Genomic DNA, 287,602 nt, shown 5'->3' on the forward strand with positions numbered 1-287,602 from the left:
TCAGAAAGAACCAACCAGGAGGAATGCCAAAAGGCACAACAATGCAACCTTCAGAAAAAAGGATTGCAGATCAGATTTACCCTTGAGATTTGCGAGCGCCGAAACGCCGGGTTGCGCCACATTGAACGTCTAGTGGAGCGCTTAATAAGAGCCGCAAACTGTGTCACACATTTAAGTGGAGCGCATTAGTACGGGTATGCAGTATGTCATAAATCAATTGAAGCGCGTACAACATTATAGTGATGCGACTGTAACATATATTTTTCAAAAAATAACTTTAATGAAACTTTAGCTGAAATAAAACATCCGTTAAAAAAACCGTTGTTACCCCGTTATACCCAAAACAACCGGTGAATATTACTTTATTTTGCGAAATAAGTTTCTGTGTTTCACACAGCGCAGTGTTTGAGAAAGAGAACCATGTCGCGCATGCGTATAGGCGTAATACCCTTTTTATAATAACTTTATGGCAACTGCAGTTGAATTCAAGACACATGAAACAGCCTGCCGTTACCCTGTCCAGCTTCAAAAATCACTCACCAATTTTAGTTTGTAGATTAAAGTTTGTTTCGTCACACTAAATTTTGCTAATTTCACTTTTTAACATAAAACAAATAATAATGAATAAAGACTTTTCAAAGGATAGAAAATAAATTGGTTTGTTTAAGACTTAAACGGGGTGATATATTCTTCTTAACATGTGAAGAACTACGGAAAATAAAGATTCCTATAGATACAAAGTATTTTGAAAAGAAAAAATTGCAAAGTCGAGGACTCTGTCGTGCGTAATTTACTAAACAAGCAAAAAATATCACAAAGTTAATAATTATATGCGATTTCCATAATCCCTAGCACGTAAGACACGTATAGAAGCAAAAGTAAAACGTTTTTATGGGGTGGTGGAGGCGTACAGAGAGGGCGTTGAATGATCTAATTTAATACTTGCATACAGAGAGGGCGTTGAATGATCTAATTCAACACTTGCTCACAGAAAGGGCATTGAATGATCCCATTCAACATTTGCAAACAGAGAGGGCATTAAATGATTTCTTTCAACACTTGCATACAGAAAGGGCGTTGAATTATCTCATTCAATATTTGCAAACAGAGAGGGCGTTGAATGATCTAATTCAACACTTGCTCACAGAAAAGGCATTGAATGATCTCTTTCAACACTTGCATGCAGAAAGGGCGTTGAATTATCTCATTTAACACATGCTCACAGAAAGGGCGTTGAATGATCTCATTTAATATTTGCTTACAGAAAGGGCGTTGAATGATCTCATTCAATACTTGCATACAGAAAGGGCGTTGAATGATGTCATTTAACACATGCTCACAGAAATTGCGTTGAATGATCTAATTCAACACTTGCTCACAGAAAGGGCATTGAATTATCTCATTCAATATTTGCAAACAGAGAGGGCGTTGAATGATCTAATTCAACACTTGCTCACAGAAAGGGCATTGAATGATCTCTTTCAACACTTGCATACAGAGAGGGCGTTGAATGATCTCATTTAACACATGCTCACAAAAAGGGCATTGAATTCAACATTTGCTTACAGAAAAGGATGTTCAAATTGTGTCCAGCTACCACCGCCTTTGTTATGGAAACCACAGTATCCAGTTGGGCTACAATCGCCCTTCTAAACACACGAAATCAAGAGGCGCATATACCAAAAATATTCTCCACAACACTTCTGGCTCCAGAAATGCGATAATTTACAATTTGCTCTTTTAATGCCTTTCCGAAATCAGCCTTACTAAGTAGTTTCATGGGAGTATGCGTTGCGACGGTTAATAGATTATTGTTCATGGGGATGCCCAATGCTCTTGCAGGGAGAAGCGTTTTTTATATTTAAAGTAAAACGAGCCACTTCTTGCAGGTGCCTGCATTACAACATGTTTTCCCGTCAGTCGTACTACACAGTTTGGGAAATTCCACCTATTTTCAAACTTTAACGCCATTGTCCTCTACTCGTCTTTATCATTTGACATTTCAAATAGCTCGCACCATACCTCCATGCTTGCACTTAGAAAGCTCTTCCCAAATAACTTCTCTTGTTTTTTTATTATTCTGCATACTGATGTTTTGCTAATTCTGTAGCTGGCAAGAAGAAGAAGAAGAAGAAGAAGAAGAAGAAGAAGAAGAAGAAGAAGAAGAAGAAGAAGAAGAAGAAGAAGAAGAAGAAGAAGAAGAAGAAGAAGAAGAAGAAGAAGAAGAAGAAGAAGAAGAAGAAGAAGAAGAAGAAGAAGAAGAAGAAGAAGAAGAAGAAGAAGAAGAAGAAGAAGAAGAAGAAGAAGAAGAAGAAGAAGAAGAAGAAGAAGAAGAAGAAGAAGAAGAAGAAGAAGAAGAAGAAGAAGAACTATATCGCATATGACAGCAATCGTTTATATGTATATTTCACACAAAAAAAACACCAGAAAAAATATCAACAATGGAAACAAAAGGCACCGCAGGAAATGACACATATGGACATGCAGATTCATCAAGCTTTATTTTGTATGTTAATTGGCACTATCTTGTAATATAATCTTTTGCTGACGTCATCATCTTATTTTCTCTGTAAATAACTCGTTATAAAACCATCTCAAATTTCACCAACTAGCGGACATAAATAAAATTGAAATTTGTTTACAAAAAAATGTTTTTTAGTACGCTGTGCATCATTTGACAAAGACGTAATTGTCAAACATGTGAGAACAAAAGTTTTGCTTCTTGATTAGTTGCCAAATTTAATAAAGAATCTTCAGGATCCTATTGCCCAAAACAAAAACGTCTATTTGCTCACGTAATTGGCAGTGATCTAGCATGCATAACTTCAACCTCGAACCCAGGGCCTGTAGCGTTTTTTTAAGTTGAAAATTTGCGTTTTTTGAGATAAAGATGAAAATCTTCATATCAAAAAACGCTACAGGCTCTGGGTTTGAAGTTGGTATAACTTAATCATTCTGTATTTACATCTAAGTTTCATTGATAAAATAAATTAGCAGCCCAAACGTTAAGATTGTTTATTTTTATTCGTGTCTATTCAACGATTGAAGATTTTAAGTCAATAATTGGCTATTTTGGTATAACACGCCCTTTTTCAAGGTGCTTGTGACCAGACATTAAATATCTTTATACATTTAATATGCATATTTTTTACTGATTTTAGAATGAATGTTTGTATATTTTTGCAGGATGATTACTTCCTGCACCCTGTTAACGTTGCAAGCTTTTTCTTACTAAAACAAAAACACAAATTTGTACAAACTGAAGGTATAATCGGTAAAACTGACATCATAGCTCACACCGAATGTTACATGTGACGTCACAATCATTTTTATTTTTGGAGTAGCAACTGATTGACAGCTCAACATAAAAACAACACTTCAATGCAAAGTCTTACACCTCTTCAGTAGCTTTCCAAAATAGACTTTATTTACATATTTTAGGGGAACTCGTCCCCAGGTCTTTTATCTGTTTGGAGCAGGTCCGTAGGAAGCATAATCCTTTTTTTACTTTTTTGTATGCTTTTTCTTATTTAGGGAGTCGAAGGTAACAATATTTGGTCTACCTGAGGGCTTTGTTGATTTTGAAGAAAATTAAAACATGGATATTTACGCTGTACCCTTGAATTATGTCAGACTCGCCCTGTTATTAGTAATAATTACGGAAAAATATATATTTTTCAAAATTACGGGGAGGAAGGATTCTTCTCCCATTCCACGGTTGCTACAGGTCAGCAATTTGCTACAACCAAATAAGATGGGCGTGGAAATGATATTATTCACGAAAAATGAAACAACGAAGATTTGACATCATAGAAAAATTTCAATGTCTTTATAAAATTAGCTGTTGTCTGTCTGTTGGCCAAAACTGGGTCATATTAAACACGCACAAAATCTTTAAGCCAAAAAATAACACATGCGATATATTTTTGTAGACTTTGCGAATTGTCGTGGATATTCCCTTCTTATTCTTCGCAAGACCATTAAAAAGAAAGACATGGGTACCAGGTTGCTTATAGAGCGCTGTACTGCTGCACCAACATGCTCTAACTCTCAGAAATATGTTTAACAGCCAGATAACTGATTGCCAAGAAATACATTCTTATAAACAACCCCGTAGTTTTTCTTGCGCAAGAAATGATATGTCATTTGTTATTGTGAATTTTGTATCGTGTAACGGAAAAATAAACTTTTCGTTTGAAATTATAAATTGTCCATCCGCAATAAGTTCTCGATCGCAACTCAACTCTTTCAATTAGGCAGCGGTAAAGTGTTGGCCAATTCTCAAAATTGACAAGAATAAACAGTAGTCCTGAAGACAGCAGGTTTCGCAGCCAACGCAATAATAAAAAGTTTGCAGAATGAAAAGGAAAAAGAAGCATAACAGACCAGTGAGCCACGGTATTTTGCTTGACGACTTTCCTGAATAAGTGAAAACTACATTAAAAATTTATATAACGAACACCTTTCTACGACAGACAAGGCTGGTAATAATACGGTAAAACTCTCATAATAAAATGTTCATATAGCGGGCGCTTTTCCTTATAGCAGACATCGTTTCAAGGTCTCAACTTTCCCTCTAAAACTGACCTCTCTGTAGCGAACACGCCCACCAACGCCCACCAATGGGTCATATAAAGCAACTCTTGCAAGAAGTTTGTGTATATTTCAACTAACACAATTTCTCAGATGTGCAAATGGTCTTGTGAGTTTCAGATTTTAGACGCATAACCTGTGTAGGTAAGCTAATTTTTTGTTTTTACCCAAGTTTGCGAGTAAGAGGGTATAAAAAGATGAAAGAATTAGCGTGTGCACACAGCGTGTCACAAGCATACGTACACAAAACACAAGCTAAAGTTGATAGCAGTCTCTGTTGATATGCACACAATGGCGCCCCATAACCTAAATTGCAAACAATCACGTCACGTAAACCGTGTTGACAAATAAATAAAATATTGAAACTGGAGATTAGGTGGAAAAATCTTGAAAACGCTCCAAAAGAAAACACAACATCGATTTGACGAATGTCCGTTGGAACTTGTTAAGAAGATTGTTTAAAACTGCATCAGTTTGCAGAAGAAACATGCGCTAAAAAAAATTAAAGTTACAAAATAACCATTAGTTAGAAATTAAACAAAGCTTGATTTTCCCATGAAATCAAAACATGATGGATTATGGTCTAGAACAGTATTCACCGTGGTCCCCTCCACCTGATCCGTATCGGAATAATCATTTTATATTTCCAGCAGCGTACGGAGAACCCGTTTATGAAAGATATTGTAAGTAACTTCTTATTTTGTTCTGTTTGTTTGGAAAACAAGACTTTTAATTTGTTTAAAAAGATTTGAGATAACACGAGCAAAAAAATTATAAAAAAACAACAATAATGGCGGGAAAGAAGTGAGAAATTAAAACAGACAAACAAAAACATTAATATAAAACTGTCAAATATCTTTGTAAAGAAAGAGATATTAAAAATCTTTCGTCTCACTGTCACGACATGGGAAGTTTGTTATGAAGTTTTGTTGGTGACAGTCTACACAAAAGCAAGTTTTCAGTAGAATAATTTCATCGCAAACTGTAAGTGCAATTTGTCCTCCATGTTGAAATAATGTCGAATTTGCTTTTTAAATATGTAGAAGATGTAACCAATTTCCACCAATCGATTGGCATTCTTGATCCCAAAGCTCTTTGAGGTAAACCTTGCTTTCGAGATTTTATCTCAAAGAGCTCTGGGGACGAGAATGGCAATCGATAAATCAGAATATTTTTTTCGTTTCAACTGCATTTTTGGTATAGAGGTTGAATCAAGATAATTTTCTGCTTCTAACTGTTTTATGTTTTTAATTTGTTAAACCGGTGATATTTTCCCGAATTTTAATTGGGTTTTGTTTTCTCCGTCGTTAAGTCAGTAAAATATTGCGCTTTTGCTTTATGACCCTCGACCCTGTTCTTCATGCTATTGTCACGATAAGATAGTAAAAAATAGGTGTATTTCATGGAATGACGTAAATGCAACAATTGTAAAAAATATTCTCCTAACTTAAACAATATCAAAAAGTAAACAGCTTTGGCGATACTTTAAAAACGAAGCAGCGTTACGCGGATGTTTCAAAAATATTATTAGCGTTATAAGTAGCTTCTTGTTAAAATTTTAAAACAAATTACGTACTGAAAATGTATTAAAAATATATCAGTTTTTAAAAAGTAGCATGCTTTAAAGGATATGAAAAAAACAACATAACAACGAGTGCAACGCGATTGTTTCGAGAGGAAATCAGGGTTCTGTTTTTGATAGATAGCTTCGCGCGAATTTTTAAAAAGCGTAACGCCCTTTGCGCGCTAATGTTTAATGTTTAGCAGATAATCACGAGTAGAATCATGTACTGACGAGTTTCAATTCAGGGAGAAGCTTTTATTTAAATTATCCTACAAAACTAAAGAATGTAAATCGTGGAGATTTTTATATCATATGCTTCATCATACTTTTACTGCTTTCCTACGTAATGTACTCGTCACCGGAACTCGCTCTTGAGCTACTAAACGAGCCCGACAAATGATTTTGAACGTTTACCAAACCTCGTCTCAAGGCTGTACTGAATTGTTAGAGCGAGATACAAAATAGCAGCTTTGGGAACGAAATAGAATTTTTCCGTTCCTAAAGAAAAGTAGTAACGTTTTAGAGTTGACAATTTTGAGGTATTTCGACGATTTAGTGGGAAAATGTTTCCTTACACTAGATGGGGGTGGGTGGTTGTAATCTTAGCATCCCAACGGTTTATTGTGGCATTTTTGCTATAATACATTTACGAGAATATGTGAAAGTTTTATTCCTGTTATTAAAACCATGCTTAATCAAACGCGAGATGTTTTTGTCAGAGTTGACCGGAAATTTTTTAGATATTTAGAGACATCATTTTTATTTGACAAAACAAGGACAAATTAGGCAAATGTGAATTGAAGAATGACAAAATAATAATCAGTTGGGATCAAAAACAAATCGGAACTTAAGAGTTCATCATCCAATCAAAAATCAGAAATCACCATTGATTGTTCCAGTCTATTCCACTTCCGCTTTCGTTAATTTTCAGATATCAACTCACTTTTGATATTTTTGCTAGCAACTGTGTCGAGTGTCATACTGATGCGTTTGTTTTTTCTGACTTCTTTGATGGTGGTAATATTACGACACGCATTAAAGACTAGACCCCCTCCCTCCCTCGTTTCGTAGAATTTTTCGAAGTTTTTATAAAAGAAAGAATTCTTAAAAACGAGGTTGGCTTAATACTATAGTGTCTTGATGAGAAAAAGTTTGTTAAGCTTTTAAACACCCGCGAAGGTGAAAAGACTCAATCCTCTACTTAATTCATCTTTTATAATCGAATCACGCTAACCTTTTAAAGTACATTCGAAGTTGAAAAAGCGTGCTATATGTAACAAATAAATGAAATATTAGATTTTAAAATGCTTCACGAATTTTATGTATCAAATTAAAGTGTTGCGTGTTGTTATAAACACATCTCGCACAACGTACATTTTAAAACGGCAAACCATTGTGAACGAACGAAGGTACACCATTTTTTATTTCAGTTTTAAAAAGGTTATAGCTTTAGCCCTGGGCAACTGGGTTGCTTACGTATGTATTCAAAAGATAAACAAAAAAAGGTAATCGTTTTTGTAGAACAACAACGGGGACGAGTCTGCTGAATTTTGTGTGTGTCCATGTGTTATACGTGCCTGCGTATTCACGTACCTCAGTACTCGGAGTGATTCCCGAATAATTATTTCCGAACTACTCATGAAAATTTGAGCAAATGTTTCAAATAGTGTGCATGATTTCTTTAGAAGGAACTTATAACGTTGTATAGTTTATTAATCGCTCGATTTTTTTGAGGAAGAGGAGGATGAAGTTTATAATGGTGAAACCTTAGCGTTTTAAAGATCTCACAACAGAATAGAAATTCAATAGAATTATAGTAAATTGATGAGATCGCAAACGGATAATAAATAACTGTTATATTGTCAGATTTCCCGGCGTCACCATCTAAAGGGAGATTTTCACTAAGCGAATTGAACGGCGAATTCGACGGCGAATTGTATCTGAGCATGCGCAGTGCGATGCAAAATCAAAACAAACAAAACTGCGCATGCTCAGATACAATTCGCCGACGAATTCGCCGCTCGATTCGCTTCGTGAAAATCCCCCTTAATATTGGGTCAATGTCGTAAACGGGATCGATTGATAGCAACTTTGTTGAACCGAGCTTAATGTTATCCTGGCTGGCTTTTTTTAAAGCATTTTTTACACACGGAAAAAAACATACAACTTTGGTCTGAGGGATATGGAATTTTTGGACGACATAAAAACATTAAACGGATTTAAAGAAGTCATCACGAAAAATCCTTTTGCATTTTGTTGGGTTTTAATATTTCGATAAACTTTCTTGAAAAAAAGAGCAAAAGACGCGAAAAAGCTTCTGCCCGTGAAAGTTCTCTTAAAGTAGAAGTGACCGACCCGGACAATTACGGTTGTTCGGCGCAAAAGAAAAATTTTTGAGTCGGATGTGGTACTGATTTCGTTGAGAATAATGGATCACCAAGATCAATACTTTTATCTTTCATAACTAGTAGCTTGTTGGAAACGACAAAGTTTGAAAGATTCAAAGATGTCCAGTTTTGATTGCATTTTTCTGCAATTCAAATAGCATAAAAAATTGAATATAGATTTAAAACCAATCGTTTCCTACCGGAAGCTATCAAGTTGACAAGATCTTTAAATTTTGAAGAAAACGAGTATGAATGACGTTGCAATATGTGCCAATCATTAATTAGCAAAATGTCAACAAACCCAGTCCATGTAATGGACCGTAATTAATCGGGGAGTACTTAAGTACATACCTACGGGTCAACCAAGTCATCATTTTAGTATTTTTTTAAAAAAATACTAAATAACAAGGTAAAAATACTCATAAATATAAAAGTATAAACTCATGGTTTATTAAAATGTAACTTATACATTATTTAAGAAACAAAGTCATTCAAGAAGAATATAAAATTTCTATTGTAAACCCCCGGTATGAAAAGAAAAACATAGGATTCGAAAACAGACCAAAGAAAACTCAATATGGCCGCCAAAGTTGAGGACGGTGGCAATAACAGTGAAGAAAATCAAAACAATAAGAAACAGGACGAGGAAGAATTAAAAGTTCCACAAGACAAATTTGAAAGTCAAACAAAAGATAACAATGACGAAGAAGTAGTGTCTTCAGAAGTGACTGAAATTGTGGAAGAAAGATTTAGAGTTGATAGGAAAAAATTGGAAAACTTGCTTCAACTCCAAGGTGCTGTTTTTAAAATATGTAGCTAGCTAGCTATGTAGTCAGTTACTGTGATATCGATTATATACGATTTGAGGAAATTGATAGACTAAACTCTAGATTGGTCAACTACATGTTTATGTGATAGCTACCTGTCATCTGTGTCCCCTTTGAAGGGGACATTGATGTGCCTCTGGCTACAACACAACACAAACCACAGCAATGATGCAGCCCCAGATGAATTGTCATCTGGGGCTGCATCATTGTTTTGGTTTCCCATTACTAGCTGGTTTTTTAAACTGGCTTTTAAACTCATTATTGCATAATATGTTTGCAGTTTTGTAAATCATGCTCAAACATCACTGTTTTGAAAGTCATTTTCTGTATGTACAACTAAATAATTTATAATGGAGTAATGTTGATGTTAAGAAACTTGATCTTGTACAAAAGTCCTTCTGGCATTTTTATTTTATTTTATGCTTGCATAATAAAGTAGATGAAGTTGTAGAGCTATAAGTTAATCTTTTATTGTATTTTATGTACATAGTACAAATTGTCAACATTGTTATTTGCAAAGCAAATATTATTTTCTGCCTTTTTATTTTTTTTTTCACACATTTTATTATTAAGATTATATATAAAAATTGGATATTGTTTTCATTATAAATGTATTAATAATATTATGTTAATGCTGTATGCACAATAGCACTTTTTCTTTTTGCTTATTGTCTATTTTCTTTTGTCTCTTGTCTCAGAACATTTTTTTGCCCTTGTTGTAAAAAAAATTACCTTAATTATTATTTATTAATTAAGGTAATTGTCATGCATTTACATATTATTTTGCTTCTGTTTAGATGAACAGAATTCAGAGTCAAGTGGATGCAATTTCTTCCGCAATGTATGTTATACACATTTCTTTGATTTTTTTAACTACTCTAGCAAAAGTTATTTTCAAGTGTTATAATGTAATTGTGCATTTTTATTTAGATTGAACAAGCCACTAATACAACAATATCATGGCCTGCCAAACTCAAGATTGGAGCAAAATCTAAGAAAGGTATGATAATATTTTAGAAATAAGAACACCAAGAGCTCTTAATGAACTTTACACTGTGTGCATTCACAGTGGAGCAACTTCGGTTGCATGTTGAATATGCTAACAAATTTATGTTAGCACAATTTAACATATACATTAAACAAGTGGTTTATTTACAAAATGGCAATCAGAAAATCAAAACCTATTAAATTACTGCTTCATATACACCATCATGTCATTTGGTCTTCATCAAATAATACCCCCTGAAAATGTCATGCTCTATTTGAATATACCTCTTAAAATCTCTGTAAATAAGGGGTGCATTTTAATACAGAAAGTTCTTTTTTAAAAAGTGTATTTGTACCCCCTGAACATTATTGAGCATTTCTGTTAAATTTTGATTTTCTTCTAATAAAGGTATAGTTCTTGTGATGTATAAAATGACATTTATACATTTTGTTCATGCCAGTGCCTTAGGTTTTGTGATCAGCTTCCATTTATAAATGTAAGATGTGATGAGTAATTTTGTTATATTAAATAAATTTTACATCAGCTTTTCCATATGCCTACATGCATTGCAATTTTAAAATATTAAATACAAGTATACAATATAACTTTCTTTGTAAATATACATTCTTCTTCATCATAATCTGGGTTATTTTTCATCAAAATGAAATCTGACATTAACATAAGAACACATAAGATTTTTTAAGATCAAGTTGCCCAAATTATCACATCTAAACTATGGTACTATGGAGCAGAAGTTTTTGAAGTTACTGTTATTCTCAAGAAGATAAAAACAAGTAAAAATTTGAATCAGGGGGTGATGCTTTGTGGTAACATTTTCTCTGCTTCTGTATAGTTATAAAAATGGTAAACAAAGACTTGAGGCAATTATATCTCACCTTTCATAAGATTTACTCACATTCAGTACTCATTCATCTCAAGGTGATCTACTTATTCTGCATTGTTCTGAATCACATGCTTCAAGATTTTTGCTATCACAAACTTCTTTCAACCAACTCGAACAGGGTCAGTAATACATCAAATTAAACACTGTTTAAAACAGTCATTTTTTATACTGCAAGTGTGTCAAACACTTTAGGGAGGCATTTAAAATTGAATTAAACTATAACAGCCTCACATGCAGAAGTGATGTTCCATTTGTAGCCTATAAGAAATCAAAACATATATGATCAGATTTTTGTCTTATAAATATATACAAAAGTGGAAGTTGTTGTTTGTGTGATAAAGCAAACCATGGAATAAAAAGTTTGTAATTTTTTCACTGATTTATGTTGACCATGCGAGAGGTGGTCAGCAATTGTCGTGACTGGGAGCTTGTGCAAGCATTGCATGTGTTCATGTGCAATCAGTTTTATCCAGTGTATCATGAACGACATGCAAAACCAAAACAGGAAGAATGCTTGATGCATAGCACACATAGTAAGTTGTACAACAGGTGTGACAAACAAAATTTTTATGATTTTTTGGCCAATATACAATCCAGAATTACAGGGGGAAAATTACATAAAATGAACCAAGAATATAATTGAATAGAAAAACGTAGGTTAAGCCAACTTTATATAAGTTCAGCTTATATACTTTTTAAAATACAATAAAAACTCTCTATGAACTGAAATTTGATAATTGTACAGATGAACTTTTATTTCCCTTCCTGAGAATGTTCTATTATATTAGTTTGTTACATTAGATCCTTACATCAAGGTAGCTGGACTACCTGAAGACCGATTAGCTGCCAAACAAATGGTACTCTCTGTCATGGACACGAAGGTATATGTGTATGGATTTATTCTTTATGCTGATTGTACTTTGAAATTACAAAATCTATGCAAATGCATCAACAATAAACAACAATATTTGTGTAATTTGCAACCATTTTTTATATTGACGTTGACAATTAATGCTATGTATTTTTGAAGAAACTTGTGCACAATAACTTTTCTGTTTCTCGTTTCAGATATATAATCATATATTAGATATATATATATATATATAAATATGAAAATTGACGAATTTAAAAATCAAAGGAATTAATATTTACCTTTACACCAAAAATATTTTTCAATGCAAATTTTTTTAATATAATACCAAATATTTATTTAGTCAACACGAGTGACTTTAAAAATGGATGTCTCTTTCACGGATCATTCTCATATCATTGGGAAAGGAGGCAACACAATTAAGAAAGGTATGCGCATAGTATGTTTTGCAGTGTTTAGCTAGTCAAAAGGCATTTGAGATTTCTAATCCATTTTTTTGTTTTTAGTTATGAAAGACACACAGTGTCATATTCACTTTCCTGACTCGAACAGAACAAGTTCAGAAAAAAGCAATCAGGTGAGTCATTTAATTCTTTTTGATGTAGCAGTCTTTTTAGGGCCATGTTGTTAGCAAATGTGAAGTGTCAACTTTTATAGAGGCTGCAAATACGCACCAGCCTTGTAAATTGTTGACAACGGTCTGCAATAATGTTGTACGTTATTCCATGAAATTAACAAGTCATGAAATTAAAGCGTTAATTTAATGCAGTGTTATATTAAAGACTCGTAATTTCATGATTAAAATATTGTTAAATATTGTTAATTTGGTGACTTTTCTATAATATATAAAAGCCTAAAAAACATAAAAATACAATATTTTTTACAAATTTTCTACTAGTTCCTCCTCATGGAACAATAGCTCAATGATGTTCTCTTTTTCAGCAATCTTATTCAAAATAGCTTTTGTATAATCTTCATACTCTGATGCAAGGTGGAAAATTAACTGAAAGCACTTTTTCATCCAGAATTTTTAACTATTTAACATTGTCTTACTAAACAATAAAAACTTTTATTTCGATTTCCAAACCACCTTGTAGTTGATTCGACTATTGTCATAATTTTTGCCTTGTGTGATATCGCATATTCTCAAATTTGAAACTGCGTTAATTAAATGCCTTTTTCAAAATAATTTCATTGAACCGCGTTAATTTCATGACCGTTATTGAATTCGCGTTAATTTCTTGACTCATTAATTTCATGGAATAAGGTAATTACTTTTGCACTGATGACAGGAAAAGTAACTGTTGTCATCAATTTCTTATAGTCTTTTTTATTGAATAAATTACATCACTACCAATTATTATCTCTTTTTTTGTTATATTCATTCTCATAGTCAGTTTCTGCGTCTATTTTTCGTCATTTTAAAATTTATAAAAGGTTGTTTTGTGTTCTGTGTACATAAAATGGGAGTTTTTGGCTAACCCTAACCCTAACGCCCAAATTATACTTTCAAGTTGCAAGGTAGTAAATCATACTGGTAATCTTTTTTAGGTTTCAATAGCTGGACCACCATTTTGTGTTGAGTCAGCAAGAAGGCAAATTAGGGTAATTCAGTTTTGTTTTTAACCAGAATATCTTTAATGTGGCATACCACAATAAGAATACAAGTGGATTAATCAATTGTATTAAAAAGTCTGTTTATCATTATTTTATATTATTGATTTTCAGTGTGTATCTTTTACTTTTTTTATTAAGAAAAAACAAACAAATTTCTGTGCGTGGTTCTTGAGAATAAATAAATGTTTCCAAATTAAAAATGACCCAAGTTATTTGATAAGAATATTATTGTTATTAAATAAAATCATCAAGAATGAGCTAGAAACAACATTCATTATTACTAAAGTAAAACATAAGTAAGGAACATCTCATTACAGAATATAAATTAGCATTATTAAAACTCCTTTTCCAGATGTGTTGGCAATATTATTCTTATCTCAATAGAAGTAAATTTATGATATCTTTGTTGTCAAACAAAATCGAGGCCCTATTTTTTTGTTACACTGATTTGAAAATGGATTTATATCTTGCTAAAAACCTTTATTTACTTACATCCAATTCAAATATATTAAGTTAGTTTAAGTTTTCAACATCTTATAGGAACTACTGCCAATTGTTTTGAAATTTGAAATTCCATCTGGTTCAACTGTTACGGTTCCTGACAGTTCCTCTCCTGTTATCGCAAATATTGCACAAAGTTTTAACGTCACTATATCTTTTCAGCAGGTTCGTACTTATTTATGACATAATACTTTTTAAAATAATCTGTCTTTTTGCTACAATTTTTTCACAATTTATTTAGTGTTCAAATAAATTTTAAATTTCTGTTACATTTAAATCCAACTTTCTGTCTGTGAAAATGGTTGGTGAATACATGTAGATTTTTCTACAGGCTAACGACTAATTTTATGCTTATACTGATAACCCAGCATGTAACTCAGACTCAGTCCTTTACGCTTGACAATCTCAGTCCAGTTATCTTGGTATGATCACTATCATCCATGTTGATCCAACTCAACATTGTTTTTATTTGTTTGCAGCAGTTACGTTCCTATGGTTACATCGGTTGTGTTAAAGGCTTACATTCTGATCCATTTTCAGTACGAGTAAGTAGCTGAATTTAATTTGTTTCTAGTGTTTTGTTATTTCATAGTGCGGATGAATTCTTGTTTAAACTGTAAAATGTTTTTTTTAAGGATGCTGTGTTGAAAGTGTTAGAGCATTTGACTGGAACAGTGCCGGTAAGCAACATTTGTATTTATTTTTGTTACTTCATAATGTTGTTATATTTACTGTATGTTTTTTAAAAATATAACATTAAATAAAAGAAGCAACCCTACTAAGCCTTTCCCAAAGACAGAAACAGAACAAACTTTAAGAAATATATGCAGCACAAATTAATGAGTGTTGGGTTTTTAATTAAAATGGCCATATTCCGGTCGAAGAATTCACTGTATCACTCATTGAATCCATGATTTTGGTTTAAAATTCCCAGAAAGCTATCTTGGTTTTTGTATAAAGTGATAAACTATCAGAATTCCCTGTAGAACTATAGTTTTATCTTATTTTTTTAAAGATAACTTAGGCGTAGGTTTTTACCATAAAAAAAAATTTCAATAGGGTTTTGTGGCTTTTACTGCTTAAATAATACTGTGTAACATAAAAATATGCTATGTATAAAATCTAAGGTCTAATCACACAGTTAATCAGCATTAAAATACAGCTTCAGTTGATCAGCGTTTTCCTCCTAAAGAACTAACAGCAATTGCAAATATTATCGAAATTAGCCACAAAATATGTGGGCATGAAATTGCCAATGTCAGAATTGTTGCAGGGGCAATTAGTCAACAATAATTTTCCAACAGAAATTATCAAAAGATTAGCATTTTCCTTGAAACTCATTTTGTAAATACTTCTGAATAATTAAGAGGCTGTTTTTCGAGGGTGTAGTTAAGTTTGTCAATATTATATAATCCTATACATTTTCTATACTTACGATACCTTTACAAAGTTTTAAGATGTACATATGTAAAAGAGACAATTCTTAAACAGATTTTTAAAAAAACATTTTTGTCTGTCGTGATCAAAATTCAACACCAGACCTGTTTAAGTGGATTTTTCCACAAGTACTTTTATAAATTAATTTGATCAGCCTCGGCAGTGTTTTAATGTTATGAATGGGTACTGTGGCAGCAATTGCTAATTGTTGACACTAATTCATAATCACACTAACCTGACGTATAAATGTTTGGTCACTTTAAGAATATCTTCCCTTATGGTAAAATAAAGTGTTTTTTTTAAACTTTTTAGTGGCTGAAATATCAGCAGTTGCATGACTGCACCAAAGTATTTTTCTTTAGGTAACTGTTCACGTCACGACTCAAATGGAAGTTGACCCAAAACATCATGTGTTTATATTTGGTCGAAATGGATGCAATGTGAAGAAAATTACACAGAGCACTGGCGCAAGGTAATACCTTGTGACAACTTAATTTTTTTTTAATAAACAAATTAAATTATCTCTTGAAAATGTGCTGTATTCTTATGGAAGGCTTTGTTTTAAATAAATTAAATATTTACCTGCAATTAACAACCGTTCTTTTGCCTTTTAGTATTCATTTTCCTGATCCGAATGATCCAAATATGCGTAAGAGTACTGTCACAATAACAGGCTCCATTGAAGCTGCTGTTACTGCGAAAGTATATTTATTGGTAAGGAATATACTACCTTATATTGTAACAATCTCTATTAAAGATTGTTGCACAAGTCAAAGCCAAGTTTTTATTTTATTTTCTATAAATTAATATTTTATATAATAATATGGTGTGTTTGTGATGAGCTTGATGGATGTGTTCATTAAAATTAAAAAAAAGCAAATGCTAATCCACAAATTAAACATATATTTTCTTGATCAGCGTTTCAAGCTCTACACAAGATGGGCAATGGGTTATTGAATTTCTAAGCATATTTTTTTATACATTAGTGGGTTTTTGTTGATGTCAGCAAAAGTTTTTTCCAACTCCCATATCTCCTTAAACTGCTGATCAAAACTGCATGATTCTATACATTATTTTGATTAGCATTTCAAACTGTCACTTTGTGCATGGATCAATCGTTGCTTATGTCATCAAAATTGACAGATTTTTATTATTTCTTTTTTGCTTTAGTGGATTTTTCTATGGGCCTTACCGAATAGTTATAACAATAAATAAATTTCTGTTCCAATATTTGGTTTCAAATTCTAAGGTCTTATCCAATTTCTATATTTATACGAAACACGAGTCTTTTTTTGTTTTCAACTATATAACAACTCTTTATTTATCTTCATTTATATTTATAGGTATTTGATTCCTTTTTATTTTGTTTTAGCAATTCCTACCACTTATATTAATGTTTGACATAAGAGATGGTGAGAACGAACATTTTTTCGAACAAGGTAATGTCTGGCTTTTTGTTCTCTGATGATTGTTTTTTTGACCTGTTATATTACTTTAAATTTTTGTTATGGTGAACAAACAGTAGCATCTATTTCAGTGTTTTTTATGTCATCCTCTGTTACACTTTTCTGCCACAAAATGTTTAAAAAGGTAGTTTACAAAACTCAGACAAAGTAATCTAAAACTCTCTTTTTGCACGGTGTGCACTACACATGTGATCAGGTTGTGGATAATTTACAAACACTAAATTTGATTGGACTTAGCTCAGTACCATCAAAATTCAGGGCTACTTTATAAAAATGTTTTACAGAATACATTAATTCTTTGTCATATATGCCTATGGTACTGCATCGAATTTTAAAACTTTTTGTCTCTAAAAATTCAATTGACGCTTGATTATAGATGATTAATATTTATTTTTTTTGCTAGGTGTTTTGAAACAAATAAATGACAACTTCGATGTCCAAGTTAACGTGAAGCCAAAGCCGAAACAGTTTTGCAAAGTAAGAAAAAATAACGTTTTCTCAATCAAGGTTTTTGTTTTATTTGCTTTTAACATCTTTTGAAACATTTGTATTGCTATTTTAGTCCATTATTGTGAAAAGCCACGAGAAAAATGCTTTAAACATTTACAAAACTCGTCTACATCTTATTGGTGAAGATCCATCAAATATGCCGTTTCTTCTTGCACCACTTGCTACCTTGGTCATCCCACCCGACCCAAATACAACTTTAAACTTATACAACAACACATTACCTCAGCAATCTCAAATGGGTGGCCAATCATCGTTACCAAACCAAGGAAGCCCACTGCTTAGCCCACCTGTGCAATCATCAAGTCCACTTGTTAATCAGTCTGTAGATAATCCAACTCAGAATAAACTGGACAACAGATACTTAAATATGAGTCCTGTTGGCCAGAGAATTATTGGTAGTGAAATGAAAATGATGAAGAGATTAAGTATTGATGGATTGATGGGTAATGGTTCAGACGCTCAAACAACTGGTGAGGTTTCTATAGTCCGTCTTTGTCAAACATTTTTTATGTGAGTTATTATTCTATTTTATTTGTTTTTAGGTGAAAGTATGGAAACTGAGAAACGAAAACTATCATCAGGTAGAGATAATCACAAAATCAATTTTGCAAAGCTATAAGCATAAGTTGCAGCTTACCATATTAACTCCATATTGTTCTCGCATCTCAACTGCCTTTCTACTGAAAAAACAGATTTTTGCTAAATGTTTTTGTGCTTTTTACTTATGCTGAGAATGATACCAATGTAATTTTCATATATTAAAAAAATAATCCACATCTTTAGTAAACCTGGCCATGTTTTTAATGCTAACTCCGACATGGGAATAGATAGAGTTACAGTATGTTATTGTCTTGTGCTTTTTGTTTAAGAAAAGTTGATGTATTTTTTAGACGGCTTGTCAAGTTCAAGAAGTGCGGAATCAATTCTTGATGCACTGGTCAGTTTATTTTTGTTTTTATGTTAATATTTGTTGTCTGTGTGTTCAAAATGGTAGTGAAATTACTACTTTGCACAGTAGTAAGCTTATATTTGTTTATGTATCATAATGTATTTGTAATAAGCTAAGACAACAAAACCATGCAACATGCTGAAAACACTAGGTTTTACTAAAACTATAATTGAGAATGATCTATATGAACTTTTAATTCTGTTTGAAGTGTGTGGGAGATATATGATAGCCCTGTAATATATCTTGTTTTCGTATTATTTTAATGAATAGTATTTAAATTAGTCAGAAACAATGCAATACTCGTAATTTTCAAAAATGTAAAAATAAGGATGACTCACAAATCAAAAAATTGTGCTCTGACGTCAATCCGACATTCGAGAGAGTATTAAATCGTTTAACATTTGAATATTTAACTATTTTTTTGTAATCATAGTGAAAATGAGTTTTTTAATTTGATTTTATTGTTATTATTTAGATGGCTAAAAACACAAACCCTGTTGTCAATAAGGAAATTGATTCACTAGGTAAGTTGATTTATTTTTTGATATTATTTTTATTTATTATTCAGCGCTGTCAGAAACTTTAAAGAGAAAAAGTCAAATTTAAGCTCTTTATGTCTTTTAAAAATAAATTTATTGTATTCTTTCATGATCAAAAAAATTAAAAAACTTTAATAAATAAATAAATAAATAAAACACACATCATAATTATAAACACATATTTCTTTTTTTTTAGCTTTAAGTGGTTCATGGAATCGTAAAAGTCTGAACAAGCCTTCTTTGTGAGTAAATTGTTTCACTATAATTTTGTTTAGCACAATACTACCACTGTTTAGATAATCAATTTGTAACGGATGGAGAAATATTTTGATAAAAAGTCTACATTTAACTGACCAGAATGTTTCACTCTTAGGAAACCTCCTGCACCTGTTGATTCTGGTCCATCTCGCTCACAAGATGAATTGAACGAGAGCTCAAACTTGTCACTAACTAACCTGTAAGTCTGAAGTTTGTTTATATGGTATCTATGGTAACAAAGTCAGTGAATTGAAATGTATATGCAGCAAGTCTTAACGAAATATTTTTCAGTAGGGGAGTAACAAATACAAGTGCATGCACTAATTTATATGTCAAATCAGTTTCAGTAATGAATGTCCATCGTCTTGAGACCGTTTTTGCTGTCTTTATTTAAAATGTTTTTCTACTCCACTGCACTTGCAATGTATAATCTGATAAAGATTTTACTAGCAAAATTGTTTTCTTGTAGAATGAATAATCTCGCTCTCCAAAGAAATCCTAAGGTATTGTTTGTTTTTCCATTTGTTATTATGCTTTATATTTTCAACAGCTTTAGTTTTTTTTTTACTTCTATTTATTTTTATTTATTATTTTTTTTTTGTATTTTAGGCTGAGGATTATGAACTACGCAAAAAAATGGCTAAAAATGGTATGTTGTTTCCTTATTTTAGGAGGATGTGTTGTGGATTGTTTATTCTCTAAGAATTGTAAAATAATACATACTTTTATTGATCCTTACTATTCTTGAAAAAGATTTTAAGCCTAGCTATATTCTTTATTGACAGTGAAAGACAGTCTTTTAGCAAAACAGGAAAACCTAATTTTATCTGACGTTCTAAACCATTTAAAATTACCGGTGGTGTATATAGTGATATATTTAACATTTAAACCTGGGAATTATTCAATATTGCAATTTTAGCTTTAATATATAAATTATTATGCTTGCCATACATCTGTCTGTTGTGTGCCAAAAATGGTAGCTTCAAGCAGTGACATTATCATCATCATTCTTCGCTTAACGTCCGTTAGGGTTAGGGTATATTAATGCTCTCTTTCAATCTGATCTAGACTGCGTTAGATCTAAACTCAAATAGCATTAGTTTTTTTTTGCTTCCAATAATTATTCAAAATATTAATCTGTAACAATTTTAGTGTAAAAATATTTTTTTATTTTTTTCAGCAATGCATAGTCAAGTTCAGTATGGTAAAATTCGAACACCAACAGATGCATGGGCTGGGTTAGGATTTTCAAACTCAATGCCAGAAGCTGTAATCACAGAATTGGTAAGTCCTTATATTTTTACACAACAAAACAACATTGGTATTTGGTTAGTTTCTGCCACACTTACTAAAATTTATTCTTCAAATTTTATAGCAGTAAGTTTCATGTGGTGTAACCATATTCAGTTTTTATTAAAGAAGGTGAACCTGCTGAAAAATGCATTAGGGTTTGTCAAGGAAATTATTTAAAAGTACCCATACCAGAAAATTATTTAAAAGCAAAAATCGAATATTGATTAAATAGACAGGCCTCCCAGCGGTCATATATTTCATATGTTTCATATATTTCGGAAATTCATCGAATTTACAATATATCTTCATATATTTTGGAGATTTTTCATATATTATCATATATTTCGACTGTTTCTTCTTGTTTTTTTAGATATATTTGTTTCTGATTCCTATCATTACCCTATTGTTGTTTGTTCTTATTAGTTGTTCTTATTGATCTTGTGTAAATTGTGCTCATCTCAATAAGTCAAAAGATTTTTAAGTTCTGAAGTTTGTATTTAAGCCAGTAATTTACTATTTTACCAATCTTTGTTAGTGCTAACGTGCTTCTATAACGATATCTAAAATCCAATTTTTTTTGCCTAATTTTAACAGGTATTTGGCTTAGTTTTTATTTTTAAACCTACTTTTTTATCATATATTTTGTCAATTTATCATATATTTACCTGAAAATATTCATATATTCTCATATCCTATTTTTGGCCATATATTCATATATTTTGTATGATAATTTCCCTAGGAGGCCTGAATAGAGTCTTCTAGATTTGTCTTTTCGACAGCATGCTCAAAGTCGTGCTCTTATGTTTTTCCAGTTAGCCTTACTCAAAGTAATGCTTTGTGTATCTTGGTTAAGGTGGATTCTTACTTGCCCATTTTAAGCATGGAAATGGGACAGAAATAAAAGTATGCTCATGTGCACTTCCTTTCTTGGGGGAATTTGCCTGTCTTATATCCTGTAAAATAAGAAAAAAAACACACACTGTCCTATGAACTAATGGCACATGACAATTATAAGGCATTCATGTTTTTTATTTCTCGAGTACGCAATCAAAAGTGTACAAGTTAAAAAATGTGGTCATAATATTACAAATCTTAATAATCCTTCTTTTTAGTGGATAACAAGGTTTTCAGTGTTCATATGTTTTATAACTTTGCTACTGTAATACTTTTTAGTAAACAATAATTTCCCCTTTCCGTCCTGTTTTCCTTCCTGTCAAATCAGTAAAAACCCTCCTTTATTCTTACTCAAAGTGGCACTCTTTCGTTGTCTTGATTGATTGATCTTCTCAATGTTGCATTGCAAATGGGCATATCTATCTCATGATATTATTTTTTTCTAGTTGAACAGAGAAAAGAATGCTAACCAGTTGCGTCTGAATGGAATGCGAAACATATTGGTTTGTTTATTTATTTATTTATTTATTTGTTTATTTGTTTGTTTGTTTGTTTTCCCTACATAAAAGCCTGAACAAATGTATATTGATTGAAAGCTTTTAACCTGTGTCTTTTCTCAAAGCTGACAATGTTGTCCTGGTGTTATTAAAAACTCCAACTTGTTTGGGACTTTTATTGAACATCAAATGTATTTCATTGTACACATTCTCCATATTAAACATGTTTGAAGATTGCCAAGAATATCCACCTGCCTATGTTATTGTTGTGAAAAATGAAAACAACGCCATGTTTTTTTTGATGAAATCAAAATTATCAAGACAATCTCTTGTTTGTATTTACACAGTACATACACACATTTGGGTATAGGTAGTCAAAATGGAATGAGTCAGATGGGACACTATCGGGTCTTTTCCACCAAACAAAATCTCTCTTCAAATAAAGTGGAAATAATATTTCTTCGTAACTAAAAGAATTCTAGACAAGGGAGCGCATATAAATACATCTCTTGTATAAATGGAAAAAGTTTCTCTGTGACTGAAAATTCCGAAATAGGTTAAAATTTACTTTTCCAAGCGGATGTTTTATTTCTCCTAAAGAATGCGCAAATTGGAAAAATTTTGTCTAATTTATTTAAATTGCCATTTAATAATTACGTAATTACAAAGATCGAAGTCAATGATATTATTACAGTTGTTGAGACCATTGCAGTGTACGGTTAAGTTTGAGACCAAATAACTTAACCCAATTTCTCCCAAACAAACCAGCAGACCCACAGCTTAACAACTAGTCTTGTTTATTAATACCCCTATTATGTCTATGTACGCGAATAAAGGTTATGTCGCAAACACACAAAATAGCAGGTAAAAATATGTTTTTATCCACTTTGTTGAATCGGGTGAAATTTCTGTATCATTTTTCGTAGGCCAACAGCGTTTTGGAATTCTTTCAAATTTTGTAGGCGTTGAAAAGTAATGCAAGCTCAGATTTTTCTGAATTTCACGGACAACAAAATGATGTTGAATTATTGTTTTCGTGCAGTGTCATTATCAAAATATGAAAGCTGAAAAGTTAAGATTTTATTCCTCATAAATATAAACCTCTTTAAAACCGCATTGATTACATCAGAAAAAAACCTTTAAAACTTCAACAAAATCAAGTTTAAAAGCTCCAAAAAAATTTGGTGAATCATTTCGGATGTAATGTTACTATTTGAATTGGAAAGTAGTTTTCCAATTGTTTAAAAAAATTTACAGTGCTAAAAACAAGGCTAACAGCCATGTCATTGATAAACATCGACAGAAAAACAATTCTTTTTCTTTTACGCACAGCGAACCTTTGAAGTACCAATGTCTAAAAAATAGTTTCTATAATCTATGTACGCTGAAGACAGAAACACAAAAAACTAATTTGGCAAGTTTTTCAAATTTCAAGCAGGGTCATATTATTAAACTCGAGAAAGATATGAAGGCGCAGGAATTAGGCGCGAAAGAAAAATAAGAAGACATGATTCATTTATCCAAGAAAAAACAACAATTTCGAATTAGAAATTGAATTTTAAAAATTTATTAGGTTTATCACATCCAGAATGTTATGCAATCAAGTGTAGCAACAATTTACTCGAATGTTTACTCGCTAAATACGAATTGATATAAATTTTTGAAATTTGAAGCAGTATAATAACATATAGTATTTCTTGCAGCAACCTTCCCCAACAACTTCATTGGATTCATCTGTATCATCAAACGGTTCGTCCACATCAGCTCATTCCCATGGCATGGGTCATCAGTCGCCGTCGGCTTCCAAACCTTTGCGTAGACCTCCCCCAGGTCTTGAAGATGTAAGTAGCACCTGCAATAATTCATGTTATTTTTTTATTTGTGAATATGCTTTTGAAATAAATAATATGATATTGTTTTGATATCCGATCATTCCTTTTAATATTTCTTTCCCATAATGCAATTTCTTTTTTTAGAGTCACCCATCCATTGATAATTCGTTGTTGCTAAACAACAATTGTAAGTGAATTATTTTCCATCTTTTAAACCAAGTTTCTTTAAACTGCTTGTAACTGGTCGATCGATGTTGTTTCAGGCCATGTTATTTAGTGCATTATTTTTTTAGATGATTATGGATCGATGCTTTCTCCTCCCGACCATCATATGAGTCACAACGCATATGCAAACGTGAAATGTAAGTTTTCTTGCGTGTGGAAACCATCCGATGGAAACACGCACGTTTAAAATGTGTTTTGGGCCATATGGTTTTTTACAGAGTCGAGATTATTTGTTAAATGCGAAAAAGTTAAAACAGGTTGGCCATCGGCCCTAGAGACTACTGGAAGTAACTCCTAAAGCGCTTGGATTTATTGTTTAATACGAGTTACCGCCCTATGGAAAATTTCTCATTTCTTCGTCTATTCTGGAACCGCAGCAAATTTACTTTATGAACTCTTATTTTCAACTCTATAAACGAAAAATACAGCGCTCATCATATAAAGAAATACGAAAATACATCTTCAAATGGACAAGGATTTACACTATGACATTTTACATCATTTAGGCATGTCTGATTTGTTTGCTATGCTTGGTTTGGAACAATACATTGACGCATTTGATAAAGAAGAGGTTAGAATATTTTTCATTATTTCTGTTGTCTGTGTGTAAATACCTTGTGTGGTTCGTGCGTCTGTTTGTCTGTCTGTTACGGAAACACGAAATGCGATATATAAAAGAAGGGCGACCCCGTAGATTTTTCCACGGGTTAAAGACTAGTGTCTACATTAATATAAGCCGTATTCTGTCTGTCTGTCCGCGAGAAAAGCGTCATCCAACAAAATAGCTTGTAATTTAATGATTGGCGACCCCGTGGTGTTTCCATGAGTTAAAAACTCGTGTATATTAATACCCGTACCCAAGATGGCTACGCGCAGCTTTAGTAACGACCCCCCACGAAGTGAATCATTTTCTAAATTGAATTTCTAGTCGCCGTCGTGGCAACGATGGGTAGTTTATATACTAAGCATCTTGGGTTATCTAAGGATTATGGGTAATTTAAGTAACTGAGTTGCGAACTTTTTGTGAACCGAGTTTTCACTATTTACCGCCTTGTTTATTTTGTTATTTATATTTGACGCCATATACGGTTAACGTGAATATTTTGTCCATAGGTTGACTTGTCGACGTTTATGTCACTCACTGACGAAGATTTAAAAGAACTCGGCGTTTCAACATTTGGTGCTCGTAAAAAGATGGCAAACGCTATGAAGGGTAAGTCGGTGTTATTAGTATAGAACTGGTAGTACAAAATATAAGTAGCACGAAATCAGCTCGCGTTTCAGCTCACATCATTTATTGATCCTAATCAAATAATTAAGAACTTTAATATGTTATTATTATTCTTTACGTAATTTCTTTATTTAGAATTACAAGCTGTCCATAATCACCAAACATTAGGCCTCACGACTGGTCTGCCATCTCCCTTGCAAAACTCAATGACGTCTTTATTTCCACCTCGACCGATTCATAATTTCGATATTGCTGCACACAGTTTGCGTTGGTGAGGCCACGTGTCGCTTCAATGCTGGGATGTGAACCATCAAATTGGGTTATAATGGTGTTCGGAAATACTTGCTAAATACAAATTCATATAAAAATGTGGAATTTTTTGCTGACGCGGCTGTTTTGAAACATGCTTTGTCCGCTTCGGTAGTTGAGAAATCTTTCTTCCGCCTTTTATAAAATATAGAAAGAATGTTATTTTCACTGACGGATTGGTTGTGGGCACACGCACATAGATAAAAAGAGAAGAATTATTTATAATACTGTGAACGCACATGCACTTCTACCTAAATGGCAATTTGACGATTTATTGCTACCATTTTAATGGCGAGTTTTTTAAGCAATGCAATATTATCCATTTTTCCTTTGCACTTATTTTTTTTTACTTTTTGTAATTTTGGCTCCTTTTAAACAACGACCAGGATTGAAATCTCTTTAGCAAAAAATTATCGCCATGTTAATTTCATTCATGTTTCCATGGAAACGTGTTTACGACCAAACTAGACATCAAGAGTACACAAGTAGTTTTTTTGGCTTATTTTTTATTCAATTTTTTATTGTTGTATAATAAGTTTTTTGTTTACATCGGCGCAGTCAGTTCTCCTCCACTGTGTTGTATAATAATGAGGAAAAAATATGTAGTTACATTTTTTGTTACTTAATTTTTAAAAAACAATTTTTTACGTAGCAAGTGTTTGGCTTGTTATTTCAGTGGATGTAAAATCTGGACTTGTTTTGACGGACATCAACTGCTCTGTAATGCGAAATTTTAGTCCCGTAAAAATATTGCTGGTCAAATAGACAGAATCTGCTAGAGGTACCAATTATGATGACGTCATCACAAGTAACAGTTTTTCACTGGCGCTTATTAACGTATACCAATTTAGTTTCCAATCCTTCTTGTCTTAACTACGGCAAAGAAGCACTGGAAACTAGGAGTAGAAACAATAGCTTTAAGACATAACTCAAACTTTATAACAGTCGCGGATGGTAAAGCCATCGGTCTTCTTGTAATTTGAAAGTTTGAGTTATAAATTTGATAACTTATAATGTCACGTGACTTCATTTAGTAAATGGAATTGGTTATAATGACAACTCTCCTCTGTAGAGTGTATTTGTCCTGTCCTGTGTTATGTTTTTTTTTTCTTTCGAACTTTTCCCCGAAAAAAGTTTTATAGATATTTTCGCTTCGGGAAGGAGAACTCTCCTCCACAGAATCTCTTGTCATGTGTTTTATTCTATTATTTCTCTAACCTGATTTTCATCTGACTTTTATGCTCCGTGTAGGAGAGTCGTCTTTAGGTGTCATTTTTGTGGTTAATTTTTTTTATATTACTTTATGGAATTATTTGCATTTCTTGCTAGATGATGGATATCACCCAACTTAGTACCCAGATCTTTAACAATGACAATTAGGAATAATCTTTACTGTGGAGAAATCCTGTGAAGAATCAAAATGATTGATTTTTGATTTCTTTGACGATAAAAAAAAAATATAAACGAAACTAAATAAGTGGAAGTAAATTAAATTTACAAGCTTTTCCAAATTCCTCTTCTTTTTTTTCTTCCAAACAAAACAGTTTTGCAAACAAGCGCTTTGACTACCTCGTTCATTTCAGTCGTTTTTACAACCGAAGCCTGCGGTTTGTACCCGTGTTTATAAATAAACATCATGTCATTTTTTTTCTTTCCAGCTAAAAATGGAAGTCCATATTAGAACAACGGGTCTAATTAATCATCTTCCAACCTCGTCACCAGTACTTTTATATTTCCATGTCTTTAGAAACAGATCGATCATGAATTTGTTTAAAGGTTATTCGAATAAAAGGTCCTGGGTACGAGGTTGTTATGTTAATTTTTTACTTTATTTGTATAGTTGAACGCATTGATGAATTTACTGGTTAACAATTTCGTTTAAAATAAATGAATGATGAACGAAATTGTCAGTTATTCTGTTGTTGTCTAGTTTGTAGAAGACAGGAATGCTATCTACCAATGTCATTCTATCCCTCGTTTCCAGGACTTTAAGTTTTTTTCTATATCTGGCGGCGAGATGAACGCATTATACAGTAGAGTCTCCATAACTCGAACAGCCACGGGGAAAAGGAAATCGTTCGAGTTATGGAGACATTCGAGTTGTAGAGGTTTTCAACTTTTAGCGCAATATCCTCCCTTTACGTGAACCAGCTGGATAAAAACGTTATATTTAATCTTAAGTCTAACTTTAAGGCGGCTATTAGGTTAATGAAAGTCAAAACAATACACTTTTAATGAATTTTTTAATGTTTATTTAGAAAAGAAGTCGGTGATAACTGTTTGCTTACAACTCATATCAAAATCTTTGGCGATATTACGATTCAAGTCCCTCAGGGAAGCTATCATTTCTTCTTCAAAATGTGAAAAAATACTCAAGTCTTCGAAGACGTTGATAGCTGTACGCACTTGCTCGGCCGTCGGTCTTGTGATCTTATCTTCTTCCTCCTTGTCTTCTTCGTCGACCTCTTCTAATTCTTCGTCTTGAGTCCCAGTGATCTCAGCAATGATGTCAGCAGTCTTCAGACGCCCATGGGATGTACTGACTTCAATGTCAAAATCAATGAAATCTTCAGTTGATAAGTCAGGATCAATGTGGTCAGGAAACCTTCGTTTTATGTAAGAGAGTTCAGCATCGAGGGTTGGAATTGGGTCTTCTTCTACTTCGCTGGTTAAACTTTTAAAAGGGTCGTCATCTTCGTTGATCGCTCTTTCTGCATCCTTTTGGGAAATTCCTGATTTTCGAAAGCAATTGGTGAATGTTTTGTTGGAAACATCATCCCATGCTTTCCTTAGCATGTACATAGCTCCAAGAATCGAGAACTTCGGAGTCGATTTTTCCTCGTCCAAGGCTTTTATCAATTTCCGCACTGCTAGCGATCGATATTTTGCTTTCAGGGCGCGGATAATTCCTTGGTCCATAGGTTGGGTTAGGGACGTGGTATTTGGAGGAAGAAAGATCAATTCTACCCATTCCAGGTTTTCAACATGAGGATGTGCGGTACAATTGTCAATAATCAAAGCAATTTTTCGCTTAGAGACAGAGAATTTTCGATCAAGCTCGCGTACCCACTCTTCGAACAGCTCTCCAGACATCCAACTCTTCTTTTGCGAACGGTATCGACAGGGTAGTGTTTTGACACCTTTAAAGCAACGAGGGTTGGCGGACTTGCCAATTACAAACATTGGCAATCGTTCCCCCAAGGCATTACCAGCAGCTAAACCAGTAAGTCTAACTTTGCTGTGTTTTCCTCCAGAACACTTATCACCTTTCATGTGCAAAGTTTTACTGGGAAGGCATTGAAAGAAAAGCCCAAATTCGTCGGCGTTAAAAATGTCTTCCAGAGGATAGCGGGAGAGAATGGTTGGTAATGTTGTCTCCGACCATGGCGCTGTCATTTCCTCAGTGACGGACCGTGATTCTCCAGCGATGGTTTTGAAGGATACTCCATACCTGAAAGGAATGGATGAGAAAAACGTTTATCTCTGTAGTTGTGACTAGTGTAGATGGAGCTTTACATTTTGTTTGATTCGAATCATGGAATTCTAAATTTAGAATGCCATGGCCATGATTCGAATAGAAAACATTCGATTGTTACCATGTTTTGATTTGTGAAAGAATTCAAATAGAAAAAGATTCGATTTTTACCAAGTTTCGAAGTTTTGACGAGTGAAAGAAAGCATGGAAGCCATGAAAGTCCAACAAGTCAAAAGATTAACAGACATTATTTGTTGTATAGAACTTCCTATCATTAAACTTACTACGTACGAAATCGACGCTTTTGTCATGGGGTATCATGTTTATAAAAGTAATTGGACACCCTCTGTTGGAGATGAATTTTATGGTTTCATGGAACCAACAAATAAAATGGATAAATATGCAGTTGCAGTCAAGAAAAATGATGGAGAAATCATTGGACATCTACCACTAGGAAAGTCAGGACGCTTTGCAAAAGTCATATTTTACTTTCTGAAGAATGACAGCTTCAATGTATGCAAAATAACAATTACTGGAAAGTCATTGAATGCTGGTGATGGATTAGGGATGAAAGTCCCATGCAAATTATCCTTCCTCTCTGAAAGAGAGTCTATTGATATTTTGAAAAAACAACTACCAAAGCTATTGTAACATTTTTTTAGATTTTATCTTCACGAAGATAAACAAACAAAATCTTAGTCAACTAACCTGGTTTTCCATTTAGCCATCCACCCCTGAGAAGCTTGAAATGACTCGACACCCAACGCTTTGGCAAACTCAAGAGCTTTCTCTTTCAGCATCGGGCCACTGATTGGGATATTCTCACTCCTCATCATAAGTAACCATTTATGAACAGCTTTGTTCACATCTTCGAATTTTTCTGGCTTTGATCTCTTCGATGTTTGCCCGTTGTTAAACTGCTTGTAAATCTTTTCTTTATTTTTTTTCCAAGTTGACAGGGTGCTTGGAGGAATTTTGAACTCTTTTGCCACATCCTTTGGCGCAGTACCCTTTTCCAACGCTTTAAGAGCTTTGTACTTGATTTTGCACGACTTATTGTCAATTCGACGCTTTGATCCTGCCACAGACGACATTGTTATGAGAGTGTCTTTCTTTTGAAATTCTTTAGATTTTCTCGAAAACGTTCGAAAAAGACGTTCGAAAGGTTTGGATGACGCATCATTAATCATTCGAATTAATAATAAGGCCTGCAAAACACGTATTAACAAGATTTTTAGACCCAATTTATCAGGAAAACTGTTCGAATTTTGATTATGATGTCAGAAAATTCGAGTTATGGAGAGAAAAGTCTCCAAGGGACAAAAAAATTTGTTCGAGTTAAGGGAAGATTCGAGTTATGGAGGTTCGAGTTGTAGAGGTTTTTTTATAAGAGTTTATTAGGAAATTTTCACGGTGCCAACGAATTTGTTCGAGTTAAGGAGAGATTCGAGTTATAGAGGTTCGAGTTATGGAGACTCTACTGTATTTCTCATAATCAGATGAAGTCTTGACTAATCACGGCTCAGAATAAAACCAGCTGCCTTCTTGAACATTTTTGTCAGGTCTGTCCATGAGAAACAAACTTGTCACAGAAATTTGTTAAATTTTGACAAAAAATTAAAAATGACCTAAAATTGTCTTGGAAATTCATTATGCTGAGTTAAATGTTTGCATATCCACATTTTCTGAATTTTTCTACAAAACATTCTACACAGAAATTAAGAAACTTTGTTGTTTTAGGATGTTCAGTTTGTTTTTTAAGAAAACTTCAAGAATTTATTGAGAAAAAGATTTGATTCTAATTTATTCCCTAGTTTTTTTTAAAAATTTAACTTCATAGGGTTTAAATTTTCTTGAGATTAATTAAAGTTCTAAGAATTATACACAGGATTTCCTAATTAAATCTATTTAGCGTTGGCAAAAAAGCCGCTCATTTAAAATGTTATTTGTCTGATTCAAGTTGGCAATCGTTCTTATCCAATCCTGACATAAACTTGTCTTTCATGTTGACGATTTTTATTCATCTGCGTGTTTACAAGTAGGCATCCTATCCTATGAAAGTTCAGTTTTAAGCTACCGAAGTTAGCAAAGTCATTTCAAGGACCTTGTTTCTAAAGAAGAGTAAACTCTGCACAAACCGGACATGGTTCCTCACATGGTCGAATCCAAGTGTGGAAAAGGAAGGTAAGTAGTTGCAAGTGAGAGCGTAGTTTGTTTAAAAAAGGATGACTATCCCTGCTTATGATGATAAGTCGTGCTCATGTTGTGTCATAATGTATCAACTATCATTTGCGCCACTACAAATGCGTGTTTTAGTATCAAGTGAAATAGCAAATTGAGATTTTTCATATTTTATGTTGTTATTTTGTTTTCTTGAAAGGTATTTGTCTTCTCCTATATATAACTTCTATTTTATAATTCTCCTGTGAGCGTATTTAAACAATCAATGCTGTGCGTACCAGTAATTTCTTTTGTTTGCAAATGACATGTTTTAAATAGCGTTGAGAGAAACTAACCAAACTGTTGTGAATTAGACTTACACGACAATGTGGATTTCTTGTGAAGCTCCTTTTATATTTTGTTTGTGTTCATTATTAAAATAACTGAAGTGAGTTGCATTGAGTCTTGTGACTTGTATTGATGTCTATTGATATTTCCAATAGCGCGGCGTCCCTTTTGAGCCGAAAATAATTGAGCGGTAAAACGGTTTGTGAGAGTTTTTGCAAGGCGCACCGAGTCTATCAATAGTGTAACATCGTTCGCGGTCCCTTTCTGGGGTTCACACAGATAGGGAAGCAGGCGCGCGATGGTATAGTGTATTTGTTTTTAGCTCACCTGTACACCCAACGCGCTTCACTTCTTTGATCAATTTTTGTACACCAATCCTTTCAATAGTTTAAAATAGTGCGCATGCGCATTAACGACTTGCCTTCCAAAAGATGCTAACGATGTTATAGTTCCCAGTCCCTTTTTCATCAATGTTGAGCGACAAAGGCGAAGTGCACAGTCTATGAGTACGCTAGAGTGTGTTGTAATATTTGAATGCTCGTGGTGATCAAAATAATACTTCTGGCCACATTTCCAACCTCATTCCTGAGCTTTTTCTCCTTTCTGACCTACTGATGGCTGTTCAGGTCCGGTGCCAATGGGAGACGAGTATGGCCGCGTTTCTTTATCCTTATCCAGCCGTCATTCTCGAAAATTACCCTTGGTTTAGCCAAGAAGACTGATTTGATCCATTTTATCCTACGTACGTTCATAAAGTAATGTGCACCCTAAATGCAAAACAGTCTTTATGTATCATGAATGTTTTATGTGCATTACATAATGATTTTTATAATACATGCCGCACGCTCTCGACACAGCGAATTGCGTACGTATTACTATTTGATTTCTCTCGCAGTACAGATGTTAAAGAAGCATGTCTTCGTCTTTTGCAATCGGATGCAAGAGTTAAATTCAGAGAGAGAATGAGAGCAAAAATTTTTAGATAAAGTTACATAAAAATTAAATAAAAAACGTTTCCGGCATGTGTTGGGAATTTGGAACGTTGGCATTCATCTCGCCGAGTACGAAACGAGTTCGTCAGAATGTCACTTGAATCAGAAAAGCTGATGAATCAGAAAGGTTGATGTAAAATCTCATCACGCGTAGGAGAACCTTTACCTTGGTCCCCAGGTCTCTTTTACGTCTATGACTCTTATGATATTCTAACGTGAACGGCTCCGTTTAGAATCATGGGCGTAGAAAAAGCCTAGGGACGAAGTTGGAGAACCATATTTTGATTCTAAATTACTTAATATCGCATCATTGTGCAGTGCAATTGCTGAAATTTATTTTGTCAATTGCTAAGAAAAATAACGCTTTTTTTTCAAAAAATTTCTAAAAATTTGCTAAAAAATTTTCGTGTTTTCTTCTCTAGATTTTGTCGTTAAATTTTCTTTTTTGTAGGTTGATAAAAATAATGAGTAGATTGTGTGTGATATAAACAAGTTTGAAGGCTCTATCTTCATCTCAATAAAAAGACCTGGGAATGAATTTGCTAAATTTCATTTCTAAAAATAACTTTTTCACAAAAACCTTAAAATGGTTCATTCGTGAAAAAGAGTCTGCGAAATAACTCAACATGGGTGATTCGCGGAAAATTAATCTTTTTTTGGATCTCGCGAAAATAATTCGGGCTTGGTGACACGGGTCGGGGTCGTTTTTTAATATCACATCTTCCGGCTGGGTGTCATGCCGCGTCACTTCATAATGGCAGATATTAGCTGCGATCACTTTTTTTTGTAAAAAAAATTAGGTTGTTTGTGATGTTGTTGTAGTTATTTCTAATTTTTATTTTCTGCATGACTGAAGTGTAGAAGGTTTATTATTACTTTAGGACATAGCTATAGTCTCGCACCTTCCAGATTGCTTTATTAGCATATGCGGCCTACTTTTTTGTGAATTGAATTTAAAAATCGGCCTAATAGAGAGAGAGAGAGAGAGAGATTTATTTTCTATTAGGAGTTTACAATGAAAATATATAATATGAAAAATATATTGAACATTTACCTAATAAAAGGATAACTAGCACAAAGCACTTTATGTGCTTAAATAACGTGCTAGCTACCTGGGAGAACAACAGGTAGGACGACGCCACAGGACAACACAGGGACAAGACGAACATTCAGATGAGGATATCACAGAGTCAAAGTCAAAAATAGCATGAAATGTCTGGAAGCTGCTTAAAACAAACCTTCAAGCAGGAAAAAGGAATTTGGACTGGGTGAAATAAAATAAAATTGTAATTAGATTTTATATGTGTTAATAAAGTGACTATGTAAAAAAATTTTTAGCTCAAAGGTATTTTTACTCAAGATTTTAAAGGGTAAGGAATTTTGAAGACGGTTCCATGAGTTTATTGCAAAGAACTTAACAGACTTTTTACCAAACGCAGTTGAATGAACAAGAGGTAGATTCAAAAAGCCTTTGTCAGCAGCACGGGTGTGGTGGGAATGGGCGAAGTCGATTGCGAAAGTATTGATGAGGCTAATAGGAAGAGTTTTATAATAAAGGTTCAGTAGGAAAATTATATTATGTATACAGATCATGTCAGAGAATTTAATTAAGTTAAGGTTAATACAAAATGGTAAAACTTGAAAAGGGAAAACAAAGGTTTTTATGGTGTGTTTTTATGGTATATATATTTTTTATGTTTTTATATTTTATATTTTTGATTTTAATTATTAGCGAAATATTAGCGTAAACACCACGCTATAACTTTGAAATTATTCAAGATTTTAAATATTTAAAATCCAGGATCTTGTGATGTCATTAGTAAGTTTTAAAAAATGCTGACATCACATTTAACATATAATACACTCAATCATAGTGCCTTGTTTTTCCTGAATGCGCAGAAATGCAGGTAACTTGTCCTCTTGGTTTATTTACATTTTTACCTCCCTGCACGCGCATTACGTAATCACTTAGATGCTCGCGCAAGTAAACATCGGGACTGTGATTCCATGTATTAAAGATGAGGCCATTCCTAATAAACTACAAAACTTTCCACATGCCAAGATATCATCAAGAGCATAAGTCCACACTGCTTAAAAGATATATATTAAGTAAATTTGCAAGATATCAAGTAATAATTGTGCTTACTACCGTATGATCGTACTACCGTATCAGTGATGATGTCATAAGGTCAGCTGGAAATCTTTCAAGCTCAATATCTTGAGAACAAAAATAGATTTTTAAAAAAAATTCAAAAAACTTGTTAAACAAATTTTTAACCTCTATAACATACAAAAATTTTATTATCAATGCAGGAATCACTTTAAATATTTTTAAGGATACTAGTCGTTAGCCCGTGGAAAAATCCGGGTTCACCCGTTGGAGCTAAGCTACCATTTTGCGTGACAGACAGACGGACGAACAGACGTATACGGGCATTATAATATAGATAACTAAAACAATTGTTAAATACTTTATTTTCTTTTTTATGAAATGTATAAATCAAGAAATAAATTGCGTGGTGAATAACTGGTATAAATAATATGAATAATTTTATTTTGCATGGGTATTATATACACCTAACCAAATCAAAGTCATTGTCTAAAACAAAAAGCCGAAATTCAAGACCCCTTTTCTGAGTTGTCACGTCAAATGCAGACATATAAACAGTACCACTTGAATGTAACTTAAAGGTAGCATTAACCCTTTTTTTGCATAATTAGTTAGGAAGGTTATTTTTATATATATATATATCCTTTTTTTGCATTATAACACACTTTGTTATAGCTATAAAACTATTTTCTTTTATAAAAAAAATTCAGCTTCATTAATTTCCTTAGGCGATTGTGAGAAAAATATATATAAAAAAAACAAAAGTTTCTCATACAACCAACCAACCTAAGTTTTAATAAAGAAGTCAATAAAAAATCATAGGGTTGTAAAAAGTTAGGGCTCGCAAAGCCACTTATTGAAATTTCCGATTTGTTTGGCACCTTTGATCAACTCTCATTGGGCAAAATTTTGTGTTCTCAAAATACTAAAGTTTCACCAAAAGCATCCCTTCAGTAGCCATGAGACTCAGCATAATTTTTGTTACCATAAAATTATGATGTAGTTGCAAAGGAATTTTTAGTTGTCTGAATACTGATTTACTTTTTCATTGGTCCCTGTTCTTTAATCTTTGTGGAAAGGTTTGAATTTTCTGGGAATTATTATTATAATTATAATGAATATTTATACAGGATATAGCCACTTCAGTGTTGGAAACACTGTTATCAATGTGGGTCCTGTGTTCAGAATGCAAGTATACACAGGCATTTTTCATCCAATTTTCCTCACATAGCATGAAGTCCACTTTATTATGGAAAAGCTTATAGGAAACCCAAAGTAAAAAATAATGTTAGCAAAAAATATATGTTAATCAATTCACTGTTAAAATATCTCGACATTGATAAAGTTTAAATGTACATCCCTTAACAGGTCTATAATTACTGATGACGGAAAATGTCAAAATTTGCTATTACTGAAATATGTCATCATATTTTATGCAGCATAATAAACTCTGAAATTCTTTAAATGTGAATATCTTGACAACTAAAAGAGCTTTCCAAAAAATTTTAAAAAAAAACTTGTTAAACAACTTTTTAAACTCTATAATATAAGTCCAACATCATTTTAAACCTTGGGTTTAAGTTTTCGCAGGATAAAGAAAAGCCCTAATAGAAATGTTTGGAACTTTTTGCGTCAAACAAGATTCAAACTAAAATAAATACACAGAAAATATGAAAATTGAAGAAAAACACAACGTCTAAATTTGAAATAAACAATAACTAAAATAAATAACAAATGTATACAAACTATTCTTTACAGGACTGGAAAGAATAAACATTGTTGGGTGTATAACTTTCTTCGAACTTCTTTAACATACGTAAATTATTTGAATTTTGATTAAAAAAACTTGTAACTTTATATTTGAAATTTGATTTTAAAATGGTTACTTTGTCTTTTTGAGCGGGAATGAATCAAGAATAAATTTTATCAATGAAAATAGCACACTTGCGACTCGAACATAAAACACTATTTAATTATGCAATACACCGTAAATAAAAAATAAAACATGCACATAACATACATATTGAATCATCATACATCATACATATTAAATCATCAGTGTCTTGTAGTGTCTTGTATTCTTTTCTTAAATCGATTTATAAGTGGCCCCTTAATTTTGTAGCTAAACCATGCATTGAAATAATCTTTCTTATTTCAGGTGAAAATAAATAAAAAAAGGAAAATACAGGAAAGTGTATATGAAGATGAGGAGGGCTGGTGGTTAGTGTTTTTTTTTTCATTTATTTACTCTACGGCTAATAAAATTTATTATGAAGACCTCTAGCAATTATTAAATTTGTATGACGAGTATGTACCTTGGTTTTTGGGTTGATCTAAAGATCACTTATACCACACATAACTTTATATCTATTTGTGTTTTTTTAAGGTTATGCGCAGCCTGGCATGCAAAACAGCTATGACATGGTTGAAGAAGAAAATGAAAGAATGATGGGCACTTTGTCAAGCAAAGTGAAGGAATTAAAAAGTGTATGTTAATTATTTTTGTATCTATTACAGTACTTTTGACTGCCGAACATGGTTGCTCATATTTAGCAATATTTACTGACTGGTGTATAAAATCAGATAATAATGATGACTGATAGTGACATGATTCAAATTTTATCACTAAGGGTTTAATAAACGACAAAAATTCTATCAGTTAAACAGTATTCATCATATAGCTATGATAAATCATCCTGAGGCCTCTTTGTAAAAATAGGGTTTTTGAATTGAAAATTGTGATAAGGAGCTTTTAAATTTAATGAAATTAGTATAAAAACTATGTTTTAATTTGTATTAGCTATACTTTCTAAGCTCATGAATTTAGGCATTAAAGTGAGGCCGATTTTAAACAAATAATGAAGAAATTATAGGCACATTTTTTTTTATCAAAATTATGTGTACATAATAGAGCAACTTAGCATGTAAATGTTTTAGGCCAAATGTTGTAAGCTCTACGCAACACATTGTGATCCCACGACCCAGTTTAAATATAGGGTTAATCCATTGTGAATCAAAATTACAGGTCTTCCAATTTTCCAAAAATAGTTTGTGAAAAATGGTACCTTATCAGCTTTGTTAGAGCGTAAAACTGCAAGACTTTTTCTGCTATCATTGGAATGAAAACACAGGCTGTCATGGTGGACATTTTTGGCACAATATGTTGCCCTGAATAAACCTGTTTACTCTTAGTTATGCCAACTTAAAAGTCTAGTTACTTCTTGGCACGAAAAGCATTGGATTCACAAACCATATGAGAATTGTGGAAGGCTAGTTAGGTATACTTTTATTATTAACCAAAATAACAATCCAAGATGGTTTGCCAACTTTTACTTTTACTTGGAAAAAGAGAGAATGAAAATAGCTAAAAATCCCAAATAGTATATTATGTCAGCTGGGGTAATTTGAGAAAATCTTAAAGTACGGATATTTAAGATTTGTATATAGTATGATATTTATGTGTGAAGGTGATGAAGATCTTGCTTAAGTTTAAATTATATATAGAGAAGTTAAGAGTAAAAACCAAATATACAAAATGGATGCTTCCCTTTGTATGTGCTATGACCTTGAAGCAGCCTGCACAGTGCTGTATCCCACGATACTGGAATGAACGAAACACTTGATCATGCATCAAATATCGTATTGTAAGGGAAATCGTATATATTTACAATCAGCTTATATGTATGATCACTGATGATGAGTTACACACCATCATATATATATATATATATATGACTTTAAAGCCATATATATGGTTAATATACCATACGTATACACCTCGATTTTGCAGTGCAGAAATGAGTCGTTTAACATTGCTATATATGAGCAACGATATCCGGGATGTGGTGCTTTTGGCTTGGCAAAAAATACAAAGTAATACGATAATACTGCAAAATGTACATTTGTAAATTTGTGACTGCAGTTTATGTAAAAAAAAAAAAAAAAGTTTGATTAATCATTGTGGCTTAAATTTGCAAATTGATCCTGTTCTCTGATTTGCCATAATGATAATATATTCCTCATTTAATTCTGGTTCTTGTTTTATTTATCTCGTTTCGAGGTGGCCACACCTACTAAAATCTCCAAAACTTAAAATTTAAACTTAAAATATCGATTCCTAAAATCTTACATTGAGCTTCATAATTTTTTAAGTATTAAGTTGTTGTTATTACGTTTTATGTGACAAAAGTCAGCTTAATTTCATTTTGTAACAGAACTGATGAATTATATTTTGATTACTTCAATACAAAACGAACAGCTTCTCTGGCATTGAAATAAGAAAAAAGTTTAATTAGGCATAATATTTTTTAAATACAGAATGGTTTTTATATGTTTTCGAGTTTTTTCTTAAAATTCGTCATAAAAAGCCCCCAAGTTTTCAAAAAACCGGTTAGCGGTTATTGTCAATGTTATATGAAGTCCATTATATTATTGTAAACATTAAACCTCATTATTGTTTAATTACAATGAAGTGTAGATTAAGAAAGGAAACTTAAGGGTAATTTAGGGATAGTATAATTGGTGTAATAAAATTGAAGTAGCATGGTAAAACTTTATTTACCTATATACACTATCTAGATAAGTCATCTTATAGTGCATCTATTTGATGCACGAAAAGTTCATTTAAAATATTTTTCTTTTTAGTTATCTATTGATATCGGCCAAGAAGTGAGATACCAAAACAATATGTTAAACGACATGGTAAGAATTTTGTTGTGACTATCTTAAAACAGTTTTTTTTATGCTTTTTGTTTTATCTGGGTTATTCGTTACTAGCCGGTGAAAGCAGAGGTAAAATGGTAGCTCCCCCTACTCTTCTCTGTGATAAAGAAAAATTGGAGTTAATTAGAAGATTACCTTTCTGTGTTAAATAGGGTTTCGTTAGGCTTGCCTTAATCCGTTTTTTCTTCGTTTTAATAAAAATTTCACCTGGTCTTCTGTTATTTTGCTTCTATGTTTCGACATAAATTTGTTTGTTTTTTGAGAGAAAATTTAAAATTATTAAGAAAATTTTTAAAATTTGTTTAGATTTGGTAACATATCTCGGCTTTTTTAGTAATTATCATTATGGCTTTTTTATGCTTATGCTATACTGATGCTCATCTTTCTTCCCATTTGAAACAACCTTTATTTTTATCGGTCGCCATTTTTAATCAGAATTCCAAATAATAAACACGCATTCGCATCCGCGAGATAGGACTATCAGAGGGGAGCATTAACGAATTTTATATGTAAAATAAAAAGATCACAATAACGATATCTTAAAAATGTTGGCCTTTTTCCTCAGAACTGTACTTAGCGTTATAATTATAAATGTTGCAAATATATGCATATTATAAATATGGAATATATAATTACCAAATTGGTGGCTTAATCTTAGGAGCGTTAATTAAATTGTGTAATGGATGAGCAAAACTAGGATTTGTTGCTGTCATTGATTTTGAAAATATGGTCATGTATTTTTTATAATTCGTGATCGTACTTTATTCAATTTATGACATAATGCAGCTATTCACTATTCAATACTTTGTAACGTTTTTTCTCAGTTAGAAGTTTCCCTGTACCTTTTAAGAGTTTTCACATGAACGAATGTTTGTTATTCTAGTCTGCTGTACTGTTGTTGTAAATCTAATCTGCTGTACTTTTGTTGCAAAGCTAGTTTGTTGTACTGTTGTTGTAAAGCTAGTTTGTTGTACTGTTGTTGTAAAGTTAGTTTATTTTACTGTTGCTATACACAAAACAAAATCACAATATTAACTCATGGTTAACATGAAATACTCTATTTTTAGGACCAAGAATTCTCCACCGTGGATTCCTTCTTGCAAGGCACTATGGGAAGGTTAAAAGCGCTTACTAAAAAGGGCCATCATAAGCTATTGTGTTATGTTTTGCTATTTTGTTTTTGCGTGATGATGGTGGCTTGGTTTATTGTGAGATTTCGATAAAAACTCAATAAAGAACGACATCATGGTTTAGTATACCTGGCGTATGTGCCTGATACGTTCGCTTCTCATTCCACGCATGCGTATTATGCAACAAAAGAAACTCCCGTAATTGATTTCCGGGGTTTTTTAAATTCTGAGGAGGAGATGAAGCGAGCTTCTTTGCTCCTATTTGTGAAGATGCTTAGAGAGATAAAAAGATAAAATTGGTGATTTAGTTTTTTTTATTGACCACAAGAGTCCTGGCATAAATATATACCCTTGCTAATTCAATATTTGAATTTGAAAAGTCTGTTTGAAAATTAATTTAATTGTTGAAATTTAAAACATGTACATAACAATATAATTTATTATATAAATTATTTTCAGTCGCGTCGTGCTTCTCTTAACCTCTCTCTTAACGAGTACTCGAAGTGTACGAATGACAACTTGAAGAAATTTTATGGTTTGAAACACTTGTATTTTCTAATTTTTATTGATTTATTTTTTAAATTTGAATTTTCTTAATTTGATTCGGTTTAAAGAATTCCTGTTTTCTTGGCATTGGCTGGTTACAGTTAAATGAACTGTATCTTATCGGATAAAGTTGTACAAAAACTCTTAAAAATTTGGTCATCTTTGTTCATCTCTCAACCTACTCGTAATATAATATAGACTGAAAATTTTCAAGAAAAAAACAACAAAGATTTTTATTCTTTAATTGCTATGTCATAAGATTCATCAAATGCAAGATCTTTCATCGTTTTGAAAAAAGATATTGCATTTCACGTTTCCACACTCGGCTATTGCTTTCTTGCTTTCTAATGTTCCAAGATTTTATTATCTCTCTGGCTTTTCTTTGACAGGATTGTCCTCGTACTTTTCTTTTTCTGAGCTCGTTTTACGATTTCGTTCTTTCGTTTTTTTTCATGTTCAACTTAAGGAGATGGTTTTCTCCCGATTACTTTCCAACTTTGCTATCACTTTCATCTGACGATTTTTAGATTAGCAGATTAATTTCTGCGTTGGTCTGATAATAATTTTTTCCTTTTTTTTTCATTTTTCCACACAAATAGAGTTTAGAAAGTAACTCCCTCATGTTTAAATGAGTAATATAGCGGGGGCGTTTGAAATTTAATGTCTGGCAGGAATAGGGGAAGGTGTGTGTCTTTAAGGGAATTTACTGTTCCATTGATATTACCATTCTCTTCTTTCTCGTGCGGATGTGTGCAAGTGTCTTGATTTGTTGGACAAATGTTTTAATTACACACCAATACGAATGAATCTCTTGAGTTTTTGCCAGTTTCAATTTCAACGTGCACTTTTTCACAACTTTAGTCGTAATACAATAATAACCGATTAGCCCCGGCTGTACCGCAAAATATCTTCCATACCAAATGCTGTCTGAGCTTACGAGGTCTGTGTAACGACTGACGCAAGAAGTATTTACAGTAACTGGAATAACGAATAAGATAAAAACATTGTGGCTTCACGATAAAATACCAATATTAGGACCAACAATGAGTATGTTTATTATTTTTTATTGACAATATATTTCGGATAAAAATTATCCATCATCAGGTCTAAAAGCAAATAAATAATGTTAAAAACAGTTAAAAACAAGTATAAAATTATTCAACATATCATACATAAACTACACCTCACACTACAACAAATCAAATTTACAAGAAAATCTAAAAACAAAACGAGTTTAGAAGAGAGTAAGGTAAGTCGTTTGATTAAATGTCGGCTCGTCTGTCCGACATAGCACGAGTTGCATCGTGGACATTCTATTTTGTATACCAAACAACTTTTGAAACATTTTTCAATTACAGGTTTCAATGGAGGCAGAGAACTTTTCAACTTTTTCAATGTGAAAATAATTTTACACGGAATATTCAACTTTCTCATAGAAGTTTCAAATTTCTCCGAAACTCGCCCACGATATTGAATGAAAATCATCTTCTCTTCAGACTCTTCTTTCTCGTTTTCTTCATCAGGATTCTCGTTATCATTATTTTCCATAATCTTAGATATCGTACTTTTAATTATCGGGTCATAGAAAGCTTTCGGATATTGATTTTTCTCAAGAACAGTTTTACCTTTTTCTAGACTTTGGTGAAAATTCGACCATGTGCTACACGCTCGATGTATTCGATGAACTAGGCCGGATACGACTGACCGTTTATATTTCCGTGGTGCCAGTGAATGAAAGTTCATCGTCAGGCCTGTATCGGTAGCTTTCGTGTACCATGTCGATGATAAATTGTTATTTGAACGAATAATTAACATATCCAGAAAAGGTATAGACGTATTCTTCCCTTCTTTTTCAATGGTAAATTTGAGTGACGGATGCAGGTCGTTAATTTGTAGAAGTTTTCCGTCAATTCTATTACGTTCTATGTTTCTCAAAACATCATCCATATACCTTGAATACAGTACAGCATCGTCTTTGAGGATAGAGTCAAACTTGCTTAGCCAACCATTAGCGAGAAGTGGAGCTGGTGGGCTGCCCATAGCTAAGCCATCGATTTGCTTGGAATAGTTCATCAATTTTTATTAAAGACTTGTTTTAACAGAATTAATGGAGACAACTTTGAAAAATATGAAAATGCAAAAAAATGAAATTATAGATGGTCAAAATGTGTACGTGCGCACGTATGCTACCCTATCCCATGCACGCTGTTGATATTAGTCTGACCACCCTTCCCATCAAGTGTGAAGGAATTGATACAATTAAATGGTATTTTCTCGAAAAGAACGAAGGGGGGGAAATGAAACTTTAGCGAAGCAGGTGTTCCAAAACTGATTCAAAAGTGTGTTTTAAACACTTTGCCGTTGTCTCTTAGAATGCTAATACATTATTTTTTTTTTTGCTAATGGTCCTCAAATTTCTGATGCTACTGTTGTACTTACTATATCTGTATTGTGAAAAAGAAAATTTTCATTAGAAAACCGATCAGGCAGTCTGCATTTAAACCTAGAACCCATTTTCCATTCCAGAGCGCTTTGAGATAAACTCGAGGATTTAATCTGAAAGAGTTCTGAGGACGAGAATGCTTATAACCTTATAAATCTGCAGTCAATTTGTCCTATTAACTTATCGTGTATTTTTTAGCCTGTTCTTTAAAAGAGTAGTTATGGTCAAAATTTTATAAAAAAATATTAATTGATATAAACCCATGTACCTCTTCAACTGGTTGCACTTCAATGCCAACCAGATGTTCAACGCGAGGTCAGACTGTTACTAGTGGCTTAACTCAGCGTTTCACCACCAGGTCCCCGGCTAGTCATATAAGAGCTTTTTATCCTAGCCAATAATATTGTTAATTTGTTCTAATAATAATAATAATAATAATAATAATAATAATAATAATAATAAATATTTAAAGTGGCTAGCCCAGAAAATCACAAAAACCTATAGTTAGTGGATTGTTTCCACTGGGGGCCACTAGAACAAAAAAGAAACAAAAAATGATAAACCTTAGACTGCCTCAGCTCAATCAAACATAGTAACATTTATAATCTGTGAAAATTGAAAAGAAAAAGAATAAAAAACAAAAATTAAAAAGTTAAAAAGTGATCTCCATTAGAATTTGCCAAATACATTCGAGATGGAAGTCTTAAACGAAAGCAGACTTCCATCACAGGTCACTTGGTCTGGAAGATTATTCCACACTTTTGCAGCTCTAAATGGGAAGGCTTTTTTGCCAAATTCCGTGTTGACCAAGGGAAGTGTGAACCTGTTTTTTGAAGCTCCTCTTGTTTGATGATTATGACAGTTTTTTGTCAAAAGGAATTTTGAGCGCATGTAATCAGGAGCAATGTGATTCATGGCTTTGAAAACTAATATGGCATCGTTTTTGATGAGTAAATTATTCATTGAATATTCCCTCTCTTTCCCAAGAAAGGTACTGACACATTTTAATCGTTTTTCTAGTTTTCCCAATCTACCTTGGGTGGCACAAGCCCATGCCGAGGAGCAGTAGTGGAAATATGGCATGACAAGTGCATTAATTAAAAGGTTTTTTGTGTGAGGTGTTAAACAGGATGCAATGGTTCTAATTTTAGAATATTTAATTAGTATTTTTCTATTTATGTCATTAATGTGCTTTTCCCATTGCATTTTTTGATCAAATGTTACCCCAAGATATTTAACTTTTTCGCTCCTCTTCAAAGGAATACCCATATAGTTGATAGTTTTGTTCTCAACTTTTTTTAACTGGCTGTGGTTGCCGAAAAAGATTGTTTCAGTTTTGTCCGTATTAATAGTCATTTTGTTACTATTCAGCCAGAGGTCGACTTGCGAAAGTTCTAACTCGACCTGGGAGACAAGGGTATCCAAGTTTTTATGAGACGAAATAATTATTGTATCATCTGCATATAGATGGTGGTAGTTTGAATTGATGACAGATTTTAAGTCATCAATATACAAAAGAAAGAGCAGGGGCCCCAACACAGATCCCTGCGGCACCCCAAAAGCGTCTTCATGAAGCAGATCTGATTCTGTGTCGTTTACAAGAGTCAGCTGCATTCGGCCCGTTAAGTAGGACTCGAACCAGTCAAAGGCAGCATCTCTGATGCCAAAACACCATAGTTTTTTTAACAAAATTTTATGATCAACAGTGTCAAAAGCTTTTTTAAGGTCAATGAGCACAGCACAAACAAAGTTATGTTGGTCGAGCTCAGTAAGAATAAAATCAGAGACATCGACTACTGCAGTTTCTGTGGAAAAGAGTTTTCGAAATCCGGACTGTCTGTCATTCAGGAAGTTGTGCTCAGAAATAAAATGAGACATTTGCTCATGCACTAACTTTTCAAAAATTTTCATAGGAATTGGCAAAATGGAGATAGGCCGATAATTAGTAGGATCTGTTTTATTGCCACTTTTAAAAATAGGCGAGACCCTTTTAGTCTTCCAACATTTAGGTACATAACCAGTAAATAAAGATTTGTTGTAAAGACTTAATAAATACATACTTAAAACTGACGAACCTGCTTTTAGCAGTCGTGAACCAATTCCGTCCAAGCCTGTAGCTTTATTAAGTTTTAGTGAACTAATTATTTTTTCGACACTTTTGGTCTCAATACGAGCCCACCGAAAATCGTGTCCGCTAACAGGTGGATAAACATTAGTAGTGTCAGAAGAAAATTTAGAGGCTAGTTTGGCACCAACACTGACAAAAAATGAATTGAATGTGTTGGAAATTTCTTTTGGGTGAGAAGTTTCTGTACCATCGTTTTGGACTACTCGTTTTATCGAGGTAGTATTGCCTGACTTATCAGGAACCAGTTTTTTTAGGGTTTTCCAAAGTTGTTTTGGCCGTTTTTGAAAGTCCTGCAAAACGTCATTATAGTACTCGTTTTTGAGTCGATTTTTGAGACCTATTACCTGGTTCCTTTTTTGTTTGAAAGCTTCCCAGTCTATGATGGATTTTGTTTTTGATGCTTTCCGTTTCAAGAAGTCTCTTTCTTTGATGGCTATTATTAATTCATCAGTGACCCATGCCTCAACACGGCCAGAAAATCTATGTGTTTTGAAAGGGGCATGTTTGTCAGCCACTGTTTTAACATTTTTATTCAGTTTCTCACATGCTTCATCAAGGTCATCATAATTATTAAAATATGACCAGTCTAAATTCCTGAGGTCCTTCAGAAAAGCCTCTTTACTGAAGTTCTTGTAGCTACGAACCTTGCATGTTTTAGGTTCAAATTTTGGCCTTTTGAATTTTCTGATCACATAAACTAAATTGTGATCACTGATGTTCTTAACAACGTACATTTCACGTCTATTTTGGATTTAAATTTGGCCACCTGTCACAATTCGATGTCTTCTGTTTATTTATAACAAGAACAAATTCGTGCTTATTACTTGTGGGATATGACAAAATGACAAAACTCCTTATAAAAAGCTCGCATAACACAGTACGCGCAAAACAGTGCACACTTTTATGAATCGCAGTCATCCCAACCTAGTCCCTAGGCCTGATGGCTTTCTACCGCATATTAAAAAGTGCAGGAAATAACAAAGTTGGGGGCACGGGCGGCACCACAATTCCCAAAGTGGGGGGGGGGGGGGGGCTCAGGCATAGTGGTATATTTTGATCCCCCCAGCCCTCCTAGTGGCGCCGCCCCTGAGAGGTTATCTATGTGTCGCTCGGCATCATTAAATATGAGTAATTTTGACACACTAAAATTTAAATTTAAAAATACTCTTAGCGTAAATATTTGCACTTAACCTTGTTGTATGGTACTTTTTTTTGCACATTGAAACCTGAACCTGCTGAAGGACGAGAGACTGAGGATAAAGTTGGTTTGCTCTCTGTTTTTGGGGTATGCCGATTGTGTGACTCACACATACTCCTCGACCTGCTTGGTGCGCAAATTATTTGTTTATACATGGTCACACACTTGCAAAAAGATAAAAAATATTGGTTTGCCTTTTCTTTTAGTTCACACGTCCATTGATTAGTACAAAATGGCGCATGAAGTTTTGAAAGTTGCTTTTCGTTTTTATTCATATTTCGTTTTACTCTTCTCTTTCAGTAATCTGCAATATAAATGTTTTATGTTTTTAGACTAGCTTGGTCTGTAACAAGTATTTTTGCATAAAGTGTTTTACAACTCAACATTTTTCTGTTTAGAAAGGTCTTTATTACTGACCAGCATTACTGACGAGCACATTTTCTAGCTATTATAGCTATTAGATAGATAGATGTGCATATTTTACATGGCTAGCCTCACAAATATCGAGGGATATACCCTGTCTATTATTTCCAGGAGGGGCCATGGCTTAGATGGAGAGTCCTAGAGTATTTAATGCTCATTTTGAGCTACGCAGACCCAATTAGTAGGGCCCACGCTCTACTAGACAACTCCCGGCAACATCCAACGGCCCACACAGTGTGCCATCTCCCCAATTTCCCTCACATGGCTTGGGTTAACCCGGGGCTATGGTAACATTCACTCGCCCATGTTGAATCGCCGTCAAGAGGAATCGAACCCCGGTCTCCCGCACAGAGTACGAAAGCTATAACCACTAATCTACGGCGCCACATTATAGCTATTATAGAGTATAGCTAGCTAGCTAGCTAGCAAGTAAAACTTGCTGCTAGCAAGTTAGCGTATGCAGATGTGTGAACTCACCCGCATCGAGTGGGTGACACCCACAATCACGACTGAAAAGTTATAGCTAGCTAGCTAGCTAGCTAGCTAGATAGAATCACCTGCATCAAATTCCAAAATCTGATGTTTGTTTTTTTGAAGTGGATATTCATCCGCACTTTAATAATGTGCGGACAAATAATTTTTAGCTATTCGTCTGCACTTTTTTAAATTTACAAATGAATACTGTTTTAGTTATTCTTCTGCACTTTTTCAACTTTAACTCTGGGTCAGAAAAAACAACAATTTTAATTTGTCCGCACTTTTTGGAGTAAATCTAAAAGATGACAAGACATTTGCATTTTTTTACTTTTCTTTCTCAAGTATTTTACAATAGCTGCAAAAACCAATGCTTCGTTTTAGGAGGCTTATTTTTACTAAGACACATGACCAATGATACCCTTTTAAACATTTATCACATTGAATAGAGTTTTCTTCATTCATAGAAAAACATTTGAAACACCCATTACAAGAATAATTCGTAGATTTTTAAAACGTCTGAATAATGTTTTCCACTGATCTCCAGGCTCGTGCAGTAAAATACTTTTTAATAATGTTGAAATTAAAATCATCTGCTAATGCTGGGTGATATTGTGATGGATCCTTTTTGATTACACTGTCATCCAGTAGCATTACCTGATTAAGAGCAGGTAAAATGTTTCTTTTCTCTTTTTCACGAGGCAACATCTTTATAAATCGAGTGGGACCTTGAGTTTTAAAAATTTTTGGTAAACCGATAGTTGATGTTTCTGCCCCCTTCAAAGAAAAGAATTTTGTACCCAATTCCAGAAAAAACATATTAAGAAATAAAACCAACTCTGGTACACGCTCTTCTTACGAAACAGTGTCCTCCTCAGCGGATACTTAGTTACTTGGCTCTGCGCATGAGACATAAATGATACGCTGCATTTTTTGGTGAAGTGCGGACGAATAGCTAAAAATCATTCATCCGCACATTATTAAAGTGCGGACGAATATCCACTTCGTTGTTTTTAATTGTTTGCATGAATTGGTACCAAACAGCTTTATTAAAATGTATACCCCTGCAACTCAAGTTCATAGCCATCTAACTAGAGGTACTGAGAAAGGTCATGTTATCATGAAATAATATAATTCCATAACTCACGGGCTTAACTCTGTACACGCAAAATCAGCTTTAGAATGGAAAAACTCAAAATTACTTACAATCGTAATGGAAATCAAACTTTTCCCCTAGTTATTTAAAAAAAGCTCATGCAACTATTAACATACAGTAATACCCTAACTCTCTTTCTATTTTTGTACACAAATAAATGACAGAATTATTACTTTTGTTTCTTCTTTTTTTTTTTATTATTATTTTTTGTATAGTAGGCATGCTGGGCCTTTTTTCTTCTTCTATTCTTCTGTTCTTTCTTTTTATGTCTCTCTTTGCATATCCTTCTAACTTAGGTACATTTTTTAGTTTATCTATTAGTGGTTAACCTCGTGTGACTCGCTAATGGTAATTTAAAATAGGTATATAATGTGAATGAATGCAATAATGTCCTGATGAGGTACTATCAATTTCTACTTCTTTGCCCAAAATTTCAGCTTGGTCATTTTCAAGGTCTAATTTGATTTTAGCATTCTTCATTGCAGTTTTGCTCAATAATAATGGGATTTCTAGGTAACAGTCCATCCAATGCCTGCCTGCCATTGGGTTTACCATTGAAACCCAATGGGTTTGTTTTAGTGTCAGTGTTTCTAGATCGAAAATGTTCATTTTCACCATGTTTAAAAATTCTCTGCGGTCTGCTAAAACGGTTATGTTGATATTTATTTGGACGATTGTAAAGTATCTCTTCTAAAGCTGGGACTCCTTTGGATTCTAACGCAATACCAGAAACATCACTCTCAGATGGGATAGCTTGTTCTCCATAGAACTTTCCGAGAGCAGTTTTCATTTGATCAAATAACTGTTCTTTCTTTGAGTAATCAACACCTGTTAACACCAGATGTCTCTCCTTGTGAGGATGTTTTAAAGCATCAAGTAGTTTAAATGCTAAGACTGATGCAAGCAATTTCATATCTTTTTGGATTATTTGATTGTACCTTTTTTCAAATTCCAAAACAAAAGTCTCAACTTTCTAGTTAGCTTCACGTATGTATCTATCAAATATGGTATAACGTTCGTATACCTCACTTTTCCAGTTTCAGTTCATTAAACATTTGTCTCTAATATCACTTGGATCATCTTCCGGAAAAGACAATGCTACTGCAACTCCCCGTTTCTTTTTATCTAAATCTGTAACAATGCACCAAGCACGTAACTCTTCACAGTATCTGTCAGGTGGTTTGTCTTTGCTATTGAACACTGGTGGGTTCTTATAGCCACTCATATTCAAATTCTTCAACAACCCTTTGCCATCATGTAAAACTGATAATAACCATAGATAGTGAAACGATGTACACATATATTTATTACACCCACCAGTTATAATGCTAAACTATAAAGAAACAAATAATAAACATAATGATCAACACTAACAACAAAGTTACAATTAGAAAGATTTTCCTACTAATTTATTATAATAAAAACAGAAAAATTAGAAATTCATGTACTTTCCTTGTATTATAGAGGTCACCTTTAGCCTTTCCACATGCAAAGAAGCTGGTCCCCAAGAACTTGTGAGGGTTTGAGGGTTTTCGTTCTCTGCCCCTCATCCTTTTGCCCGCGCAGATTGTCAAACTGACTTTCGCTTCCTCCGTACCGACCTTGCATCGAGAGATGGAAGACTTACCAAATTCCCGAAATGGGCAACAGCAAGATTTTGAGAAATACACCTGGGAAAGGTTTTTTCTGCCAATCTAAAAGTCTCAAATTCATAATTTTTCGAAGGTCGCACCTTACCAGGGAGTCTCTGTTCTAAGAATTATATACACCCGCAGAGCATATCAGTAGGGTTGGTATCTCTTTGTATGCCTATCCTTTGTTATATGCCGCTTGCTTTATTTAAGGAATATATCTACAGTTTCCTACATAGTCTTTAAACCATTTAAGGTATTTATTCAAATTCTTACGAGAAACATCAATTTGATATTTCTTTTTGTCTTGAAACCCAACATCGCACCTGCAAAACACATAGTTTCAAGGTTTTGGAAGTACAGATGCAAAATAATTCAAGATATTTGTACTTCTGTCTAGTCTCTTTTTGGCATTTTCTGCTTGCCTGCATGTCCAGCTTGCTAAAATATGATCATGCACGACTGTTTTGCTACGTTCAAAACTAGAAATTATACAAAATTAAAAAAGCTTCTGCATTTGTATTTATCATTTTCTAAATTACTATACTATATTTAAATTACATAATTTAACTTTTTTTGCTAACTTTCTCTGTTCTGGCATGACTGGCATGGCTATGGCATGATATCTTTAGCAATATATTAAGTCTATGATCTACCATAACTAATATTACTGGTACAAAAACTTGTGTATTTTACAGATCAGACTGCTCAAACATCGCTTTGGTAGCTCACCGATTTAAAAATTTATGTGCTGTAAAGATATGACATTTAACCACAATCAGTCATTAAAAATAAGAAACCTTTATATATATTATTATGATATAATAATATATTATTATTATAATATAATATATTATTATTTGTGGCGCCGTAGATTAGTGGTTATAGCTCTCGTACTCTGTGCGGGAGACCGGGGTTCGATTCCTCTTGACGGCGATTCAACATGGGCGAATGAATGTTACCATAGCCCCGGGTTAACCCAAGCCATGTGAGGGAAATTGGGAAGATGGCACACTGTGTGGGCCGTTGGATGTTGCCGGGAGTTGTCTAGTAGAGCGCAGGCTCTAATTGGGTCTGCGTAGCTCAAAATGAGCATTAAATACTCTAGGACTCTCCATCTACGCCATGGCCCCTCCTGGAAATAATAGACAGGGTATATCCCTCGATATTTGTGAGGCTAGCCATGTAAAATATGCACATCTATCTATCTATCTATGAAACTAGACAGACTGGATAATATTGTTAATATTGTTTTCTGAAAGTTACGTCTATACTGTGGACGTTTAAAGCAGCCACTAAATAAATCATAAGAATTGCAACTATTCTTATTATAACATAGTCTATAGAACTAATTCTGGTGGATCTCACATCATGTATTTGAAATGTATATGAATCATGCAACTAGGACGCTTCATTCCTTTTTTTCTGCCCAATAACTGGCCCTTACCAGTATTTTTGCAAAAAAATATGGCTTCAAAGCCATAAAGGTATATGTAGCAAGTTGTTTGTTTTGATTGTCCCCAAAGTCCCTTTGGACAATTCGGCCAGATCATTGATTTAGTTATCAGACCTTGACATGATTTCAGGAGTAGCAATGTATTTAATGGTTTTATTAACTGAGGATCATAAAACAGATGGCTTAGAAAGTTTTTTTTAAATAACTTGATCATATTTGCCCCCAAAACATTGGCAATTTATACTCAATTACCAAACCAAGTCTAATGGGTTTTATTGTTATTTTCTAGATGTTTCTTTTCATAGATTTCGTTATTTTGTGTCCAAGAAAGAAAATTAAAGCAGTTTTGGACAACACCAAAATTTTTTATTTTTTTTATTTTATCATATTTTATCTGATTTGTAGACCATAAAGTGTTTTCTTCACTTTATTCCAGCTCGACTTGTAGTCGAATGTGCCAAAAGCTGTGCACTTTTTTTTATTTTTTCCTTTTATCTGTGTTTGTTTATGCTTTAGGATTGAAATAAGTCTGTTTAAATGATCTTTAAAACCAACTGTATACCATTTATTTACATATATATAGCACTACCTGTTAACCAGCAAATGTTAGAAACATGTACTATTTGCCATTTGATCAGTAAAACTATTTTTCTTTCAAACAACATTAAACTTAAGTTTCAGCCAGTCTAAATGTAAAAAAAAAAATTGATTTGGAGTGGTAAAATCTACAAAAACATATAGTTGATTCGAACTAACCAGGAAAGAACATGTGTTGGCAAGAGGAAAAACCTCAGTATATGTGCTTTTTTAGATCTATTACCTGGATCAAGGGATCCGATGATTGGATCACACGATCAAGATTACACAAAGAAGTTTTTCAGCCTAATGTCTCATTAGATATAGTTGAGAACTTCTGTTACTTAGGTGATATGTTAGGGCAGTGAAGAAAGTGCAGTAACTTAGGTTCTGTTAGGAAAAATTTACTTCCTACATATGTTAAATAGCAGAGCAATGATGATCGAGGTAAAATGCCTGCACCATTTCTTCAAGGTTAAATTGGTCGTTAATGCGAATTAACCATGACTGCACTAACCAAATCATCTTCATACAATAACTTCCATGGAACCTGTATATAACTCTATTGACCGCACTTCTAACACTTAAACAAACAACAAAGGATTAAATACAAAGACCTGATTACACCATTATTCGTGCTAAATATGCCAGTGAGTGATGGTCCTAATCCCAACAATCTTCTTGCTGTCTGTTCATATGTTTTTGATGTTGTAATGTATTGCATGCTTTTTAGTATATATCTGTATTGTTTTAGGTAAAAAATAAAGTTTATCACTGGTTAATTTGCAATGAAACTTATTATGTAATGCTACCATATGATTTTGATTGATTATTACAAGAGACAAGAGAAAAAATGGTAAGTAAAAAATTGCACCTGAAAGACTGTTAAAATAATATTCCTCTAAAAAAAGGCCGTTAAATTTTCTTATGTAATCCTTTTTTAATTACTCTATTAAATCCTGACTGATTTAACAGGAGTATTTTGTTACTGGCTGAAAATGTGATAAGCGGTGTACAGGGGATAAGGAATTTTATACTTTTGCCTCTGGGAAGTTTAATTTTTTCAGATTGCACGTACGATTGCGTGTGCGATTCATTGCACGCCTACCTAAATTCTTATGAAATGGAGTGTGAACCATTATAATCAACAGCTTAAAGCAGCTGTTAGACTGGTTCTAAACATTAATAACCATAGAATTATTAGTTAATTTAAAACATCCTAGAAAGTCCTTAAATTTCATTTTCAAAATTGGCTGGCCAGGCACATTAACAATCAACCGTATTTACCGATCTTTTTAACCACAATATTATATTTTTAATACTTTTCATTATTACTTATGTTTTGTTCCCAATATTTTTATTTTAGTCGAAGAAAGCTGCAGAATCTGTGAAAGTGGTAGTGCGATGTCGTCCAATGAATGAGAAAGAGGTTGCAGCTGGATATGAAAGGTGGGTCTTGAAATAATTCTGTCTTCCAACATAAGTAAATTCTTAAACTTACTGAATCAAAATTTTCAGATGCAAAGTGAGAAGATTTAATTTAGTTAGCGAATAAATCAACGGGTAGGATTTTATGTCTTATTATATTTTTAACACCAATTTGTTTAGAGTTGTAGATATGGATGTTAAGAGGGGAATTGTTGATCTGAAAAATCCCGCTAAAGCAAACGAAGTTCCAAAAGAGTTTACATTTGATGCTGTGTATGACTGGAAGTAAGTTTATTCCATCATGTTTGTTTATATTTGAAAACGTTTATGCCCAGATTATTTATATAAGAACCTGGCAACTGCAATTGATCCGAAAAACAAAGTCAAACCAGAGCTGCAAAGTTGTAATATATTTTAACTAGTCACTAGCCTGTGGATGAATCGTAGGTAAATAATTCACAGAAAGCGCCTTAAATGATCTCATATCAATTTAATGCGGTTATTCTTAACATTTTTATGAAGGAAAAAAGCTAATAGTTAGTGCAAAAAAAACTTTGTGATATAAAAAACTTTTTTCAAATTTAATTGTTGGAGAATGTTATTTTAAGCTATCACTGGCAGTATTCTTCCTGTTTTAAGCTATCACTGGCAGTATTCTTCCTGTTTTAAGCTATCACTGGCAGTATTCTTCTTGTTTTAAGCTATCACTGGCAGTATTCTTCCTGTTTTAAGCTATCACTGGCAGTATTCTTCTTGTTTTAAGCTATCACTGGCAGTATTCTTCCTGTTTTAAGCTATCACTGGCAGTATTCTTCTTGTTTTAAGCTATCACTGGCAGTATTCTTCCTGTTTTAAGCTATCACTGGCAGTATTCTTCTTGTTTTAAGCTATCACTGGCAGTATTCTTCTTGTTTTAAGCTATCACTGGCAGTATTCTTCTTGTTTTAGTTCAAAACAGCGTGATCTTTATGATGAAACTTTTGCAGATCTTGTTGAATCAGTGTTAAACGGCTACAATGGTATTTTATTTATTTCGGCATACAATGCATGTTTCGTTACTCTAACTCTAATGCACTGTAAATGACTGTGGTACTTAAGCTTTTTCAAAAATACTTGAAAAAACTTATCCCAGAAAATGCTTAAACTCAATAAAATGAGATGTTTAGGGTCAACTGGTATATAAAATTTATCCTGAAATATGTCCTGAAAAAATCGGGAAATTCATATTTTGATTTTTGTTTTTTCGAGAATTAACTATATGGAAAAAAGTTTCACTTTAACATGAAGATGGAAAAACAAAAATACTTTTTTAACACCCAAATTTTTCACACTTTAAGGCAGGAGTTGAAAAAAACTATTTTTATTTCAATGTATATATTTGGAGCAGATTATATTGAGCACTCGGTTTATTGTCAATTGATGTAAAAACGTGCATTTCCCATTTTCTAAGAGGAAAATAATAGATTTTAATTTTTTGTTTATATTTGTTGCATGTTTTATAAATACATTTCTTGCTGTTGTTTAACATTTTCTTGCCCACTAGAATGCTGTTAAAGTTGGCCTCACAACTTCCTTTTCCACTCAATTTTTTTGATTGTCTTCTTCTTTTTCTAATTTCTTGATTGTGCAACATTCACAGGTACAATCTTTGCATATGGGCAGACTGGTACTGGAAAAACATTTACTATGGAAGGTATGGATAGCTTCTACAGAGATGAACATGAATGTATTCTTAAGAATTCATGTTTCAGTGTCAATGGGAAGTCGCACAACATTTTATTCAGTATTCGTTTTTGTTTTGAAGTTCCATTCATGAATTTAAGTCCTTATTTTGAATCAGACAATAAGAGATATAGAAGAAGTACAAATTTTGACTTTACATTTCAAATTATTTTTTTTATAGGTGTTCGAAGTGATCCTGAGCTGCGTGGTATAATTCCAAATTCTTTTGATCACATGTTCACGCACATATCGAGAACACACGATCAACAATACCTTGTTAGAGCTTCATATTTAGAAATTTATCAGGTTTGTAACATTTTTTTTATGGTAAATATGATAAGAAATAAGGACTATAAGTGATTGATGTTAAACTTTACTCAGGGTAGCCTTCCTTTTAAAATCTTCTAAATAATAAGAAAATTCAGACTCAAAATATTTATTCCTCCTAGGATATTATATTTATTATGAGTGCCAACAGCGAAAAGATACATGTTATGTTATAAAGCCATGTAACCAAACTGAATGACACTTGAGAAATTCAAAGAAGATTAAGCCAAGTCAATTAACCAAAACATATATCTTTTTGTATGCTTGCTGCTAAATATTTGTTTTTAAATTTTGAAACAAGCTTGGGTTATTATCACAAAAAGACAAACAGATTAAGTGCGCTTTCCAGCTCACATTCAGAATATACACCGGGTGTACAAACAAAGAAGTATGTGTGAACAGGCTATTAGATAGTATTTTGGATACACGGGGAACAAAAAATAATTAGACTATACTTTTTCCATACAATGATAAATTGCCAGAAAAGTTAAAATAAGCACATAGAACAATCATCAAAAGTAGATTGAGAAAAAAGTCTAGAATTTATTTAAACTGAACCTTGCATACATTTACCTCATAAACCTTGTTTTATCAGCTTTTTTTACTTTCAAAGTGGGTAAAGTTTTATTAAAATTTTTAAAGAGAAAACGCAACCTTTTTTCAACTTTTTCTGTAAGAATATATGAAATGAAACTAAAATTTTGTTTTTGTTGACATATGCAAAAAATAAAGTATGTGTTACCTACCCCTCCAAAGTTCTCCTAAAATCCCCTAAAGTTTTAAATCTGTGGTCACTCTGTTTACATAAGCACAAGCACCTAATGTTCTTTTATTTTAGGGTAAAATTACAAATGTGTAATGCCCCCACTTTTACTAATAAAATCTTTTTATATAACCAAGGTTTTTAAATTAATGCTATATATATTGCAAAAAATTTTTTTTGGTGGAATGATCAGGTTTAAACAGTGTTATTTACCACTCTTCTACTGGTACTTTTCTTTTAATGTCGATGTCAATCAAAAACCGAAAAATTGTTGCGTTGAATAATTCGATAAACAAGTTGTGCCACTTATTACATACTTTACACATTAAAGCTAACAGTACCAAAATGTCAATGTACTTAACTTTCGCGGGTTTTTTATGCATTGCACAATGAAATGTTATTATTATTTTAGGAAGAAATTAAGGATCTCTTGTCTAAAGATCATAAAAAAAAGCTTGAGTTAAAAGAAAGACCAGATACTGGTGTTTACGTGAAGGTAAAACAATATTTTAAATATGAGATGACAGTGCCGTAACCGCGTACAAAGCTTAAATCATCAATTTTTAAGAGTTTGGCAAGAAACATAGATTTTGACAGCCTCCCAGCAATTTTTCTACTAAAAAAAAAAAAAGAAAGACAGAAAGAAGGAAAAGAAGAAAGAAAGTCATTCAGGAATATTAGGATCTTTCCCAAAGATCATTATTAAAAAAATCACTGAATGTTTTAAAGGGTTGAAAAAACATTTTTATAAGTCCAAATGCGATGTAAATTTTCTAAAAAGTACCACCACACAAATTTCTAGCGTTCTTTTTAGTTTTAATATTATTTTAGTCGTGCCATGTAAATACGTATATCTCTTTTTATCTTTTGGTTTCTGATAGAAATTTCGATCTAAATTTTCATGCCAATTAAACAATGCAGCTTTTCTAAATTACAAAAATATCGAAGCATTCATCGTGATTTTTAACGTTGCACGTCTGGAAGGGTATTTTCCGCTAATATAGAGATGTAAAATTTAAAAAGTCCCCCCCCCCCCAATATATATGTTGTATAGTGATTTCTACCTGCAAGTCCTTCGGAACATTCGTCGGGGTAACAACACTATGGATCAATTCACTAAAACATGAGATATTGAAAAATTCTTACTGCAAGCTTCTTATCAGTATTGCATTTCGAAATATTGGATTTATATTGTTGCTAAAAGCAATTATTTAGGTCGAATGTAAAGGATCGAGTAAAAGTAAAAGATTTATATAAACCTTTTGAACTTTCTAACATACCTTTTTTTGGAATATTTGTTGTAGCCTTAAATGACGTTAAAAGAGTGTCTGTCTATAAAAAGAATTGCGCACAAGCAATTATTTTAAAAGACCATCAACCGACATTCATTTGTATTCTTTTATGGGTAGGCTTGATCTGCAGACTGTTCCCTACTAAATGCTTTACTGAGCTGGTGTATTTTTATAGGATTTACAATCTTTTGTAACCAAAAGTATAAAAGAGATAGAACATGTCATGAATGTTGGCAATCAGAACAGAGCTGTTGGGTAACTATTTTCCCTATTTATATTTTTTTAATTTTATGTTTGCTTTAATTACAATTATGTTCTTTCCAGAGCTACAAATATGAATGAACATTCTTCAAGGTCACATGCTATCTTCGTTGTTTACATTGAATGTAGCGAGGTAAATATAAGAAAGCTGTTACTTTGTTTTTGATGACTTGAAAAAAAATATGTCTGTTTTAAGGGTAAGTGGTTATTGGGCACAAACGTCTATTGGTGCAATTAAATTTTAAAGCATTCTCAAATTCCTTTTTATTTTTCATAGGGTATATTTTTATTGATTCTCCAGTCTGATCTGAATGATTAGATCTAAACTTAAATTCCTGTGCAACAAATCTAAGTTTTATTTGAGACAGGGTGACTCATATATAAGATTGTCGGTCTTTTACAGTAAGCATTGATGCCACAACTTTTTTTTTTACTTTAGGTTGGACCAGATGGAGAAGCTCACATAAGAGTTGGTAAATTAAATATGGTAGATCTTGCTGGCAGTGAACGACAGGCTAAAACAGGGGCTACAGTGAGTAAATTAAAGTTAAAGTTGTTACTATGTTTTCACTTTCGTGTTTCGTTTTTAAATGTTAAATCAAAATATACAAATAAGATATGTCTGATTTTTAGGGTAATCGTTTAAAAGAAGCCACAAAAATCAATTTATCGCTATCAGCTCTTGGTAATGTGATTTCAGCTCTTGTAAGTTTTCTTATTACTGTGTATCAACATCTGAAAACCTGTCTATTATGTATGTCTGTTTAATGGAATTTGTGATGTTAATTTTAGGTTGACGGAAAAAGCACTCACGTCCCCTATCGAGACTCTAAGTTGACTCGTTTACTACAAGGTATGAAATGTATTGGTGCTATTCCTAATGTATTTTCCAAAGGTTGTGATATTAAAAAAATTTTAAGTTCACAAAACGGCTAGATGATAAATTTTCAAGATTTTATTTTTTGCAAGGTCCAAAAATACACTTAGCATCATGTATTGATGTAATTAAATGTTTCTGCAAATATACCATTAAGGTTTTTGTGAAGAATTATTTTTGCAAATCTATTGTCACAATTTTAGTTAATTTCAGACATATTTAGTGAGATAAGGTAGCCTTTAATTGAACCTACTTGTATCAGAGAGGCAGGCTATTATTTTTGTCAATTACAACAAAGAAAATGTCCTGAGAAATGTTTGTCAGAAAGTTTAATCAAAATTTTAAAATTCGCTTTAGAACTAAAGTAATTGAATTTTAAGCAGAGTGCGGTATTTTCGGTCATAATATATTCAAAATATACCCCCAGACTGAATGGAGTTAACGAAGACAACGATCTAATGATTTCCCAGTACCTATACATTTATATCATATAATTTTTGTATTTTTTTGTCTCACGCTTATGAATGTATCATTATTGTGTATTTTTATGTCATTGTTAGATTCACTCGGAGGAAATGCAAGAACTGTCATGGTTGCAAATATGGTAAAATTATTTTAATTTTTGTTTAATCAAGAAAGAATTTTGTTTTGTGCAGTGATAGACACATTTTTGCGATAATATTCTCTTTGTAATGTTTTGGTTCAACAGTTTACCGTGCTACACTTTCTTTCGGTGCACATCACCAATATTTTTTATATACTATACGTAAACATAATATAAAACCTTGGCAAGTTTAAATAGGAAATCCATACTACAGATTTCTAGTATTAAATGGATGAAGATACCTATCAGTTAGTAATATTTAACATTATCTATATAATATTTAGGGACCTGCAAGCTACAATTATGAAGAAACTTTAACAACACTAAGGTAACGAATATACCTTGGCAATAATTTGTGGATACTCACATTTTTCAATTCAAGAGGAAAAAAAATGATTTTGCTAAAAATTAATGTGTCATTTTAGGCTTTTTTTATGAGTTTGATACTAAAAGTGCTCATTAGTGTTGCACAGTTAATTCGGATTTTATTGCGCAAGTATTGCAGCGTCGTTAGAGGAGCGGGCAATAAAATAGCTTTAACCTATGAATATTCTAAGTTTCTGTTATTTTAGATTAAATTTTTATGTATTTTTAGATATGCAAATCGAGCAAAGAATATAAAAAATAAACCTAAGATAAATGAAGATCCAAAAGATGCTTTATTGAGGGAGTTCCAAGAAGAAATAAAAAGGTTTGCTTAAATTTAACGTTATGAAAAGTAAGGTAAGGCTCGTGCTTTGGTAACACATTGTGAATGTATGAGCCTTACTTACTACGTAAGAAACTAAAGAACATTGAAAAGTTGATAGTACGTCAGGGCGCTTGATATCAAGAGGAAACAAAAAAGGTTTGTTATAAAAAATCTGATGAGAAAATCTTAACTTTCACGTTATAGACAGTGCTGTTTTGTGTGTTTTGTAACTAAGGCTTGTGCAGTGGTAACACATTATAATGTAAACAAACAACATTGAAAATTTGATAGGATATCAGGGCGTTTCGTAACAAATGCTTTCTCGGTGAATTTTCTGAATTAAATATATTCTCTTTGTTTTTGTAGATTACGTAACCAACTAGATAAGAAAGGTGGTGGAAAATCAGGAAGCGGAAGAAAAAAGAAAAAAGTACGAAATGCTGATGGTAGTATTGGTAAGAATAATTGGTATTTGGTTGTTACCGTTTACTGACTCTAGTGGATTAATTTGGTAACCCTGGATTTAATCTTGCCACATTATTCTTTGCAGGATTTATTTTTACGAATTTTTCTACCTCCAAGATATTTTTGGGGGACCCTATTCACAATACTAAATCGATGTCCATTGTTAAATAAAGCAGAATTTGTCAATGGAAATTTACCAATTCAGTAAAATCTTATACTTCTTTCTTCAATAATTTTTGTAACCTTTCAAGTCTTATTTGGTGTTCAGCTACATGATGTAACTTTTTATTTTTTTAGTTGAAGAAGATGATGATGACGATGATGATGGTGATGAATATTTAAAACAACAGCAAGCACAACTTGAACAAGAGAAACAAAAACTTCTTCAAAATCACACCATGGTCGAAGAAGTAAGTGAAACCTTTGTCTAATTATTTTTTGTGATTAACTAGTAATATTTTTGGGTAATTTTAAAACAAATTCAACTTTAGCGGAAGAAGAATGCACCAATTAATATATAAGGACAATTTCTAATTACCCTGCCACTTGTCTTTTTTTCTAAGTCTTTATTCCTTGTTAGAGCTGCAGACACAGCACCACAAACTTGCTGTGGTGGTGTGAAGAGGGGCTAGGTTTTCCCTACAATCCTGTTAGAATCCTCTCAATTGGTCATTGTGTACATTTAAAAAATCTTGGGCCTTCACCAAGGCAATTAAGCTGATAGTGGTATCTCTGGGACGATTTACTTTTAATACTGCTATGAAGAGAATTTGAACCATGGACTTCTTGTGTCTAAGCACAGTGATTTATTACTAATTTCATTACTGCTTTATCAAATCATTCGACATTGATTTGACTAAGCGAATACAACGTACATCATATTTGTGAATATTTATCTTTTAATTTAGGTGTAGTTTCCATATAAATAGAGTGGTAGACTTTAGACAGTTTCATTATTTGTATTGTGAATAACTGTTTTGATCAAATGAATACAATGCAAATCATACTATAGATACTACTGTTGTGAATATTTGTTTAGGAAAAGCAAAAGTTGATAATGGCAATTGATAAACGTTCTAGTCAAGTAAAAAAAGAACGTCAGAAAGCTGCAGCTATTGGTTCTAAAATCAAGGTAAAAGTATTGTGCACTTTAAAATGCAGTATTTGCTGTGTATGAAAGGCTGCTATTAAAAAGTGTGGCTTACCTTAAGCGTAGGGGAAGAAAATTTTGCAATCCAGTGTTTCCAAACTCTTCATTTCGTGAAATATTTTTTTGCTATTAACTACTTTTTCCGAATTGCTGAATTAAAATTTGCGGATACCAAAGTTTCCGAAATTTTTGTAGAAACAGAATCAGTATTTTGCAAAGATAACTTTCAGTGCTAAACTAAATTTTGTATATTTCAGTAAAACCACAAAAAAATGTTTCACAAGTTGTTGTTTTTTGTACTATAAATTTTATTTGGTTTGTGTTGTTTTTAATTAAGTCCATTCTTCCAGGCAATGGAAAGTAAGTTACTTGTTGGCGGAAAGACCATTTTAGACAAGACAACAGAACAAGAAAAAGCACTGGAACAAAGAAGAAAGGAAATTCTTGAACAAAAGGTGTTTAGATTTCGACCATCATTTGAAATTTCTATTAGTTTGCATTTCTTTCTAACGTAATGTGTAAGGAACGGTATGTCTACTATAAAAAGTGCTTTTTAAGCTGATGATAATTACTAAGTGGTGGCACTTTGTGGGACAAACTTTGAGATAAGTTTCCCAAGATTACATTTTTGCGCGTTTCACTTGATGTTTTCATTTTACTTTTCTGACACTAGTATTTATCTTGTTGATATAGAAACGTGAAAGAGAGATGGCACAAAAACTGGAGCAGGAAGAAGAGAATGCTGTGGAAATTCGTGAAAACTACAGTTCTTTGCAACAAGAGGTTGATGTCAAGACTAAGAAACTAAAAAAGGTAAAATATAGTTGAATTAAGATGGACTAAAAAAATTTCAAGTGTGATGATGTTTTTGCGTTAAATCTCTCAAGAAAATCTGTCGATGAATTGTAAATATTGAGGGGAAGATTCGATGCATTGTAAAGAAATATGCTGTAAATATCTAAACAAGGGATCTTTTTCAGTGAAAGAAAGGAATAATATGTCCTAATTTGTCGTAATTTGTTTGTATTTTCTCCCAAAAGTTTTAGCAGCTTGATTGAGGGGGAGGGGGTATTGGTGTTTATGTTACAAGGCTATTGAAAGCATTCATGATTTATAAGGTTTGTCATATGTTAATAAATCTCTTGGAGATGATGTCATGAGGAATGATTTTAATCTATGGCGATGGTACTAAAATCTGTTTTAGTTGTTCACAAAACTTCAAGTGACGAAACAAGAAATTATTGATGTTCAAGAAGAACATATTCGAGAAAGACAAGAGTTAGAGACAAGTTTTGAGGACTTGAACAGAGCTATCAAATTAAAGTAAGCTTTACTGTTTTTTATGTTTTTTGTAATAAACAATACTGGTGAATTTCCAAGCTTGGTGCTTGTTGTGTACCTTTTGAATAATTGTTGAGTTTATGTGATGAAGTGTTGACAGGAATAAAAAAAAATACTACATAAATATTTTACAAATAGAAATTTACGTTCTGAAGAAATTATATCTTTATCATTCACCTCATATCAAGACCATTGTTACGTTCTGTGAAGTTTTATCCTGACTTTAAGTCGTTGTTTTCACGGGCGAACTATACTGGAAACAGTGTCCTTGGAGAAAAAGCTTGTGTAACCTTTATTGCTTTGATGTGCTGTTAAATTTTTTTTTCGTCTTTTAGAACTCTAATCATCGAAAATTTCGTACCAGCCGCAGATCGTGAGAAGGTGAAGAAAAGAGCATTATACAATGAAGAAGATGAAAACTGGTCATTAAAACCATTAACTCAAGCTGCTGCGTAAGTGTTGCCAATAGTAACAATAATACAACTAGTGTTCTCAAATGTTCAAAATTATTTCACACATGTTACGGTCTATACCTGTGAAGTTATTTTGCCTTTGTTATGCAGCATTATTACAAAAATATTCTTCAGGACTCCTTTTAAATTATCTATAATATAATACCCGTATACGTCCGTCTGTTTATCACGCAAAATGGAACTGCAAGTACTGAGGGGCATGCAATGTGGTATAAAAAAACGGGCAAACCCGTGGATTTTTCCACGGGCCACCGACTACTACCTTAATAATACTTGATAAAGTTCTAAAATTTTAATGAATTTTGTTGGTGTACGTTAAAATCTTTCTGTGTATAAAATGCAGGCGAAAAAGTTATTTTGAGTAAGAATTCAAGATCACAATTATATGCTTGCAAGTTATCTAATGTTAGTTGTGTGAGTGTGTGCACAGCAGTTGTATAAATAGGTGCGTGTTATTTATGTTTGTAACTAAAGGTGGATATTGGCGAACATTTTCTTTGTAGTTTCTATGCTTTTATGTTTTTGTTAACCGTGATTCAATCACAGGTAAAAACTAGTCTTTCAACAGACTTTCTGAAACAGAAAAAGGTTATTTTGCTTGTAAACTATAACACAATTTTTGTCCTTGCATTGAGAATTCTAAATTTGTTTCCCAAAGCACCCAATAACTACTTCCATATTTAAAATGCGTACACTTCAGTCGTGGTGGCATCAGGATATTATGCAAAACCGCTATAAAATCCACCTTTATGTTGAGGGTTTTCTGCATAGCACGTAAACTACTTGAGAAACTAAATGAATTGATCCTATCATTAAAATGTTGATATTTGGCAGTATCTAACTTTTGAAGAAAAATCTGTTGTAAATAGTGAAGATAGGATTTAATGAGCACTTTTTCAAACATTTTCCCAGCTGGTAAATGTTCGTCATGATTTTTTTGAACGTTTTTGAGCAAGTAAATGGACTTCACCATTAACTTTGACAACAATTACATATAGAACTCAGCAAATGGCTAAACGACCAGCATCTGCTTTTGGTAATAAACGTCCTATATCAGAATATGCTAGAAAAGCAGCGTTGATGGGTGGAAGTGCAAGATACAAGGTAAGGCGTCGTTGCAGCTTACCAAAAATATGTTATTGCAATCAAAGCATTTCATATTTCATTGCAAATAGTATGAATACATTGCTAGTTTTGTATAGTGGGTGCCAATCCATACGATTTGAGTGAAATGAAAATCCTATTTAGATAAAATTTTAAAAATAAACAAAAATTCAAAAAAAAAAATCAGTCACAAGACAAATCTTCTCTATTCAATGGAGGTTTGCTTCAAGATACTAACCACAATCTAATTTTGTTGATTTTTACTTTAGATGGAAAATATCATCCAACTGGAGTTAGATATGCCCACACGAACAACACGTGACTACGAGGGACCTACTGTTGCTCCGAGAATACAGGCAGCTCTTGATGCAGCATTGCAAGATGAAGATGATCTTATATTGGATGCGTCGTAAGTATCACGTTATATATGCTTTCATATGATCAAATGACACGAATAACTTTTTTCAGTTATTCCTGTTTGCTGACAACAGAACTAACGTGATGATCTGTCCTTAACACATATCAACGTAAATATATATTATGTTGTAGTACTAATGTTTTTAATTATTTAGGCCCAAACTCTGCATTTAACCTTCAATCAAACACAAGTGATTTTAGCTTGTCATTTCACTCGCTTCTCTGCAGTGCTTGTTGGATAGCTAAAATCACTTAACCACTAATCGTTTGTTCACCTGCCTTAACACGGTACAGGAGTTCAATAATAATTTTGATTATTAACCTTCCCTACTCCCTCCTTCACAGAGCTTTGAACAGTTTCAACACGAAGATTAGAATGAAGGGCAAACGAGGGGAAAGACCGAAAACTGCGAAATTGTTGGGGTGAGTATATTTTTATTCACATCTCTTTTCAGGTTAGTGTAATACTTTTGAATGATATTTCGCAAATTTTACCTTAACGCAATAGAAATTATTTAGAAACTCAATTAAGATTGTGCTAATAATTTAAATTTTAGTGAATAAAGAGAATACATGTGATTACAATAGCTATCGACTATTTAACTCTGCTTTCAAGTAATTATTTTCATAATACGTCTATTCTTAGGCTCTCTTAAACAATGGTTAACCTCTGACTTAATTTTCGTTTCGTGGGTTAAAATTACTATTCAGGGTTTCCACTCATAAACTTGTAGTACAGGTAACAAACGTTTCACGTGGTTACTCGATCTTAATCCTGCAAAATTGAAACTGATGTGCCCTAACCAAGTGTTGATGTTGTCTGCTAATTTTTCATTTTTCCAGGGTTATTGGTTTCCACAATAGCTTGGTTTGTGAGCTATGGGATTTCTTTTTAATTAAACCTTGGTGTTTAAGTTACAATGCGACAATCCATGATTTTGTAGCTATATTAAGATGTTCCTTCACATAGACTTTTCCCTTATAAAAATTGGGAATTTCCCTTAAATACCCGTCTTGCGTGGCAATGTGGTCTAACATTATCTAACAATGAACAATGGTATCTAGTAATTTGTGTATATTTTTATCACACCAATGCGAGTTATAAAGACGTGTGGTTTTAATACAACTTATAAATAGTACTCTCTTAGAAACCCAATGTTGCTCCTTTGTGAGATTAAGTTCTAACGCATGTTTGTATAATTTAATCACTCATCAGCGCGCGTTAAGTGATGGTTGTGAGAGTATTCTTACTGCTATTCTTATCTTCCCAGAAAATTAATAATTCATGTCAGCACATCTAAAAGTGTTCAAATCAAAATATTTGTATCTTAGAAACGGGGGTGTAATACGTAATGGTCTTGATGCAACGGAGAGTTTTCCAACTGCGAGAGGGCTGGTAAAAAACTGAATTTTATCAATGCACTGCACTTGTCGGTAGAAGAAAAGAATTACATGGCTTTCAAAGCGAAGTATTATTTGCGATTATAACTGTGACGCTGAAATGTTTTTTATGAACTGTAAAAAAAGAAGAATTTGTAAATAGGATTATAATGATAACAAGATTAACTTATTTGCAAATGTTCTTTCTTTTGTCTGCTTATTTGATTAGTTACAAACAAGAGTCTTCTTCCTCTTTTTTTGAGCTAGAGAGGATAGAAATTTTATAGAAATTTATATACCTCAAATGTTCCTGTTGTCATTACTATTAGTATTCCTTCCGCCTTTAGGGATATTTTTTTATCCTAAAGTTTCGTACCCCTTTTGGGTATGAGGCTTAACCATACCCTTGAACCTCGAGAGACAATAAGTTGAATTTGAAATAATATTTGAAGACAAACTAACTTGCTAGGGACCACAAAATATCCTGCAATCTCGTTTAAAATTCCAGCTCAATCAGTGCTCTCAATAAAGGAATTTTTATCTCCATAATAGTTGTTGTTATCGGTCATGTACCTGAAGTCTTGAAAGATCTCTGTCCTCTATCACTGCTGGAAAAGCGAAATTTGTGCGAGATAAATCTACATATTCTTGTAATTTCAAACCGACCGCGGTTTCTTGTGTTGTTTAAAAAAGATATGTACGTGAATCTATCAGATAAAAAAAAAACCTAAAAATATGCAGTTACTTTTGTGCATAAAAGTTCTTCTTGACAATAATATTTTAATAGGAGGAAGCAAACATTTTAGCTAAGCATAAAATATCATTTGTTTCGTTTATTAAACAAAACACTATATATACAATATAACGTAAAAATCATTATCAATATTTTTTTTAAAAACCTATGTGTTAATAACTCAGACAGTCTAGAAAGTGTCATTGTCTATCTATAAATAAAATATTTCATTTCGAATGGTGACACACATTCGAACAAAAATTGTTTCTCAATGCGTTGACATTTTCACTTTTTTTTTAAGACGTTTGATTTAGCTCTAGTATGAATATTGTTAGTCAAAGTAACTTTGTAAAATAGATTTAAGAGCCAGATGAATGTTGATTTTTGTTATTAAGTAGAATGGAATGTTTGATCTGTGTCTTCTAAAAAAAATATTGAAATAAAATAATGAAACATTAGCAGAAAGAAACAACCAAAAATGTAAAATTTAGTTAAATCCATGGCCACACTTACCTAAAAAATACTTCTTGTTAACTTAATTGAAATAAGTATTTATTCTCTCGATTCTTTTCTTGACCTAAAAAAAACAGAATTGAGTCAATATCTCTCTACTGCATTTCTTTGTTACAGTTTTCCAATCAATTGTTTTTAAAACCATTTTTCTCTAATTTATTTTAAACTGGACATTTACTTTTGCACTTGCAGTCACTCAAACCTAACCTGGGTACGAGGTTAGCTAGAACTATCTAACACGATAGTCTGAGTACGAAGTTGCGAATGATTTTAATATTTAAATTTAATTATATCTTTATTTTATATTTTATAAATATGTTTCATATCTTTTCCATGTTTTCCCGTAAAGTAAAAATTTAACATCAAAAGAATAAAAAAAGAATTTTCAAAATACACGATCTGGGTACGAGGTTTATTATTCGAATAGCTTTATTACATTCAATCTTTGTGTTTATTAAATTAAAAATAACACACAAAATAATTTGTCTTTCCAACTTTTAAACTTAGTAACTAAATTAATTTATTCATTTATAAATATTAAAAACTTACTTTTCGTAATCTTTAATCATCTTTCTTATTTCGTCACGATTTTGTTTATTCATCAAACTTCCAGCCATATCATACGCAGTTAGTCCCCGTCTATCTTTAACCGCCACATCAATATTATTATGACGTAACAAAACATCAACACATGAGATGTTTCCACGATATGCAGCATGATGTAATGGTGTCAAGTTGTCACCAGCTCCACGGTTGATGTTTGTTACATCATGACGACATAACGTGTCTAATATTTTGTGATGATTATACAATGCTGCGATATGATAAGCGTTGTAGTTGTATTTATTATTCATGGCCCAAACATCACATCCATATTCGATGAAAATGTTCACTATTGATGAATTGTCAGTGTATTCTGCTGTCATCATCAATAGTGTATCTGCAATTCCATCTCTCATATGGACGATGTTTGGGTGGATTGAGAGAAGTCTTTTTAACTCAATTGTATTTTCGTTTTGGATAACTTTCACCATATCTAAAAGTAAAAAAATAAATAAAAAGTATAATTATTAATTTAAAAATTTAAGAATAAAATATTATAAAATTTGTGAACAAGAAATTAATAAAAGATAGGAATGGTAGAGATAAATGGTGTTAAGGATATATTTTTGTAAAATCATTTATGTATATTATAGTCAAAATAATTTTTTTAAAGTACCTGCGTTGTCATATTGTTTTGATAATAAATATCAAAATAATTTTTTTAAAGTACCTGCGTTGTCATATTGTTTTGATAATAAATATCAAAATGTTATCTGGTAGGAAAGAAATTCTAGCTGAATACGTTTACTCGGTCTTAACGTTCTTATAACCTCTTTTTATAAAAAAAGTTTAGCTATTAATGCCGTCATCGGAAATGCACATAACATACAAAATTGAGAAATTATGGAACTTTCTTGGTAGAACATGGAGGTAGAGGTAGAAATAGAAAGAACAAAGAACGTTACATCAATAAATACAAAATTATGAACATTGAAACAAATAAAATTTTAACTGAAGGGAACGATCTTTAAGTGACATCTTCACTTTAAGAAAAAATTGGATTTGAAGACAATTTATAAAAGTAGACCGAATCAAGATGACATGAGCATTTTTGTACAAAAAATAAATTGTAAGTAAAAAAATATGTGCAGTAGATTGCTAAAAGTCATAAAAGTTAAAAATTATTTTACATCAATCAGATAAGCAGACAATTTTTTAGTTTATAAATTTTCTCACCGCGCACATCCAACTGTTCTGGATACTTATTGTTGAATGAAATATTTCAATTTGCTTGAAGGAAATATACTTCCAAAAATAGATCATTGTATAAAAAATTTTCGATTTCAATTCGAACGCTTCTTAAACTATCTCAAAAAATATATTTTTTGACACGCGATGTAAAAATGAGAGCAGTTTTTGCGAATACAAATTAAAGTTTTCTGCAACTGGGTTTCCAACTTTCTTTGTCAGATTTAGCGTATCAATCAAATGTATAACGGATTATATGATAAAGATTAAGGAAAAATCTTGGAGTAAGAAATTATGGTATATTGTTCACGATTGGTGGCGGCGATAATTTTGAACTGTCCACCTTGTTCCCAGGATTCGTTTTTATATTGTAACGTCGCAATATAAAAAGGCAAGAGAGATTTTCATCCGTGGCATTAACATCCTGTACTGCTTACACCAGTCCGTATATATAGAATCGTGTCAAGGAGAAAATTAATGCATGAAACTGACAGTTTACTTTTACTAGGTGGATCCTCGCAGTCTGTGAAGGTATCGCAAATATGCGTATCAATTTGTTTTATGCGGCCACAAAATCCATTCCACGTAGCGAAATTTGCAGTGTTTCATTACTGGAAGAAATAGGATATTAGGTGAAGTTCAAGGATGTTTTACTCTTCAAGCGGCAATTGTATAAGTTAAAAGGGTTAATTAAAACATTAAGTACTCCAATTGAAATAATATTCCCAAGACCTCTTGCCTTTTTGTATTGGAACGGACACAAGAATTCCTGGGAACGAGGTTTGGTTGAAATGTGTGTATCTGGTTAACTTGGGTGTTTTTTATTAAAAGTAAAATCTTGTATCTGGTGTAAAAATGTTTTACAGCCAGACAGAAAATTTATTGAATGAATAATCGAATCGCTGCATTTCCGAAACATTTTGTGCATTATTTTTATTACGGGTTATAATTAATCCTAAAAAAATACTAATAATATAAGTACTGAAGTAGTAGTATTTGAAAAATATATTTTTCATTGACTGGGGAAAATAATTTTTTTGATTTAATGACAAGTTATTGTTTTGTATCTTGCCCTTTTGACCAGAGAAGAGGAGCGTGTTTATTATGTAGAAATTTTACTTCAGCCTGAAGTGTTTTTAATATTAAATATTTTTAACCTTATTATTCTGGTTTTATTCCTATACTTGGAACATTTTTTTATTTACCGCACAGTACATTACAAATATTTGCCGTTCAATTAATCTAGGAACAAATTTTACGGAATCTTAGCATTGATTTGTGCCTCGTAAAAAATGTAATATTTGCTAATCTTTTTTCATTATCTCTTTACATGAACAAAGAGGAAATCAGTAAACTTTCAGCCATTGTTATATTTTTTTATTTTTCACCCATTCACAGCCTCATTGTTCTTACACAATGTTCTAAGAAAATCATAGGTAACTCTAAGAACCTTCTTGATATTTTGGCGTTGAAATTTGTATTAATTGTGCGCAAGGTTAAAATAGAATAGAATTGAATGAGTACTGTGAATCCTAGTAAAATCAGATAAATTCATTAGCACTGCGTCCTTTTAAATTGCGTATGGTTTCAATTAAATTTTTTTGTGAAATTTTAAATTTTTACATGGCGGCCGAAGGGCGATTTTTGAAGTAAGCGTAATTAGGCCCGGTAGTAAATTTGCAGTAAAATAGGCCGGCAGTAAAATACATCGAGAGAAAGAGATATGTTTTTTTTTATAAATAATACACTTTTACATATGACGATAACAAAATGACATAAAAAAATTTATTTTTAAAAAAATTTACGTGGCCAAATTGTCCCCCAAAAATCGATAATTACATTAGCGGTCGCCGCCATTATCGAACAAAAGTCAACTTGGTTTGTTTATATTTTGTTGATTTATGTCGTCACACGGCGTGCAAAGCTCAAAGGGATTTGTAAGACGATGGACGAAGATTTAGTGACTGTTCGTCTCCTCAGAGTGTTTCAACTTTATCGCGAAGTTTTAAAGTTGTAACATCTTCTTTAATTAATTGTAAGAATTAGTTAGAAACAAGTTTCTTATTTCAAAAACAGACATAGAATGTAGTAGTAAAAGTTTCTTAATTTTTGAAGATTCTTAATGTAGGTTTCTTATAAACATGTTTCTTATAAAAAAGACGTGTAAAGCATTCGTGTCTCGTTTATCCGGAATTTTGTTCTTCCTATTACTTAATAAGATCGAGTCTCAATCCACGCTATAAAAAATATGTTGAGTACGACAAGCAATATCAGAGATTATCCGCAAAAGAAGGCTCATATGGTTCGGTCATGTCTGTAGACTGCTTTCTAACAGTATAGTGAAGAAAATTTTGAAGAGGATTTCATAGGTATGCGAAGGCGAGGAAGACCAGCGAAACGATGTATAGACCTGATTAAGGAAGACACTCAACTTCGCCCTGGTACCGCAAAAAGTACGCAAAAGATCGCAAAAAGTGGCGAAAAATTGTCGACACAAATTGGGCGAAGCCACTAATTGGGGTGTGCTACAAAGTAAAGCAAGTAAGTACAATAAGAACGAAGATTTTCGGAGGGAAAAACTTTCAGATTTTTGTTGTTCGAAAATTTTTCCGCTCGAAATTTGTGTCTGCCGAAAATTTTCCGTCCGAAAATTTTGGCTTTCCAATTTTTTTAAAAGCCGGGACCAGTGCATAGAAATTATATATAGGGTAATCAGAAAATTAATAAAAACTTCAGTTTTAGAATTTTTCCTATTTTCACATTTGGTTGAGGCTCTATTTATAATGTTGGATCCTGAAGTTCCTAATGTAAGTAAGTAAGAAAGTAAGTTGCTAAGAATAATCTGAGCATAAGTATATAAATGTATTCTCCAAACATTTTTCTCTGAAGCAAACCATGATTGTTTACAGTTAGTTTCAGCGCGATAATTTCACCGACCGAGTGACGTAATATTTTTTTTGCATAATGAGTGAAAAATCTCGACCAAACACGGCTCGGAATAAAACCAGCCTCCTCGACGACCTTTTTCATCAGATCTGTCAAAAAGCGCAGTGTCGATGAGAGACAAAAAGGCCTGGGAACGATGTTAAGCGTAGCTACATAGGCTAAGATATGGCGGATATTTTGACTTGGCAATGTTGAGATTGACGTAGGGCTGTGTGTCAAACCTTAAATTTCATGTAAATATCTGGTTTGTCGCATAATTCTTATCTATCAAATTATTTGGTCAAAATTGCATCAAAATTATAGCAATTGCAACCTCGTTTCCAGCACTTGTAGTCTCTCTTTTAATATCGAGATGGCGAAAGGAATTGTATTGCCGTCCCTGTGGCACAAAAGATACAAGATAGCCTGGGTATGAAGTCGGGCATTAAGACATGTTGCAAGTGTATTGTTGTAGTTTCTGTGAAACAGAAATGAAACCCTAATTTCCAAGCCCTACCCTCTTTATTTTGTTGTTTTCAGAATATTTATGCCATTTTACATTTTATTCAAATATTATACACACAACGCCAGCACCTGTTTAACTGTGCAAAGTTGTAGAAGAAAATACTAACGTAACACCACAACTTTGCTTTTCGTTTTAGTAAAGAAACATAAAACTGTATTAAAAATCGCCATACGAGAAAAAGTGGAACCCGTGATCCATAAACCCTAGAGTGTTAGTCCTGGGACGTAGGGCAAACCTTGTGATTTTAAAGTAAATCGAAGAGCGGAATGCTGAAAATATATACATGTTAAAGAACGGGCAAGAGTAAGGGACTTTGACGCGATTTTGTTTTGTAGAATGTTTGGTTAATTCCTGAAGATTGTTGTATAGATACTATAGTGTTTAAATGTAAAAAAGGTTAGTTTTTTAAATTTTCCATAGAACAACCCATGTAAATGGAATTTTTACTAGCTAGTTTTATACGCTGTCCAAAATATAAAAATTGAGTGATCAATCTGGATTTATTGTTACAGTTTCTTGATACATGTCATATGTTACATTATTTTTTCTCTTTTAGTGCTGGTTAACTTAGCTTTCTCTGAATTTTACAACTTACTTCTCCGTTTTTTCGACGGTAAAAAATATCACGCTAGGTCTCGTAGCTATTTTGATGTTTGTCAAATACTGTTGCCTATATTTTAAATTTCGATTTGTTCTTCTGTCTAAACAACAAGTGCTGGCTTTCTGTTGCTTGTTTGGCATGATCTTGAGTGAAAATTTAAACAACTCGACCTTACTTAGCTAATTTTTCTTCAATTCAAAGTTGAGTATTCTCCGATTTCACGGCGTTAAGAAGATTCACGCTGACGTCTATCCTGGCGAAAAAAATCTCTGCTTTAGCCATTTTAGTTTTGGACCAAAGTCGTGACATAAATATTTTCCGTCTTTTTTCTGCATGATGGACGGAACACAAGTTTATTATAATAATCTCAATAGTTAACTGTTGATATTGAGAGGGTATAATCCGAACTTACAAACATGTGAAAGTTAATGGATGTTTAAAAAAAGAGTAAACGTAATTCATAGAAACATGTTAAATAAACAAAAAATATATTCAAAAATAAATCCGTAGAAGCAGTAACGACTAGACAACTAAAATAAAGGTAAATTTCGCTTCAAATGACACAGCGTGATTCTTCTGCAATAGTCGAAAAGTTGCAGGAGACTCTATCCTTCGCTGATAAATCAATTAAAGGGAAAAATGTTTGCCTGTCAATAACACGCAAAAAATGTTTGTAGCACGCGAAAAATGTTTGTAGCACGCGAAAAATGTTTGTAGCACGCGAAAAATGTTTGTAGCACGCAAAGTCATGAAAGAAGAAATAAATTACTAACTTTATGATTTTTGTTTTAAAAAACATTTATAACTTCGCGTTTTGCTAATTTAAAATTTCATCAGTAAAGGTATGACTGAAAACGCGAAAGTTTTTCTCTCTTAAAGTAGTTGATATTTTAACTCTCGGAGTTAAAATCTTTTGTTACTTACAAGTTTCGGCAATATTCGTTCTAATAGCATAAATTGTAGCAAAAAACAAAAACAAAAAACGTTTATTTCGAAGGAAGGGAATTTTAAAGAAAATAATGCAAAATTAATATAAATATTTGCTGTGTCTGCGGACTTAAATTTCGCAATCTTTAAACAATGCGATATATTGTTTCATCTTAAATTCCGCATGTTCTTAATTCTGTTTCTCTAAAAATTCTCATCTCTTCTTATTACTATTCTGGTCAATGCATTCGTCAACTAAAACAGTTTGTCTCAAAATTCGTCTCGAGAACATTCAAGCGGATAAAGAACCGTCCGATAAGTATTATTATTTTTAGTGTATTTTTCGTTGTTCTTAAAAAAATATTTGATCTCAATTTGTCATTTTCATGCTGTTTACAAAGACATTCTCAAATTACGTAGTACAAGAAGTCATTGACACAATACGGAAAACCCAATAAAGCCTTACCTTTAAAAGCACCCAATAAATTCTTTTTATGACTAAAAATATATAAAATAACTCAGTAAATGTTTTTTGTTCTGTTTAAATTATCGGGAATCTATTGTGTTTGTCGTTTTTTGTTAAAAAAATGGTTAAAAGTTATTACTTACTGAAAATATGGGGTTATTTTCGTATCTGATTCATCCAAATTACTAACAGCAGTCACGGAAAATTGATAGTTGCAGTAAAGTTTCAAGTTCGTTATTGTGCATGGTGATTGACGAGTTCGACATACTTCATACCAGTCACTGTTACTGTTCGTTTCTTTTGCACGTACAATGTAAGTGAAACCTTCAGCTTTCCAAGCTAACGAACATGTCCTTTCATTCTTGTACAAACACTTCAAATTTTTAATGGAATCGGTAGTTTGAAGCCTAAAAATAGGTGAACACGTGAAAAAATCCAAAGGTTCGCCCATTCTTTATATATGCTACAATAAAATATATCCCACAATGAAAAAATAAAAATTCAACATTCATTTCGTGCTATCTCAAGTCCTTTTTCTCATAAACATGAAATTTAAGACAGGGGAAAGTATTTGTTGAATTGTTCCCACACCAAAAACTATCTTAAACGAATTTTTGTCAATTAATTATGAACAGGGAATAACTAAATAACTCTTATTTAACTAAATATTATTAAACATTATTACACTAAAATCTTTCCCCAACTATCTGAAGTACGTTCCCTCATAATGATGTCAGCGTGAATCACCTTACAGTTTGTGTTTGATAAATGCTCCGACAAATAAAAAAATAAACTATTTGTCGGACATATTTTCTGTCTCAGTTGTTCCAGTGGCGGTTTAAGACATACATTAAAACACTGCATTCTGATAACTTTAAAACACAATTGCGCGCCTTCCTCAAAGAAGAAAGAAGTCTTACTACAAAAGTTTTTGCCGACATTTTCTGTTTCGATGTTAGGACTTTTCTCAATAAACAAACCAGAAGCGGGAATAATTTTCAGGGGGTAGCACAGCGCGCACCAACTTCCTTTGTGTATCAAAACAATGCAAAATTGAAAAGAAATCTAAAAGCACGCTGCAAGTTGGGTTTTTTCTCTTTTTTATTTGTCCAGCTTCTTCAAAAACTCTTTCAAAAGCACAAAAATACGGAGATTGTCTGTAATTACTACACCACTACCCACTATCAAAAAAATCGAGCCTCGTTTCAATTTTTTAGCAAGTTTTAAATATAAAAAAACAACGAAGAATCCTTTTCCGAAGAATTACTGTGCAAACTTTGTTTTTTGCTAGAATTAAGTCTTGAGACATTTTTATAAATATAATATGTTAAAGCCAAACCATGGAAAACCAGCATGTACTACTAAAACATATGGCATTAACTATTCCGGCCAAAGTTTTTTTATAAAAAAACGGGTAAATTACTTACAGTTTTAATGTATTGCTTGGAACAGATGTTTATCTGGCAACTATCAGATATTATGGTAGCATCTTTATCCATGGAGACACTGCTCCATTGTTCACATTCAAGAAGTTTTTTATTCTTAATAACATCGAAGATCTGAGCAAAGCATTCTTCTCCCGACCACAATCTCTGAAGCCAATACGGTAACCATCTCTCACCAAATGTAGCGGCCTTACCAGCATCGATTCCAAGAATAATTAACTCTGAGTGACTTCTCGTCATACACTCAAGCGCTAAATGCTTAAGTTTACGAGCAGCTGGATCAATACACATCACAACTTGATCAGCTTCTTTACCACGACAACCAGCGTAGTTTGTCAACGTGCATTGACTCTGGAAAGGATAAGCCACATGCACTCCATTTTTATCTTTTGGTTGCCATTTAGAATATTCGATGAATTCGATGAAATCAACGTTAAGAAGTATAAGGACATTTTTCATCACAAAATAATGTAAGTATTCGTTGCACAGAACAAGCCGTCTTGTATTGACCGAAGCAAATGAATTTTCAAGTATGGTGGCTAATTTTGAAATTAAGTCATGTTCTAGTTTTATGTGCGACTGATTTTGATTTAAAAATGTCACATATCTTGGAACACTGCCTGTTATGTTGTGACCAATACAGCTGGTTTCAGGATAATAAAACTGAGTTACTGTCTTCTTAGACTTGTCCAGTGGAAGTTGAGATAGGCTGGCCGCAACAACATCTAAATCAATTGGTGTTTCAAACGATGATTTATGATCTCCATCAGTGCTAGGTCTTTTTGATGCCATTTCAGACTCTTTAACGCGAGTTTCAGTTCCACCAGATGAGCTTTTAGGTATTCTTAGTTCATTTGATTCTTGGGTCGTTGTTTTTTCATTTTTCCTTGGATTTATTTGAATTGAGTCAGTTTCTGGTGTGTTTGCTTTCATTAGGTTTGGTCGCTTTGGTTGATATATTTTTGTACGCTCTTTACATAATATATCTTCAATAGCATTGGTCAGTTTGAAAATATTTTCTGTCGTTCTCATGCATTTGGTTAGCCTAAAAATTTTTATATCTGTTTTGTTAAATTGATAGTTTTCGTGAGGCTCTTCTTTTCCGTTGTAGACAAAAGTTCGTTTTTTACTTAGAGAATGGGGCAATATGGTGATAAAAGAATCTGTCAATTCCTTTCTCGTCAGTGTTTTTCTCAAATCTTTCGCTGCAGTAAGGTTAAGCTGCTCACCATTAAATTCATCAACAATTAGATGAATCACTGTTTCTGCATACTTTCGAAGTAACTCAGTAATGAGAAGTGCTAACGAAGGTACACTTGTAAGATTTAAATGTTCACACATTTCACTAATGCTAAATACATGGATTTTTACTAAATCATTTGATGTAATGGTTTGAACAAATGTTTTTACGTCATTGACTAACATACTATTTATTTCCCAGCAAATATAAAATATTACAGTTGCTTTGTCAGCAAATTCAACAAGATCTTTAATCTGATAAAGTGCTATTAATGATTTACCAGAACCAAAATTACCAAATATGATTTTCTTCTTTTCATTACTGTACAATATTTGCAGCTGCTCAGTATTCAACATCAGCGATTGAATTTTTTCCACTGGCTGAGCTTTTATTGCTGGTACGTGACTTCTAATCGTTTTTCTCGTCGCAAGAAAACCAAATATATTGCTTAATACTTTCATAAATGTTGAATTACTATCATTACTATTTTTTAGGTCTTGACAAGGTTTTAGTAAAATTTTGTCGAACCAAACTTTCAAGTTTTCCACATCTTTCAAGTCATTCTTGTATATGATCAGACATTTTCCACAGATTAAAGAGTTTTCACCATGGACAAGATTCGGTGCTGCAATAATGTTAAAGAAAAGTTTTTGATGAAGTTTCAGTAGGGTTTTGTTCAGAATAAGCAAAGATTTGATATCATTTTCACCAGCCCCTATTTCGTCTTCCAAATCGTATAAGCTTTTAGACTCTGTATATCTGATGTTGAAGAAAATTACAGGGTTAGGATAAATAACTAGTATTCTTTTTTGATAATTTCCAAGTTTTGACATTCTATCTTTCTTTAAAAATTCTAGATGATCATCAGTATTATAATTTGTGATTACACCAACTTTTTCTTTCTCCATTAAAGCGTTTTTGAGTAGGTAAGCTAACTCAGATATCTTGTTTCCCTTTCTGTATGGTGGAAATTGTATAGCTTCTATTATGTGTTTTGCATCTTTTAAAGAAAAATAGGTACGAATATACTCCCAACATAACTTATACCATTCCTCGCGTGTAACAGTTGTTCTATGCTCTCCTCCATTTGATATAAATTCAACATCATCAGTTGGTTCCACGATATTTTGTATTTTTTTGATAAATTTTAAAATATCATCATACCCATGCGTCACAATTCGGATTTTTTCAGTTTCATTGGTGTGAAGATGAGGAGTATCTAAAAAAAAAATATACGATGTTAAATTCATTTTTTCTTTACATTTTTCTTTATAAAATTCGTCATTTGGAGTATCCGTATTTCACGAATAAGACAATGTAGGCAATCTGACAATTGAAATCTCTTCTCACTGAAAAAAGTTTAATTAACTTTATCTTGTGTATTAAGTATTGTTCGTTTTTAGCATTACAAAGACTTTTTTGAGAAGGTTTTTTTGGAAGTTGATATTAAAAACATTAGTAAATTAAAAAAAGAATTTTATAGCGATGTGCAAAATTTTCACTATGCATGTATATTGTTAAAAACACTATATTTTGAGAATTTACCAGTGTAAATATGCCGAAAATTATGTGTGTTAGATGTTGTTGCATGAATTACTTTCATTTCCATCCAACAGCGTTAATTAACGCTGTTGGAGAATGATGATGCAATGCTATGTTGAATAATAATATTCAACATAGCATTTTTCTGAAGCTGTCTGACTAAAAATATTGCATCTGTAGTGCCACGCCCTGGAACAAAACCAAATTGCATCTTATCTATATCAATTCTTTCTCTAAGTAACTTATCAATCACTCTTTCAATAACTTTCATTACTTGATCAACCAACTTCAAACCTCTATAGTTACCTCTTTCTAATGCATCACCCTTGCCCTTGAAACAATTCACTATTACACTGGACTGCCACTCACTCAGAATAGCACAATCCTTTATAATCTGGTTAGCAAGACTTGTAATAAGCTCAACTCCAATATATCCAGATGCTTTTACCATTTTTGCAACAATACCCGAAACTCCTACAGCCTTGTCAACCTTCAATTTCCTAATAACACTACCCATTCTGTCTTGATCTGCATAGCTGGTGCTTCAACAACATCATCATCAGACAAATTATCCTCATCCCATTTAAACTCAGTGTTAAGCAACCTCTGATAATAATTCTTTTAAGCTACCAATGACAAAAAAAGTAAAAGTGAGTACCTTCGATCAAAACATGTAATTTCGTATCATCCAGTGTTGATATTTTTAACTTGTCAATAGGAACGCCATTTGTTTTGAAAACTTTTATCCTCATCCCTGTCTCAGACGATTCTTCTGTAATATAATCCAATCCTTCGTTTAGGTTTTTAATTTCTTCTTCTGAATGACTTTGAATTTTTATGTTAGGTATGGACAAGGTTAACGTCAAGATGATATTTCCTTCAAAGTCTTTGTGTGTGCGAGTGCTGGAATAAATATGTAATGGGTTTTAAACATAATAAATAAACCAAGGCAAAAATATGATAACACACACAACAAGTAAGTTTCTCTTATCAAAATGTTGATTTCTCAGTACTTTTTTAAATTGAATTTTTTCCAATAATATCTCATTAGGTTCTTTATTTTGGAAATGGTGTCACTAAGAAGCTTAAACGCAACACACATGCTGGATCTCCTCACCCAAAAGTGTAGTATGTATTTTTCAAAAGATATGAAGGCTCTGCAATGCAAATAGTGATGACACAATGTTAAAACACTTAATAATATAATAATATTGGACCAATAAAAAACTAGAATTTTGTTCGAAGTCTGTCTGCAACACGTGCAAATATGTTATATCCAATCGGAAATTGTTTTCTTGCATAAGTATCTTAAGCGAAAATAATTGACATAAGTACTCCTTTCCAAATCAAATACAAACCTTGGTATGTTGACAGAAGAAGAGCCTAAAAAGTAATTACAAAACATACAAACATAATACCTTTTAAGAAAAATAACTTCTCATATTATAACTTATTTATTAATGTTGACAAAAACATAAACATAAAAATAAACAAGAAGGCATATTGTAGTTGTGTTATACCTGTAATAAAGGATGGATTCAATCACTGGATAAGAAAAATATTAGGGACAAAAATTTCAGCATTTTAAAAATTGTTTTCCTTTTCGTTAAATATTACATTTAAAACCCAACAGCAGTGTTCTTTTTCCTCGAAAATGTTATATTTCCTTCCTTGTTAAACAAACGTTGTTTTCTATTGTCCTTGTAAATATTCAAAATGTACTAATTTCTTGTGGAATAATTTAAGTAACAAATTTTAAATGAGAATACTGCTCAAAATCGAAAATCTATCTAAAAAATCAAAGCTTTATCTAGAAATTAAGGGAGTAGCAGAACTTACCAGTACAGCCCCTCAGTATTTTATCTACATAAAAAAAGTACATATGAGTAAATGTTATATCAATTTTTTAATTGCAATATCATCTGATGGAAACCAGACATGATTTTAGTAACTGGAATTTAAAATTGATGCTTTAAGAAACAAAAAATGAGCTACTTATACCTTCAATTTCATGTATTAATTTTTCCAGAGAAAATAGTTCCAAAACAGATTTCAGATGACTCCAGCTTGGAGTTGCGGTTGAGACATCCCATGTTTTTAACACAGTCAGTAAAACACGTTGAATGTCATTGGGATAATTTTCATAAATTGTACTTATTTGATTGTACGGGAGTAGAAAATGTGCTATTTCTCTCGCATGTGTGATTGCATTTGCTGATATCTTTTCATACATTTCTTTTCGAATTATTTTCTCCAAGTGAACTGAATCAGCTAAAAAGGAATCCAAATAATAAATTACATCATGGAGTCCTAAGCTCATTCAAGTTGTAAGGTTGGGATGGCGTGGCGAAAAATTTCCCCTGCCTAAAAATTTATTGCTGTTTAATTTCTAATTGGATTACAGGATTTACAAAAGATTTGTTTTGAACTAAAATTTTATATGAAAATGAGGGCAATATTTCCTATCATATTTTTCCTCGGTTGGCATGTGCATTATTTACAGTATTTTTATTTTAGTTCTTCATATTTTGCGAATGTTGCTTAAAAAAATAACATTGACATTTACATTCAATTTAATAATTTTCAATATTTTTAAGAGCAATTTATTCTTGGACACTAGGTTTCGAAATACATGTCAATACCACTTACGAAACAGTATGGGTAGATAAAACGCTTGTTTTTTGAGGGTGCCAGTATTAATTCGTTTTATAATAGACATGATTAACTAAAACATTTCACATTTGTCTGTCAACTAAATTATTAAAAGCTTGTCGTAGCCATTCAAAAACTACTGATGGTGGTTATAGACAGGTTCTAACACAGCCAATATTTATGGTTCCCTTTAGTAGCCATTATATAAAAGGTTTGAATGTAAAAAATTCCATGGTGATGTAAGCTGTTATAACGCTGTGATTAAGCTACTGCAATGAGTAAAAACAATAACATGTTGATAAAAAATTAGACTTTTATATCTCGAATATTTTGTTATTATTCAAAAGTTAATAGAAGGTTCAAAAGTTTCCAGGGTTAAGTGTTTTTGTCTGCTCTCTCAACTCCAAAGCTGCGTTGATTACACTCAAACATTAAAGATTTAATAGCGTAAAATAATTTGTTACCTTTGATATGATGAAAAGGATGCTTTTGCAAATCACTCATGTCCATCAAAAGATTTAGTGTTCCATTTCTCTCTAAACTTTCATTGACCTTTTGGAGTGCTGTTTCTGTTTTATCACTGTAATTGGTGTGAAGCAGCCATTCAGAAATACAGTCTAAAACCGCATCTTCTCGTCTAAACTCTCTATCAAATATTTTTGCTACTCTATCAAAGTTTTCTTCCAATAGATATTGGCAAAAATATTCTCCTTCCCGTTTGTGTTGTTGAAAACGAACTGAAATTTGGTAGGCCATCCATAGTTGTTCTAAAAGGTAGAAAAGACAGTTTAATAAATTATTTATCATTGTCAGTTTTTGCCGTTTTTGTAAAACCAAAAGTTTCAGCAACATTCGGTCAGTGTTTTTTTTGAGCTCATATCTAACAGCTATCGTTGTCAGTTTTTGCTGTGTTGATAAAAATGAAGCAACATTTAGGCAGTTTTTTTTAGCTAATATCTAATACACGTTTTGCAATGTAAGTATGCGAAAAAATATACCGATATATACTTCTTACCATAATTCATCTTGCTACTACTCATTGTTCATTTACTGATCCTTGCTAGGTCATACCGCAATCGAACTTTGCGATAATTGCCAAGTAGTTAATGAGTAAAAACATTTACAGCTTCACAATATGATTACATCTCACAATATGGCAGCATGTTGGACAACTAGAGTTAACATAAAAAAGAACAAGAGTAATTCTGGCAGACTAGGTTCGCCCGTCCTTTTTATGCCGCATTGCGTGCGTCTCGCTACTTGTGCAGCTAAGCTACCATTTTGCGTGACGGACAAACATATACAGGTATTCTAATATAGATATGTTATTGCATTTTTTAACAATTGTTGTTGCCGCTATATTTAAGGTAGTGAAGCAATTTTTAGTTGTGTATATTGGCTACAAATTATCGCTTTTTCTGTGGTTAATTGATTTTTTCGGATTCTCAGACATTCATGTTAGGGTTAATTATAGGTCACAGCACATTTTACTTATGAGTCCATAATAAAGACTTTAAAATGAAGGTGTAAGGTAATGAATATGGCTTCATTATACCGCTCAAATAAAAAAAGAACGGACATTTAAAAAAACAACAGTCATTTAAAATAATCTTGTGTTTTAGCCTTTAGTCATCAATGTAAATATCTCAAAATATTTTTTCCTACCTCGTTTCCATGCTTTAAGGTATTCTTACACATTGTTTGTGACAATAAACATGTTTAATAAACTATAATTATTACTAATCGATATTTCAAAGACAGACCTTCTGGCTCCCAATTTGCTCCCAATATTTTCTTTTATAAAATAATCATAATGATACACAGTATTCACAGGGAGAAATCTGGATTTAATAATGATCTCTGTTATATCTTTTTGATAAATTGTAATGGTTAATGTAAAAATTTTGTTTAATGATCACGTTAGATTAATGACCATATTTGGTCAATTTATTCACGTTAGATTAATGACCATATTTGGTCAATTTATTTATATCTTGATTTATATAAACCCATCATTCAAGAAAATTAATTTGATGTTGTTTTATAAGATTTGAGAAATTAAGAATAGAGACATTTATATCTGTATGAAACTTTTAGAATCTGTATATACAAAATGGTAGTTTTCAGGATCAACATTTTGCATAAAATAAGACGTCACGTGACTGTCAGATTTTAAGTTAAAATTACAAAACTTTATATTCAATTGCCTTTTTGCTGAAGAACCCCACGAGTTAAAATTTCTATGGTTCCTTGGATGTTTATCTCAACACGCTCTGATACAAGGCAAGAATCATCAGAAGATTTGATTCAAAGTTTGTAGAAAAAAGTCAAAATTTCAAAAAACAAGGTGAAAAATGCTTTAAAGAGAAATTGAGAATAGAAAATGTTGTAATCTATTTTAGTAACAGATATGTTGATGAACCTGAGATAAGTCCATGTTGAAGAGAAACAATTAATAGTGTTTACATTTGTTCATTTTTGCTGAAATTAGAAATAATCTTTGAAAAATGATCATTCAAAGGCATTATATTTTAGCATAATTGATTTTAAACAAAGCATATGATAATAAGACTGTTTGACACATTTTTGTCATTTCAAGTTGTTTTTCATCTTCAAACACATAAATTAGATAAAGCATTTTCCTCACCTAGCTTGGATTTAATTTTTATTTCACTGATGTAAAGTTGTAGAATTTATATCAGACTTAAAAGTCTTACTACATACTAACATTAAGTATAAGTCAGACAACTCTTATCACATTGGTGCAAAATATGTGGCTTTTTTTGACTTAAAAAATGATGTATTTCATTTTCATATCAATTGCAAAATATCAACAGCGTTAATAAAAATGAAAAATAATATATGACTTCATACCTGATGTTATTTTTTTGGTATAATGGCAGCACAAACTACGGACATATATTTTGCATGGGTTCAAACTTCATTTACAATCTTACTTTAATCCTAATAAATCTAACATTATTTAACTTATCAAACTTATAAAACTTTCAATATTATTTTACATCAGCAATGCCATCAACAAGATCCTCAACATCTGATGAACAAACAGCAAACATAAGCGAACCAGATGGTGTTACAGACATGAATTGATGTTCTCTAACCTAACTTCGTACATGTAAAATAAATTCAACAACCTCGAACAAAAATTTGATAGTTTCAAAGATAAATTTTGATCATTTAGATCAGAGAATAAATGCACTTGGAGCATCATTTGGCACACAGCACAGTATAGTTCATGAAAACTCCACAAAAATTGTGTTATGCTATAACAAAATACAGCAACTAAAAAGTGCAAGTGAAGATGTTGTCTTTTTTGCGAACACAGGTTGAACTTCACAAACAACAAATAGATCAACTGAAGTTTGTGATAGCGGACCAAACAAATCGTTCCCTGTGCTCCACGATAGTTTTTCGGGCGATTCCCTTACTGGAGAAGGAATCTTGGGATGATACCATAGAAACACTAGCCAACGTTATTGGCAAATATATACCTGATATGTCTGTTGAAGACATATCTAACCACATTGAACGTGCCCACAGAAGTAAAAAGAAGACCAATCAATCCCAAGACCAGAAAAAAAAACATGGCATCTTTGCCAAATTTACCAACTGGACTTTTGCCCAGAAAATTAAAGATGTTATTACAAAACACAATCAAAACAAAACGGGAGAGATTGTTGTTTTTGTTAAGCAGATGTACTCGTACAAGCTGACTGAACGACGAAACTCAGCCCTCAAACATCAGAAAGGATTACTACAAGATGACAGGAATCTAAAGCTGCATGTAGTTTACCCCACAAAGCTTGTTAAAAAGATAAGCAAAGATAAATCTGTACTTATTAAAGAATACCAACTATAATAAACCACCCTGGTGAATATTTAAAGTCTAATTTCCATATGTATTATATTTATTTTAAACAACTTATAAATTTCTTCTTAGGTTCTAATAAACTAAAGTTGAACCTCAGACACTTTTCTACTTACTCTTTTCATTTCCTTCTTCCTCTAACCTCCAGCTTAGAGCATCACCAAACTATTACTTAGGCATCATAATAGATATAAACAAATGTATTCATTATATAAAACCTTTTATTTTCTATTTTATTTTATTTCATTTTATTTTTTTTATTATTTTTTGTTGTCCTTGTCTTTTTTTATTGTTGTTTGCTTTATTTTATTTTATTTTTCTTATTCTTTTTTTACTTATATATGTATATATACCCTATATGAAACTTCTATGTGGAACTTGTTGTAAATCTGTTAATAGTAACCTAGGGCTGTCCAATGTGACATTTGCAATAAATGGCACCGTACCAGGTGCAATCTTTTACATGATAAGACATATCAATATTTAATGCAAACTTATGATGCCTGGTACTGCTTGAACTGTATAAAGACAATATATCCATTTGCTAATGAAACTGATGAGGAGATAAAGCAATACATTACAGGGTAAGAATCTTTCCAATTCTAATATTGTATTTGATCAAATCTGAAACGAACTGATAATAAACCAAATTAATAAAATAAGAGTAAACAGTGATTGTTATTTTACACCATCTAAACTGAACAAATATGTACAAGGTAAAAATATCACACTATCATATTTTCATATCTCTTCCTTGCTTTATCATATAGATGATTTTAGAACACTCTTGTCAATGATTGACACAAATTGTGACATCATAGCTATAACTGAAGCCAACTAAAACACTCTCTTTCCAATAGAACTAATGTTAGCTTAAACAACTACAATTTAGAAGTTTGTTCCACTGAATCAACAAAGGGTGGTGCAGCATTATATATATAAAAAGATATAAATTATAAAATAAGAGAAGACCTTAAACTGTATAAAGCAAAAGAAATTGAATCAGTATTTGTTGAAATTATCAACACAAAAGGAAAAAACATAATTGTAGGAACCTTGTATTGACATCCCTCAATGCATGCACAATGTTTTATGCACGATTTTCTCAATCCACTGCTAGAAAAAATTTCAACCAAAACAAACTTTTTGCTTTATTAAGTGACTACAATATTAATCTGATAAATTACAACTCGAATAACAGCCCTTAAAATTAGCATCGGCATTTGGCACTGCCGACGTAATTACTGACGTAAAATACGAAGATACCGTAGTTGCGTCGGCAAAAAAATTTTTTTGGTTTTGTTTGAGCTACTCCTACTTATTGCAACTACAAAATAATCACATTCGATTTTCAGTGAGTTAGGCCATTATCACTAACTAAAATCATTTAGGCACTACAGAATTACTGTGGTGACATTCGATTTCTAATAATAATGGAAAAAATTGTTACATCGTATTAAAAAGAAGTCCAGAAGTTCTTTCTCCCACACGACACAGCAGGCAATAAGTCAGCCCTGCCCTCGGTTTTGTGAGGAGAGATGTTCTGTGAAGACTCTAACAATTGAGTCTCCTGTACAGTTTTGCTTCATGCTAAACTGTGCCGGTGACAAGCATTTTCGAAGCATGTCACCAGCGACTTCTGCGATATACAACCTAATGATGCTCTAACTTAATGAGTTCATCTCGAAACATAAAAAGCCAGTTTGCAGTGAACTATTAACCTAACGAAGTTCACCATCCGGAAGGTATGTCAATAAGACTTGTACTCCATGCCCATTTCTCATCGTCATAGGAGATCAATGCATCATATTTATATATGAGAGGTCTAGCACTAATAAAAGGTGAATGACAAAAGTTATTGCCAGCTGAAAAATTTCACTACAAAATAATATTGCCAACACAAATCAGTTGAAATGTATCTCACGTCGGCAGTTTTATTGCTGACGTATTCTGATTTAAGGGCTGAATAATACAGCCTCTGAATTTTTGGATAATCTGACAAGCAACTCAGTATTTCCAGTTATAACCTGTCCTACAAGGCTTACATTTCATTCAAAGACTAATAGATAACATTCTTTTAAATGATCCATTTCAAAATATCATATCTGGAAATATAACAGCTTCAATTTCAGACCACCTTGCTTAGTTTGCTGTTCTTTTATCTGATAACAAAGTTGGATATAAAGAAACATTTTTTCAGAATAAAAGATTTAATAGTGAAAAATTTATAGATGATATCAATAAAATCGATTAGGACAGTCATCTTAACATTAATCCAAATGCAGCTATTATAAATGTTATTTATATAGTACAATCAAGTGTTGATAAGCATGCTCCCATTATAAAGACTAAAATTAAAAGTTTAAAAACAAAGTTAAACCATGGATAACACAAGGCATACTAACCTCCATTAAAAAGAAGAATAAATTACGTAAAAAAATTTTCACTGAAAAAAATGCTACTGCTAAAATTCGACTCAACAACCAATTTTAAACATACAGAAACTATTTTAAAGAATATTTTTTCCTACCTTATAATTGCACCAACTATTTCAAAGCATCTCAGTAATATAATCAATAACTCCTTCAGTACTGGTGTCTTTGCAAAATGCCTAAAACAAGCAATTATTCTATCACATAAAAAATCCTCATCAGAAACTCTCTAGATAAGGGATTGTTTGCTTGTGCAATCTTTGTAGATATGCAAAAAGCATTTGATACTGTTGAGCACAACATCTCATTGAAAAAGCTGGAGCACTATGGTGTAAGAGGAGTAGCAAATAAGTGGTTTCGAAGCTATCTGAATGACATGACTCAGTCTGTCACAATCAAAGGAACTAAATCTTCTAATGCTAAAATTAAACATGGTGTTCCCCGCGACTCTGTAGTTGGTCCACTACTGTTTTAATATACATAAATGATCTGAACAAGGCGATACAAAATTCCACAACATATCACACCAGTATTTTATATATTAATAAATTACTTAATAAGATTAACAAGCTAATAAACCATGACTAAAAAAAACTTTGTGAGTGGCTTAAAGCAAACAAAATATCTTTAAATACATCTAAAACCGAGTTAATGTTTAAATCAAAACGTATAACAATAACTAAACAACTGAATTTTAGGATTTCTGTACAGAGGATAATTCCTGCTCAATGCATAATTTTTATTATTGTTTAATAAGGTTCCTTTGTGCCCAGGATCAGAATTAATAATTTTCTCCCAACCCAGGAGTGTTTGCCGACGCTCGACTCTCCTCCAATGTGCTTTGCCGAAGTATTATGGTTTTCACGGTAGTCGAACTACATTTTGCCACATTTCGCTTATTTTGTTGCTCTTGATTTCTTTGTTTTCTGCTGTAAAAACAGTCGACTATAGTGGCCGCCAAGGTGTGGACTTTTGAACCCTCTTAAAGAAAAGAAGAAAAAAAAGAACTATGATGTCAAGAAAAATCTAGCCAAGTGTGGACCTGTTATTGCCTTGCGGTAGCCGGTCGGTTCGATAGGTTCAGCCGACTTCGGCGAGCACTGGACTGAAAGAAGGCTAAGGAATCGTTTTGTATTGACTTGCAGCAAGTAAACGGAAGTTTTGTATACATGATTACGGAATGAAGTTGAGCAATGCTGCTAAGAAGAAACATTACTGGAAAACATTTATTCTCTGTGTCCCCTGTGATTGCAGAAGAAAAACAGTTTGACAGAAAAGCAGGCTTTAACTTAACAAAAATCATAGCATCAATTTAATGACTACGCTTTCAGGTACATCTGTTTACTTTTAATTCCATTGATCTTAGAGTAAGATACACAATTGCTTTCTATGCTGTGCTGGAAAGTGTGAACATAAAACTGTTTATAGTTTCACTTTCAACAAATTTGAAAAAGCTTTGTGTCAAATTCAAAAGAGCTTTGTGTTATCTCGAGTTTCTTTTTTTATTTAAGTAACAAAACATTTTATAACAACACAATAAATCGAATAGCTGGCCAGCTGGTAAATGTGTAAGGTATAACAATTTGTTGACTTCATAATAACTTTGTATGTTAGCTTTTGTAGATTCAAATCTTCTGGCAGTAGACACCTTCCAAACGATTTTTTAACATGTCACAAGGCCAATAAAGAGAACACTAGTTTTGAGAGGAAGACTTTGACAAGACTTGATGTTTTGGTTTAAATACGCGTAATCACCCTTTTCGAAAAAAATTAACATCCTGAAGGCGTAGGAAATTCTCTAAAACCATCGTTTTTTTTCTTTTGGAGCATTTTTTGACAAAAAATCGACCCTGTTTTCACGTTCCTCTGAGAGGAAGATAGTATTGGTATAACTGACCAACTAACCCTGTCACAAATGGTCAATTGCAACGTCACAGATTTAAACTTCGTACCCAAACTCCCTAAGTACTGGGAAGTCATCTAAATGACGTTTAAGACCATAAACGTTTCAATCGCAAGACTTTCAACCATAAATGATAGGCTGTATTTTTTGTTAGCAATTTCTTTTAAAATGTGAGTGTAGTATGACACGTTTCGTTTTGTTTGCGTTTGTTGTAAGATATAATGTCTTTTGTTTGCTTTATCTTCAGAGCTTTATGCACCAAACCTCTTCGAATGTTTGGCACAATAACACAACGAATTAGCAGGTTGTCATCAAATGTTTTGGTATCGAGCGGAAATTCTTAGAGCCCCCAGGGCTTCTTGTTTTTATTAATTTCAAAGTTCAGACAGAGTTATGCCTTTTCTGAAAATTTGAGGATATAAAACTTACTAAAAAATGGAAATAATGGTACTTTAACATCTTAAATTTATTGTTGTTTTTTCTAGCCGCCATAAGATCTCTTATTCCTGTCTAATAAGCAGGTCATCGCAAAATGTTCCTGTGAAACTGTAGGCAAACAAACAGCCTTAACTTTAAATGAGCACTGAGATGGAGTTCGATAATATTGCCATTATGGTAGGCTCCGTTCACGCTGTATTTTGGCTTTCTTTTTCTTTGTAAAACATGGCATCAAAAATTGGAAAGAAATTTTATCCCAGGAGTTTCTATTGGAAAGACACAAGAAAAAAAAAAAAACATAACTGGGTATTTCTCTTGTTTTAAAAATGGTCATAAAGCATTATCTAAGTCCCGGTTCGACTCCAGTAATAGACAATTCAGTAAGAATTGTAAGTATATAAAAGGAAAGTTGGCAATCCGTCTATTAGCCATGCTTAGATTGTGCTTATTGGACCACAACCTATGCTTAGTTAGTGCTTTAGACAAGCAAATAAAAGGAATGCAAGAGGAACTTCTTATCAAATATATAAAACATAATTTTGAGATATATAAAACATAACGTATATACTAAAACGTTATCGGTTTCTCAGTTCTCTATTCGGACATCATTTGAATATATTTACCAATGAAATCTTTAAAATTATGATAAAGCATCCATTCTTGACATGACAGTTCTTGAAAATGGAGTAGAAATAGTAGTGTCTGTTGAGCAATAAGACTTTAGTAAATCTTTTTTTACTATGCCAAAATAAAAAGTCAAAGCCAAGAAGCTTGACATTTTTTCAGCAGAGATTCCATTTACAGGCCATCTAGCCAGGTCTGAAGAGGGAGGAAGACCATCACCAGCTTTTTTTTAGAAATTCATAAGCATAGTGATTAGTTATATCATAAATAATTTCATTGGTGATAAACAGTTTGAAAAAATAAAGTTCGTCGGCATCCTAACGGGAATATCAACATTTATTCGATGATTTGCAGCAGAATAGGGCAACTCTTGTAACTTCTTGTCACCAGATTTCCATTGCCCCATGTTCCAACCAGGAGGGTTTGGTTCCTTTCTAGCTTTCTTCGAACTAGGTTCTGCCAATTCATCATTATCAGTTGAACTTTCATCAACACATTCTTCCCAACATCAGAAAATCCCAAAAAATCTTCGTCTTCACTATCACTCTGGCCAAATAATCTGTTAATTGGATCATCACTTGCTACTACATCCTCATCGCTATCCTCTTCAAAGTTTAGTTCATTAATAGAGAGGCCAAATGATGCATTACTGTTGCTAAAAGGCGAAGATCCAAAGCCACAGCATAGGCTAAATCCAGTTCCCATCTTTGTTTTAATTTTGAAAAGCAAATCTGCATAACTTACGGTAGCCAAATGTAAAAATCGTCAGATCGGCGCAAATGAGAGACCTGTACAAAATCTTGATATAATCTTGCTATTTTTTATTTTATTGTATTTATCTGTTGTTGTTTATGTTGTTGTTGCTATGATATAATAATACAAATAACTCAAGCTGATTTAACACGCGCAATTTTTCTATGCGAAAACTATGCTTCGCAAATCCGCCTAAGGAGAAATAATCCTGTATCCGACCCTGCTTTGTACCACGCAATACCCTGTTAAGCATATCTTATTCTATTTTCCATTCTCATCTTCTTGTGTATGGATGCCAGGTGTGGGGACAACATAAAAATGTTATACAAAAAATAAGTAAAATACAAAGACTTATTTACTTCAAGCCATGATCACGCTAGTTCGCTATTTAAAGACTCAGGTGTCTGACTACATTAAGTTACAAAACTGCATGTTGGTTTATGATCATATTAATAACACACTTCCTTCTACATTTAAATCCTTTGTACAAACGGCCAATCCGGCACACAACCACAATACAAGACAAGGTAATAAAAAGTTATTAGTCGTACCTACTATTTCCACAACTGTCTATGGTACTAACTCTATCAAAGCTAAAATGTGTGTCTGACTCAAATGATATCATTAGAATCTTAGGTCTCAACCCAGAACTGATAAGTATAAATACTTCTTATAGTGAAATTAAAAAAAAATTCTAGATATTTACTCTAACAAATGTTACATACATGACAACAATAAAACTATTAAATATTGTACTAGTATATGTGTATGTTTTTATGTATATATATATATATGTATGTTTCCTAATTATTATTATTTATCTATTTTTTTTATTTATCTTTTATTCTTTCTTTTATTATTATTATGATCGTAAATGTCATTAGTAATAGTTCTGTATGTTCGACCTTTCTATCTTTCTTCCTTTCTCTATACTTTCTATCTTTCCTTCTAGTTGTATCAAAAGGTGGTTAGAATAATCTTTATTAGCAGCGTTTCTGCTATTCTCTGACCTCCCTATGACCAGTTCGGGATAAGGTACGGATACAGAACTAGTTTCCGTATATGGAAACCCTCTAAAAATAGAAACATATTTCAAATTCAGAAACCTTTTTTTTCTCTTTCTCGTAAAACAGAAATGGTTTCTGAATTTGGAAACTGTGGTAAAAACAGAAATAGTTTCTGAATTTGGAAACTAAGTTAAAAAAGGAAATAGTTTCCTAGTTTAGAAACCGTATAAAAAAAGTTCTGTTTTCAGAATGATTTTCACGTTATCTTGTCCGCGTATAACATATTTTGATGATACTCAAGAATGAATATCTGTACCATCACAAACTCATACATAAAAGGCTATCATATATTCAAATTGCGTCCCCATCCGTCAGTAGAAATGATCATAGAAGAAGTTGCTAACAGCTATGACCCAAATGCTATGGTAGTTGTGATGCCACGTTTAAATAGTATTGATCCTGCTCTTTACAATAAAGTTTGTTGCGAGGCTAGAAAGGGAATGCGGTCGCAAACGGTCTGCCTTAATGCTGGAAAAATCATTGGTAGAGTCCCAGCAAATATTGGAAAAATCTTTCGTGATTTATTAAAAAATGCCGGCATAAAAAAATCACATGCTTGTCAGTAGACGCACCTCAACAAAGCAAAAATCCATTGCAACAGCAATCATTTAAGCGCAACTCAAAGGGATATGATAGACGAAGAGGAGGAGCTGTGATCCTGTGTATGTATCACTTACATTGCAAGGCTACAACATACAAAAAGTGAAACGAGTCGTAAAACAGTCTCTCGAGGCACTCGAATTTTAAGGTACGAAAGAAATAGTTTGTTTGCATAAAGTAATTGATTGTAACGTGGTTTCGCTATTCTGTGTGTTTTTGTTATGCCAAATCATTGAATAGATTTTAAATCTTTCTAATTTTTTAAAAAATCAAACTATGAATCAGTTTCAAAATTAATATTTAGCTTTTTAATATTTAGTGTTTCATAAAACAATGCTATGTCGTTTAATCGTAATAAGAGAAAATGTGGTTTTTTAAGCCATGTTGAAAATGGAAGTGATTTATTTGATCATCGTAAGCAAAAAAAAATAAAAGTATGCACGATAAAAGATTTAATATCTAGTAAAAAGCTTTGCCCACGAAGTCGTTTTATGTGCGTTGCTTGTTCATCAGAAAATATAAAACTGGCTTACACAGAAAATAAAAATTTGAATGAGGTAGTAGTGCATGATGGTGCTGATAATGTAATGCTGTTAAACATGGAGCATTTAGATGTTCTAATTTCTCGAGATATTGCGCTGATGTTCAGCATTTAAAGGAGTATATATACAGCGGACACATGGTTAAAGGAAAGACCAGTGGACGTTGTGGAACATGTTGTGGAAAAAGGTACACTGTAAGAGCTAATAACCACTCTGTCCCAGTTACACAAAACACTTACAGATTTTTTTATAGTCTGTACATGTTTACAAAATGTCAGTCAGGGATAACCGCAAATTAGGCTAGCAGCTTAGTTAGGAGATTTTCCATAGACTAGTTAGGAGATCATCTCCTATTTAGGAAATGTGTTTTCTTCCTTTACGATTATCTCGACAACCACGTCTCGTCGTGCCATCTTTCTTCGGAGTTTTGTTGCTCATTACATTATCTTCATTTGAGCAAAATGTTGAAAATATGCGCGCAGGAAATATGGCCTTTTTCCAAAAGCAACCATGGCTGTAAAACAAAGAAGCCGTAACTAAGCACATGCATTCCTAATCAAAACAAATCAATCTTCTGACAGCGCAAATAATAAAGAAAAATATATTTGGACCATCAAAAGGGGGTTCTATAAAATGTTTTTAGCTAATAAAATCATTGCGACTATGCAACAGAACAGCGATAGACAGCAAAGACCATGTTGATAGCCTAATTAGGAGAGATAAATCAAGTAAATAGGCTAGCGTAGACTAATTAGACATCATAGTCTAATTTGTGGTTATCCCTGACTGAATGTGACCTTTCTGATCTCTTTGTTCTCAACGTAAAAGACATTTCTGCGTACACGTTTGCATAAAAAACACATACACACAAGCTCAACGAATAGTAATGCAAGTAAAATTAAGCAAAAACATGAAAAATTGAAAATACAATCTATTATATTCATTTTATATATAGCTAGCTAACCTTTAGGGTTAGGGTTAGGGTTGCGCTCGTTTTTTCTGTGTTTTGACAAGCAAATACATAGTTGTGAACATTTGGAGGAGTCACAAATCCACGATATGGTAAAAAAGAAAATTGTGACTGTTGTGATGTAGAAAATCTGACTTGATCCTACTACTGTTCCTGTGGTGTTAAAAAAAACATGGTTGTTGTTGTTGTTGATTATATGTGGTTGATAAAAGAATTTGCTGCTGCTGTTGTTGCAGCAAATACTGGTGTTGCTCTGGTGTCAAAAAATTTAACAAGGATTGATCTGCAAATAAAAGAAAGAGATAAAACTAATATCCTATTTACCTTTTCAACCCCGCAGCAGAAAAAACTCTTTTAAAACATAAGTCAACTAGCTAACGAAAAACAAAAATTCCGAATTTAGAAGAAATTATAAACAAAACAAAACTCACCTGAACTTCCAGCGTGGTCTTTCTCGTCCGCCATTTTGATTGGATCTGATTTTCATGGCTGGTGCGGGGTCGGATAATGAAAAAACTTTTCGCTAGGGGTAAAATACCTTTGAGACGGGGGTAAATTTACTAAGACTTCAATAGTCAAAGAACCCTTGAAGTATACACCCTGGTTCCATATATTATATTTTTAGCTTTTGGTCGAAAAACTAAAATGCGGAAACCCAGGATCGGTTGCGGAAAACGGAAACACTGAAATCGGTTTCCGTATTCGGAAACTGTTTCCAATTTTCTCACAAAAAAAGTTTCCGAATACAAAAACTGTCCACAGTAACAAAAACTGTTTCTCAAAACGGAAACTGTTTCCATATCTGTACCTTATCCCGAACTGATGACAGCCACCCATAATATTTCTTTTTAATCTTTTATATTTTAACCCAGTCCAGCCGTTTAACATTTCTGTATGAGAGTGTTTGATCATGAGATATATTTGATTTGATTTGATGTATGTCGTTTTAATATCCAAACAAGAAACTACTCAAAATCTTACTTACGATTAAAAAAAGCTTTTATTTCATTTCCATAAAACTTTCAGTATTTTCGTAAAATCAAAATGGCTACTTTCTCTTCTCAAGTTTATGTGATGATTAAAAAGTCATGTGACTGCCAATCCCTCATAAATTTGTTGGATTATGCACACTCCACCACAGTTTTATTAGAGACCTTAGTAAACAGGACGGCACGGTGGAGAACGTCAATTTTATCTACTCCGCATGCCCAGTATAGAGGATTCCCCTCGATGGTGCGTTCTCTTTGAAGCTCATGAAGTTTGAAGTGGTGGTTACCATGATATTTATTAACTAAATATTTTTTACAATACAACACTAAAGGACGTAGACGTTATACGTGGGAAGATAACAAAACATTGATAGTTGACATTACTGAACGACACAACATAAACTACAATAATGATTTAAAAAAAAATTCCGGCAGTTATTTAGTGCAGCTCCTTTTCTGTGTATGACTTCACAAAATATTTCTAATTCATAGTATCCAGAAGGTAAAGAAAGTTCTCATAAATAAGCTTCAAAATATGATTCCAGATCATGCTAAATTGAGACACAGATCTAGCATATCTTGGTATCATGTCTGAGTAACGACATGGATAGGCAAAACGATCTAAAAAGATGCACAGAGCTCCGATTCCGTTTATTTTGCATTTATTATAAGTTGTTATTTCATCAGGAAAACCAAATATTTCTTTCAATTCATAAATGTCATTTTTGTGGAATCTGAAGTCACTCCAACACTGCTGGTATTTCCAATAAGGATAATCTAAAATTTTTTGATGCATTAAGATCATGCAATAAAATAAACTCTTTATTGTTAATGACTCTGTTTAAATTGGCCAAGAATAAAGCTTCTCTGGCCTTTCGAAAATTTGCCATTTTGTTTGCTTAAATTTAATTTGGCGCTCTCATGTCTACCATTAAAACTTTCTCACACGTAACGATACAATTTCTTTTAAGACGGCGACGACTTAAAATGCTGTCTTCTTTGCGTGCCGTGTCCTGTTGCGTAAGGTCCCTATTTTTATTTGTGCACGCACAAAACTTTTTGTTATGAAAGTCAACATCGGAGTGTTTGGTTTATAATCTTTTAATACCGTTAAATTACACATGACTAAGCATTTTAGTCCACGTAAGATTATACATTATGCAGATCACAGCTTGTGTGCTTGTCACTTCTTCGTGTACCTAAAATTGTTCTCAACTTGCATAAATTAAGTTCCAGTAAAAATTTAGAAATACGGAGTGTTAAGTCGATATATTAAATATTGGTTCTGTAAAATATACACTCTTTATTTGTTTGTATAAAACAGACTTGTTTTTTTTTTTTTTTTTTTTTTTTTGAAAAGATTGTTTTCGTTATGTTGAATCACTGTGTGCTCTTCTTCTCTCCGTTTACGATATTAAATACATAACGCGAAAAACAAATTTATAGTTGTGTTCTTACTTAGCCACAGCTAAACATTAAACAATATTAAGAATGTTGTTGCACTGCGGCTACGAAGTTACTTATAAACATAAAAGCAAACCTCTAGGCATGCAGGCATACAATCAGGTAGGAAGGTAGATTATCTAAATACAAAGAAGCTAATTAAAAAAGTAGATAAAAGAAGATCTTTTGAAATGGCTTTTCCGCAGTTAAGAAATCGACACATATTAACAACTAGTTAGGGTTAGATTTTGCGTGACAGACAGACAGACAGACAGACAGACAGACAGACAGACAGACAGACAGACAGACAGACAGACAGACAGACAGACAGACAGACAGACAGACAGACAGACAGACAGACAGACAGACAGACAGACAGACAGACAGACAGACAGACAGACAGACAGACAGACAGACAGACAGACAGACACACAGACAGACAGACAGACAGACACACAGACAGACAGACAGACAGACACACAGACAGACAGACAGACACACAGACAGACAGACAGACAGACAGACAGACAGACAGACAGACAGACAGACAGACAGACACACAGACACACAGACAGACACACAGACAGACACACAGACAGACACACAGACAGACACACAGACAGACACACAGACAGACACACAGACAGACAGACAGACAGACAGACAGACACACAGACACACAGACAGACAGACACACAGACAGACAGACATATTTTAAATCTTTTTATTGCTTTGTGTGGACGGTACACAATAAAGAAGACGCTTTCCGCTTTGCTTGTCAGATGTACGGCAGAGCTTACCACGTGATGCGCTCTGATCACGTGTAAATATTTTAACCTTTGAAACCCAGCATCAAACATGGAGTTAAACGTCGTGCATACCCAACACTTGTTGTGTTATCCCCTAACCTTATAGATGACACATCGGAATGACTGTAAGATTTCACAGCCTGTTAAACAGAATAAATCATTTTTCAAAGATTTACATCAATTTACAATTAAAGTAATTTTAAAATTTAAAAGATGCGATATGCTTCGCTCAGAAATGAGTTTTATTTAATCAAATAAGGTTGAAAATCTGGACGTTTCTGTTAAAGATTTGTTTTTTTTTTAAAACAGTGACCGAGCAAGAAAGCGATAGAAAAATTATCTGTAGAAGTAAAAATAGATTGTTCGCCAGGAAAAAGTGGAGTCCACATAATACACAAAATACACAAGATTCAACTGTGAAAACTGAATATACCTACACTGTATAAGAAGTTAATCGTGGGCGCGGATTTTGTTGCATGGAAACTGAAGTAGAAGAACTAATAAATAGCAAATTAAACACGAAACAATCCGAAAGAAATTCCTTTACTATATTTGAAATCACAATAAACTTTTTACAGTAAAATTTAAGTCAGTTAATTTTTGCGAAGTTGGCGCACAATATTTAAGTTGCAAAAGTTTTCACAAATGCGAACAAGAACATCTACAAGAACACAAAGATGGCAAATAACTAACAGATGAATGTATTAAGTCACCAACAGTCTACTTTGGTCAGAGAACTTTAAAAATTCAACAGCAAGCACCGCGTCATTAATCAATCCCTTTTGGCAACTCTGCATATCTTTTGTAAATATATTCGACCAGGTTTTGTCGACAACAACAAATAGATAACAGCATCAGAAAGAACTCCACAATAAGCTACGTACACACACGCATGGTACAGGTCATTATTTACAAATGGGAAGTCAAACAATAAATCCATTTGCAAGTACGCTGGTACCATTACGAAAATGATGAATGTCAAAATGAGTAAAGTTGGTAGCAAAAGATGTTTTTTTCTTTCCTGAAGTATGAAACGAGCTCTTGCTTTTACCACTAAAGATGCTATTTTTGTGCAAGTTTGATCTTTTCCGTTTGTTTGGTTTGGATTTCCTGTTACTGAAACTCTGGTTTGGTGTGAATGGATACTTTTATGGCGAAACAATGCCCTGATGATGTAACCATAACTGAAAATAAACACGGTAAGGACGATAGAGCAAGCAATTGGTAATATATACGCAATTAATATTTTATAAACGTTGAAAAACATTTTAGACATATAGCAATACAAAAACAACAGCAATGCAACGCTAAATGCCATCGCCCAAATGATCAAAAGGAAATATTTGGTGCGTCGGGTACTCCAATACAATGAGTAGCGAATGTTAAAATAGAATTTTGCAAATCTGTCCAAAGCAATTGCAGTCATGATGGTGAGGTAAGCAAAGTAACTGAATAAACAAAATGGTGTGAGGACGTTTATGCTTACGTAAGTTAACATAAGTTGAGGATAAAAATAAGTTAAATTCTGCATCAATGCCAGTGAGCACGATAAAATTTCAGATATACTCAAATTTATCAACAACATCTTCTGTGTCTCACTAATATCTACACTATGATTTCGCAACAGAACGATGCCAGTTAAGTGCAATCCACATGCCAGAACGTAAAAACAAACCAAAATTGATGTATGTGCTATCAAAATCATTGTTTACAACATTTCTCATCACCTGCTTCTCTAGAGCTACATTGCGTTCCTTTTCCAAATAAAAATAAAAAAAAAATTGAACATGAATGTAAATATATTTTTTGTAATTACATTAGTTCACAAAGCAGATAGAATTTTTATTTCCAACGATCGACAGATGTTTAAACCATCACTGTTTTTATTAATGAAAGTATTGCAATGAAGATATTCTTTTATAACTTTTTTTTTTTAGTAATTGCCGCCCTCAAAATCAAGAATATCTTGTCGCACCTGTTTTCAACCTTAGGGCGTTAAGGTATTTTTAGGCGGCAAGATTGAGGTGTTAAATATTTGTTCACGGTGCTTCAACCACCGGTGGGTGCTGCTAATACAAATGAAGATCATTGTGAAATAAGCGGTGTTTGTCCTAAGTTTTGTGTTATGGACAGAAATGGTTAAAGGTACAAACATACGATATCTTTAAAAGCCAAAAAAAATAAAAAAAATCATTTTCAACTTGCCTTGTGTACAGGATTTACTTCTGTTTATTTTGTCTTTACAATGTTTACAAAGGATAGCAAACGATCTCCAGTGTCAGTATGACTCCTAATACATCAATATTTAATCTTTGCAAACAAAGTTGTTTACGTCACGCTTCCTTTATTTCATTTTTTTTCTTTATTTCACTTTACTGTTCAAAATAAAAATAAACGACAAGAAAAAAGAGCACACCGAAGGGACCAGTACTTGCTTTCATTTTTTAAGTGGTCACTTACTACTGCTTTTATCAGCATAATTGATCTTTAGGCGTACTTTTCTTGGGAATACACCTTATCGATCAAAAATTGTTTATCACACTCGTCAGGTATAACGTTTTTGTGCCGCCGTAATTACCAGCACATCCTCAACATTTTATTATTTCAAAGAAAATTTTTAAACTAATGAATTTATATTTCGGACGTATATTTATAACAGTATTTTTTACTGACATACTCATCCTGTATATAAATTCGGAAATAAAAAAATTGATGACATCAAAAAATGGAGGACAATGCAGAGTTTGGAGACATTTGAAAATAACCAACAGCCAGATTCTTAAGTACATAAGAATTATATAGCAAAAAATTATTTTCGTACAGCTTGGAAAAAGTAAATGAGAAAACTTAACAATATGTGAAGAATTTACCCTCAAAGTGGTTTCAATTCTCAACAGTGAGCGAAGAGATTTCATTTCACAGGGCGAATGAAACTTTTTATGGTGAAAGTCGCTTTGGTGTAAACAAAATTCGGCCAATATGGTCTAAGTTTGACCAATATGGTCTACGTTTGACCGATTGTTCAAAGATTTTAAAGCTGCCAATTAATTTAGTGAATAATTTTAAGCACTAATAAACTAAGAATCGCCGAACACCTGAAATGTGTCGATTCCTGTAATCAGCGGGCTTTCCGTGCAAACCTGAAGCGTGCAGATTCTCGTAATTCCAAGGCTGCCTGATTATAACGTTCTTTCAAAATGAGAGTGAAATGTTTCACAAAAAAGCTACAGGCTTTGGGTTGAAAGCTGAATTTTGGTTGACTAAAAACAGACAACAAATGATACACAATTCTAGAAAGCGTGGTTAGCTGCAACCCTCCCTAAGTTATGTCAAAAAAGAATCGCAAAATCCCATGTTTGTCCGACAAGTAATTAGGCCATTCCCATGCTAGATTCAAGCAATTTAATCAAGTGAAAGCTTAATTTTCGATTTACCAAAGCGATATATGCATTTAAATGCCGCGTCCCTTCTAAGTAGCACTTCTAAAGCTTACCGACTGCAGACAATTCGCCAATTGATGATTTTTGCTAACTTAAAAAATCTGAAAAAGTACCGTTGTCTCCGTGTTACCGTCGAGGTCGTAGGCTGGTTACATTTTCTTTTTCTTTTCTATTGAGAGGTAACCAGCAAGGCTTACGAAGTTAATCGTTTTTTTCTTTCTTTTGAAAGATAGTTCGACATGGTACAAATTAAAAGTTATAAATAATCTTATCTATAAATAATTCCCTAAAATTGTGAATTCATGTAAACTGTGCATGAAAATGTGTCAATGATGATATTGATATTTACAATTGTTATTAAGAATATCTGTGGAGGAGTGTTATGTGTGTCAGTGTCTCCTCCTTCAGTATCTTTGTTATTTTATTTTTATTTTTTATTTCATTTAGAATTTGACATTATCCTTTTTGTTCAATGGCAAATATTCTAAGCCAAGTAGAGTAAAACGAATGCAGATGATTTTTGTAACTAAAATACAAAATCTTTCTGCACATTGGAGAAGATTTACGTCTTTGCCTGCGTTGGAGGACTATTAGAAGTCACCTGGTCCGTTTCCATTGGTGCAGCGTCGTTCCCAAAATCCTCTTCTGTTTTCAACTCGTTCGACGTGTTTACACGTTTATCAATGTTATCTATTTGAGATTGCAAGAGATTGGAAATTAGGTCGATATTGTTTGTTAAACTTTGCATGCCATATGAATGTGTTGCGAGAGAATAGTTCTGCATCTCCTTCTCACTCTTGTTTTCCTCCAATAATGAAGTTAACTCACTCAACACCGTCCTAAATTTAAAAAGTGGAAATAGTTTTCAAAGGAATTGCTAAAAATGGTCATACTAAAATCTGGGATTCACAGACCCTAGAGAGTGGTACCCGAGACACAGGAGTACTAGATTGTTATTCACTAATCAGGATTTTTCGAAATAGTCAATCAGCAAATTTTTCGCCGTTATGACATGTTGACGAAGGAATACAAAAAAAATGAGCCAGCGAGACTACGGCTATTTTGAAAGTGAAAGTAGCTAAATACCAGTTTTGCTAAATGCAGTTAGGTAGCTGCACCTTTGTAGATCCTTGGCTCCCTATATTTTTACTCGATAATAATGTTTTGCGAAATAAAGGAAAAAGAAGGCCGTTTTAGGAGTTCAAGATAATTTCTAGTTTGAAAAATGAGCAACCCAAACCATACACCCACATCCCCGCATTCCCATACCTCCCTCTCTTAACCAACAATTAAATTTCGGGCCGTGAAATACTGCATTTTCCTAAACGGTCGGAATTTTTGAAGTTTTTTTATTTTATTTTCAATTTTCACATACCTGGCTGATTCAATCTTTTCCTTTTGTTTTTGTAGCCTGACATCTCTCTCCTCCCTGCTCTCCTCCCTGCTTTTAGCTTTAATTTCCGCGACAGCTTTAGATGCAAGCCATTCTTTCGGAAAATATGCGTCACTCAAAGCTTTTATACCATTCGCCAACTCAGTGCACTCCGCTTCACACATTTTCGATATTACGCTGTGTTTCGATTTTCGACTGTGATGTTTCGGCCGAATAGCATGCTTTTCTAGTAACTCACGTGCTGAGGTCTTAGCAAGTCGGACATAGCTAATCATGTCCACCTTATTTAGAAATTCCGGTGGCGCGATACGACGTCTCAATTCGCCTACTGTGATTGGATACCTACATAAAAACAAAAGCTGAATACAGTCTAAATAGTTATATTGCGTAACAAGATCAGATGGAAGCAAACATATTTCAACCAATGGCATTGCTACATTCTCTTAATCACGTGACCAGTTTCACGCTTTTTCTTTTACATACTTTAACTTATAACACTTACAAGAACTTATAACAAAAAGGGTGTATCTAAAAGCCATAACGCATTTCCATTCCAACTTTGAACAACTCACCTCCTTTCGTTGGATCCAGGTAAAGTCAACAAACCGCTGACATAAACAGCCACTTCGTCGTCTGTCTGAGGGTCGTAGTGATATGGCCCGATCGTAAATCCGTCCTGTTGCGGTTGTTGTGTTTTTATTTTTGTCTTCATTTGCTCGCCCTTCTTTTTCAATTTTTCTTCATCGTTAAAATTTTTAGTCGTATTCGGGAAATAATTTCCCACGTCAAATTTCGCATTAAACAAGTTTGATTTCTCCATCATTTGATGAATGTTCATCGCATTCATAGCTTCATCTTCAATCGGTTTTACAAAGATATTCTTGTAATCCTTTACGTTATCGTGTTCGGGAAAAATTATTTTCGTGGAAGCTTTTACTTTAGCCTCTGTCTGATAATTTCCTATCGATACGTCCGAACCTGATATATTTTTTTTGTACCTCAGGTAGGTTCCAAGGTCGTAACTAGCCGCACGCCGCATGTGCTGTGTTGGTAGTTTCGTTTTCCTTTCCTGATCAGATAGTGGGTATTCGGGAACTATTTCCTCAGAAAATATGCGTCTTAAACTTTTGTCTCGATGTACCACATCATAAGGAGCTGTGTTAAGCGAGTAAGCTTTCCTTTGAGAATATTTATATTGCAACATTTGCTGATTATTAGAATAACGTCCTGGAGGAAGTGCAATACGGCTTTTGTTTTGCATATTTGTGCCGTCTGGTATAACTCCACCCTGGGTTTCTTGTAGTCGTCGTAACGGACTTGTTTGTGAACTACTGATTGGGCTGTTATTAAGTGTGCTGTTCGGACTGTCCGAAAAGCTTTCACGTGAGCTGTTCTGCAAACTACCATGCGAATCTTTGTACAAATAAGAAATGTGTGTTCCTTGATCTTCATTGAAACTTAAAGCTTTCGTGAATCCCAGGGGAAAGCTGGAAGCCCTGGGTGCATACTCTTGATATAAATCATGATCGATATCTAGACTTTTACTTTTATGCATCCCAGGGTGCACATCAAGGCTCCTGCTTTTAAGCATGATGTGTGATTTTTCAGGAACTGGACTATATGCACGATACTGCGGAGCTTCATACCTATTTGCATGTGTCACGTGATCTTTTCTCATATGTGAGAATCTTTCTTCAGTTATAACGGAATTTTTAGGAAGTTCAATATTTGCTGAGTCATCAATATTTCGTTGACGGTGAATTGATCTTCTTCGTTGTTCGGATGATTTTTTTCTGACGGAGCTACTGGAGGTGATAACACTGGTTTGTTGAAATTTGGGCGTCGAAACTTCAGGTGAATTCGTCACCGATGAGTCGGCAGGTAAAATCGTCGTTATTCTGTTGTCGTTTACGGCATCGGGATCAGCACTCATAATCATTTGCTCGAAAGACTCTTTTGAAACGATGTGTGGGAATGACTTTTTCTTGTTCAGTTCGTTTTTTCTGTCATTCGTCGACTCAAATTTCAATTTGTCGTACTCTTTAATAATTTCTTCCAAATTCATCTCTTCACCTCTAAAAATATACATAGGTTAAGGACACAAAATAAATAAGAATATTTAAAAACTGATATAGCGCATTGTGAAGTTCTTATCTTTATGTTTACTTTTTAACAAAATAATCATTTGACTAGTTATCAGACACGTCTTTTACACGCTTCTTTGTAAATACACTTTTCGGTGTTAAGAATGTTCTAAGGAAAGACTAATCGTACTCGAGTAGTGAAATCAAACTGAAATCGCTCCCGAATATACAGTAGCCTTTCGCGATAACGAACCCCCGATAGAGCGTACATCTTTATATCACGAGCCAAAGTCTGTTCTTCTTGTATTTAACCTTAATAAACTCTTATCAGTTTGTTTTAAACTAGTCGTTAGCCCGTGGAAAAATCCACGGGTTCGCCCGTCCTTTTTATACCGCATTGCGTGCGTCTCGCTACCTGCGCAGCTAAGCTACCATTTTGCGTGACAGACAGACGGACAGACGTATACGGGTATTATAATATAGACTAGTCGTTGCCCGTGGAAAAATCCACGGGTTCGCCCGTCCTTTATATTTACCTGTCGCAACAAAGTGGACAAAAATATATCGCATTTGGTATTTTTGCGCATTCTAAAAATTTCGTGTTTCCGTTACGGGACGCGGCTCTCGCGGACACACAGACAGACAGACGACGGTTATTATTAAAAAGACTAGTCGTTGCCCGTGGAAAAATCCACGGGTTCGCCCGTCCTTTGAATTTACCCGTGGCAACAAAGTGGATAAGAATATATCGCATTTGATATTCGTGTTTCCGTAACATCATTTTCTAACTTAGCGGGGGTCCGCGCAGAGACAGACAGACGACGGCTATTATTATAGAGATAACAAACTTTCAATGTAGCCAACTCTCGCTTTACGAACTATATTTCTTATCCCATTAAACTCGCCAAATTTATTGAAGTTTTGTGCATCTGTGGCGCCAATATTATGTTTTATAACCAAAACAATGTGATACCAAACCAAATCGAATAGTTCGAATCATAGTAACATTGGAATTCGCGTTCGAATCTGCAGTAGAAGATCAACAAACCAAATTTCTTTTAAAGTGCTCTCTGTCTTATGAGGAGAGCAGTGGTAGTTACAAATACTTAAGGGGGGTTTTCACGAAGCGAATTGAGCGGCGAATTCGACGGCGAATTGTATCTGAGCATGCGCAGTTCGATGCAAAATCAAAACAAACAAAACAGTCTGGAGTTATTGTGATAAAACTGGACAAAAGGAAGCAAAAATAATTGCTCCAAACCACCGTATGACGTAATAGCTACGTAAGACAAGGTGTTAGATTGAGATTCAACATGTTCATCCGTTTAAGAAAATATTTGGATTTCAATTTATAAATAAACAACCTAGCCTCCATTCTTCTGTTCGGATAACCCCTGCCTACAATTTTTATCTTTTGCATGCAGACTATACAGATATAATATTCCCATGCATCCTCCTTTTCTTAACACATGGATATTGTGTTGAAGGCAAGAAGAGAAACGAAACAAGAAATCTATCAACATTTTGGTTTACTTCCTATAAAGACAGAGAACAATAGCAACGACAACAACAACAACAACAACAACAACAACAACAACAACAACAACAACAACAACAACAACAACAACAACAGCAACAACAACAACAGCAACAACAATAACAACAACAATAACAACAACAACAACAACAAAAACGACAACAACAACAAACTATCAGAAGGATTGAGTTATCTCAACACTTGGAGTATTCAAATAGAGATTAGCAGACACGTCAATTTAAATTTAAGGTGACAACATTCCGGAAAAAATTTTTGAAGGAATTTCTTTATGTGTGTGTCAAATATAAAGTTTACCATGCTTAGTTTGGCTATTAAAATTGGATTTCGTTTGTTTGTCCGTCGCTTAATTTTACTTTGACATTTCGTTTACAAATACCAAGTCAAATAACATTAACTCGCTTGTTCAACCTAACAACACATTAGTTTTAAATGTAGTCGAAAGAATGGTAGAAATCTAAGTATTACCGCATAAATCTTTCACAAGTAGCCAGATGAGAGTGAACAATAACTTTTTTCAACACATCGTCCCAACGATCTCGTCTGTTAATCAACTTTTTATACTTGGGGCATTTTAACATAAGCGATTGTCATCTCATATAATGGCTTGATTGAAATGAAACTTACCCCATGACGTCATAGTACACTCTCCGTTTTATTAACAACACAATAACAATGGCCCTTTATTGGTTCATGATATTATAATTATGTCCCTCCATCGGAGGCTGTATAAAACCTTTCTTAATCACATAGGAATTCGTCCAAGGTTTTTGATATCAGATAACAGCCTCGGCTCCACGCTGTTCAGATAACAGTCTCGGATCCATGTTGTTTAGATAACAGATCGAAAACAATACCCTTTCACCACATTGAATTTATGTTGACAGAATTTTAAAATGATATCGTTTAATTTTTCAAAACAGTTGGATTGAATTAAAAGCAAAGAATATTAAAACTTATCTGCATGGTAATAAATTTAATAACACGAAGCTTACTCAGGTATCGAAACATTCTCGTGTTATCGAGCGAGACTACAAGAGCTACATTCCTGAGGCTGTTACTACCGTCTTTCAACCTCGTTCCCAGGTCTTTTTGTAACATTGGAAGCGAGTTCGACTTATTTTTAATTAACCTTTCCATCAAATACTTTCCTCAAATTGTTTTTGCAAAATTACATTAAGTGATTTTTATCAGAAAGAGAAAGTTGAAAATCGTTTGGTTAATCGAGCAAAGTAAACATTTTTAATGGATGTATTTAAATTAAAAATTGTTTGCATGTTTTTCTTGTATTTTTGTATGACGTCATATCCAAGACACGAGACGTCAAGCAGACGGTAAGATCTGCTAAATACTATCTTGTTGGAAAATAATTTCCGCAGCGCACGTCATATATTAACCGCGTGTCTCTGTCGTGTCTGTAAAATATATGCATGTAACGGGCTTCTTACCTGAAGAATAAGCCTGGCCACAACAATGGCGACCTTACGCATTCATAATAATTTTTCAAAAAAAATAACATTGCAAAAAGTCGTACTTCGACGTTTTGATTGGAAGAAGATCGCGTTAAGAACATTCTGATTGGAAGTAGATCGCGTTAAGAACATTCTGTATGGAAGTAGATCGCGTTAAGAACATTCTGATTGGCCGCTTAAAATCTGTTATGGAGGTAATCCAACTCTGCGGGAGGCGATTAAGTTTAATTAATTTAATTTACATCTATAAATAAGTTGTAAATAAGCAAATAAGGTATAGATTGTTGTTAATAATCGTGATGAGTTTGTGAATCGCCATAATAACAGTAACGAAAACAATAACAAACAACAACAAACAAAAAACAATGAAAAATAACAACAAACACCGTCGCAGTGTTTTAGACGATTTAATTGGCTATTTTACACGAAATCTACGACATATGTTCTATTTATCAAGAAATGGTGCATTTTTATTTATTTACCAGTTGTGCAGAGTGCAAAAAGTTTATTGTGCTATGAACAGAGTAACCAGGTGGAGCCAGCTTACAGTAATCTTTTTTTAAGTGTTACCATCACCGCTTAACTGCCATTATTGACATGTTTGTACACATGGACATCCCTGTGGCCAACATCGTTGCTTGGCAACTGGTGTGTTTTCTAACATTGGCGATTAGTGATCACGCTACGCGAGTGCTTTTATTTATGGAGGAACACAAAAATTTTAACCCAGGCTATATATTTTTATATAAAATTGAAAAACTTTTAACGTGAAATGTAATCTGAAATTCTATATTATTTTGCAGAACAAAACATTCTATTTTTAGACGCAATATAATTTTTTTTATTACATTTCTCAGCATTAGCCATTTATATTTAGCCTGAAGCATCATCACACATAATCCGTTTTCTCATACCTTGATAAGACTATTTATTTTTTTCAACACAATAGGCGAGAAGTTATTTCTTTTTTTAATTTTTTGTTTTTTGCTTCTTCAACAAAGATATTCCCCACTTAACGATATGAACACTACAATTCTCGGTGCACGTTGTTTTTACTTTTTAAGAAAATTTGCACGCATTTGTATTTCATTTTTGAATTTATTTTTCCAAAATCGAAAAAATGATACTGTATCCGAGTTTCAACTAAATCAAAGTTTATGCAATCTTATCACTCTTTGTAAATACATTTCGAGATATAAGCGTTGCATGAGACGACTGCTACTAAAAGTGACTTATGACGCGGTGCTTAAGTGGCAGCGGCACATTAACGAGATATTACGGCACATTAACGAGATATTACGGCACATTAACGAGATGTTACGGCACATTAACGAGATATTACGAGATGTATTAGTAAGTTGCTTTCGCACCATCGTTTCCAGTGTCTGTTGATTGCCTAAGCCTTTTATTATCACGGTAAAATTTACCCTGGGAATAGCGTTAAAATGTTTACCGCACCTCGTCTCTAGGGTTTGTTATATTGATAAGTAATCATCAAAAATCTAAAAAATCCGGGGACGAGGTTGATTACTACCAGTAATTATTAGTGTACTTGTTTATTGATGTTTTAAGAAAAAGTGACCTGGTTTGGTAAAGGTTGTTCACTTGTTTTGCATCTGTGTTTTCCAATCTCAATAAAAAATCGCATGTCGGTCATAACATTTACGTGACTTTAACCACCGACTTCGTTCCCAGGGTATCTTTTATCTTTTTCTGACATCTGACGTCTGAACGGCGACATGTTTTCGCAAAGACGAGGTGAGAAAACCTACAATATGCCCGAAAGGTCGCTTTTTACCGCTATAACATATTAAAAATATTTTCTCACCTTAATTCGCTTGCACAGCAAGTTCTCAATTAAATTAACGTCAAATCTTTCAGCACCTTCTGCAGCTAACTACAAGATGGTCGCAGCTCCTAAGTACAAGTTGGTTGCAAGTCAGTCTGCGATAATTGACTTCTTTGGTAAATCGTGCAAATATTATTCTATTAAGAAAATTTTTAGAGAAAACAATTAGTGAAACCCATTCTGCATGTTTTGGGCGCACTATCAAAACTATTGATGAATTCCAAAATTATCTTCCTGAAATAAATTATTAGTCAGTAGAACCTTTTTTAATAAATATTGTCTATAATAAAAATATATGAAATAAAAAAATAAGTAAAAAAGTAACATATTAAGATCAGAATATTCAAAACATCATGACAACATTAAAACATCTGATCAATAAAACTTTCCCTTGAAACACACGAAGTGGAAAAGTCCGCTGAAGACAAGGTTATAGAGACGATGTAAAATATCTTATAAAACATTTAAGAAGTAAACAAAATAAACTTATTACAAATTACTTTTGCAAATTAAATAAAACTCCAACTTTCTTCTCATAAACTCAACATTGTTTTTCTAACATGTTGAACTATTTTTTCTACACAGTGGTCTGTCATCAAGATAGCGTTTCTATGACAACACAAATCAAAAATAATGCTTCTGAAAACATAAGTACATTCCTAAGTGCCCAGATATGATCGGACAAACAAGATAGCAGTTGATCCGCGCTCTGACGTTTTAAGGTTACATACACACCACGCGTTGTTTTAAGGTTATATACACACCACGCGTTTTCAAGGTTACATACACACCACGCGTTGTTTTATATTTAAATACGTTTTGTATAATAAAAAAGAGAAAGCGTTTAAAGAGCAAAGGAGGAGTAAACGAAGGCAGTCAATAATTTTTTCACCTTGCATAAAAATTGATAAATCTTTTTTATGTAAATATTTTCATGCAAAGATAACGCTCTCCTCCGCACAGATTATACACAGAAAATTAATTATAAGAGATGACGTCATAACCTTAGATAAGATAAAAATAAACATGCTTAGATTTTAATCGAGAAAACAGCACAGCACCGAGCGTTAATCTTGCTAAAACACACCTCTAGTCATACATGAACCAATTTCGTCCCCAGGACCTATTGACAGTCATTAAATCAGTTAGTAATAACGTGCCAATTACGCTTACAACTTGTGTCAATAAGCTCAATAATATTGCTCTTGCAGGATGTACTAATGTATTGTATAGCGTATGCTCACATTTTTAAAAGTATTTCTTTAACCTTTCGCCACAAATAACTGCGTGTCAACATTACATTATACAAATAAAAATATTTTTATCATTAGCCCTACTTTGTATGCGCCGTCCAATATTGCACATATCATTGATGATGGAGTAATTGTTCTAGAACACTCGGTGAAATCAGATATTAAATATGTACAAAAAATAACATTAAAGATAATTTTCTAATAATTCTCTACGTATCCCTTTTAAACCGTTTTTTTCTTAACCCACAGCACAAACTTTCCTGCAGCATCCTTGTTTTATGTTATATTACAGTGTTTTTGTTATCCCTTATTATACCCACCACCCCGAAAAACGGTTTCTGAAGCACACACTTGACAACCCTAACCAGCTCAATTTGCAGGGTAAAATCTAAGACGGTGTAAGTGGACAGGCTTGCTTTGTTGTTGACCTAGACAGAAGAATCTTTGTTTTATCAATTTACCGAACAACATTCTTTAGAGATTCTTTGCAATAAAAATAGTTTTTTTTTCAAAACTGTACAATAGAAAAATTTAAGAAAAGCCTGTATAATTCCTTCGTAATCTCACACATTAAAGATGGTATTTTTAGCAAAATATCTCAACTTTTAATAGATTTAATCAGCCTTGTTTGTTGGTCAAGCAATTTAACTTCACGCAGCTACACCAAACAATGCATGAGTGTAATCAACATTGTATATATAAAAGATTAGCAGATATTCTTAAAAACATTAGATCTCCAGCAGACATTTTAAAATAAATTCGAAAGTACACATATCAACCTCGTACTTAGTCCTTCTTGGGTTTTTATCAGAATATAGACCTTCGGAGTTTTCTGGGAAGTTGAAGTGAAGTGAATGAATGAATGAATACTTTGTGCTTTAGCACAAAATGTCTTTTCTATTTATACGGCGGCGATTCGTCTTTAGATATTTTTTTGGCGCAAGTACTGGGAAGGAGGTTGTGTCTTGTTAAAATGACCGCAAACATTAGCCTCTGTAATAGTATCAACTAAATGAGTCAGCTTAAAAAATATAATCTTGTGGTGAGGTTTAAGACACTTTGTGCACGCACATATCATGGATCAGAGAGATGCATAATTGCACACTGCCCACATCATGGAACAGAGGGATGCATGATTCTGTGAAATATCACCAACCTCGATCCCAGGGCCTGTAGTGTTATTTTTTATAAGGGGTTCATCCTTATATCAAAAAACGCTACAGGCCCTGGGATCAAGGTTGCAATATCACAACAAATGGATTCCCGCCAAAACGTTTTTTGGTTATTTTGATTGGTAGATGGAAGCACGTCACTTGGCTAATCAAAATATTTTAAAATAATAACAATCTTCAAAATTACGAACGGAGTCTTTGTGGTGGAAACTAAGCCTTATCTCTTCTTAAAATTAAAAATAAAGCAGCGCTAATTGCCACAATACTTTACGAAGAATGTAAATTTTTCTATAAATGACTATTGAGTCTGGGTACTAACTTTCTTAAAAGGGTTGTAATGTTAAATGGCGGAGCATAGTCGAATAAGTTGCAGGTAACCTCGTTCCCAGCATCTGTTGTTTCTTTTTATATTGGGACATCGTCCCAATGTCAGAAAAAATACAAGATGCCCTGGGGACGAGGTTGCGTTTCAGGGTGTTTAAGGGAGATGGTGAGTTAGTTTTCTAAATGTAGAAGGTTTTTAAACCTCGAGTTACATAATCGATAGTTTAGTACCTAATGTTTGACCGACATGAAATCATGAATCCTTTTCTGACCTTTTCTAAAATCATTGAAAGCGCTATTTTGTCTTCGGAGCTCTTTGAAAGGTTTGGTTTATGGCTAGTTTACATGGGGACGAGAATGACCTCCACGATGTTGTAAATTCCATGACAACGAAAAAAAACAGTCAATAAGGATGCAGAGGCAATTAACAACTAAAGTTCCGATCGTGTAAGCGATGCACGAAATGTATACAGCTGATGAAGAAAATAAATGTGGATATTTTTCATTGCTTTGTGGGGTCTATCCAGTTTTAGGTTGGGTAGCTTGGAAAACAAATTAAAGTACGATTGGTATGGGTAGTAAGTTATCCAAACTGAAATATATACAAATTTAGCTTTGAAATTTAACAAAGTTTGACAAAAACAAAACATTGAGATATATCAGATAATTGTACCATATTGCCCAAGTATGAAACCGGGTAAACTTAAAATTGAAATTCGCCAAATCATTTCTTGAACGTTGATGGGCGTAAAATTGATTAATACTTTTTTACAAAGTTTTCTTGTGACTATCAGGTTTGCGATTTGACAGAATGAGCAAAAACAATGGACAATCTTATATAATAATATGAAGTGTATGTGACGGTCATAGTGGATATCGTCATTTTCCTTTGATGTCGCCGAAGTTTTCTTTGAAGTTGCCGAAAAAGTATGCCTCAAATGTTAAATTTTTTGACGTTACGGCGCGACGTCAATAACACCACTTTAACTTCAATATCCTATATTAAATCAATGAAGCCATTACGGTGCACTAAAAACTTTAGGGCCAAATAACTTGGAAACGAGGTGGTGACGTCAATGATTTTTCACCGCGTGGGTAACTAGGGACCACCTGGGATCAATTTGGGTAAATTTTTCAAACCTGGGACCCTAATATCTCTGCAACCGTTTGTCAAAAGTACATGATGCTATACATTTTCTTGATCAGCGTTTCAAGATCTATACGATAAAGGCAACAGGTTTACAAATTTCAAAAAAAAATTTGGGTTTTGACGGGCCATTGCTGACGTCATCAAAATTTTTAAATCCTTAGGCGTTTCTCGAAAACATTACTTCGACAAATTTGTTTTTTATCTGCACTGATGATGTCATCAAAAAATCTAAAACAACCTATTTTTTTTTGTCCTTCTGCCTAAGTGGGTTTCTCCACGGGCCTTATCGACTAGTTAAACAATAATATAGCTGAGATAAAACATAATAATACAAGTGGGACATATACAAATGAGACACAGGGCGGAACAGGTGAGCAAAGAAATTGAATAAACAAGACATAACAATGAATGGTACTGAGATGACAAGGTACATTTTGATGGTATAAGAACCACAACCAGCAGTTGAAAAGGTAAAGACAGAATGCAACATAATCAAAATTATGAAGCAACGACCAATCTTGAAGTTATAGGTTGAAGCATGTAAGAAGGAGGCTGGTAACTTAAAACAGAGCTTTTTATTAGAGTAGCTTAATTCCAATCTCACTTCATTAAGGTAGTAACGTTAAAAGAAAATTAACATCAATTAACAACCCAATCCTTTAAATTACGTTACGCTGAGCTTTAATTCCTACAGGCAGGTAATTATCATGTTGCAACGACGTTCTTTAATCGCCAACTAATCAATGCAAGGGCGTTGTATAATCGTCGACACTAGTAGTAAGCCCGTGGAAAATAAGTTTGAAAAAATCACCCGTCACTGCTCGCAGCTTCGATTTTTGCGAAATAGATTAGTGGAATTCACAGAAATTCGGCTAACGTACATTCAGTAGATTTGTGGAATTCCGCTGACGTACATTTTTCCGACATCCCTACTTCGTGTACCCTTGTTCGCCTATTAGCATGAAATCATGGAAATCCTCTGCGGTGGAGGAGGGAAAGCTACGGCATAACCATTTTGGACAGAAACAAAAACAGCTTTAAATACAGAAGGTAATTTTTAGTCCCGTGGAAAATTTGAATTCGCCTGTCGCAACAAACTAGATATAAATATAATGCATTTCCGTTGTTAGCTTATGAACCTCGGGTTTGCAGTTCCTAAGATCTTCGCTCGTTGCACATACTTTTCGCATTTTTGTCGGCCTGTTTGAAAGAAGTTATAAAAGTATTCCGCAGAGTTTGCAAACTAAAGCTGCAGCGAAACCATTTTGAACACGCGGGTTACAGATATTTATATAGAGACAAAAACTCCTAGCATCGTATTAGATACTCATATTTTCATAAATATAATGCAGAACCCGTCAATGTAACATGGTGTTAGGTCTTTCTTTCATGTTGGCGTACAATATTCCAGACTCCGGCCCTGTTTCATTAACGGCGGCATGAGTAAAAGAAAACACGTTTTGAATAGCGGTTGTATATATTACCTTGTCAACTATCTTAAAAACAGTAAAACAAACTCACGTGATTAAAAACAAAATCACGTGATTAAAGAATGCTGAGTGGTTGATAAGAAGTTCATTGATGTGTAACTAATTAGTACAACTTGTGTAGGAAATGGACTTAAGTTGCAATCAACTAAGGTATATACAGATATACTAGTTCTTAGTAAATATTCCAGTATGGAACACAAAATAATACATGATTCACTTTCTTGCAGTAGCTACTGAATCCAACCTTAATACCAGACCAGTTAACTATCAGATTAACTGTTCAGACAGAAAAAGGAATGGTATTGAAGTTGAATTTCTTACAGTAATTTATTTTGTTCTCGGTGAGTTGGTTTGTGAAGCATGCTGGCAACCTGCTTCTGTCTCGCCTGGCTCGTCCTTCTCCGGGGGTCTGCCGCACTCTTCCTCATCTTCGGTATGGTGGATAGCGATCGTCAATTCATAAGCAAGCCCACCAACGCAACCACCCAGTAACTGTCCCATGACTGCAAAAACCCACCAGTTATCATGAGCACTAAAAATTGTTAGAGTTATAGTACATACAGAGTCAATTAAGAACTATAGTTACGAGTGTAAGCAATGCACGAAATACATGCGATAAAAATCAAAAAAAGTGCAATCACAGTCCACGGAAAGTTGAACACATACCTAAAGGGCGTTCCACCCCATCCAGCAATAGCGGTGAAGATTCTTGGTCCCAGATCTCTTGCAGGATTTAAACCAAATCCAGCGTTAATACCAAACGTTGTTCCCATTGTTAAGACGATTAGCCCGATCAAGAATGGTGCAATGTTAGCACCTACTCCGATGTTTCTTTGATCCAACAAGGCGAAGATGGTTCCAACAAAGAGCGCAGTCCCAACCATCTAAAAACAGAAACAAAGGAATCAACAACACCAGCCTTTCTTTCACAAAACTTGTTGTTTAAGTACGAAATAAAAAATACCTGATCTGCAAAACCTGACCAATTGGAAACAAACTCGGGTGGATATGTGGACCAAATTCCTGCCGTACCATTACTTCCCGTGGTCAAACGTGCACTGCCAGTGAATTCCACCAAATAATCTAAAGAATGAAAATTCTCCCAAATTATTAAAATTAAATTTACACCCCTTGTTTTTGACACCATAACAACCAAAACTCAGGCCTCGTTCCCATGCTTGTTAGGTTTGAGGACAAGCTTAGGAAAGCTTGAAATGATAATTAAATAAATAAATAATAGTTTGCGCATGCGTACCGTGATAAACTCCAAAAGCGATTGCCGATCCGACAATTGCACCGATCATTTGTGCGATCCAGTAGATAGGCAGTTTATGCCATTTAAATCGTCCGCACACTGCCAATGCTAAGCTGACTGCTGGGTTAATGTGCCCACCTCAAAATATTCAAAACAATTTCGAAAGATAGAAAGCATTTTTTATAATTAGATATGTTATGTTAAAATTTATTTTTAGAAATAAAATACTGACCAGATATCCCTCCAGACCAATAAATACCAAATGCTACTCCTAATCCCCATCCCCAATTTACAGACCAATAGCCTCCGAAGTCTTGTTTTGCCAGTACAAACTGAGCGACACTTCCTACACCAAATGTCTAAAAGCAAACGAGTGTATGATGAATATCAGAAACTGGAGGGATATTAAAACACACGCGCCAAAATGTTTTTTTTGTCATGACACCAAACATGCTGTTATTTTGTACTTGTAACGACTGTTAATGTTAAAGAACAAATGGCTTACAACATATGTTCAAATTGAATTCAATACTCAAATTGCAGTGAATTTGAAAAAGAAAAACTACGAAAAATTTAAGTTTGCGAAAACAAGAAAAATAATCCTTTTCTTCAGCTTATTCTTTTTCCACAATCCATTTTAAAAACACGACATATACGTTTCAGCACGGCTACTTACACAAAGAATCAGCGTCCCCATCATCTCAGCAAGCGCCTCTCTTGCTAATTGTGGGGTTTTCATCCCCCGAAGTTTGTCCATCATGTATTCACGAAAACAACCTGTGTGGTGAGAAATACATGAAGTTAGTGCGCATCAAAAAAGTAAAAAATGACGCGTCTAAAATGAAACATGACGCGTCAATCCATCATATCAAGAAAACTTATATGTCGTCCTTCCCAAAGTGATCGTGCACAAAAAACTTGAAACTGTGAATGTCTATCAGAAGTAAAAGTTAACGCTGATTGTTTTGTGAAGTTTACGATGAATTTTACGACAAAGTTTACGATACATTTTTATAAAAGGGAGCACAACAGTGTCGAAAATATATTTTTATGGAAGTAAACAAATTTGTAACACCAAACACAACTTTTCGCAAGTATTAGTAAACAAATGAACAAATTAACTAAAAGATTACCTCGAGAATGTCAACTTCCCTCGCAGCGAAACCCGAACGAGTAGTAACAAGCTTAATTTTCGATGTAGCGGAGCGTGCAAATATTCATTGACCCGCATCGAAACGAACACTATTAACACTCCGGGATTTATTGTACCGTAACACTGATACCTTGCGTATGATTGCGAGACAAAACACTGTCGAAAAAATTCGTAGCAAAAACTCGTCTTCAGGCTACCTAGATGTGTTCCGTCTTTCTCTTTAAATCAATACATAAAAGGGTTTGGTAACTAAGTGAGTGTGCTAAGTTCTAGACAATAAAGGTTGACAAGAACTTGCGGTAAACAGAAAGCAAAATTAGGCGTGGTAACGAGTAAAAATATATTTGAAACTCAACAAAGCGAAATTTTGAATTTAGTGTTGCAGTAAAGTTTTCGACAGCTTTTCTCGATGCATCAATGAACAAGCCAATGCAGTTCGTTAATTTAAAACGCTTTATTTGAAATATCACAAAATCACAAAAAAGATTAGTATCCCTGTTATAAACTCAAAGAATTAGGCAGAAAATTCTAGATATATTTAAACAATTGTGTTTATTTTCGTTACGTAATATTTCGTGATCCGTTACACGGCACACTAGTTCCAGTCTTTAAGTTTTTAAACCTTACAATAACTTCTACCCTTTTTACAAGTCGATGAACGACTACACAACTAAGTACCGTGTTATTTTCGGTCGAGCAAACCTAAATAAAAACAAGACGCCCTCCGGCTTAAAGATTTCCGCCATTAGCAATAATCTAAAAAAGATAAAAATTGTCACGATTTGATAGCTATAATACATTATCTTTCACCAAAAATATTCAGCCTCAACAGTTTCTCTTTAAGTTAAAATTCATAAATAATTAATTAGTTCTGCATAATTAATTAATTTTCCATCCATCCCTCCCTCCCTCCCTCCATCTGTCTGTCTGTCTACTACCTGCCTATCTACCTATCTATTTTCCCAGGCGATTTTAAAAATTCCGCCTTCGCCGGCGGAAATCAAATAGCGTAAATAAAATGTAGAAAATTTATTCTTTTAAAACTCATTATATTCCCGAGATTTGACCCACTGTACGTTATCCAAGCTTAATTTAACGAGCCAGGTACACTGCCAAAAATGTCACAAAGGATATCGATCAAGCTTTTGTTAAATCTTCTCAAGCTAGCAAGCGGAAGTAAACCAAGATAAGTACAAGTCTTTATTAATATCACCTGGGTTGCAATATGAGAATGTGTAGCAATATGAGAATGTGTGGTGGACAGAGATTATTTTTATTGAATAAAAAAAGAAGAAAAAACACGAGGAAACACTTTAATCGTCGTTATTTTTTAATTCTTATACAATAGCTAAATACAATAGAACAGAACAGTTTAAATTCAATCGCTAGCTACTGGGCATGACTTGTCGTGTTACGCTTCAAAGTTTCCAATTCACTGGCCATGTTTTTGCGAATGACGTCATTTAAGCGGGCTTCCAACATTTTCGCTTCTCGCCTTGCTGATTCAACTTGTCTTTCCAAATCAGTGGTATCAACTAGATCTGACTCATCGAGTTCACCAGCAGCTAACTTAGCGGGTGTCAGTAGGAGATTAATTTTCTCCAAATCAGACAAAGATAACGAAGACTCCTAAATATTTGAAGTCAACATTTTAAACAATATAAACAAGCGAGGATGCAAACGAGGCTACAAACATTTATGATGTAAGCAGGACGGCTAAAAACATACGTCAGATGAGAGAGAAAAGGATGCAAACGAGTTTCTTCCTTATTCTTTCAATAATTTATGTTCCAGCACATTTTAGGTAAATTCACAATTCAATTAAATTCATGAAGTCATTTAAAAAAAATGAAATTCTACGTTTCGCAACATACCTTGCATTTTTCTAATGCACTTTTTAAATCTTTTGAAATTTGTTCGGTGTTGATTTTGATAGCCTCCGTTTCAAATAAAACATTCTTCAGTAGCTTTTCAGTAGACTCAGTAAGTCTGCTGACGATTTCGTGATCTTGCACAGCTTTTGGTGCCCCTTCGTTAGTAGCTGTCACCTAATGAAAACGCACAAGGACTTTCAGTATGAAAACGCGCACGGGGTCTTACCAACTTCGTTTTCAGGGCTGCGCTTATTAACTAGAAAAATCGAGATCGAGGTTGACGAATAAGATTAAAGAATAAAAATACGGTTTCATGTTTCAAAATATTACTTTCATGAAAGAAACATAAGTAGGAACGCAAAACAGCATCAGTTAGTCAGTACTCATCAGCCGGTACGTTTCAAATGTTCTCCTCTGGAAGTGGTATATGTCGAGCAACCAACTCTAAAATTCCCGCATTATAGAACCACTATGCTACCCAAACAGTCCGAAAAATGGTGAAATTGGGGCATGCAAAATCAGCAAAATTAGCACCCTTTAAGATTTTGGACCTAAGCGAATAAGCGAAGGTCTGAAATCCAAAGCCCGCCGTAAACATTGATAAGGAAAATTTTACAAGTTCGAGGTGCGTTTTACTCACATAGAAACGGCGTTCTTAATTACTTGTGGTTCGTTTACACACCCTCCCCTCACATTCGATTTGAGCAAGCTACCGTACACGAGTACATGTGTATGAAACTTACCTGAACAGGAGGAGTTTGGTTTCCACTGTGATTATTTCCATCACTTTTTAAAATTCTTATAGTAGGTGCAGCAGCTTCTTTGCCTCTTTGATCTTCGTACTTTGGTAGAGATGACTTTCTTTGCAGTGGTGGTGATGTTTTTACCGTGTTCTTTTTCTTCGTTTTCCCGCCTTTTTTCGGACGTTCTTCGTCTAATATAACAGCTGGACGCTCTGCTTCAACGCGTCCTACAATCAACTATAAACAAGATAAAAAAGAGTAAGAAACAAAACAGATCAATAACACAAAAATTATCCATATCTTTGACCACTTCATAACATCTTAACGGATTTAAAAATACGAGACTAGCATGGACCTTTCCCGATTAGGTAGACACACCTTTACGTTCGTAAAACGGATTTACTACAATTCCATACCTCTGAAATTTGTTCAACTGGCTCCTTATTCTTCTTTTTCTTTTTTTTAGCGCCTGCTTTAGACGAAGTCATAGCAACAGGATAGTCCGTTGTATTGATATTACCTGCCGGAATCGGAAAATCTGTACTGAAGTCATCAAGTTCACTGACTCTCGACCCTGTATGAGTATCTACGGACTGCGTATGAGACTGTTGTCTTGAACTATGAACAGTTGTGAATCCATCATTGTTACACTTGAGTGGTTTGACATGCGCAGTAGGCTTCTTTATGGCTTGTTTATGTTGACATCCGAAAATTGGGGAAGGCTTTTGAGGTTTGTTTTCAACATTCTCCTTCGCAGAGACTGAAAGTGGTCGCCGGTCTTTCATACCGAACGCCTCTTCTTGTTTTGCTGACTGTTTTGCTGGCTGGTTGCCGCTGACGATGGCGTTCCAAGATGAAGATAATGGTTGTTGTAGCTGGACACGGTTGCTAGCTAATGGATCAATCAAACTTGCTTGACTTATAGTTTCACCCGGGAGAGGGAAAGCCATATTCGCTGTCTCAATTTCTTTATGATTGTCTAGAAAGAGGAAAAACCTTACTCGATAACCGGAGGTTCGCAGAAGAGACAAAGAAATTATTTATTTATTTGTACGACACATAGTGAATTACCACAAGAGAATTACCTGATAAAACTTTTGACCACAGTATACTAGGATCCTCATGTGAAGATGATGCAGATGTTGACGCGTTCGAAGTTGACGGTGTAGAGATAGGTAGACTGGGAGAGCCATTCAACAGACCAGGTGGTGGCTGAGAGGTGGGAGAAAATACATCTTTACTGAAACCAGGAGGTGGCGGTGGCCGCTGACCTAACACGAATTAAATTATTTATCGTAAGAGTTTGGGACACGAGACAAGATAATGGAGTCTAACACAAAGGATGATGTCAGTAAACAAACTAAAGAAACGCCAACAATAAAGAAACGTCTCACCATTTTTATTAGCAGAGATGAATCCAGGAAATCCAGGAGGAGGACTTGAAAGATTTTCTGTCTCTTGACCTTTTTCATCAGTATTCCACGCGGCTAAACAATGTTCACATAAAAATTGTATGTAAAAAGTCAATGTGTGTCATATTAGTACATGAGGAGAAGCGTTGTAAATATTACACAAGAAGAAGTGTTGCACTTCAACACAGGTGTCACAAACGAAAAGAATTCTGCTTACCTTTCAGTTGCTGCTGCTCTAACTGTTGATCTAAACAAAAATATATATTGGGAGTCGTTTTGAATCTCACACGTGAAAGTTCACTATGGAATGTCAAAAAATTTCATGATAAAAAATCATCTTGCGAAAAAGAACTCAAAATACCAAATATCTTAACCATAAAATACTTTTTAAATACAGGCCAAAATCTTTTTCCAGAAAACGACACGCTAGCAAATTTTTGAAATATTGAAGAAATGGACATACTTGCAAAACTAATATTTATATTCGGCAACAGAGCTCGAAGGCCATCCTGCCAATTCTTATTTTCAGTACTTCCAGTGTTAGCAACGGTGGAGGGTGGCACTACTGGTGCAACCATCTTTTGTTGTTGTGGAGTAACCGGTTGTGGCATTTGAAACTGATTCACAAACTGCGGGTTTGGCTGCTGCTGCTGTTGCAGAGGGTGCACGCCTGGAAATTGTTGTGGGAACCTTTGCAACTGTTGCTGCTGAGGTGTTATAAATCGGTAAGGGTTAGCTGTGTTTGGTGGAGCTAAGGGATTTTGTTGATACGGATTCACTGCAGGTGGGCGGAACTGCATCATACGTGGGTTAGGCATTTGTTGTGAAGCTGAAACAAGAAGATTGTGTTTTTAATGAGCACATGCAGAAAGGGAGTAAGAAAGTTGGAAGTGCAAATTAACCTAGCAAGCCTGTTCCCACTTGAGATGCTAATAAACTACGTACCACCAAAAAGTGAGTAGGAGTTGATAAGAGACATGGCGTTCTGATTTGGATTGTAATTTGATGGCCAAAATGAGTCCCAACTAAATGATGGCTGCGGTTGCAAAGAAACGCCCTGTTGTTTTTCTGTTGCCATTAAATCTTCTAGACCGGACTTGCTTTCAATAAATGGATCAAAACCTGTTAAAAAAAATTGCACATACAGAATATTAGCCCGTATTTTGCATCAAATCTTTTACCATTTCCTAAAAAGGGGGTTTCGAGTTGAGAAGGATGTTCAGTGTTGCAGAGCGTAAGAATTTGTTTGTTGAGTAATTCTGAAAGTCTTCTTTGGTCTTAATCTTGTCTTTCATAAAGAAATTTCAATAACCGTAACTACTTTTACACATACCTAGATCATCATCACTTGCATTGATTTTTAGATCACTTAAACCTAAATCGCTTATTCCTGGCCAAGAGAAGTTGTTTGCATCATTGGGTGCAGGATCTTGTGCTACGCTATCACTAGATGTTGCCCAACCTGAAATAGTAAGGCCTAACATTAAACTCTTGAACTGTTACCTTGTATTTGTAATAACTAAATAAAGAGTTAAATTAACCTGTAGAGAAAGTGGATTTAGTTAGGGGTGTATCTATAGGTTTGCTATCAGTCATCACTGAATGAGCAACAGTGGTTGTCGCAATATGGGTGGTAGTTAAAACATGGGTGGTAGTTGGAAGTGTTTGTGGAGTAGATAATGGTGGAGATGTTTTTTCAGTACTAGGTGCCTCAGGGTACGATGTGTAATCATTTATAGCTTTGTCCTCCTTCGCTGTTCCCCAAGATGCCTGCGACGGTAGCAGTGAATCTGCATTGTCAATTTCCTCGTTCCAGTCTTCTTGAGAGTGCGTTTCAACAGGGTCAGGTTCGCTACATTCACTTAAAGATTTTCGCAACATGCGTTGATTTTGCACGGATGCTACATAATTATCGAGTAAGTCTTTTTCAAACAACTGATGCTTTCTAAAAAAATAAAACATAAGTTACACAGCGGGGAAGAAGCTTATAACAGTGAAATGATAATGCAATACAAAAATGAGAACATTTAGCAACCTAAATAACTGAAAAGTTAAAAACATCTGATTAGAAAAAATTTAACAAAACTTGTCTTAACAAAATTCTACAAGATTGCTGTTTGTTAGACCAAGTGGTTTGCAAGTTGATTGAACAATAATATTTATATCACAGTAATAAACTGTATGTTAAAGAAACAAAATATTATTTAAAGATCGAATTGCGTAGCCTTACCCTGCTTGCATGTCGTCTTTCGTGAAACTTGCAGCGTTATCGCCAACATCGTGTAAATACATACAATCCTGTAGCAAAATAAATATATAATTCAAACTAGATGTAAAACCAGTAGAAATATAAAACTAGTGGAAATTTAAAGCCAGTGAAAATTTAACATGATTCGTTATTTTAGTTTTAGTCTGGATTTTTAGTTGCATAATTAAACATATATCAATGTGTTGTATTATAAAAAATAGATTTGATAATTAGCCTTTTGGTATATCAAAGAAAATGTACAATACTGACACAAAAAACACAATATAAATATATTCCATTCAGCAAATTTCTTGACCATGAACAGAAAGTCACAACACTTACTGCTTTTGGACATTGCATATTTCGAAGGTAATGTGTGCAATATTTTGTTGTTCCCAATGACGCCCTAAACAGCAACATTGATTATTGTGACAGGACAGCCATACAACATTTTGCACATATGTATTGGACACTGACTCGATTTGATGTTGTTCTATACAACACAAAAAATAAGTTAAAAATGCAGATCAAGCTTGCATATTATTCTGTGTATGAAAATCTGTTATATTATAAAAAAAATTATAAAGTATTGCTAAAGTACCATTTTAATAATGACGTCACAATCGAGTCAGTTAACCAATCAAATCATCGCGATTTTTCATACTTTTTTTAACATAAGTCAGGTAACAAACTATTTACAATGTTATAACATCAGTACCTTATTTTTAATGGTGGTTGCATGTTGTTGATTGCTAAAATTGCTTTAAGTGCGTCCTATTATACCAAAAAAATTATAAAGGAGTATTATAAAGATAAAACAAAACTAAAAATATATATAGAAATATATAAACTATAAAATAAAACTATATGTACATAGGCAAACAAACAAACAAAAGAATGAATAATAAAAATAAGAAATTCTCACACCTCTTCTCTTGTGTAAGTTATATATGCACTAGCGCTTGGACCCTGAAATAAAAAAAAAATATTAAAACAATTTACAATTTTATCTAGAAAACAAAATATGTCTTGTGTTTCTTGTTTACTTGCCTTTGTAAAAATTCATTGCATTCTGGTCTATGTGCTAAATACTTTCATGCCAAAATATTCTGCTGACATGAACATAAATTGAGGGAGTCACATTATTTTTTTATGCAAAATGTACGTTAAAAATGTGATGTACCTGTGGACCAGCATAGTTTGTGTTTGGATTAATCACAATTTTCACGATTTTGCCATATTTTCCAAAATACTCTGGTCGTCTTAAAACCTAGATTAAAACATAAAATTACTTTGCAACTTTTAACCATAATAAATAAATATAAATTAAGAAGATTTAAAATATATGCACTCACATCTGCATCTGCCATTTTATTAGATAAACCCACCACAAACACTAAATGTCTCTGTATCACTCTAAATAGCACAATAGTCATGGTAACAAGACCAACAAATTGTATCATACAAAATGTCTGCAAAAAATGGTTCAAATAAGATTAAACCAAAATATTTAATAAGCAAAGATGTTTTTGGATATATTATGTAGTCACCATCAACCCTTGACTTTTTCATTCGTCAATTCCTGTTACTTTTTTATGAAAAGTACTTCTGAAATATTCGTCCTAACAATTTTATGCGTCATCAGACAGAAAGAGAATTTTATAGAAAATCTATTGTTACAGAGAAACCAGTTTTCTATATAAGGAAGATAAACAGGTTGAATTGTAAAAATACAGACCTGATGTTGGATAGATGTTGTCTGTTATCAGATATTTTCTGCTTATGTTGTGCTTCTTTCTGCTTTCTTTCCTTTTTTATTTTCTGTATTCTACAAAAACAGATGAATAACATTACAATATTACAACAGAAAATCAAATTGTTATTAATGCTATTTTAAAAATATAGATGACAAGGTAAAATTTTAAGTTAAATGCAAAGGATAAATCAACATACTCATCTTGTGACAGCGGTCGGTACATTGCAGGATCTTCTGTGTATGTCTATAAAATAAAATTGTTATTAATGAACATAAACAATTAAAACACATACAAATACAAAAAGCTGAGTTACAGAGTTATTGTTGCAGAGATGGTAAAAGCATCTGGATATATTGGAGTTGAGCTTATTACAAGTCTTGCTAACCAGATTATAAAGGATGGTGCTATTCCGAGTGAGTGGCAGTCGAGTGTAATAGTGAATTGTTTCAAGGGCAAGGGTGATGCATTAGAAAGAGGTAACTATAGAGGTTTGAAGTTGGTTGACCAAGTAATGAAAGTTATTGAAAGGGTGATTGATAAGTTACAGTCTATGTACAGCAATGCTAGAAAACGATTCACTTAGTAATGAATTTAGTGTAAATGTTGGTGTATATCAGGGTTCTGTACTTAGTCCTTTGTTGTTTATTCTAGTCTTATAAGCGCTGTCGATGGAGTTCAGAACAGGTTGTCCATGGGAGTTATTGTATTCAGATGAATTGGTTCTCATAGCAGAGTCGATGGAAGAATTAGTTGAAAAGTTTGAGAAGTGGAAGAAAGGACTAGAAGAGAAAAGGCTAAGAGTGAAAACAGCAAAGTCTAAAGTCATGATTAGTAGCATTGCAGCCAAGTGTGACCTTGTAGTTGGAAAGTGGCCTTGTGGAGTTTGCAGGAAGGGGGTTGGTAGTGATTCAATTTTTTGTCAGACTTGCAAGCATTGGGTACATAAGAAGTGCAGTATTGGTGGAAGGTTAAGAGCTGACATTCAGTTGGTATGCAAGCATTGCAAAGGTGAGATTATAGAAAAAGTTCAGAGAGTTACTTCTTTTGTTGACTAGCAGAGTTTTGTCAATTGAGGTAAAAGGTAGGTTGTGTAAGGCCTGTATAAGAAATGTTATGTTGTACGGTAGTGAGACATGGGCAGTGAAGCAGGAAGATGTTGACCATTTAGAAAGGAATTATATGGGAATGGTTAGGTGGATGTGTAACGCCAGTCTGAGCAACAGAAATAGTTGAGATGAGCTAAGAAGCAGGCTAAGTATCCGTAGAGTTGAAGATGTTATCCAGATAAGGAGATTGAATTGGCTGGGGCACTTAGAAAGAATGGAGGAGGATAATTGGTTAAGAAAGTGTAGAGACTTGATAGTTCCTGGGGCAAAGCCCAGAGGCAGACCGAGAAAGACTTGGCAGGAGGGTATAAGGACAGACTTGATACAGAGGAAATTTAGTTTAGATCTAACACAGTCTTGATCAGATTGGAAGAGGGTCATTAATATACCCCGTCCAACCCATGCTAGCATAGAAAACGGACGTTAACCCAGGAATAATGAATGATTATGACACTCTAACGGTAAACATTCAAGTAAGTATACCTTACGACAAGCTGGACAAAGCCCATTTTCATCTGTACGTATACGGTGCCAACAAAAACGACAAATCTGAAAATATAAAGATAAATATCATGGTAAAATCATTATGAATGAAGGCTTCTTGTAAATATTTTAGGGAATTCGTTTTCCGTAACATACATACAGACAGACAGACAGACAAGGGCTATTATTATAAAGACAAAACCAAAAATCAAATTTAAATGTAATACAAATGTTGAATATATCATAACTAAATACCTGATAACCACAAGTACATGGATAAAAATGAAGATCGTCTATCTCAAATGTTTCCATGCATAATGGACACTAGATATAAATAACACTAATAATAATAATAAACATATACAATATTATGTAAAATAGATTCTGCAGAAAAGAACATACATCTAAAACAATTCTCTAAAATTTATAATTCATTTAATTCTAAGATAAGTACATGTTTTTCAAATTTAACTTTTTTAAGAAACTGATTATCACTCTGGGCTTGAGACACAAATCAGGCAGGCCCATGACACTACTTTTAGCAACCAACAGTGTGCTGTGTGCACACAAGATAAAAATGGGTTTATTCTTGTGATTTCAGTATTTTTGTGACTCTAAAGTTTTTTTTTAAAGCTTTTTTTTTTGATGAGCATCCTCTCAAATAGGTTTAGTTCTCTATAAAAAAACTTGATGTGAACACAATCAACTTTTACTACCAAGTTAAAACTTGTGTATCAGAACGTTTTAATTAGACTTGGACATGAATAAGCACATGCGTTCGCACCTGCCATTATTGTTTTTGGCGTGCATATGATTGCACACCTAGAAAGTAGTTTGGCATGTTCTTAAAAGGTAGGACGATTTAACCGGTGAAACACAAACACTGGAGACGGTAAAAAGCCTTTAAACATATAAAACAAAATAAGCACGTTTCTGTAGCTACATCTCCCCTATTATAACTTCAAAAATTAAAAATTAAAACATGCAAAATAACAAGATAATTCAAATAAAATCTGCATCTATTTCATTGTTTTTATCTGCCATGTGCCATTATGGAAGTTTCATAATTATGGTCACACTTACCACAAGTAATAAATGTGTCAGGCGCCATTAAAAAACAAAGTAAGGCTGCACATTTTAATAAGCCAATTAAATCGCAAAAATGCTGTCCCTAAAGAAAACTTTAACCATATAAAACAAAATAAGCTTTTAAGTTTTTATTATTATTATTTGTAATGTCATCACAAGCGAATAGGAAAAATATGCTTTGTTTTCAAATTAAAAAAAATCTTTTACGTTTATCCAAGTGCGTTGAATAAAACTTCAAAATTCAATCAGAAAATTTAGATAGATGTTAACAAAATCTATACAGAAAAAAAATATAATGCATGTGGGTTTCTTTTTAAAATTGTTTGAAAAAAAATAACACTTGCAGCATTAAGAAAAAATCAATTAAATGGAATTGCTATGGTTCCCAATTGTTTTGTCAAATGGAGAAAAAATTTTCCTTTACTTGCAACACACCATCATCTCAAAGAAAAATTTCATTTTATTATGAAGAATTTTCGAATGAGAGCATTCAAACTGGTAATTGAATGCTTGTGCTTGAAAATAATTATGTGTGTCTGTTCCACCTGTAAGTGCAGCTTTGCAGACTTGCTTCATCCGTGCTCTGTCTACGTTCACATCCGCCATAGTTAAGAACCGCATGGCTGGATTTCTTGCGTAAGACCTGGTTACCAAGGACGAAGGGGCCAGGCAATAGAGATTCATGTCTACGTAGTTCTTTTAAATAAGTCATGAGTCAGTGAATTAGCCAGGATGGTCAGCTTGGCTATGAATAGGCTTATTTCTGGATTAAATACAGAGGTCCTATTGATCTTCTATCTAAGCGATTACTAATAAAAATCACTTGGTGGTGGGGTTTTAACTGTATTGAACGTGTATCATTGGTAATTCGTTGTGTTTAGTTAAAGTGGTGTTCCATAGTGTTGAGTTGAATCAATCACACTAATTTAGCGTTACGTTATACACAGAAAGAACTATTGCGAAGATAACCTGCAGGTTATTCTTATATATTTAACAGGTCCCACTTCCGTAAAATATTTGAATGATAGAAGAAAACGTATGCCAGTCTGTTGCACTCGCCAACAAGATTTTGGTGTGTGATGGCCTACACGCCAGAAATTTTACTCCTGTCCAAGCCTGTTTTAATGGTGATGTTTAAAAGGAAAAATAGGAAAGTTTAGGCTGCAACAAGTTTTTTGAAGTTTAGGAAATGTGAATATGAAAACATTCTGAAAAACAGTCAAAACAGTTTCAATCATGTCAAATGCTCAAATGGAAATTTTAAGCCTCATGAGAAAAGAAAATATTCTTTCATATCATGAAGTTACAAACAACTATTATTAAAGGGGCTACGAACCGGTTAACATGCTCATATTCCGCATATCCTGCGCACATATTAAAAATCTGCCAAACGCGTTTTGCGCAATGAACAGACCAGCGCACTTTGCTCGCTGGTTCAATATTTTTTTCGTAAAGTATATTACAAAGAAATATTTCAGCAAGACTCATTCTAGATGAAAACATGACCAAGGCTGGAGAAGATAAAAAACCTAGATATATATATGTTTGAGTCTGTAAATTACATACATGCCGGAAAAATAGCCATTTTTGTTTTTCGCCGCCTCCAGCTTGTGTAAGTCACTAAAGTCGAAAACCAACACCTTTCCGTAGCTCCTTTAAGGTAATAGCACACATTTCAAAATAAAACCCTTCTTTTCAGCATTTACAATTCAATACACATTTGTCTCAATTCTTAACAACACAACATTTTAACTTACATCTGGTGCATCTGCTGCAGACATTGTTAACCTGAAAGCAAAACAAACAAACAATGGATCAGCTCACAACAACAAAGAGTTCGATCAATTAAACCAATCCACGAGTCTATGATATTTACAGAAAAATGAAAAAAATTAAACCATACCCTTAGAAAATCTATTTGTGATTTACCAAAAATTGTCACGCCATTTTTTTAATTTTGCTCACTGATTACTTTATGGACATATGTACTTGTGCAGGTTTGTGTTGCTGTGGCTGAAGCTGAATATACTAAAGAGTCCCCTACCTCCATGACCCTACTAATGACACTTTGTTTGCACCTGTTTGGCAAACTTATTGATAGAATTCTGTAAAAATTAATCCAACATCTGAGATTCAATCCTTGTGAATATTTTGAATGAAAATGAAAATATTGGTGACCATTAGGTCCAAAATTACTGACCTTTTCCAGACATTTTTGACAACATTTTAAATTTTCTGAAGAGACTTTTCAGAATGAAAAATACTAAAAAGAGTATGCTTAACAAAAAAGTCAAAAGTATCAGTTCCCTGGGATGAACACCACGCAAAAAGACAAAGTTTAAAGGCACATCCCGTTGTCAAAATTTGCTATTACTTAAAAATGGCATCATAATTTATGCAGCATAATTAAATCTGAAATTCTTTATATATATGTGAATAAAACAAAAAGAGCTTTTAAAAAAAATTAAAAAGACTTGTTAACCAACTTTTTAAGCTCTGTAATATAAATCCCACATCATTTTATACCTTGTGTTTCCTTTAATATGAAAATTAATATGAAATTGTAGTTATTAATACAAGCAACTTTACTCCCTGGGCTCTGTTTTTTGGGCTGCTATATTAAACCCATTAATACAATCAAAAGAAACCACAACAACTTCATCTTGTTGAAGGGACAAATAACCAGATTTTTATTATATAGCACTGAGTAGCACAGCGCAGTCCCCATTCGAAATAACATTCGGACGTAACAACCGTAATTCCGAGGACCGTTGAAAAGGTAAATGGTGGATTTTCTTACGTGTCGAAGATTGTTTGTGGGTTGTTTGGTTTATTCTTTACAAATTACCGACTCCCTGACTCGACTTTCGCCTTTCAAAGTGAGTCGGTCGGGTGACACTAACCAATTATATTTTTGAGGGTGGCCTAACCAGAAATAACCCGTAGCTGTGCTTAACAAAAATTAGTTACCATATCATCACTAGACGTTTGTTTAGATAATCATGGAATATATACACTGAATATTGAATTCATTCATCCAAGAAAGATATGAACCTATGAATTCCTTCTATAACTTTTGATTTTATATATAATCTGATAAAAATTTCTCATAAAATCTTTGTTTTCAAACTTCAAACCTGTCATATTGTGTAGTTTTAGGTAGGTTTTTGTTAATTTAGCTTTACTTTAATTCAGATACTTGTAGTTCCAGCTTAATCGAAGCTTCTCCTGTGAGAGTTTGACGAAAAGTTGTACCACATAACATTCCAACCGGGAGAGTCAGGGTATCTCCGTCGTCATTTGTGAGGCTAGCCATGTAAAATATGCACATCTATTACCTATCTAGAGAATCGTTTGTCAAATACCCAAAATATAGCTATCCAGCGTACTTAAAAATCAAAACAAGCCAGCACAAAACCCTAACAAAACAAGCTAGTTTTGTTTTTAAATTCTGAGGTAGTTAGCTAGCTATATATAGTTAGACACCTAAAACCAGATAAACAGCAAGATAAGATTAGAAAATGAAAACACCATATTTCCATACCCGTATTCTAAATAAACACAAGCTTTGTAGATTTTTTAAATCAAGAAACTCTGTTTTCTTCAAAAAATTATTCGCTGTGTTTTTGAAAAGAAGGAGCATCAAAATTTTTGGAATGCACGATCCGTCTGTTGCACTTAGAAATAAATTCATAAATAAAATACAGCGAAATTTTATTCTGTGCGGTTTGCCAGCTTGGGCTGATTAAGGTAGCGGTGAAAACAACACACTAAAAAGCTCTCCTTCTGCATAAAAAATATACAACGTCGACCAAACAAAAAGCATCTGCTTAGAAGGGCAAGCTGCTATGGGTAAAAACTTTTGCGACATAAGAATTTCGCGATCGCGAAATTACGAAAGTCTTCTATTTATTAGCATTCTTAAATCTAAGTTTTAAACAAGCCACACTTTAGCATCGGGCAGAAATTAGTAGAGTTTTTAGAGATTTGAAAATGCAAACAAAACTCTCTTTCTTTAAGCGCAAATTTCTGAAAATTTATCAGTTCAGGAATATACAATCTCTTATAAATCAAATATTTTTAAAAAAAATTAAATTTATTATCTTACTAAGTAATCAGGCGCCAAGATAATTAACGCAATTATTTTTTTAACTCTCATTTCTAATTACCGTCTGTCCACCCTAAATTTATTTAACGTTCATGGCGTTAGATAAAGCATTTACAGTAACCTAGCAGCAACACCGAGAACAGCACCATCGTGTGACAATTTATCGTACGCATTTGACAAGCTTTGTCGTGTTTTAGAAACACAAGTCTTCATTTCTGCTTTAGTTTATCGCAGACAAACAGGGTTAAGTTTTCAATGAAGTTTGCTTTTTTTAATGGTAAAGTTTTGATGCTTGGAGATAGCGTCCATCTCAAATACGAGCCAGATTAAGCGTTCAAATTAAGCACTCACACGGCAGGTCAGTAAAATTTCTTCTTATAACCCTAAACTTGTCCCCTATCCCTCCTAACAGTTTCTTTATTGTATCAGGAGGGATATCCCCAATAATCCTTGAAACTTGTTACTTTGTCAGAAATGTTTTTTAAAAAAAGAAAAATTATAGAAAAGACAGAAAAGGCAAGTTCAGATTGTCCGTAATAAATAATTGATGGTCCAGCATCAACACATCGAAAACTGTTAATTTTTTTGGAAGAAAATAATCATATCGTCTTATCTAGTAAAGAGTTTTTATCAAAGAAGTTGTTGTAAATTGTTGAAAATTAAGAAGAAACAGCTTGACCATATAATTTTGGAGATATAAGTAGACGGTCTCGTCCTTAAATCCATCTACCACTCCGGCATGAATTAGTGGAAAGAAGGTCGGAATTTCAAAGGTGATAAAGAAAGCCGCTTTTATGTATCGAGCACGCATTCCAATTTTTCCAATACTTAAAACGAATTTGTGATCTTATTCATTATTATAGATCCTAAATCTTAAACGGCAAAGTTTTTTGAGATTGCAGTCTTTCATATATGAAGCTCTTGACATCGAGCAGTAGCGTTTGTTATTTTTGCTACAAAATTCCGCATCCATCCTGGAATGTTGCATAAAAACTAAATCTACCCAACTTTTTGCAAGTTCCGCAAATCAACTTTAATATGAGGTACGTTCTTATAGTATTAACTTCGAGAGTGTAGTGCATACAACTGTTGTTAATATTTTTTGGATTTTAGTAGTGTTTCTTATAAAAAGTTGTTTTTATTAAAATTGAATGTCACTTATTCACTTATTGGACAAAGCGTTCAAAGATATTCCAATTAGTTGTTCTATGGGTAGCGAAGATATTTTAAGGAGCTGGTGCGCAAGATAAATAATAATATAAAGAAGATACAGACTCGACACACGGAATTTTTTCTGCGCATCGGATCTAAAAAAATTAAGATATATGGAGCTGAGTGATGTGAAGTAACATATTCATTTATCTCAGTACACCGCCCACTGGTTGCTGTCTTGGGGTGGGGAACACACAAAATACAAGTTTGAATTTAAATAAGGATAAAACTTGACAAAAACTATATTATTTTTTATCCTTAAACCTGCAGTAAAACTAATTAAATCGCTTTCGCCTAATAACGGAACGATTTTATTATTTAGATAGGTTGTTTAGATAAAACATAATAATGCGAACAACATTTACAGAATTTATCACGAGAACTTTTACTCACCTATCTCCAGTAAATGTAGTAACGTTACTTATATTAATAAGCTAAGTCTGTGTGTAACGCTTACAAAATGATATTCATCTCTCTGATTTGCTAACGCCAGGGTTACCATTTTACATTACATAATCACGTAAATAAAGCAGTTTGACGTGAATTCATTGAAGCCACTGCATCTTTTAGGACAAATAGCTTGGACACGAGAGAGACTACCTGGGACCAAAGGAGCAGTTTTCTAAAGGAGAAACAACCCAACCGTTTCGGAACAGATGGGTAAATGACGCCATCAAAAATCTTTATACCCCAATATGTCTTACCGTTCGTGAAAAGCAAACAATTTTAATTGTTTGGGTATTAACGGATCATGGCTGCTGCCTGAGTATTTTTCCCTTGGGTTCATCGTCTGATTGTATTCTAATATTTAACAAGAAAATCCGAACTTAGTCGGCGTTTTATATAAGACTTTCACGCGTTTGAGATGAAGTGAAATCACGCTGGTCAGTTTAAAAGGATTGAGCTACTTGAGTGAAACTTATTCGCTCTGAATTTCACTTTAACTTTCTTACCTGAAATGAGTGGTGAGGTGAAGTGAGGAGCAACTGCGCACTGCAGTGCTCATATGGTAATAGATGGCTGCGGCGCGAAGTTCGGCCGGTTTGATAGTTCATGTACACAATACTTGATTATGGGAGTGGAAACGTGCACCGAGCTGGATTAAAATATACAGATTGGGTCTCCTCTAAAAATAACTAAATAAGCAAAATAACAAAAGATAAGTCTATACTTTTATTATTAAGAAAACATGAGTGTTGGACATTTGCCTTCATAGCGCACGCTATAACAATAAAAAAATTTCCGGCTGCAGATCAAATTTGACTGAATAACATCCACGAAACGTTTTCGCAAGCAAATACTGGCACGAGAATAGTAATTACTTTTACACATTTGGAGTAGTTGGATTTAAAAACAAAAAAATATACGTAACAATATAACATTTTGCGCAAGTAATAAAATTACATGCAACAAATCGTATCACAAAATATAATTCTCCGTTTGTTAGCATGATATTTTTATACAAGCGCATTTCTCAATCACTTTGAGAGTTTTTACTAATTTCTTCTGTCCTCTTGTACACGTGAGCACGACAGATACAAGCTTATATTTTTGTGGTTTACACACACTACAATCTAGAATCAACTCATCTTGTCGTGGGTACGTCACTGACTTGCAATAACCAGAACATACATTATCTCGCACCACAGCTGGTTCACAATACTCAACATTAATGGGACGATTAAACGGGATCGTCGTGCAGTCGGACCCAGCCATAGATAACATGTCGCCACGAACCATACTTCTGATGGATATTTGGAATACAATAAAACATAGTAGTAACAACCTGCACGGCATATCGTATTTGCAAATAAGTTGTCGTTAAAAAATTAAACAGCTATTTTAATTCCGCACCAGGTACGTTGTACCGCACTTGTGTTAATAGATACAATTCTGCATAAGAGCCAACATGTCTGTTTTATAATCTCCTTTTATTAATTGTGTGCAAACCAATGCGTGCTCGCTAAAATAAAACACACCAGGCGACATGAAAAAAACCTTTTAAAAATGGGCAAGAGTGCCAACTTATACAAACTAACTTATTTTTATCACGTGATCTTTTTATCTTGTTAATCCCTTGCTTCTTAGTCCTCCATTAACGTTGTTGGAGAAAGATTATTGCGGCCTCAATAAGTCAAACTGGACATAAACATTTATTTTTTACTAAGCATTTTTGAGCAAGGCTAATGCATAAATATATGCAAAACGTATTTATTTCAGTATTTGGGGTGTATGCCTCTAGGACTTAGAAGGATAAAAAATGAGAGATCCTCCTAACTGGGACCAACCAGAGCTGTGCTCACTTCTTTAACACTATCTACAGTTGTTAAAAACTTTGTTGTCTCGCTTTCTCTCTAGGTACAACATAATGGAAGTTTTAAGAAAACGTGCTGTTGCGTGAGCTGGGCTATCGTGCACAAGTAGCAACTTCGATATAGAGTTGGTACCAGACCTGGTGACGAATTTGTTATCCTTAGAAATAAATTTCATCTTAAACAATTTGTCCCATTTATCCTCTTCATTTCAAACAGAAATGGTGAACTCGATTTCTTTAGAAACTTTATATGAAATGTCGAGATAAAAAGGTCTTGACGTCATAATTTCATGTCATCATTCAACGCTAGCTCTGCAGACACGATATACTCGGCAAATTGCCAACAAATCTGGAGATACAATTTTCTTCTCTATTCACTTATAACTGTTCACGACAACCTCGCCCCAACGGCTTTTGTACGGCTATGACATTCCGAAGATGTCTAAATAGAAAAGCCCTGTGGAAAAAGTTGTGTTCACACAATGGAGCAAGCTTTTCTTTTCAGAAGAATTAAGATTGGTAACTAACTAGTCACCAGAAGGTAGAAAGTATCTGTTGTAGCCGTGCTCGTTCTGTTGTAAGAAAACTTCATTGGAGACGTACTTAACTATGTTATAAACGACTTTTCTTTGTTAATAAGATAAAAATTACTAAATTACAAAAGTTAATGAAATTTCTATCAAAGCTGCATTCATTAGAAGCGATATCACGTAGTAACACGCGAACATGCTGGTGAACTTCTTCAACAGTTGTCCACTCGAAGATAACCAATAATAACGGGTTGTTAGTGTATATGCAAACGCTCGCTAAAAATATGCCGTTATTTCATGAACGTGCGGTTAACGCGAGTATTTATCGGGGATGGATCAGTGAATATTTCTTTGACGAAATTTTTCCCCTTTTTTTGATATTTAGGGACATTCTTAATGAAACCTTCGAAATGTTTATTTGACGTTAGGTTAGGGAGAGGGCAGCCTTCATCCCAGGGATTTTTGCATGTTTGACTTTTATAACAAAAAAGCAAAAATCTCTGGGAACGAAGGTGGGAAGGGGTTTATATGAATATCATATATGGATTTAAACGTGTTTTTCTCTTTATAAACTTGTATGTCTGAGTGCTTGTGGTTTCACTGGGTTTTTTGAATTCGATTTTGAATTCGAGGAGTCAGGGTGTAACACATTTACGTCGTGAGGCCAGGGCGTAACACTTTTACGTCGTGGAGTCTACGTCGTGGACTTAGGGCGTAACACTTATAGGTCGTGGAGCCAGGGCGCAACATTTATCCGTCGAATTGACATTTAGCGTACACTTTTTGATTTGCAGATTACATTTACAAAAACATGTTCGGAGAACTCTTATTTGTATTTTATTTATGTGCTTTGAAATCCAAACTTGCACGCTAATGTTATGCTGATCTATGGATAAAGGAGCATCAGGTCTTCATCAAATGCCTGACACTGAAAATTGACTATGTCACACAGTATAAAACTAGCACATAAAAATCACCGACATTTTCCTCGCTTTTAACTATTTTGTGCCGTTACAGATATCCTGTTAGAACCTTGGAATACTCTAAAAAGATTTAACACATGCATACACATAAAGTAGACTGCAAAAAAAATATTAATAATTTTTTAAGAACACATACGAAATTCTATCTTTACCAATATTTTAAAAATTCAAATACTTTTGATTGACAAAATTGCTTACATTTTACATGTGTAAGAAGTTGCTGATATTCTTGACTGTTTTTTGACATTTAGACAATGTTTTTTTAAACTTCCTGACCATTTGTGACAGAGTAAACATCCTAAGTTGGTCATGTAATTTGGCTTGCATTACAGTTTATATAAAAAGAAAATATAAAAAGAAAGGTCGTTAGTTAAACATTCCGTTAGATACCCATATTGTTTCAGAATCATGTTTACAGAAAAAAACCAGCCATCAAGCACACTTCTGCTTACTTGATTCTCAGGATTATGATATGCTTAATTTTTGATCATCTAAATGTTCGCATGTTACTACATAATATTGATTCTAATGAAGGCAGCTACCAGATCAGCTTTCCATAATACAATTCTCCTTTTCCTATTTTTACGTATTCACGCCACTAAGTATTTTTAAAAATTCAGATGTTCTCAACGTAAACCCAGCAAACAAACTTTAAATTTTTCAGACCTCACTGATTCCAGTTCCGACCACCAAAAAATACTTACTTGTTTATCTTTCAAAGCCCGCTTAATTGCGCCATTAATGTGAGAAATCTTAATAATTTGCAGAACGAGACTTTTATTTATATCAACGGTAATCACCAGGTCACTTTGACCTGAAAACTTTTTAAATTCTGAAGATCTCACATTTTAGTTCACATAGTCACATAATTATTCATAAAACAAATTGTGAACTCTGAATTGCGAGGCTCCTCAGCCACGAAAGCTTAAAATAGCAAGTATCAAAATAGCAACTCAGCCAATAACAAATAGGCGCATCCAAGACTTCGGACGCTCGTAGAGAGACAACTGTTTTGTATGACAATAGAGAATATTTCTTCAAAAAACATTGTATTAATGTTTTAACTTCACATGGAATTTCTTCTCAAATTTATTTCGGTTGCCGTCATCTAAGATTGCAATAACGTCCAGAGATCCATCCTCGTGAGCGATTGTATCTAGCACAGTACCATAATGATACAACCAGCTAAAAGTGACAATTATGAGATTAAGTTTGATGCTAGCTTTCAAGAAAATGTCTTAAAATATCACAAATTTTTAATACCTTAATTCTCCGCCTTGTTGATCGATGTTAACTTGAACACGTCGTCGATTAGTGGCTTCTAAAATTTTCCTTTCAATCAGATGACGTAATTCTTCAACACCAGTCCCCTTCGTAGCCGAAATGCTAAGAGCTTTCTCTTCAACTAAGTCATCCACGACTGGCTCCCTGAATAAAAAATCTGCAATATTGCGTGCGGTGTTATGTTTTAGAACAAAAATTGTGGGAAGTTTGAAAAAATAATAAACAAGGTTTTTCACGAAATAATACCTACCTCAGATCGATTTTATTAAGTACGTTAACCATATTACGCAGGAGGTCCGGATTTAGGTTTAACTTATTAAGTACATCTTCAACTGTTTTCTTTTGCAAATCAAATTCTGGGTGAGCGCAGTCTGACACGTGGAGAAGCACATCCTGAATCAAATATGAAATTGTCAATCAAAATAAAGACAGCCAGAAAGGTGGAGAGCGACGTATCACAAACCTACAGCTGTCTTAACGTCATCTAAAGTCGTCGAAAACGATTCCACTAATTCGTGTGGCAAGTCGGATATGAAGCCGACAGTGTCGATATAAACAAGGTTAAGACCACACGGCAACTTTCCGCGATGTGCCGTCGTATCGAGAGTGGCAAATAGTTTATCTTCAGGTTGCATATGAGCATCGTGAGATAGCAATTTCGCCAGTGTAGTCTTTCCTAGAAACAGCAAAACCATTCATTTTGACGACTACAATTATTCGTAAAGCTTAACAGCACACGCAAACCTTTTCGATTTATCAAGTTATCAGAGTGCCACGACTGTTGCAGATTTGAAGATAGGATACGCCTTGTTTTAATCATAACGTTGCAAACGGGGTAAAAGGAACAGAAAATCGTCTCAAACAAACATAGAAGAATTAATAAAAATGAAATACACCATTACAACTGTTTGCACACTTGCATCTTTCCCTGCAAGAATCAGATCTAAAATCATTTTTAAAATTTGAGCCTGAAAATATTCTTATTTCAACCACTTGCATTTAATTTTGATGGAGACCTAATTATAAATTAAAACTTTTAAAGTTCAATACTCCTAATAAAAATACTGAAATGATTTTTAGTTTCGAGTTTATGTTACATGTACACATATGTGTGCTCTGAGTGGATGGTGCATTTTAACTTTTCATTCCGCGAGAATTTTGATAGAAAGAAAAATAATTGCTCCGCTCTGCACAAAATAATCCGCCTAGTAAAAAGCCGGTTACTGCTTGTAAAAGGTTGCAGTAGAAAGAATGCTTGAGTGTAAATTACAGAGAGACACTGGCAAATGAACGTTTAGATGCTTTTCAATTTTTAGGTCCCTTAAATTGGAAAAAAAAACACAAAACAAAATTAAAAACATACCATAAGTATAAGGAACAATATAAGAATAGGTTTGAGATTAAAAATTCAATATATGTTACACAAATTCCTTAGTAAACTGCAAACATATCGATGTGACGCACCTGCGTTCGTGTAGCCTACCAAAGCAACTTGTGGAACTTTCTTTTTTATGCGCTCCGCTTTTGCCTGTGAACGCTGACCTTTGATGTGTAATAAAGACTTCTTTATTTTAGCCTCTGCGTCAGAGAGCTGACGTTTTATTTTTTCCATTTCTGTTTCTCCACCTCCAAAGCGACCTTTTCCACCGCCTCTCTGTTGATCATAGTGCAAATCGTCTGATGTGATATGGGTCCTAAAAAAACATTAATTATTTTATCTTATTTTCACACACCTACATATTCTAATAATGTGTTGATGTTAAACTTACAAGGTCAACTGTTATCACTAGAATTTACTAACTTACAAAGTCATGTGACTAAGATAGGAGACTTCAAAAAATCTTTAAGAAATATTTAAAGATGAATATAGAATTACAAACCGTAAGTATTGAACTTCTGCTAGTTGCACCTGTAGCTTGGCTTCTTTCGTTTTCGCTCTTTCTTTAAATAGTTCAAGTACAACACGATACCTGTCAAACACTTTGCATCCCCAAGCACTCTCAAGTTCTTTGATCTGCCTTAAAGTTAATTTTCCTGTGTTTAAAAAAACCATAGTAACACTATGCTTGTTAATCAGTTCTCTTATTTGCTCAGACAGCTCCAGAACTTTACCTGAACCAAAAAACATTTTAGGATTATGTTCATGTACAGATTCGATGGATGAGGAATGAACACCCCAGCTTTGCACACTTTCAATTAAGGCTTTTGCTTCAGCTAGTCTGTTATCAATTAATTTTGTTAGAAAACGTTCCTTTCCCCACTTAAAGTTTGGTTGTATTATAAAAACTTTTTCTGATTTTGCTGCATGTATTTTCAGTTCTTTAAAAATGTCTGAGTGGTTGTCTTCGAGATCACCAGCATCAACTGTAATTGGCTGAAAAATCAATGGTCTCTCTTCTCTATATGACAGGCTCTTCTTCTCATGAGATTTAACAGATTTAATCGCTTTAAACAAAAAAGGTGATTCTTTCTTTAGAGATTCTGCCACACCTTCTTGGTGAAGTATTTTATTTTTACTTTTTTTATGCTTTTCAAAGATACGTGAAAAATGTAAATATTGTCTATGTATAAACAGTTGTGACATGTTAAAACTGAACTTAGCATGGTTCAGGTGTGTTGGACAGACAGCTTGTCTCATGCATGACAACATATTTTCCCTTGATCAACTTCTATAAAGTAAAAATATATATAAATTAAGAAAATATATAAAGTGAAATTACATAAAAAGTAAACAATCTTTTCGCAAGCAATGAACATGTTGTCTATTGGTACAAAAAATTGAAAATTAAATCTGAGATTTTCATATCCCTTGCATAAACCTTATGATAACAAGTATTAGAAAAGATTAAAACTTTAGAACATTCTAAGTCTTTCCAAACAATTATGACTCGATTTCAAATAAGTTTTTTTAAAATGCACAAAAGTTTCTTAACTGCAAAAGTTTTTAGGACAAATATCTCGATCAGGATACAGTGTTTCTTACTTATTTAAAGGTGTTTGTCTACAAATATTTATATGGTTTCCCTGTTTGCAAAAAAGGGGATTTTTGGCTGAACTTACATTCGGACTATTGTTGTTTTGTTCTGCTTTAAATTGATTGTCATGTCAGGTTTGTTGTTGTAGGGTGTCTTCCAGTTTAACTAAAGACATATGGTGAGAACTCTCAATCAGAGTCAAAGCATTCAAAGTCTCCTGATACAAAGATCTCATGCACTTTTTTACTTTTCCATAAAATATGATAAACAATCTCACAAACATATTGTGTACTATTTAGAGCAAAATCTAACGTAACGTTTAACAGACTATTAGTCTGTTTTCAGTTTGTTGTATCTGATATGACAGCCCTGGTAAAATTCCAGGTTTTATTAAAATAAAACAGTAAACCTGGTCCCCCGGGCTTCTTCCTTTACATAAACTTATCCTGCTAGCACATTTTGTACCTGGCTTTTACTATGCTTGTATTTTCTAGGCTGTGTTAGCTATTGACAAGCCCAGTTTTCATCTGGAGTTATTTGCGTTAGGCAGGTGCATTCATCATCATTTTACGGCTTAATGTCTGTTTTCTATGCTAGCATTATGCCCTCTCCTAATCTGATCTAGACTGTGTTAATTCTAAACTCAAATTTGTCTGCATTGGGTCTGTCCATTTTACTTTCTGATAAGTTTTTCTCTGTCTACCTCTGTACATTACCCAAGGAAGTATAAAGTCTCCACACTTTCCTACCCAATTATCCTCCTTAATTCTTTTTAAGGCTCCCAACCAACTCAATTTTTTTATCTGTATATATAACATCTTTAATGCTAGGATTACCTAAGGACACTCTTTCTGTCTCTCTTATTTGGCCTAGATGGTATCATTAATTTAAATTTAAATTTATGTTATTGACGTTGTGATGTTTAATTTTTCGATTAACATTAAAGACATAACGTTCTCAGCAGCAGCAAAGGAAAATAAACACATTAACTAATACCTGACACAGACAGACACTCTTCATATTATTATATAGACTAGTCAATAAAGTCCGTGGAAAAATCCACGGAGGCAAAAGGATAATGAAAAAAAGCTTGTTTTAGATTTTTTGCTGACATCAGCAGTGAGAGGTTATCATATGTTTTTCAGGGAACACCTAAGGAGACACAAAGGTTTAAAAATTTTGCTGACGTCAGCAAAGATCATCGTATAGATCTGGAAACGCTGATCAAGAAAATGTATAGGATAATGTATCTTTGACAAACGGTTGCAGAGATATTTGGGTTTAAAAGTTTGTTGATGACATCATCAACCTGTCCATTTAGAAACGGATTCAGCAACCCATGTTTAAGAAACTTACTCAAATTGGTCCCAGGTGGTCCCTAAATACCCACGCGGTGAAAAATAACTGACGTCACCACCTCGTTTCCCAGTTATTTGGCCTCAAGTATTAAGTGCACTGTAATGGCTTCATTAGTTTAAAATAAGATATTGGTGTTAAAGTAGTGATATTGATGTTGCGCCGTAGCGTCATAAAATTTAACATTTGAGACATACTTCTTTCGGCTATATACTTCAAATAAAAATTTCGGCGACTTCAAAAAAAATGAACACATCCACTATGACCGTCACATACACTGCGTATTATTATATAAGATATACCCTGTCTATTATTTGCTGTAGGGGTCATTACTTAGATGGGGAGTCCTAAGTAAGTAAGTAATATATTTTATCGATAGTATATATATAAATAGTACAAATTTATAGACATGCCTGTAAAAATAGTAGTAAAAGTATTTAATGCTCATTTTGAGCAACACAGGCCCAATTATGAGTCGCGCTCAACTAGACGACTTCCTGCAACATTAAATGGACCACACATTGTGCTATCTCCCCAATTTCTCTCACCTGGTTTGGTTTAATCCGAGGCTAGGTAACATTCATTTGCCATATTGAATAACCACCAAGGAGAATCGAACCCCAGTCTTCTAAATATGCTGTTACAGTATAATTAATATGTTACCTTTAAATTAAATGTCTATCATCATCATCATCATCATTCTCGGCTTAACGTCCGTTTTCCATGCGAGCATGGGTTGGACGGGGTATATTAATGACCCTCTTCCAATCTGATCTAGACTGTGTTAGATCTAAACTCAACTTCCTCTCTATCAAGTCTGTTCTTATAACCTCCTGCCAAGTCTTTCTCGGTCTGCCTCTGGGCTTTGCCCCAGGAACTATCAAGTCTCTACACTTTCTTACCCAATTATCCTCCTCCATTCTTTCCAAGTGCCCCAGCCAATTCAATCTTCTTATCTGGATAACATCTTTAATTCTACAGAGACTTAGCCTGCTTCTTAGCTCAGGTTAAATAAGTGAATTACAGCCTAACTATGCTGTGCTATATTTCAAATGCTAATATACGACTCTTTTATTCCCTGGTCTTAAACTTTAAATGTTTACTTAGTGAAGGGCTTATAAGATACAGCTCGCTTTTAGTCAACGTATAGCTTAATTTTCTGCAAACAACCATATCACAACGAGCAGTGGAAACCTTGACTTGCTGCCATATTGCCTGTACAGGCGATAAGTATGTTACTTACAAGATGGATATTACACCTTATTTAGGCGAGGAAGTTTCCACATAAAAACACATGTTCCCTTCATCACTTTTTATTGGCTTAAATTAAATTTTATTTTGATATATTAATGTATATATTTTTAGAAAGCCTATATAATTACCTATATAATGGTATAAAAAGTATTAAGAAAAAATAAAATTTAAAGGTTTAATAGACACGAAAAAAAAAGACCCCTCTCCTAAAAAAAGATCTCTTTTACAAAACTATTAATTTCTCAAGTTTGCTGTTTGCTTTTTTGCGATCAGAAGACATTGATCTAAAAACGCTTTTTTAATTTTTTCTTATTGTTTTTTACTTTTGGAGTTATTTAGTATTTAGTATTAAAATTTTCCACAATTTTTAATTGTCTCAAGAAATAAAAAAAAAGCGTTTTTAGATCAAACATTCCTCTCATTAAAGATCAAACATTACTCTCCTAAAAATTTAACACTGTGAAAAAGAGCTTTTAAGTTTCTTACAGCAATCTTTTACTTCTGCATAATAATTGATCACTATGACTATAATGACTATTTGTTAACAGGTTTTTTTCACATCTTCTGTTTATGCTGCACGTGTTTGCTCACATTCGCAATTAAACACAGTTGAGTATTGTTTTGGATTTTCTTCTTTTTTTCATGATATAAAAGCTTTATGACGATGGGACATTTTTATTCGCTGTTAACTTATAAACTGGTTTTGCCATGTTTTTCACAGTAAATTATGTTCAACTTCGGAAGACAAAAAATAAAAATAAAAATATCCTTATGGGAAATAGGAGAAAAATTTCAAAAGAATCTTTTAACTGCATACGAAAATCATTTTTCCTCCTTGAGTTGGCTATCATTTATAACCTTGAACATAATTGAGTAGTAAAAATTAATACTTAAGATGATTATGTGTGAACAAATATTGGATCTTTATCGCATAAGAAAAATTAATCTATCTTAAATACATTTTTTTAAAAAAAATACTTTTGCACCATTTTAAAGCCCACATCTTTTTCTATCTAATCATGGAAAATTGTTTTCTAAAAAAATAACCCATTTTTTTTCGTATACTGACGCCTTCTGTGCCAATTTTGGAATAAGCAATTTGCTGCTTAAGTAGGATGTATTAGACGCCTAATTAAGAGGTGTAGTTCCTTTTATACTGTAACAGCATATTTAAAAGTTTTTCCTGACTGATTAAAGAGGGTGCTGATAAGCCGCAAACGCCCGCATATATAAGGGCGAGTTCGGGTGACTTTTCCAATTAAATTGGTGGTTGTCATCTGAAACCGCCCACACTTTCCGAACTCGCTTGGAACATTCCTGAAATGCAATTCCGGGTATCATACCATGCGGAAAATAGTTGGAAAAAGGCGCTTGAAGGTAAAAGAGTTAATAAAGTTTATATATAAGTTATTTATCAAGTAAATCTTATTGTAAACTATCAAAAACAGTTCAATTAAGGGGAATTAAGCCTCAAACTTAAATAGCATTATTTCGGTCACTATTATGTTCGTTTCACAAATTCTGGATTGATTTTAATATTAAAGTTACCCCTTTTACGAACGAACGGTAGGCGGCATTTAAATTTTCTGAGGCCACGGCTGATTCTGGATACTGATTATATCATGAAGTATCTTTCGCTGAAAAAGCATAAGCTTGCGCTGAGCGGAGCAGCGAGATATGGAAAATTCAAGCTCCTGCTCTGACTCTCCTATTTCAGAAGTAGAATATTCAAGTTTTGCCAAGAATTTTCCAATTTATTGAACTATAAGTTGAAAGATAACAAGTGCATCACGATGCACAAGGATTTTGAAATTTTATCTTTGAACCGCATAGTGTTAGAGACAGCCAGCATACAACATTTAATAAGTAAGTCTTTCTTCAAAAAACATATTTCTCATAAATATTTTCACAAACCATATTTCTCATAGTCACACATAAAAAAACGTTTTTATTACCTTCTCACTTTTTGCTTTATAATCTAACAGGTCCACGAGCTATGAAAATACACACCATCTCAGATTATTTAATTAAAAAATAATGTCATTCCTTGAATATCAAATAAAAGAGGAGGAGAGCCCATGTGCCTCAAATAACAATTTGTTTTAAAAAAGTTTTGATGAATGAATAATTTCTTTTGAATATTTTCTCCTGGTTTACACTATAACATAAACTTTGATTTCGTTGTAGAGAAATGAGGTACACCAGTTACCAACAGTATATACACGGTTTGGGTACATTATTATGAAAGGTGATTCCAGCTTGTGTTATGCGAAAAATAAGGAAAGAATTTACTGATCCAAATGGAAAATATACTGGTTTTAAAGAATTTGTTGACATATAACGGGACTTAGCATTTTCAAACAAACAATAACAATAACAAAAAAGCGACCTATGTTGTTTATCCATCTCAAACAACGCAACTTTTCGTCGCTACTGCTTGGTCGAGGAATCATAAGAAAGACTTCTTCACCTTTCCTTTCCCAGTACTATTTCTACAACCATAAGCTCTACAAGTAGGCTTCGTGTATGGTAGAAACATAAAATCAACAAATACGCTGTTAAGTGTGTTCAGATTGTGTAAACAACTTTAAAAAAAATTAAGAAGAGATCAAAAAACTCCATCTCCATCACAGATATTGTTTTGATTTTAACATGGCGATTACTGTTGTCAACTTTTAGGCTAGAAAAGGGATGTAAATTCAAAGAATTTCATTTTTTTTTATATATATACCATCAAAATCAGTAGGGTTTGTAACAGATATTTTCAAAGAAAAAAAATTTGGCTTAATTCTCCTTTAAAAACTTTACCACCACATAGTAAGTTTATTTTAATTTTTATAGTTTTTTAAATCATTAGTTTTTCTTTTCTTTTTCAGGCATTGTTCTGGTGTATGCAGGGTTTTTCAGGCAAATACTTGATTTCTTTTTAAAATTCTGAACTCACCCGCACTTTTAACGGCGTATGCGGCTTATCAGCACCCTTGTACTGACTAACCTAAGAGTTATAACCCCTACAAAAAAACTCTGCCTTAACTGGATGATTGCCTAATGTATGTAGAGATTTCACAACAGTATGTAAACATTACCAACCCAGCTAAAGACCTCGAAATAGGGGCTAGAATATTTATGAAGCATGTTGTTCCTGAATGATCTGTACTTGGCCCACTTCTTTTCTTGCTCTATATTAATGACTTACACGAAGCAATAAAATTTTCCCTAGTTCACCACTTTGCTGACGATACAAACTTGCTGCATTTTAATTTCTCATTGAAATCCCTCGTCAAAAAAGTCAATCTTAGATTCCTCTGGCACTGGCTCAGTGCTAACAAAATATCTCTTAATGCTAGTACAACAGAATATATACTCTTTAGACATCCCTCTAAACCCATTAACTGTGAAGTTAAGCCTTCTATTGGTGATGAAAAGGTTTTTCCTAGTGAAACCATAAAATATCTTGGTGCACTGCTTGATTCTAACCTAGGATGGAAGTCCCAGATTAATTCAGTTGCAACCAAACTGAAAAAGGTTAATGGAATCATTGCAAAAATAAGACATTATGTGCAGATGGATGTTCTTCTGTCAGTTTAATGCTCTTTTCCACCCAAATCTAAATTATTGCTCCTAAATCTGGGTTACAAGTGAACCGAATCACTGTCCTTCAAAATTGTGCTTTACGTCTTATGAATTTTGCCAACCACAGAACAATTGCAAACCAATGTAATAAAGATTTAGGCATCCTTAAATTCACAGATACTGTGAAACTGTAAAATGTAATATTTATTTATAATTTCACAACAATCTACCTGTTCCTCTGATTGGTACCTTTTCAATTGACTTCTCTCTCCTTCATAATACTCGTGCTAACAGCCTAGGCCTGAATTCGCGTGCTGTTCGTACTTGGTCTAGTTGTCAGAATGCCTTACCTGAAATAAGACTTTTACATCTTCTCTTGATTGCATAGACTTAAATCTCTAATAAAGCATACATTCTTGTCTAATTATGTTTAATTTATATATATCTAAAATTACTATTGTTCACAATCACTTTCACACCACTTTTTTTTTTTTGGGTTCGCCTGTCTGTCTTGTTTTGTAGTGTTGTCTGTGTAAATTATGAGTTTTGTATTGTCCACGGTGGCTGTCATACTTCGAGCTCTGCTAACTTTGGCAGTTTCCGGGGTTTCCCAGGGCATAATTTTTAATCAATAATGTATTTATCTCCTAGTAAACTGAAATATGTTTATTTCATTTATTCATTCATTCATTAGAATTGCACCTTTTCTGCTGAGAAACAATTTAGCATTTGTTTAGAGCGGTACTAGCTAGCTAGGATATATGGATAGCTAACTAAAGCTTTAAAATTAGAAAGTCTACTAAGCTACATATATAAATTATATCAAAACTAACTGGGATGGGTGCGATATAGGTTTAAGAAAAAAACGACCCTTAACTAAGACAATTTTTAAGACTGGAACGCTTTCCATGCTGGTTTGCACGGACCGATTTGCACGCAGTGTTTCAATGTTTACGTTTTGATATGATTTCCGCGCATGTGCAAAAAAAGACAAATAAAATGCAGACCTACTGCGAGCGCTTGGCTAAGAAGTTTTCGCCGTGGCTAAATCATTTCATTGAAAATGTATTAAGGTCGATTTTAAAAAAGATGCTTTCACTGTCAGAAATTTATTTGAAACAGACTATTACGACTTTCGCCTTTTGTTTTGCGCAAGGATTCTTAAGATAGAAACATCCGCGTCACGCTGAAAATTTTAGTTACTTTATGATCTTTTTTTAGGGGCATGCTGCCTTGTCCAAAGGGCTTTTTTAGAGAGGAAAGCGGTGGAGGTATTGGATTGCGCTTGCTGATATTTACACTCATTTTTCTCTTGTGATCTGCCCGTAACTAGCTACATATAGTTTATATATCTCAAGCCCATTAAAAACGGTATAAACTGAGAAACAAAATAGTATCAAATTCTTTTTTTCGCGAATTCGCGAAATTTAATTTTCGCGAATTATTAGGACTTGTCAACTTCGCCAAAATTAGTTCTCACGAAAGTAAAATTTTATTTTCAGAAATTCCTATCACGTTGAATATTTCTCTAAAAACATAAATCTCACGCTTCGCACACAAGAAAGTGTTTCCTACTTTAGCTTAAGTCACAATCTTTCTACGCTTCATCACAATCTTAGCCGGGTTCTTCACGGTCCTGACTCTCTTGCCAACTAAAATAGCTGTTTTCTTGAAGATATTTTGCGTCGCAACGACATCACATAAAAGCCACCCCGAAAGTTATTCCCAAGAATAGTGACTCGTGTGATAAACGAGTAGAAAAAAGCAGTCGTGTGTGGTTGCCACGTTGTCCTGCGTTGCATTTCTGTTAGTAATTGGCTGTCAAATAAATAAGTGTATGACAATATGGCAGGGACAAGTAGAAGACATATCTTGTTTATCATTAAATTCCTTAGATAAAATAAAACTTACTCAAAATCTATGGCGTGCATTCACAAAAAAAGATACAGAAGAAAAAAAAGCGATTTTGAATTGAAATACTTATCGGCATTGAAAATTATTCCAAGAGCATGTTTTTGTTTGAGAATAAAGTTAACTTCCGGTAACTCAAACCTCCAAGGGACTAATCTAGTAAGTTTTCACTGAAAGAAATTTCGTACGTCGGTTTGACTAACCTTGTTGATAGTTCTTGTTCAACAACTCGACTTCTTAGGTTGATGTATTTGTGAAGACAGGCTACGTTTTCACTAAACAACATGTACTCCCGGAGTAACTCCAGAAGTAACTTTTGTTAGGTGAATGTATTTATTTCTGACCTTTTTTTCCACTTCTCCAGCCATCCATCTGACGCTTTAAAATTTGTAAGATCAAAACTTTCAACATATTGAAGAGCTTTCTCTTTTATCATATTGACATAAAAAGCATCATTTGGCTTCTTTGTAAAGAGAACCATTTAAAAACAGCTTTTTCGAAATTTCTGGCTACATTACATACCAGTATTCATTTTTCGAACATTTATTTTCTACTTAGACACTAAAACGTTCGAGTTATCCGAAGAAATAAACTTAAGGGGGACCAAAACATGGTTCGAGAAAACGAATGTTCGAGTTATCCGGGTTCGAGTTAAGGTGTAGTTTTTATAAGGAAGTATTAAGAAATGTCCAAGGGACCGTAGAAAACAGTTCGAGCTAACAAAAGTTCGAGTTACCGGGAGTCTACTGTATATTTGTTTGCATTTATTTTTTACTTGCCAATATCCATGCTATATTTTCATATGTGGTATAACTATGTACGATACAGTGGTTTTACACATTTAAAATTTGATTACGGTTTACCTCAGGTAAGATTTTTGTCAAGTATTATACCAAGGTACTTTCATGCAGTTTTCAGGTTACCATTATAAAAGGAAAGTTTTAGGAGGATTAAGTGTCATACATGGCTCATGGAAAATTGTGTATTTTCTCTTATTAAGTTTCGCGATACAAGCTATTGCGATACAAAGTTTCGCGGCGCAACTTTCGCGATACAAAGTTTGGCTTATTCTTCAGATATAGTTTTAACCTTTTCACTTTTCAAACAGAAATCTCTCCGAAAAAAACAGAAAAGTATTTAGCGGCTACTCCATGATGTAGCAGACATATCTTTTTTCAGGTAATGGCTTTTTCAAATTTTCTCCTTACATTTACACCACCAAGATTTTTGTTGCAACAAGCGCACAGCTCTCATTAGCAGAATGTTTTTCCACAATAATTAGTGAGAAAAGTGTTGGGTTTAATCATAAGTTTTTGTTTGTAATTTTTTCATTAAAGATTACCTAAATTCGATTTAACGCCGTCCGAGATTGTTATAAAGAGAAAAAAGGCGTGGGGACGAGGTTGCGCCATCTTTTTTTAAAAAAAATACGCTTTTTGTTCTCGATGTTCTCGATCATTCTACAAAATACATTACAAGTCTATCATAACAAAAACAGCATCTCATTTCTCACGAAAGAAGAAAAATATTTGTTTTCGTTTGTTAGATATTTTCTCAATACTTTCGAAAAAATTCAAACATGTAAAAATCATTTGTTAAATTGAAAACGTGACAGTTATACAGAATATGGTTGTGTTTGAAAACATTCGAATTCGCATTTCATATTCGAATTAAAATATGCATTCGTTCGCACGTTACATTATTGCCATTTTTAGAAAAATGGCAGCTGCTATAAAAATTATACCGAAAGAGATGGTTTCGTTGCTAAGGTGATTGGGGAGCCGGCAAATTTTGTGACGCAAAGGAGATTCCTGTGCAGTAAAATGGTGTTAAGCGTAAACCACCTTCAAACCCAGGCCACTGAGTTATTTCGTTCATTTCTAAGGGCTTTTCGACATATACAACTATCCTGAAAAATTTTCAGAATAGCATAAAAAGTTTCTGTTCTCAAATTGACTATGTTGCCATTAATTATTTCTTATATTTCTCAAAAATATTATTAATTCGTTGAATACCTTTTTTCAAATAAGCAGGCAGCTGCACACTCTCCTTCTTAGAGGTTGTATTTCATGCTTAAGTTATCTGCTCAAGTGAAATAGAACGGTTCTCTATTAGACGCAGTGATAATAAAGATAAATAAAGGATAAAAAAAAGAAACAGTGCTAAGGCGTGTTATTAAGTTATCATTTTATTTACGATTTGAGAATATTTTTACTTCATATCTAGTTTACCTCTGCAATGGAGAGCACCTGGTAGCGGTATAGATGCAGGAATAAATAGATGCAGCAACCGATTGAAAGATGTTTACATAAACATCTCAGTGTGATATATTCTGAAAACAGAACGAGTTTTAAGTATTCTTAAAAATAATTTCAGTAAACACAACCAAACAGGTTATCTTTCACCTTCGCTGCGTAGAAGTGGAATTTATAACTCTTTCTCTCTTTTTTTTTTTGAATGAGTCGCCAAAAAAATAACGGCAGAAAATTACATTTTTAAAAATTGGGCTAAAATAAAAAAGTAATAATCACTCCACTTTACGACGTTTCGGCCGTTCGTTCGACAGCCAATTTCAAGTAAACAAGTCCTAGTACAATATGCTTTTAAATATACAATAACATGATACGATCGTGCCGATCAAAATTAAAAATCGATCAAAACGATCAAAATTATTCCAAGAGGCGCAAAAATGTTTGTACTTTTTATGATTTCTAATGCAACCAATGATTTCATTGATTGAAACAATTTCTTTGGTTTCACACTTCATCACATTTTTTAACTTTTTTTTCTTCACATGATTAAGGCTGATTTTGGTATAAAAAAAATAAATTTTAAATTGGTCCTCTCAAGTGCTACGGGGCAAAATTTGTTTCCATCTCCTGTCTCACACAGGTGCAAGCTCTTCGCAGTGTGGTGACAATATATTTTCTGTAATGTTTCAAACTTGTGTATGTTTGTCTCTGTGTGAGTTCCTTTCATTTTATTCAAGTGGTATTTTTACTTCTTTTACAGCGCTCAGCGTGAAAGCCATGGTAAGATGCAGTATATCTTTAAGAAGTAGTAAATACACCGCTAGTGACCTGATACAGCACGCGCATGAAAATCGGGAAGGGAATCTCCTTTTCAGAGAGATAACTCGAACAAAGAAAAAGCGATGACCGTGTTTCCATTTTTAGGTTTATCCAATCACCTGTTTTAAAAATTCAAATTATTCAACCAATCGTATTAAGTGTCGTAAAAATGCAGCCAATCAGAAAGCTGCTATTATGTATTGAAACCACTGAAGCGTAAGGAAACAACTTCAACCCGTCCGTTTTAAACAACATTCGGGGTTGGCAAAGAAATGCACAAGGAGATGGTGTCGAGAAAGTTTATCAAATATAATTATGTCTATTATCACTAATTGCACGTAAAACCAACGTCGCCTCTGTTTTGTTAACTCCACACATAACCATATATGTAGACGTAACGCAGCTCCGATCATCCTGTAAATAGTAGTTTTAGTTTACTTCAAGAAAATGTACAGTCAATATGGAAACAATAACATTTGCGATCTCGACGCGATTACAGTGCATGATATTGACTTCGATATCGGCTCGTCAAATGCTTGTTATGGTCAGTTTACCTATGGAGATTACTTGCAGGAACTGCAAGAATTGGAGCAAGGACGAACGCCCATGAAAATCGATCGGCAATCCATAACAAGAGACATATCAAATTTACATTGGGTGCATAATGTGGGTTTACCGGTCGACCAACAGCCCACTAGACAGCCGACCATTTCCCTGATGGTCGACCCAAATACAAATATGCCGGTGCAATTTTCCACCAACCGGACGAACATTCAAACAATGACACCGCAAAGTATCGCGTATATGACCATCCCGCAATCATTACCGCAGCAACATCAAGCACAGACGCTCTATCAGAGAGCAGAGATGCACCAACAGAATTTAATGCACCATCAAAAATATGTGCATGAAAAAGGAAAGGAAAACGGAACGCCCGGACAAAAGGTTTTTCCGAAGCCTGTTTTTTCATATTCTTGTTTAATAGCTATGGCGTTACGAAATAGCGATCATGGTAGTCTTCCGGTCAGTGAAATATACAAGTACATGCAGTAAGTGATGTTTCTGTTCTTTTTGTTGTTGTTTTGTCCGATCACAGTTAGCTTTAAGGATTTTTTGTCTTAACAAAAGGGATTTTAGTTTGCAAGAAGATGCTTGCTAATTTATTCATTTTTCACAGAAACTAATACAGGTAGTGCAACATATCTGAGACGAAAAATATGGATGTAGAATAAAAAATTGCTGACTGTTCATTTGCCTACCCACCGTTATCTTTTTGAATGGTGAACAGTTAGAACTCCACCGTTTTGATATCTTTTACATGAAATAACATTTGTTGTCTAAAAAACTCAAAGGAGAAGAGCTTTGTATCAAAACTACCCGCGAATGAAAGCATTCATTCATTGAAAATTTGGGGTGTTCTATTGGTTAATAATTGAAGAGGTGTGCACGTGGTGGTTATATTGACACATCACGTGACCTCAACTGAAACAACATAATATAAAAATATATAAAACGTGATGCAGTAAATGTAGATATGTGAAAACTGGGCACGAGTATTCGTTACGTCATGTAATGGCATGCTGTTCGTACATTTTATAGAGATTGCTAATTCTTCTATTATTTGTAAGTTCTAATACCATCGAGTTAGTTGTGGACAAGCTTTCAATCACACACTTTTTTTAAATCTAACAGCATATATTATTCTTTTTAATTTCAGGTCTCGTTTCCCATATTTCAAAACAGCGCCCGATGGATGGAAAGTATGATACGAGTGGAATTCCTTTCTTTTTTTTTTTTCTTATTATTGTATCTCTTTAATAATAGCCGTCGTCTGTCTGTCTGTGTGTCCGCAAAAGCGCCGTCCCGTAACGGAAACACGGAATTTTTAAAATGCGCACCAATACCAAATGCGATATATTTTTGTCCACTTTATTGCAATGGGTAAATTTAAAGGACGGGTGACCCCGTGGATTTTTCCACGGGCTAACAACTAGTTCTTTAAATATTTCTTTACATTGATACAATTGCGTAATTGAATTAAACTAGAAAATGCTCAAAAGATCGCGTTAACAAAAATGGGGTTCGAATCTCTCAAACCGTTGTCAGCCGAAACAACTTAGCTCGGACAGCCTGACAGCCTCTTTATACATTCTTTTAGACTTTTTGTTCCCGTTTTCTTCCCGGAAAGGTCCCGAATGTCAGGCAGGCCGCGCTAAAAAAACCTATATATCGATTAATGCATTTCCTTATTGATTTTCTAAAATCTCAGGACTATCCTTCGCCACAAAAACTGTTGATGTGTCTCTGAAGTCAACATACTTCGCTTTGAAAATTTTCTGTACGTTACTCAGTCAATATAATTATTTTCTTTTAGAATTCTGTTCGACACAATCTTTCTTTAAATAAAGCGTTCTGTAAATTAGAACGACCAGACGGCACTTCTCAGAGAAAAGGTTGTCTGTGGTCACTCAAACCTGAAAAGAAAGATCAACTGCGAAGGGAAATACGCAAATGGAAAAAGAAGCATCCTGAGGCGATAAAAGCTAGCATGGCTAACCCTGGTGAGTGTGAATGACGTGTTTTTAAAGCTGGAGTTACATGGGACAAATACAGTCATAAGGAAAATATTTCCTCTTATTTCGGCAGCGGGTCTTAAGAAACTTTCGCGTCAAGAAAATTGCTTTTTTAACGTCAACAAACCAAATCTTTCTATATCCAAAAGGGTAATTTGATACCAGAAAATAATTATAAACGCGTAAATTGAAAAAAACTCGTCTCGCGAAAAACGTAACCCCGTCCCAAGCGATTAAACTATGCCTATACAGAACATCGTACATTGAAGCAGCTCCACACGCACCTTAACAAAATATATATGACAGATTCTTCTTTAGACGAGTTAAGTTTGTCCAGCGACTCCTTAGATGACGATTCAATGGATGATACAAAAACACCGTCACCCGAACATACCGTACCCGAGTCCACAATGCCGGAACCGGCGCCAACTCCAACACCTATCCCCATGGAGGAAATGAAAGTAGACATAAAGGAGGAGCCGATAGACGAAGTGGCGGTGGAAAACGCAGCCAAAGAACTGTTTGGTAACGACTTGTTGTTTAATCAGGATGACTTGCACGCTGAAGAATTTTGGAACGACCTGATTGACAGTAGCGAAAATTCCCAACTCATTGGTCTACACGATCAAAATAAGTTCCTCACAGACGATTTGGTTGAAGTTGAAAGTTCAATCAAGTTAGAAGGTTCGTCTCCTGCGACGAATTTCTTTAGTTCAGCGGTGCATCCTCCAACCTTAGCTGGTTTCTAAGCAACACGTATTAAATAGGAAGTAAGTCAGAAAGCTGATTGGTTGATCCAATCATTTTATCATGTCACTGGATTCATCTTGCAAGCAACACGCCACAGCTTCTCTCAAATACGATACAGAGCACACGGTGATGGCAGTGTGAGCAAAATTGAGGATTCGGTTACATGAAATCAAACAATATGATTTTATTTACATTTTTTATTCTTTTTTAAATTCTTTGTTACATATAATTTTTATTGCACTTTTTTAGAGTTTATGTTTGTTTACTTCTTGGTAAAATGTTGCTATGGCAACGTATTGTCACGTGTTTAAAGCACTATGTATGATGTATTGAAAGTTTTTTTTGTACGAAACCACGTGCGAAGTTGTTTTAAAGGAAACTAGGAACGAATTTTGTTTTGTTATTTGTGCAGCCAAATTTGTTTTTAGAGTGTATTATGTTTAGCACATGTCTTTTTCTGTTTATTTCAAATTTTGTTTTTTCTCTTCGTTGTATGTGTGTGTTGTGGTGATCAAGTGACTTGTAAATGTCTTGTTTAACCAGTTTTTTATAGCTTGCATTTTTACAATTCACGCGATGATAAACGAGTCAGCATTAGAACGCACTGCATAATGATAGAAAGCACTTTTTGTTTTTTGTAAATAAATTTTGTCATATTTACATGTTTATATCGCGATGTAAATAACATTTTTTTAAAAAATATTAGAAGTATTTATTTCGTGGAGCACAAGAATTTTTTAGCTTATGACAATTTTTAAATATTATTTGACGAGTGGATGACCGTTAGTTTGTTCTTTTAAAAGATGGCTTTTACTAGGAAAAAAGCAAAAAAAAGAGAGATTAAGTTGATTATGTCACACAGTTCTATACAAAGCTGAAGTAATCCACAGTACCTATGGCATATAACAGCACCATGTAGTCCACACATGAATCATTTTGTCCACATGCAACATGCTAAAAATTTTAAAACGCACGTTAGAAATGCTTCGGGTAACTGGACACCAAGTTGCTGTTATACCGCTGTACATATTTATTTATTTTGTTAGAAATGATCAATAGAAAATTTTATTTATAAATTTATCTTTATACCATATCAACCTAATTTCCAGACCTTTTTTCTATCCATATTTTATGCATATTTTCAATTTAATACGAGGTCTGGTCTTTTATATATTGTATTTATTAAATTTTGACGAAACCTTAAAACAACCAAAAAAATAAAATTTATAGCAATTTATCTATTTATAGGCTTTTCACAATTTTTTCATCAATAAAAACAAGGGAAAGTAAATTCAAATGTCTATTGTTTATTTTGGGCGGTAGAGAGCGGCGTTGAGGGACGGCGAAGTAAGCGGGTTGTTTGAAAGCAGATTAAACATATCTCCTTTCACTCAAAGAACGAAAGTTTCCCATTTCTACAGTTTAAATTAATTTTAATAAGTCTTCAACAAAACCAACATAGCGAACAGACGAAAACAGAAAATGCATATTTATACATCCGAAGATTTGAAAACCTTAGAAAGTAATTATCACTGTTCTCACATTACTGACGAAAAAACACTTAATATAGTTTGCGAAGTAATTATTTGCGGAAGAAATTTTTGCAAAACTTTACTTAATTTTCGCAGATACGAACCGAACCCGCAAAATCAAGTTACGCGAAATTTAGAAATCAGTTATTCGCAAAATGTTTAATTTTTTTGTCCTTTCATTTCCTGTAGGATCATGCCATTGAGATTTTGGTTTTTTATTTGAAAATAAAATTATTTCTGAAAGCTATGTGAAGTAAAATATTGATTTTGTCTTGGGAAAATGTAGTTATTCACAAAAAAATGAAGTATTTTGGGACCACTCATCTCTAAACGTAAGTTTCGCAAATATTTTGGTCCCTTAAGATACAAGCATAAACTTTTTGTCAGCTGTTCGCATGGTTGCATGAAAAGCAGCACATACTATAGATGCGAATACAATATTAAAAGATATCTTATAACGAAAAATGATATTAGTTGGAGACCAGCTCTAGAAAATATATACAATTGAATATAAAAAATACAGATCACTTAAAAAATATAGACAAAATATAATTTGTGTTACGCAGAATAAGTAAAAAAAACAACAGAAATATTGCTAATCGCTTGCCACAAAATCTTCGCATTCGATATACAGTAAAAAGAATGGAATAGAGCGCACCTCCATTGATGAGTCGCACCATTATGAGTTCTAATTTTTCGTCATTATGTGTTCTTGACAAATGGATGCTTTAACATTTCTTCGGCAGACGGTCTTATATTCATATCCCTAGTTAAAAATGCACACTATAAATACTGTTACTTTAAGTCCCTTTACTGATATATTTTTTAATGTGCTTTTTAACTTATAATACACATTTTTGTGTCAGAAGAACACTAGCCTGGAAAGTATATCGAGAAAATGTGAATATAAGCTTAACATGGCCACCAGGCTAAATGTCAACATACTACGTAGATTTCAAACTTTGCAAGTAGTCTTCATATCAGGTATTAAGTCAACATATCTTTAAAAAAATCTGCTGTGAAAGACGTGTTTATTATAAAAACCTGAATAACTGAAACTTTAAGAATATACAAATGGATTTGGTTGCAACAGCAAATCTTGTAGAGACTTCCTAAGAAGGGAAGTGGCGCGAGAGTAAGGACTCGCTTACACAGCTAAACGAGCAAATGAGTTTACCTTACTAAACAAGCTGCAACAAATGATCTTGCTTCTGCTGAGTGATTTGCGTCTAATTCTGGTGGATGGTTTGTGTTCTCTGCGATGGCATACATTGCTGCGTATGGCGGATACTCACTCCTGCACAGAAAGAAAGGTATTTTTTACATGGAGTATGTATAATATATTGAGACTCTGCTCTCTGCGATGGCGCAAATTGCTGCATATAGCGGACAATCACTCCTGCACAGAGAGAGAGGTATTTTTCACATGGAGTATAATATATTGAGTCTCTGTTCTTTGCGATGACGCACATCGCTGCTTCCGTTTGTAGCCACTCCTACACAGAGACAAATGTGCATTTGACTTCGAGTATATAACGTTCGCGCACAGATCAATAGTAGAAAAAACTTTACGCAGACGAAACCTTTTAAAATGACTTTTCTTTATAAAGCTTGTGCATCCCTGTTAAATTCTCTATCGCAAAATTAAAACCACGCAAAAAAATCGGCTCGCACTTGATGGCGTATACATGAAGCTACTTACCATGGTGGTTTCCCAGTAGCCATTTCCATGACTGTGCAGCCGACGCTCCTGTTAAAACAAAGAAATTCAGTTATATGTTTCGACAAGAATTTTGCTTGTAGATAGCCAGTTTACTTTTTTCTTCTGCCTTTATGATAACTATCTGGATGCTAATTAAGTGTTGCATTAACATTTTGAAATTAGTGTTAGATTTTAACTTGATAATACACTAACAAAGTGAGACACACCAATTGCTAATTTCTTATGCAGTTCACCTTTGTTTCATACTTCTGAGAAAGAAAGAGAAAAAAAGAGGAAGGAAGCTCAAAAAAAATGTAGATTTTGTAAAAAGTACATTAGCGCGTTAGGCTGAATGTTCCTACTTAAATTACGATGACTAAAAAATCAACTACATGAGAAAGGTTTTCGTTTGTGACATTATATTAGTTTGTTAAGGAAACACGTTTATCGTGGCCGCACTTACCATATATCAGACTTATGATTACACCCAGTACCTTGTATCACTTCAGGTGCCATCCAATATGGCGTTCCCTTTACTGATTTCAGTAAAACGGTAGATCCAAGACTTAAACTCTAAACAATATTGACAAATTAAATTTAAAAATGTGGAAGTGAAAATTCTTGCACACAAAAATGTGTATAGCAGTAGGGTACAAAGGGGAAAATTTTTTTTTAACTTTGAGCTGTGTGAAGGTCACAATTTCTTTAGCGCGGCACAATTTTTTGAAACACTTTAGTAACAGAAATATGTTTGAAACATACCAGTTCTTTCGCACATCCAAAATCGATCAGTTTAATTGTTCCTTTTACAGTGATTAAAATATTCGCGCCTTTGATATCTCTGAAAATTAAAAAGAAATAAAAAATACATTATTATTGTAACTCAATGAACTTCTTGATAAAATTAAGGCTCTATTTACAAGGGACAATTTACAATATTATATTTTATTTAAACCAGCAGATGATGCATTGTTTACACTGTATACATCTTACCCAAAACAAAAGATAAGGAGCTATTTTCAATACAGTCACTGAGGAACAGAAAGCACTGATTAAACTGTACACTTTACTTTACACTAAACCCAATACATAAGATAAGACACTGTTTACACTTTTACCTATGTATCACTCCTTTTATATGAAGATAGTGAACTCCTGACAGAATTTGATAAGTGAATTTCTGAAACACCACCTCTTTCAATGATCCAAAACTAAAGAGAAAAGGGCGCAGAAAAAGAAGAGTCAAGAGAGGAGGAGAGTTGCATGTGAAGAGAACTAGATCTAATAGAAATAAGATTGTTGGCTAAATCCATTGCATAACTTTGGTTGGGAAAAATTAATAAAAAAAAAAAAATATAAATGAAAGTTCAAACCTTGATATCAAATTAGACAATGAACCCCCAGCTATATACTCCATAAAAATATATATAACATTGTCTTCAAGAGCTGTTCCGATGAATCTGAAGAAAGAAATGATTAGCTTGGATTTTAGCCAAAAATATTTGGAATTTAGAAATTTGTTGATTTCGTAGCAGTTAATTGTGCAAAACATTTCAATATTATTATATATACCTAATAATATTGCGATGACGTAATCCTTTTAATATGTTGATTTCGTCCTGAAGCTTTTTATAATTCTGAAAAAAAATTAGATTCATATGCTAGTTTTTACATGCTGACAGTTGAAGTAACAAGCTGTTGAGATAAAGCAAAAGATATACAAGCTGTTGAGGTAAAACGAAAGATATACAAGCGGTTGAGGTAAAGGAAAAGATATACAAGCTGTTGAGGTAAAACAAAAGATATACAAGCTGTTGAGGTAAAACGAAAGATATACAAGCCGTTGAGGTAAAGCAAAAGATATACAAGCCTTTGAGGTGAAACGAAAGATATACAAGCTGTTGAGGTAAAGCAAAAGATATACAAGCTGTTGTGGTAAAGCAAAAGATATACAAGCTGTTGTGGTAAAGCAAAAGATATACAAGCTGTTGTGGTAAAGCAAAAGATATACAAGCTGTTGAGGTAAAACGAAAGATATACAAGCCGTTGAGGTAAAGCAAAAGATATACAAGCCTTTGAGGTGAAACGATATAGAAACAAGCACATACTCTTGCCATATTTTTAGAGTTTCCGATTTCGACTTCTTTTACAGCAATAAGTTGTGCATTATCTGTTAACCCCTGATATACAACACCGAAAGCTCCTCGATCAATCATTTTCCCTTTCTGCCACTCAATAACCTCGTTTTCATTGTTATCTGTATATGAAGATGAACTACTGTACAAGCTTCTGCTTGAAATATTACCCAAAACACTTCGTACATATGGTCTGTCGGTTATTGTTGACACAGAATAATTAGAATCACATGGGGAGTCTGATCGAAATGTAGACTCGTTATTTACAATACCAGGTGCAAACATCAGTTTGGACATCTCTTGAAAAGTTGAATTGTTTGACATTGATGTAACTTCCTCTTTTTTGATACTTCGATGCATTTTAGATGAAAATGACATGGAGCCGTTTTGACTCTTTTCTTCAGATATTCGAGATAAAAAGTTATTATATTGAAACAATTTCTTATTCGGCGAGTGACTAGGTAGTTCTTCCACAACACATTCTATGGAAAGTGTTTTCTCCATACTCTCTATCAACATATTTGGGGCATCAGTTTCACCTCTTGCAAGTACATTCACTACATTTTCAATGTTTAATTTATTTTCTGGTTTTTCATTTTTTTCAAATCGATCAATGAAATCACTGTTATTAGTTTCTCCTAAACAAACAACATCTTGCATGAGAAAGTTGTTAGATTTTACTGCAATAGCGTTCTCACTGGCATCAACTTTCAATTCTTCAATCTGCTGAAATTTGTGATTAACACTTTGTTCAGGATGTTCGGTTGATACACTGATCTTCTGTTTACATGTCTTGGTTTTAGGTTTCTTCTTACATTTGGTGGATTTGTTGTTCAATTGATTTTCTTTCAATTTTTTCTTGCAGGTATTTTTTGTTTTCACAGATCCAGCTTTTTTCATATTTATACCAGAAGATGATTTCATCGCTTTCGCGCTTGATACTCTCGATATTGGTGGCAACACAGAGGAAGAATAACTCGATTTTCGTTTTTCGTTGTTGGAAAACATCTCCTCAATCTTAACATGACATTCAGGATTTTCATATGGACCAATAATGGTTGAATCAAGTGATGTGCAATCTGTTGCCCACTTTGGTAATTTTGGTAAAGTATTGTTCTTACTGAAAAGATGTGAATCTTTTGTATCTTGAAAATAGTTTAACTGTTCAGATTCAATGCTTAACGTTTTATTATCATTACAAGAAGGATGCAGGTGACATGGGATATCAGTTTCTTTTATTGATAACTGAGTGGAAGGTAAGACAGCAGTTAAAAGTTTATTGTCAGAATTATTATTTTTTTTCTTGTCATGCTTTAGGTGATGATTGATTCTATTTAAAAAATTTACATCTGAATTTTTTTCTTTTTCTTTTAAGCTAACATTAAGTGGGGTTTTTACTTTTGAGAAATCTTCTTTTGTGAAAGTTCTATTGAGTATGTCAGGTTCTTCACTGATACCTGAAGTTTTCTTTTTCGTTTTTGGCTTGTCATCAAATAATGGAATAAAAAGCACTGTTCCGCTGCTTTGTCTTTCAATACTGATTTTCTTTTCTTTTGTAATTTCTTCTTGGATAACTGAATCAAGATCAACAAAGAATGCTGATCCTTTAGTGGTTGTAACAACATTTATGTTTTTTGTCATTTTTTCTCAGTGTTTGGTGTCTACAATGAACAAATGTAAGGTTATCTGTAAATTACATAAAAACCAATATAGATTGACTAAAACAGAAGGACAAATTTGGGAAAGAAAACTTGTATCTATAAAATAGATGTAAGCTTTAGAGGCTAAATACAGACACTGTTTACCATACTATAAATATACACAATGTTTAATGGCTATAAATAAATGTGTTTGCTTTTCTCTTGACATAAAAATCAAGCAAAAACTACACAAACATGCAGAAAACTATTTGGTCAAGTTCCCAGAAACGTTCTCTGAAACGTAATGTCAAAATTAGGAGTGCACAAATGATTAACCAATCTTGTGCTTGGTGCAAAGTCCATTGTAAATATCAAACTTCTTTTATTGGCAAATTCTTCTATTGGCAATTACAGCTAAGATAATTTAATTTCAGTGTCTTTGGATCTAAGCAATTCCTCCCAGTGGGTAACGTAAATTGGAATTTATGAAAATTGATAATCTCGATTACGTAGAATTTATGGGATTTCATACGACAACATTTGTGTCCCTTTTCCTCTTTGAATCATTGCTAACACATTCAAAAAACACTTAATGCTTCTGAAATAGTTTTCCTTTCCATTCGTATTTACTATCCTGTATCGACTAGACCCACCAGAAGCACACGCCCCCTAACAACAATTTTCAATTGGTTTTTCTGTATCGCCTTTTTTACTGCCTGACAGTACACTTTTTTTATAAGAATAATTCTATCTTTTTTTTCGTCATCATATAGCCAAGGGAAAGTATAGGCCCCGTCGTAAAGTCTGGAAGCTGAAGGAAGAGATTGTAGCAAGACAATTTATAGTGCAAAAGTTCAGCAGTTAGCCCACAATGGTCAGTGTGATAGTGACAATGCTGAAAGTACTTGGACTACTTTGAAAAATTGCCTTCTAGAAGCTTCTGATGATACCTGTGTGTGGACGAATGAAAAAGACTAATCAAGATGTTGTAGGCGAGAAGTGTATATGTAATGATGAAGGTGTTTTTGCTAGCACAGAGGAGGAGAAAAGGGTAGCTTGAAAGAATTATTATCAGAGGTTGCCTAACACTGAGTTTGATTAGGATGAGGATAATTTGTCTGATGATGATGTTGTGGAAGGGCCAGCCATGCAGATCAAGACAGAATGGGTAGTGAAAGCTATTAGGAAATTGAAAGCTGCAGGAGTATCAGGTATTGTTGCAGAGATGGTAAAAGCATCTGGATATATTGGACCTTATTACAAGTCTTGCTAATCCGATTATAAAGGATGGTGCTGTTCCGAGTGAGTGGCAGTCGAGTGTAATAGTGAATTGTTTCAAGGGCAAGGGTGATGCATTAGAAAGAGGTAACTATAGAGGTTTGAAGTTGGTTGATCAAGTAATGAAAGTTATTGAAAGAGTGATTAATAAGTTATTTAGAGAAAGAATTATATAGATATAGATAAGATGCAATTTGGTTTTGTTCCAGGGTGTGGCACTACAGATGCAATATTTTTACTCAGACAGCTTCAGGAAAGTATTTAGGAAAGAGAAATAATCTATTTTGCCTTTGTAGATTTAGAGAAAGCTTTTGATAGAGTGCCACGTAAAGTTATTAGGTGACCTATGAGAAAATTAGGTGTGAATGAGTGGCTAGTTACAATGGTACAGTCTATGTACAGCAATGCTAGAAGTCGTGTCAGGACTAACGATTCACTTAGTGATGAATTTAGTGTAAATGTTGGTGTACATCAGGGCTCTGTTCTTAGTCCTTTGTTGTTTGTTCTAGTCTTAAAAGCGCTGTCGATGGAGTTCAGATCAGGTTGTCCATGGGTGTTATTGTATGCAGATGATTTGAGTCGATGGAAGAATTAGTTGAAAAGTTTGAGAAGTGGAAGAAAGGACCAGAAGAGAAAGGGCTAAGGGTGAACACAGGAAAGCCTAAAGTCATGATTAGTAGCATTAAAGCCAAGTGTGACCTTGTAGCTGGAAAGTGGCCTTGTGGAGTGTGCAGGAAAGGGTTGGTAGTAACTCAATTTTCTGTCAGACTTGCAAGCATTGGGTACATACAAAGTGCAGTAGTATTGGTGGAACGTCAAGAGCTGACATCCTGTTTGTATGCAAGACTAGCAGAGTCTTGTCAATTGAGTTAAAAGGTAGGTTGTATGAGGCCTGCGTAAGAAGTGTTATGTTGTACGGTAGTGAGATATGGACAGTGAAGCAGGAAGATCTTGACCATTTAGAAAGGAATGATATGAGAATGGTTAAGTGGATGTGTAACACCAGTCTGAGAGACAGAAAGAGTTCAGATGAGCTAAGAAGCAGGCTAAGTACCCGTAGAATTAAAGATGTTATCCAGATACGAAGATTTAATTAGCTGGGGCACTTGGAAAGAATGGAGGGGGATAATTGGTTAAGAAAGTGTAGAGACTTCAGAGTTCCTGAGGCAAAGCACAGAGGTATACCGAGAAAGACTTGGCAGGAGGTTATAAGGACAGACTTGATACAGAGGAAGTTGAGTTTAGATCTAACAAAGTCTAGATCAGATTGGAAGAGGGTCATTAATGTACCCCGTCCAGCCCATGCTAGCATGGAAAACGGACGTTAAGCCAAGAATGATGGTTCCAATTATCCATCTCATCCCTCAAATGTTTGCAGAATGAACTGTTGCGATTTTGAGAAAATTGTTTATATATATATATATACTTCGAATTTTGGGTTTGATGATATGGTTGTAAAGATGCTAACCTTTGACCCACCCCATTCAATAGTTAGTAACAAGGCTTTTCCAGGAAGATCTTGGCATGTGTGTAGTAAAAATCAAATATGAAGTATTTATGCGTGCTTATTAAGTGTGCAACATTGGTGAACTTCTTATAAAATTTAGTATTTTGCATGTGCTATCAATACAACAGCACACCTCAATCAATTTGCTTGTGCGTTGCAACTGAATTATAAACAGAATTTTAGAAGAATCAATAGAAAACCCAAAAACTTCAAACAAACCAATGCTCATGAGTTACCTTGTGAACCTTTGTGTATAAGATTTTCGTATATACACACATTTTTTATCTGCCTCACACAAATACTACTACACAGAGAGCAGAACTCAAACAACATTGTAGAAACGGTCAAGCATTGAGTTGAGTTAGTGAAGAAGCACAGATGACAAACCCTAATATATCTCAGGTAACTGAAGTATATAAGTAACTTAACAGATGGTAAACCATGTATTAAGCATAATATCAATGAGAAGAATGTTTATGCTCTATCCAATAGACAATGACAAAAATCTTGTTTATATTTCAACGATTATTTTCATAACCATTAATAATTTTAAAGAAATTACATACCATATCTTTGCAAGAGGAGAAATTAAATGGGGTCATTTAAATTCTTTTAAAAACATGATCCTAGTACTTTATACTTTACCAAGTTAATAAAGCCTTTTCTTTTGGGATATCAATATTCAGTTCTTCTTATACGAAAACTTGATGAAAATTTCTCAGAGCAAACCCAAAATGTTAGTAAAAAAATTATTCCAACAACGATGACATCGGCAAGGAACATAAGAAGTATATAACCAAACCTACTAAGTGTGGTCATTATTATAAACAAAAAACAATTTTTTAAAATTCTTTGGCCTAGCTTGGGTGGGGTGAAAAGCTTCAAGTCATGACTTAAGTAAGGTATCTGCATAATCAAATAGCTAAAATAAAACGCTTAGGATTCGAAAGTTGACTGGCTGGATTGGTAGTCTCATATGTCGTGCTAGCACCCGAGCCGCGGCCATATTTGTTTATTATGTTCCCTTGGAAGGAATTACAGCATACGGGAAAAGTGGGACCTGGATCCAAGGACACTAGAGGGTGAGACCCGGGACCCAGGACACGCATGGCAGGTGTTCGAAAAAAGTTAAAATGTTGTTGCTTTGAAACAAATTTCATTTTTTTGATAACGTATAAATTAACCCTTGTGCTCAGGGTTTTTTGCCTTCTTGATATGAGAGATTACGACCGTCATCTCTCACATAAAAAAGGAAAAAAACCTAAGTACAAAGAGTGGTTTAAATAAAACATAGACATTTGAATGCCACTAACACAAGGTAAAAAAGGAACATCTACCGGTTGTATTACCATAGTCGACGGAAACATTGAAAACACAAAAATAAATAAGGAACTTTTTATCATGTTTAAATCCTTATAACTTTTAAAAGGAATTTGTTATTTTTCGCAACAAATTCATTTTGTAGAGTAAACGTTTTAGTATGAGTGTGCTTATCTTATTCTCTGTGATATTATATTTTTTTAAGTTATTATATTGGGTTGCCTTTTTATCCAAAGAATTCATTCTGTCAGGACAAACAAGCATGGTTGAAATGACAATAAACGTCCTTAGATTTGTTTGAAAAAGTTTTTTCTTTGTTTTAGGATCTTGACCCTCCTGTTTTGGAAACAACAATCAAACTTTGCACATAAGTAGATAAAATACCAGTGGCAAATTTCCCTGTACTACACAACTTCGTTACATAGCAACGACTTAAGGCAAAGAGATAAATTTCCGTTGTCATGGCAACGTTGATCGGAGGCATACTCCCTAACTTAAAGGCAAAATAAATAGACAGCGAATAAAATCGTCTCACTTAGAAAAATGTTTCTTTTTGACTGCTTTGTAAATAATAATTTGCAGTCTGTTTTTCGTCTCCGTCTTTTCGACACATAAAAACTGCGAGTGTAGCCTGAAACAGGTGTTAGATCACATGCAAACCACACAAACGTGGATGTGCGATATGTGAATATTGAAGATAAAAAATAAATTGTTACTGTTCGAAAAATAATACATCTTATTTATGACGTCATTATAAACAATTGTTTTGAACTATCAAATAATTTTACAAGTTAATTTTAGTTATACTGTAAGTTTCAATGTACATCGGCGATAAATTTTGTCACATGGCATGAGTTCATGCATTGCATGTCTCACAAGGTGAACCTGAACACGGTTTGAACAACCAAACTATTATCTGCATAATTACAATCCAAAATTTCTTACTGCTTGAATTTTTTTACAAAAGTACTAACCTTTTATGCCTATTTTTATTAAGCAGAGCGGTTTGACTGATAATTTACATGTCGACAATTAACTGTTCACCGAGTTTGGATATTTGCTCTTTATTTGGTATGTGTAAACGAAAACCAATTTCAACGAAGTGATCAAACAGTGTACAAACGGCTACATACGTGTACAAACAAGTACACGTGTATCGCGCTAACAGTCATTAATAATATCGACCTTACAAAACAAGGACGGAAATATTTTTTTTTCGTCGCTTTTAAAAAAGTTGTCGTTCTCCGTCAGACTCAAGGAAAAACCATCTTAATCTTTTATATGACTAGCTTTCATAAAAAGTTGACGACATCGATAGTTCCCGTTCTTGTTTCGCAAAATCTCTAGATGCTTATTTTCTTTTTAGTGTGTAAAATATGCTAAATGACAAAACTTGTTCTTGTGTAACCTGGACTTTAATATTACTCGGCTCCGGCTGTATTGTTGCCGGTTATATGACAAGGTACTGGGAAGATCTGGACAATTTTCACTTTGGATTATGGGAACGGTGTATTCAACAAGTATGCGAAAAGTTAAAACCATCGTACAGTGAAAAGTTTACCTCTTCCTACCTGACATTTATATTTGTCACTGTCCTATCTTTGGATGTAAATCTAACCTCTGCGTTAATAAATTTTTGTTTAGGCGACCAACTTGATGTTATTCGGGCATTGTTCGCACTAGCTGCATGAGTTTCATATTCTTGACAACTTTGCTAAGGATTGTGGGATTGTATATGAAAAAAAAAATTCTCAAAAACTATCATAGTGATGCAAATATTGACACGTGAGTGCTAGTCTACAGAATTGTTATTTTTATAGTAGCATCCACTATATTGAAATACCGTTCAAGTTGACATTTCTGTGCTAAATTGAGTTCGCCATCAGCAAATTATTATCAAAAAACGCAGAACCTTATGAAGCAAATAGGCATGGGGACAAGGTTGCTGTGAAATGTCAAATACTATTTTCAAAATCTAATATTCTGCTGATTTTACAAAACGAAAACAAAATTGCACAAACAATTTACTTTTTAGTGAGTATGAATAGAAACTACGTGCCCATGACTCTTTCTCTCTCTCTCTTTTGATATCAGGTGGAGATGGTGTCATGTCTCGTGTTGAAGTAAATTCATCTCCAATCATCAACTTGTTTTGAAGTATAACTCCTTCCAGTCCTCAATCAAAATTTTTTTTTTAGTTTTTTGTACGTTAACAGCTATGGCTTTGTTACACATTACATGAAACAATCAATATACGAATGGAAATGGAGCTACGTACTGACGTGGTTAGGGTGTAGTTTGTTTAGCATCGGTTTTGCTATGACAATAGTTGTTCAATGTATGACGTAGAAACAGAACAGGTGGAGAAGTTAAGTAAACAATAAAAACTGAAGATTGTTAGATGGAAACTGAATAACAGAGGAAAATTTTTTCTAATTTTAATTTTTTATTTACTTATTTATTGTTCTCGTAATTGATTTCAATATCAGACAGCTACAAAGAGAGATTTGTTTTGAAAAGCTTCCATTATTTTATGATTTTTTACAGTCACGTGTATATGAAGCTGTAGTGAAGTCTGTAAAATATGTGTCTAGTTTGATGTAATTAATAAACGATCTTTACTGATGTTAAACCTGCTGGCGATGGCGTACATTTCCCTAAGGTATAGTTGCCAATCAAGTTCGAGAAACGCAGTGGGATATATTAGAGATGAAACTCAATGCAAAAATTATTTAGCAAATTGCCGATAATCATAAAAGCACAAAAGAATCGCTCTTTTCATAAGTTTTGTTAATCAGAGCAACGACAATAGATTTAAAGAAGTTATTTTAATAGAGCTCAAGCCAGTGAGTAAACTTCACAAAAAATAATCAACCAACATGCCGTTCTCATTCCTTCGAAGAAAGAAGAAACGGGTTAGCATACCTTATGAAACTGATGTTGGACGTAGAGTAAGTAGTCTGGGTGTGTGCAACCACGGTGAAATAAGGTTTTTGTGCACAGGAGTTGCGGGGGTCGGGAAGTCGGAGATATGCCGAAAATATGTTGGAAGTCAGTCGGAAGAACTGGAACATTTAGAACAAGTATTTGGCACGAGTGTTTTCGTCACCGTCGATGGAATTTTACGACAATATGATTTAGAAATATTTGACGTTAATTTAAACGACATCGAATCAAACATTGCGCACTATAAAAAACGAATAACAACATGCGATGGGTTCGCGTTGGTTTACTCAAAAGAAAACAAAGCCAGTTATATGAAACTTGTGAATCTGTTGTCCGACATTCAACATTTCACCAATGGCAACATGCCGATTATCGTCATCGGAACGTCATCTGAAGATGAAGACAGACGATTTCATAAAAGCAAAGGCGATACTTTAAAACTGAAACAAAACCACTTTGAGATCATTGGACAGAATAATGAAAAGATCCACAATGCATTTCAATGTTTACTTGATCAATGTGTTGCCAGGAAGGACAGCCGATCTAAATAAATAAAAATAAATAAATTCAAAGTGCGCTGCGATTTCAAATTTTTCGTACTCACTCCTTTATATATCATATTGGAGATGAGAGAAAGATAAACAAACTGCTATGTTCGATTGAATATGTTTTAATGTACGCTAGTTGGGCACCTTCTGCAAGTACGTTCGATCGTTACGTTTTGCTGGGCACGCAGATGGTAAATTTCGTTGGGTACATTAGTTGCGCAACCGCAAACAAAAAAGGACGAGAAAGTAACTGGAAAATAAAACTGTCAAATAGAAAAAAATGTATGACAATACGAAACTTAAAGAATAAAAAATAAATATATGAAAAGAATCCATATTTCTTGATATTTGATTTGTTGCATGTCACACGAGGAACCATAATAAATACTGATAAGATAAGTACATTCTTTCCAAATTTTTTTATCCTCCCAAACATAAGCTAACTAGTGGATAACATGTCTGTGAAAAACAAAATTAGTCTAACCCTTATACCAAAATAAAGCTATTCGCATCCAACTTTGCCCCCAGGGCATCTTGTATCTTTTCTTACGCCAGGAATCGCCGTCCCGGGGTCAGAAAAGATACAAGATGCCCTGGGGACGAGGTTAATGGGATCACTAACATATGGCAAGCGGGATTTTATCCACGGTCTCCAGAATTGGGAGTTGAAGCAATTATCTTCACCTCAGTGAAGTGACCAAAAGATTGTAGACAAGATTCATTGTAGATTGTTGGCAAAAATATATTCTACTACTACTTTTCTTTCACTATTCAGGACGCTACAGACAAACAAAAACTATGGTTACAAAATGACATAAAACAAACGGCCAATACATTTTACATGAACAACAAACACAAGTAAATACATACTTACTAAAACATAAAATTTATCAAGCTTCACCTGTACGTAAACACACGGCACAGATACTTTACGCACTGACGAACAACAACTTTTGCGCACGAAACACGACAAGCGCGCTATACCCAAGAGACCAAAAAATATTCTTTCTGTGGAATTAACTAAATTCACAGAAACATCAAAAATTGAGCTCCAACCAACCTCTTCCTTGGGGTTTTGTGGCCCCTAAGCCGTTATAACGGAGTGGCCAACAATGACGCTATCCGCTATCATCAACTTCATCAACAATGCAAAATGCCCCGCCCTAAGGTACAGTCAAGGAACAGCTAGCGGCTTTAACATTACGCAACAAACTCTGGGGTCGAGATGAGGCTTTAAGCGTTTTTTGATTCAAAGATATAACTTGTCACACGCCTTTTATGTACATAAAAAAGACGCTAAAAAGGCCATGTGGTCAAGGTTTGCAATACGATATAGAAATTGCTGAAAATAAAGGATCAAAATAAGAAGAATTTATTCTGAAATGCCCCTCTGTCAGAATGTCTTAGATGAGACGAGCTGACAGATACACTCGCTTCAAAGATTTAATAAAAATCTCAATGCACTAAATGTATACCAACTAAACATTATCACACCTGACTCTTATTTTTATGTTCAAAACATATTGTAAAATACAACACCCTTCCCAATATCCTTCCTGAATCTGGCGTAACAGTTTTTTTCAACCCAGAAGTAACTATGCAATCGCTAATTTGTCTATTACTAGTAGGGGAGCTAAACTACAGAACAGATGCCTTGACAACGACATGAAAACCCTTTCTAGGCTTGACTATTTCAAGCTGAAACTAAAGCATAAACTATTACCTACATGGATAGAGGCCATGGTTTAGATGGGGAATACTAGAGTATTTAATGCATTTTAGCTACGCATACCTAATTAGGTTCGCGCTTACCAGATAACTTCCTGCAGGCGCAGATTAAGGCAATTTTTTTACTATGTAAAACCGTAAAAAAAAACACTGTTTGGGGTGGGTCTTGGTGTGTTTTACGCAACCAACGCGTATATAAGTGTTTTAATTTTAAGGCCTCAGGTATGACAGAATAAGAATATTTTCGCAATCGCTTCTGCACCGCAAAAAATAAGACTGTTTCCCCCAAAGTCAGGGTTCGTCAGCACGTCAGACAAACGAACTATTACCAATATAGCTCGTTAAGCCTGACATGGACAGTCATACTGCCGCTCCGAAAACCAGGTACTACCAGGTACTGTCGGCTGGAGTCATGCCGAGCCCGGTATGCAAGAAAAGAAACATAGAGAAGTAAAGAGAGGGGCTCTGTCATCTGCACGCACATTAACTTTAATGATCAGACTTAAACGCTAAGGGTTAGTGTATTTATCCTTAAAAAAATATTATTATCATTACAGCTACCTATTTTGTTACATTACCATACAACAGTGTATGGTTAGTGTATAAAGAAGTTCCCTGCAAAAATGGTATTAGCATTATAATTACAGCTCCCTGTTTTGCTACATTTTGTGTATAACTAATGCGTGAAAAATTTAACAAAATGAAGGTGTGGATTAATCATGTCATTATAGCAATCACAATCACAATCATCAATCATCAATGAAGAAAAGAAAAGAAAAAACTTAGTTGCTCCTTGACCCAGTAACTGTCAGCGGAGCTACTCAGCCTGGGGACAATTTTGAAATAAAGCAGGTTTGTCATCACAAAAAAGGAATATGAAGGGGGGAGTATTTCTTTTTTATATATTTATTTATGAATACTACTTTTACTTTTTACTACTTTTCTGCAACATCCAACTGCGCACACAGTGTGCCATCTTCCCAATTTCGCTCATACGGCTTGGTTAACCCGGGGTTATAGTAACATTCACTTGCTCACCATTGAATCTCGAGAAAAAAATAAGATTTCGTTTTAACGTCCCGTTAAAAAAAAGAGACAAAAAACCGGGGGTCGAGGTTGGACTTATTCTTGCTACTACTATTTTTAACTACTCTAAGCATTTTTAACTGCTGTAGCTAAACGTTAGAATGCGCAATCACATATTTCTAGGTTCTACACTATAACACCTATAGTTTTGTATTTATTTGTACATATATATTTGTATTTATTTTTACGAAAGAATGTAAATTATTCAGCGCGACAAAGTAATAACAAGAAGCCCTGCAACTTGAACATTTCCGTCAATAGCCTGAAAGATATTGAAATTTGAAGTGGACCTTGAAAACGGAGAATTATGGGGTAAACAAATCACTGAGTATCCCAATTCTCAATTATTATTGTAACTAACCTGCAATGTTAAAATACAATCTAATAAATAAAAAATAAAATAAAATTTTTACATAGCTATATGAAGTATTCTAAAATAACAGTTAAAACTTTAACTGGATAATTTTAAAAGTGATCAGGAAAATTCTGGAAATTTCAGAATACAAATCTTGTTATGTATAAACTTGACGATTCGAATATAATAACTTTTGAACGAGCTCCATTTGAATGAAGGGAGTAGTTCATTGTTAACTAATTCAGCAATAAATACATATTAGCATTTAAATATTTCAGTATTTAGGCCTTCAGAAATGACACTCCTGTTGAAGATTTGTTTAAATGCTGATGGTGCATGGTTTGATAACAGCTGATCTGAAAAAGAAAGTACGTTTTAAAAATGAGAAACAAGAATACAATTTTGCCATGAACTGAAATTTCATTAGGTTGTTTAATTATTGCCTCTGTAACCTCTCTTTGCCTCTTTGATTTGAAAAGGGAATTTATAAAAATGATAGAAATCAATGCCATGTGATGCACAAGGTATATTATATGTATAAATATATGTATATAAATTTAGTCAAGCTGGCTTTTGATATTTTTGTTAAACAAGTAACATATTAAGCAGGCGATCCATGATTTTGAAACCTGTGGACAATACAGGATTTATTTTGTCGAAATTATTGTTATTCTTTTTTGATTCGAATTCTCAAATTTGAATTTCTTTTCGGAGAAACTGATTAGTTGCATTTTTCTGAAATTACTTCTGAGATTTTAAATTGACGAATTGTATTCAACAAGTTGAAACAAAAAAGGGTAAACACACAATAAAATTGAGGATTTGATAAATTGATGGTCCTTTTCGTGAGATTTTTAAAAACCAAGTCTTTTCTAAGAAATCTTAGAAAAATATTTTGTGATACTTTGGGTGAGTTCAAGAAAGATTTTCAAAAAATTAGGCACTCAAGGAGAACTGATATTTAGCCAGTACCGGAATAGTTAGCCGTTTTCAATGGCACCGTAACTTAGTGGTTATAACTCTGGCACTTTGTGCGGAAGAGAATGCTACGATAGCCCTAGGTTAATCCACCATATGAAGGAAATAGGCGAGATGGCACACTGTGTGGGCTGTTGGATGTTGCAGGGAGTTGTCTGGTAGGACCCTAAGCTCAAAATGAGCAATAAATACTCTAGGACTCTCCAACAGTTAGCTGTTAAGAACACAAGGAAGCTTTTAACGGCTAATTACACTATGCGTAGCGTCTAATTATCCTGCATCGGCTAAATATACATATATATTGTTACAGGTTAATCATCAGTTCACCCTGACTGTTCGGTGCAGCAAGAATTAAACTTTTGTCATGTTTTGACAACTTTTCCGCAAAAAATATAAAAAAAATCCTGTGCAAACATACCTTTTTATCTGATAGAAGTAGCCCAACAAAGTGTTGTTTTAAAGTTCTTTTAACCCCCCCTCCCTTTTCCTCATAAGAACAGGAGTAGGGTGAGTCGGATGTCCAGTAATGGAAAAATTACACAAAGCAGGACAAAGGCTTTTTGTTGCTGGCTCTTTAAGAAAATAGGATCTCTAATCAAAGCACTATTTTGTGTAGCTAGCTAACTATATGGCTCTATACGATGTTATTATACGATAGTGAGTATATAAGTAATTTCACGACTATTAAAAGGGGTATGTCAGCACCAAAAATTGAGATAGCTAGCTAGCCAGCATACCTTTCTCACTTAATATAAAATAATTCTGGCCTGATAAAATACACCATTTTAAAAAATGTGCCTAGCTACATTAATAAAACTACTATACAACCAAACCATCAGAGGCCAGCAGGTGTCAAAAGGGAGCGAACAACAAAATGTAAGCACTTTTAGTCATGGCCGTACACAAAATGTCATGGCCACACGAAGAGTCTCTGTTCGGATTGGTCATTAAATTGACATAGATTAAAATAAAGCATCTTCATTGGCTTTCGAAAACATTAAAGTTTTTTGAGGTTTTAGCCTGGACACAAACTTGGAAGCGTCCAGGCTCTGTGTTGTCTCTAGATATATATCTATATATCTATCTTCCTTCAGGCGATTTTAAAGATTCCGCCCCGCGTAGCGCGGCGACGGAAATCAATAAAGGAAGGCCTGGGGACGAGGTTGACCTTAGATCTTCGGTTCTGCAGTATCATCCGCCATTATTACAACGAAATGTAAAATGGCGGATGCGGTAACAAGAAAAACAAAACAAACAGACTGGCTAAATAGAACTAAAACTTTTTGTTTTGTTTTTTATGTTGCTAGCTAGCGACACGAAATGATTTTAAAATCAGATATGTTGGAAAATATTTTACAGCTGTTAACTTGCATGTTTATAATTTGCTGAAGTATACCGACAGAAGAAAATAAAGAGAGCGTCTAGCTAGCTGCTACGCCACACCATACCACACGGGTAAGGACCAAAGACCAGTCCATTCCAAACTTTAGTCTTAGGTGGAGGAATCTTTTGATCTTAAAATTAAAATAGCTAGCTGGCATATAAGTTATGTTTAGAATATATATGAGGGATACCAAAAATTAACATATGATATTCCAATTTATCTACAATAAATAGGCCGCTATCAAAAATATGTTATGTTCGCGTCCTCAGACCGACATTTTACTATTATGTAGAGTCTGCATCTTAAGTTATTTCAGATCTTAAAGAATCAAGTCAAACTTGTCAATAAATAGGAAGATAACACGTCTGCAAAAGATATTAGTTGAGGTAAATGTTTAATTTAAAACCCAGAGTAAAAAAAATATAACATGCCGACCTCTGAAGGTCTCTAAATCGGCTTCAGCAACCTCATTTTTGTTGTAGATCAGCTGTTAAATGTTGCCACTTTTGTTGTGACTTTTTAATCTTTTTAATAGGATGTTTGTGTTAGAGGGGAGGATCCTATCAAAATAAGGGTGGGTAGCTACCTAAATAGGGGAAATGTTTTAAAAATAGGCCCTCTGCGAACTATGCCCAACTGACTTGTTTTGAAAGGGGAAATTCAAATCGGGAGTTGGTAGTTTGTGAAAACAATAAATCAAACAAGTGGTGAAACTTGTACCATTTTTTCATGCACACACAGAACTAACGAAACATGGTCTATAATGTCATTTTCCTTTCTTTTAACTTTCATAATGTGTAATTATTAAGCAGAATACGATCAAGTTTTATTTAAATCTCTTCTGTTACTCAGAGTTTATTGCACACAAAACAGTACAGTGTTTTAATTAACGTTCAGCGAATGGTGATTCGCAATCATTTATTTTTTTATGCAGATCAAATTTGCCTGACAAGCAAGAAATCTGTGATCAAAACTCAATATTTAAAAACCTGTTTTGCACATAAATTTATTGCGAAATATCCATCAGGTGAAAAATCTCACATACTGTATTTTCCGGTATATAACCTGCACATCGCTCAGCTTTTGTGGGGAATTACTAACCAGATGCTATCAGATAGCGTATAACCCGTATAAGCCGCATAAAATTTCAATCATTGAGTTTTACTTATCCGCACCTTCGTATAACTCGCATCATGTTAAGAAAAAAATCCAGCGTATTTTTACTTACCCAAATCAGTTTATAAATATGTGCGCATGGTTGCTTTTTTCTTTTGTTTTTTAGTTTTGTGTCATTCTTTTTTTTCATGCTGGAGACGTAGGGGATATTTAAACTCGTGAACCCCTAACACGAGAACTGAGTGTCTGAATTAGCGACTTTCTCAGTCTTAACTTCGTTGTCTCGGATTGGCGAAATATTAAACAACATAATAATTATCACGGATTGTCTGTAACAGCGATGTACAGAACTTTCTCTTCTAATGTTTATATAATTTTGTTATCCATTTATATCTCAGGAATCACAGTGTGCATGATAAATTAATTATAGCAATGGGAAGGAGATTTCATTTTTGTCTTATTAATTGTATTTTTAATTTATTTTTCATATTTTCAATGGTCACCTGTTGCTTGAACTTAGTGAAGATAACAAAAGTTATCATCTATACATTTATTTTTACATTTTTCAATATTTTTAACAGGGATTAGTAATAAAGTCCTGGGCACAAGATGGTGAAATACATGTCAATAACACCTAAAAATGATACCTGCTATACTGCTCTAATACCAGAAGTGAAGCAAATCATTTCTATGTGCTCAATGTGATTGCAAAGATGTAAATAGATTAGAATTAAATGCAACACAAAAGAAAAAATGATCTCCAGAGTTGTGTTTCAGAGAGAGCTTGTAATAGGGTTAGGGTTTCACTGTGTGAAAAAAATTAAGTCATGTAGATTAAGTAAGGTTACTACGTATAGAATCTTACATGCAGTTTTATTATTCTTTTGTGTAACCTACTTTCTTCCCAGACCACCACAAATATTACCTGAGTTACGCTATGTCTGATTTATTTAAAAAAAAATGGGAAAAAGAATTTGAGACAAGAATAATGAGAAGAAATCGTTAAAAACGTGCTTGTCGTTTTTCCTTAGCTGGTGCATCCAACTGACCGTTCCTACCAGTTTAAACTTGTATAACTAAGAAAGAAGAAGAAATTGCTAGTATTAATATAATATTTTGTTACTTTTTCAGATAATTTTCCAAGACAAAGTTTTCTTATCATTGTATTTTATTAAAAACTATTAAAAAACTTTCTTACAAGTTATCGCCATATTTTGTTATAAATCCTACAGAAAACCATATCCAAAACTTTAAATGTATATCATTAACATCCACCATTCAACTTTCCGTAATTTAATATAAGTGGAAATATTGTTTGTCCCACAAGTAGATAGTTTAATTAATGACTTCGCTTACAACTTTCCTACATGGGTTGAAATTCCTAGCTGTGACTTGGAACTTGCACCATGTGCCTTCCTCATTCCTTTGCAGTAGCCCTTCCTAAAAGTGTATTGCAATCTCACGCCTTTCGCAAGCAAAAATGAAATAAGAATGCTGAAAAAATTATCATAGTTTTCGTAGAGCACTTTCAATATTAAATTCGGACACTGCAGTATAGGTAAAATATTGAATAATTACACTTGGTAATAAAATTGTAAATGGATGTGATTGGAAGGGTTGGAAATAAGGCGAAATGGCTGGGATTGAAAGGGTTAGTGTTTAGGGTTGGGGTTAATGGTTTAAAATAAATCTTGTATGCCTGATCAGCTCTGGTGTAAAAATATACAAAATACCTGGGTACATCATGCAGTTTGAAAGAATGTGCCCAAGTGGGTTGCTAATTTTCAGAACTTTGATGGACTTATGTGGTTAAGATGTGAATTTTGCGTAAATTAAATCTTTTTTTTTTACTTATAATACAAAATGTCAGGAGATTTAGACAAAGATAAGAAGTTCTTAATATGAAGAGGACACGAGTTGGCACATCTCCATGGTATATGGTATATTACCTATGAACCTTTTTCAGACAGAATAGTCTTAATTTCATTTTGCAGGTTTGTTTTTATTGTTTATTTTTCTCACTGGGACTTTTTAGTTGTTTTCTTTTGGTACCAGTATTTTTACATGCTCAGAAAACATTTGAAATATTTGTGTTGCTGAGCTATTTGTTTTTATGGAGATATTGAAACCATATTTTTAAAGAATTCAGGCTAAATAGGTGAAAATGAATGATTATTTAGAACCATGGAGAAATAAGAATAATGACTAGCCTGGTTAGAATTTTAATATTTTTACAAAAAAGAAGTGTGTAATCTAATGAGTTCAAAATTCTGTGATATTATAAACTGGTTGATATTTGAAAATCATTAACTAAAACAATCAAAAATCACTTACCTGAGAAGCAATGTTGTGTTTTGTTCTGTTGTCACAAAAATGTTATTTAGCAGCACGTTAAATATGCCAAATGATTTAATTTTTCTTACTCTGATGAATTATATGTTAACATATATCCTGATGTAATTGTTAAAAACTAGTCGTTAGCCTGTGGAAAATCCACGGGTTTGCCCGTCCTTTTTATACCGCATTGCATGCTTCTCGCTATTGCGCAGCTAAGCTACCATTTTGCGTGACAGACAGACAGACGTATACAGGTATTATAATATAGATAAGCCTGTAGGAAATCCATAGATCATCTTCATGTAGAATTTTTTAAAGATGGGTAAGGTTTTGACAAATGTGTGGTGAATAAAAATAAAAATCATGCATAGTATAGCAATTTGTGTTTAATCTGTTGGTCGTAGTTTTAATTTGTTTCAAAACTACAAAAATACAAAAAATAAATAATGAGCCAGAAATTTATCGCTGAGATGTTTTGGAAGCAAGTTTTTGTGTTACCAAATTTGAATATTGAACAGGCTAAAATCAGAGTTTGTTAATCATTTTGTACAAAATCTTTCAAGAGTGAATTGTTCATGGAAGTGCAAGAATTTCTATGAGTGAGGAACACTATTATTCCCATATTTTTTATTGTTGAAGTTAGGTATAAATTAATATTTGAAATCTAAGGCTTAAAATTATGCCTTCAACATCAGTCAAGGAGTGTTTCCTCAGAAGTATAAATATTTCTTATGATTGATTAAAAATAGGTGATGACATCATTATTATGTATTGTATGGTACTTAAAAGCATATCAATGTCAGCGTAATGACATCAGGATAAAATGAACAATATCATGATGTCTAATTAATTAGCATGTTCAAGTGTAACATCTGTATTTTTTGTGATTGAAGTTGAAAACTTGGCAGTATGCACACAATTTTTTTGAGCTGTATCAAGCTTTGATTTTTCAAGCAGGCACTTAGTGAAGCTAAACAAGAAAGGTCTTACTATTTTATCACAGATAACATCTATGAAGGAGTGTTTATTATGTAATAATAAGCACTTATGTTTGTGTACATAGCTTACATCATGCTGTCTTATGCCCTCCTGTTTGTTATTTAAAGCTGTTTACTGAAGTTTCCAATGCTATCAAAAACTGTTTGTTACTTTAAAGCATTATCAGGTATGATCTGTCTGTTGCAATGTATTTTTGATTTTTTGATTTTAATTAAAAAGTACATCTCGTGAATTGATGATATAAAATATAACTGTTGTGTTGTATTGACTTTCGTTGATAGAAGATTTCTTTAAATATTTTTAGTGATGACTCATCCTATTGTGAAAGCTGTTGAATTATTACAATTTTGATGATTGTTTTTTAAAAGTGTTTTATCAGACATGTTAAACAACTAGAAAAAAGTTTACTTTTTACAAACAAATAAAACTCTTTTTTTCATTCTAGACAGTTGTATATTTTGAACTTTTTTTGATATCATAAAGACGTTAATGTCTTGCAAGTAGCAATGAAATTCACCAAAGTTAGATATTGAATTATAAATTATTTATTCTGGTAATGTTGCATGCTTTTCCTCACTTTAGACTCTGAGGTAATTTACATACACTTTTGTAAAGCTTGATATAGTTTTTTTAAAATATTTGTCAATTTTTAAAAATGTAAAAAAATGTTTGAATATTCAGTGATGATAGCTGGCTGTTAATTTTCGTGATTTATTTCGTCATATATATATATATTAGTTTTTAGGAGTTTCTTTTAGTTTGTGTGGCATACTTTTTATTTTTACTTTGATTATATAATAAAAACAAAACCATTTCCAGACTTTTGATAAAAATACTAAGCTCGTTAAGAATTCATTAACACAATGATACATAGCAACTAGAATCATTAGTTTCTTAATGAGCAATTAATTTGCTTGCTTTGTTATTTATTAATTTGCATAAGTGATCACCATTGTTCTTGCTGCACTGCACTCATTAGCATTTTGTCGAGATAAAGAAATGAATGTAGTGGTAAATCTTTATACCTGATCTGTATTTCAATGTTTAGATAAGAAGAAAAAAAATGTCTATACTAGATCACAATTTTAATTACAATATTAAAGAGTACTCTAATGAGGATTTACCTGTGGGAAAGTTCTTTTGGTTTTCCGGCTATGAGCATAGTGAAAAACAGAATAATATTTTGGATGAACTAAATGATAACCAGCATTTTTATTCAGAAGAACAGTTTGTGACTCCATATGTGGAACAAAATTCCACTAATGATAATCATAATCCTCAAATTAATGGATTTAATGACACTGGATACAACAACACAAGGGAGAACAATACTGAATATGATAACGCGGATGAGATTGGATATGATGACACGGGATATGATGACATTGATAAAATTGAATACAATGATACCAGGTACAACAACCCTGGATATGATAAGACTGATGAAACTGGATACAATAACACCAGATTCGATGATACTGAATACAATGAGAACTTGTCAAGATCAGAACATTTTCAAAATGGCAGATATTTTAAATTAAACGATTCTGTCCCAGACTCGGATGAAGAAGTAGTTGTGGGCGTCAAACTTAATGATGTCAACACACAACCTGACTTTGTCGATGAATTTTTTCGAAGTAATTCCAACAATTTTGAAGGTTGTGATGCAGACAATGAGCTAGAAGATGATTATTCTGGTGGAACTTGGTTCGGATTTGCAGGGCGGCAACGTCGTGCACAATCCATGGAAAATCTTCTTGCTGAGGAAACTATGAAAAAAATTAATCTTACAGAACAGTTCGAAATGCTGGATCAGCTTGTTTTGGAATCTTTTGATGACCTTGAAGTTGACTTGCCAGAGGGCGAAAGTAAAGATATAGTTGAAGAAGAAATTATTATTCAAGAACAAAGAAACGCTGAGGAAGCTCTACCTGAATTTCCAATACATGATGTTAGCTTTGAACGTGAAGAATCTATTGACGGAAATCGTGAAGCAAGGTTAACTCCTATCGAAATGTCAGAAGGAAAACAAACAGTTTTAGATGAATTTATTGAGGAGGTATTTCATCCACAAATCGTTTCTTCTAATAATGATGAAATATCGTATGAACCAATACGAAACAAGAATAAACATCGTGAAATAAAAAACAATGAAGATACTACTGATGAACCAATACAACGAACATTTGTTCATTCTAAAAAGTCAAGTGAGTCAAACGCTCCTTCTCTCAGATCTAAAACGAGTATTAGGATCACAAGTAAACCAAAAACAAAAAAATTAAGTGAAAGTGAAAGTGTGGTGTCACGTGACCATCGTGAAGTGAAAGTGTTCTATCAGTTGAAGAAATCAGATTCTGGTGACTCTATGTACAAAAAAATTGAGAATAAAAAAGAAGATAAAAATTTGGAAGATAACGGCAGTGACTTTATCGATGCTAATTTGATGCAAAAACAGGAGTCAGAAGAAGTTTTAGTAGCCGACGATAATGCTCTGCAATACAGCGAACCTACATCAAGTACGATTCCCCACTCATTGAAACGCCAAAATCATGTCGCTTCAATATCAAGTGTGTCAAGAGATGACACCAGTACTGGAGATCTAAGCTCTAGTGAAGATGAACGAAATGTTTCACTGCGCAGAAATAGAAGTTTTCGTAGAAGTATTGTGATTGAAGATGAAGAAGGGATGAAGCGAAGAAGGAAGTCGACTGGTGGAACTTGTGTGAGCGTCTTTTTTACGCCAGTCAGTCCTACGAAGAATAGTAATAATGACGGTTGTCAGCAAACAATTTGTCAACAATTTAAAGAAGTTCTCACTCAGCTTGATCACATGGTGGTAAGTGAAGCAAACTTTGGTAAAGACTTTGAAGCTGTGAAAAAGCTGCATTCGTTGTTTTGGGAAGCTAAAGAAGCAGAGAATAAAAAGAAGAAGAACAGCAAAACCGAAAGTTTGTCATCTGTCCTCAACTATTTAGTCGTGCAAGAATGGCCTAAAATAATACTAGGGTGTTTGCGAAAGTTGAAATCAAGTTATCCACATGTATTTCAAGAATGTTCTAATGTTGAGGTAAGTGTTGCTTGTCAATGAATGTGTGATCTGTCATTTTAGTTATCGGTAGGAAGTTTGAAAATATTTTAAAAAATTTCACTAAAACATATGGCAATGTTTGTAAAAAAATGTCTGTGCAAGATTTACACAAGAAATTTGCTCAATGTTTTTTTGTTAGGGTGATAAGTTCAATAATTACACGATTGTTGCTATAATTTTTTTTTGTTTCATACTAGTCGGTGACTTGTGGAAAAATCCACGGATTCGCCTGTCCTTTTAATACATCACTGCGTGCGTCTTGCTTCTTGCAGTACCATTTTGCGCGACAGACAGACGTATACGGGTGTTATAATATACTAGCTGGTTGCGCGTAGAAAAATCCACGGGGTCGTCCGTCCTTTATATATCGCATTTTGTGTTTCCGGAACAGGGCGCGGCTTTCGCGGACAGACAGACAGACGGAATACGGCTATTATTAAAGAGACTAGTTGGTCCTTTATATATCGCATTCCGTATTTCCGTAACAGAAGGACAAACAGACGCACGAACAGACAGACGAAATACGGCTTTTATAAAAGAGATATAAATTCTACCATTATTGTTTTAGAATATCATTTACTACAGTGGTCATATGCCATCTTTATTGCGAATGAACCGCACCAGTTCAGAGTTTGCGGTTTCTGTTCTATTCGATGGTTTGTTGAAAGCTGCCATCAACTTCACTGATACCCATGAAGCAAGTCGAGAAGCGAGTTGTGAAGATAATTTGATCGGCTATTTGTTGGAAGATGTTGTTCCACAACTTCATAATGTTGTGTGGGGAAAAGTAAGACTTGCTCTCTTTAAGACCTTTTGTTTTAATGTTGTGATCTATAGCTTATTTAAACACTAGTCTCCTTGGCAACGTTATTTTGAAACAGCTACACCATTGCCGTATTGGTAGTTTTTACTGATACCTTTACGTGTATATTAATAAACCTTGTTAATTTACTGTGATCAAATTTTAAAAGAGATAGAAGCATCCTAGACTATATATGGTCTTCTAAGGCCCGTTAAATAAGCTATGCCTTGTCGAACTGAAGCCAGAAAATATATAACACGTCTTAATTAGGCTAAATACCGCAAAAATTTCTAAAATGGCAGCTGTCTTGAACAGCAATTTTTATGCTAAATAAGCAGTTTTCATCATTATGGTTCAGCTTTAGCTCTCGGCTCGACATGTAGCTAGGTAACCTGTGCAGCACAGCTCGGTTCGGTTTGGGGAGACATTGGTTTTATTTTCTAAGTCGAACTCAGTAAAAACTCGTATTTTTTTTAAGATCATTGATTAAAAAAATGAAACTACTTTTGTGTTTATTCATTTATTTCATGAAACATTAAGAACATTTTGTACTGTCTCCAAATTTAGAGGTCGTAACAAAAATTCAAAACAAAGCGTGATCAATCAGTTAATTCTTTCGAGTTTTTTTTTTACTTTAAATATTTTTTAGGTTACTGCCAGAGAAATGTTTTTCAAATCTATCTGTGATCTTGTTTACAATTGTGCAAAGACTGCGAGTAACGCGTCATATCTGATCGAGCATGATTGCGTTAATGTTTTCACTGAGATGCGTGACGAAACATTCGGTGTAGTGGACGCACGAAAAGTTAACATGACAATGTTGTTGACGCTATCATTCTTGATTGATGACAACAATTATGACATCATTATACCCAGAGAAGGTGCGTGCAGTTTTCACTGTGTCGTTTCTTCTGAATCATACCTACTTAACTAATTTTCGCGGTTGTCGCAGATTTTTGCCAAAATTCGTAAAATTAGCTATGAAATATTTTTTCTGAAAATTGAACAATTTTCACTGTAGACTCGACTATTAGCTCTCTTCAATTTTTTAACAATTTTTTTTCGTTTTGGACTCGATTATTCGATTTTGTTGCACAATCTTTTTTGACTCGATTATTTCCTTTCTTCAATTTTTTAGCTTTCTTTTTTTACTGTAAACTTGATTATTCGACTTCTTTATTTTTTGAACAATTTTTTTGTTCGTTCTAGACTCGATTATTCGTCTTCTTCAATTTTTGGACAAGTCTCTGGAACACTCTGAACACACATACCATGATTTTAAAGCAGAGGAACTCACTAATTGTTTAACCTGTTTAGCTGGCCACAACGCTAACAAAGTATTGGTGAGTTCACACTGCGTTTTGTTTGTTTGTTTATTACATAAGAACAAATTCTTATTAGCATACTTTTTGACACCAAAATTTTTGCTTGTCTGCAACATTTTGTTTTTATGATGTAATCCTCCTGCTTCATCAAGTTTACAAAAAACAAATTATTTTTTTACTTCCATTGCCCTGGCTAAATATATTTTTATTATTTTTTACCTAGCTTAGGATTTTACGTGCATAAATAGTGGAAGAATGAGCTTAATTAGTAAATGTTGTACTCGTGTAGGATTATCACAAAATTTGTGAACTACGCACCTAGAAACCAAAAACAATAATAAAAAAACGCGTTTATATTTTAATTATAACCTCGTATATTTTTTTGAAGTAGATAGAACGCAGTTACTAGAAACGAAATTCTTTTATACTATCAAATTGTAAGTACTTAAAATAGATGTCTCTTTCATCTGCAGATCGTGGAAAACAGTGGTCAAGAAATACTGCACAAACTTTTGAAGTATGCGTACAACGACAGTGAACGAATTGCAGCTTGTCATGCACTATGGAACGTGGCTTTTAGTTGTGAAGCAAAAGATATACTTCGAGAGATGGGAAAACTCATGAATCTCTTAAGAGAGTTAAAGGTATGCCGGCTAGATTCTGTATAGACAAGTTGTACAAGTTGTAAATGAAGCGCACGCGTCCAGACAAACAGACAGACAGAAAAGGAAAGATCACATAGAGTGAGGGGTCGACACCAAAAACCTTTGTCACGCTACACGGAATGTTTAACCTTTTTTTATCCGAATTTTTATCAGGGATTTGCTGTACATATGCGCGCATGGACTTCGAACGCTGCAGCAAAATATTCACGTCATGCTGCAACTCGCTTATGCATGTGTTTCATTTCACCGAGCAGCAAACGTTTTATAATTTAGCACGAAATAAAAAAAATGTTAAGTTACACGCATGCGCAGTGACAAGTTGTGACGTATTACGCTGGAACATTGCAAGGTGTTGCATTTTTATTTTAGGGATCAGATAATGCTATTCTAAGGAGAGCTGCGAGTGGAATTTTATGGGAGTGCGAGGAGAAATACGACATAAAAGGTAACCAATCACATAACGCTCCTCTAGCCAATCATATTTCGCGAATAATATGTCTACCAATCATATTTAGGTACGAGGGAAATGTCTTCAGCGCAACCACATCACGTGATGATAAGTTATGAATATGAGGCTCAACCACTTGTGATCGGCATTCGCGATGAACTGCATAGACAAGGTTTTAAAGTTTGGATGAACACGGATGGCGAAGAAAGAAGTTTGCAAGAAATCATGACCAGGGGAGTGGAACGAGCTTCTGTTGTCATAGCAGCAATAACAAGAAAATACAAACAAGCACCTCATACTTTTGCAGGTAAATGTTTTTCCTGTTTTCTTTTTATTACTTATTTATCGCAAATGTTACGTTGGGTTGTGACGTATGGCGTAGTGGTTAAGAAGTTCGATTCGTGATCACAAGGTTCGTGGTTCCACGGCGCAGGTAAGGGAAATTGGGTAGGCATTGCGGGTATATACCTGATGTTTCCAACATTGAAGTGGCTGTACACTGTATAAATATTCGGAATAATGATATAATAACATGGAGGTGCTATGAGTAGGGTTAGTGTAATGGCTACTACACCACCGTAAATAAATCAAATGTAACTGTCCACCTTCCACATGACTTTACGGCGTGTGCCTTGTGAGAGCAAAGATACAATGAGCATTACACAGCGTGTGAACAGTGTTGAAAATATCTTTCAATTTGCAAGTCCCTCTAATGTGCGCTTATTTAGTGTCATTTTTACTTAACACTGAAATTCTTTATTAGAAATCGACTATGCCTACAAACTTCGAAAAGTCATCATTCCAGTTATTATAGATGTCGACTTTGTACCCGACGGTTGGTTAAATGAACTTATTCAGTGTGAAAAAACTTTCGATTTTTCGCGAAGATCGATGTTCAATGGGAGCTTGGATGCTCTGCTTGAATACATCAACGAAATTACCGGACCGCAAGGGAACAGTGATGCCACACGCACATTGTCGAATAGAAGTAAGTGGTCACACGTACATATAATTTAATTGGAAATACGAAGTTTTTTGTTGAAGGGATTTTTTCGTAATTTAAATTTTCCTTGTGTACAAGCATAGCAGAATATAACAGGAAAAACTTCCTTGTTCTTGCGATTGCACCTAAATCGCGAAAGTTAAAGTGTGATCCCTCAAAGTATGATGAAATAATCTATTTGCAAAAGTTAATTCTTGCGAATTGTTAGGGTTCGTCTGGAATTTCTGTTACAAGATAAAAAATGTCCTTTATATTATTTTCATTATTCATTTAAGGTTCCTTGTAGTTAACTTTACATGCTACTTCAAGACGTCCTTGTAATAACCAATACCTATCCCTATCGCGAAAGTTAATACTCGCCAAAACAAATGAACTTGTATTACTTTACTCCTTAACTGGAACGTCGATTGAGATTTGCTGACGTCATTATGTACTATTTTAGGTAGTGGTAGAAGTCGAAATGCTGATGTGCTCACCTGGCGCAACTCTGACGTTATTGATTGGTTAAAAGAAAATCAACTTATACGGTAACGTCTTCAATAGTTTATTTTAATTGGCTTATTGCTCACCGGATTGTCGCGGCTCCTTGAAACTCGTCAATTCTCCTCTAAAACTTGATTTTTCCACCAACTTTCTCCTCAATTTTTTTTTTACAAAACGATATGTTTGTAAATTTGTTCTTCACTGGTAATGTTACCTTTAAAGTCTCCTCAAATATTCTCAATTCGTTAATGTGAAATCCTGCATTTGTTTTTATTTTAAGAAATATCTTCCGACCGCGCATATCACAGCCTTAGCTGCACTTTGCAATCAGAGAGGTCCAAATACTTTTTAAGTACTTTTAAATACCTCTTAATATTTTAGGTCTGTTAACAACACGGGGCGGTTACAAAAGCTGACTGGATTGCATCTTTTGATGTTTTTTGATCTCAAAAAAGAGGTAATCAGAAATGTTTTGTTTTGACAGAAAGTTAGAGTGGATGAAGTTTTTATTTTGTTTTTACTATATATATATATGTATATTTGTAGAGTCCGGATTACTATTACTCAGTTTTGGATTCACACCTCGGTTTTAAAGACGTACTCGATACGCTTGAGTTCACTTACGCATTAGATCGATTGCTGGGAAGTGAACGCTTGATATAAATACCACTACTGTCGGATGGTCTAATCTAACGTCGGCAAGTCAACGGTATTGTTGAAATTTGACGGATTACACGTCAGATCATTCTGTCGGAATGTAAAGAATCGTTACCAAAATTCGTTTTGTCGGGGTAATATGATTCTTGCTAAAATTGATTAAAGTGTCGCACTTTCGAAAAAGTTGCGCACGCACTTACGATATTACACGAAAGAGTTGCATGATAACAGGACATGTAAATAAGGATAAGATGCATGTTTATATCAGATTTTTATATTAATTTCTAAAGAGAGTGATATTTTTGTTAAAAATGTTTTGTGGAAAATTTTGGAGTAGTTTACGGTGATTTATATTTTTATGAGATTTTACAACATATTTTTAGAAACATTATTTGAAGTAGTAACAAGAGTAGAGATAGAGAAATGTTCCCTCTAGCACAGTCACGCACGCGCACGCCACAGTCAAGCACAACTGATCCCCGCCAATCCGGTACCATGCAGTGCCTATCAAGGGTATATCCCTAATTATCAGTACATAGCAAGACAGTGTGCCTAATAATCCATGCAGTGACGTCATAAATGCAGCAAATGAGTCATAAAAATTTCTAGCACAATTCCTAAAAGTCTACGCGCACATTATAAAGCAAAAAGGGAATTCCATAAAAATCAACGCATGCGCGGTCAAGATGTGAATAACTGTGTTTGTCGAGCAGAATGAAATCCTCAGAAAAACAAAAAAACTAAACAATAAAGAAATGGATGCATACACCGTGAAACAATTCGTGATATTGCGAAAATCCGTGGTTTATGTAGGGGTGTTTGCGGGAGGCGCAAGCAAGACAGCATAAAACATATCCAAAATAATATTGCCCTTCGGGATATGTGCAATTAGGCTGTTGAAAAGCATCCCCAACATTTTCTGGTTTATCCTGGACCTGTTCAAGACGCGGGACATGTGTCCAATATGTAAATATGTAAAAATCTTCGTGCCTTGTTGAAATGTATATAAAATGGTACTCTGTTACTGGTGCTCCGTAGAACTATGCGACAAAGTCAGGTGCCCCATGAGACACAATCCTCCACAGGTGAGTACAAAAAATCTGGCTTTTTCATGTCAAAGAAAACATGGCTGCCCATATGAGCGATGGTGGTGAGTACGTACACCAGGGACACTTTTGAGGAGATGCGTGCTGCCTGGCTACGTGGAAGAGCGAAATGTGTATGACGGCGCGTATGAAATATTGCTGTGGTTGTTGAAAAGGCGCTACAAAGGAAGGCCTGCTCCGGATTGGAGACGCCTCGTCAGATTTGGAGGTGACTTGACGCAAAAGGAATTCCTGGCATTGCCTTGAAACGTTATCTTGCAACATAGTTTCAAGATAATACTACTATAATAAATGTGCGTCAACTATCAATCAAAATTCGATATCTTTGGAGCTACAGCATTCATGACCTTTATGGCCGGCATTGGTATCTGCCTACCCCTTATGGCCCTGGCATTAGTACAAGAATCAGAGAAGGAGAAGGCTAATGAACAGAGGATTCAAGCCTGGAGAATTGTTTTGATGCCTTAGATCATAAGATAAATGAGGACTTGTAAGGACTGTCAAGGGGTACTTGACGAGTATGATATATGTACTTGCGGACGTAGGTTCGTAGTAAATTGTTGTGCTGGTACTGTTACCATGAATATATCCCATATAATGGGGACGGCTGCGCATGCACAATGGCATGCAATTCTCTGAAGTCGTTTAAACTTTCAATAAAAGAAGATGCTACAGTTTGAGAATGAGCTTGTCAACCCTAATTTATTCTACTCATGTGCTGCTACCTTCACGGACATCAACGATATTAACGTGGACTAGCTGACAGTGTCAGATCCCATTCCTACTAACGGGGGTAAGGATCAAAGGTACATCGTAGGGTACCATACACTAGACCTTGTGGTAGCCCTCAGCCCAGCCGTACAGGTTGTTTGCATCGAGGTTCTGGTACTGGTCTCCCATGTACTTGTTATTAGCCTTGGCATACCGGTGTACAGCCTGGGTTATACCTCCTCTTATACCCTTCTAGAACATCAATAGCATGTCGGGGTCTGTGAGGAGCTCTAGCTGGATTCCGGTATATTTCAGTGCTTCCTTCCATGCCAGGGCGGGTGCGCTGTAGAAGTGTGCAGGATCAAACTTATAATTCGTCAAGCACACGCCTCGAAACGTCTCAAACACGTCGGCTAATAGCAGGACGTCTGTTGTCAGGTAGATATCGTGATAATCGCCCATGGTAACTGCATCAGCTTCCGGGGTAACACAATTCCATACCTTTTTAGCATATACATACTCATTGTCACTGATCCCCTTCATATTCAGCTTGCTGTAGAAGGCCTTCTTGGGAGGTAGCTCCGACTCCTCAAATCGCTGCCATCCATTCATGTATTCATACGGATACACGCCTTTTCGAAGCATCAGCCTGAAGGTATCATCTTTGTCGATGAACTTTGCCATGGATGGTACGTTTGCCTTTACCCGGTCACGATTAAGCTGCTTCGTGGTATTTGAGTCGCAATTTTTACACCAGAATTTTGCCATGTATTCAGCGTCTATGCCCTGGAATTCAAGACAGGTATCTGCGTACTGATGGCATTTCATACCGGCGACGTTTGTACCAATGAGGTTGGCTGCTAATTTGTCTAGGTTTGATATAAATCGACAGGAATCTATGAACCTGATTTCGATCTTCTTATACGTTTCACCATCACCACATCCCATGCTTGCAAGTGGTACCTTGATATTCACGTTGAAACTGATATATTTTTCAGTATTTTCAGCGATGCAGCCAATGTCCTGAGTGGCGTACGTCTTGCCCAGTTCCCGTATGAAGAGATGCGCGTCGTACCTGCTTAGGTTGTGGAATATCACAGGTATGTGACTTGGTATCTTGTATTTGAGGTTACAGCTGTTATGGGCAGCGCCCCTATATAACCCCGTATAGTGGCAATGGTCCCGAACTTTGCGGTTATTCTCACAGTCATCGAAGGGTTTTAGGCAGATGTGGCATTTCGTGGCCTCGTTGTACTCCCTTTCCAGGACCTCTGTTAGAGGCAGCATGTCCTGCTGTGGGTATGTATTGTCTTTTCACTTCATCCTCTAGATGGTTGACGAACCTCGTCACACAGTTCTCACCCCTGTAGACTGTTAGAGGGTACATCCCCATATGCAAAGGTACTATACGTACAACAGCCAGATGGTACATGCTTGCTCAGCCTTTCTGTCTTGGTATCCCTGGTATCTTCCACTGGTATTAATAGATTCTGGAAGTCTGCATATATTGGAAAGGGTACCTTGAATTGCTGTTGGCCATCTCTATAGTATAGCCATTTTTCAGCCTCTGTTGGCATTGTAATTTTAACGACCTCGTGGTCCCTGCAATATCTATAGTTCTTGTCCCTGGATTCAACTGTGGGAAAGCCCTTTAGGCAATTTAGACAAAAATACATTGCATTTCTATTCTTCGAGGTCTCCATGCCCAGGAGCCTCGATAGGCTTTTGACTGCTGTATAGTGGGTCTTTTTGTCATCTGTGATAAGCAATAGGGTCACCACCTTGGTACGCCCGTTGTGCACCGATCGACGTAGGATGTTGATCCTCTTCCCCGTCACATACAAGACGTTTACCGCAATGTTGGGGTTATTTGCCTCAAATTTGTATATGCTCTTGATACTTGTTGGGAACTCTATATCCTCCTAATTGTAGAGGTATACGTAGGGTTTCATCTGAGATATTCGATTCGGGTTCCTCCCTATCTCCTCATGATGTAGGGATGCTATTATACTCCATTTAAAGCACTCCTCGTCCTCATTCACAGGGTTACTGACTGCCTTCGTTGAGGTTATCCATTTGGGTAGTTCGATATACGATGAACCCCTTGTTGGATGCAGCTTGTGAAAGTCTACATCGAGGTGTAGAATTCGACAAATCGAAAATCCGGGTGCCGGGTGCTCCACATGTGTTTTGATTTGGGAAAACATCCCATCCAGCACCTCGTCTACGTTGCTACCCTGGAGGACTGAGGCCGTATTGCTGTTAAAGGCCTTCTTCACCTCGATATACTCATCTTTATCTCCCTCCATATTTGATGGCTTCTTCCACATGATCCCGAGGGACAGCTGTATCTTTGCCGACCCCATATCTTCTACCCGGTCTTCAACCAAGGTTTTAACGTCGGGCTTACCATCCCTATATACCCGTCGACGTCGGCACCTGCTATACCGGGAATGCAGAAACTTAGAAACGTCCTATGGAGAGAATGCATATGTTCCTGTGGTGTAAAATCTTGCCCCGGCTAATTGTAGAGATTTTGGATATCCTCAATATAGTCCTCCTCGGCCTTTTTATCTACCGCATCATGAAGCGTAGGTCTTGTGTTGGCTGCCCTGTTATATAGATTCATAATATTACTTTTAAAGGCTGCGTAAGTTCTCTTGACCCCCTTCCTTATAGGCTTGGGTACAGCATTAACTAGCCAGTTGCACCATCCTTTTATCTTGGCTTTGACAATCGTGCGATTTTTAGACATTTCCTGTTTCACGAATATATCCATGGCCTCCGGTGTTGGTACTATGGTCACGGGCTTGACCGTCTTTCGTTGTCCAGCCCTTCTAGGTGACCCCTGTAGTACATCATCCAATAAGGAAATCAATTCAGCCTTGCATAGCTTGTAATACCCGGCTAAACCACGGGTTTTCGCAATATGACGTAATTGTTTCATGGTGTATGCATCCATTTCTTTATTGTGTAGTGTTTTTTGTTTTTCAGAGGATTTCATTCTGCTCGACTAACACAGTTATTCACATCTTGACTGCACATGCGTTGATTGTTATGGAATTCCCTTTTTGCTTTATAATGTGCGCGTAGACTTTTAGGAATTGTGCTAGAAAATTCTTGACTCATTTGCTGCATTGATGACGTCACTGCATGGATTATTAGGGACACTGCCTTGCTATGCACAGATTATTAGGGATATACCTTTGATAGGCACTGCATGGTACCGGATTGGCGGGGATCAGTTGTGCTTGACTGTGGCGTGCGCGTGAGCGACTGTGCTAGAAGTAACATTTCTCGATCTCTAGAGTATCATATTAACCCCGTCTATAAAACTGTTACCTTGTTACACTTCAGAGTCCCTCTGCAGCTACCCCCTCAAAACCATGTGATGTCACAGATTTATCATACTTAAAATGAAGTCATCTTTATATTGGAAGAGCCAAATCGAAGCCACTTTCAAGAACATAGAGAAAGTTATTACGAAGAAAAGGTAGTATTCAACCATGTACGATTTAAACATGATCAAGCGACATTTTGTCGACCAATTTGCTAAAGACGATAGCGAAAGAATCAAGGTAGCAAAGAAGGGCACCGACTAAATGTTCCTATGTCATCAAAGTTCATATTCCTTAATATTAAGAATTTCCTCGCTCCAGAGATATATCGTGCAAGTTCCTAGAGCGAAAACCGAAAAATCTCGTGACTTTGTTTTCATTGGTTGATTGTAATTCGCGATTTAATATGAGGTCGATTTGAAATTTCAGGATTTGCTGTGACATTTGTTTGTGCCGAAGCTTTTCTTTTTAGGTTTGCACACGAGTACAGTATTGCTTTACCTGCAAAAACAGTAAACTTAAGAAATCTTTTTATTTTATTTATTCTAACTGGGTAATATTTCAGTTCTTTTGATGAAGAAAAAAATCTGGATAAAAATATTTATCTTCAAGGATTTTCCAAACACCTATTTAAAGCAATGTCGCACAAAAGTCGGTGAAGTGTTTTGTTACATCGATAGCATCATCTGTTTCTTTTATCGCAGCTTCCTTACGCCACTACGAAAGGTTGCTACAATAGCTTCGTAACATCATTACTTCAGCCGTAACATCATCATTTCTGTCGTAACGTCATCACTTGAGCCGTAACATAATCACTTCAGTCGTAACATCAGTACTTCAGTCGTAACGTCATTACTTGGGTCGTAACTTCATGATGACAACTTTGGTAACATAAGATCGTTTGTTTTCATTCTTTCATATGCGTTTAAAAAATCCGACATTTTAATTGGTTGTAGCACCTCGCATGAGCTAAATTAAGAACTTGAAGAAATACATCCAAGGTTAAAAACAAGAATCAGGAAGGAAAATCCCCGGTTAAGAAGCGATCAGGCTGCGCTATAAAAATATTTTTCTTGAATTAAAACGTATAACTTGAATTTCAGAAGTCATCCCGACTATATGTCATGTTTACATGCTGTAGATAAATCTCACGAGTAAACATTTAGTCGGGACAACTCAAAATATTGTTTACCTACCTTTGTGAATCATCATTTTCTACAACTTGTCGTCTCAAACATTGTAATGCAGCTAATCGACACAATTCTTTTAAATCGCAACCGCTGTATCCTTCAGTGTGATTTGCAACTTGGGTTAGGTCTACATCATCAGCCATCTATAATGTTAAATATAGAATAAATCATACTAGGGAAAAACGCGAAAGCATATAACAATTAAGGTTATATAATTTCATTTTAATTTTTACTTAAAATGAGCACCCAAAGTTTAAACTTTATTCAATCAGAAAAACATACACATTTTAAATTTACATAACGTCGTTTTTCGCGAAAGGTGCGTTTCCATACATGAATTTTTCCCCACCTCTCGGGTAAACTATCTGAGTTGATCACTAATATATGGCCGCACATAATGTAATGGGTTTGTCTGCGCTCCCAGTTCTGGGGACCGCGGATCGAATCCCACTCACTGCCAGGTAGTATGTTAGTGATGAACAAAGTAGTTTTTTTAAGGTGCGTTTTGTTGATGATCCAGAACAAGTTAGTGAAAACATTAAAACTTCTCCATGAAAATCAAAAAAACCCGTTTAATGTTAACACGGCTGCCACTCATTTTCAAAAAAATAAATTCCTGGACTTTTTGAGACGTAATCTCGCTTAACACCAAATATTTGAAATAATTGTGATTTAAATTGGTCGAATATCAGGAATAATGAACTGAACCTTTGCTATATATATCCACCCAAATTGAGAAAATAAATCATAATGTACATTTTTGAAAAATTGCTAAATTTTGATTTGATTTGACGATAATGGATTTAACACACATATATAGTGCTCAAACTTACTCATAAAGGCTCAAATATGCTCAAGTAAACTAAACATCAAATGCTAAGTACGCTGTATGACTTACATCTTCACCTTGAAGAATAATTTGAAGAATTTCCATCCTCTGTGTCACTTGCTAAAATAAAAATTATATTAAATTATATCAAAAAATTCTGCTATAGCTTGACCAGCACCAGATTTAATACTTTTATTTTAGGAGAAAACACTAAAAAACATATAAAATCTATTTTCTTTTTAGATTTGAAGGGTAACTATTTTGGGTTCAAATTCAAGTTATTCAAAATATTTCACCCTTTAACAGTACATTCGAGTTTCTAAATAATTTTATTGAGAAGTAATTATTTATTAAAATATAGACAAGATAAGTTATCCTGTCCCATTTGCGAGAGTTTATGCTTGAAAATACTTTTATATTCGTGAGAGTTTATTCGCTGCACACATTTTCTTTTATTTTAGAAAGTAGAATTCAATAATTTTGCGAACATTTGTGCTCGCAAATATCAAAGATTTCGCGAACATTTGTGCTGGTATATGTCAAAGATTTCGCGAACGTTTGTGCTCGTATATATGAAAGATTTCGCGAACGTTTGTGCTCGTATATATCAAAGATTTCGCGAACGCTTGTGCTCTTATATATGAAAGATTTCGCGAACGTTTTTGCTCGTATATATCAAAGATTTCGCGAACGCTTGTGCTCTTATATATGAAAGATTTCGCGAACGTTTGTGCTCGTATATATCAAAGATTTCGCGAACGTTTGTGCTGGTATATATCAAAGATTTCGCGAACATTTGTGCTCGTAAATATCAAAGATTTCGCGAACATTTGTGCTCTTATATCAAAGATTTCGCGAACATTTGTTCTCGCATATATCCAACAACCAAATCTGTACATTGTACATACACGTTGTGTATATAATCAGACTGGAAGAGTGAAAAAATATTACTTGTAACCTACAGATAGAAACTTACCGGAAGACCGATATGGAATCTACATGGTAATCTTCGCAATATTGCACGGTCGATATCCTGTGGCCTGTTTGTTGCTGCCATTATGATGACGTCTACAGATTCTTCAGATAATAATCCTAGAAATAGAAAAATTCTCAGACATTATCAAAATATAAATATAAAAATCTGAAGTTTTTATAAACTTCAAGAGAAAAATCTTTCAGAAACACTGGTGTATATTTTTCAAATCAAACCAGATGTGAAGTTTTAAAAATACTCTGCTTGTATAATATCAATAGTAGAGACAAATGAATTGCTTCAGAATGTCGAGACTGTGGAAAACAATTATACATTATATTAAAAGTTAAATAAAATAATTTTCAGAATCCTGCAAGTTCGTTAGCATTCACTGAAAAAAAAAATCCAGAAATTTCTAGATTGACAGGTTTATCATTCTCAAAAAAATTAAGCTGATCAAGAAAGTATACTAACCATCCCATAAACTCATAAACTGAGCTTTCATCATTGCTGTAGCCTCGTTATCATGTGATTCACGTGCTCGCAAAAATGAATCTGAAATTATGAGGAATTAAGACTAACTTTATTAACGCTGCTAAAGTCAATACTCTCACCTTCACGGAAACAAATCAGATACCTGTATATGCTTACTATGGAGAAAAAACAATTGTGAATACGGAAAAGAACAATTGTCAAGTCCTTACCTATTTCATCAATAAAAATAATACACGGTTGAATTTTTGAAGCCTAAAAGAAAATGCACAATAATCAGCTACAAAAAGGATCGATTTTAAACAACAAGGAAGAAAGAAATGAAGGAATTATTTTTTGCTATTCACATTAGAAATTAAAGAAATAAAAAACATTTTTCTTCTAACATTTAACAAGAGTTAAACATATAAAATATAAAAGACATAAAAAGTTTCTGAAAATCATAGGCCGAGGGACCAATGCACATATTAAGTAATATCAAATCTTGTGATTTGGTGTATAGGCTCTGTACCTTTTCGGTCTAAGACTTAAAAAAGGTCTTCGATAAATTTAATGATTAATAGCAATTTATTAAGCCATCAAAACCAAAAATTTAAATACGTAAAATAAATAATTTACACATTATAATTCTGAGTTGAAAAACTTGCCAATTTTTTTTGGGGGGGTAACAATAATACCAACGTTTCAATACTTTAGAGAAATAATCTCTTTCAGTTCATCTAGTAAATCCACAGTATTTCTTAAGTTGAAATGCTATAACCCTAACGCAACTGAAATAATAGAGTAAATACAGTATAACAAATATTGCCTGCAAAAAGATTTTTATGTACTACAGTACAACGTTCCATATTTTTGGTAAAATATGATCCATATATTCTACAACAACAAAATTACCAATGAAAAAACTGCGCTTGCTAACTTTTGTGATTCGCCATACCATTTGTCTGTGAGTGAAGAAACTTCCAAATTGATGAATCGACAACCTAGATATAAATAGCTGATTGCAACACACTGTCATGGCAACACACTGTCATGGCAACATACTTTCATGGCAACACACTTTCATGGCAACACACTGTCATGGCAACACACTTTCATGGCAACACACTGTCATGGCAACACACTTTCATGGCAACACACTGTCATGGCAACACACTTTCATGGCAACACACTTTCATGGCAACACACTGTCATGGCAACACACTTTCATGGCAACACACTGTCATGGCAACACACTTTCATGGAACACACTTTATTCCACCTTCTCCCTTTTGAACACCCACCTGCTTGTTTGGCAGTTGCTTTGGCGATCATTGTTTTTCCACAACCTGGAGGTCCATACAGCAACACACCTTAAAAAGAAAGAAAATAAACAAAAATTCTACTTTTTTTTTTTTTTGACAGGATATAAGTTATATCATTATTCAACAGACAAACCTTTAGGCGCTGATAGCAATGTGGAACTAGAGAATAAAGCTCTTCTCTGAAAGGGAAGGATCACAGATTCCTGAAAATAAAATAGACTGAGGTATAAAAAATTGTTTTCAAAATTCCTTGGTGGCTTTACAGTTTGCAAAAACAATGCAGAATTGGGATACAGATCGAAATCCTGTCTCCTAGTGCTTCCTGACTTTTCGAAGAAAGCTAGTCGGTGGAATTCTGACTTTTTTATGACTGACAGCACACATCACAGAATGTTATGAATCATACCATGAAATGTTATTTTTTTTACTCCAAGAAATAACACTACCTCCATTTTTCTTAGACAGTTAGGCAATTAAGTATGGGACATTCGTAGCAAATTTCAACACATTTCAAGTTGGCCCACATCCAAAATAATTAAGGGCAATTAGTATAGGCCATTTAGTGGCGATTGTCGAACATATTTTTAAAATTAATACTTAGCATGGAAGATCATATTTGAATTCCTCACAAGCTCATAAATAGGTCTGAAAAATAAAACTTTGTACACATGATTGCAGCAGATCTTAAATCACATTTAGAAAACATTTTCTTGTGTCTTGTACCTTACACTAGTATGTTTAAATTTTACAGTGCATACAATGCAAAATTGTGTTGTTGCGCTAAAATCACACAGTTGGGGATTTATTAATTCAGATAATTATGGCTGTTCACAGGTCATTCAGGGTACTCAAATGGAGAATATTTATGTTTTCTAACTAAAAATGTTCTGATGATAGTAAATAAATAAATACCCTGAGAAAGTAGTTCTTGAATTGGATTAACAGTTATAAAAAGATTTATAATATATTATTTGTCTATACCTTTATTTCACATATAACAGATTCCAGTCCACCAATATTGTTCCAAGATATTGGAAGATTTAATGGATCGACCAACAAAGCTGCTATTGATACTTCGTATTCAGACAACTAAATATATCGCACAAAAACATCTTGTATAATAATATGCTACAGTCATATCTGTCACAACCATAAGATGAATAAAGATTAATAAGGTAGTAAAAATAGTAAATAAAGCCATTGCATAGCAGTTATAATTTCAAGTCCACAAAAACTTAAACAAGCAGGGCGGTGACAAGTATCTTTGAACCCCAATTTTTCTGTAACTAGTCATTTTCTTGATCACAATTTCAAGCTCTATTTATTTAGTCACATTGCACAAGGTTTGACATGTGATAGCTGTCATTTTATGCAGTTCAGAAATAGTCTGTAATCATAGACATGGAATACCTCATTCAACAAAAAAACTAAGCTGAAATAGGGATGTTATTATTGTAAAATAATAGGGTACTAGTTTTATAGACCAAGAAAGTTTCTACTAACAATTGCAATAAAAAATTTTAAAAGGTCCTATTGATAGTAATAAAATAATCTTTTGTTTTGCTACACATGCTTTGTATTAATCGTTTTTACACAATTAAGTGTTATATAATTTAAGGGTTGTATAATTTAAGGGGTGTATAATTTAAGGATTGTATAATTTAAGGGCTGTATAATTTAAGGGATTCCTTTTTCACACAGATAGTCAAAATAATTCAAAAATTTAAAAGGTATATCACACTGCAAAATTTCTTGACCCTACCCTAACCTGGCATTAGTTTTAGGGAAACAAATTATATACCATCAGGATATGTCTGGCTCTAAACATGACTGACTACATAGCTTCACAAGTCAGAAAGTTTACATAAAACTAGAAACTTACTTCTGTTAAGTTATTGATACCAAGACTTTTGGTAATTTTTTCAGCCTAAAAAAGTATTATACAGTTCATATAAGCCTTCAAGTAAAATACAGTTACCAGTTACACATATTAAAGTATTTTTTCCAAACTGAAATTCTATTGTTTTCCTGCGATCTCCATTCTACTGACTGTAGATCGAATCACACTTGCCAGGCAGTATGCTAGTGACGTACCCTACTTTAACTTGATAGTTATTTACTTTGACAAAAATTGGTTTGGAAATTACAAACTCAATAGTGTTTTAAAAAGCATTTTACAAAATTATGCTTCAACACAAGAATTGAGTTTTCTAGTTGTTTTCATACTTTTTTGCTTGCAATAAATATATAATGCTACTGTCATAATATTTTTAATTTGCATGTGTTTGTTTTTAGTCTTGAGTTAACCAAGATAAAAAAAACAAAAACATAACGCATGGACACTTTGGGATTTTTTGTCGTATTTTTGTGGAAATTGAGTTGACACATGGGTGATGTTCATATTTTCTTTGTTTTATAAGATTCTTATCTCCAAATTTTAAATGGGGGACCCCTGAAAATTAATATAATCAATTTTCTCTAATTTTCTCCAGGAAATGTTTCCGAAGTGGCTTTTAAGGTATTATTGCATTCCGATATACTCTTTTATTATATTCAGCACAGAAACTTGGCTATATACCTTATATACCTTGAACAGAAACTATATACCTTATGATTAATACCTGAGTGAAGATATAATGAATTTTAGGGTCTATTTTTTTGTTCATGGAAGTTAATTTGAATACTCCTAATGACTCCAATTTCTATTTCAAATTCTATTCAAATCCAAGTGAGCTTTCCAGTGTTTTGCTAGGTTTTTTGTGTCATGGGCAGTTGAAGTGTTTGGATTCGAAGCTTGTGCATAAAAGAAGTAGTGGTTAGGTATAAAGTTTATTTCTGATTCGTTAGCACATCCCTAACCCTAACCCTAAAGAGACCATTGGTAGCTACACACGAACTTCGCAGACACCATCTTAATTATAAATGGAATTTGATTTTAGAATAATTTATGGTAACAAATAATTAATGTTTTTTCCATGACAAACTGGTACCGAGAGCAGGCACATGGTTTATTCATGATGAAACCATATTCAATGAAGTACAAACACATTGCATATTTAGCACTGAATTATTTTACTTCAAATTAAATGTGCAGCAGTAATGGTGTTTAAGACAATGTATTTATAAGAAAAATGTGTTGCAATAATAAAATCTGTCTTTCAACATTTTTGACACTCTTTGTCGATTTGTCTTGGTACCGTCTCCATTTAACCATCTAATTATTATCTCTTTCGATGGAGGAATCAATGCTGCAATATTTAAAACGGGTGACACTGTGCTGTGTGCTTCTAAAGCAGAATGTGTCATCCAATCTTTTAGCACAGCATCAAATGTGTAAATAAGTTGTAACTTCAACTCCTTTACATTTCTCTCGAAAGACGCTATCTTTCGCTTTCTTTTATCTATCTTATTCTTACTGTAGAAACTTCAGAAAGCCTTGAGTTGCTGATTGGCATCTGTCAATTCATTTTTGGGAGAAGACAATAACAAGTGTTCCTTTGAATTACACTTTATTTTTCTTGTGAGGAAATTTGTTTGAAGACTTAAAATTGTGCAACCAGAGTTTTCATCTTTCAACATTTTAAAGCTTAAATTGAATTAAAAAAGAGTTTTTTTTAGCTGATTTTTTTATGTTATAAGATTGAGCTTAAAACACAAAGATTTTTTTGCTACCATTTAACAGTAGCAAAAAAACTTAATAACGCAGTAAAGGCCAATATTTTCAGGAAATAACAAAGAAAATAGTTTGTATAGATAACACATTAAATAAAAAGTCTATCTGTTTGAACAGTTACTGCTACCTTAATTTTCACTATTCAGAGTTTAAAATCAAAATAATGATCTTTTAGTACTAAGATTGTTCACTGAATGTCAACCTGTACTGGCTAACAAAGTGATTTAATTTGGACTAAATAAATACCTAGTACTACAGAATCATCTATAAAAACTTAAAATACAAAGAATCAGCTCCGTTTACTGAAAAATAACAACTTAATATTGTGGTTCAAATGACGAATATGATGCTAGTGTTGATAATGACCATGATGAAACATTAGAGATTTTGCAAGTAAAGTGTGCCTTAATAAGATTTCATTCTGCGACAAAAGCACCAATTGAAAGGGACTGTTTGATAGATATTGTTAAATTCAGTGTACACTCATCCAACCCCCTAGAAAACTAAAAAAGGAAACGAAACCCTGAATTATGTCAGAAAATATAAACAATTGTGTTGCTAAATGGCTAACATGGAAACTAGCCTGTTTTTTGGCAGATTCTTTCTGTTTACTTGTAGGATCCAATATCTTTGCCAGCCATTTGATGCCATAAAATGAAATAACAGTAAACAAAAATAATTCCACACCAATTGCTGCAATTTGTCCACTAGATGGTTTATTTGTCATTTTTAAACTAAACATGAAATGTCAAATAATGCATTAAAAAACAGTATAAATACATAAAAAAATAGATAATTATAAAGCCAATATGCAGACAGAAGTGTAAACGATGCTATAAAAATAGGCAGGAAAAGGACAAAAAAACGATAAAATATCTCAAATTAACCTTGAGTATATGTCCAATTTCTCAAGAAGTCTACAAAACACTGTTAAGTTCGCTGCAATAATAATGTGAAAAATGATTTTATTTGGCAAGAAAAATTTGTGAGCTAGCTTTAAAAAGGTAAAGCACTGTGCATTTCATTCCAATGTAAAAATAAAAACGCACTGCTTTAAATCATTTTCTGAGTAAAAACCATGATTTGAAAAAATATGTTTGTAATTATACCATTCACAACAATAACATACTATGGTAAATTAATAATAATAATTTACAATGGGAAAACATTTTTATAACCTGGTTTTCATACAATGAAAAGGACTAGGAATGATTGCAAATTTAATAAGCATATCTCAAACCTTATATCAAAGGCAAACAGGATAACTGGATGGATATTACGAACATTCGAGAGCAGAGAAAAAAAAACCGTGATGTTGACTCTTTGGAAATCATTAGTTATTCCCCACCTTGACTATTGTTCCCAGTTATGGTCTCCACTAATGAAAGATAGATAGATAGATGTGCATATTTTACATGGCTAGCCTCACAAATATCGAGGGATATACCCTGTCTATTATTTCCAGGAGGGGCCATGGCGTAGATGGAGAGTCCTAGAGTATTTAATGCTCATTTTGAGCTACGCAGACCCAATTAGAGGCCGCGCTCTACTAGACAACTCCCGGCAACATCCAACGGCCCACACAGTGTGCCATCTTCCCAATTTCCCTCACATGGCTTGGGTTAACCCGGGGCTATGGTAACATTCACTCGACCATGTTGAATCGCCGTCAAGAGGAATCGAACCCCGGTCTCCCGCACAGAGTACGAGAGCTATAACCACTAATCTACGGCGCCACAAAGGACAAACACAAGACATAGAAATAGTGCAAGGAAAGGACAAATACAAGACATAGAAATAGTGCAAAGAACCTTTACTAGAAAAATCCTTGGAACTCAAGGTTTTTCGTACTGGGACGTACTAAAAAGATTGAATCTGTATTCTCCGGAGAGAAGAAGAGAACGGTATGCCATAATTTACATCTGGAAATTGATTGAAAAAATAGTACCAAACTTTGGTCAGGAAACTGGGAAAGGAGGCATCACATGGTACACGAATGATCGTTTGGGTTGAAAATGTGTTGATCCTGTAATGAAGAAAGGGCCATTTTATAAGATTCGTTGTGCTAGCTTGGCTGCTCAAGGAGTACGAGTTTAATGGTCTACCAAAAGCAATACGCAACCAATCTGATTGCAGCATAGACTGTTTCAAGTCGAAGTTGGATTGCTTTCTTGCTACTGTTCCTGATGGCTACTGATACCAAATTATGTTCAGTTTCGAAAAGCCAACACGAACAGCATCATTGACATGATGAGCATTGGACTCGCCGAGTTGGATGCGTGAAGATCTCACAAAATCTACTTCAAAGTAAGTATAATGTGTAATAAAGCCACAAACAGTTCTCATTTGAAAGAGACAAGGCCTGTGAGTCAGTGCAATTTTCCTAAGTTTCATACATCATACATCCGTTATCCTGACTTAACCAGGAGACTCAACATAGACAAATAACGACTTCCTACCATCTCGATTTCCTGTTAACTGTCCCGATACAGGGAGTATATACATTTTTGTATGCATTTATTTTTTATTATTGAATCATGCAAGAATGAAATTATTCAAAATTTGATGATTTGAAATCTGTGATCATCGATGTTATACTCTCAAAACTCTATATGAAAAGCTATATTTTGTAGCCAGGCAGTTTTAAAAATGGCGAATAAACAAGGCACAGCAAGTGGGAGAGGTATATACAATATAAATATATCCCTAAATATCTGTGAGGTTAGCCATGTAAAATATGCACACCTATCTATAGATGAATTCCATTGTGTACAATTTCAACTGCTAGGTAAAGCAAAGTAATTATTGGTCCATTTCGTCACACAAAGGCATTTCTAGGACTTTTAAATGAAATCAAATAGACTTTTTTAATTGTTTACATTTTCTGTTACCTCGTGTAGAGAGGTCCTCTCCAGCCCATTTCTTTCCATTCTAAAATTTTTTAGGTTTTAAACTATTATCCAGTGTAGATGGATAACTTGTGATTGACATATATTCATATAAACTTGTAATACCTTTATGCGAAGAAACAGACTGAAAAGGAACTCACTTTACCTATAGTGCCCGTATCTTTTTGCCCACCAAGCACACCCACCAAGCACTTGTTAAGGCCAGAAAGGCTTACTGTAAAAAATATAAACATTAAAAAATTTGAATGTTTTTGTTATCATTTTACCACACAAGAAAAATTGAAGGGGCCAGTAAAAAAATCTTTTCTTTGTGTAGTAGGGAATTGATTATTACATGTTTTAATCTGTCTGTAAAACTATGAGTACTCGTCCCGTTTTATGGCCAACAACGCCCTGACTATGTTCTGTCCAAATTGCGAAAACGGCATGTTTATAAACAGAACGGCCGGATTATGTAACGCATGGCCAGATTATGTTTTTTCCCCAGTCATGCCGCGGTGACCGGATTATGAAAGCTGATATAATGGCTGGCCAGGCAGGCTGTGATTGGCATTTTCTTCGAACTTTTGGCATGGCAAAAGAGAAAAGTCTTGACGTAATTTTTCACTGCAAAATAATATACTTTGAAGTAACTAAATTTATGAAACTAGATTTTGTGGATGGGTGAGCTCGTTTTTATTTTTCACGGGAATTAAATTCTGGGGATAACCTAAATTATTTGTTTTGGGGGAATTAAGTTTGGTGAAAAGTTATTAAACTTGCGTATCCCACAATTTAGTTTCCACGAAATTTGATTCTATTTGAGAACAACAGCAACTTTGCCACCAGGGCTAATTGCTTGTCAACAATAATGACGAATGATATAAAAGACGGTCAGCCCTGAGTATGTTCGTTCTATAAGTGAGAAATAACGTAACAACATAATCAGGACCTGCCCTGATTATGTTGTTATGATTATGTATTTTCGGCCTTGTTTATAAACGGGGCAAGCTGCTGTATATAATCCGGCCACAGTTTATAATCCAGGCAGAACAACTATACTACAAGAACTCCACAGCTTTTAATAAAAAACCCTGTTTATAATTTAGAAGTATAGCTACAAGTGTATTACGAGAAAGCGTACACTGTTTTTCAGAAGTGCGCAGTGTAATCTCAGGGGTATCGTAAGCTAGCTACCTGTGAATCAAATAACTATCGCACCCTAAACAAACATTTTGAGCAAATGTGGTCCCTTCAGCAGAAACCATGCCATACACTGCCGCCGCTCGCGATTACTTTGATTTTCCTTGAGCGATTAAGGCAACAGTCATATTACTGAATTACAGATATATGAAAAGGATTCTATTAAATCGTGTCAACAGCCCTGCACAGAAGCAATTACTGCGACAGCATTTAATAATTATATCATACCTGTTTAATTTCCTGAGAAAATATATGTAAGTGCAGTGAGTGAGATGACATTAAAACTAGGTTATTATGATTGAGGGTATACCGGGCCTTACTCATGATTTCGTGTAAGGATACACTAAATTTCCCATGTCTATGAAAACATCGGTGCCGTGCACGTTACGATCCTTTTTTGTCTGAGACAGATTTGTGAGCACTGCAGTCTGGTGAGTCTTGAGCTCCATCTCCAATTATCTATAAATCTTGATGAATATCGCCTAGTTTGTTCATTGAAATCGTTAACTTTATCTGTATGGTTTCCTGGATTTACTTTATTTTAGCTTAATAATGGCTCCACGAAAGGGAAAAGTACAAAAAGAAGAACAAGTCATTTCTCTGGGACCCCAGGTAAGATAACATTAGTGAAATATCAGAGAAGTTGTCTTCTGTGTTTGAATTTTTACTAGTTGTTTTGCGTCCCTTAAGTAAAATGCTAGCTTAATTCTTTCAGGTAAAAATATAAAAATTTGAAACATGAATTGTGAAAGGAAAACTCTTCACTTTGCTTAACCAGGTGACTAAGGGTGACTCCTGTCTAATCACCTGGTCAGCAAATAAGAGTATGAATAAATAAGTATTTGTATGCTGTGGTCTATTGCTAGCTAACACCAAATTTTGATGCACTGAAAAGTAAGTATAGTTTCAATGTATACCCCCTCTGTATTTAGGAAAAGTTTTTAATAAGGCTGAGAATAAGAATCCATCACAGTTTCTTGTCTGAGATATATACTGAAGCAGATGCAGGAAAATTTAATTTATTATGTTGCCACTCAGGTTTGTGTGATTAGATTAGGGTGCGACTCGCAGGAAAACAGCGCAAAGCTGTAAGGGGCCGTTGACAAACAGTTTTCGTCTCTGTTAACGGCAAATTGGCCGCTAGAGTTGGACCCCCCAGACCCTTAACGGCAAGCCCATTTCCCCTACGATAGCTTTTGTCTCAGTTAACGGAAAATTTGCCATTAAATAGAATTTTGCCCCCCCCCCTCCGCGCTTTACGGAACAATCTTTGTGGAGACGAACATGAGATACATTTTTTTAACAACAAATTCTAGATTATGGCAGATTTTTACTGTGGAAACATTTTCTAATTTGTGGAACTTTTTTCATTTTCCCTAAAAGAAACAAAAAAGGTGAGAAAGCGAAATTTGTCTCCATTTTTATATTTTTAAAGGACGATGCATTACCACCTCCCCTCCCACCCCCCCTAACGGCAATTTTGCCGTTGACGGAGACAGAAACTTTTTTCGGTCAAGTGCAGTGTTAAAATTTAACCCAAAAGTTGACAATAAACATAATTGAGCACTGAAAGCGCTGTTTTGCATTTCGGGAATAATTAGCCAAATTCTTAAGTTGTAGGGAGTGGATGCGTTTTTGCTTTACTCTGAGAAAATAGTATATGGTAAGACATAGCTGATTCATTAATCAGCATTTTTAACGTAAACGTGGTATTTATCATAAAACAACATTTGCACAACTACATCACTTTTTTGAAAAAAACCACATCAGCTAGTTAGCATACTTACTTTTCTGGCCTGTGCTCAAAAGAAGCATGTGCTGAAACATATCTTACCCACAATTTTTGATACAGCATGTTACAAAGTAGTTTGAAAATGGTATTACAGCTGTGTATCCTAATTTGAGAGAAAAATTTGTCTGCGTTAGGTCCAGTTAAAATACATTTGTTAAGGTAAAAAGTGTTCTTGATTTCATATTTGTGGGAGACAAAAGTATGGTTGTTTCTTTATGCAACTTGTGACTCCTGACATTACAAAAATTTCCTCCATAAATTGAAATTAGATCTGACTACTCTACCACTTCACGTTCATTTTAATAATTTTTGAACTTGAAAAATTTTAGGTTGCTGATGGAGAGAATGTTTTTGGTGTGGCTCACATTTTCGCTTCTTTTAACGACACCTTTGTTCATGTGACTGATTTGTCTGGAAAGTATGTTTTTAGTATTATCAGGGTTGCTACCAAATTAGGGAATTTAGAATTCCATCAGGAAAGGGTATTTAAGGGAAAAAAGTAGGAAACCTTTAAACCTGTGATTTACATTAAATGAGATTGTTAACCAAAAATCTGACCTTGTAAATTTTTTGATTGCCAAACTTAACATTTTTATTTCTTCAGGGAAACTATAGCTCGAGTCACCGGAGGCATGAAAGTAAAAGCTGATCGAGATGAGTCATCACCATATGCTGCTATGTTGGCTGCACAAGATGTTGCTGTTAGATGCAAAGAAATTGGAATCACTGCTCTGCATGTCAAATTAAGGGCTACTGGTGGTAACCGAACCAAAACTCCTGGACCAGGTGCACAGTCAGCTTTACGTGCCCTTGCTCGATCTGGTATGAAGATCGGACGAATTGGTAAGAATATTGTTAGTTTTCATTTACACATTGAATGTATTCTATTATTAGCAGTAGTAATATTATTTGCATTTTTCTTGTAGAGGATGTGACACCTATTCCATCAGATTGTACCAGAAGAAAGGGTGGTCGTCGTGGAAGACGTTTGTAAACAATTTACAAAATATAAATTACTATGTAAACTTTGTAATTCTTTAAACCATTCTCATTTCAAATTGAATTTGCATTCATGCCACTGTATTTCCTTGAAAAAAAAATTGGCTTTTTTATTGTCCAGATTTTCTGACCTTTTCTCAAAGGCTTATTGCAGAGAGATTTTTTAAAAATAGTTACTACAAAAAAAAATTATATGCAGTACAAAAAACAGATGAATGACAGTACTGCAATATTTTATGCGGTAAACAAACACTAGGCACTCTGGGGAGCAAATTATGCGTGAGTTTTAACTCTGCGAAAGTGGGATTTCTGCGAAGCAAGATGTATTAGTACCATGCACAACCTCGTTTGTTTTAATGTTTAATGAAATCAAAGGCCAAATAGAAGTAGGGCTACAGTTGTTTTAAAAATGCATGCTAAATGTCGGGAAATTTCTGTCCTAATGTCAGGCATTCTAAAGTTTCCGTGTAATGCATAACTTTTATTTTAATTTGTATTTCGATGTCTATTTTTATCTTAAGCTTGTATTTGTTTCATTCTTCTTTCTTTTTTACTTCATATGTATCGCATTTTTTTGATGAAAAATTAGGGGAGGCAAGTCGAAGTCGACTTTTGAGTGGATAGACATCATTACGCTGCACATATTTAGTGTTTTAGGAGGGACTGACAAAATCCGTTAACGTAACGTCGTAAATTTTCAAAGTAAGCAGTTTGATTCGTTGTGCGCCCCCCAGATCTCTAAGGTTAGGTTGACGCTGTGAGCGATAATACGAACTTGTCCAGAGTTTTTGCTGAACGAAATGTCAATGATTAAACAGAAACGAATAGCAATCAATGCAAGTCAAAACAAAGTGTAAAAAACAATCAAAGAAGTCGAAAAATAGTCCTTATGACCGTTCTGTTCAACATATTTTCCTGTTGCTAGGTCGTAGAACTTTAGATCGTAGTACGGCGGGTACGCATTTATATTGAACATCTACTAGTGGCTGTCGACGATGACGTCAATTCTGGAGTCAAATTTAAGACTTGTTGTTCCTTGGTCTGGGGGACTGTGGAAGGAAGTAAAACAGGTGGACAGGCTAGTGAGTTTGGCATTTGAACAGGATTGTATTGAGTAGAACGTGTTCAGGTTTCTGCTGACACAATGCCTCAGAATGCACAATGCCAGGCGTCGTAGAGTAACAGAGGGACAACGGAAGAGTGGCTGATGGCTTTGAAAAAGATGGTTGATCTGCAGCTATTGGTGGTACGGTATCGATGATGGTAGGTAGCCGAATACAAATCATGTGACTTGTATTTGCAGAAGAACTGTCGGTTACGGAGAGTTAGTCTCCCGGAACCCACCACTTTCACAAGATCATCGTGTCCTTTATCTTCCATGACGATTTCACTACGATCCCACCCACATCCCCTTTTTTTTTCTTTTTGATTGCGATTCAAACACTTTGTATGGTTACCGGCCTTGTTCTAAATTAACACCTTGTCACCGTGCTGCAAGGGTCCAAGAGACTGGATATGGTCACCGAATTATGCTAACGACTTTATATAGCGTTCTTTCAAAGATCTTTCCTTTAGATTCTATGCCTCTTTCCCTCCTTCAGCAATGGTTGGATTATTAAAGGTAGATATGAAAAAATTTAGTCACGTAGTCAATGGCTAAACATGATTTCGGCAGGTGATAGTTTGCAAGTTTGATCAGGCGTGTTACGAAGCATAAGTAAGGCTCTAACCATATTGTCCGTATCTAAGGGGACACCATACTCATCAACAGTCGCTTGACTGTCTTGACAGGTACAATCTTTGTCAAAATATGTTGAGACAACACAGCTAACTTCGAAGTTCGCCACCACAAGTAATTGCGTAGATTAGTGGACTTAGGACTGTTTGGTTAAGTCCAAACTCCTAAAATGTAAGAATTGTTGCTGACCTCACCACGGCTTACGTGGATTTACGTAGATTATTTCGTTTTGCAAGCGTGCTAGAGAATGTGACTAGCACTTTTTAACACTGTCTGCCTGACCTACGTGTGTGCAAAAGTAGCGAATTCGAAAGCCTTCCGGCTGCAGCGCATTGACTGTTTGACACTTTTGTCCATATTTCAAAAAGGAGGAAAAACTGTCCAAGATTGTACTTCCGCTCTTCCCATTTAATTACGGCAGATAGCTTAAAGAAAGGCGATAATGCACCCCCAAAGCTTAAAGAAGGATTGAATAGATTATGCTATAGTAGATTGTCACTTGGTATGTGAACTGGAACAGCAAATATCAGAAGTAATTTTCGTAGCGCAGTGCATAAGCCATTGAAGCCAGATTCTGAAGTACCTTGCCGAATACGAAATATCTCAGTCCATTAGTGAGGCGAACGTAATTACATGCTAGGGCCTCAAATGAAGTCGTTTGAATACAAGGCTCCACTGGCCGTAAATGACCTTGTGATGGTACAGTCCGTTTGCAGTCCACAAATAAATTAAGTTATTGGTTTGCGATCCGTAGCTGTCAGCAGGGTGTCACATCCGACGGTGAAAAAGTGTGTCTGCTCAAGAGAGCATGCTATAGCCAAAGCCTATTGGGATTCTGCCGATCGTAAAAATAGTGAGCCAGAGAGAGTAAAAAACTATTCCTGTCTTCGATCAATCAGGGCGAACGCAAATACGACGCTTCGGGTCAAATATCTGAACTCCTTCAAATATAGCATCCACAAAAATCTCCTTGAATCGAATTTTGACTTAGGACTGAACAATGGTTTGAAAGGAGCCATTACGAGACAGAGTATTTTATAGTTCCCTACCTGTTGACATGTCCAAACCAAGATCGAACATCAGTAATCACTTCTTGAATATTCCCTAACGGTTTGGTTTTGGTAGGAGTTATGGAAAATCCAGCAAAACTAACTGTCTGCTGAAATTGAAACTTGTCTTGATGGAGAATAACTTCATTATGTAAGTCCAAGGAATCCATCACTCTCCACCATTGTCCCTCCATATCCAATAACCATCACCACTGGCTAAGAATTCTTGGGGATCAACTCTGCAGCAATAGCGGCTGCACAAGGTAATGAAAGTGGTGAAGTGTCTGTCCTCTGGGCGAATAGGAACAGAGTTGAAACCGTTCCAAGCGCCAGTGACCGACTTACACGTGTTAGGTGGGACTGCTTTCACTTGTTGGAAAGGAGCCTTTACATGGTGGGTTTCGCGTAGACAGTGAGCGTTCAGCGGTGACAGATCAACGGTACGCCTAGACGTACCATCACCCTTTCGATTTAGCAACATGCGATGACACCATGACGATGGCTCACCAAAGGGAACCTTCTCTAGAACCCCCATGGCAACGTCGGCGCCAAGTTGTTACTCAACAGCATCTTGTCATTAAAGAGGAATAAAAGCAGACGTTTTTTATTGTGTAGCATTATCGTTGAAGGAAGTGGCTAATGGGTACATTGGTTAAAAGTAGAAGTAGGGTATCGCTGAATTAATCATTCTTTCATTGCTGTTCTCTGGTGTACATGGTATATGAAGCTCTGTCCTAGCGAGACAACCACATGGTGTGATACCATCATCAACTGTGCATTCCTCGTCTGCAGAACCAACTTTTGGTAAATCTTTAGAGATAACATCAACCGGAATAAGGGCCTCGCGTCACAAGTAGAAACGGTAAGCTGATTGTTTAACATAGTTTATTATTGCTGCGGTTCGTGTATCTCCATCTTTACCATTACCACTTCAGAATCACTGGAAACTTTTATCTCTTCCTTATTTGCAGCATAAAGGGTGTGTCTAACCGGCATAACGTTGCGAGTAAAGAATCTACATTGGAGGAAATCAATAAGCCCTCAGCCCCTGTACCCGTGACAACAGTCACCTTTAAAGGTGGAACTTTTGGTGCTGGATGTTTTATGTGATGATAGTCTGCAGGATCAATAGCAACGGTTAGCTGGAGAGTAACATGTCGTGTCAACAGTCACCTTTAAAGGTGGAATTTTTGGTGCTGGATGTTTTATGTGATGATAGTCTGCAGGATCAATAGCAGCTAACCCTAACCCTAACCCAACCCATTTTCACCCATGGTCTGAACCAAGCACTATGTCACTACGATCAAACGACATGGTTAACGCAGAACCCTCACTATTGGGAGACACCATGAAAGTACACATTTTGTGGATCCTCAGCAAGATACCTCACGTCCTTACCTTTGTTTGCAAGACGATGTCGACATTCTCATCCTCGATATTATACGCAGTAACATCACTCTAAAAGTCTTTTGATTTGACGGTCTTATCTCCAAATTCCAGCATCCTTCTTTATTTGGTGGTTTTGAGGATTCAACTAGCACTGGGTAATGGCCAGACCTTTTAGGTCTTTGCATACACAATTGCCTCTATTATAGGTGATGCATTCATGCTAGCAGGACCAGCACAGCAATTTACCCTCCATCACAAGCCTCCGTCCACATTTTCATCTATCATACTCATCGAGTATACGTTCACAGTAATCGCATTATTGTTTCACCGCTTTTACCTTGAATCCCCTGTCATTACTCCTCAAACCGCAAAACCATATCCAATTGTCTATCAACTGTATCTAGTAGGTTGGCAATATCATTCTCATTCTGCCCTTCTTTCACACTTTTTCCTATGAGAGCCGTGACCACAAATGGCGCAGAGACTCCAATACCGAGAAGAAATATCAGGACCGCTGCAGATACAAACCATTTAAATGATGACTCCTCTTTGGTACTTTGTTATTATACACTTTTCCACAATTTTTTGAGGTCCTTTTTCCTTTCATCAGAAAGGCAACAGTCCAGGACCTTGTCGGGATGCTACGCTACTGATGTTAGCTCGCCTTTTATTTGAGCCTTCTGTGCTTTTCGATTGTGATACTCATCAACCCAGTGTTTAGACAATCAGTAATTACACTTCTTTAATATTTTCGGTGCAACTCATCAATCTGGGACAGCCTTGATCGCCTTGAGTAGGGACTTTCCCTCTCTCTCTTTAAAGTTGCGCAGCTTATGCGCGCTCTGACTTTGCCGTATGAATGTCACGTGAACTTTTGCTAATGTCAGCAGTTATGATAATATATGTTGATGACGTCACATGTTTTTAAGGGGGTAGCTGCGAAGGGACTCTGAAGCCGGGATTTGCCAGCGTTTCTTTTCTTTTTTTTGTCGAATAAGCAACCATATCTCAAATCTCTAGCACCCTAAAACGTGGTTAGGGTAAATTTTCAAAAATGCCTGGCAACATAATTCGAGTATCTTTTCTTAATTCAGGAAAGTTTGTTCAAGTAACATTAAAAAAATAGCTTGAGAAGGTTTGCAAAAAAGAACATCTTCTCTCGAGCAAGCTTACGTCACATCTCTAATCTCTACAACAATAACATTTATTTTTATTTTTAATGGCCAAGAAAAAATACAAAACAGGAAAGATCTTTGCCCACAAGTAGATCTGCACAATACGCGTTGTCGACAACAACACAACCACGTGAGATTTCAATTGTTTTGTGGAAGCTGATACGCGTTGTCGACAACAACACAACCACGTGAGATTTCAATTGTTTTGTGAAAGCTAAATAAACAAACCAGAATTAAAACTTTGTTATTGAACTTCTTTACAACTAAAAAAAACGTACAAATATACATGAATATATCGTCTGTTTAAACAGTAACCTCTGGCAATTTAGGCTTGCGTACAGTAAAATAATTGAGCCAATTCAGGCTTGCGTACAGTAGAACAATCGAGTTCTTCTCGGCGTTGCTTGGTCGAAAAACACATTCTTAAAAGTGGCGACAATTTTACGTTATTCATTAACATCCGTGTGTTCTGTTTCTTTGACAATATTATTATTGTCATCCTGAAAAAACAAAAGAAAAAAAACGTCACCTAGAATAGACTTCGCTTGTTTATGTCTCAACACCATAACCCGGCTCATTCATCGTCACATAGAACCTAACGTGGATAAATGAATATAAACATGCGTAATTGAAGTGAAACATTTTCTTAAAGACTTCATTACACTGTCATTCAAATTTTAAAGAGCATCTGAATTGTTGCAATGGAAGTAGTATCAATTGAAATGACGATGCTACCATTTTCGAATTGGATGACTCTCAGTACATTGAATGATCAAAATAAAAACAACACAGACATCTTACGCATAACTCGTATGTTGGTACTCATATTAATCCTTGAAAAAGTTTTATTCAACTTAATTAAAATGACGTTCGCATAAGTTCGCATACTTAAATCTTTTACTTGTTGACACACACAAATACTTTTAAGCACAATTTTTGTCTGTTTTTTTATATCCTATTGAGTATTTTTATGCTATCCACGTTAATTATCGCGAGTTTGGCTGAAACTGAAAGTACGCAAAAAAATATAGTTTATTTATGATAGAATATGGGGATCACGTCTAAGCCTCATAACGCACGCCGTTCGCAGATGTTACTAAGCAGCATGTCGAACTTCCAAGCCTAATATCAGAAGAATGCAACATAAGATGCACACAAAGCAAAGCGAACAGATTGTAACTTGCATAGTAGGTACAAAATATGAAAATACTCTATTATCCTAAGTATGCGTTTAAAAAAACTTCAAGGAAAACGTAAAAATATAGAATAATCACAAAGTAATTTGTTATTCTCTCCTAGCTTTAGTATTAACAAAACCTATTACCAAAGTAAAAATGTTGTCACTGTCCATTTCACAAATTTTAAGCATATTAAAAAAATAAGGTTATTTTAATAGACTATGCCAAAAGTTGTAACGTAGCTATGCATATTCACGTGTTTCAAAATTCAAATGTTATAATGCGCAAAAAGTACTCAAAACAAAATTGAGAAGGGTTCCACACCCAGCATCGGTAATTGTTCGTATATGCTTGATTTTCATAAAAATCTTTCTCAGCTAATGATAACGGGTCACATATAATCAGTTTGTTGAAATTTGACCAACTTATTACAGCTTGATATGTATTAGTATGTTAAATTTTTTTGCATCACATATGTAAATGTTTGATACAACTACGAATAAGATGAGGCTCATTGAGATGGAGGAGTACATGCTTAGGATTGTAGTAATATGTAAAGATTTTTAGAAAACAAAATATGCCCGTACTAAGGGCTGTGATGATTGCTGGTTGGTTTTGAATATGATTATCTTCCAATTTTGTTGTTTCAACTTTCAAGTGTGTGTAACTAGTGTCGCAAAATATCTAAAATATGAAAAATTTAAACATTTTGTCTGATTGTCTCAGAAAATAAATCTAAAAACTGCAGTGTTGACAAAATAAATGTTGCAGCATTGTGATTGGCAACACACCCAAATTCTCTGTTTTGATTCTGTTGGTTGCGCACCTAACATAGATACAAAGATTGGATTCACTTGTCATCATTTGAGTGCTAACTTCTAAATGACGTGAAACACTTAATTAAGATTTTGTGAATCTAAAAGGCAACTATGAGTACAAGTACTGATGTCTGAAGATCTGCCAGTGTAATAATCTGTCAGAATTTTTTTAAAAACTGAAGATTGGGTCGCTTATACACACCCTAATTCAATTAATCATAACACACGTTAATAGCAGTACATATTTATAATACTGAAGTTTAAATATTTTGTGAAAATATTCAAATAACAATAAAAAAAATAATTAGATAATAAGAACTAATTACCTGTATGCTTTCCTTCCAAGGCGGAGGTGCTTGATCTTCCATTCTCTTTAAAATATATTTACACACAATAAAACCACTCAAACCGACAGCTGACCAACTTTTTTCAACGGTGTACAAACCTACAAATAATATTTTATAAAAGTTGACCTGTACCATACATTTTCTATCAACACAGTACATTTTAAGCCAGCCTATTGTGAATTGTTTTCTAATTTCACATACTTTTATAGTAATTTCTTCTCAATTTTATTGTTATTTATACATATTAGTTCTACGTTTGAAAAGTTTTGTTCCTTATCGTTTGCTTCAATATAAGTTTTGGTTTATTGAGAGATCAATAAAATAAATTTTATTTGAACAATAAAATATGCTTATCTCGTTCTTACATTTCAATAAATTTCATCCAATCTATGCTTACACACACTAATGATTTACAAAAGACAATTTCATGTTATTTTGAAGGTACGTACCATCGTATCTATAACCATACTCAGGTGCAAATTCACTCGGACATTTATATCCTCTTATAACTCGAACAGGATGGTGTGTTTCTACATTCCGTGATAATGCTAAATTCACTACAAAATAATAATAGAAAATAAAAATCCTGCCAAATATTTTGTTATGCGCAATCATAAATATTTCTTGATAAGAAAAGGAAAAAAATTCATAAAAACACAATTTTAAAAATTATGTGGAATTCAGTGCAACAGGGTGACCACAGCTTCAAAGTTATATAATTTCTGGAAATTTTAGGAGAATTTAATTTGGTGTCAGAATTTAAGAGATAACACAGAATGGATAAAAACATTACCACTCATTTTGCCACTATTTTGCTAAGCATATTTAGGAGAAATTAGGTTTTTTAGGTGTATTTTTAAGAGATTTTTTCAATTAGTGAGGGAACACTGACAATAATTTAGGAGAATTTAGATTAGTGAAAATATAAGGTTAATGATAAAAATCAGGAAATTTACGGATTTTGTGATTAAATATTTCAGAAGATTTTATCAAATTTTCAGCAGAGGCGAAGAGTTAAAAATAATCAACCTTTTTTTGTTGAATGTTACCAGGGTTATTTATTTACAGTACCTCGGTAATATCATTTAGCATACCAACCAGCATTAACAAACATACCACACTACTTTTGACACATTATAACGAGAAATAACAAGTTTAAAAAAAATGCATGTCCGCACATACAATATTAGGAGAAATTGGATATTTTTTATTGGATAATTGGATATAAACTTTAGGCGGTGTGGCCACCCTTTAAAAGTAGCAAATATAAAATCCCTGCCTGCAATTCTGGCAATTTTTGTTGTGTTAAATGGAAGATAGATAAAAAAACACTCATATATTTCTTTAGCAGCTTTAAAACCACACACAAATTGTACCACATATTTTTCATTTGTAAAGGATTCTTTTCTACAAGTATATTCTTCCTTACTTTTAGTAAATGTTTGATCTTTTGATTGAGGTGCAGTGCGAAGATTCTGAATAAATATATGAATATTAAACTAAATGAACTTGTACATGTATTATCTTCACTGATCACTATTTCCTTATTCATCTAAGTAATCCTAAAGTGCAATGTAGAATTATTCCTTAAACAAGAGTTGCTTTTTTACGAGAAAACGTGATCATGATTTTTACAATACCTCTTAAGTCGTTGACAAGCAGGAACACTTGTACTTAGTATACATAAGATGTATTGCAAGGTGTTTTAAAAGAAAAGGAAACAGTGCAACTTCCTAATGTCTTTAGTGGAACATTTACTAGTTTGTAAATACGCTGGTCTTTTTTATAGTTGTTGTTGTAATGTTTCTGATTTAGTACACCATCCTATTTAGGTTACTATTAAAATCGGTAATGGTGGAATTTGTAAAACTTCTTCACCACCAATTTACAACTAGTGCAGATAGTGCAAGTAAAAAAATCTATCAGTTTAGTTACCTTGGGATTCGCTTTAGTTCCTTTTAAATCTCTTCCACCTAAACGAAAAAAATATGAAAATGTCACACTCAATGTAAGGTATCTCGAAAAGAATTTTATAGTCTCCTATAGATTTTTTAATTGGCAGAGATTTTTTTAGTTTATTTACAAATGAACGAAACGCGGGAAAATGTTCTTGAAGTGGAAAACAGTCAGAACACATATTCATACATGGACATGCATGGGCATACACGGGCATACATATTACTCCGCATTGCTTTCTTGTATTACGATAATACACGCTAGCTGTCTGTCTTTTCCCCCAAACCCTCAGTTTCAAATCCGGGGTTTTACAATTACAAAAACCAATTGCACTTATAAATGTAATAAACACTGTCCAATTAAATTCATTACTTCATGTTAACACGCGGGCAAAGATGCACAAAATAGCAATATGGGAAACTTGTTCCACGGGCAATCCCCATGGAATTTTCCATGGGGTATAACGACGGGTTATCTGACTAGTTTTTGTTCTTTTTTTCATAGCTGGGACGATTGTTACAGTGTAAGTTGTGAAAGATATAAGTGATAAAAAATGTTAAACTTAAAAAACATGCACATTTAAGCAAAACTACTCCGGGTTAAATAAAATTTTTTGTTTTTATGATACATCCCTTCTAGTTAGAATAATTGAAAAATTGAAAAAAAAAATTCAGCCGTTTTGTAGGTAAGACCTCAAACTTAGGGTGCATCAAATTTTCTCCCTCTTAGAAATCCTTCTGCTTTCAAATTTTTTTGCAAAAAATTTATATGAACTTATAGAAATGAATGAGTTCTTTCAAAATATCCATACATTTACATATTATTGAATTGGTAAAAAGATACCATGCCCATATATTTGAACAAGCAGATTTTATTGGATATAACCTTTCCATTTGGTCTTGACAATTCATCATTCGCAAATTCCAAATTCTGAGAGTGGAATGTTCAGGCCTTGGTAGCGGAGATATTACAAAAAAACAACAACACGTGTGCATAGTGGCGCACCGAAAGTTGTAATACCAAAACAAATCCCCTAAATCTTATTAACGATGTGTTTTTAATTTCTGAGATATTAAACATTCTTAATGTGTCAGACAATACGACCTGCATAGATTGTCCTTTTGTGATATATCTGAAAAAGAACTCGACAACGAAGTGTGATAGGTTATTTCTGAATTCCCATATTGTAATGCTGCGACAATTACTAAATAACTATGGAACCGTTGTGCAAAAGTCGCGACTTAGAGACTCCATTTACAGGGTTGACGAAACCACTGTCAAAGGACGAAAAAAGTGATGCCTTCATCACAGAATATATAACGTCAAGGGCCGAATCATTTTATGGTATATAGATACAAATCATAAGTTGGTACAATGGTCCTTCATTGTAACAGGGATAATTGATGGATTTAGTCGTTTGCCGTCAAGGACAACAACAAGTTTCCCCTTCTAATTGTGGTCCCTGAGTTCGTCAATACACTTCTCTCAAATGATACCAATAACCAGTTGTGTATCTAATATTGGTAATATAATGGTACATTCCCTTCGTTTTTCTCAAATTTATCAACACAACTTTTTAAAATTCAACACTTCTCAATATATCTATATTCTCCGCTGTTTTGGTATACCCTGCTCTCTGCACTACAGGCGAAAATAACAATTGAGTGCTCTCCATTTGCGAGTGAGAACATCGTTTTGCAAAATTAAAATGTGAAAACTTAGTATGTGCGAATGACGTTTTGGCAAATTTGAAATGCCCGAATGCCAATTTTGCAAAATTTGAAATGTCCGAATTTCGATTTTGCGAATTTGAAATGTGTAAATGATAATTTTGTGAATTTGAAACATGTAAATAACGAATTTTGACAACCGAATGATGAATTATCACTACCAAATGATGAATTTACAAAACCGAATGATGAAGTTTGACGACCAAATTATGATTTGCAAACTCATTGCAGCTTGGCGTTCTATACAGTTGCGTACACAATTTGTTGTAACCTGCTAACAAAAAAATCACAAAAAAATGGTGTTAACTTTATTTTGTTGGAAATTTCCTAACATGGTTTCTTCATATAATATGCAATAAAGCCAAAACGCTTGTTGCATAGCATAAAACTTCTGACAATTTGTTTTTGTCATATGAAAATGCTAACCCTAACTTTACTTATTATGCATATGCGAAGTTAATATCATACCATATAAATTCAATCTTTTTTAAAAAACTTATCATTGGAAAATACTTAACGGTTGCAGCATTCAAAACACGTGCCAGCGTTTTTGTCACTTTGTTTTTATAAAGCTTTTCTTGGAAACAACAAAACACTTTGAAAATAATAAAAATATAAAATGTTTAATATGAAAGAAAGGACAAACACACTGATGGAATAAAAATCGGCTCAAAAGAGGTGAGTAGGCGTCATCAAAAAACAAAGAATCAACCTTCCTTGGCCTATTAAAATATTGATCTTACTTTTAATGGTAGCATCAATATTTAAAGTTGCATTACTTTTCACGTGATAACTGTTTTTGCGGACATTAAATCCAAAACATATATCCAAATGCCACCATAATCTGTCGCATTATTAACCATATCTATATCAACTTTACATACCTGATCCAGTATACGTAAAACTGACTCCCAAGTCAATATCGTCTTCATAGCCACCTGAAAGTGCAATGGAATAGCATCCATAATTCTCGTTGCCGTGAATACCAGCAACAGTTGGACTAAATACGAGTACTAGATAATTAAAATACGAGTACTAGATAATTAAATATCAAATACTAAAGAGCATTCTAATCTGAATTTTTTTCCTTTTCTTTGATTAAGTGGTATAGTTGAATAAAATGTTTTTTTCCAGTTGGGCGGTTTTATTTTGATATAAAAAACAGTCAAAAACACAATTAAACTTTTTACACAAACTTCTGTTATTAAATTTTTAGTATGGTGTTAAGAACTTCAAAATTTTGGAATATTTAATGGCACAATGTGGTAATATGAAAGCTTGTTTCCAGTTCTTCTTAAAATTGACAAAAAAGTTATGCAGAGCTCTTGACTGCAATGTTTTAACCACCTAATGAACGGAAACAAAACAGTTTTTGAGGATAGTCTAAACGAACCTACCGATGTACTCCATCTGCACTGCACCCCATTCTTGTTTCCCAGTGTGTACCAACTGGAATTCCTTCAAAAGAAATAAAAATATTAGATAAGAAAGAGGAAGGTTAATTTGTTTTCAAAACTATAATGTATCATATACCTTCTGGTGGGCCAAAATAATTTTCTCTTTTTAATTTTGGTGGCTTTGGTTTGTATGTATCAATATCATCTATGTCATCTGGTAAAGGCGTCCCATCAGGCTCCTATAAAAATTAAATACTTCTTTAATTTGTAAATATTCAAACATAACTGTATATTATTTAGGTCAAAATTAAAGTGACAAAATAATCAGACTTGTTTGTAATAAAATAAAACCCCTCCAGATAACCTAGCTTCGAATAAAATGTAGCAACTGATTTTATCGAGCTTCTTCCTTAGAAAGTTTGGGAGCTGGTATGAGTCTCCTACTTTTGATGTGTTAATAAGCTAAGTCTTTTTTATTCTACCTTCAAGTTTTGCTCCATAAAACATTAATTTTTAGTTTTCCCACCCAATTATTCTTCTCCATTCCTCTGAATCACCTCAACCAACTAACCTATGGATCTGAATAACATCTCTAATGCTATAAATACCTAGTCTGCTTCTATACTCAGCTAAAATATCAGAGTTTATAATGGGATGATGAGGGTGGTTAGGCGTGCATGTAAGAAGCTTGTATAGGCTCTACAGTGTTGGTACAAAATTTAATTGCCAATCGAAATTCAGATTCCAAGTTATGTGCCATTTTGGCATTATAAATTTACCTCTATAGTATCCATATATATTGATCAAGTTTGAATAAATATCCCAGAACAGGTCTAAAACTGCTGATGAATGTCAATATAATAAGTTGTGCAACATTAAAGATTTTAACGTTTTTCTGGTTCCGAACTTCAGGCAGCCATTATTGCTGTTGCGAGGCAACTAGAAACAAGCTATTTACCCTGGGTTATAAAAAAAAAAAAACAGTTCTGATTTTGGTGATTTTGATGATGAATTGAGAGTTCAGGTTAGTAAGGTTTATTGGAATATTTATATCAAAATTGTTGAAGCATTTGACTGCAAAGAATAAATCCTGACAAATCAAAGATTGAAAGATGAAATTTCGAAAACTTCTCATAGAAGAACTAGTAACGTTTTATTCTATTCCAAAAATATTTCAGTTTTAAGTGACCTATTTTGGCAGACCCTGCCAAATACTTAGCGATAATGGAAGCAAATTTGATAACAAGGAAATGAGAGAATTGGGAGAGAAATTTGGTATTGATAAGTTGCAGATGCAGTATTCAGTAAAGGGATTGTAGAGAGACACAACAAAGTTGTTTACGAGTGTATGATAGAAACAATTCATGATTGCAAGTGTCCCAGATGTAGCTTTGACATAAAAACGTTCTTGTTACTAAAAGGTGTAAAACTGATAATAACCATAGATAGTGAAACGATGTACACATATATTTATTACACCCACCAGTTATAATGCTACACTATAAAGAAACAAATAATAAACATAATGATCAACACTAACACACGCCTCCCTTTTTCTTGTAGTTCGTAGAACGTCCATAGTGTTTGAAATGTCTGCAACTAAAGAAGGTACACAACCTGTGTGCACAATGAAATAAAATGAAACACTTTGATAATAGTCAATTTTATAATGTCACACATCAAGTTTTCCAATCGACAGAATATTTTGTAAACTGTGACAACTAGCACCATGTTTTGTCAGACAATCAGCCAATTGTCTTTTGGTGGAAATCCATTCCACTGTACTGATTTCTTTACGAATTAGCATTTTTTTTATTGCTGCAATATCAATACGCAGTCGTTTTTCACTTATTACTTTCGTTGATTATATAAGTGAACGTAGATTTTTATTATTATTAATCTTGGCATTTATTGTGATTTTCCTTACGTCTTTTCTTAGCAATTCCGCCAGTAATTCAGATAGGTACAGTGCATCGTCCAACCCATCTAATAGTGCTAAACTTTCTGCAGCTGTGGTACTCTTCACTACCCTTTTAATTTTGTTTGATGACCAATTTAGTATACAACAATCATTATTTTCTCCAAGTAATAAAATGATATGTGCACCTGCACTAGATGCACCATCTGGCAAATTTGCATGGGAAGCATCTGTGAATACGACTAATCGAAGCTCCTGGTTGACATTCATTTTTGGATATATCAGTTTAAACTGATCAGACTTAATTTTCTTTACCATTTTGTTAGCTTCAATGAGATGTCTTACTTCTGGACTCTGGTTGATACACATGCTAAAGTGCAAAACATCAAAACGAACATCAGGCCTGGTCTGACTGGCCACCCAAATTGCTTGACCAATCAAACTCCGTAAACTGGCAATTTCAGTGGAATTAAGTTTCTCAAACTTATTTGCTTGACGTTTCGGAGATAGAGGTATAAGTTGCATCGAGTCAATAAAATCATTCTGGGACACTTCTATGTTACCATTGTTATGCTGTATGTTTAAGCCAACATATTTAAAATAATTTTCCTCAATTTTCCCAATTCGAAAGACATCTCTTAATTTATAAACAACCTCTTTCTCAAAAGATGTTATTCCTGAGTGAATAAAATCGTCGACATGGATAACAAAAAGCCCTTCTAGAATATCCTCACGTTTCCAATAGAACATAGCTGGGTCGAACTTGGATTGTACACATCCAAGCTTTTCAATTTCTTTTTTCACAGTAAAAAACCAGTGTCGTGCAGCATCATTTAATCCATACACAACCTTTTTAAGTTTCCAAAGGTTCCTTGGTCATCTGCTTCAATTGGTGGCTGCAAAAATACATTTCTCTGGATATCACATCCCTGAAGAAAAGCAGCTTTGATATCTGTGGTTTTGCATTGCCACTCTTTTATACTAGAGATTGCTATCAGAATTCTCAGGGTGCTTTTCAAGGCAGTAGGCGAGTCAACTTGTAAAATTTGCTCCTCTTCAAAGCCTCTTGCAACGAGTCTGGCTTTTACAAAATTTTCTGAACCAGTTTTCTTCTCTGTAATTACCCATGTAGTAGAAATTGTCTTTTGTCTTGAATTTCTCACTTCTTCAAAAACCTCAAAATCCTTCCAGTTCTTAATCTCTTGTTCCTTGGCAGTGATAACATCTTTGTCACAATGGCGTTGTTGTGGCACTAAGACAATGTTTACTTCCTCAGTTCTTCCCTTTTCTACCTTTTCCCATTTGTCAATACTCTGAAAATCTATACAAATGGGATTTTCTTCATCTGGGTGTTTCACATTGTACCAGGAAGAATACTTCCCAGTTGCTTTGCCAGCTCTGCTGATTATCGTTGCCTCTCTCCAAAATGTTGTCACCTGGCTGCTTGTAGCGAATTTCATCATTTTTCTTTGGCATACCCGTAACGTTGTCAGTCATGTTTTGGTCCAAGGTGGCATCGTCAAGTTGTACTACGTCATGTATAGCAGCATCGGCATGCTATCTTTGATTAGTGCTTTCTTCGTCTGAAGATTCACGAATGCAATTCACCTCACCTGAGGTAACTTTTATTTCAGGGCCAGGATCTGATTCTGTTGGCTCTTGAAATCCATGCCCAACTTTAATCAATCTGGTGGTTGATACCCTAACATAAACATTTCCATGTCGCACAAAGACAATTTTTCCATCTTGACCTATTACAGTGCCAGGTCCTTTCCATTTGTTGGATTCATCTCTCTTGTAAAAGACTTTACAACCTCTGTCAAATTGAGTACAATTTACCTTAATTTTATGTTTTAAGGCACGTCTGATTTTTGATGATGACTCAGCTTCTATGTATGCTCTTCTAGCAGCATGCAAAGTGTTGATATGCTTTGCAAACACTTGGTTCATTGTTGTACCTTTAAGAGCTGGCGGCAAATCTGTCATCACGTTGGAAAGATTAGGATTTTGTCCCAATACAAGTTGATAGGAAGAAAATCCGTTCCACATTTGCAGGCAGTTCTTTGCATTTATTGCCCACACTAGAGCCGTTTCCAAAGACACTGTTGGATTGTCTGCCAGTATCTTTTCCAGACATTTGTCAACAACAGCATGGTTTCTCTCACAGATTCCATTTTGCCACGGGCTTTCAGCAGCTGTGTTAAGGACTTTAATGTTTAAGTTTCCACGCACGTTTCTATAATCTTCATTGGCAAATTCGCCACCATTATCTGCCAAGAACTTCTGTGGGGCTCCAAATCCAGAACCAATCCACATTTGCATAACATTATCTATGATAGTGGATGGTTTTTTATCTTTGATGATTCCTGCATCACTAGTAAGTAAACACAACTCACTTTCATTTGATCCAGTAAATAATGTGATATGCTCCCCAGAGTTCATGGACCGTCTGTGAGGACAATCTCTCATAAAATGCAAAATAGACTCACAAATTTTGCATTTCGTAGGTTTATCATTGAAACCCAATGGGTTTGTTTTAGTGTCAGTGTTTCTAGATCGAAAATGTTCATTTTCACCATGTCTAAAAATTCTCTGGGGTCTGCTAAAACGGTTATGTTAATATTTATTTGGACGATTGTAAAGTATCTCTTCTGAAGCTGAGGCTCCCCTGGGTTCTAACACAATGCCAGAAACATCACTCTCAGATGGGATAGCTTATTCTCCATAGAACTTTCTGAGAGCAGTTTTCATTTGATCAAATAACTGTTCTTTCTTTGAGTAATCAACACCTGTTAACACCAGTTGTCTCTCCTTGTGAGAAAGTTTTGAAGCATCAAGTAGTTTAAATGCTAAGACTGAGGAAGGCAATTTCATATCTTTTTGCATTATTCGGTTACACCTTTTTCCAAATTCCAAAACAAAAGCCTCAACTTTCTGGTTAGCTTCACGTACGTATCTATCAAATATTGTATAACGTTCGTATACCTCACTTAACTCATCTTTTTTAAAAAGTTTATCCAAATAACCAATAAGTTTCTCTACGCCATCATCCGCATTAATACTTTCCAGTTTCAGTTCATTAAACACTTTGTCTTTAACACCACTTGGATCTAAATCTGTAACAATGCACCAAGCACGTAACTCTTCACAATATTTGTCATATGGTTTGTCTTTGCTATTGAACACTGGTGGGTTTTTATAGCCACTCATCTTTAAATTCTTCAACTACCCTTTGCTACCATTTAAAATTGATAATAACCATAGATAGTGAAACGATGTAAACATATATTTATTACACCCACCAGTTATAATGCTACACTATAAAGAAACAAATAATAAACATAATGATCAACACTAACTGATACATAAACAAATGAGGTTTTAATAATATGAAAAATACTACCTGTTGAGTTGAATGTGATGCCAGAGAAAGATCTAACAAATATCACCAATTGCGGAAGCCCTGGTTAAAAAGAGGGTCGATGAAGAAGCCAGCATCCCAGAAAGAAATAAGTGAGATTCAGACAATTATATGACGGAAAGGGTGAATCGGCTTTCTCTTAACAACGGAAAAATAGAGATGACAAAGTAAACCAAAATTGAATGCCCAGATAAAATTTCAGCTGGAAGAGCAAACAATGATTGCACAAGTGTTTTCACGAAAATCCAAGCGATCTGAACAACATAAAAATTGGGTCAATGCATCAAAACAAGGGGAGTACCATGCAGTGTGGATTGGTCAAAAGTAGTACAGGGTTTAATGGCAATGTTATCATCACAAAAATAGATAATTACTCTTTATATTACCCTTATTTACCGATTAACACTGGTAATTATTGTGCTGTTAATTATTTTGATTTTCCTGGTGAATATATAAAAGTTAAACGATAATACCGGTAATTCTAACAGTATAACTAGTATAACCAGGGAATTACATGAAAAAAACATGCGTGCTACGAATTGCGTGAATCCACATTAAAAAATTTGCATGTGTGATTTTTTAATTTCATTATAGAGCCCCTAATTGGTGTAAAAGTGTTAAATATATTAACAAAACATATTGCTTCACCGTAGAAAGTAAATTATAGCAAATATATACTGCAGAATTACATCAAAACACTATACAAAGAGAGTCGTCAAACACATTTTTTGCAAACAAAAAAAGTTTTTTTTAGTTTTTTTTACTAAAATGATGGTAAAAGCGTCTGGATATATTGGAGTTGAGCTTATTACAAGTCTTGCTAACCAGATTATAAAGGATGGTGCTATTCTGAGTGAGTGGCAGTCGAGTGTAATAGTGAATTGTTTCAAGGGCAAGGGTGATGCATTAGAAAGGGGTAACTATAGAGGTTTGAAGTTGGTTGATCAAGTAATAAAAGTTATTGAAAGAGTGATTGATAAGTTACTTAGAGAAAGAATTGATATAGATAAGATGCAATTTGGTTTTGTTCCAGGGCGTGGCACTACAGATGCAATATTTTTACTCAGACAGCTTCAGGAAAAGTATTTAGGAAAGAGAAAGAATCTCTATTTTGCCTTTGTAGATTTAGAGAAAGCTTTTGATAGAGTACCACGTAAAGTTATTTGGTGGGCTATGAGAAAATGAGGTGTGGATGAGTGGCTAGTTACGATGGTAGTCTATGTACAGCAATGCTAGAAGTCGTGCAAGGATTAACGATTCACTTAGTGATGAATTTAGTGTAAATGTTGGTGTACATCAGGGTTCTGTACTTAGTCCTTTGTTGTTTGTTCTAGTCTTAGAAGCGCTGTTGATGGAGTTCAGAACAGGTTGTCCATGGAAGTTATTGTATGCAGATGATTTGGTTCTCATAGCAGAGTCGATGAAAGAATTAGTTGAAAAGTTTGAGAAGTGGAAGAAAGTACTAGAAGAGAAAGGGCTAAAGGTAAACACAACAAAGTCTAAAGTCATGATTAGTAGCTTTGCAGCCAAGTGTGACCTTGTAGTTGGAAAGTGGCCTTGTGGAGTTTGCAGGAAAGGGGTTGGTAGTAACTCAATTTTTTGTCAGACTTGCAAGTATTGGGTACATAAGAATATTATTAGTATTAGTGGAAGGTTAAGAGCTGAAATTCAGTTTGTATGCAAGCGTTGCAAAGGTGAGATTATAGAGAATAAAGTATTTCCAGCTTTAATGATGTACAACAGCGGCTCGTTAGAGATAGCTGAGAACTTCTGTTACTTAGGTGATATGTTGGGAAGTGAAGGGGGTGTTGGAAGAAGTGTTACTTGCAGGATAGGTTCTGCTTGGAAAAAGTTCAGAGAGTTACTTTCTTTGTTGACTAGCAGAGTCCTGTCAATTGAGGTAAAAGGTAGGTTGTATGAGGCTGTGTTTTGACAGCATTTATCAATTTTGTTCATACTTTTTACATACTTCCACAACATGCGTGGTATTATTGAAGGTTGCGATTTATCACACGCGTACCTAAAATCTCACGAAATGGCCTGAAATAATTCATGTGCGAACATTTTTTCATACAGTTGAGAATTTAAAAATATAAAACTTTCCACAGGTTAACATAAATAATTTACAATTATACTCAACAATAATATTGGAAGTTGTAAAACCACAAGAAGACGCAATAAGTTTAACTTGTCTAGCAAAGAAGAAGATAAGTGTTTTAAAATAGTTTTGCAGGTGAACATCGCAATTTTCTATGAGCGATAGTTTGAAAGTCTGGATACCATTTGTGTGTGTGAGTATACCGTTAATACACAGTTAGGGTGAATATATCGTCAATACAGGTTGTCACTGTTTTCCCCAAAACATTTGTAACTTGATATGCAACTTCTAAACTTTCTATTTCTTAAAAAATGGAACGTTAAAACCTTACAAATTATAAATATTCTTACTATGCCTTTGTTCCGCAATGATCTTCTTACTCGAACACCTTCATATGCAACTAATTCTGTGGTGTTGGTTTCACCTTCAAATTTTCTTTTTACTGCTGGTTGGGGCTTTTTTTGTACAGGCACACGTTTTTTAATTGGTTCAAGGATGGGTTTAAACTAAAGAATGTAACATATGCATATATCAATTAAAATACTTTCCTTAGAATAAACATCATTCAGACAGGTAAATACATCAAAAGTGTGCTATGCAAAGAATAATAAAATTAACACATAATTTTGGGATATGTCAAACTTTTCAGCATGACCATTGAACCGCAATTTTTCAGTGGTAGTAAAGTTTATTTATTCACACAGCACATTTAAAAGCATCAGTATTTATAAATGAGATGCAATTATTTAATTTGCAAAAAAATCACAGAGACAAACACACCCGGAGTGTTTTAACGATTTTAAAGGTGTGAGAGAAAAAAGTTAACTTTCCACATTAAAAAATAAACAGCTAAATTATTGAAAAAGTACAGCCAATGTGATATATAGTACTAAAAAATTCTACATGATAAAATGTCTACTCGAGGGGCTACCATGGTTGGCTGCAAGGATCAGAAAATGCACAACATCTTAAAACTATGCAATTAGTGTATTGAGGTTGTTGTTTCGTTAAAATAGGCAATGTGATATAACATGTCAGTTCATTATCAAGTTATAAAAAGGGCAAAGATAAATGTTGCTCGCTATGGTTGCGCATGAACAAAATAAATTGAGACCAAACGTTTTTCATTCATAATTATTACAAATGAAATAACCATGTGAAAGCCATAATACAAATTATTAAAAGTTTTTTAGCTATTCCAGCCGGAAATGAAAAAAGGCTTGTTTTCAGGATTTTCAGTCATTTGCAAGCAGAGTTGCAATCATGCAAATATATATGCAAATAATTTTAAAGCTAAAACATTTCCATCAAGAAAATACTTGCAATAGATTATTCTTGAAGTTATGTTTCATCACGCAGGAATAAGACAAATCTGTGACTCTTTTTCAGCTAAAAGACTAACACTGGTATTGTGATAAAAATTTACACTTACAGATCTGAGCAAGCCTAAACTTTCCAACATCTTCTTATTTTCTTCAATATTTTTCTGCCGTAGCTTCTCATATTCACTGACGTTGTTGCTCAACATTCTTGTTATATATATTGTTTTATCCTAATAAAAATAATGCAAATTATCTTCTATATATAGATTTAAAAGTTTACATTGTACCACAACATCCAAAGAAAACCAATTTTAATAATTAAAAAATAGACATGCACTGTAAATGGTACCACATATACCATGAATTTAGAATAATGGACTGTAGTAGTAGTTAACACAAGCACAATCCATGGATTCGCTGTTCTTAAGATTTAGGAAAAAGGGATCATTAATCACAATTTGTAACAGACTGTGAAAATTTTTTTTGTTGCTTATTATCTATACACATGTATTAATGGTTAAAATCTCAAGAATTGTAGAAAATCCACCTGTTTCCCAATTCAATTTTGAATGTAGCACTGGATGTTGTCTTATCAAACACTGGTGAACACAAAATAGTCATCTGAGAATTGCCATCACATATTCGTAAATTATGATTTTATGCACAAATGGTTTTACGCGCTACACAGGCCTTTTCGGGAAAATTTTGATACAAAAGGCACTCCTCAAGTATTTTACGTGGGCTTTTTTGGCGTGCTGCACTGGTTAACTTCTTATACAAATTTTTATTTTGCAGGTGCCATCAATACTACGGCAAAGCCATTTTGTGTGTGTGTGGAGGTGTGCGCATGCTATTGCACGCTTCTCCTGAAACGGCCTGGTTACATATTTTACCGTGCACTTTATGCACATTACATTTTCATGCAAACAAACAAATTTTTTCAACTTCCGCACATATATAGTGCAGGTAATTTTTTCAACTCATGCTCACATTTTTACGCAAATATAACTTTGATTAATTGTTAACCGTCTGGATTCTTCAAGTGGGCAATACAGGTTTTTAGGCATTCTGATTGGCTTAGCGCTCTTGACGACAGGCCGATATTTTGTGGTATTGCCCGTCGTCAAGAAAAATGATACCTTAAAATGTAAACAAGCACGAAAAAAAAGTTTCAAGAAGCATTGGAAATGATTATATATCAAATTCCCTACAATACATTTATTGATAAAAACATTTTCATAGGATAGAAACAACAATGTCAAGTTTAACAGTCAAAATAACCAGATTCAGCAATCTTCAACATGGCTAGTTAACTAGCTCCATTCTGATATCCAGTTTTATTAAAAATACTAAATACAGGACGACAAAATCATAACAAATACGTCTCCTTACATTTTCAGATTCGTTCCTTCAGCTTTGTGGTTACCGAGTCAATATAAAACTTGTTGAAGCCCATCTTGGCTATAGCTAGCTAGTTAAAAAAAATTATTTCAATATTCGTTGTAACTATATTTTAGCTGCACGTTCCACTTACATATTCTTCTGTACAGTACAGTCCAGATGTAAGCGTACGCGTACGCTCAACTTGCAAAAATAATTGCTTTCATTAAAAAAAAATAGGATAGCGAGTTCCGTTTAAATCGCACGAAAATAATTGCTTCCTGTTAAAAACAAAAGCATAGCAAGAAACATTGTTTATAAACAATACTCTGCGCGAAAAAAAATTAAACGCAAAGGCCATTGAATTTTTATTTTTATAACGAAACTAATTATAGTAACCCGATTTTAATCTCGATATATTTAAAAAACACAAGCTCTTTTAAAAAACAACAAATCCAATGATCTAAATATTTTAAAAAAAATAATGCTACTTTGAAAACTCTTAGTAATATTTCTTTATCGTCGAAACATATTTTCTAACATGCGAAACTTTTAAAAGTTCTTTTTATAAAACGCAATGTTTAGCAACACAAACGGAAAAACCCTACGTTCGGGACTTTTCCCTTCGCGAAAACAAATAAAATTTTAACACCAAAGAAAGAAAAAATCTAAAAATATAACTTTTGACGTTCTGGAAAGATCAAAACACTCATTGTGAGAACATTTTGTTTAGATTTTAATAACGAAGAAAGAGTCTAAAAATATAGTTTTCAATGCTCATAAAAGGTGAAAACGCTCATTGTGGGAACATTTTGTTCTGGTAAGGGGTCATCTACAAAATTCGTAGCAATTCGTATCAAAAAATTCGTATATGTTATACAAATTTTCTTTTGCCATACAGTAATTAAATTTGTATGAAGTTTTTCCAAAATCGTGTAAAATTTGTACGAGTTTTAAATTAATTTAATATGTGTTGTAAATTAAATTCGTATGAGTTTTAAATTAAATTCGTATGAGTTTTAAATTAAACTCGTATGAGCTTTAAATTAAATTCGAATGAATTTTAACTTGAATTTGTATGAGTTTTAAATTAAATTTGTATAAGTTTTAAATTAAATTTGTATGAGTAAAATTTGTACGAGTTTAACCAAATATTTGTATGAGTTTTTAATTAGATGCCTATATGGTTAAAAAAAAATCGTTTGAGATTGTATTAAATTTGTATATGAGTTTGAAAAAAAAAATTGTTTCAGTTTTAAAAAATTGTGCGAACAGTGTTTAGAGATCGTTGGCTATAAGTTATAATTATTTGAAGTAATAAGAACGACGTTTAAAAATTGGTAATGTTTATTTCAAGGCTAGCTGCATAGCGGAAGTTAGATTTTTATGAAGAAATTGTATTGAAAATTAACATGTAAAATTTGTATGACTATTCGTTTAAAAATTCGTATCGCAATTCGTATTGCAAAATCTTAATAATTTGTATGAAAATTTGGATAGAAGAGAATATAATTTGTATGACAATTCATGAGAAATGCGTAATAAATAAGAGAATATAATTCGTATGAAAATTCATATAAATAAAAGAATATAATTCGTATAACAATTCGTATAAAAATCGTATAAAAGAGAATATAATTCGTATGACAATTCGTATGAAAATTGTATAAAATTCGTATTAGATTTTTTAAAAATCTCATAACTAATTAACACTATACAAATTGTATACGATTTTATACGAATTAAAAGCAATTAAATTTGTATATATTCGTATAAAATATCAGACGACGTTTGTAGATGACCCCTTAGGTCACCATCGAAAATATGTTTGGTTACCGTCATTTCTAATTACAAAAGTGAGTCGGTCAGTTGTGTAAAAATTTTTCCTGAAAAATTACAAAATACTATATTTCAAAGCCATATTTTGTTATTCATTTAAATGTACGCTAGCTGTAGCCTCCGTTTCAAGTTTGATTTTTGTCAATCAATGTTGTTCCCACAATTTTCACTTGTATTGTCGCATAAATGCGAAGCAGGAAAATATAGCACACCGAAATAACATTCGGACGTAACAACCGTAATTCGGAGGACCGCTGAAAAGGTAAATGGTGGATTTTGTTGTGTGTCAAAGATTGTGCGTGGATTGTTTGGCTTATTTTTTACTGACTGAATTTACTGACTCCCCGACTCGTCTTTCGCCTTTCAAAGTGAGTTGGTCGAGTGACGCTTAACAATTATATTTTTGAGGGTGGCCTTACTTAGATAAAGCATTACAAAGACCTAAACACGCTAAGAGTGTATACAAAACTCGTTTCTTTTTGCATGTTTTAAGAAAGTTTTCTACTTTGGCATATAGGGTTCAAAGTTCAACTTGCACCACAGGGCTTTGAAATTCCATAATGGAGCATAATCTCCAAAATGGTCTATGCAAAATCAAAACATTATTACATATCACGGCACAACTGATCATTAAATTCCTTTCTCCGAAGAAAAAGTGAAGGAAATTTACACAGCTAACTATACTTAAAGCATTAAGTAACTAAATGCTGATGTTTGAACAACTGAAAAAGGGTTACTGCCACTTTACCTACAGATCAAAGGATATTGTTACAAATGTTCTACCTATGGCTACGGGACTTCTCGAAATGATCTAGCTACCTAGAATTAAAAACGTTACGAGCTATTCTCTTCCAAGTGTGCGTAAGACAAGAAGATGATAGAAGGAACAAACGCTGATAAAACATTGACAACAAAACAAGCTGCTAGAAGGTTATGCACGTGGCGAACAGGAACGAGATTCCCTCACTGACTGACTACACGGTCGCCGACTGGTCATCGAACACTTTCCAGTCGCGGCCCTCCTCTCCCCGCCCTATTCGCGCGAACTTTTTCGTGAACATATTGCGTTCAGCCTTGGTGAATTCTATTGACACGTGTTCTAATGTAGAACAGATATTCAATGTAGGGTACACAGGCTCCTTGCAACGTGGACTGGTTCTCTGTAAGGGTAAACATGTTCATTGTAGGGAACATATGTCCATTGTAAGCGTCACATGTTCATGGTGAGTGTCCATGTTCATTGTAAGGTTACCATGTTCATTGTAAGGTACACATTTTCACATTAAGGTATACATGATTGTATGGTAGACATGTTCAGTGTGAGACATGCATGTTCATTGTAAGGCGTAATTGTTCATTCTAAGGCAAACATGTTCATTGTAAGGTACATATGTTCAATGTAAGGTAGGCATGTTCATTGTAGAAAACACGTGTCCACTGTAAGCCAACCATGTTCATTGTAAGGTAGACATGTTCATTGCAAGGTAGAGATATTCATTGTAGAGTAGACATGCTCCCTGCAACGTAGACCGGTACACTGTAAGGTAAACATGTTCAGTGTAAAGCAACAATGTTCATTGTAAAGTAGACATGTTCATTGTAAGGTAGACACATTCACTGTAGGGTGGATGGGTTTCCTGTATGGTAGACTTGTTCAGTTTGAGGCACGTGTGTTCATTGTAAGGCGTAATTGTTTAATCTAAGGTTAATATGTTCATTGTAAGGTACACATGTTCGCTGTAAGATAAGCATGTTTATTGTGGGAAACACGTGTTCACTGTGAAGCAACCATGTTCAATGTAAGGTACACATATTCATTGCAAGGTACACATGTTCAATGTAAAGGAGACAAAGTCATTGGAGGGCAGACATGCTCCGTGTGCAGTAGGTTTGTTCACTGTAAGGGATACGTGTTTATTGCTGGGTGTACATGGTTATTGTTAGGTACACGTGTTCACTGTAAGGTAACCATGTTCATTGTAGGAAAGGCGTATTCACAGTAAGGCAACCATGTTCATTGTAAGGTAGATATCTTCATTGTAAGGTACACATGCTCATTGTAACGTAAAAATCATCATTGTAGGGCAGACTTGATAGCTGTTCCGTAGAATGGCACACTGTAAGATAAACATGTTCATTGTAAGGCACATTTGTTCATTGTAAGGGTCACTTGGTCATTGTCAGGTATACATGGTCATAGTAAGGTTAGCATGTTCATTATAAGTTAGACATTTTCATTATAAGGTATATATGTTCATTGTAAGGTACACATGTTCAATGTAAGGTAAACGAAGTCACTGTAGGATAGACATGCTCCGTGTCAGGTACGATTGTTCACTGTAAAACAACAATTTTCATTGTAAAGTAGACATGTTCATTGTAAGGTAGAGATATCCATTGTAGGGAAGACTTGCTCCCTGCAACGTAGAGTAGTACACTGTACGCAATTGTTCTTCCTAAGGTAGAGTGTCATTGTAAGGTAATCATGTTCGTTGTAAGTTACACATATTCCTTGTAAGGTTGACATGTTCATTGTAGGGTGGACAGGTTCCCTGCAATGTAAACTTATTCACTGAAAGCCAGACATTATCATTGTAAGGCACAGGTGTTCATTGTAGGGTATATATGATCATTGTAAGGTACCCACTTTCATTGTAAGGTAGACATGTTCACCGTAGGGTGGATAGGTTTCCTGTATGGTAGACATGTTCAGTGTGAGGCATGCATGTTCATTGTATGGCGTAATTGTTCATTGTAAGGTAAGAATGTTCATTGTAAGGTACACATGTTCACTGTAAGTTGGGCATGTTCATTGTAGCAAACACGTGTTCACTGTAAGACAACCATGTTCATTGTAACGTACACATGTTCATTGTAAGGTAGACAAAGTCATTGTAGGGTAGACATGCTCCGTGTACGGTAGGCTTGTTCACTGTAAGGCAACCATGTTCAATGTAGGGTACACATTTTTTTTGTAATGTACACATGTTCATTGTAAGGTAGACAAAGTCGTTGTAGGATAGACATGCGCCGTGTAAGGTAGGCTTGTTCACTGTAAAGCAACAATGTTCATTGTAAAGTGGACATGTTCATTGTAAGTTAGACATGTTCACTTTAGGCTGAATAGATTTCCTGTTTGGTAGACATGTTCAGTGTGAGGCATGCGTGCTCATTGTAAGGCGTATTTGTTCATTCTAAGGTTAATATGTTCATTGTAAGGTACACATGTTCACTGTAAGATAAGCATGTTCATTGTGGGAAACACGTGTTCACAGTAAAGCAACCATGTTCAATGTAAGGTACACATATTCATTGAAATATACACATGTTCATTGTAAGGTACAGAAAGTCATTGGAGGGTATACATGCTCCGTGTGCGGTAGGCTTGTTCACTGTAAGGGACACATGTTTATTGCCAGGTGTACATGATTATTGTTAATTACACGTTTTCACTGCAAGGTAACCATGTTTATTTTAGGGAAGACGTGTTCAAAGTAAGGCAACCACGTTCATTGTAAGGTAGATATCTTCATTGTAAGTTACACCTGCTCATTGTAAGGTAGAAATCATAATTGTGTGGCAAACTTGCTCCCTGTAACGTAGACTGACATACTGTAAGGTAAACATGTTCATTGTAATGCACATTTGTTCATTGTAAGGGTCACTTGTGCATTGTGAGGTATATATGGTCATAGTAAGGTTAGCATGTTCATTGTACGGTGTACATTCTCATTATAAGGTACACATGTTCATTGTAACGTAGACAAAGTCATTGTAGGATAGACATGCTCCGTGTAAAGTAGGCTTCTTCACTGTAAAGCAACAATGTTCATGGTAAAGTAGACATGTTCATTGCAAGGTAGAGATATCCATTGTAGGGTACACTGTAAGCTAAACATATTCATTGTAAGGCAGATATGTAGTTTTTATAGGTCAATTTTTCAATGTGAGTTAACATGGTCATTGTAAGGTTACCATGTTCATTATAAGGTACACATGTTTTTTTGGAGGCACATGAGTTCAATGTCACGTAACCATGTACGTTGTAAGGGACACATGTGCATTTTAAGGTACACATGTTCATTGTAAGGCACCCAAAGCCATTGTTGGGTAGACATGCTCCGTGTACCCATGGCTTGTTCACTGTAAGGTAACCATGTTTATTGTGAGGGACACATGTTCATTGCCGAGTGTGCATGTTCATTGCTAGGTACAATTGTTCACTGCAAGGCAACCATGTTCATTGTAAGGTAGAGATATTCATTGCAAGGTAGTCATGCTCCCTGTAACATACACCGGTACACCATAAGATAGACATGTTCATTCTAAGACAGATATGTTCTCTTTAAGGGTCAATTATTCATTGTAAGGTAGACATGTTCATTGGAGGGTATACATGTTCATTATAAGGTACACATTTTCACATTAAGGTATACATCATTGTATAGTCGACATGTTTAGTGTAAGACATGCATGTTCATTGTAAGGCGTAATTGATTATTCTAAGGTAAACATGTTCATTAAAAGGTACACATGTTCACTGTAAGGTAGGCATGTTCATTGTAGAACGCACGTGTCCACTGCAAGGCAACCATATTCATTGTAATGTGGACATGTTCATTGTGAGGTAGAGATAATCATTGTAGGGTGGATAGGTTTCCTGTATGGTAGACTTGTTCAGTGTGAGGCACGCGTGTTCATTGTAAGGCGTAATTGTTCAGTCTAAGGTTAATATTTTTATTGTAAGGTACACATGTTCGCTGTAAGTTAAGCATGTTCATTGTGGGAAACACGTGTTCACTGTAAAGCAACCATGTTCAATATAAGGTATACATATTCATTGTAAGGTACACATGTTCATTGTAAGGGAGGCAAAGTCATTGGAGGGCAGACATGCTCCGTGTGCGGTAGGCTTGTTCACTCTAAGGGACACATGTTCATTGCCGGGTGTACATGGTTAATGTTAGGTATACGTGTTCACTGTACAGTAACCATGTTTATTGTAGGGAAAACGTGTTCAAAGTAAGGCAACTACGTTCATTGTAAGGTAGATATCTTCATTGTAAGTTACACCTTCTCATTGTAAGGTAGAAATCTTAATTGTGGGGCAAACTTGCTCCCTGTAACGTAGACTGACACACTGTAACGTAAACATGTTCATTGTAATGCACATTTGTTCATTGTAAGAGACACTTGTTCATTGCGAGGTATATATGGTCATAGTAAGGTTAGCATGTTCATTGTACGGTAAACATTCTCATTATAAGGTACACATGTTCATTGTAACGTAGACAAAGTCATTGTAGGATAGACATGCTCCGTGTAAGGTAGGCTTCTTCACTGTAAAGCAACAATGTTCATTGTAAAGTAGACATGTTCATTGCAAGGTAGAGATATCCATTGTAGGGTACACTGTAAGCTAAACATATTCATTGTAAAGCAGATATGTAGTTTTTATAGCTCAATTTTTCAATGTGAGGTAGCATGGTCATTGTTAGGTTACCATGTTCATTATAAGGTACAGATGTTTTTTTGGAGGCACATGAGTTCGATATCACGTAACCATGTTCGTTGTAAGGGACACATGTGCATTTTAAGGTACACATGTTCATTATAAGGTACACATTTTCACATTAAGGTATACATGATTGTATGGTAGACTTGTTCAGTGTGAGGCACGCGTGTTCATTGTAAGGCGTAATTGTTTAATCTAAGATTAATATGTTCATTGTAAGGTACACATGTTCGCTGTAAGATAAGCATGTTTATTGTGGGAAACACGTGTTCACTGTGAAGCAACCATGTTCAATGTAAGGTACACATATTCATTGTAAGGTACACATGTTCATTGTAAGGGAGACAAAGTCATTGGAGGGCAGACATGCTCCGTGTGCGGTAGGTTTGTTTACTGTAAGGGATACGTGTTCATTGCTGGGTGTACATGGTTATTGTTAGGTACACGTGTTCACTGTAAGGTAACCATGTATATTGTAGGGAAGGTGTATTCACAGTAAGGCAACCATGGTCATTGTAAGGTAGATATCTTCATTGTAAGGTACACATGTTCAATGTAAGGTAAACGAAGTCACTGTAGGATAGACATGCTCCGTGTCAGGTACGATTGTTCACTGTAAAACAACAATTTTCATTGTAAAGTAGACATGTTCACTGTAAGTTGGGCATGTTCATTGTAGCAAACACGTGTTCACTGTAAGGCAACCATGTTCATTGTAACGTACACATGTTCATTGTAAGGTAGACAAAGTCATTGTAGGGTAGACATGCTCCGTGTACGGTAGGCTTGTTCACTGTAAGGCAAACATGTTCAATGTAGGGTACACATATTTATTGTAATGTACACATATTCATTGTAAGGTAGACAAAGTCGTTGTAGGATAGACATGCGCCGTGTAAGGTAGGCTTTTTCACTGTAAAGCAACAATGTTCATTGTAAAGTAGACATGTTCACTGTAAGATAAGCATGTTTATTGTGGGAAACACGTGTTCACTGTGAAGCAACCATGTTCAATGTAAGGTACACATATTCATTGTAAGGTACACATGTTCAATGTAAGGTAAACGAAGTCACTGTAGGATAGACATGCTCCGTGTCAGGTACGATTGTTCACTGTAAAACAACAATTTTCATTGTAAAGTAGACATGTTCATTGTAAGGTAGAGATATCCATTGCAGGGAAGACTTGCTCCCTGCAACGTAGAGTAGTACACTGTACGCAATTGTTCATTCTAAGGTAGAGTGTCATTGTAAGGTAACCATGTTTGTTGTAAGTTACACATATTCCTTGTAAGGTAGACATGTTCATTGTAGGGTGGACAGGTTCCCTGCAATGTAAACTTATTCACTGAAAGCCAGACATTATCATTGTAAGGCACAGGTGTTCATTGTAGGGTATATATGATCATTGTAAGGTACCCACTTTCATTGTAAGGTAGACATGTTCACTGTAGGGTGGATAGGTTTCCTGTATGGTAGACATGTTCAGTGTGAGGCATGCATGTTCCTTGTATGGCGTAATTGTTCATTGTAAGGCGTAATTGTTTATTCTAAGGTAAACATGTTCATTGTAAGGTACACATGTTTACTGTAAGGTAGGCATGTTCATTGTAGAAAGCACGTGTTCACTGTAAGTCAACCATGTTCATTGTAATGTGGACATGTTCATTGTGAGGTAGAGATAATCATTGTAGGGTAGACTTGCCGCCTGTAACGTAGACCGGTACACTGTAAGGTATACATGTTCATTGTAAAGCAGATATGTTCATTTTCAGGTTCAATTTTTCATTGTCAGGTGGACATGTTCATTGTAGGGTGGACAGGTTGCTGAAGGCAAGGGTTAGGGTTAGGGTTACGGTTAGGGTTAGGATTAGGGTTAGGTAACATTGTAAGGCACAAGTGTTCATTGAAGGTTATACTTGTTCATTGTAAGGTACCCATTTTCATTGTCAGGCAGACATGTTCACTGCAGAGTGGATAGGTTTCTTGTGTGGTAGACATGTTCAGTGTGAGGCATGCATGTTCATTGTATGGCGTAATTGTTCATTGTAAGGCGTAATTGTTCATTCTAAGGTTAATGTTCATTGTAAGGTACACATGTTCACTGTAAGATAAGCACGTTCATTGTGGGAAACACGTGTTTACTGTAAAGCAACCATTTTCAATGTAAGGCACACATATTCATTGTAAGGTACACATGTTCATTGTAAGGTAGACAAAGTCATTGGAGGGTAGACATGCTCCGTGTACGGTAGGCTTGTTCACTGTAAGGGACACATGTTCATTGCCGGGTGCAATTGGTTATTGTTTGGTACACGTGTTCACTGTGAGGTAACCATGTTTATTGTAGGAAAGACGTGTTCACAGTAGGGCAACCATGTTCATTGTAAGGTAGATATCTTCATTGTAAGGTAGAGCATTTAGGGCAGACTTGCTCCCTGTTACGTAGACTGCCACACTGTAAGAAAAACATGTTCATTGTCAGGCACATTTGTTCATTGTGAGGGTTACTTGTTCATTGTGAGGTATACATGGTCATAGTAAGGATAGCATGTTCATTTTAAGGTACACACTTTCATTATAAAGTACATATATTAATTGTAAAGTACACATGTTCAATGTAAGGTAGACAAAGCCACTGTAGGATAGACATGCTCGTGTAAGGTAGGCCTGTTTACTGTAAGGCAACAATAATCATTGTAAAGTAGACTTGATCATTGTAAGGTAGAGATATCCATTCTAGGGTAGACTTGCTCCCTGTAACGTAGACTGGTACACTGTAAGATAAAGATATTCTTGTAAGGTAAACATGCTCATTGTAAGGCAGATATATAGTTGTTATACGTCAGTTTCTCATTGTGAGGTAACATGGTCATTGTAAGGTTACCATGTTCATTGTAAGGTACACATACTCCTTGTAAGGTAGACTCGTTTATTGTAGGGTTGTCAGGTTCGCTGTATGTAGACTGGGTCACTGTAAGTTACACATGTTCATTATCAGGTACACATGTAGGTAGACAGGAACATTGCAAGGCACACATATTCATTGTAAGGTACACATGTTCATTGTAAGGTAGACAAAGTCATTGGAGGGTAGACATGCTCCGTGTAAGGCAGGCTTGTTCACTGTAAAGCAACAATGTTTATTTTACAGCAGACACGTTCATTGCAAGGTAGAGATATCCATTGTATTGTACATTTGCTCCCTGTAAGGTAGACTAGTACACTGTAAGCTAAACATGTCCATTGTAAAGAAGATATGTAGTTTTTATAGGTCAATTTTTCAATGTAAGGTAACATGGTCATTGTAAAGTTACCATGTTTATTGTAAGGTGCACATATTCGTTGTAAGGCAGAAATGTTCATTGTAGGGTTGACAAGTTCCCTTTAAGGTAGAATGGGTCACTGTAAGTTACACATGTTCACTATCAGGTACACATGTAGGTAGACAGGAACATTGCAAAATACACATTTTCATTGTAATGTAGACATGTTTATTGTAAGGTGGACAGGTTCCCTGTAAGGTGAACTGGTTCACTGAAAGCCAGACATTATCATTGTAAGGCACAAGTGTTAATTGTAGGGTATTTATGTTCATTGTAAGGTACCCAATTTCATTATAAGGTGGACATGTTCACTGTAAAGCGGATAGGTTTCCTGTACGGTATACATGTTTAGTGTGAGGCACGCATGTTCATTTTAAGGCGTAACTGTTCATTCTAAGGTCAATATGTTTAATGTAAGGTACACATGTTCACGGTAAGATAAGCATGTTCATTGTGGTGAACACGTGCTCACTGTAAGGCAACCATGTTCCATGTAAGGTACACATGTTCATTATAAGGTACATATTTTCATTGTAAGGTACACATGTTTAATGTAAGGTAGACAGAGTCATTGTAGGACAGACATGCTCCATGTAAGGTAGGTTTGTTCACGGTAAGAACACGTGTTCATTGCCTGGTGTACATGGTTATTGTTAGGTACACGTGCTCACTGTAAGGTAACCATGTTTATTGTAGGGAAGACGTGTTCACAGTAAAGCAACCAGGTTCAATGTAAGGTACACATATTCATTGAAATGTACACATGTTCATTGTAAGGTACAGAAAGTCATTGGAGGGTATACATGCTCCGTGTGCGGTAGGCTTGTTCACTGTAAGGGACACATGTTTATTGCCAGGTGTACATGATTATTGTTAATTACACGTTTTCACTGCAAGGTAACCATGTTTATTTTAGGGAAGACGTGTTCAAAGTAAGGCAACCACGTTCATTGTAAGGTAGATATCTTCATTGTAAGTTACACCTGCTCATTGTAAGGTAGAAATCATAATTGTGTGGCAAACTTGCTCCCTGTAACGTAGACTGACATACTGTAAGGTAAACATGTTCATTGTAATGCACATTTGTTCATTGTAAGGGTCACTTGTGCATTGTGAGGTATATATGGTCATAGTAAGGTTAGCATGTTCATTGTACGGTGTACATTCTCATTATAAGGTACACATGTTCATTGTAACGTAGACAAAGTCATTGTAGGATAGACATGCTCCGTGTAAAGTAGGCTTCTTCACTGTAAAGCAACAATGTTCATTGTAAAGTAGACATGTTCATTGCAAGGTAGAGATATCCATTGTAGGGTACACTGTAAGCTAAACATATTCATTGTAAGGCAGATATGTAGTTTTTATAGGTCAATTTTTCAATGTGAGTTAACATGGTCATTGTAAGGTTACCATGTTCATTATAAGGTACACATGTTTTTTTGGAGGCACATGAGTTCAATGTCACGTAACCATGTACGTTGTAAGGGACACATGTGCATTTTAAGGTACACATGTTCATTGTAAGGCACACAAAGCCATTGTTGGGTAGACATGCTCCGTGTACCCATGGCTTGTTCACTGTAAGGTAACCATGTTTATTGTGAGGGACACATGTTCATTGCCGAGTGTGCTAGGTACAATTGTTCACTGCAAGGCAACCATTTTCATTGTAAGGTAGAGATATTCATTGCAAGGTAGTCATGCTCCCTGTAACATACACCGGTACACCATAAGATAGACATGTTCATTCTAAGACAGATATGTTCTCTTTAAGGGTCAATTATACATTGTAAGGTAGACATGTTCATTAGAGGGTATACATGTTCATTATAAGGTACACATTTTCACATTAAGGTATACATCATTGTATAGTAGACATGTTCAGTGTAAGACATGCATGTTCATTGTAAGGCGTAATTGATTATTCTAAGGTAAACATGTTCAATAAAAGGTACACATGTTCACTGTAAGGTAGGCATGTTCATTGTAGAACGCACGTGTCCACTGCAAGGCAACCATATTCATTGTAATGTGGACATGTTCATTGTGAGGTAGAGATAATCATTGTAGGGTAGACTTGCTGCCTGTAACGTAGACCGGTACACTGTAAGGTAAACATGTTCATTGTAAAGCAACAATGTTCATTGTAAAGTAGACATGTTCATTGTAAGGTAGACACATTCACTGTAGGGTGGATAGGTTTCCTGTATGGTAGACTTGTTCAGTGTGAGGCACGCGTGTTCATTGTAAGGCGTAATTGTTTAATCTAAGGTTAATATGTTCATTGTAAGGTACACATGTTCGCTGTAAGATAAGCATGTTTATTGTGGGAAACACGTGTTCACTGTGAAGCAACCATGTTCAATGTAAGGTACACATATTCATTGTAAGGTGCACATGTTCATTGTAAGGGAGACAAAGTCATTGGAGGGCAGACATGCTCCGTGTGCGGTAGGTTTGTTCGCTGTAAGGGATACGTGTTCATTGCTGGGTGTACATGGTTATTGCTAGGTACACGTGTTCACTGTAAGGTAACCATGTTTATTGTAGGGAAGGCGTATTCACAGTAAGGCAACCATGTTCATTGTAAGGTAGATATCTTCATTGTAAGCTACACATGCTCATTTTAAGGTCAAAATCATCATTGTAGGGCAGACTTGATAGCTGTTCCGTAGAATGGCACACTGTAAGATAAACATGTTCATTGTAAGGCACATTTGTTCATTGTAAGGGTCACTTGGTCATTGTCAGGCATACATGGTCATAGTAAGGTTAGAATGTTCATTATAAGTTAGACATTTTCAATATAAGGTATATATGTTTATTGTAAGGTACACATGTTTAATGTAAGGTAAACGAAGTCACTGTAGGATAGACATGCTCCGTGTCAGGTACAATTGTTCACTGTAAAACAACAATTTTCATTGTAAAGTAGACATGTTCATTGTAAGGTAGAGATATCCATTGTAGGGAAGACTTGCTCCCTGCAACGTAGAGTAGTACACTGTACGCAATTGTTCATTCTAAGGTAGAGTGTCATTGTAAGGTAACCATGTTCGTTGTAAGTTACACATATTCCTTGAAAGGAAGACATTTTCATTGTAGGGTGGACAGGTTCCCTGCAATGTAAACTTATTCACTGAAAGCCAGACATTATCATTGTAAGGCACAGGTGTTCATTGTAGGGTATATATGATCATTGTAAGGTACCCACTTTCATTGTAAGGTAGACATGTTCACTGTAGGGTGGATAGATTTCCTGTATGGTAGACATGTTCAGTGTGAGGCATGCATGTTCATTGTATGGCGTAATTGTTCATTGTAAGGTAAGAATGTTCATTGTAAGGTACACATGTTCACTGTAAGTTGGGCATGTTCATTGTAGCAAACACGTGTTCACTGTAGGGCAACCATGTTCATTGTAACGTACACATGTTCATTGTAAGGTAGACAAAGTCATTGTAGGGTAGACATGCTCCGTGTACGGTAGGCCTGTTCACTGTAAGGCAACCATGTTCAATGTAGGGTACACATTTTTATTGTAATGTACACATGTTCATTGTAAGGTAGACAAAGTCGTTGTAGGATAGACATGCGCCGTGTAAGGTAGGCTTGTTCACTGTAAAGCAACAATGTTCATTGTAAAGTAGACATGTTCACTGGAGGGTGGATATGTTTCCTGTATGGTAGACATTTTCAGTGTGAGGCACGCGTGTTCATTGTAAGGCGTAATTGTTCAGTCTAAGGTTAATATATTTATTGTAAGGTACACATGTTCGCTGTAAGTTAAGCATGTTCATTGTGGGAAACACGTGTTCACTGTAAAGCAACCATGTTCAATATAAGGTATACATATTCATTGTAAGGTACACATGTTCATTGTAAGGGAGGCAAAGTCATTGGAGGGCAGACATGCTCCGTGTGCGGTAGGCTTGTTCACTCTAAGGGACACATGTTCATTGCCGGGTGTACATGGTTAATGTTAGGTATACGTGTTCACTGTACAGTAACCATGTTTATTGTAGGGAAGACGTGTTCAAAGTAAGGCAACCACGTTCATTGTAAGGTAGATATCTTCATTGTAAGTTACACCTTCTCATTGTAAGGTAAAAATCTTAATTGTGGGGCAAACTTGCTCCCTGTAACGTAGACTGACACACTGTAACGTAAACATGTTCATTGTAATGCACATTTGTTCATTGTAAGAGACACTTGTTCATTGCGAGGTATATATGGTCATAGTAAGGTTAGCATGTTCATTGTACGGTGTACATTCTCATTATAAGGTACACATGTTCATTGTAACGTAGACAAAGTCATTGTAGGATAGACATGCTCCGTGTAAGGTAGGCTTCTTCACTGTAAAGCAACAATGTTCATTGTAAAGTAGACATGTTCATTGCAAGGTAGAGATATCCATTGTAGGGTACACTGTAAGCTAAACATATTCATTGTAAAGCAGATATGTAGTTTTTATAGCTCAATTTTTCAATGTGAGGTAGCATGGTCATTGTAAGGTTACCATGTTCATTATAAGGTACAGATGTTTTTTTGGAGGCACATGAGTTCGATATCTAAAAATAAAAAGTCTAAAAACTCATTTTTAAGCCCATTTTTGAAATCTACATTTCAGCACAAAAAAATGGCGGTGGGAAGACGTATTATTACTCGCTCCGTGAGTAGCTTGGATCATGAATGCTCTAATACCGAAAATTTGAATTCAAATATTGAAAGAGATGGCATTGTACTACCTGAAGATGAAACCATCGAAGTTGATGTAAATGGTGAGAATTTTGATTTAAGAAGTATGTTCGAAAAGTTTCAGTTGAGTATCACTAAAGACATACAAAAACTTAGAGAATCTCAACACTGCGAAAAATGGAAGTATTTGGAAACATGTATTCATGACCTCAAAGAGGAAAATATTGTTTTAAAATCTCAGTTACGGGAAATGACGAACTGTATGGAAATTTACATGAAATGTTTCGAACATTTTAAACTGGAAAATCATTGTTCCGTGACGGGGTTAATTTCCTCTACAGATACAAACTCACGCAAGTTCACAGACTATTCAAAAATTGCGTCAGTCCCAGATGATCAATTTATCATAGATTCAAAAGATCGATCATCGTCTTCTTTATCAAACTTATCACCAATTTGTATTGCTACAAACACGTCTGATGATCCTCTTAATGACTCTATCGAAAATTCTCTTGATACAGAAATAAACAACATTTCTATACACCAATCATCATTTTCTTCAGCTAAGAACAGTGAGAGAAAACAATCATTATCTAAACAGCTATTTGAAATTAGAAATGCACAGAAAAGAAAATTTATTATATGGAAAAAAAACCAAAAGTCGTTAAAAGATAGATTAGAAAAACTTGCTGGCTATAACAACCTTCCGACCATTACGAATCATGAAGCTTGCAGAACTACAGGCGATGAAACCATTCCTGCCGAATCAAACAGCGTAACTTGTATTGTGGGAGATAGCATGTTAAAGCATGTCTCACACTGGAAAATTAACAACAAATTGACATCAAAGCAAAAAATAATTGTCAAGTCATTTTCTGGTGCAAAAACGGCGCACATGGTAAATTATTTGAAACCAACGCTGGACGAAGTTAATCCTGATCATTTAATTATTCATATTGGAACGAACGATTTACCGTCTAACGAAACTCCTAAAAATATTGCTTCAAAAATTGTAAATATGACAACTGAAGTTATTACGGGAAAAAACATGATTGTTTCAGTTTCTGAAATAATAACGAGGGATGATAAATTGAAAATGAAGGCGGGTTATGTAAACAGTTTTTTACGTGAATTATGTATTCAACGAAACATTGGCTTTATACAGCATAACAACATCACGTGTAATCATCTCAATGCCAGTAAGCTTCATTTAAACAAACAAGGGACAAAAAATCTAATTATAAACCTCACCGGACATTTAGAAAAATACTGACAAGTCGAGCATGGATCCAACGTTTCGTCAGAACAACAAATTATAGTGGCTGACGATTGCGCGCTATTAAACATAAAAAAATTGCACCCCACAAAATTATTGATCGGACATCTAAATATAAATTCACTTAGAAGCAAAGTACTATCCTTACAGGAGGTTGTCAAGGATCATTTGGACATTCTGCTGATATCTGAATCGAAACTTGATCAATCGTTTACCGATGCTTCAATTGCCTTAAATGGTTTCAAACGTCCCTATCGAAGAGACCGAAACAAAAATGGCGGGGGATTGGTTTTGTATGTTAATTGCGAAATAATTAGTAATGCTATAAAACTCCCTTCTTTACCTGAAGATATCGAAATAGTTGGGATCGAAGTTATCCTTCGTGCACAAAAATGGCCCGTACTGGGCATTTACAAACCACCCAATCAACGCTGCGATTATTTTCTTGAAAACCTTGGTAAAGTCCTAGATTCGTTTCATTACGAAAATTGTATAATAATGGGCGACTTCAACAGCCACGAATCCGAATTATCAATCTTAAAAACTCACTATAATCTTTCAAACTTAATTGATTCACCAACTTGTTACAAGAACCCTGCGAACCCATCCTGTATTGATCATATATGGGTTTCTGACAAGAAAAGGTTCACAAATAGCTGTGCAATAGAGACAGGACTGTCCGATTGGCACAAACTCACTGTGACTGTTATAAAAGCGGAGATGCCAAAAAAGAAACCCCGCATTATAAAGTACAGGTCTATAAAAAACTTCAATAAATCCGAATTCCAAAAAGACCTTACTAAGTCAATGGAGTTACAGGAAGTGAATTTCGCAAACCTCGATACAGCTTTTAAGAATGTAATTGAAAAACATATGCCAGTGAAGCAAAAGATGGTTAGAAACAATCATGCACCATTTATTACGAAGAGAGTACGCAAAGAAATTATGATAAGAAGTAGAAAAAGAAACGTATATAATTCGAATCCAACTGCTGAAAATTGGAACTCTTTTCGAATTCAAAGGAATAAGTGTGCAAAGATTGTCAGAGATGCAAGAAAGAATTATTACAGAAAACTTGACGTGTCGAAAGTTCGAGACAACAAAGCATTTTGGAAAATCGTGAAACCAAATTTCTCCAAGAAAGCAATCAAGGAAAATATAACTTCGTTAGTCGAAGATGATGCTGTTTTACGAAATAAAGTTGAAATTGCAAACGTCATGAATGATTATTTCGTAAATATCACAAGATCACTGAATGTAAACAACATCCCTGAAAACAATCCAGGAACAGCTGATGATTGCTCTCGTACCGAGGTTGATGCAATTATTTAAAGTTTCAAAGAACATCCGAGCATAAAAAATATCAAATCAAAATTCTCCAAAAGTGCTGACATGGACGAAATGAAATTCTGTCATGTTTCTGTTGAAAAATTAAAACTTTATATTGGTTCTTTAAAAAGTGGCAAGGCTTGTCCAGAGGGAGACATACCTGCAGATCTTCTCAAAGCTCACGCAAATGTTTTTGTTAAGCAGTTGAGTCACTGTTTTAATGACTCAGTAGATAGGTGCATCTTTCCTGAGTCTTTGAAATTTGCGGATGTGTCTCCACTCTACAAAGCAAAGTCTAGGGTCTGCAAAGAAAATTATCTACCAGTTAGTAAACTGCCAAACATGGCTAAGGTGTTTGAAAAAATCTTATTTGAACAGATAAGTGAGTTCATGGAGGGGAAAATGTCCCCTATATTGTCTGGATTCAGGAAAGGATACAGTAGCCAACATGCTCTTTTAAATCTAATGTGCTTTCTTCAAAGAAAGTTAGACTCTAAAAAGTGTGTTGCTGCCTTGCTCATGGATCTAAGCAAGGCTTTTGACTGTATTAACCACAAGCTACTTATTGCTAAGCTTCATGCTTATGGATTTTCTTCTAGTGCATTATCTTTTATTTGGAGCTATTTAAAGCAGCGCTTTCAGAGAGTAGGTATTGATGGGGTTTTTGGTTGTTGGAAGGAAATTTTTTCTGGTATACCACAGGGGTCAATTTTGGGGCCGTTACTGTTTAACATATTTTTAAATGATTTTCTTTTTCAATATGACGTGAATATGCCGCCCTGCTCTGATATTCTAGTGTGTAACTATGCTGACGATAATACGTTTTGTGCATCAGCTGAAACCTTTCACGAAGTAAAATATATGTTAGAACAACTTTTTAGGTCAGCAGCTTTATGGTTTTCCGATAATGGCTTGCAATTAAACGCAAGCAAATGCGATTTTATAATATTCGGAAAGCCAGAAAGTCCACAAATCCGGCATTTAAATTTAAATGGAGCAATTTTATCTGCATCCAAATGTGTAAAGCTTCTTGGTATTAAATTTGACAGTCAACTTACTTTTGCAGATCATATAAACACACTGTGCAAAAGAGCTAGCTGTAAATCTAATGCCCTGAAGAGAATTTCCTGGATTGTTGATAATAAACAGAAAAGTTTATTATATGCAACATTCATAGCATCTGAGTTCAATTATTGTCCTTTAGTCTGGGGATTTAATAGCAGGAAATCTATTTCAAAGGTGGATAGAGTTTTAAAAAGGGCAAGGTCTCATTCTAAAGTGGAATCCATTTCTTCTACGAAAAGAATTCATATGCAACATTGTAGACAATTACTAAAAGAGGTCTACAAGACGAAATGGAAATTGAATCCTTCCTACATGGAAGGTGTGTTTCAGTTTAGAAATGATACTGGATATAATTTAAGGTCATCAAGTGCTTTAGTTAGACCTAGAATAAAATCTTCAAAATATGGGCTGCAAACATTTGGATATATAGCCTCCCAATTATGGAATTCTCTTCCTGATGAAATCAAATCTGCAGAGTCTTTGGTCAAATTCTGTAGAGCTATGGGCGAATTTTCTTCTTTCCAATGCAAATGTCGGATCTGTGCAGAATACATAATTAATTTAGGGATTATTTAATTTTTCGTTTAAACAGTCGATTTTAATTAGTCTTAATAGACTAACCATCTTCTCCAGTAGAGTCTTTCATGTTTTTCCGCCAAAAAGCTTCCGGATTGATTCTACTAGAGAAATGGTATTTTATTATTATATATTATTAGTTTTTTTATTAGTATATTTTATTAGTATATTTTAAATCTTTTGTACATTATCGACTATAAATAAAGCAATCTATCTATCTATCTATCTATCACGTAACCATGTTCGTTGTAAGGGACACATGTGCATTTTAAGGTACACATGTTCATTGTAAGGCACACAAAGCCATTGTTGGGTAGACATGCTCCGTGTACCCATGGCTTGTTCACTGTAAGGTAACCATGTTTATTGTGAGGGACACATGTTCATTGCCGAGTGTGCATGTTCATTGCTAGGTACAATTGTTCACTGCAAGGCAACCATGTTCATTGTAAGGTAGAGATATTCATTGCAAGGTAGTCACGCTCCCTGTAACATACACCGGTACACTATAAGATAAACATGTTCATTCTAAGACACATATGTTCTCTTTAAGGGTCAATTATTCATTGTAAGGTAGACATTTTCATTGGAGGGTATACATGTTCATTATAAGGTACACATTTTCACATTAAGGTATACATGATTGTATGGTAGACTTGTTCAGTGTGAGGCACGCGTGTTCATTGTAAGGCGTAATTGTTTAATCTAAGATTAATATGTTCATTGTAAGGTACACATGTTCGCTGTAAGATAAGCATGTTTATTGTGGGAAACACGTGTTCACTGTGAAGCAACCATGTTCAATGTAAGGTACACATATTCATTGTAAGGTACACATGTTCATTGTAAGGGAGACAAAGTCATTGGAGGGTAGACATGCTCCGTGTGCGGTAGGTTTGTTTACTGTAAGGGATACGTGTTCATTGCTGGGTGTACATGGTTATTGTTAGGTACACGTGTTCACTGTAAGGTAACCATGTATATTGTAGGGAAGGTGTATTCACAGTAAGGCAACCATGGTCATTGTAAGGTAGATATCTTCATTGTAAGGTACACATGTTCAATGTAAGGTAAACGAAGTCACTGTAGGATAGACATGCTCCGTGTCAGGTACGATTGTTCACTGTAAAACAACAATTTTCATTGTAAAGTAGACATGTTCATTGTAAGGTAGAGATATCCATTGTAGGGAAGACTTGCTCCCTGCAACGTAGAGTAGTACACTGTACGCAATTGTTCATTCTAAGGTAGAGTGTCATTGTAAGGTAACCATATTTGTTGTAAGTTACACATATTCCTTGTAAGGTAGACATGTTCATTGTAGGGTGGACAGGTTCCCTGCAATGTAAACTTATTCACTGAAAGCCAGACATTATCATTGTAAGGCACAGGTGTTCATTGTAGGGTATATATGATCATTGTAAGGTACCCACTTTCATTGTAAGGTAGACATGTTCACTGTAGGGTGGATAGGTTTCCTGTATGGTAGACATGTTCAGTGTGAGGCATGCATGTTCCTTGTATGGCGTAATTGTTCATTGTAAGGCGTAATTGTTTATTCTAAGGTAAACATGTTCATTGTAAGGTACACATGTTTACTGTAAGGTAGGCATGTTCATTGTAGAAAGCACGTGTCCACTGTAAGTCAACCATGTTCATTGTAATGTGGACATGTTCATTGTGAGGTAGAGATAATCATTGTAGGGTAGACTTGCCGCCTGTAACGTAGACCGGTACACTGTAAGGTATACATGTTCATTGTAAAGCAGATATGTTCATTTTCAGATTCAATTTTTCATTGTAAGGTGGACATGTTCATTGTAGGGTGGACAGGTTGCTGAAGGCAAGGGTTAGGGTTAGGGTTACGGTTAGGGTTAGGATTAGGGTTAGGTAACATTGTAAGGCACAAGTGTTCATTGTAGGTTATACTTGTTCATTGTAAGGTACCCATTTTCATTGTCAGGCAGACATGTTCACTGCAGAGTGGATAGGTTTCTTGTGTGGTAGACATGTTCAGTGTGAGGCATGCATGTTCATTGTATGGCGTAATTGTTCATTGTAAGGCGTAATTGTTCATTCTAAGGTTAATGTTCATTGTAAGGTACACATGTTCACTGTAAGATAAGCACGTTCATTGTGGGAAACACGTGTTTACTGTAAAGCAACCATTTTCAATGAAAGGCACACATATTCATTGTAAGGTACACATGTTCATTGTAAGGTAGACAAATCATTGGAGGGTAGACATGCTCCGTGTACGGTAGGCATGTTCACTGTAAGGGACACATGTTCATTGCCGGGTGCAATTGGTTATTGTTTGGTACACGTGTTTACTGTGAGGTAACCATGTTTATTGTAGGGAAGACGTGTTCACAGTAGGGCAACCATGTTCATTGTAAGGTAGATATCTTCATTGTAAGGTAGAGCATTTAGGGCAGACTTGCTCCCTGTTACGTAGACTGCCACACTGTAAGAAAAACATGTTCATTGTCAGGCACATTTGTTCATTGTGAGGGTTACTTGTTCATTGTGAGGTATACATGGTCATAGTAAGGATAGCATGTTCATTTTAAGATACACACTTTCAATATAAAGTACATATATTAATTGTAAAGTACACATGTTCAATGTAAGGTAGACAAAGCCACTGTAGGATAGACATGCTCGTGTAAGGTAGGCCTGTTTACTGTAAGGCAACAATAATCATTGTAAAGTAGACTTGATCATTGTAAGGTAGAGATATCCATTCTAGGGTAGACTTGCTCCCTGTAACGTAGGCTGGTACACTGTAAGATAAAGATATTCTTGTAAGGTAAACATGCTCATTGTAAGGCAGATATATAGTTGTTATACGTCAGTTTCTCATTGTGAGGTAACATGGTCATTGTAAGGTTACCATGTTCATTGTAAGGTACACATACTCCTTGTAAGGTAGACTCGTTTATTGTAGGGTTGTCAGGTTCGCTGTAAAGTAGACTGGGTCACTGTAAGTTACACATGTTCATTATCAGGTACACATGTAGGTAGACAGGAACATTGCAAGGTACACATTTTCATTGTAATGTAGACATGTTTATTGTAAGGTGGACAGGTTCCCTGTAAGGTAAACTTGTTCACTGATAGCCAGACATTATCATTGTAAGGCACAAGTGTTTATTGTAGGGTATACATGTTCATTGTAAGGTACCCAATTTCATTATAAGGTGGACATGTTCACTTTAGGGTGGATAGGTTTCCTGTATGGTAGACATGCTTAGTGTGAGGCACGCATGTTCATTGTAAGGCGTAACTGTTCATTCTAAGGTCAATATGTTTAATGTAAGGTACACATGTTCACGGTAAGATAAGCATGTTCATTGTGGAGAACACGTACTCACTGTAAGGCAACCATGTTCATTGTAAGGTACACATATTAGGATAGACATGCTCCATGTAAGGTAGGTTTGTTCACGGTAAGAACACGTGTTCATTGCCGGGTGTACAAGGTTATTGTAAGGTACACATGTTTATTGTAACGTAGACTAGTACACTGTAAGGTAAACATGTTCATTGTAAAGTAGACATATTCATTGTAAGGCAGATATGTAGTTTTTATAGGTCAATTTTTTAATGTGAGGTAACATGGTCATTGTAAGGTTACTATGTTTATTGTAAGGTAGACATGTTTATTATAAGGTGGACAGGTTCCCTGTAAAGTAAACTGTTTCACTGAAAGTCAGACATTATCATTGTAAGGTACACATGCACGTACACATGTTCATTGTAACGTACACATTTTCATTGTAAAGTAGACATGTTCACTGTAGGGTGGATATGTTTCCTGTTTGGTAGACATGTTCAGTGTGAGAAACGTGTGCTCATTGTAGGGCGTAATTGTTCATTCTAAGGTTAATGTGTTTATTGTAAGGTACACATGTTCGCTGTAAGATAAGCATGTTCATTGTGGGAAACATGTCTTCACTGTAAAGCAACCATGTTCAATGTAAGGTACACATATTCATTGTAAGGTACACATGTTCATTGTAAAGGAGACAAAGTCATTGGAGGGCAGACATGCTCCGTGTGCGGTAGGTTTGTTCACTGAAAAGGACACGTGTTCATTGCTGGGTGTACATGGTTATTGTTGGGTACAAGTGTTCACTGTAAAGTAACCATGTTTATTGTAGGGAAGACGTGTTCTCAGTAACGTAACCATGTTCAAGGCGGACGTAAAAATGTTCATTGTAAAGTACACAGGTTCACTGAAAGTTTGGCATTTTCATTCTAGCAAACACGTGTTCACTGTAAGGCAATCATGTTCATTGTAACGTACACATGTTCATTGTAAGGTAGACAAAGTCATTGTAGGGTAGACATGCCCCGTGTACGGTAGGCTTGTTCACTCTAAGGGATACATGTTCATTGTCGGGTGTACATGGTTAATGTTAGGTATACGTGTTCACTGTACGGTAACCATGTTTATTGTAGGGATGACATGTCCAAAGTAAGGCAACCACGTTCATTGTAAGGTAGATATCTTCATTGTTAGTTACACCTGCTCATTGTGAGGTAGAAATTAAAATTGTGGGACATACTTGCTCCCTGTAACGTAGACTGACAAACTGTAAGGTACAAATGTTCATTGTAATGCACATTTGTTCATTGTAAGGATCACTTGTTCATTGTGAGGTATACATGGTCATAGTAAGGTTAGCATGGTCATTGTACCGTGTACATTCTTATTATAAGGTACATATCTTCATTTTAAGTTAGAAAAAGTCATTGTAGGATAGACATGCTCCGTGTAAGATAGTCTTGTTCACTGTAAGGCAACCATGTTCATTGTAAAGTATACTTGTTCATTGTAAGGTAGAGATATTCATTGTAGGGTAGACTTGCTCCCTGTAACGTAGACCGGTACACTGTAAGGTAAACATATTTTTGTAAGGTAAAGATGTTCATTGTAAGGCACATTTGTTCATTGTAAAGGTCACTTGGTCGTTGTGAGGTATACATGGTCATAGCTAGGTTAGCATGTTCATTATATGGTACACATTTTCATTGTGAGGTACACATGTTCCTTGTAAGTTACACATGTTCATTGTAAGGTACACATAATCCTTGTAAGGCAGACATGTTCATTGTAGGTTGTACAGGTTCCCTGTACATGTACAGGTTCCCTGTACATGTACAGGTTCCCTGTAAGGTAGACTGGGTCACTGTAAGGTACACATGTTTATTATAAGGTACACATGTAGGTACACACGTTCATTGTAAGGTTCACATTTTATTGTAATGTAGACATGTTTATTGTAAGGTGGACAGGTTCCCTGTAAGGTAAACTTGTTCACTGAAAGCCAGACATTATCATTGCAAGGCACAAGTGTTAATTGTAGGGTATTTATGTTCATTGCAAGGTACCCACTTTCATTGCAAGGTAGACATGTTCACTGTAGGGCGGATAGGTTTCCTGTATGGTAAACATGTTCAGTGTGAGAAACGCATGTTGATTGTTAGACGTAATTGTTCATTCTAAGGTTAATATGTTCATTTTCAGGTACACATGTTCACTGTAAGATACGCATGTTCATTGTGGGAAACACGCGTTCCCTGTAAGGCAACCATGTTCATTTTTAGGTACCATGTTCATTGTAAGGTACACATGTTCATTTTAAGGTAGACAAAGTCATTGTAGGATAGACATGCTCCGTGTAAGGTAGGTTTGTTCACGGTAAGGCAACATTATTCATTCTAAAGTAGACATGTTCATTGTAAGGTAGAGATATCCATTGTAGGGTAGACTTGCTCCCTGTAACGTAGACGAGTACACTGTAAGGTACACATGTTCATTGTAGGGCAGACATGTAGTTGTTATACGTCAAAATTTTAATGTGAGGTAACATGGTCATTTTAAGGTTACCATGTTCATTGTAAGCTACACATATTCCTTGTAAGGTAGAAATGTTCATTGTAGGGTTGACAAGTTCCCTTTAAGGTAGAATGGGTCACTGTAAGTTACACATGTTCATTATCAGGTACACATGTAGGTAGACAGGAACATTGCAAAGTACACATTTTCATTGTAATGTAGACATGTTTATTGTAAGGTGGACAGGTTCCCTGTAAGGTAAACTTGTTCACTGATAGCCAGACATTATCATTGTAAGGCACAAGTGTTTATTGATGGGTATACATGTTCATTGTAAGGTACCCAATTTCATTATAAGGTGGACATGTTCACTTTAGGGTGGATAGGTTTCCTGTATGGTAGACATGTTTAGTGTGAGGCACGCATGTTCATTGTAAGGCGTAACTGTTCATTCTAAGGTCAATATGTTTAATGTAAGGTACACATGTTCACGGTAAGATAAGCATGTTCATTGTGGTGAACACGTGCTCACTGTAAGGCAACCATGTTCATTGTAAGGTACACATGTTCATTATAAGGTACATATTTTCATTGTAAGGTACACATGTTCAATGTAAGGTAGACAGAGTCATTGTAGGACAGACATGCTCCATGTAAGGTAGGTTTGTTCACGGTAAGAACACGTGTTCATTGCCTGGTGTACATGGTTATTGTTAAGTACACGTGCTCACTGTAAGGTAACCATGTTTATTGTAGGGAAGACGTGTTCACAGTAAAGCAACCATTTTCATTGTAATGTGGACATGTTCATTGTGAGGTAAAGATAATCATTGTAGGGTAGACTTGCTGCCTGTAACGTAGACCTGTACACTGTAAGGTAAACATGTTTATGGCAAAGCAACAATGTTCATTGTAAGGTAGACATGTTCATTGTAAGGTAGACACATTCACTGTAGGGTGGATAGGTTTCCTGTATGGTAGACTAGTTCAGTGTGAGTCACATTTGTTCATTGTAAGTGTCACTTTGTCATTGTGAGGTATGCATGGTCATAGTAAGGTTAGCGTGTTCACTATAAGTTAGACATTTTCCTTATAAGGTACATATGTTCATTGTGATGTACACATGTTCAATGTAAGGTAAACGAAGTCACTGTAGGATAGACATGCTCCGTGTCAGGTAGCTTTGTTCACTGTAAAACAACAATCTTCATTGTAAAGTAGACATGTTCATTGTAAGGCACATTTGTTCATTGTAAAGGTCACTTGGTCGTTGTGAGGTATACATGGTCATAGCTAGGTTAGCATGTTCATTTTATGGTACACATTTTCATTGTAAGGTACACATGTTCCTTGTAAGTTGCACATGTTCATTGTAAGGTACACATAATCCTTGTAAGGCAGACATGTTCATTGTAGGTTGTACAGGTTCCCTGTACATGTACAGGTTCCCTGTACATGTACAGGTTCCCTGTAAGGTAGACTGGGTCACTGTAAGGTACACATGTTTATTATAAGGTACACATGTAGGTACACACGTTCATTGTAAGGTTCACATTTTATTGTAATGTAGACATGTTTATTGTAAGGTGGACAGGTTCCCAGTAAGGTAAACTTGTTCACTGAAAGCCAGACATTATCATTGCAAGGCACAAGTGTTAATTGTAGGGTATTTATGTTCATTGCAAGGTACCCACTTTCATTGCAAGGTAGACATGTTCACTGTAGGGCGGATAGGTTTCCTGTATGGTAAACATGTTCAGTGTGAGAAACGCATGTTGATTGTTAGATGTAATTGTTCATTCTAAGGTTAATATGTTCATTTTCAGGTACACATGTTCACTGTAAGATACGCATGTTCATTGTGGGAAACACGGGTTCCCTGTAAGGCAACCATGTTCATTGTTAGGTACACATGTTCATTGTAAGGTACACATGTTCATTTTAAGGTAGACAAAGTCATTGTAGGATAGACATGCCCCGTGTACGATAGGCTTGTTCACAGTAAGGCAACAATACTTATTGTAAAGTAGACATGTTCATTGTAAGGTAGAGATATCCATTGTAGGGTACACTTGCTCCCTGTAACGTAGACTAGTACACTGTAAGGTTAACATGTTCATTGTAAGGTACACATTTTTCTTGTAAGGTATACATGTTCACTGTAGGGTTGAAAGGTTCCCTGTAAGGTAGACTGGGTCACTGTAAGGTACACATGTTAATTATAGGGTACATATGTTCAATGTAAGGTAAAGATACTGATTGTAGGACAGACGTGCCCCCTGTTTCGTAGACTGCCACACTGTAAAGTAAACATGTTCACTGTCAGGCACATTTGTTCATTGTAAGGGTCACTTGTTCATTGTGATGTATACCTGGTCATAGTAAGGACAGCAAGTTCATTTTAAGGTACACATTTTCATTATAAGGTACATATGTTCATTGTAAGTTACACATGTTCAATGCAAGGTAGACAAAGTCATTGTAGGATGGACATGATCTGTGTAAGGCAGCCTTGTTTACTGTAAGGCAACAATAATCATTGTAAGGTAGACATGTTCATTGTAAGGTGGACATGTTCCTTGTATGGTAGACATGTTCATTGTAGGTTTAACAGGTTCCCTGTAAGGTAGACTGGGTCACTGTAAGGAACACATGTTCATTATAAGTTACATATGTAGGTACACATGTTCATTGTAAGGTTCATATTTTCATTGTAATGTAGACATGATTATTGTAAGGTGGACAGGTTCACTGTAAGGTAAACTGGTTCACTGAAAGCCAGACACTATCATTGTAAGGCACAAGTGTTAATTGTAGGGTATTTATGTTCATTGTAAGGTACCCACTTTCATTGCAAGGTAGACATGTTCACTGTAAAGCGGATAGGTTTCCTGTACGGTAGACATGAGAACACGTGCTCACTGTAAGGCAACCATGTTCATTGTAAGGTACACATGTTCATTATAAGGTACATATATTCATTGTAAGGTACACATGTTTAATGTAAGGTAGACAAAGTCATTGTAGGATAGACATGCTCCGTGTAAGGTAGGTTTGTTCACGGTAAGGCAACATTATTCATTCTAAAGTAGACATGTTCATTGTAAGGTAGAGATATCCATTGTAGGGTAGACTTGCTCCCTGTAACGTAGACGAGTACACTGTAAGGTACACATGTTCATTGTAGGGCAGATATGTAGTTGTTATACGCCAAAATTTTAATGTGAGGTAACATGGTCATTTTCAGGTTACCATGTTCATTGTAAGCTACACATATTCCTTGTAAGGTAGAAATGTTCATTGTAGGGTTGACAAGTTCCCTTTAAGGTAGAATGGGTCACTGTAAGTTACACATGTTCATTATCAGGTACACATGTAGGTAGACAGGAACATTGCAAAGTACACATTTTCATTGTAATGTAGACATGTTTATTGTAAGGTGGACAGGTTCCCTGTAAGGTAAACTGATTCACTGAAAGCCACACATTATCATTGTAAGGCACAGGTGTTCATTGTAGGGTATAAATGATCATTGCAAGGTACCCACTTTCATTGCAAGGTAGACATGTTCACTGTATGGCGGATAGGTTTCCTGTATGGTAAACATGTTCAGTGTGAGAAACGCATGTTGATTGTTAGACGTAATTGTTCATTCTAAGGTTAATATGTTCATTTTCAGGTACACATGTTCACTGTAAGATACGCATGTTCATTGTGAGAAACACGCGTTCCCTGCAAGGCAACCATGTTCATTGTTAGCTACATATTTTCATTGTAAGGTACACATGTTCAATGTAAGGTAGACAGAGTCATTGTAGGACAGACATGCTCCATGTAAGGTAGGTTTGTGCACGGAAAGAACACGTGTTCATTGCCTGGTGTACATGGTTATTGTTAAGTACACGTGCTCACTGTAAGGTAACCATGTTTATTGTAGGGAAGACGTGTTCACAGTAAAGCAACCATTTTCATTGTAATGTGGACATGTTCATTGTGAGGTAAAGATAATCATTGTAGGGTAGACTTGCTGCCTGTAACGTAGACCTGTACACTGTAAGGTAAACATGTTTATGGCAAAGCAACAATGTTCATTGTAAGGTAGACATGTTCATTGTAAGGTAGACACATTCACTGTAGGGTGGATAGGTTTCCTGTATGGTAGACTAGTTCAGTGTGAGTCACATTTGTTCATTGTAAGTGTCACTTTGTCATTGTGAGGTATGCATGGTCATAGTAAGGTTAGCGTGTTCACTATAAGTTAGACATTTTCCTTATAAGGTACATATGTTCATTGTGATGTACACATGTTCAATGTAAGGTAAACGAAGTCACTGCAGGATAGACATGCTCCGTGTCAGGTAGCCTTGTTCACTGTAAAACAACAATCTTCATTGTAAAGTTGACATGTTCATTGTAAGGCACATTTGTTCATTGTAAAGGTCACTTGGTCGTTGTGAGGTATACATGGTCATAGCTAGGTTAGCATGTTCATTTTATGGTACACATTTTCATTGTAAGGTACACATGTTCCTTGTAAGTTGCACATGTTCATTGTAAGGTACACATAATCCTTGTAAGGCAGACATGTTCATTGTAGGTTGTACAAATTCCCTGTACATGTACAGGTTCCCTGTACATGTACAGGTTCCCTGTAAGGTAGACTGGGTCACTGTGAGGTACACATGTTTATTATAAGGTACACATGTAGGTACACACGTTCATTGTAAGGTTCACATTTTATTGTAATGTAGACATGTTTATTGTAAGGTGGACAGGTTCCCTGTAAGGTAAACTTGTTCACTGAAAGCCAGACATTATCATTGCAAGGCACAAGTGTTAATTGTAGGGTATTTATGTTCATTGCAAGGTACCCACTTTCATTGCAAGGTAGACATGTTCACTGTAGGGCGGATAGGTTTCCTGTATGGTAAACATGTTCAGTGTGAGAAACGCATGTTGATTGTTAGATGTAATTGTTCATTCTAAGGTTAATATGTTCATTTTCAGGTACACATGTTCACTGTAAGATACGCATGTTCATTGTGGGAAACACAAGTTCCCTGCAAGGCAACCATGTTCATTGTTAGGTACACATGTTCATTGTAAGGTACACATGTTCATTTTAAGGTAGACAAAGTCATTGTAGGATAGACATGCCCGGTGTACGATAGGCTTGTTTACAGTAAGGCAACAAAACTTATTGTAAAGTAGACATGTTCATTGTAAGGTAGAGATATCCATTGTAGGGTACACTTGCTCCCTGTAACGTAGACTAGTACACTGTAAGGTTAACATGTTCATTGTAAGGTACACATTTTTCTTGTAAGGTATACATGTTCACTGTAGGGTTGAAAGGTTCCCTGTAAGGTAGACTGGGTCACTGTAAGGTACACATGTTAATTATAGGGTACACATGTTCAATGTAAGGTAAAGATACTGATTGTAGGACAGACGTGCCCCCTGTTTCGTAGACTGCCACACTGTAAAGTAAACATGTTCACTGTCAGGCACATTTGTTCATTGTAAGGGTCACTTGTTCATTGTGATGTATACCTGGTCATAGTAAGGATAGCAAGTTCATTTTAAGGTACACATTTTCATTATAAGGTACATATGTTCATTGTAAGTTACACATGTTCAATGCAAGGTAGACAAAGTCATTGTAGGATGGACATGATCTGTGTAAGGCAGCCTTGTTTACTGTAAGGCAACAATAATCATTGTAAGGTAGACATGTTCATTGTAAGGTGGACATGTTCCTTGTATGGTAGACATGTTCATTGTAGGTTTAACAGGTTCCCTGTAAGGTAGACTGGGTCACTGTAAGGTACACATGTTCATTATAAGTTACATATGTAGGTACACATGTTCATTGTAAGGTTCATATTTTCATTGTAATGTAGACATGATTATTGTAAGGTGGACAGGTTCACTGTAAGGTAAACTGGTTCACTGAAAGCCAGACATTATCATTGTAAGGCACAAGTGTTAATTGTAGGGTATTTATGTTCATTGTAAGGTACCCACTTTCATTGCAAGGTAGACATGTTCACTGTAAGGCGGATAGGTTTCCTGTATGGTAGACATGAGAACACGTGCTCACTGTAAGACAACCATGTTCATTGTAAGGTACACATGTTCATTATAAGGTACATATATTCATTGTAAGGTACACATGTTTAATGTAAGGTAGACAAAGTCATTGTAGGATAGACTTGCCCCGTGTACGATAGGCTTGTTCACAGTAAGGCAACAATACTTATTGTAAAGTAGACATGTTCATTGTAAGGTAGAGATATCCATTGTAGGGTAGACTTGCTCCCTGTAACGTAGACGAGTACACTGTAAGGTACACATGTTCATTGTAGGGCAGATATGTAGTTGTTATACGTCAAAATTTTAATGTGAGGTAACATGGTCATTTTAAGGTTACCATGTTCATTGTAAGCTACACATATTCCTTGTAAGGTAGAAATGTTCATTGTAGGGTTGAAAGGTAGAATGGGTCACTGTAAGTTACACATGTTCATTATCAGGTACACATGTAGGTAGACAGGAACATTGCAAAGTACACATTTTCATTGTAATGTAGACATGTTTATTGTAAGGTGGACAGGTTCCCTGTAAGGTAAACTGATTCACTGAAAGCCAGACATTATCATTGTAAGGCACAGGTGTTCATTGTAGGGTATACATGATCATTGCAAGGTACCCACTTTCATTGCAAGGTAGACATGTTCACTGTATGGCGGATAGGTTTCCTGTATGGTAAACATGTTCAGTGTGAGAAACGCATGTTGATTGTTAGACGTAATTGTTCATTCGAAGGTTAATATGTTCATTTTCAGGTACACATGTTCACTGTAAGATACGCATGTTCATTGTGGGAAACACGCGTTCCCTGCAAGGCAACCATGTTCATTGTTAGGTACACATGTTTATTGTAAGGTACACATGTTCATTTTAAGGTAAACAAAGTCATTGTAGGATAGACATGCCCCGTGTACGATAGGCTTGTTCACAGTAAGGCAACAATACTTATTGTAAAGTAGACATGTTCATTGTAAGGTAGAGATATCCATTGTAGGGTACACTTGCTCCCTGTAACGTAGACTAGTACACTGTAAGATTAACATGTTCATTGTAAGGTGCACATTTTTCTTGTAAGGTATACATGTTCACTGTAGGGTTGAAAGGTTCCCTGTAAGGTAGACTGGGTCACTGTAAGGTACACATGTTAATTATAGGGTACACATGCTCAATGTAAGGTAGGGATACTGATTGCAGGACAGACGTGCCCCCTGTTTCGTAGACTGCCACACTGTAAAGTAAACATGTTCATTGTCAGGCACATTTGTTCATTGTAAGGGTCACTTGCTCATTGTGATGTATACGTGGTCATAGTAAGGACAGCATGTTCATTTTAAGGTACACATTTTCATTATAAGGTACATATGTTCATTGTAAGTTACACATGTTCAATGCAAGGTAGACAAAGTCATTGTAGGATGGACATGATCTGTGTAAGGTAGCCTTATTTACTGTAAGGCAACAATAATCATTGTAAGGTAGACATGTTCATTGTAAGGTAGACATGTTCCTTGTATGGTAGACATGTTTATTGTAGGTTTAACAGGTTCCCTGTAAGGTAGACTGGGTCACTGTAAGGTGCACATGTTCATTATAAGTTACATATGTAGGTACACATGTTCATTGTAAGGTTCATATTTTCATTGTAATGTAGACATGATTATTGTAAGGTGGACAGGTTCACTGTAAGGTAAACTGGTTCACTGAAAGCCAGACATTATCATTGTAAGGCACAAGTGTTAATTGTAGGGTATTTATGTTCATTGTAAGGTACCCACTTTCATTGCAAGGTAGACATGTTCACTGTAAGGCGGATAGGTTTCCTGTATGGTAGACATGAGAACACGTGCTCACTGTAAGGCAACCATGTTCATTGTAAGGTACACATGTTCATTATAAGGTACATATATTGATTGTAAGGTACACATGTTTAATGTAAGGTAGACAAAGTCATTGTAGGATAGACATGCCCCGTGTATGATAGGCTTGTTCACAGTAAGGCAACAATACTTATTGTAAAGTAGACATGTTCATTGTAAGGTAGAGATATCCATTGTAGGGTACACTTGCTCCCTGTAACGTAGACTACTACACTGTAAGGTTAACATGTTCATTGTAAGTCAGATATGTAGTTGTTATAGGTCCATTTTTCAATGTGAGGTCACATCGTCGTTGTAAGGTTAACATGTTCATTGTAAGGTACACATTTTTCTTGTAAGGTACACATGTTCATTGTAGGGTTGATAGGTTCCCTGTAAGGTAGACTGGGTCACTGTAAGATACACATGTTAATTATAGGGTCACATGTTCAATGTAAGGTAGAGATACTCATTGTAGGACAGACGTGCTCCTTGTTTCGTAGACTGCCACACTGTAAAGTAAACATGTTTATTGTCAGGCACATTTGTTCATTGTAAGGGTCACTTGTTCATTGTGAGGTATACATGGGCATAGTAAGGATAGCATGTTCATTTTAACGTACACATTTTCATTATGAGGTACATATATTCATTGTAAGTTACACATGTTCAATGTAAGGTAGACAAAGTCATTGTAGGATGTAGGCATCACGTGTTTACTGTAAGGCAACCATGTTCATTGTAAGGTAAACATGTTCATTGTAAGAAAGACATATTCATTGTAAGGCAGATATGTAGTTTTTATAGGTCAATTTTTCAATGTGAGGTAAACATGTTCACTGTAAGGCAGGCATGTTCATTGTAAAAAGCACGTGTCCACTGAAAGACAACCATGTTCATTGTAATGTGGACATGTTCATTGTGAGGTAGAGGTAATCCTTGTAGGGTAGACTTGCTGCCTGTAACTAGACCGGTACACTGTAAGGTAAACATGTTCATTGTAAAGCAACAATGTTCATTGTAAAGTAGACATGTTCATTGTAAGGTAGACACATTCACTGTAGGGTGGATAGGTTTCCTGTATGGTAGACTTGTTCAGTGTTAGGCACGCGTGTTCATTGTAAGGCGTAATTGTTTAATCTAAGGTTAATATGTTCATTGTAAGGCACACATGTTTGCAGTAAGATAAGCATGTTTATTGTGGAAAACACGTGTTCACTGTGAAGCAACCATGTTCAATGTAAGGTACACATATTCATTGTAAGGTACACATGTTCAATGTAAGGTAAACGAAGTCACTGTAGGATAGACATGCTCCGTGTCAGGTACAATTTTTCACTGTAAAACAACAATTTTCATTGTAAAGTAGACTTGTTCATTGTAAGGTAGAGATATCCATTGTAGGGAAGACTTGCTCCCTGCAATGTAGAGTAGTACACTGTACGCAATTGTTCATTCTAAGGTAGAGTGTCATTGTAAGGTAACCATGTTTGTTGTAAGTTACACATATTCCTTGTAAGGTAGACATGGTCATTGTAGGGTGGACAGGTTCCCTGCAATGTAAACTTATTCACTGAAAGCCAGACATTATCATTGTAAGGCACAGGTGTTCATTGTAGGGTATATATGATCATTGTAAGGTACCCACTTTCATTGTAAGGTAGACATGTTCACTGTAGGGTGGATAGGTTTCCTGTATGGTAGACATGTTCAGTGTGAGGCATGCATGTTCCTTGTATGGCGTAATTGTTCATTGTAAGGCGTAATTGTTTATTCTAAGGTAAACATGTTCATTGTAAGGTACACATGTTTACTGTAAGGTAGGCATGTTCATTGTAGAAAGCACGTGTCCACTGTAAGTCAACCATGTTCATTGTAATGTGGACATGTTCATTGTGAGGTAGAGATAATCATTGTAGGGTAGACTTGCCGCCTGTAACGTAGACGAGTACACTGTAAGGTACACATGTTCATTGTAGGGCAGATATGTAGTTGTTATACGTCAAAATTTTAATGTGAGGTAACATGGTCATTTTAAGGTTACCATGTTCATTGTAAGCTACACATATTCCTTGTAAGGTAGAAATGTTCATTGTAGGGTTGACAAGTTCCCTTTAAGGTAGAATGGGTCACTGTAAGTTACACATGTTCATTATCAGGTACACATGTAGGTAGACAGGAACATTGCAAAGTACACATTTTCATTGTAATGTAGACATGTTTATTGTAAGGTGGACAGGTTCCCTGTAAGGTAAACTGATTCACTGAAAGCCAGACATTATCATTGTAAGGCACAGGTGTTCATTGTAGGGTATACATGATCATTGCAAGGTACCCACTTTCATTGCAAGGTAGACATGTTCACTGTATGGCGGATAGGTTTCCTGTATGGTAAACATGTTCAGTGTGAGAAACGCATGTTGATTGTTAGACGTAATTGTTCATTCTAAGGTTAATATGTTCATTTTCAGGTACACATGTTCACTGTAAGATACGCATGTTCATTGTGGGAAACACGCGTTCCCTGCAAGGCAACCATGTTCATTGTTAGGTACACATGTTTATTGTAAGGTACACATGTTCATTTTAAGGTAAACAAAGTCATTGTAGGATAGACATGCCCCGTGTACGATAGGCTTGTTCACAGTAAGGCAACAATACTTATTGTAAAGTAGACATGTTCATTGTAAGGTAGAGATATCCATTGTAGGGTACACTTGCTCCCTGTAACGTAGACTAGTACACTGTAAGATTAACATGTTCATTGTAAGGTGCACATTTTTCTTGTAAGGTATACATGTTCACTGTAGGGTTGAAAGGTTCCCTGTAAGGTAGACTGGGTCACTGTAAGGTACACATGTTAATTATAGGGTACACATGCTCAATGTAAGGTAGGGATACTGATTGCAGGACAGACGTGCCCCCTGTTTCGTAGACTGCCACACTGTAAAGTAAACATGTTCATTGTCAGGCACATTTGTTCATTGTAAGGGTCACTTGCTCATTGTGATGTATACGTGGTCATAGTAAGGACAGCATGTTCATTTTAAGGTACACATTTTCATTATAAGGTACATATGTTCATTGCAAGTTACACATGTTCAATGCAAGGTAGACAAAGTCATTGTAGGATGGACATGATCTGTGTAAGGTAGCCTTATTTACTGTAATTCAACAATAATCATTGTAAGGTAGACATGTTCATTGTAAGGTAGACATGTTCCTTGTATGGTAGACATGTTTATTGTAGGTTTAACAGGTTCCCTGTAAGGTAGACTGGGTCACTGTAAGGTGCACATGTTCATTATAAGTTACATATGTAGGTACACATGTTCATTGTAAGGTTCATATTTTCATTGTAATGTAGACATGATTATTGTAAGGTGGACAGGTTCACTGTAAGGTAAACTGGTTCACTGAAAGCCAGACATTATCATTGTAAGGCACAAGTGTTAATTGTAGGGTATTTATGTTCATTGTAAGGTACCCACTTTCATTGCAAGGTAGACATGTTCACTGTAAGGCGGATAGGTTTCCTGTATGGTAGACATGAGAACACGTGCTCACTGTAAGGCAACCATGTTCATTGTGAGGTACACATGTTCATTATAAGGTACATATATTGATTGTAAGGTACACATGTTTAATGTAAGGTAGACAAAGTCATTTTAGGATAGACATGCCCCGTGTACGATAGGCTTGTTCACAGTAAGGCAACAATACTTATTGTAAAGTAGACATGTTCATTGTAAGGTAGAGATATCCATTGTAGGGTACACTTGCTCCCTGTAACGTAGACTAGTACACTGTAAGGTTAACATGTTCATTGTAAGGTACACATTTTTCTTGTAAGGTATACATGTTCACTGTAGGGTTGAAAGGTTCCCTGTAAGGTAGACTGGGTCACTGTAAGGTACACATGATAATTATAGGGTACACATGTTCAATGTAAGGTAAAGATACTGATTGTAGGACAGACGTGCCCCCTGTTTCGTAGACTGCCACACTGTAAAGTAAACATGTTCACTGTCAGGCACATTTGTTCATTGTAAGGGTCACTTGTTCATTGTGATGTATACCTGGTCATAGTAAGGACAGCATGTTCATTTTAAGGTACACATTTTCATTATAAGGTACATATGTTCATTGTAAGTTACACATGTTCAATGCAAGGTAGAAAAAGTCATTGTAGGATGGACATGATCTGTGTAAGGCTGCCTTGTTTACTGTAAGGCAACAATAATCATTGTAAGGTAGACATGTTCATTGTAAGGTGGACATGTTCCTTGTATGGTAGACATGTTCATTGTAGGTTTAACAGGTTCCCTGTAAGGTAGACTGGGTCACTGTAAGGTACACATGTTCATTATAAGTTACATATGTAGGTACACATGTTCATTGTAAGGTTCATATTTTCATTGTAATGTAGACATGATTATTGTAAGGTGGACAGGTTCACTGTAAGGTAAACTGGTTCACTGAAAGCCAGACATTATCATTGTAAGGCACAAGTGTTAATTGTAGGGTATTTATGTTCATTGTAAGGTACCCACTTTCATGGCAAGGTAGACATGTTCACTGTAAAGCGGATAGGTTTCCTGCATGGTAGACATTAGAACTCGTGCTCACTGTAAGGCAACCATGTTCATTGTAAGGTACACATGTTCATTATAAGGTACATATATTCATTGTAAGGTACACATGTTTAATGTAAGGTAGACAAAGTCATTGTAGGATAGACATGCTCCGTGTAAGGTAGGTTTGTTCACAGTAAGGCAACATTATTCATTCTAAAGTAGACATGTTCATTGTAAGGTAGAGATATCCATTGTAGGGTAGACTTGCTCCCTGTAACGTAGACGAGTACACTGTAAGGTAAACATGTTCATTGTAAGGCAGAAATGTAGTTGTTATACGTCAAAATTTTAATGTGAGGTAACATGGTCATTTTAAGGTTACCATGTTCATTGTAAGCTACACATATTCCTTGTAAGGTAGAAATGTTCATTGTAGGGTTGACAAGTTCCCTTTAAGGTAGAATGGTTCACTGTAAGTTACACATGTTCATTATCAGGTACACATGTAGGTAGACAGGAACATTGCAAAGTACACATTTTCATTGTAATGTAGACATGTTTATTGTAAGGTGGACAGGTTCCCTGTAAGGTAAACTTGTTCACTGATAGCCAGACATTATCATTGTAAGGCACAAGTGTTTATTGGAGGGTATACATGTTCATTGTAAGGTACCCAATTTCATTATAAGGTGGACATGTTCACTCTAGGGTGGATAGGTTTCCTGTATGGTAGACATGTTTAGTGTGAGGCACGCATGTTCATTGTAAGGCGTAACTGTTCATTCTAAGGTCAATATGTTTAATGTAAGGTACACATGTTTACGGTAAGATAAGCATGTTCATTGTGGTGAACACGTGCTCACTGTAAGGCAACCATGTTCATTGTAAGGTACACATGTTCATTATAAGGTACATATTTTCATTGTAAGGTACACATGTTCAATGTAAGGTAGACAGAGTCATTGTAGGACAGACATGCTCCATGTAAGGTAGGTTTGTTCACGGTAAGAACACGTGTTCATTGCCGGGTGTACATGGTTATTGTTAGGTACACGTGCTCACTGTAAGGTAACCATGTTTACTGTAGGGAAGACGTGTTCACAGTAAAGCAACCATTTTCATTGTAATGTGGACATGTTCATTGTAAGGTAGAGATATCCATTGTAGGGTACACTTGCTCCCTGTAACGTAGACTAGTACACTGTAAGGTTAACATGTTCATTGTAAGGTGCACATTCTTCTTGTAAGGTATACATGTTCACTGTAGGGTTGAAAGGTTCCCTGTAAGGTAGACTGGGTCACTGTAAGGTACACATGTTAATTACAGGGTACACATGTTCAATGTAAGGTAGGGATACTGATTGTAGGACAGACGTGCCCCCTGTTTCGTAGACTGCCACACTGTAAAGTAAACATGTTCATTGTCAGGCACATTTGTTCATTGTAAGGGTCACTTGTTTATTGTGATGTATACGTGGTCATAGTAAGGACAGCATGTTCATTTTAAGGTACACATTTTCATTATAAGGTACATATGTTCATTGTAAGTTACACATGTTCAATGCAAGGTAGACAAAGTCATTGTAGGATGGACATGATCTGTGTAAGGTAGCCTTGTTCACTGTAAGGCAACAATAATCATTGTAAGGTAGACATGTTCATTGTAAGGTAGACATGTTCCTTGTATGGTAGACATGTTCATTGTAGGTTTAACAGGTTCCCTGTAAGGTAGACTGGGTCACTGTAAGGTGCACATGTTCATTATAAGTTACATATGTAGGTACACATGTTCATTGTAAGGTTCATATTTTCATTGTAATGTAGACATGATTATTGTAAGGTGGACAGGTTCACTGTAAGGTAAACTGGTTCACTGAAAGCCAGACATTATCATTGTAAGGCACAAGTGTTAATTGTAGGGTATTTATGTTCATTGTAAGGTGCCCACTTTCATTGCAAGGTAGACATGTTCACTGTAAGGCGGATAGGTTTCCTGTATGGTAGACATGAGAACACGTGCTCACTGTAAGGCAACCATGTTCATTGTAAGGTACACATGTTCATTATAAGGTACATATATTCATTGTAAGGTACACATGTTTAATGTAAGGTAGACAAAGTCATTTTAGGATAGACATGCCCCGTGTACGATAGGCTTGTTCACAGTAAGGCAACAATACTTATTGTAAAGTAGACATGTTCATTGTAAGGTAGAGATATCCATTGTAGGGTACACTTGCTCCCTGTAACGTAGACTAGTACACTGTAAGGTTAACATGTTCATTGTAAGGTACACATTTTTCTTGTAAGGTATACATGTTCACTGTAGGGTTGAAAGGTTCCCTGTAAGGTAGACTGGGTCACTGTAAGGTACACATGATAATTATAGGGTACACATGTTCAATGTAAGGTAAAGATACTGATTGTAGGACAGACGTGCTCCCTGTTTCGTAGACTGCCACACTGTAAAGTAAACATGTTCACTGTCAGGCACATTTGTTCATTGTAAGGGTCACTTGTTCATTGTGATGTATACCTGGTCATAGTAAGGACAGCATGTTCATTTTAAGGTACACATTTTCATTATAAGGTACATATGTTCATTGTAAGTTACACATGTTCAATGCAAGGTAGACAAAGTCACTGTAGGATGGACATGATCTGTGTAAGGCAGCCTTGTTTACTGTAAGGCAACAATAATCATTGTAAGGTAGACATGTTCATTGTAAGGTGGACATGTTCCTTGTATGGCAGACATGTTCATTGTAGGTTTAACAGGTTCCCTGTAAGGTAGACTGGGTCACTGTAAGGTACACATGTTCATTATAAGTTACATATGTAGGTACACATGTTCATTGTAAGGTTCATGTTTTCATTGTAATGTAGACATGATTAATGTAAGGTGGACAGGTTCACTGTAAGGTAAACTGGTTCACTGAAAGCCAGACATTATCATTGTAAGGCACAAGTGTTAATTGTAGGGTATTTATGTTCATTGTAAGGTACCCACTTTCCTTGCAAGGTAGACATGTTCACTGTAAAGCGGATAGGTTTCCTGTATGGTAGACATGAGAACTCGTGCTCACTGTAAGGCAACCATGTTCATTGAAAGGTACACATGTTCATTATAAGGTACATATATTCATTGTAAGGTACACATATTTAATGTAAGGTAGACAAAGTCATTGTAGGATAGACATGCTCCGTGTAAGGTAGGTTTGTTCACGGTAAGGCAACATTATTCATTCTAAAGTAGACATGTTCATTGTAAGGTAGAGATATCCATTGTAGGGTAGACTTGCTCCCTGTAACGTAGACAAGTACACTGTAAGGTAAACATGTTCATTGTAAGGCAGATATGTAGTTGTTATACGTCAAAATTTTAATGTGAGGTATTATGGTCATTTTAAGGTTACCATGTTCATTGTAAGCTACACATATTCCTTGTAAGGTAGAAATGTTCATTGTAGGGTTGACAAGATCCCTTTAAGGTAGAATGGGTCACTGTAAGTTACACATGTTCATTATCAGGTAGATATGTAGGTAGACAGGAACATTGCAAAGTACACATTTTCATTGTAATGTAGACATGTTTATTGTAAGGTGGAAAGGTTACCTGTAAGGTAAACTTGTTCACTGATAGCCAGACATTATCATTGTAAGGCACAAGTGTTTATTGGAGGGTATACATGTTCATTATAAGGTACCCAATTTCATTATAAGGTGGACATGTTCACTTTAGGGTGGATAGGTTTCCTGTATGGTAGACATGTTTAGTGTGAGGCACGCATGTTCATTGTAAGGCGTAACTGTTCATTCTAAGGTCAATATGTTTAATGTAAGGTACACATGTTCACGGTAAGATAAGCATGTTCATTGTGGTGAACACGTGCTCACTGTAAGGCAACCATGTTCATTGTAAGGTACACATGTTCATTATAAGGTACATATTTTCATTGTAAGGTACACATGTTCAATGTAAGGTAGACAGAGTCATTGTAGGACAGACATGCTCCATGTAAGGTAGGTTTGTTCACGGTAAGAACACGTGTTCATTGCCGGGTGTACATGGTTATTGATAGGTACACGTGCTCACTGTAAGGTAACCATGTTTACTGTAGGGAAGACGTGTTCACAGTAAAGCAACCATTTTCATTGTAATGTGGACATGTTCATTGTGAGGTAGAGATAATCATTGTAGGGTATACTTGCTGCCTGTAACGTAGACCTGTACACTGTAAGGTAAACATGTTTATGGTAAAGTAACAATGTTCATTGTAAAGTAGACATGTTCATTGTAAGGTAGACACATTCACTGTAGGGTGGATAGGTTTCCTGTATGGTAGACTAGTTCAGTGTGACTCACATTTGTTCATTGTAAGGGTCACTTGTTTATTGTGATGTATACGTGGTCATAGTAAGGACAGCATGTTCATTTTAAGGTACACATTTTCATTATAAGGTACATATGTTCATTGTAAGTTACACATGTTCAATGCAAGGTAGACAAAGTCATTGTAGGATGGAGATGATCTGTGTAAGGTAGCCTTGTTCACTGTAAGGCAACAATAATCATTGTAAGGTAGACATGTTCATTGTAAGGTAGACATGTTCCTTGTATGGTAGACATGTTCATTGTAGGTTTAACAGGTTCCCTGTAAGGTAGACTGGGTCACTGTAAGGTGCACATGTTCATTATAAGTTACATATGTAGGTACACATGTTCATTGTAAGGTTCATATTTTCATTGTAATGTAGACATGATTATTGTAAGGTGGACAGGTTCACTGTAAGGTAAACTGGTTCACTGAAAGCCAGACATTATCATTGTAAGGCACAAGTGTTAATTGTAGGGTATTTATGTTCATTGTAAGGTGCCCACTTTCATTGCAAGGTAGACATGTTCACTGTAAGGCGGATAGGTTTCCTGTATGGTAGACATGAGAACACGTGCTCACTGTAAGGCAACCATGTTCATTGTAAGGTACACATGTTCATTATAAGGTACATATATTCATTGTAAGGTACACATGTTTAATGTAAGGTAGACAAAGTCATTTTAGGATAGACATGCCCCGTGTACGATAGGCTTGTTCACAGTAAGGCAACAATACTTATTGTAAAGTAGACATGTTCATTGTAAGGTAGAGATATCCATTGTAGGGTACACTTGCTCCCTGTAACGTAGACTAGTACACTGTAAGGTTAACATGTTCATTGTAAGGTACACATTTTTCTTGTAAGGTATACATGTTCACTGTAGGGTTGAAAGGTTCCCTGTAAGGTAGACTGGGTCACTGTAAGGTACACATGATAATTATAGGGTACACATGTTCAATGTAAGGTAAAGATACTGATTGTAGGACAGACGTGCCCCCTGTTTCGTAGACTGCCACACTGTAAAGTAAACATGTTCACTGTCAGGCACATTTGTTCATTGTAAGGGTCACTTGTTCATTGTGATGTATACCTGGTCATAGTAAGGACAGCATGTTCATTTTAAGGTACACATTTTCATTATAAGGTACATATGTTCATTGTAAGTTACACATGTTCAATGCAAGGTAGACAAAGTCACTGTAGGATGGACATGATCTGTGTAAGGCAGCCTTGTTTACTGTAAGGCAACAATAATCATTGTAAGGTAGACATGTTCATTGTAAGGTGGACATGTGCCTTGTATGGCAGACATGTTCATTGTAGGTTTAACAGGTTCCCTGTAAGGTAGACTGGGTCACTGTAAGGTACACATGTTCATTATAAGTTACATATGTAGGTACACATGTTCATTGTAAGGTTCATGTTTTCATTGTAATGTAGACATGATTAATGTAAGGTGGACAGGTTCACTGTAAGGTAAACTGGTTCACTGAAAGCCAGACATTATCATTGTAAGGCACAAGTGTTAATTGTAGGGTATTTATGTTCATTGTAAGGTACCCACTTTCCTTGCAAGGTAGACATGTTCACTGTAAAGCGGATAGGTTTCCTGTATGGTAGACATGAGAACTCGTGCTCACTGTAAGGCAACCATGTTCATTGAAAGGTACACATGTTCATTATAAGGTACATATATTCATTGTAAGGTACACATGTTTAATGTAAGGTAGACAAAGTCATTGTAGGATAGACATGCTCCGTGTAAGGTAGGTTTGTTCACGGTAAGGCAACATTATTCATTCTAAAGTAGACATGTTCATTGTAAGGTAGAGATATCCATTGTAGGGTAGACTTGCTCCCTGTAACGTAGACAAGTACACTGTAAGGTAAACATGTTCATTGTAAGGCAGATATGTAGTTGTTATACGTCAAAATTTTAATGTGAGGTATTATGGTCATTTTAAGGTTACCATGTTCATTGTAAGCTACACATATTCCTTGTAAGGTAGAAATGTTCATTGTAGGGTTGACAAGATCCCTTTAAGGTAGAATGGGTCACTGTAAGTTACACATGTTCATTATCAGGTAGATATGTAGGTAGACAGGAACATTGCAAAGTACACATTTTCATTGTAATGTAGACATGTTTATTGTAAGGTGGAAAGGTTACCTGTAAGGTAAACTTGTTCACTGATAGCCAGACATTATCATTGTAAGGCACAAGTGTTTATTGGAGGGTATACATGTTCATTATAAGGTACCCAATTTCATTATAAGGTGGACATGTTCACTTTAGGGTGGATAGGTTTCCTGTATGGTAGACATGTTTAGTGTGAGGCACGCATGTTCATTGTAAGGCGTAACTGTTCATTCTAAGGTCAATATGTTTAATGTAAGGTACACATGTTCACGGTAAGATAAGCATGTTCATTGTGGTGAACACGTGCTCACTGTAAGGCAACCATGTTCATTGTAAGGTACACATGTTCATTATAAGGTACATATTTTCATTGTAAGGTACACATGTTCAATGTAAGGTAGACAGAGTCATTGTAGGACAGACATGCTCCATGTAAGGTAGGTTTGTTCACGGTAAGAACACGTGTTCATTGCCGGGTGTACATGGTTATTGATAGGTACACGTGCTCACTGTAAGGTAACCATGTTTACTGTAGGGAAGACGTGTTCACAGTAAAGCAACCATTTTCATTGTAATGTGGACATGTTCATTGTGAGGTAGAGATAATCATTGTAGGGTATACTTGCTGCCTGTAACGTAGACCTGTACACTGTAAGGTAAACATGTTTATGGTAAAGTAACAATGTTCATTGTAAAGTAGACATGTTCATTGTAAGGTAGACACATTCACTGTAGGGTGGATAGGTTTCCTGTATGGTAGACTAGTTCAGTGTGACTCACATTTGTTCATTGTAAGTGTCACTTTGTCATTGTGAGGTATGCATGGTCATAGTAAGGTTAGCGTGTTCACTATAAGTTAGACATTTTCCTTATAAGGTACATATGTTCATTGTGATGTACACATGTTCAATGTAAGGTAAACGAAGTCACTGTAGGATAGACATGCTCCGTGTCAGGTAGCCTTGTTCACTGTAAGGCAACAATAATCATTGTAAGGTAGACATGTTCATTGTAAGGTAGACATGTTCCTTGTATGGTAGACATGTTCATTGTAGGTTTAACAGGTTCCCTGTAAGGTAGACTGGGTCACTGTAAGGTGCACATGTTCATTATAAGTTACATATGTAGGTACACATGTTCATTGTAAGGTTCATATTTTCATTGTAATGTAGACATGATTATTGTAAGGTGGACAGGTTCACTGTAAGGTAAACTGGTTCACTGAAAGCCAGACTTATCATTGTAAGGCACAAGTGTTAATTGTAGGGTATTTATGTTCATTGTAAGGTGCCCACTTTCATTGCAAGGTAGACATGTTCACTGTAAGGCGGATAGGTTTCCTGTATGGTAGACATGAGAACACGTGCTCACTGTAAGGCAACCATGTTCATTGTAAGGTACACATGTTCATTATAAGGTACATATATTCATTGTAAGGTACACATGTTTAATGTAAGGTAGACAAAGTCATTTTAGGATAGACATGCCCCGTGTACGATAGGCTTGTTCACAGTAAGGCAACAATACTTATTGTAAAGTAGACATGTTCATTGTAAGGTAGAGATATCCATTGTAGGGTACACTTGCTCCCTGTAACGTAGACTAGTACATTGTAAGGTACACATGTGTACCTTACAATGAATATATGTACCTTATAATGAACATGTGTACCTTACAATGAACATGGTTGCCTTACAGTGAGCACGAGTTCTAATGTCTACCATGCAGGAAACCTATCCGCTTTACAGTGAACATGTCTACCTTGCCATGAAAGTGGGTACCTTACAATGAACATAAATACCCTACAATTAACACTTGTGCCTTACAATGATAATGTCTGGCTTTCAGTGAACCAGTTTACCTTACAGTGAACCTGTCCACCTTACAATAATCATGTCTACATTACAATGAAAATATGAACCTTACAATGAACATGTGTACCTACATATGTAACTTATAATGAACATGTGTACCTTACAGTGACCCAGTCTACCTTACAGGGAACCTGTTAAACCTACAATGAACATGTCTACCATACAAGGAACATGTCCACCTTACAATGAACATGTCTACCTTACAATGATTATTGTTGCCTTACAGTAAACAAGGCAGCCTTACACAGATCATGTCCATCCTACAATGACTTTGTCTACCTTGCATTGAACATGTGTAACTTACAATGAACATATGTACCTTATAATGAAAATGTGTACCTTAACATGAACATGCTGTCCTTACTATGACCAGGTATACACCACAATGAACAAGTGACCCTTACAATGAACAAATGTGCCTGACAATGAACATGTGTACTTTACAGTGTGGCAGTCTACGAAACAGGGGGCACGTCTGTCCTACAGTCAGTATCCTTACCTTACATTGAACATGTGTACCCTATAATTAACATGTGTACCTTACAGTGACCCAGTCTACCTTACAGGAAACCTTTCAACCCTACAGTGAACATGTATACCTTACAAGAAAAATGTGTACCTTACAATGAACATGCTAACCTTACAGTGTACTAGTCTACGTTACAGGGAGCAAGTGTACCCTACAATGGATATCTCTACCTTACAATGAACATGTCTACTTTACAATAAGTATTGTTGCCTTACTGTGAACAAGCCTATCGTACACGGGGCATGTCTATCCTACAATGACTTTGTCTACCTTACATTAAACATGTGTACCTTACAATGAATATATGTACCTTATAATGAACATGTGTACCTTACAATGAACATGGTTGCCTTACAGTGAGCACGTGTTCTCATGTCTACCATACAGGAAACCTATCCGCCTTACAGTGAACATGTTTACCTTGCAATGAAAGTGGGCACCTTACAATGAACATAAATACCCTACAATTACCACTTGTGCCTTACAATGATAATGTCTGGCTTTCAGTGAACCAGTTTACCTTACAGTGAACCTGTCCACCTTACAATAATCATGTCTACATTACAATGAAAATGTGTACCTTGCAATGTTCCTGTCTACCTACATGTGTACCTGATAATGAACATGTGTAACTTACAGTGACCCATTCTACCTTAAAGGGAACCTGTCAACCCTACAATGAACATTTCTACCTTACAACGAATATGTGCACCTTACAATAAACATGGTAACTTTACAATGACCATGTTACCTTACATTGAAAAATTGACCTATAAAAACTACATATCTTCTTTACAATGGACATGTTTAGCTTACAGTGTACTAGTCTACCTTACAGGGAGCAAATGTACAATACAATGGATATCTCTACCTTGCAATGAACGTGTCTGCTGTAAAATAAACATTGTTGCTTTACAGTGAACAAGCCTGCCTTACACGGAGCATGTATATCCTATAATGACAGCGTCTACCTTAGATGTTTACCTTACAATGAACATATGTACCTTATAATGAACATGTGTACCTTACAGTGACCCAGTCTACTTTACAGCGAACCTGACAACCCTACAATAAACGAGTCTACCTTACAAGGAGTATGTGTACCTTACAATGAACATGGTAACCTTACAATGACCATGTTACCTCACAATGAGAAACTGACGTATAACAACAATATATCTGCCTTACAATGAGCATGATTACCTTACAAGAATATCTTTATCTTACAGTGTACCAGTCTACGTTACAGGGAGCAAGTCTACCCTAGAATGGATATCTCTACCTTACAATGATCAAGTCTACTTTACAATGATTATTGTTGCCTTACAGTAAACAGGCCTACCTTACACGAGCATGTCTATCCTACAGTGGCTTTGTCTACCTTACATTGAACATGTGTACTTTACAATTAATATATGTACTTTATAATGAAAGTGTGTACCTTAAAATGAACATGCTATCCTTACTATGACCATGTATACCTCACAATGAACAAGTAACCCTCACAATGAACAAATGTGCCTGACAATGAACATGTTTTTCTTACAGTGTGGCAGTCTACGTAACAGGGAGCAAGTCTGCCCTAAAATGAGTATCTCTACCTTACAATGAGGATATCTACCTTACAATGAACATGGTTGCCCTACTGTGAACACGTCTTCCCTACAATAAACATGGTTACCTCACAGTGAACACGTGTACCAAACAATAACCAATTGCACCCGGCAATGAACATGTGTCCCTTACAGTGAACAAGCCTACCGTACACGGAGCATGTCTACCCTCCAATGACTTTGTCTACCTTACAATGAACATGTGTACCTTACAATGAATATGTGTGCCTTACATTGAAAATGGTTGCTTTACAGTAAACACGTGTTTCCCACAATGAACGTGCTTATCTTACAGTGAACATGTGTACCTTACAATGAACATATTAACCTTAGAATGAACAATTACGCCATAGAATGAACATGCATGCCTCACACTGAACATGTCTACCACACAAGAAACCTATCCACTCTGCAGTGAACATGTCTGCCTGACAATGAAAATGGGTACCTTACAATGAACAAGTATAACCTACAATGAACACTTGTGCCTTACAATGTTACCTAACCCTAATCCTAACCCTAACCGTAACCCTAACCCTAACCCTTGCCTTCAGCAACCTGTCCACCCTACAATGAACATGTCCACCGTACCATGAAAAATTGAACCTGAAAATAAACATATCTGCTTTACAATGAACATGTATACCTTACAGTGTACCGGTCTACGTTACAGGCGGCAAGTCTACCCTACAATGATTATCTCTACCTCACAATGAACATGTCCACATTACAATGAACATGGTTGACTTACAGTGGACACGTGCTTTCTACAATGAACATGCCTACCTTACAGTAAACATGTGTACCTTACAATGAACATGTTTACCTTAGAATAAACAATTACGCCTTACAATGAACAATTACGCCATACAAGGAACATGCATGCCTCACACTGAACATGTCTACCATACAGGAAACCTATCCACCCTACAGTGAACATGTCTACCTTACAATGAAAGTGGGTACCTTACAATGATCATATATACCCTACAATGAACACCTGTGCCTTACAATGATAATGTCTGGCTTTCAGTGAATAAGTTTAGATTGCAGGGAACCTGTCCACCCTACAATGACCATGTCTACCTTACAAGGAATATGTGTAACTTACAACAAACATGGTTACCTTACAATGACACTCTACCTTAAAATGAACAATTGCGTACAGTGTACTACTCTACATTGCAGGGAGCAAGTCTTCCCTACAATGGATATCTCTACCTTACAATGAACAAGTCTACTTTACAATGAAAATTGTTGTTTTACAGTGAAAAATTGTACCTGACACGGAGCATGTCTATCCTACAGTGACACATTCACTGTAGGGTGGATAGGTTTCCTGTATGGTAGACTTGTTCAGTGTGAGGCACGCGTGTTCATTGTAAGGCGTAATTGTTTAATCTAAGGTTAATATGTTCATTGTAAGGCACACATGTTTGCAGTAAGATAAGCATGTTTATTGTGGAAAACACGTGTTCACTGTGAAGCAACCATGTTCAATGTAAGGTACACATATTCATTGTAAGGTACACATGTTCAATGTAAGGTAAACGAAGTCACTGTAGGATAGACATGCTCCGTGTAAGGTAGGTTTGTTCACGGTAAGGCAACATTATTCATTCTAAAGTAGACATGTTCATTGTAAGGTAGAGATATCCATTGTAGGGTAGACTTGCTCCCTGTAACGTAGACAAGTACACTGTAAGGTAAACATGTTCATTGTAAGGCAGATATGTAGTTGTTATACGTCAAAATTTTAATGTGAGGTATTATGGTCATTTTAAGGTTACCATGTTCATTGTAAGCTACACATATTCCTTGTAAGGTAGAAATGTTCATTGTAGGGTTGACAAGATCCCTTTAAGGTAGAATGGGTCACTGTAAGTTACACATGTTCATTATCAGGTAGATATGTAGGTAGACAGGAACATTGCAAAGTACACATTTTCATTGTAATGTAGACATGTTTATTGTAAGGTGGAAAGGTTACCTGTAAGGTAAACTTGTTCACTGATAGCCAGACATTATCATTGTAAGGCACAAGTGTTTATTGGAGGGTATACATGTTCATTATAAGGTACCCAATTTCATTATAAGGTGGACATGTTCACTTTAGGGTGGATAGGTTTCCTGTATGGTAGACATGTTTAGTGTGAGGCACGCATGTTCATTGTAAGGCGTAACTGTTCATTCTAAGGTCAATATGTTTAATGTAAGGTACACATGTTCACGGTAAGATAAGCATGTTCATTGTGGTGAACACGTGCTCACTGTAAGGCAACCATGTTCATTGTAAGGTACACATGTTCATTATAAGGTACATATTTTCATTGTAAGGTACACATGTTCAATGTAAGGTAGACAGAGTCATTGTAGGACAGACATGCTCCATGTAAGGTAGGTTTGTTCACGGTAAGAACACGTGTTCATTGCCGGGTGTACATGGTTATTGATAGGTACACGTGCTCACTGTAAGGTAACCATGTTTACTGTAGGGAAGACGTGTTCACAGTAAAGCAACCATTTTCATTGTAATGTGGACATGTTCATTGTGAGGTAGAGATAATCATTGTAGGGTATACTTGCTGCCTGTAACGTAGACCTGTACACTGTAAGGTAAACATGTTTATGGTAAAGCAACAATGTTCATTGTAAAGTAGACATGTTCATTGTAAGGTAGACACATTCACTGTAGGGTGGATAGGTTTCCTGTATGGTAGACTAGTTCAGTGTGACTCACATTTGTTCATTGTAAGTGTCACTTTGTCATTGTGAGGTATGCATGGTCATAGTAAGGTTAGCGTGTTCACTATAAGTTAGACATTTTCCTTATAAGGTACATATGTTCATTGTGATGTACACATGTTCAATGTAAGGTAAACGAAGTCACTGTAGGATAGACATGCTCCGTGTCAGGTAGCCTTGTTCACTGTAAGGCAACAATAATCATTGTAAGGTAGACATGTTCATTGTAAGGTAGACATGTTCCTTGTATGGTAGACATGTTCATTGTAGGTTTAACAGGTTCCCTGTAAGGTAGACTGGGTCACTGTAAGGTGCACATGTTCATTATAAGTTACATATGTAGGTACACATGTTCATTGTAAGGTTCATATTTTCATTGTAATGTAGACATGATTATTGTAAGGTGGACAGGTTCACTGTAAGGTAAACTGGTTCACTGAAAGCCAGACTTATCATTGTAAGGCACAAGTGTTAATTGTAGGGTATTTATGTTCATTGTAAGGTGCCCACTTTCATTGCAAGGTAGACATGTTCACTGTAAGGCGGATAGGTTTCCTGTATGGTAGACATGAGAACACGTGCTCACTGTAAGGCAACCATGTTCATTGTAAGGTACACATGTTCATTATAAGGTACATATATTCATTGTAAGGTACACATGTTTAATGTAAGGTAGACAAAGTCATTTTAGGATAGACATGCCCCGTGTACGATAGGCTTGTTCACAGTAAGGCAACAATACTTATTGTAAAGTAGACATGTTCATTGTAAGGTAGAGATATCCATTGTAGGGTACACTTGCTCCCTGTAACGTAGACTAGTACATTGTAAGGTACACATGTGTACCTTACAATGAATATATGTACCTTATAATGAACATGTGTACCTTACAATGAACATGGTTGCCTTACAGTGAGCACGAGTTCTAATGTCTACCATGCAGGAAACCTATCCGCTTTACAGTGAACATGTCTACCTTGCCATGAAAGTGGGTACCTTACAATGAACATAAATACCCTACAATTAACACTTGTGCCTTACAATGATAATGTCTGGCTTTCAGTGAACCAGTTTACCTTACAGTGAACCTGTCCACCTTACAATAATCATGTCTACATTACAATGAAAATATGAACCTTACAATGAACATGTGTACCTACATATGTAACTTATAATGAACATGTGTACCTTACAGTGACCCAGTCTACCTTACAGGGAACCTGTTAAACCTACAATGAACATGTCTACCATACAAGGAACATGTCCACCTTACAATGAACATGTCTACCTTACAATGATTATTGTTGCCTTACAGTAAACAAGGCAGCCTTACACAGATCATGTCCATCCTACAATGACTTTGTCTACCTTGCATTGAACATGTGTAACTTACAATGAACATATGTACCTTATAATGAAAATGTGTACCTTAACATGAACATGCTGTCCTTACTATGACCAGGTATACACCACAATGAACAAGTGACCCTTACAATGAACAAATGTGCCTGACAATGAACATGTGTACTTTACAGTGTGGCAGTCTACGAAACAGGGGGCACGTCTGTCCTACAATCAGTATCCTTACCTTACATTGAACATGTGTACCCTATAATTAACATGTGTACCTAACAGTGACCCAGTCTACCTTACAGGAAACCTTTCAACCCTACAGTGAACATGTATACCTTACAAGAAAAATGTGTACCTTACAATGAACATGCTAACCTTACAGTGTACTAGTCTACGTTACAGGGAGCAAGTGTACCCTACAATGGATATCTCTACCTTACAATGAACATGTCTACTTTACAATAAGTATTGTTGCCTTACTGTGAACAAGCCTATCGTACACGGGGCATGTCTATCCTACAATGACTTTGTCTACCTTACATTAAACATGTGTACCTTACAATGAATATATGTACCTTATAATGAACATGTGTACCTTACAATGAACATGGTTGCCTTACAGTGAGCACGTGTTCTCATGTCTACCATACAGGAAACCTATCCGCCTTACAGTGAACATGTTTACCTTGCAATGAAAGTGGGCACCTTACAATGAACATAAATACCCTACAATTACCACTTGTGCCTTACAATGATAATGTCTGGCTTTCAGTGAACCAGTTTACCTTACAGTGAACCTGTCCACCTTACAATAATCATGTCTACATTACAATGAAAATGTGTACCTTGCAATGTTCCTGTCTACCTACATGTGTACCTGATAATGAACATGTGTAACTTACAGTGACCCATTCTACCTTAAAGGGAACCTGTCAACCCTACAATGAACATTTCTACCTTACAACGAATATGTGCACCTTACAATAAACATGGTAACTTTACAATGACCATGTTACCTTACATTGAAAAATTGACCTATAAAAACTACATATCTTCTTTACAATGGACATGTTTAGCTTACAGTGTACTAGTCTACCTTACAGGGAGCAAATGTACAATACAATGGATATCTCTACCTTGCAATGAACGTGTCTGCTGTAAAATAAACATTGTTGCTTTACAGTGAACAAGCCTGCCTTACACGGAGCATGTATATCCTATAATGACAGCGTCTACCTTAGATGTTTACCTTACAATGAACATATGTACCTTATAATGAACATGTGTACCTTACAGTGACCCAGTCTACTTTACAGCGAACCTGACAACCCTACAATAAACGAGTCTACCTTACAAGGAGTATGTGTACCTTACAATGGACATGGTAACCTTACAATGACCATGTTACCTCACAATGAGAAACTGACGTATAACAACAATATATCTGCCTTACAATGAGCATGATTACCTTACAAGAATATCTTTATCTTACAGTGTACCAGTCTACGTTACAGGGA

The 287,602-nt window shown here is 34.7% G+C and overlaps 17 protein-coding genes and 2 long non-coding RNA genes across 34 annotated transcripts; 9 read left to right on the forward strand and 10 right to left on the reverse strand.

The window, feature by feature from the left end:
- The first annotated feature begins 5,006 nt into the window (after window positions 1-5,006).
- LOC130628578 (protein bicaudal C homolog 1-B-like) lies at window positions 5,007-27,596 on the forward strand. Of its 5 annotated transcripts, none has more exons than XM_057441539.1 (30): window positions 5,007-5,276; window positions 10,169-10,212; window positions 10,302-10,371; window positions 12,065-12,144; window positions 12,478-12,562; window positions 12,641-12,711; window positions 13,686-13,739; window positions 14,292-14,417; window positions 14,732-14,797; window positions 14,888-14,932; window positions 16,052-16,161; window positions 16,304-16,403; window positions 17,062-17,128; window positions 17,559-17,632; window positions 17,718-18,135; window positions 18,208-18,246; window positions 18,556-18,602; window positions 19,090-19,138; window positions 19,350-19,395; window positions 19,527-19,610; window positions 19,881-19,914; window positions 20,021-20,060; window positions 20,592-20,695; window positions 22,045-22,101; window positions 23,799-23,936; window positions 24,072-24,114; window positions 24,221-24,289; window positions 24,659-24,723; window positions 25,266-25,365; window positions 25,519-27,596. In XM_057441539.1, the coding sequence occupies exons 1-30, from the start codon at window positions 5,162-5,164 to the stop codon at window positions 25,656-25,658; spliced, it is 2,580 nt and encodes an 859-aa protein (XP_057297522.1). In that variant the 5' UTR covers window positions 5,007-5,161; the 3' UTR covers window positions 25,659-27,596. The 5 variants fall into 5 exon arrangements, with proteins under 5 accessions (XP_057297522.1, XP_057297524.1, XP_057297520.1 ...); XM_057441541.1 differs by lacking the exon at window positions 5,007-5,276 and adding an exon at window positions 5,472-5,577; XM_057441537.1 differs by lacking the exon at window positions 5,007-5,276 and adding an exon at window positions 9,103-9,338.
- LOC130628718 (tigger transposable element-derived protein 4-like) lies at window positions 27,187-29,382 on the reverse strand. The gene is made up of 3 exons (XM_057441702.1): window positions 29,339-29,382; window positions 27,981-29,143; window positions 27,187-27,350 (listed from the first exon to the last, which is right to left on the reverse strand). Exons 1-3 carry the CDS (start codon window positions 29,380-29,382, stop codon window positions 27,187-27,189), a joined length of 1,371 nt encoding a protein of 456 aa, XP_057297685.1.
- Window positions 29,383-36,929: 7,547 nt separating this feature from the next.
- LOC130628838 (BET1 homolog) lies at window positions 36,930-42,206 on the forward strand. Its single transcript, XM_057441862.1, has 4 exons — window positions 36,930-36,997; window positions 37,164-37,264; window positions 39,422-39,478; window positions 40,567-42,206. Exons 1-4 carry the CDS (start codon window positions 36,976-36,978, stop codon window positions 40,720-40,722), a joined length of 336 nt encoding a protein of 111 aa, XP_057297845.1. The 5' UTR covers window positions 36,930-36,975; the 3' UTR covers window positions 40,723-42,206.
- Window positions 42,207-53,380: 11,174 nt separating this feature from the next.
- On the forward strand, window positions 53,381-67,153 carry LOC130629150 (kinesin-II 95 kDa subunit-like). Of its 2 annotated transcripts, XM_057442265.1 has the most exons (26): window positions 53,382-53,516; window positions 54,027-54,109; window positions 54,269-54,373; window positions 55,037-55,107; window positions 55,728-55,781; window positions 55,992-56,116; window positions 57,313-57,396; window positions 58,368-58,447; window positions 58,517-58,586; window positions 58,893-58,985; window positions 59,087-59,158; window positions 59,246-59,306; window positions 59,891-59,934; window positions 60,219-60,262; window positions 60,530-60,625; window positions 60,992-61,080; window positions 61,388-61,500; window positions 62,130-62,222; window positions 62,591-62,695; window positions 62,934-63,053; window positions 63,445-63,563; window positions 63,917-64,033; window positions 65,053-65,158; window positions 65,428-65,567; window positions 65,921-65,998; window positions 66,908-67,153. In XM_057442265.1, the coding sequence occupies exons 1-26, from the start codon at window positions 53,514-53,516 to the stop codon at window positions 66,981-66,983; spliced, it is 2,241 nt and encodes a 746-aa protein (XP_057298248.1). In that variant the 5' UTR covers window positions 53,382-53,513; the 3' UTR covers window positions 66,984-67,153. The 2 variants fall into 2 exon arrangements, with proteins under 2 accessions (XP_057298249.1, XP_057298248.1); XM_057442266.1 differs by lacking the exon at window positions 65,921-65,998 and having other exon boundaries at window positions 53,381-53,516.
- Window positions 67,154-67,773: 620 nt separating this feature from the next.
- Window positions 67,774-76,952, reverse strand: LOC130629151 (uncharacterized). The gene is made up of 6 exons (XM_057442267.1): window positions 76,921-76,952; window positions 75,581-75,646; window positions 75,438-75,469; window positions 68,751-69,237; window positions 68,202-68,265; window positions 67,774-68,110 (listed from the first exon to the last, which is right to left on the reverse strand). The coding sequence occupies exons 4-5, from the start codon at window positions 69,233-69,235 to the stop codon at window positions 68,241-68,243; spliced, it is 510 nt and encodes a 169-aa protein (XP_057298250.1). The 5' UTR covers window positions 69,236-69,237; window positions 75,438-75,469; window positions 75,581-75,646; window positions 76,921-76,952; the 3' UTR covers window positions 67,774-68,110; window positions 68,202-68,240.
- LOC130629149 (uncharacterized) lies at window positions 75,679-96,656 on the reverse strand. Of its 3 annotated transcripts, none has more exons than XM_057442263.1 (10): window positions 96,520-96,656; window positions 88,736-88,816; window positions 83,332-83,488; window positions 82,781-83,083; window positions 81,666-81,935; window positions 81,504-81,527; window positions 81,023-81,047; window positions 80,323-80,567; window positions 76,865-79,341; window positions 75,679-75,844 (listed from the first exon to the last, which is right to left on the reverse strand). In XM_057442263.1, the coding sequence occupies exons 3-10, from the start codon at window positions 83,354-83,356 to the stop codon at window positions 75,821-75,823; spliced, it is 3,393 nt and encodes a 1,130-aa protein (XP_057298246.1). In that variant the 5' UTR covers window positions 83,357-83,488; window positions 88,736-88,816; window positions 96,520-96,656; the 3' UTR covers window positions 75,679-75,820. The 3 variants fall into 3 exon arrangements, with proteins under 3 accessions (XP_057298246.1, XP_057298247.1, XP_057298245.1); XM_057442264.1 differs by lacking the exon at window positions 96,520-96,656 and adding an exon at window positions 95,859-96,479; XM_057442262.1 differs by lacking the exons at window positions 88,736-88,816; window positions 96,520-96,656 and adding an exon at window positions 83,982-84,337.
- A 5,752-nt stretch (window positions 96,657-102,408) lies between these two features.
- LOC130628895 (uncharacterized) lies at window positions 102,409-111,221 on the reverse strand. 2 transcript variants are annotated; one of them, XM_057441937.1, is made up of 4 exons: window positions 110,548-111,221; window positions 104,181-105,683; window positions 103,591-103,950; window positions 102,409-103,054 (listed from the first exon to the last, which is right to left on the reverse strand). In XM_057441937.1, exons 2-4 carry the CDS (start codon window positions 105,671-105,673, stop codon window positions 102,778-102,780), a joined length of 2,130 nt encoding a protein of 709 aa, XP_057297920.1. In that variant the 5' UTR covers window positions 105,674-105,683; window positions 110,548-111,221; the 3' UTR covers window positions 102,409-102,777. The 2 variants fall into 2 exon arrangements, with proteins under 2 accessions (XP_057297920.1, XP_057297919.1); XM_057441936.1 differs by lacking the exon at window positions 110,548-111,221 and adding an exon at window positions 107,716-107,920.
- A 4,781-nt stretch (window positions 111,222-116,002) lies between these two features.
- Window positions 116,003-118,775, reverse strand: LOC130628823 (aquaporin-9-like). The gene is made up of 7 exons (XM_057441841.1): window positions 118,346-118,775; window positions 117,889-117,989; window positions 117,445-117,571; window positions 117,213-117,350; window positions 116,922-117,040; window positions 116,624-116,841; window positions 116,003-116,489 (listed from the first exon to the last, which is right to left on the reverse strand). The coding sequence occupies exons 2-7, from the start codon at window positions 117,970-117,972 to the stop codon at window positions 116,285-116,287; spliced, it is 891 nt and encodes a 296-aa protein (XP_057297824.1). The 5' UTR covers window positions 117,973-117,989; window positions 118,346-118,775; the 3' UTR covers window positions 116,003-116,284.
- Window positions 118,776-119,670: 895 nt separating this feature from the next.
- LOC130628825 (uncharacterized) lies at window positions 119,671-132,747 on the reverse strand. The gene is made up of 23 exons (XM_057441843.1): window positions 132,622-132,747; window positions 130,835-130,865; window positions 128,244-128,312; window positions 127,989-128,054; window positions 126,596-126,642; window positions 126,381-126,470; window positions 125,998-126,058; window positions 125,826-125,912; window positions 125,570-125,611; window positions 125,361-125,416; window positions 124,985-125,048; window positions 124,625-124,692; window positions 123,936-124,339; window positions 123,728-123,856; window positions 123,340-123,516; window positions 122,858-123,223; window positions 122,612-122,641; window positions 122,377-122,469; window positions 122,068-122,253; window positions 121,399-121,961; window positions 120,983-121,219; window positions 120,240-120,413; window positions 119,671-119,994 (listed from the first exon to the last, which is right to left on the reverse strand). Exons 2-23 carry the CDS (start codon window positions 130,856-130,858, stop codon window positions 119,755-119,757), a joined length of 3,273 nt encoding a protein of 1,090 aa, XP_057297826.1. The 5' UTR covers window positions 130,859-130,865; window positions 132,622-132,747; the 3' UTR covers window positions 119,671-119,754.
- A 6,487-nt stretch (window positions 132,748-139,234) lies between these two features.
- LOC130628827 (putative GTP-binding protein 6) lies at window positions 139,235-142,704 on the reverse strand. The gene is made up of 7 exons (XM_057441847.1): window positions 142,569-142,704; window positions 141,389-142,177; window positions 140,973-141,202; window positions 139,976-140,184; window positions 139,759-139,901; window positions 139,488-139,652; window positions 139,235-139,409 (listed from the first exon to the last, which is right to left on the reverse strand). The coding sequence occupies exons 2-7, from the start codon at window positions 142,156-142,158 to the stop codon at window positions 139,277-139,279; spliced, it is 1,650 nt and encodes a 549-aa protein (XP_057297830.1). The 5' UTR covers window positions 142,159-142,177; window positions 142,569-142,704; the 3' UTR covers window positions 139,235-139,276.
- Window positions 142,630-168,766, reverse strand: LOC130628826 (mitogen-activated protein kinase kinase kinase 19-like). 3 transcript variants are annotated; one of them, XM_057441846.1, is made up of 10 exons: window positions 162,314-168,766; window positions 161,778-161,842; window positions 161,579-161,665; window positions 161,324-161,416; window positions 160,968-161,046; window positions 160,669-160,778; window positions 160,206-160,253; window positions 159,681-159,800; window positions 159,162-159,269; window positions 142,630-142,648 (listed from the first exon to the last, which is right to left on the reverse strand). In XM_057441846.1, the coding sequence occupies exons 1-9, from the start codon at window positions 163,979-163,981 to the stop codon at window positions 159,206-159,208; spliced, it is 2,334 nt and encodes a 777-aa protein (XP_057297829.1). In that variant the 5' UTR covers window positions 163,982-168,766; the 3' UTR covers window positions 142,630-142,648; window positions 159,162-159,205. The 3 variants fall into 3 exon arrangements, with proteins under 3 accessions (XP_057297829.1, XP_057297828.1, XP_057297827.1); XM_057441845.1 differs by lacking the exon at window positions 142,630-142,648 and adding an exon at window positions 157,597-157,925; XM_057441844.1 differs by lacking the exon at window positions 142,630-142,648 and having other exon boundaries at window positions 158,959-159,269; window positions 162,314-168,765.
- Window positions 153,879-158,204, forward strand: LOC130628828 (forkhead box protein N4-like). Of its 2 annotated transcripts, none has more exons than XM_057441848.1 (4): window positions 153,879-154,697; window positions 155,366-155,408; window positions 156,023-156,209; window positions 156,528-158,204. In XM_057441848.1, the coding sequence occupies exons 1-4, from the start codon at window positions 154,096-154,098 to the stop codon at window positions 156,968-156,970; spliced, it is 1,275 nt and encodes a 424-aa protein (XP_057297831.1). In that variant the 5' UTR covers window positions 153,879-154,095; the 3' UTR covers window positions 156,971-158,204. The 2 variants fall into 2 exon arrangements, with proteins under 2 accessions (XP_057297831.1, XP_057297832.1); XM_057441849.1 differs by having other exon boundaries at window positions 153,880-154,697; window positions 156,540-158,204.
- Window positions 168,767-170,964: 2,198 nt separating the features above from the next.
- On the forward strand, window positions 170,965-171,582 carry LOC130628719 (ras-like protein rasU). The gene has a single exon (XM_057441703.1). The coding sequence runs from the start codon at window positions 170,965-170,967 to the stop codon at window positions 171,580-171,582; it is 618 nt and encodes a 205-aa protein (XP_057297686.1).
- Window positions 171,583-182,441: 10,859 nt separating this feature from the next.
- LOC130628824 (uncharacterized) lies at window positions 182,442-190,424 on the forward strand. The gene is made up of 11 exons (XM_057441842.1): window positions 182,442-184,629; window positions 185,219-185,437; window positions 186,102-186,333; window positions 186,662-186,795; window positions 187,251-187,421; window positions 187,812-187,887; window positions 187,958-188,197; window positions 188,654-188,878; window positions 189,336-189,420; window positions 189,758-189,833; window positions 189,923-190,424. Exons 1-11 carry the CDS (start codon window positions 182,626-182,628, stop codon window positions 190,037-190,039), a joined length of 3,579 nt encoding a protein of 1,192 aa, XP_057297825.1. The 5' UTR covers window positions 182,442-182,625; the 3' UTR covers window positions 190,040-190,424.
- A 5,352-nt stretch (window positions 190,425-195,776) lies between these two features.
- Window positions 195,777-208,076, reverse strand: LOC130628830 (outer mitochondrial transmembrane helix translocase-like). Of its 2 annotated transcripts, none has more exons than XM_057441850.1 (13): window positions 207,969-208,076; window positions 204,221-204,383; window positions 201,859-201,903; window positions 200,958-201,065; window positions 200,110-200,179; window positions 199,956-200,024; window positions 199,567-199,655; window positions 198,885-198,927; window positions 198,655-198,735; window positions 198,184-198,299; window positions 197,277-197,327; window positions 196,385-196,521; window positions 195,777-196,157 (listed from the first exon to the last, which is right to left on the reverse strand). In XM_057441850.1, exons 2-13 carry the CDS (start codon window positions 204,374-204,376, stop codon window positions 196,058-196,060), a joined length of 1,065 nt encoding a protein of 354 aa, XP_057297833.1. In that variant the 5' UTR covers window positions 204,377-204,383; window positions 207,969-208,076; the 3' UTR covers window positions 195,777-196,057. The 2 variants fall into 2 exon arrangements, with proteins under 2 accessions (XP_057297833.1, XP_057297834.1); XM_057441851.1 differs by having other exon boundaries at window positions 204,233-204,383; window positions 207,969-208,075.
- On the forward strand, window positions 208,077-210,557 carry LOC130628831 (40S ribosomal protein S14). The gene is made up of 5 exons (XM_057441852.1): window positions 208,077-208,171; window positions 208,286-208,352; window positions 209,862-209,950; window positions 210,137-210,375; window positions 210,459-210,557. The coding sequence occupies exons 2-5, from the start codon at window positions 208,293-208,295 to the stop codon at window positions 210,524-210,526; spliced, it is 456 nt and encodes a 151-aa protein (XP_057297835.1). The 5' UTR covers window positions 208,077-208,171; window positions 208,286-208,292; the 3' UTR covers window positions 210,527-210,557.
- A 5,340-nt stretch (window positions 210,558-215,897) lies between these two features.
- LOC130628816 (uncharacterized) lies at window positions 215,898-232,318 on the reverse strand. 4 transcript variants are annotated; one of them, XR_008981862.1, is made up of 11 exons: window positions 232,178-232,318; window positions 231,096-231,251; window positions 223,445-223,547; window positions 223,309-223,369; window positions 222,796-222,911; window positions 220,161-220,198; window positions 219,655-219,700; window positions 218,675-218,782; window positions 218,205-218,323; window positions 216,169-216,382; window positions 215,898-216,096 (listed from the first exon to the last, which is right to left on the reverse strand). XR_008981862.1 is itself a non-coding variant. In XM_057441830.1 (11 exons), exons 1-10 carry the CDS (start codon window positions 232,271-232,273, stop codon window positions 216,457-216,459), a joined length of 864 nt encoding a protein of 287 aa, XP_057297813.1. In that variant the 5' UTR covers window positions 232,274-232,318; the 3' UTR covers window positions 215,898-216,096; window positions 216,412-216,456. The 4 variants fall into 4 exon arrangements, 2 of the variants coding, with proteins under 2 accessions (XP_057297813.1, XP_057297812.1); XM_057441830.1 differs by lacking the exon at window positions 216,169-216,382 and adding an exon at window positions 216,412-216,477; XR_008981863.1 differs by lacking the exon at window positions 215,898-216,096 and having other exon boundaries at window positions 216,116-216,202; window positions 216,237-216,382.
- A 4,065-nt stretch (window positions 232,319-236,383) lies between these two features.
- On the forward strand, window positions 236,384-248,699 carry LOC130628865 (uncharacterized). The gene is made up of 3 exons (XR_008981868.1): window positions 236,384-240,673; window positions 240,805-241,121; window positions 241,342-248,699. It is a non-coding gene; the product is annotated as an uncharacterized LOC130628865 (long non-coding RNA).
- A 25,615-nt stretch (window positions 248,700-274,314) lies between these two features.
- Window positions 274,315-284,614, forward strand: LOC130629111 (uncharacterized). Its single transcript, XR_008981908.1, has 3 exons — window positions 274,315-275,713; window positions 277,989-278,647; window positions 283,965-284,614. It is a non-coding gene; the product is annotated as an uncharacterized LOC130629111 (long non-coding RNA).
- The last annotated feature ends 2,988 nt before the right edge of the window (window positions 284,615-287,602 follow it).

This window comes from Hydractinia symbiolongicarpus, chromosome 15 (genome assembly GCF_029227915.1).
Source record: "Hydractinia symbiolongicarpus strain clone_291-10 chromosome 15, HSymV2.1, whole genome shotgun sequence".
Classification (NCBI taxonomy): domain Eukaryota; kingdom Metazoa; phylum Cnidaria; class Hydrozoa; order Anthoathecata; family Hydractiniidae; genus Hydractinia; species Hydractinia symbiolongicarpus.

Coding starts and splice junctions, on each gene's coding strand:
- LOC130628578 (XM_057441537.1), top strand. CDS start 9,122: ATGGCCGCCAAAGTTGAGGACGGTGGCAATAACAGTGAAGAAAATCAA. Junction 14,798..14,887: donor CTGATCCATTTTCAGTACGA/GTAAGTAGCTGA, acceptor GTTTTTTTTAAG/GATGCTGTGTTGAAAGTGTT. Junction 19,611..19,880: donor AACTTGTCACTAACTAACCT/GTAAGTCTGAAG, acceptor GTTTTCTTGTAG/AATGAATAATCTCGCTCTCC.
- LOC130628718 (XM_057441702.1), bottom strand. CDS start 29,382: ATGGCTTCCATGCTTTCTTTCACTCGTCAAAACTTCGAAACTTG. Junction 29,144..29,338: donor CGTCAAAACTTCGAAACTTG/GTAAAAATCGAA, acceptor CATTCCTTTCAG/GTATGGAGTATCCTTCAAAA. Junction 27,351..27,980: donor CAAAGATTTTGATATGAGTT/GTAAGCAAACAG, acceptor TTCCATTTTTAG/CTGGAAAGAAAAAAAATGAC.
- LOC130628838 (XM_057441862.1), top strand. CDS start 36,976: ATGAAGATGAGGAGGGCTGGTG. Junction 36,998..37,163: donor GAAGATGAGGAGGGCTGGTG/GTTAGTGTTTTT, acceptor TGTTTTTTTAAG/GTTATGCGCAGCCTGGCATG. Junction 39,479..40,566: donor ACAATATGTTAAACGACATG/GTAAGAATTTTG, acceptor CTCTATTTTTAG/GACCAAGAATTCTCCACCGT.
- LOC130629150 (XM_057442265.1), top strand. Junction 56,117..57,312: donor CATATTTAGAAATTTATCAG/GTTTGTAACATT, acceptor TTATTATTTTAG/GAAGAAATTAAGGATCTCTT. Junction 59,935..60,218: donor CTGTCATGGTTGCAAATATG/GTAAAATTATTT, acceptor TATAATATTTAG/GGACCTGCAAGCTACAATTA.
- LOC130629151 (XM_057442267.1), bottom strand. CDS start 69,235: ATGGTGAAAGTTATCCAAAACGAAAATACAATTGAGTTAAAAAGACTT. Junction 68,266..68,750: donor ATGATTAAAGATTACGAAAA/GTAAGTTTTTAA, acceptor TGTTTTTTTTAG/GTCAAGAAAAGAATCGAGAG.
- LOC130629149 (XM_057442263.1), bottom strand. CDS start 83,356: ATGAGTAGTAGCAAGATGAATTATG. Junction 81,048..81,503: donor AATACTGAGGGGCTGTACTG/GTAAGTTCTGCT, acceptor ATTACTTTTTAG/GCTCTTCTTCTGTCAACATA. Junction 80,568..81,022: donor TCTTCTGTCAACATACCAAG/GTTTGTATTTGA, acceptor TATTTATTCCAG/CACTCGCACACACAAAGACT.
- LOC130628895 (XM_057441936.1), bottom strand. CDS start 107,828: ATGTTAAAATGCCCCAAGTATAAAAAGTTGATTAACAGACGAGATCGT. Junction 105,684..107,715: donor ACTTGTGAAAGATTTATGCG/GTAATACTTAGA, acceptor GTATATTTTTAG/AGGTGAAGAGATGAATTTGG. Junction 103,951..104,180: donor CCTGGATCCAACGAAAGGAG/GTGAGTTGTTCA, acceptor GTTTTTATGTAG/GTATCCAATCACAGTAGGCG.
- LOC130628823 (XM_057441841.1), bottom strand. CDS start 117,972: ATGATGGACAAACTTCGGGGGATGAAAACCCCACAATTAGCAAGAGAG. Junction 117,572..117,888: donor TGGGGACGCTGATTCTTTGT/GTAAGTAGCCGT, acceptor GTTTGCTTTTAG/ACATTTGGTGTAGGAAGTGT. Junction 117,041..117,212: donor CGCTTTTGGAGTTTATCACG/GTACGCATGCGC, acceptor TTCATTCTTTAG/ATTATTTGGTGGAATTCACT.
- LOC130628825 (XM_057441843.1), bottom strand. CDS start 130,858: ATGTCTGCAGCAGATGCACCAGAT. Junction 128,055..128,243: donor CATGTACTTGTGGTTATCAG/GTATTTAGTTAT, acceptor TTATATTTTCAG/ATTTGTCGTTTTTGTTGGCA. Junction 119,995..120,239: donor GTGCATTAGAAAAATGCAAG/GTATGTTGCGAA, acceptor TCAAATATTTAG/GAGTCTTCGTTATCTTTGTC.
- LOC130628827 (XM_057441847.1), bottom strand. CDS start 142,158: ATGTTGTCATGCATGAGACAAGCTGTCTGTCCAACACACCTGAACCAT. Junction 140,185..140,972: donor GGTAGGCTACACGAACGCAG/GTGCGTCACATC, acceptor TGCTGTTTCTAG/GAAAGACTACACTGGCGAAA. Junction 139,902..139,975: donor TAGATGACGTTAAGACAGCT/GTAGGTTTGTGA, acceptor TATTTGATTCAG/GATGTGCTTCTCCACGTGTC.
- LOC130628828 (XM_057441848.1), top strand. CDS start 154,096: ATGTACAGTCAATATGGAAACAATAACATTTGCGATCTCGACGCGATT. Junction 154,698..155,365: donor GAAATATACAAGTACATGCA/GTAAGTGATGTT, acceptor TTTTAATTTCAG/GTCTCGTTTCCCATATTTCA. Junction 156,210..156,527: donor AGCTAGCATGGCTAACCCTG/GTGAGTGTGAAT, acceptor TATATATGACAG/ATTCTTCTTTAGACGAGTTA.
- LOC130628826 (XM_057441846.1), bottom strand. CDS start 163,981: ATGACAAAAAACATAAATGTTGTTACAACCACTAAAGGATCAGCATTC. Junction 161,417..161,578: donor TTGTCTAATTTGATATCAAG/GTTTGAACTTTC, acceptor TTTTCTCTTTAG/TTTTGGATCATTGAAAGAGG. Junction 159,270..159,680: donor GTTGCAGCTTGTTTAGTAAG/GTAAACTCATTT, acceptor ATTTTTAACTAG/GGATATGAATATAAGACCGT.
- LOC130628719 (XM_057441703.1), top strand. CDS start 170,965: ATGCCGTTCTCATTCCTTCGAAGAAAGAAGAAACGGGTTAGCATACCT.
- LOC130628824 (XM_057441842.1), top strand. CDS start 182,626: ATGTCTATACTAGATCACAATTTTAATTACAATATTAAAGAGTACTCT. Junction 186,796..187,250: donor ACAACGCTAACAAAGTATTG/GTGAGTTCACAC, acceptor TTTCATCTGCAG/ATCGTGGAAAACAGTGGTCA. Junction 189,421..189,757: donor AAAGAAAATCAACTTATACG/GTAACGTCTTCA, acceptor TTAATATTTTAG/GTCTGTTAACAACACGGGGC.
- LOC130628830 (XM_057441850.1), bottom strand. CDS start 204,376: ATGACAAATAAACCATCTAGTGGACAAATTGCAGCAATTGGTGTGGAA. Junction 200,025..200,109: donor ATTGCTATCAGCGCCTAAAG/GTTTGTCTGTTG, acceptor TTTCTTTTTAAG/GTGTGTTGCTGTATGGACCT. Junction 199,656..199,955: donor AGCAACTGCCAAACAAGCAG/GTGGGTGTTCAA, acceptor ATTTATATCTAG/GTTGTCGATTCATCAATTTG.
- LOC130628831 (XM_057441852.1), top strand. CDS start 208,293: ATGGCTCCACGAAAGGGAAAAGTACAAAAAGAAGAACAAGTCATTTCT. Junction 208,353..209,861: donor TCATTTCTCTGGGACCCCAG/GTAAGATAACAT, acceptor GAAAAATTTTAG/GTTGCTGATGGAGAGAATGT. Junction 210,376..210,458: donor TATGAAGATCGGACGAATTG/GTAAGAATATTG, acceptor TTTTTCTTGTAG/AGGATGTGACACCTATTCCA.
- LOC130628816 (XM_057441829.1), bottom strand. CDS start 232,273: ATGTTGAGCAACAACGTCAGTGAATATGAGAAGCTACGGCAGAAAAAT. Junction 222,912..223,308: donor AGTGCAGATGGAGTACATCG/GTAGGTTCGTTT, acceptor ACTCGTATTTAG/TCCAACTGTTGCTGGTATTC. Junction 218,324..218,674: donor GTATGGTTATAGATACGATG/GTACGTACCTTC, acceptor TATTATTTGTAG/GTTTGTACACCGTTGAAAAA.